Below are 225,908 nucleotides of genomic sequence, written 5' to 3'. Positions count from 1 at the left end.
TTCTGCTCAGAGGCACACGCATTCTGTTAAATTCCTAAATTACACAACCACATACTATTCTTCCCAAATTGCAGCAGACAAACCTCTTCTTCAGATGACTCAGAGCTGTGTAGCTGTAACCTTCCTGCCAGATGTCATGAAGAGCAGCAGTGTGCCAGTTTTCACAACATTACCATCTAAAACAGGCTCGACTGGCTTGTCTTCCCCCAGGAAGCTGGGAGGGAAAGAAAGCTTTTCCCAAGTTTTTAAGAAAAGCCATACTTTCCCATCTGGAAACACTGAGTCAGTGCATAAAACAAAGTGAGGAAATATCAAAAGAGAAAACATAACATTATCTAAGTGAAATCCATCAGGAGGGAATCAAGGATATGTAAGCAGCAAGTAAAATATCCTGCATCTACCCAGAGAAGCTGTGGCTGCCCCATCCCTGGCAGTGTTCAAGGCCAGGTTGAATGGGGCTTGGAGCAACCTACTCTAGTGGAAGGTGTCCCTGGCCATGGCAAGGGGTTGGAATTTGATGAGCTTTAAGGTCCTTTCCAACCCAAACCATTCTGTGATCCTATGATTCTGTGATATACCAAGACCTTGGCAGTGATTTACCTGTTTCCCTTTTTGCCAATAAAAGGATTTAGTGGATTTCTTCCACACCACATTTCCTGCCTCACTCACGTGATCCAGGCTGGATGTGTTGCCAGTAGTTAAATTCAGAGCCTTTGGTAAGCATGGGAATAAAAACCCTTCCTGTGCACTGGCTGAGATCTGCTTGGTCTAACCCACCAGTTTCCACCTCTGCATCCTCTACTACGGGAATCTCACCAGAAGCTGTTGTCCTCTTTTACTCTTTCCAGCACCAAGTCTGAATGCAAAGCTCCCACAAAAAACGGGGACTTGGGACCACTTGGCTCTGTGTGCACTGTACCATACAGAGAGGCCCTACTGCCTTCTGGACTCCCCTCCCCTACATCCCTCATTTAGCTTCAAGTGGCCACAACTGTTAAGCACAGACAATGCCTGCACAGGTGATGAACCATCCTTCATACAAAACAGAAACCCCAGTCAGGGGCTCTGACTGGAGGCATCCCACCGTGGAATAACTGGTGTGGGATCTCCCCATGACCTTCCTAGGGATGTCCTTCTGCACCACACACACGGCTTCACCAGCAGTGAACCAGTGCCTGAAGAGGAATGGTTCCGAGTTTCCTCAGAGTCAAACGTCCCTAGAGAGACTGAGGCTTACTCCAAACCACAGAGTTGTGACCGGCACCCGGCGGCACCGAGAAGCGGCAGCAGAGACCGGCGGGGGCCGGAGGCTGCTCCAGGCAGCAAAACGGTGTCAGCGTGCTGAGCTCCAGCTCCCTAACCCTGGCGAAGGGCACCAGCGAGGTCTGACAAACAGGTTCTGACACCCGTGTCTTTGCGCAGTGATTGCCACACAAGGTGGAGAAGGGATTATTTTCAAGCAAACCATTCTCACAGCGTATCCAACCTCCACCAAATCCCCGTTTTTCCAGTTCTCTCAGGTCTTTGCTTCCTACTGGCTCCAAGGCCTCCTATTCATCCTCCTAATGAAAAGTTTATATTCATGTTTCCCTGCTTGTTATCCCAAGCAGTCACCTTCTCCTCCTGTACTCTATCTCTTGCTCATGGTTATTTCTCTCCACATCCTCTCTGTGCTCTTCACTTGACACAGTGATTCCCAGCTGCACACTTGAGTCAGATTTTGTTTTATTCAGACTCTTGCTTTTCCGGTATCTTACTCCTCCCCTTCAGAGTTCAACCCTAAACTGCAGTGCTACCCATTCTCTTGCCCCTAGTAGCCTGCTCCTCTTCTGTGGCCATTTCAATCAGGATTGAATGGTGCCTGCCAGTGGGAAACTGTGCCCAGAAAGGCACAAGATTCATCTTTCAGGTCCTCAGCTGCAGAAGAAATGGCCCTGGAAGGAAAGTCTGACAAGGGCTCTTGAAGAACCATTTGAGGTCTGTGGGAAAGCTGCACGAACCACTTGAACACAGTCAATAAAAATGAATTTGCAGAAGCAAACAGCAGCTACATCCCCATATTGCCACACTGAGCTCATGTGAACTTCAAGTTTCACACTAATAACTCTGTAGTGCCATGAAAGCTCAGTGTATCTTCAGGACAGTAAATAAAGATTTTTAGTTACACCTCCTCCTCCCAAGCATTGCACTGCCCTGATTATTAAACAAATAGCAATACTGAAAAATAAAGGTACTCATCATGATCTGAGTCTCAAAACAAGCTACTATGTTCTGATCTAGTATTTAATCCAAATAAATGAAATATAGCAACATTTCAAGCAACTGAAAACAGAAACTTGCATTGGCAATCTCAGGAGCAGATGCTAGTTCTGAAACCCTTCTCTGACAATAGTAAATTACAGAATGAAGTAAGTCTAAACAAGTTACTCTTTGCACAAAAGGAATGTGTCAAAGGTTTGTTTCCTGAGTTATTCCAGAACACAGAGGACCGACACCAGAATTTCATCCAACCCAGCAACCTCTTTTTCTGCAGTCTTGAGTCAGAAGTGTAGACAGACTGCAGAAGGTCTACAGGAGGACACCACTTGAAAGAGACTGGGGTCCAAAGCCATTTTTGCTGCTACAAATGTGGCCTCCAGAACCCGACTCCAGGAGTCAGCATCGGTGAGGGGACAGACGTCTGCTTGGGCAGGAGATGTACCGGTGCATGAGGGAAGCTAAACCCTTGTGCAAGCCCAACAAGAGTACCAGTGGCCACAGCAAAGAGTGGTGTGGTTGGTGCCACATTGCAGTCTGACCTTCAAAGCAAGGCCACAGAATCTAAGTAATTCTCCAGGCATAATCTGAGTTTTCATAGAAAGAGGATGAGAAGGGAAGGGGAAGAATGAGGGGAGGGAAAGCCAGATGTGGAAGTTTAAGGAAGGAGGAAAGCATATGGTGATATTTCCCTTGTATATCCTCCCATTTTTGGCTATCTAAAGCATAGAGTCTCAGTGAGTCAGAAGCTGTATCTATATCTAACATGTCCTCAGTGGATCTTTCTTACATTAGCGTTCTCATTTGTGGACTTTTAATAAAATGATAACAATGATCTCGTCAGACAACCGCATAATGTAGCAGGATAGAGACTTTAAGAGCTTATAACCCCAGAAGCATTGAGTCTGTGGGATAATTTAATTATATCAAACAGGGGAGGAAGCTTGATTATGGAGTGGATTCCTTCTGTGGTGATGCTAACAGGCCTCTGTCTCCAATCTGGCCCTCCATTTTCATAAAACTTCTAAAAACATAACAGTTTGAGATGCCCCTTCCCAGTCAAACATGGCCAGGGGAGGGACAGAGAGTCAGCATGCTCACGTAGGCCTCATTTACTTAGGAAGTTTATTTTATTTTATCTACTTAGGGAATTTTTTATTTATGGCCTAAACACCATAAATACCCAATTAAACATTGAAATGAGAGATTGATATTCAGCCTGTCCTTGGACTTTGCAAAAAGCTTGGCAAACACTGACCAGTGAGGGTGAACAAATACAGTAACTTCTTTGTAAAGACCAACCTGATGGAGTCAGCTATCCATGAGAGTTTTTAAACCCCTACTAACCACTGGCCTGCCATACTTTATACATATATTCCACTGCCTTCAGGGGATTTCTGGAGGTCAAGGTTAAAGTCCCTTCTTCACACACTTCCTTACTGCATCGATTATTCTCCATGTCCATTTTCCTCACCTTCTGTGAGCCCTGGGGTCTTGTCTAAGCATCTTCTGAGTATCTCCAAGGTTGAAGATTTCCAGCCTAAATATGTGTTCCCATGGTGAACCACCCTTCAGTCCAATTGAAACTTCCTTCATGGCAGCTTGAGGCCACTGCTTCTTGCTCTTTCACTGTGGAGCTCTGAAGCGACTCTGGCTCAGTTCTTCCTCAGTCCTATGTTAAGCCACGTTTCGTTTTTCTGAGCTTTGTGAGGTTTCTGTCAAACCATTCCTTCACTCTTTTTCTTCCTTATCTAGTCTACTCTCCACACTCTCTCCCTCTTTTGTGGCACTGCCCAATGTGCGTTAAACTGCTCTTTCAGGACTATTTCCTCTTCTTCTCTGGATCTGTGCCTTCACCACTGTAGCACAGGGAAAGGAAAACAGAAGAAAAAATATGTCATCATTTAAAGTGAAACCCATGCCCACCAAGGCCTGTTCCCAGCAGGTGAGCTACACCACAATCTCATGGTCAGAGCTACACCTAAGGCTAATGCACCAGCACAGGCTGGAAGACAAAGGACAAGATCCTGGCACACCAGCCCATGATGCACTTGTGCAGCAGTGAAAGCCAACAGTATACACAGGGTTGCACGAATGACAGCACGGTGAACAGGTGGAGAGTAGAGATTATTTCCCTCTGTATGGCACAGATAAAGTTGTGTTTGATAACCCTGTGTTCATTTTGGGCTCCCCAGCACAGAAGAGCTGTGAACAGACTGGAAAGAGCCCAGTGCAGGATCACTGGAGAGGTGACCAGTGCTGATACTGAGGAATCTGGATTTGTTTTGCCTGGAAAAGAGAAAGGCAAGGGGAGGTAAGGTTTTCAACCTTGTCTACTAAGTAAATGAGGTCTAGATTGGCATATTGCCAGTTAGTCCCTCTCCCAGTCAAATTTGACAAGGAATGGGATCTAATACAGTGATTATAAAGAGGATGGAGTCAGACTTTCCCTGAGATAAGAGGCAATGGGCTAACTTGCAACAGGGAGAATTCAGAATATAATCTGGACAAAAATACTTCTCCCAAAGCATAATTCAGCACTGGCTCAGGTGTCCAGGAAGGCTGGGAGCTCTTCATCCATGAAAACATACACCAATTGCCTGGGCAATGCAGTGAGCAACTTGCCCCAGCTTTGGAGACCTGCTTGTGAGGAGGGGGTTGGATCAGAGACCTCGGAGGTCCCTTTTCATACAGACCTTCGTGAGTCCACGTTCACCCCTTCAGCTCAGTTTGGGCAATACTGCCCATTAGCATGACGTGGCAGCAAAATGGTAACACAAACAAGGGTAAGAGGATCACGTCCACCGCACCTGAATCTTTTGCCGAGGAGAACTCGAGGCACACTCATGGACATCTGCGTGAAGGGACACACCTGGGACAAGGTCCTCCAGACGGGTGAGCTACGGGAAGGCTGTGCTGGCAGAGCCGCCTGGTGCCTACAGTACCACGGGGACAGGCTGAGAGAGGGCTGCTGCTGCGAAGCCCGGCACAGGAGAGCAGCTCTTCCCCGGGTCAAGCACTCACAGTCTGTCTTCCAGGAGCCACTGGGACGGCGGGACCCAGCAGCAGTGGGGAGGTTCAGCAGCCTGCCACGGCCGAGCACCCGCGCCGAGCTTGAGGCCGAAACAAGGCCAAGAGCCGGCCCGAAGCCGGGCCGCAGCCCAGCCCTCCTCACACGACCGCTTCATGCCCGCGAGTAACCCCAGCCCTTCCCTGCCCCTTACCCCTCCCTGCCTGGCTCTCTCCTGTCCCGCCACAGCCAATGGGGAGGAGGGCTCCGCCTGGCCCCGCCCCGCGCCGGCTCGACCCGGCCCCGCCCTCGGAAGTGCTTCCTCCAATCATTGGCTGGCGGGGACAGCCCCCGCGGCACCGCCCACTCGCGGGGTAACCTTTGCCTTAGTGAGCGCAGGGCCCTGCCCCGCTGCCACCGGCTGTCCAATCGGAGGCGCCGTGGGGGCGTGGCCGGACCGGCGCAGCCAATGGGCGCGGAGGAGGCTGTGAGCGGTGCGGGGGCCGCGGTGGCTGGTGCCGCTGCCGGGTTCGAGGAGGTACCGGCCGGCGGGGCGGCCGGCAGAGAAGATGGCGGTGGCGGGGTCCGGCTGGGGCCTGGCCCAGCTGGCCGAGGCCCTGGGTTCGTCGGAGCAGGCGCTGCGCCTCATCGTGTCCATCCTGATGGGTAAGGGAGGGCAGAGGGTGCAGCGGCCGGGGCTGACGGATCTGGCGACCCGCCCGCCGTTCGACCGGGCCACCCCGCCGCTCCAGCACCGTGCCGTGCCGTGCGGCGCCACGCTGCGCGGGGTAGGGCCGGGGCCGAGGCCGAGCAGCGCCTTGCCAGCACGAAGCCCCAGCTGTGTCAGCGCCGTCGTGCCAGGCCACGTGTGCGCGGAGCCCCCCGCGGCTCCGGACCCGCCCCGGCGGAGGGTGCATGCGCCCGGGTTGTGCCGTGGCGCGGCGGGGAGTTCGGGACGTGCCTCGCAGCAGCTGTTGGTGGGAGCATCCCTGCTCTCCCGGTGGGGAGCGGGAGCGGGGCGGGCGAGCCGGTGGGTTTCCCCGCAGGAAGTCGGGGTGCGGGCCTGGCGGGCCGCCTGTGAAAGGGGTCCGCGGCGGGGGGGGGAGCCTGGCTTTGAGATCTGCGCAGCCCCTTCGCCGTGGTGCTGGCACCCGGCGTGCTGCGAAACGAGTCCGGTTTGAGTCTGTGTCGTGAGCACTGTTTTGGGCACAAGAACTTGGTTTGCAATTGTGCCGATGTTGTTGAGTGAGTGACAGGTGCTTCATGTGCATCGCATTCCGCATGGGCATGTGTCTGGAGAGGGGTGTACGCTCCACAACCCTGTCTGAGTGCAGGGACGTCTCTGCCAAGAGGCATTAGTAGCGTCTGCAGGAGCGATGCAGGAGTGGCATGTCATCATCATGTCATCACAGGGACTGCCAGGTAGGGTGAGCAAATCCTGCTAGCTAAGTGGCCAGGAGAACTGGGATGTTGTGCTGCACTCCACCTGCAATGTGAAGCGTGTTGCAAAACATACACTGCTTACACTTATCTACATGTGAGATAGTTCAGTCACGTGTGAAACACTTAAGGCAGGGCTAGAGTTACAGTGTGGGCTAGCAGCTGAAGGCAGGTTATAGCTCCCAAAACATTATTTCAAGTGTATTTATACATGCTATCTACATACATCTCTGCAGATGCCCAATGAAACTTCGGGTTTGGGAAGATTTTGGTGGTGTAGTCACCAGCAGAAAGGAAATTCAAACGTTCCTCTGAACCTGAATGTGTATTTGAAGTGGTGCAGCTGGTACGGTGTGGTCTGTCAAAATCAAGTTGCTTTGGCTAACCAGCAAGTATAATTTCTAAAAAGAGGTGTAAGAATAGTTGTGTCACTTCAAAACCGTGGTCTGGACCAGACTTATTTCTGCCTGATGTTACACATTTATGATGTGTAAGATCAAACTGAACCAAACCATTCTTCATGTCAAGGGTATAGGGGACTGAACTGTTGAACTTAACATAGAAATTAGTTAACCAAATTAGTTAAACCAAACTTCTTCTATAAAGAACATATGAAGTAGTAAAGAACATACACAGGACACACACATAAATCAGCATAAATTAATCTAGCAGCTCTCCACAGCTGAATGGGAAGAGTCCTGCTTTCCTGTCTCCTGTGTTTGTCTCTACTTTAATGCAATCTGATTGAATTTTCTTGCCTGGCAGAAACCTAAACCAGAAAAAGACGATAATTTACTTCCAGGTTAGTCAACTGAACCGGTCAAGGGAGTAGTCCAACAAGTATTGATGCAAAAAGGTGTTAGGAAGCAGACACCTACATTAGAGTGATTCTTTTGCAGAATGCACCTTAAACATACTCCCAAAGTTCTTTCTTGCTTCTTACTAACAGTAAGCTAGAACATGGCATTGTAAGGCTGTTTCCTGCTTGGTGTATTATGGGTGAGCAAAAGCACTTCGCTGAAATGAATAGCAGGTAATTATCACCTTAGTGATAAGAAGAGATGCCCAGTCCAGTCACTAGATTCTTTTCAAGTGTGAAATTCGTGTGTGTTGTTACAAGTGTTCCACATACAGTGTTGACACTAAGCCACTGAGATGGCAGTGTCCCTTCCTGAGGTAGGCCACTTCCTATTTTGCATGAAGTCTTAATGGATCTTTCTTATTTGTATTAAAAGTTTGGGGATCAGGGACTGGGAACGAACTCACACCTCTTTCTCCTCCATACCTGAAATGTGTACCAAACCAGGAGGCTAGAGCTGCACTCTTCCCTGTCCTTTCTCCATAACCCAGTATCTCTTAATTATATGCAATTGAAAGCATAACTTCAGTTAGGCTAAAGGCATGCAAAACTGCCTCCACTGTACTTTGGTACTCATGCAAGTCATGTAGATTGAACCACTGAGGCAGAGGGGATTGACTCCAGCTTTTCTGCTTAATGGATTGGTAGTAAAGCATTATATTATTACATTAAAAGGAAGGGCCAAGTACCACTCCAGAGCAACATGAGAGGAGAGTGAGAAGAGCTTCTTAATCCAGGGCTAGCAAAGAAATGTTCATTTAATTGCAGTTTAGTTTATAATCCTTGAAATCCTTGAGCCTTTTGATAATGCACCTCTTGCAGATGACCATTTGGTAGGATAGCATAAGGTATAAATGAAAGGCATTTCTAAAAGCTGGAAGTGGCATTAGGTATGGCTTTTCCTTCACTTCCTCCATTTCAGGTGTTTGTATAGATTCAGGAAGAAAATCATTTTTGTTGGCTGCAGCTAATACTGCTGAATTCTTTCAGAACAAGACCATGAGGATGAAGCACAGTACTCTGTTCCAAAGATGGATTTAAAAGTTGTTTCTTATTTCTCCCTCTGTGATGCATTTTAGTATCTCCGCTGTGCAGTTTGACTGAAACAACTGTTCTAGGGCTTCACTGTTCAGGAGATCACCAGAAACTGGTAAAAATAGCCTTCTGAGAAAGAGGCAGAATCACAAAGGACTTTGCAACTTCTTACATTGATTTCCAGAGAAAGCGAAATTGATGTTGAAAAAATAGTCTGAATGGGCTTGATTCAGAATAAGAGTGTTCACTTAGTCATGATCTGAAATAAGCAAAAGAGGTAAATGAATGCTGTTAACATTCTGCCATTAATGAAAACAAAAACAAATACAGGGGAGAAGGAGAAAGCATGAAGAAAGAGCAATCAAGAACAAAAACTAGAGTAGTCCTAAAGGGCACGTTGCTGAGTAAAATACAGGCATTTTAATCACAGCTTTGTATTTAAATCGGACACCTTTTATACATCCTGCAATTCTGAAGTGCAGAATCCAATTTGAATAGAGCCCATTACTCAGATTATACGAGATTAAACATTTACTTCAGGTTTCTTGTATGTGAAAATTTGCATAAACAATCTTTGAATAAATGAGACTGTAATTTGGCAAATACTATCAACAGCAGGAATACTTGAATTTAAATTGTCATTTAAAAAAAACCTGGTGTGTCTAGTACATTAACATCTGCTGATCCTATAAAAATGTCTTTTGAGAGACTTATTCTACCTTGCATTCTTCAGTAAGCCAGGGTCCAGTGTTCGCCCAGGGGAAACTGTCTTTAGGTCAGCATGGAAGTCACCACTGGCCTCAGCTCTGTACTTGCAGAGTTACTTTCCAGTTGCTGGAATAAATGATCTGAACCAATGCTGTCCTAGTCTCTTGGCAGAGAAGAGGAAGGAGCCCCTCCAAGTGGTGCAAAGGAGAGAAGATGGTTTCTGTGCTGCTGCTCTTCTGCTCTCACTGCTCAGTGTGTAAGCAAGGATACAGGAGGCCTCATGGCACTGTGTATTTCAGACTTTAAGTTGGTCTTATTTCTTGCATGGCTATATGGTCCCAAAGAATTAAAGATATTTATCTGGCCATACTATTACACAGTGGCATGCGAGCTGCCTGGCATGTTCTGCTGCATAATATGGAGGAGGGCCAACATACTGTTCACAGCCCTGAGCCAGAACTGACCCTGCTGATCTGCCCAAGATCTGCCAGGAAAAGCACTGGTGAAGCGTTCCCTCATCTACACACATAGCAGTGACCAGCAGAAACTAACATATTCACACTGAATAGGTGCCAGAATCCAGCTGCTTTGCTTGCAGGTGGTGGTGTCTCCCCCTCTTCTACCTGTCACCATTTATTTCTTTTCATTTTGCACATCCTTTGCTTATTCTTGCTCTTTGCATCCTGAAGATTTTCAGGCTCAGTGAAATTCTCCCTGTGGTTACGTCTAGCTGAGGACTTAGCCCAAATCAAGTCCCCAGCTACTCAGCCAAGCAAGAACCTTACTGAAGGGGAGTCAAGCAACTGATTTTAATGGGTAAGAGATGTCCCATCTTAACACGTGGTTAAACCAGCCAAACCACAAAGCACTCATGTACTGCCTTTTTTAATCTCTTACCTTCAAATGCTGCTTAAATAAATAGAGATTTCTGTAATGCTACACACTGTGTCTACATTAGCAAGTAAAATGGTACAATAGGAGCAGATCCATAGAGCAGACTCATTTGTGTGCTGTACTTGATGGGTTTGGGACATTTACTTTGGATTTGCTTCAGTCTGGTCATACGGACTGAGCACCCACTGCAGTGCATTTTCAGTTCAGTTTTGTTTGAAGAGAGCCTTGTTCACATGCTTTGAGACAGTTGTGCTATGCAAACTAAAGCACTATAAGTGGACTTTAAAAGTGCACTCCTGAGCCGAATTAAAATCCTCATATATATGCACCCAGTGTTAAGCAAGGTGTGGGAGTTTTGCAGTATTATAGACAGAAAAAGAGAATACTTTTGAAGTCAAAATATTAGGTAAAGGCTTATACTTCAACATGTCTTTTTCTGTTGTCTCTTTCTTTTTAGTTCTAGCATTCTTACAGGAAAACGGACACAATTTATCTGCTAGATGTTAACAAAGGTAGAGTTAACTGATCAGCAAAAGGAAGAAGAGGAAAAATAGTCTGATCTGCTCCCTTGAAGATGAAACAGAGCTAACACATATAAAAGGGAAAATAAAGGGAGCCGAGATGAAAAGAATGGTATTCTTACTTGCAGCTTTATCTCCAGAAAAAGAGAGGCATCTTAATCACCCATTCCAGAAGATGCAAACCTGACAGCGCTATTTTTGCTTGGAATTAGAACTTTCCTCCTCCTTAATCCAGCCTCTTGATCCTTTACTTCTTTTGCTAAAGTAGATTGTTGTATGTGTGAACAACCTGGGCACTGTGCAGTGACCCATTCCTCTCCCAGATGGCTGTGGCCAAGAAGCTGATCTTGTCCTTTGCTTCTAGCATCAGGGTTCTCTTAACCAGAGATCTCCTCTTGTTCCTGTGAAAAAGTTAAAAAAGAAGCAGGGATTTAGCAGCAGCAGCATCTCCCAACTAATTTGTACCTTTTCTATCAATTGATAATTCCCTTCTACAGGAAGTATAACTAGAGACAAAACCCAAGTCCGCATGCAGACTGCTTTTCACCTCCATAGTGCATAGAGGAGGAGAATTACTTCAGATCAGGGGGTCACCTTCTGTTTTCCCTAGAGAGCCGGTTTCCTGCCTTGGTCTGCTCTGCCTGAGGGAGCTGTGAAAGAGGAGTTGGCCAGACTGGGAGCTGCTGGGCAGGGTCCCTCTAGGAGCAGGGAACTTTAGTCCTGTTGCTTCTGAATGGCAAAAGCAAAGCAGAATGGCATCCTGCTGCTGACATACCCAAATGTGACAGCAGGCTTGGCAGGAGGCAGCGATAACCGCTCTCCTGCTTCTGCTGTGCTAACCCAGGCTGCTTCAAGAGCACTGTAGTTGGGCAGGAGCACGGCTGTTGTTACTGGTAGGACCACCTCCTTATCTAATAAATAGTTTATTAGTGTTCAAAAGGGCACAGGCCACAGCAGAATGGCCACTGATACTCAGAATCCACTGCCATTCAGGGTTAAAGTTTCTATCTGCAAATGGCTCAGTTGTAAAAGTGAGAAAACTATGTTGTGTGCAGCAAACCTGGAACTAAATTGCAGTCCAGAGTACTAGCAGGTTGCTCTGTACTGCAGAAGAATTTAGGCTGATGTTGTGACTTTGGAACTGGAACAGCACCCACGTAGTGGGTAGCATTCTAAAAACATACCTGCTCTGCACATTAGTAGCTGTCATATTTGCAGGGACTCATAATTCTTTTTCCTTCAGAGAAGCATTACCTAAGCCATGATATGATCTGCTGTGTAGAGCTGAAAAGGAGTACACGTGACAAGTGAGACAGGTCTTTGAAAGAGTAGGAATGTTAGCTGGGGATGCAAGAAAATAAATGTCTGGCTTTTAGAAATCTGAGGTATAAAATAGTATTCAGTGATAATTTAATTCTGTCTACAGAAATAGCTAGAGCCAAAACCTGGTGAAAATGGAGTATTTTGTTGGCTTGTACTGATTTTTGAGAGTGGGAAACCCTTGAAAAATGTGATTTTAAAACCATATATGTAGACGAACAGCAATAAATCGTGCTTTGCCTGTATATCTGTTCTGCTCTTTCCCCCCCCTTGATCGACAGGGTAAACATTTTCCTACAATAAACCTCAGTATTTTAAGTTTGGATCTAGACTGATGGTAATACTTTGTATTCTTTTTTACCACTTTCACAAAGGCAGTTGTTAATACAGTTAATAGCAGGAAGGAAAAGGGATGGTTTGGGTATGGCATTTTGTAGGACAATGCGGAGCCACTGTTGCAGAAGGGAAGAGCAAGCTGGATGAGCAAGAGCAAGGTTGCCAGGCTCTGCAGGCGAGGGGCCATGGTATGTGGGGCTGGCGGGCTGCTGAGACCAAGAAAGCAGCCTGTGGCGTGGAAACCAGTGTGGGACACAAAAGCAGGAAGGAACAGGAACAAGGAGGCAGGGAAAACCGAAAGAGAGGTAGCAAGAGGCTGAGGAAATGGAAGCAGCAGCTCACATCTGGTGAGCTGCTGCTGGGAGCAGCAGGTACACATCTGGGCTCAGTAGTGTGCTGCCACCCTGGATCCGCAAGGGAACCCAAACATCCCAGAATCGGGAACTCCCTCCCAAGGGATCTTGGAGGGAGGAAGAGGATCTTAAAATGTCTCCAGTCACACCTCAGCGTGTTAGTGCTGCCTGACTGCAAGACACGCATTTTACATAATGTGACAGAGTTTCTCGTTTCCTGTCACAGTAGTGACTAGATTTGGCCTTGCTTGTTGGAAATCTTCCATCCATCAAATGCTTCCTGGCAAAATGGGCATTTCATCACCTTTTATTACTGCTCCATATAAAACATGACTACCTACTGCTACTATTACTCCATGAGTGTAAGTAGCAGAGATCTATCCACTGCTACAGATTTCATCTAGGCTGATAAGTAGCATGGATGCCAATATTGTGGTATATGATTAATTTCTTTTTTGGTTGGGCTTTTTGTTGGTAGAGGAGAGTTTTTTGTTGTTTTGTTCTTAATCAAGATGAAAGCAACAAGCTTGCAAAGTAGAGCAGTAGTAAGTTACAAAATGCTAGAATTTAAATGGATTCTGCTATCCCAATTCAGCTCATGGTATACATGCCTTTAGGAGCGCTAATTGCCTGAACAGACTTCACATACTCATGAGATGGACAATGCTTCTTGTGTCAGTATCATGGAATGGTTTGGGTTGGAAGAGACCATAAAGCTCATCCAGTTCCAACCCCTTGCCATGGGCAGGGACACCTTCCACTAGAGCAGGTTGCTCCAAACCCTGTCCAACCTGGCCTGGAACACTGCCAAGGATGGAGGAGCCGCAGCTTCTGTGGGCACCCTGTGCCAGCTCCTCAGCACCCTCACAGGGAAGAGCTTCTGCCTCAGATCTCATCTCAGCTTCCCCTCTGTCAGGTTAAAGCCATTCCCCCTTGTCCTGTCCCTACAGGCGCTTGGCAAGATTCCTCTCCAGGTGCCTTTGGTGCCTTTAGGCACTGGAGCTGCTCTGAGGTCTCCCCTTAAGGAGCATTCTCTTCTCCAGGCTGAACAAGCCCAGCTCTCTCAGCCTGGCTCCAGAGCAGAGGTGTGTTACAACATAATATAGTTATTGTATCATACGTAGCAATGTTTAATGCACGTTATGTGAACCTCACCTAGACGACAAAATTGCCTTGACTCATGGGTTTCTGTATGGCACTTCTCCCCGTACTACCAGAGTGCTTCACAAATGTTTGCTTCTCACTAGAGCCACAGATGAATAATCTGGAGGCATTCCTAAAATACAGCAGGAGCCAACCAGCAGAAAATGCAAGGAAAAACTCCTTCTATGAATCTTAGCAGCTCCGTATGCAATGCTTCTGACTTTGATATTGTTAAAAAAACACTACATCCTGGTCCTAGTGGATGTTAGTTACAGCTTTGTGTGCCCAGGAGTTCACAAATCGGATGCAAATCTGAGGCTGGAGAGTTAGAAAAGAAAGAGCGTACTACTGGAGGTCACTTGAGGCACTCTGGTCAGCATCATGTAAGAGCACATTGAAGTGAGAGCAGGGATTGAATGTTAGGGTAATGTAATGGTATTAACCATAAAATATCATCCCTCCCACCTTTTTTTTTTAATCTAGCTTCTTGCCACATTCACTGTGTTTGTCACTGAATCTGGAAGTGAATCAGAGACTAAAGTGTCTGATTCATGTATTTCAGCATTATCCATCTCATGTATTGAATGAGGCCAGAAACTGTACCCCTGGAATTTCTTGCACTTCAGTGTCGACTTTGACATAATTATGTTCCTGTTGAAGTATTTTTGTCTCTATAATATACAGAGTATATGGCATCTTACCTCCCAGTATGGAAATACAAGATCAGAAATGTACAACATGACCTGTGTTCATAATGTATGAACATAAAGTACATGTTCCTATTAACATGTTGAAGAAAGCTGTAATCTGGACCATCACAAATACTTGTCTATGCTCATTTACAACACTTTCATCTTTTTTGTTTTCTCCTCAGGATATCCTTTTGCCTTGTTCCAGCGCTATTTCCTTTTCCAGAAGGATACCTACCTCATCCATCTCTATAATGTGTTCACAGGACTCTCAATTGCTTACTTCAATTTTGGTAAGATGAGTTTGGGAAGAGAGAGCTGCCTGGCCCAGGGTGTGCTGCAGTTTGGGAAGACCTGTTGTGTCATTTCTACTTCATCTCTTTCTTTCCCGTCCCACAGGGATGCAGTTCTTTCATTCCCTGCTGTGTGTCCTAATCCAGTTCCTCATACTGAGACTAATGGGTCGCACCATCACTGCCGTCTTCACAACGTTCTTCTTTCAGATGGTAAAACTCTCTTTCTTACTGCATCAGTTTGTAGAAAGGAGCCCTCTGTTCAGTTTTATACTTCCCAGTAGCAACTGTGGGTGGAAAAGTGGAGGCAGATCAAAACCAGCTGGGGGAATTAGTTTGACTAACCCAAACAATGGTCTCTTTCAGATATACCTTATGGCTGGATATTATTTCACAGCCACAGACCATTATGATATCAAATGGACAATGCCACATTGTGTCTTGACGCTCAAGTTGATTGGTGAGTGACACCTCCTTCCTATCTCTTGTACTATGCAAAAGCCATGTGTCAGGGAAGGGAGGACTGCTTGTTCAGCCCAACAAGCCCATCCCAGGCCTTCAAATAATTGTTTCTCACCTCTAGGTCTGGCCATCAATTACTATGATGGAGGAAAAGATCCGGTAAGACACCATTTCTCCTTCATTCCTTCTCCCTTCTTCTGTGTCATCCCAGTGAGCTAGAGGTCAGCAAATCAGGTTCAAAGGATGCAAGTTAGCAAGCCACATGCATTGTTTGGTAAAAGCCGTAGTTGAGAGGGGAGCCTTTGTGAGTGTCTAAGGCACTGAATTCTGGAGTGGAAAGAAATAATTTGAAACAGAGACAGTAGTGATTAGAGAGAGACAAAAGTTGTTTCAATCATGTCAGAATATTCTGCTCCCTTCCAAATACCCCAACCATCTCCTTCCTCCAAAACTGTTGCTTTAGATTCCCAGTCCCCGATGCTTTGTGTCTTGTGGGTAGTGTACTTGCAGACCATCAGCACTGGATCTCAGTTCCCATCTTCCTTGCCTTTGTTTAGCCTTACTATATCCTTGCCCTTTACCATTTGTTAGGGCCCTGTTTTTAGAGCTGATGAAGCAGTGAGGGAAGAAGCACAATGTGAGGGAGAGAGCAGAACACTTACTACAGTCCCTTAATCCTGCTTCAAGTATCTGCATTCCTCATCTCCTGTTGGGGCCTGACCAAGATTTTAGCATCCATGGAATCGCTATTGACTGCAAGAAAACGAGCTTGAGCTGAAATTTCCTAAGCTGAAGTTTCAAGTATTTAAATATAATGAATTCTTGCATCAAGAAGTAGGAATTGTAGGACAATAAGGTCTTTGGAGAATACATGCAATTGCAGTCAAGAACTGGAATAGGTCAGATAGAGTGCTTTTACAATGCTTAGCATGCTGGCAGGGATGCATGTCAATAGATCCCTTCCATGTTTTGATCTTATTTAGGAAGAGAGATCTGTGCAACTGCTGTCAACCATTGGATCTCGTTGCTATTTAGAGGGGGTGGGGATAGAGAGGGCTGGGGACAGGGATGGTTGTGAAGTACGAAGTGGAAAGTTATATATATATATGGAGGGCAAGAACTGAAACCATTGAGGAGGTAGGCTGAGAGCCTAACATCCAGAGTTAGTATGAGATCCCCTAGGATGATGTTAATGCCACTCCCTTTGGTGCAGGAGTTCCTGACCCCTGAGCAGCGGCAATTTGCTGTCCGGGGAGTTCCTACCTTGCTGGAGGTCTCGGGATTCTCCTATTTCTATGGTGCCTTCATGGTGGGGCCTCAGTTCTCCATGACAGACTATCAGAAACTGGCAAGGGGTGAGATGACTGACGTTCAAGGCCAGAGACCCAATAGGTAATACAAAGCCACTTAGCTCCTCACCTTCCTAAGATCCCAGAATGCTGAATCCTCCACATGTTCCCTGCAGCAGAGTGCCTTCTTACCTGGAGACTAAAGTACTGTGATCAAAAGTGATTTCTAAGACAAGGCAGTCTTCCAAAAGTTGCTCATAACAATCTGGTTAATGTCCTCGCATTGTTCCAGGACATGAACGTCAACCAACCATTTGACATGTTTAGTACAGACTCGGTCCCAACCTGCCAATGTTAGCATCCCAGCTTCCAAATGAAGTCATTTGCTGCAGTGGAACATGGTGACTCCCTTATCGCTATCTCCCCTAACTGCTCCACTTCTGTTCTTCAAATTATGATGGTTGCCTTCCATCGCTTTCTTTTTTGACCTTCATATTTTTCTTTCTCAGTTTTGTGCCCGCTCTGAAGCGCCTGAGTTTGGGTCTCTTGTTTCTAGTAATATATACCTTGTCAAGCCAGTACATCTCTGATGAATACCTCACCTCAGATGATTATATGGTATGTATTCATTTGGCAGTACTGGGGTGTGGAAGAATTCTGCTTCTCTTGTGGGCATTGGATCTACAAGAGTGGGTTTTTTTTCTTAGTTTTGCTTCAATTTAAGAATAAGGTAAGTCATCAACTAGTGATAAGCCTTTTCACAACTGATTTGGCTTTACTGCTTGTCCTCTGGATTCCATTTGATGCAGGACAGGAATGTGTTGAACTGAAAACAAATCTTAGATGCTACTGTTGTTCTTGAAACCTTATGCATTTTGTGACCTTCTAATGATCTTCCATTTAACCATTACATGCAAATAACTTCACTAGAGTAACTTGCAAGGCTTACCAGTCTTTGACATTCTTAGAAGACTCTTAACAAGTCATTCCTACCTCCAGATTATCAGTGGTTTTGTGTCAGTATGAATAAATGAAGATATGAATTCTGCAGTGATTATGGTAACCCCAGAATCTTCCCAAAGTACCTATTTCAGTACAGCCAAGTGTTACCAAAGGAAGGAGAATGATGTGTGAACTTGCGTAAACCCATAGCCTAGCAGCCAAGTCCATAGAGCAGTCTCAACACATGCATCAAATTAAAACAGAGTGAAGAGATCTCATCTACTCTGTCTTGTTATTGCCATTTGGCTCCATTTTTCATTTTGATTCTGTTTCACTCTCACCTCTGCAGGAGAAGCCTTTCTGGTTCCGATGTGCTTACATGTTGATCTGGGGCAAAATTATACTCTACAAATACGTAACTTGCTGGCTTGTGACGGTGAGTCTAGATGTTGTTCCAGAGACAAAAGACAAATGAACAAAGGTCACACTTTTGCAGCTAATTAGTATGCTCTTGGACTTAGCCCTAATGGAAATAGCCCAAGTATCTGGAGATCAGTGCAGGTCAGTTTGCTTGCTCTAAGTTAGCAAAGGCAAGCGAACTAAAAAGCAGGCAGTTTTTCAACCATTTGTTCCATCTGCAGTGGTGCTCTCCACTCACCACAGTGAGAGTCAGAGCCTGCCCAGCTCTGCCTTTCAAAACAAACTAAAAAAGGAGGGGGAACAATGTTTTCCTTCCTTTTGAATCTTTTTCCATAGGAAGGTGTCTGCATCCTTGTTGGTCTGGGGTACAATGGGAAGGACCAGAATGGAAAGCCTTTGTGGAATGCCTGTGCCAACATGAAGGTCTGGCTGTATGAGACAACACCCTTATTCACAGGGACCATTGCTTCTTTCAACATCAACACCAATACTTGGGTGGCCCGGTGAGCAGGACAAGATTCCCATTCTAGCCTGGTTTGGTAACATCTGCGTCAATAGAACCAAGATCCTACGCTGAGAGGGAGCATTAGGGGAAGAACCTGCCAGTTTTCCTTTCTTCCACTCTTTCTTCCATGTTTTGCTGCTGTGCCATTTGGAACAGCTTACCGGGTTAGATCTTTTCATTCAGTCTAAAAGGGCAGTTCATTAATAACAGTCAAGCAGTTGACTGCAGCAGGAGGGCAGACTGAATATAGCGAGCCCTTGCGCCTGCCTGGTCAAAGTGCCATAGAGCTGCCTCTACCAGCTGGATCCCGTATCCTTGTGATGCTCCCTTAAGCAAGGACTTGACCAGGTTTTGTTTCAGCACTTGCGGGACACACAACTGAAGTGTAAGATCTCATTTCTGGGTGCGTTGTGGGATGAACCACTTCTCCCCAGGAGCTGGGATTTCTTTAAGGCAAGGGCTGCTGTACATTTTGCCCTGGTACGGGGAGCTGCCTTGTTCTTTCTGTCACCACAGGGTGTGCAAAGGCGTACAGCCCCTGGGCCCTGCATCCTTGACATGGGGAGGGGAGGGTAGACAATAAACTAGAAGCACTTTGTTTCTTTTCCACTCTAGCTACATCTTCAAGCGTCTGAAGTTCCTGGGTAACAAACTGCTGTCACAGGCACTGGCCCTGTTCTTCCTGGCCATTTGGCACGGGCTGCACTCTGGCTACCTGGTGTGCTTCCAGATGGAGCTGCTCATAGTCATCATTGAAAGACAGGTGGGCTTTGTCTGATTGACCAGGATTGGGTGGCCTGCAGGAGACTTTCCCTGTGAGCTGGGAACTGCCACACCGAAGGCTTTACTTGGAGTAAAACCAGGAAAAATAGCTGCTCACTTTGGGATTGGTTTTCAAGCACGAGATGGTTCTGTTCTCTACAGAGAGTTCAGTAGGTGGCTTTTGCATGGGCAAGCCATGCATTTGTTGCAGAAGCTGAAAGGAAGAAAAGGGAAGAAGTTGGCATATGGGTAGAAGGCAGCTGAAGCGCTTGGCAGCTGGAAAGGTTGGAGGACATGAGCTGAATGCCTCTGCTAAATGTCCCAGTACTGAGAGAACAATACTTGAACTATTGTTTGGAGGGGGTTGAGCAGCTACTTTTTTAGACTAACTGCTCACTGAAGTCCATTTTACACAGCTGGATAGATAATATTGGCCCCAGAGTATGCATGTACAGCCACAGGACATTCAACTGACAAGAATTTTGTTGCTTTTCTCTAAATTAGATCATAAAGCTTATACAGGACAGTCCCACCCTCAGCACTTTGACCTCCATCACTGTCTTGCGGCCCATCTTCTACATGCTGCAGCAAGCTAACCACTGGCTGTTTCTGAGTTACTCTCTGGTGCCATTTTGCCTTTTCACCTGGGACAAATGGATTAAGGTATTTAGTAGCCACAAACAGACAACACGTGCAACCAACCCTTTTTCCTCCAACCTGTCTCAGATGTTCCTGGCTCAGAGCTGCTTGCTGATCCTTAACCCTGCCTTTCTCTTTCCAGGTGTACAAGTCTATTTATTTCTTCGGCCACGTGTCGCTCTTCATCTTATTACTGGTGTTGCCTTACATTCGCAGACTACTGGTGCCACGAAAAGAAAAGCTAAAAAAAGCAGAGTAACAGCCAAAAGGTAAGGCTGTCCCAGGCAGAGACATGCCCACGCTTGGGCTGGGAGATGAAGTAGGGCAGCAATGTTACAGGCCAAGGTGAAAGGCAAAGCTGAAAAATCAAGCAAACCAAATCTAGCACTTTTCTCTTTTGCAGATTGTACCACCTGTGCATTTGTAGGAGTTACTGAACACTCCGGAAGCAAAGCATCACCTGCCAAGTTTGCTGTGTTGAAGTATGACTTCTTTTCAACGTGAGGAGGGGGAAAGAGAAAGCACAGGGTCAGAGACCCAAAAGGAGGGGAATGGAGCCAACCTCCTTCCACATCCTCCACCTTCTGTATGTTGCCTTATCTCTCTGCCGCCCTCCGATGGACACTCGTGTCTCTCTGCTGATACCCGATGATTGTAAAACATTCAAGGCAGGCACTGTATTGGATTGGAGCCACCTTCTTCTGACTTTTCTACGTTTTGTCATCCAAGATAAAAATTGCTCCTGGTCTTTTTTCATATGGGCTTCAGCTCCTTTCCTGTTGGGTGCCTCGGTGGGGGAATGTGAACTGTCACACACCACCGACTACGGGGATTCTACAGGACTGAGCAACACCACCTGCACGGCAACCAGGGTGCAGCTGAGAATTTCATTTCCATGACAGATTTGGGCAGAGTTCCTGCTATAAAGGGATCGAGCCTACCCATGTATGAAACATGAAAAAGTAAAATACACGAGCACTCTTATAAAAAATGGCCTTTAATAGGAGGAAAAAGGGTGAGTAGGGCAGTCCGTTCAGTCTCATTGCTCCAGAAGCTACAAGGAGAAACTGATGCCTTTTCCCTTCAAAGAGCCCAAAGTTGCACCAGGTCCATCCCTAATTGAAAGAGCCTTTCCAGAATATGGAGTCACTGCACAGAAGTCCACCACAGCAGCAGCAGAAACTCATACTATTCCCCAAACTTCTTCAAAGGCAGTGGTAATTTTAGCACACGTCAGGGCAGCAGAGAGGGGATAGTTGCTGATGGAAACCATCTTTTCTGTATAGTCAACATCGACCTGGGGAAGAGAGAGAAAGAAAAGAAGCCACAAAGTATCAGGCTGCAAGTTTTCACTTAGTCACATCTATCTATCGCCATTGGCTGGGGAGGCACAGTATTCCTGCAGGACAGCTGCCAGCCCTCACTAGCTCCTTGGGAGGGAGAGAAGTACCAAGTGTTACAGCATTGGGTTGGGGAGGGTGGGTGGACAAGGGAGACCAAGCCAAAAAAAGAGCAGAAGTAAAACAACCCATACTCAGAACAAGAGTGAAATCTATGCTGCTAAAGGGTCTTACAGCTCCAAATAAGGGATGCATGCACTTACCGAACCATGAGCAAAAGCTCCAACAACAATGGCAACTGGCTCTGCTGTAGGAACCAGTTCACGCAGATCTGACACTTTTGGGACTGCAAAAGAGGTACCTAGCTTCAGGCAGCCCACAGGGAGATGGTCACTGACTGGGTTTTTAATCACCTGCAGAAAGCAGAAGGTTACTAGAGGTGCAGAGGTAAGATACCCTGCCGCACAGCTAACGCCACTGCTTGTACAAAGCAAGCCCAACATGAGCTGTCAGAGTGTTTACCTTCAACAGTTTCTGAGGCCCATCAGCTGCTCGAACGCTGAGCTTGTGCAGCAACTGAACTGGCAAAAGAAGAAAATGACTTAAGCTGTCTGTTGTTTTGCTGGAGGAACCCTATCCTCTGCCTAGAGCTGAAGTAGACAAAAGTCCATCTTTAGCGTTCCCTTTAAAGCATCATCTAAAGCAGTCCAAAAGAATACTAATCAGTCACTTTGCTGCTAGCTCAGTCTCCTGCAGGCGCTCCCCCCTGTGCTAAGGAACACACAGTTGGACATGGAATTCACAAAAAGACACTTTGGTTTCTTGGCTCTTTTCTCACTTTCACATGTTTAAGGTTGGTCCAACTGTGCACCTCTTCCCAACGTTCCTGCACTCCTAAGCACCTTCCCGCATTACCCTCTGGCTGGTGCGAAGTTTGCATCGCTTACCCATAAGACCACAGAACCGATCAAAAGTTCTCGGGATTCTGGTTTGGGGATTGATTTCAATTAGAACATTCTTCTGGGTATGGATGTAAACCTGCAGGAGACCAGCCCTATTCAGTGGGCTGTCCATAAGCATCAGGAGACTCTGAAGGACAAAAACACACAGTAGTGGAAACAGACAAGGCACATGGGAGATGACTTTTGGAAAAGTTCAGAGTTATGCCCCACGAGTGCAGAAAGAACTTATGCTGAAGCAGAAATAAGTTCATTTGGCTGCGTAACGCTGACCGAAAGCAATCCCATTCCCAACCACACACTAAACGCACAAGCCACAAAGCGCAGCGGGCAGGACCAAACTTGCCCCGTTCAGAGGCACACGCAGACCCGCACACCTGAAGGGCAGCCCCGGCCACCAAACCCCGGTACCTGGTGGGTGATGTCCGGCCGCACCTCCGCGGGGTCCCGGCCGTTCCGCAGCAGCAGCGCCTTGTGCTTGTCACAGTTGAGGAGCTCGAACGTCTTCCCCACCTACGGCCGACCACGGACAGGTGGGCAAAGGCTACCGCAGCCGCCTTCGGCCCGGCCAGACCCCCCCCGCCTCCCGCACCTTCACAGTCTCCAGACTCGCCCCCTCCAGCACCACCAGGAGCCGCCGCTGCCCACGGGGCCGCTTCGCCTCCAGCGAAACATCAGCGGGCACCGCTCCCTCCCCATCGTTTTCCTCCTCACGCTGCCGCCGAGGCGCTGCCATCTTGTTCACGGCCGCATGCGCGGCACCAAGCGCACCGCGCCAGCCCCGCCCTCAGGCCGCCCACCCAAGATGGCTCCGGGGGCGCGCCCCTAATGTGGCTCCGGCCGGAAGCACTTCCAGAGCGTGGAGCAGTCTCTCCGGAAGGCGGCGGCGGGACGGAACGAGGCTGTTTCCTCACCGGAGCGCCTTGTCCGACGGCAGCTTCCGGTGTCCTTCCCGGTGGGGCGCGCGGCGCGGCGCGGCCATGGCGCAGAACCTGAAGGACCTGGCGGGGCGGTTGCCGGCCGGGCCGCGCGGCGTCGGTACCGCGCTCAAGCTGCTGCTGGGCGCCGGCGCCCTGGCCTACGGCGTGCGAGAGTCCGTGTTCATCGGTGAGTCGTGCCCCACTGCCCCCGCTCCCGGCAACCCGCCTTCCGCGCTCATCCGTGCCTCTCCGCCCTCTCTCCGCAGTGGAAGGCGGCCAGCGGGCCATCTTCTTCAACCGGATCGGCGGCGTGCAGCAGGACACCATCCTCGCCGAGGGGCTGCACTTCAGGTAGGGCCCGGCTCCCCCGCCCCGAGCGCGGGCCCGCGGGCCCGGCCCCGGTGGGTGCCCGCGCCCTGACACGCCTCCCGCCCCTCGCAGGATCCCCTGGTTCCAGTATCCCATCATCTACGACATTCGGGCCCGGCCGCGGAAGATCTCCTCCCCCACCGGCTCCAAAGGTGAGAGCGGGCCCCGCGGGCAAGCACGGGGACCGGGGAGAGCGGGCAGGAGCCCGGCTGCGGCGCCGGCAGCGCTCATCTCCCCCCCATCTTCAGACTTGCAGATGGTGAACATCTCGCTGCGTGTCCTCACCCGTCCCAACGCTGCGGAGCTGCCCAGCATGTACCAGCGCCTGGGGCTGGACTACGAGGAGCGGGTCCTGCCTTCCATCGTTAACGAGGTGCTCAAGAGCGTGGTGGCCAAGTTTAATGCTTCACAGCTCATCACTCAGAGAGCCCAGGTAAACTTGCACTCAAAAGGCAAAGAAACATCTGAGCTGTGCATATGGGGAACCTTATATAAAGGATAAATGTGTTAGGTTGGTAGGTGGTGTATTTAAATGAAAAAGGCATGGAACTGTATCCCACTTGGAGTTTTGATTCCAGTACAGATGCAAACACTAAAGCTTCTGAGAGGAAAACTGGATTTGTTGGTATATGGAGTGCAGAACTGCGCTATAATGTAGTGGGGGAGGGAGAGCTGATTTACATCATAATCCACACATAAAAGTAGATCTGTCTTTAAAAAAAGCATTACCTGGCTTTTCATGGGTTTTGGAAGAGCTGTCAGAGCGCATCAGTTTTAAAGGACCTGGAAAGTGAAGTGGATGAGCAATTAAAAAAGCAGTAACTTTTCTGTAATGGATGGTACAGAAGGGCAACAAATATTTCTATTTAGAAAAAGGTTAGAGGGTAGCCTGGGGACAGGTTGCAAAATAGAAATATTTAGCTTTAAAAAAGCCTGTATCTGAAAGTTTGTGTTCTCATAATTTGATTGCCAGGGATTCTGAGAATATTCATCACCTGTCGCAGCTGAGGGAGAGAGAAGTTAATAGTCTTCCTTTAAAAGGCTTTAGAGGAGACCTTGCATGAGACTGCTAAAGAGGATAAGTTGTCAGATGAAATATGAAGCATCTCTTAACTAGTTACAAAAACAGAAGCAAAGAGGAGAACTAAGTGTCCAGGTCTTGTTGTGAGAACTGTTCTATAGCAGGGACTCCAGGGTTTTGTGCTAGGCCACATGCTGTGTGCTGAAGTGATTTGTTAACAGTTGTATAAAGAGAATGAGTGGAAAGGGGGAATGTGACAGCAAAGAAACAATGTCTGCAGGGGATTTAGGTTTATCAGAAGCAATGACAACTGTTAAGTATCTGAAACTTCTGAACAAACTGAATTGAGTGCAACCTTGTCATATGTTCATTTGTTAATGTGAAGTTATTTGTTCATTTGTTAATGTGAAGTGATGGATATTGTGGCCCATGGGTATTGACTTTACAGTTATGCACTTGGAGCTCACACAGTGAAGGTTTCTGGCAGCATTTTAGAGCTGTGCTCAGAAACAGCTGCAGCAGAAGTAAAAGCAGATACTAGGCTGGCCCAGCATGTGATACTGCAGCAGCCACTTTTATTGAAGCCAGTGTTTGGTGCAGGACTTGTCAGCCTGCCTGAGATGGATGCTGACAAGTTAAAGGTAGAACCAGTCAAAAATACCTACCAACAACACACTTCCAAAGAGACTGATACAAGTGGAGTACCCACACTGGAGGGGTCGCTACAGTAATGAAGAGAGATGTGATACATAGTTAACAAAAAATGATGTGGGTTTTTTTTCCCCTGCATCTGAATACAGATGTGAGGAGACAGTCGAACTGCCAACAGTGGCAAATGCAAGGTGGACAAGGAAATACTTGTTGCCAAAACATGAAACGTGGAAACTGTGGAACTAGATGTGGTAGGATGTGAAAGCAAAAAACAAACCCAAACCAGAAGATTTATTTTTTCAATATGAACTGTATAGTTAATAATAACTGTAAATAAGATGTGATATACTTTTGCATACATAGCTTTGGCTATGCAGCGACAGATTCAGAGATGGTGTTAATGATAAATAGCCATGGTTCAGGGTTTGTTCTAGGTAATGTCTCTCTCTGTGAATGAGCTGTGAGGAGCAGTTGTGCTTCACTTGTGGGGTGCACAGGAGGGTGAAGCAGCCTGTGTTTGTACTCTTCCTGCTGTATTTGTACTCTTCTTGCTGTATTTGTATTTGTCTTTCAGGTGTCTCTGCTCATTAGGCGAGAACTGACAGAGAGAGCCAAAGACTTCAGCCTCATCCTGGATGATGTGGCTATCACAGAGCTTAGTTTCAGTCGTGAATACACAGCAGCTGTGGAAGCTAAGCAAGTGGGTGAGTTCCATTTATGCCTGAAAAGAGTGGAGTGCTGCCTTTGCCCTTCCTCTGAACTGGTGAACAAGGAAGCAGAATTTGGGCTAAAGGAATCAGAATTTGGGCTGGCATGTCTCTGCTTCTGCATTGATACAGCTACAGAATGATCAATCCCAGCCTCTTTTATAAATGCTGTCAGAAAACTCTGGGCTATAGCCAGTGGGATAGACCATCAGAGGGACCGAGCTCCCAAGATCAGGCTTCCTCTTCAGACTGGGACTCACCACTTACTGTGGGGATTATGTGTAGAGGGTCTGGATGCTTCTGGCTTTATCTAAGAAAAAAACTAAAGGACACTCAAATGCATTTCACAGTTGCAGATCTGGCCCCAGAATGCCATCAGTGCTTCTGGAAGCAGAGGCCCCAGGCCTCAGCTCCAGGGTTCCAGTTCTGGTGAAGGGTTCCAAAGATGGAATCCATTTCCAGTGCTTTTGGCCATTCTCTTTGCAGCCCAGCAGGAGGCACAGCGTGCACAGTTTCTGGTGGAGAAGGCCAAGCAGGAGCAGAAGCAGAAGATTGTTCAAGCTGAAGGGGAAGCTACAGCTGCCAAGATGATATCCTGCTTTGGGAGATTTTGTGGGATGTGGCTTATGAGCTTGACACAGTCTGTCACATCGGGTCCATGCTTAGGAGACTGTTACAAGATGATAGCTTCAAGTAGGTCACAATTTATCATCCTCACCCCACAGCTGGCTGTAGTTTGATTTGTCTGAGCTTACAGGTCAGACCAGAGAAGGCCATGAGCCTTCTCCCTGTTGTAAGGTTTAGCTTCTATTGGCTGTGTGTGACCATAATCCATAATGTTGTTATTGATTTGAGAAGTAGAAATATGCCTGCCCGGAGGTCCGTGTTAGATGGAGATTACTTTCCACCCTAAGATGTTTCTAGGAAGAATTCCTTGAGGGTATGTGGCTTTTGTTAGGATTTTCCTTAACTTTGGCTCTGCTGTACCTGGGGGAAGCTCTCAGCAGGAATCCAGGCTACATCAAGCTACGTAAGATCCGAGCTGCTCAAAACATCTCAAAAACGGTGAGCACAGAATTCCCTTTGTCCTTTTGCAAGTCCCGAAGATGTTCGTTCAGCCCAGTGGCCACATGATGAATTTAAGGCGAATGTGACCTGCCCTGTCCTGATCTCTGTTCCTGTGCAACCCTTCTCTGCTCAAGATTTAGCTTGCAATGATCGGCAGTTAGAGGTGAGGCCAGGAGCTCACGCCCTCCGTATGACAAGGCCAGATCCACATCAGATTCCATCACCCACCCTCAGCTGCAGCCACCAAAAGCTCCTGGTTTCCTGCAGGCTGAGAAAGGGGAACAAATAAGTGTGGGATCAAAGGTCTTTCTGACAGAGAGACAGAATGAGCACTTCTTTCAGAAAGTCTGATGGCACTGGGATAAAGTCCAGAGTTGTTTTGGGGAATTGCATTGATTTAACTGAGGTCTCAAGTGAGTAAATCAAGTGCTGTATCTAGAGGGGGAGAGAAGTTCTTGACTAGTGTTGCATGTGCATTTATACTCTTTGTGCCATCTCTGCCATGGATTTCTTTTTCAGATTGCTGCCTCACAAAACCGTGTCTATCTCACAGCAGATAACTTGGTACTGAACCTACAGGATGAGGGTTTCACCAGGTAAAGGGGCCAGATGGCTGCATTTATCTGCACCCTACTTGTGAAGCTGATCCCAGAGGATACAGCTAAGCAGGGAGCTGTCTGTCTTACTTAAGAAATGACATTTTTGTTGAACTGTTATATCTAATCAATGTACTCTTTGTTTCCCCCCCTTCCCCATTACTGCATCTCCTGACACACAGAGGAAGGTGAGGCACTGTTTCTTTTGGTCCTTTTGTTTGTGTACTTGGAACAGGGGTGTTGATGTTTGCCTAGTGCCTGGGATGTTTCGCCGTGGGCCTTTGTGGCCACGGGACGTTTATTCCATGTCTACCTCAAGTCCCATTAATGATGTGAAGCCTGAAACCTTACTTGCAGGGGCAGGGAGGATATAGTGAGTAACTGGAGCTCTCTGTGTGTCCGATAGGGAACCTTGTATGGGAAAGGCAGGTAGAAATAACTGAGGAGTGTCCCTGTGTAGACAGGGCATCCTGCATGTATGGCAGAGAGGGCTGTAAGAAGGCAATTAGATGGTTGTAGGAATTCTGGTTGAGTTGGGGTAATGGTCCTACGAAAGGTGCTTTTGTTACTCACCAAAAGCTTCCCAACTCCATCGTAGAAAACCCCATTCCCTGCTTTCAGAGCTGGCAGGTGTTTGGTGGCTTTGTGTAACCTGTCCAGTGGTTACGGACAAGGCAGTGCCAGCTGAGCAGCTGAAAACTTACATTTCTTAGAATCAAAAAAGGAAGCCAGAGCTGGTTTCTTTTTGCTGGCATCTCTGATGATTCTTTAGCTCTGACCAGATTGTCTTGCTCATCTGAGAAGGCTCAGGGGGCTTTGCTGGTAGGAACAATGTGGAAGCCCATAACCTTTGGATGTGACACCCCACACTCCCAAGTCTGTAGTGTAGGTCTGGTTCAGCTTTGTTTGTGCTTTCTGGACTAACGACTCTTTTCTGTCTCCTTTCAGTGACAGTCTCCTACCCAAGCAGAAGAAATGAAAGAAACTAAAGCCTCCCAGAACCAGCGGTGCTACCCAGCAGCAGATAGGAGTGAGGAGCTTCAACCTCCCTCCACTGGCATTGTTTGCCCTCACTTTGAAGTTGTTAATCCAGTAGCCAGATCTGGTTCTCGTGCCCCTGCTCCATTTGTGGTGGTCCAGTTAAAGGATTGGGCTCTGCCTCTGGGCAGCTGTGATTCCTTCCTCACCCTACCAGTTAAATATGGGGAGGGGGGAAGAGGGGACTTACTAGGATTAACTCATGTGGATATAGTAATTCACCTCTAATCTTCATTAATCTGTAGATTTTTATAGGTAAAATCAGAATTTTTTCTTTTTTTTTTTTTTTGGCCAAGTGAGGGAGTTCTGCTGCCAAGAGCACCAGGCTTCTTTGATAGTAAATCACATTTCTCTTTCACTCTTGAATCCCAAGAGAACCTGGGCCTGAATTCAGGAAAATGTCATCCATTGGGTGCCTGTTAACTGCTGGAAGGTCTGTTTGTGTCACTGTCTGCTCAGTGATTCATTCAAACATTTGTAACAATTAAACCCCCCCCAAATTTACACTGTGTCCTGGTGTGTTTTGTGTCTGAAAAAGAGGTTATTTTGCGTAAGGGGAGGTAGAAAAAGAACTTCTACTTGGTTGAAGACAGAATTGGGAAGTTGTGGAGAAAGTAGCAAGAGACACAACCTCCTGTTCACTGAGAGATCACAGGGCGAGGAGAGAATGTGGACAATCATGTAGCTGCATGGGCACTGAAGAGCAGAAATCAGCACCTCCCTCTGCTCCCTCTCATGAGGGAAGCGTAGATAGCTGTGAGGACAATCCTCAGCTGCCTCTAACGAAACAAGCCTGGTAAACTCAGCTCTTCCTCTTAAGTCAGGCCTTTCACCATCTTTGTTGCCCTCTTTTAGACACTAATATTTTCATATCTTTATATTGTGGAGCCCAGAAGTGCACGCAGTACTCAAGGTGAGGCTGAAACACTACTGAGTATAGTGGGATCATCACCTTTGACTGATTAACTACTGTACCTAATGCATCCCAGGATAATGATTTCAGTTTTGCCTGACAGGGCACATTTTTGACTGGTAGAGCTTACCATCAACTAAAATGCCCGGATCCCTTTCTGCAGGATTGCACTCTAGCCTCTTGTTCCCCAATTTACATGTCCAGCCAGGATTACACTGTTCAGGTACAGAATCTAGCATTTGTTCTTGTTAAACTCCATGTGGAATATGTGCAGAAGCCTTTGTGTGAGTTTGTCACAGCTGACTTTCTGTGCTCAGACTTACCTGACAACTACCAACGCTCAAGCCTCAAAGCAAGGAGCCACCATAGCTGATTGCAGCTTCTGGTCAGGAGTCTGAAGGCTGCAGAAAAGTGATGAAAATCAAGCTAGAGCCGTTCTTGTAAGTTCTTGCAGAGCTGCAAGTGAAGCCAGGTGAAGCAGCTATACTCAGAGAGAGAAAAAGCTTTTGGGACTCAGCATTCAAAGAACTACAAGTTTATTTACAACCAAAGGAGAAAACATGGCAATCACATCCAATTCGGGTGTATTTACAGCATCCAATCAAATAGAAAAGGGATCATGAGAAGAGGGCCTCTTCATCAGGGGCTGTAGCAACAGGACAAGGGGTGATGGGTTTAAATTTAAATGGGAAGTTCAGGTTAGATACAAGGAAAAAGTTCTTTACTGTGAGGGTGGTGAGGCACAGGCACAGGTTGGCCAGAGAAGTGGTGAATGCTCCATCCCTGGCAGTGTTCAAGGCCAGGCTGGATGGGGCTTGGAGCAACCTGGATTCGTGGAAGGTGTCCCTGCCCATGGCAGGGGTTAAGAACTGGATGACTTTAAGGTCCTTTCCAACCCAACCCACTCAATGATTCTATAGGGCAGAGGGTTGGTATTAAGGAGAAAGGAAGTTTCCTGTTGAACTGTAGAGTTGTAGAGAGGCCAAACCCTCTATACTTTAAAAGCTGAGGCTTCAGGGAACACTACTAACAGGCTAAATTCTAACTCACAGAGATGTAGCTCCTGTAAAAAGCTTCCTTCACCCTTCTTCAAGTTCACTGGAGCTGACCCAGCAGAGGTGAGCTTGGGCCCCAGTGCTCAGCAAGGGGAAGAAGGGGCCTTATTAACGTTGCTGAAGGATGAAGGGGCAGCAGGAGACACTGCTGGCCTGCACAGGCAAGGGATGAGGAAGTCAGTCAGCTGAGCTGGAAAGCAGTCTGGTTCAGGGCTGGAAGGTGGGATGGAAAACAAGGAAAAGACCTAATTTCAGTCCAAGGGTGAGGAATGCAAGACAGCCCAGCCTGGATGTGAGCTCCAGCCCTGCACCCCTGGTTCAAACCCCCCAGGGGGCTACCTGCAACCTATTTTTTCTTCAGCGAGCCTTTCAGCTTTTTCTCCAAGGAGTGCTGCTTCTGTGCCTTCTCCTTCTTCCCCAGGTTCTCATAGACCCTTGACTCCTCTTTCTGCCTGGAAACCAGGGAAAAAGAAGGAGAAAAAGTGAGCAACAGTAAGAAACCTGCCAAGGCAGCAGGGAGACTTTTGTCAGAGGCAGGCCAAGCTGTGCCTCTGCTTTAGGTGAGCTCTTACTTGGAGGGTTTCCGTGAAGCTTTGGCATGCATGTTCCTTGCTGCAGGGGGATAGGTAATGTTCCCATACTCAGACTCTTTTGGCTTCCCTTTCTGAGACTACAGGAGAGAAATACCAAACAGAGAAGAGTGTCATCTGGGGAAAGCAGATGGGGAAAGAAGGGTTCTGGCTGTTTAACCATGCTCCATGCTAGGATCTCAGTGGAGGCTGGTGGATTGCTGAAGGCTTCAGGCTCAGTGCACTCTGCCCACTGCTGTCACAGGGGGCTGCAAATGCATCCTTGTAACAGGGGCAACCAATATCACTGGAACACCTGAGAGTGCCACATGTCAGCCAAAGAATATGAAACAGCAGCAGCTACTGGATGCTGCTAGAGGCTACAAAGAGAGATAAAAGATGCCACTTATCAGGTAGCAGGAGAAAATCCTGCAACTGCAGAACCAGCACAGGAAAGACAAAGACGAAAGGACAGGGCAAAGTCTTGTAATCAGATAATGCTTGGTGGAGGTGTTATGTAGAACATAGCTGAAATAACTGCATTAAAACTGTCTAGTAGTTCAGAAGGGGTTGGTATTCGAGCTGCTAATGTTGTGCTCTGAATTTCAAGACAGGAACAGGCACTCAGACCTGGGTGCAGCATCATAGTCTGTGTAGGTCCCAGTGCTAGCCTGGAAACAGAACACTCCATCCCAGACCTCAGCTCACAGGACAGGAAAGCAGAGTCCCCTTTCTCACCTGGATAACTTCCAGCTTTTTCTTGGTTGTCTCTATGAACTGGCAGATAGCCATATAGATGAACTTGTACTGGGCCTCTGTCTGCACCATGCCTGAGCGCTGGGCCCTCACCATCTGGATAGTCTTCTGGATGTCAATGTCACAGTCCAGCCCTAGCAGGAGATATCAGGAAAGCTTATGGACATGTCCACTGGCCCCTCTCCCAGCTCTCCACCAAAAGCAGTCTCAGTGGAGGTCAGTCAAGAAGTTTCCACCTCCCTCCATACTCTTTACTCCTGTATGGGCCTCCTATCCCTCCTTCCTGCTCAGCATTTTTCAAGTCTGGCCCTGGAGAAAGAGCCCAAGCTCAGGAAAAGCTGAAGTAAGTGGGTATGGTGCAGAGATCCAGCAGCTGCCACACAGCAAAGACAGTGCAACCTGCTTAGGGCTGTGGCAGGATCTCTTCCACTGATACCTGATGGTTTTCATCCATTTGCAGCTGGACTTAAGGGCACAGCCCTACTGGGTAGGCCAGCTCACTTCAAGATACTCTGGGGTCCTCTTACCCTTGGTGGAGATTGTTTCCACTATCATATCAATGATGATGATAGTCCCAGTGCGGCCAATCCCAGCACTGCAAGGAGAGGACAAGCAGAAGTCAGAGCAATACAGCTCCTGAAACAAAATGCAGCTGCTTCTGGGGAAGGACACAGCACTTGTAGAAGCTGTTCAGCAATGCCACAGAGTCACAGATTCAACAGGCAGAATTTGGTTTGGGGGCATCAAAGAGGACAAAGTAAGTATCAGAGCTGGCACATTCTTCATTCACAAGTCCTGGGAACAGCTGGTGGAGCAGGAGAGACTTTCTATACCTCACCCTAGAGAAGGGATGGAGAATGCTTCAAACCCTACTAACCTGCAATGCACCAGAATAGGCCCCGCATCAGGGATGCTCTCTTGCTTCTGGTTGATTTGGTCAAGGAAGCTGAGCACTCCTCCTGGATCGCTGGGTACGCCGTGGTCAGGCCAGCTCAGGTACTGGTAGTGCCAGATCTCACGCACAGCCTTACCCTGATAATAACAAGACACCCCACTGGTAAAACTGCAATCCAGTCCTATCCTTGGCCTCTGTCCCAGCAAGAGGTGGGTCTGAAGCCAGAAGGGATCTCTGTCTCCTGTGCGTTTCTTGGCCACTCCACCAGCTCAAAACAGGTGGGAACAGCCACCCAATGATGACTCAGCATCACCACCAGCAGTTCCCAGCCTTAGACAGACAGTGACTGTCAGACCCCCTGGTTCAATGGCAGCCCTCTACCAGGTATACTCACGTTGTCTTTTGGACACACACAGAGGTAACGGAGTTTGTACTCCAATGCATCATGCTCCCCAGTGTTCTCCACGAGGTAGGGACCATATTCCTTCATGCTGCCCACCTCTGGCCAGTAAGGCACACATTTGTTCTGTGTAGGCAGAGAGGGTAGGGTGAGGACGGGCACAAAGCAGGAAAGAGAGAAGATGCAGAGCAATGGCTGAAGGAGAAGAAGGGGCAGCTCTGAGACACCACAAGCCACTGCTTACCCGTCCTTTTTCTACCTCCCGTGTAGTCATCACGATAGTGCGTGTGTTCTCCTGCCACACCATTTGCCAGAAGTCATTGACTGTGGCATCCAGGCAGCCCTGGCTGGCAATGTAGGTCTTGGTGCACTCATCTGGGCCGGCCAGGTGGTTCTGAGTGTGGACAAAGGAAGATCGGAGGGCTGCAGGACCAAGAGGCCTTCCCCCATTCTGGGCATGCAGGCATCTTTCAAGAGTCTCACCTTGATATAGTTGGCATTGATATAGTCAGATCCAGGTATATTTGGGTCCCTTCCTTGGAGAATGACTCTGGAATGATCAACTGGGGATGCAGTGGGAAAACAAGCAGAGCACTGAGATGCTCCGATTCTCAGAGCCACGTGAAGCTTTGTCATTACCCCTCTCATCCATACTACCCTGTGCATGCAGCATGCCTCTTATTTTCACCTCTCCTTCTCTCACCCTGTCCTCTCAGCTCTCTACCCCTATTATGGCCCATTGGAAGCTAATGCAACCCAACGATGCAACCCTCCCTCCTTCCTTCAAAGACATGAAAAGGCTGTGACCTCTCCCATCAGCTCTTACATCCTCAGTGCACACCTTTAAACCTGCTCTGAAGGCTAGAGCAGGCTGAGACAGAGCCAGGGATGACTCAGGCAGCTCTTCACTGCCTGTGTCTGTTTTGGGATTTTTATGGTGGAAAAGCAAGACTCACAGGGCAAGATGTTCTTGTATCGGTTCTTGCTCTTGTTTTCAGGTCTCTGACCCTCGTGGCGGTCAAACAGCTGCTTGGCTTCCTGTTTTTGCAGGCTCTGAGAGTAGAAAGAACAGTCATGGCAAGGTCACAGTGTATGACAAAGGAGGTGGGCACTCACAGGAACAGTGGTGACTCTGGGACACATGGACGGGCTTGTGGGAGAGCAGAGAAGAGAAAAGGAAACCTAGACCTGGAAAGTCCAAGGCTCGAGCCCTTGCTGTCTTGGTAACTTCCAACCATGAAAAGCACATTTCTGCCTCTCTGGGTTTAGCTTAAAGGTGACCCAGAGGAACAGGTTCCAGAGACTTCTTTCAAGAGATGAATTGTCAAGAATTGACAAGACACCAGAGAAGTTTGTGTCCAGGAAGAAATCCAGGATGGAGAATAAAGGTGGTGCACAGGGACTTCCCAAAAGGCCAGAATCATGTCCCCCAGCAGTTTCTTACATCAAACTCCTCCCAGAACCCAGCCTTGGATGCCTCCTCAGATAGACTCTTCTTGTTCAGTTCCTGCACTCTATTCTCAATGTCAGCAGCATTCACCCTCGTAGCATAGTAGGGCTGGGGAAGGGAAAACACAATGGGTTGGCATGAGAGAGAAGCTGCTGGAGAGCAAAGTCTCCTCTGTGTGCTGTGGAGAAAAGGAGGAGGACACAAAGCAGAAACAAACAGCAAGTGGGTCCTTCCAAAGGATCCCTGAGAAACAGAGGAAACAGGATTTACCTGCTTCAGGTACACAAAGGAGCCAGACACCTCTTCAATTCCAGTCTTCTTGAAGTGCTCCACCAGATCTGCCAAGCTGTCAAACGTTTCAGCATCTCCAACTGTGTAGCGTCCGTTCTAAATAGAAGAAGGATGTGTAATAGCCCACTCACAACCCCATATAGAGAAAGCTGATACTGCTCAAGGGTTCAAAGCCATAGGCACTACCCTGTGCCATCCAGAAAAGCATCCTCCCTCCGGCAGGGAGGTCAAATGGCAGAGAACACTAAGTTCACAGCATGGTGAACTGCCTCCTGTTCTCAGTGGATGGAAGCCCGCAGAAGGAGTATTGCTCTCAGCTCCCATTTAAGGTCACTTGTCATTGAAATCTCCCTCCACTATCTGCACCATCCCACATGAAAGAAATAGAACTGGGGCCAGCCAGGTTGGTCACATCCTTCAGACCAAGCGTGAAGGCCTTGCAGATGCTCCTCCTCCAAGAGCTTTGAACTCTTCTGATTAATTCAGACTTAAATTGTGAATCCTCCTCTGTCTTTCACCACAGACTCCTTGTACCGGAGTTCTCAGTCACACTGAGCCCTGAGCACCCAGCCCATAGTCACCCAGACTGGGGTGAGGACACAAAGAACCTGTTTTCAGGATCCAGTCTCAGGAACACTGCTGCTAGTAACCAAGCTGTCAGAGCCCATGCTTTCGAGGACACAACCAGCAGGGATCGGCAGGGATCTTCCATTCCCTTTCTTTTTCCTCTCCCAACTGCTCACCTCACACATGATCTTGATGTGTGTGACTTTGAGCCAGGCTCCTGCAGCACTGGTTGCCCCAGCTGGTGGAGCATCAGAGCCAGGTTTAAGCTGGTCAGTGAGGACAGACAAGACAAAATCCCCAGGTTTGCTGAGGCTCTCCCGCACCAAAAAGGTCCAAGGGGTGGCTTTGGCCTGGAGAAGCGACTCAGCTGCAGAGCCTGACAGATGGCCATGGTACCATCTAGGAGAAACAAGAAGGGGGAGATGCAGGTAAGTGCTCTTGAGTTGATGAATGAAGGACAGCAGTGCTGGGGAAGGGTGAGAGAAAAGGAAGGAAAGGGGAGAGAGAGGGGAAGGAAAGAGATAGGGAAGAAAACCAGGGGAGGAGCAGGATCTTGGGACCCAGGGAGCAGAATGCTGGTACCAGAGGACAGAGTGGGAAAGCACCAACTGTGATCCAGTTGTGTGATACATGCAAGCACAGGTAAGCAACACTTGCTGGCTTGAAGACCAGCTGGGAGAGGGTAGTTTCAGCAGCCCCCAGCACTACTGGCATTCTTGCCTTACTGCTGCAAGGTGCTTTGGAAGCTCAAGCACCAAAGTCAGAAACTCTCCCATAGGATTTGGCAGTATCCAGATGGTTATGTGGAGATCAGATCCATTAAAGAGCCACCCCAGCAGCCCCTCTTTCTGAAACTCAGTCACCTCTTCAATCAAAGGATAATTCCCATTCCCTGGGCACACTACACCGCAGCAATCAGCCTAGCCATGGGATTGGACACCAGGAGCCACCTAAAGCCCATATTCTGCTCCGGGTACTTATCACTGTTGTTGATCCATGTCCTTGGTGCAAACATCCAGTCTGCAGGTCTTTCTCTCAGCACAAGTTGAGGAGCATCCCTCATTGACCAATGGGCTCTCTGCCTTGCTGCAGGAGTGTCCCCGGGTGAAGAGGGATACAAACATGGTGCAAACAGCACCACTGCTGCCAAGCTCCTTCCGCCCCCTACAAAGCTCTCAGGGCAGTGTGTGTGCCAGGTGGGATCCCATTGCACTGTGTGGTGTGGGGGGAAGTGACAGGCACCAGAAGCAGGCTGGGAGGTCAAGTCATCTCTGTGCAGATCCTCTGTTTCCTCACGCCTGTCCCAGGCTTCACAGTCTCCCTGGACCACACCAGAAGGTCTGGGGGGGCACTTCTGAGTTGACAAGTAGAGATGCAGAAGGCCACGGTAACTGCAGGTCTGTCCTGCTTCCACAAATCTTGCTTGGAAGCTGGAGCTAAAGATACAGACTACAGAAAGCCAAGAGCTGCAAGGTGCTCTGGACACTGGGAAACGCTCTGGATCATCCCACTTCTCCATTACCCATTTTCTGGTGGAGCCTCTACTGGGTCTGACACATAGAATCATAGAATGGGTTGGGCTGGAAGGAACCTTCAAGATCATCCAGTTCCAGCATGTCTCAGCCCAAGGGTCACCACAGCTCTGCTGCTCCTGCCCTGGCCCCTTCACTCCCTCCCAGTTCAGTGTCAGGGAGGGGATTGGGGCACTTCTCCTCCAGCAGGGATGGGTCCTGGGCTGGAGATAAAGCTGCTGAGTTTGGCCATTTTCCCTGGTGAGCAGCGTTTCCAAAGCAGGCATCTGATGCATCGGACTGACTTGTAATGCTCCTCCCTGCTCCTGCTCCTTGCACGTACCACAAGCATCAGTGATGCTCCGTGCATCACTGCATGCACTGCCATCTAGGCCAGGCTGATGCTCCCAGAGCTGTGTGAGCAGGTTTGATGCCCACGGAACAGCTAACAGTGGAGGTCTAGAGCAATACTGGTTTCTATGGTGAGCTACAAATTAAGCTATCTGTCCCCAAGAACTGAAACGGAGCCCAGGAGGCTCAAGTCACAGAAGCAGCTGTGGCATTCATTCACCCCAGCATCTGGCCAGAGCAACACATTCCTCTACACAACCTCTAGGAATCATTTTGACAGCAATACGTGGCAGACAGTTACTATGCCTGGGCAAGTAATTCCTGTTTGATCCTCACTTCATGCACTGCAAGGAGCAATGACATTCACTGCATGGCAGCTGTTAACTCTTGAACCTCCTCCCAAAGAAGCATTCAGCCACCATGTGCAGTGCTCAGATGCTCCCCAGGGAATGATTGACCCCTCCTGCCCATCAGAGAGGTCTCCAGGCCTCCCCTCCTCAGGTAGGAAGGGGTTAATGGCTCCCAGTTAAGCCCAACTCTTCAAAGCCACGTGATGGAAAATCACTTGGGGAGAGAGTGAGAGGAGCTTTCGTAAGAGCCTTGCGGGCAGGGAGAAGTTTCCAACCGCAGAGAGGAAGGGAGGAAACTGCAGGGCCACAACCCAACGGCCCTGAGTGGAGAGGACAGCTGGCAGACAGATGCTGGCCCCTCTGCAGACCCATCCACAGAGCAAGCGGGGGCATACACAGGCGCTTTGCCCAGGGAATCTTTGTCCTGTTTCCAGGACCCAGCCACCCCAGAGCACCGTGTGAACTGCTCCCCAGCCTGCATCAAAGAGCCTGAAGACACAGCAGCAAGAGCAAACCCACCTGATTCGATTTAGGAACTTGGTGTCAGAGGGATATGCAAAGTGGAGAGAGGAAAGAGACTAAGCAGGCTAGGAACAGCTGGGGAACATGGTCCTGCTCTCAGCTACGCAAGTCACTCAGGCCTGGAGTAACCAAGGAGGTCTGCGGCAAGGCTGAGGGCTTCCGCATAATATGTAACTCTACAGGCTGCTGCAGACCCATAGCTCACACCATAAACCTTTGCTTTTAGGAACAGTATATAAATAGCAAAGGCAACAGGAAACCAGAAGCAAAAGTAAAGCCCTCTTAGGTCTGTTGTGATGGGTCAAGTTATAGTCAGCTATTGCTGGAGATGCTGCCCCTGTGGAAACATAAGGAGGCTACAAGAAGCAGGAAATACTTTTTGCAGGGTTTGCCCTGGGGATACAGGCAGGGCAGAAAGACAGACCTGAAGCACAGAGGAGGTCTCATCACAGACACATTGGCTGCTTTCCTTTCTCCATACCTCTCCGTAGTAGGGTCAGAACAGTTAAGCGGGTATCGCAAGTCAATGATGGTTCCATCTTTGTCCTGCAGTGAGCCCTGTTGCTGCGTGTAGTACTCCACCAGTTCTGACAAGGTGGCAAACTTCTCCCCTCCATACAGGTCATAGAAATCCCCGGTGTTCTGGATGCGGATGTGAGTTACCTGATCACCAACCCTATGGGATGATGCACAGTGAGGTGGTTGCAAAAGAGGCATAAAATGTTCTGTGTTACCTTCTGCCACAGAGCCAGAGCAAATAGACCCAATGAAAGGAGGCAAAAGAGAAACTCCTGGGGCAACTCCCAGGGTCTAGAAGATCCTGGGAAGCCCAGGTCCTTTGGAAAGAACTCAAAGGAATAAGGACAGAATGAAAACGATGCCACAGGATGTGTGAGGATCGAAGCATCCTGTGTATGTAACCCTGGAAAGACAGCAGCTGTGGTCCAAGTTACTTACCGGACTGAAAGAGAAAAATCCCCCTGATTCTTCCGACTGGGTCTGGCCAGAAAGCTCCCATGGACACCTCGTCCCTTCAGTAAGGCTTCAGCTTCCAGCCCACTCAGGTCACGGTGAAACCACCTACCAGAGGAGGTGGAAACAAGACCAAGTGAATAAAAATGACTAGGCACTATTACAGAGACTTGTACAGCAAAGCATGGCCCCAGTCAGCACCCCTAGAGATACCCATGAGGATGATGGCAGCATCCCTTTCTACCTGACACCTCCCTCACACTATGAAAGGTTTCCACTGAGATACAACTTCCAGGATGATTGATCCCCCCAGTCTGTCCTACTTCCCTGGTTCCCCCTCTTTACACACACACATTTCTCAGTCCCTCTTACCTCACCATCGTGGAGAGCCGATGAAGAAGGGGACAAGCGTCTACAACCAAGGCAACTCAAAAAACACAGAGGAGAACTCTGTTTGTGCTGGTGAGAAACGGGAAGTTGGAGGTCTGCGCTGGAGCACCCAACACCACGCTGGTTCTGCGCCTCTCAGGAGCTGGCCGTGCATCTCTCCTGGTGTCTACCATCAGTCCATTCTGACCCTCTCCATCCACCTGCGTCTCGATCGGTGCCTTGATCTCTGGCCCTCTGCACAGTGCTGTGGGGCACAGGCAGGTGCGAGCCTGCGCGCAGCTTGGCACGCGCGGCTCCAGGGACAGGAAGCGCTCTGAGCCATCACCTCCCCAGCCCCAAGCTGCTTTGCACACACTTCTGCTTCTCCTTTTGTGTCTTTCCTCCCCCCATCCCCTGTTACTCTCTGGTTCCCTGTCTTCTTTCACATCAGGACTGACTCTACAAGTGCATCTTGGGTCCCGGCTGCACGTTCTCTGGTCCCCTTCTTCCCCAGAAGGCCAATGACAGGCATGAGTGCTCCCCACCTCCAAGCCCTTGCCATGGTGCCAAGCTGCCTGAGGTCACTCACATGCCTGCAAGGCTGAAGCAAGCAGTACATGGTGACATACACTGAGCAATGAGGTACCCCACTGCAGGTTACGTCTGCCCAGCTACACAGCTTGGCTCTGCTGGGCTGCCCTCATCTACCTACCTGAAACCTCCATACTCTATTTCACTGATGAACTCTCTGGGCAGTTAAATGTTCAATGTGCCCTGTACAGCCACAGGAGGAAATCTGTGCAAACACAGATGCTGAGGTGCAGGCAAGCATTTTGAGCACAGCTCTGCCTTCTCAAAACAGCCTGTTGGAGGATGTGACTGATGTGAGCAGTGCTAGCTCAAAAGGGATGGGGTGGGAGGTAGCCTTAAAGCTGCCCAGAGAAGAAGGCAGACACCAGAACAAATAGCTACTACCTACAGTGTGCCCATTCAACAGCAAGTTTGCTTAGCCTAGGACCTTCAAGATCCCAGTGTAGCATACTGAAGCCAACCTGGACAGTTGTCAAAACACAAGAAGTTGTCAAGACACAAAGAAGGAAAACTACCCATTTCCAGTTACCTAGCAGCCATTTCCAACCATAGCCCATGACTGCTCTTTTCGATAGCACTGGTTTCAAGGTCTGCAGATCTCAAGAAAGAATGGGAGTTAAGCAGTGGCCAAAGAGGGAAATCCAGCTTGCAAAGGAGCCTGGCTTTTAACTGGGGCCACTGTGGCTACCCTGTGTGGTGGTGTGGGCAGGAGGAACAGCAAGAGATGTGCTCATCTCAACCAGCAGCCTTCCCTGCACCCCACCAGAATGGGAAACTGAACAGGCTGCTAGCAAGGATTGAGACAAAGCTCGTGGCCAAGACAGGAACTAACAACAAAGGGAAGTACAGGGGAGACGAGTGGGAAGCTAAACCTTATTGCTAGAAAGGCAACCCAGTCACCTACAGGAGCTTCCTTTGAAATGCTTCTATTTTCACACACATGATGGATCGGGGTGTGGGGAGCTGCAGGGATCCAGCTGTCCTGACTTAAATCCGATAGTAAAAACAAGGAGAGTTTAAAGGCTTAGAGACCTGTGGCTCTTGGGAACAACCTCTACGCAGAAGTGTAGAAGCTGCACCTAAAAGACTGCAGCTAAGTCAGAGCCACTCTAAGCACTGACACAGGAAAGAAATATTGTTTAGTTAGGAAAGAAATGACAGAAATCCCAGAAGAGAATTCCTGATATCAAAAGATTATGTGGGATCAATATGAAGCCATGGCAGACAAAAACTAAAACCTAGACATCCCTACATCTTATGAACTGGCTGAAGGAAAAAAGTTGTCTGAGGAAAAGAACATCAGTGGGACACAGAGGAAGAGGGAAAGAACAAGGTAGCAAAGAGCCCAGATTAACAGGGTAAGAGATTTCAGCAAAGAGACTGCTCCTATGCTGCTGTTTCAGTACAGCACAGGTGGTAGAACCTCATCTTGTAAAATCTTAATGGAGCCAAGCCACAGCTAGCAAAGGAGCAAAGGAGAAGATAAATGAAATAACCAATTAAAAGATACACACATCTGGACTGCTGTAAAAGAAAGGACACTGAGAAACTGGACAGAATCCAGTATAAGGCCACTAAGGCAGTGAAGAACATGGAACTCAGCAAAGACAGAGGAAGATGGGCTTGTTCAGCTTGGAGAAAAGATGCTTGAGGAGAGATTTAACAGCTGCCTGAGACTACCTAAAAGGGGACTTGTGGGGTTTACAAAGAATAAACCAGATTCTTCTTTGTGGGACACGTTAAAAGGTCAAGAGGCACCAGGCACAGCTTGCAGCAACGGAAATTCTGATTAGATGTGGAGAAAAGCTACACACATGCTCCCCCCCCCAAGGGTGGTTCAGCAATTGCCACAGGTGCCCAGGGAAGCTGAGGAACCTCCACTCTTGAAGATGTTCAGAACTCCCCTGAACAAGGCTCTGAGCAATCCGATACAGCTTTGGGGTTAGCTCTGCTGTGAGCAGGGCATTGGAGTAGATGATCCAGAGGCCAAAGTGGTTATCAAAGGAGGAGGAGAGGAAGAGGTTATGTATAGAGTTTCCTTTCCCTCTCTATTCCCTAAACCTCCATTTGCAGCTACTTGTAGAGTCAACCCTCAAATCCATAACAAATTTAGCATCCTTCGGCAAGGAGTTCCAGGGCCCACCTACAGAAACACTCCCTCCTTTGGCTTGCTTATAACCTGCTCCCTGCCTCATTTTTATTAATGTCTGGTTATTGTAAGAAAGAAAAATCACTGACTGATTCCTGACCCCTATTCACCCCATCCAAACTGCTCATTACACTGACCTGTAACATCCATATCCTTCCTCAGCGTTTTGCTGGGCTGAAAACTCTGACTGTTCTATACCTCTGATCATTCTTGCTGTCCCTTTCTGAGATGTTTCCAAGACTGGTGTGTTGTTTTGGAGATGAGAGTGAAAGATGGCACAGAACTGCAGCGTTCCAAGATGCTGGTGAGTCACAGACAGTGGGGATTTCTGCTAATTCTTCACCACTACCAAGCATTAAGCCAGCAATTACACATGCTTATGTATGACCACAGGCTTACTCCAGAGAGGTTATGATTAGTTCACAGTTCATTGGTTTAGATGTAAATGTTGAATTCTTTTTCTGCATGAACATTGTTTTACATATGCCTATATGGGATTCCGGCTGCTCTTCTAATGCCCACTCGTTCACTATCATAAGGTCCTTCTGCAATTATTCAGTCAGCTCCCACCCTATTATCCTGAATAACTCTCTACCACCAGTCAGTTTTCTCACCTCACCAAGCTCTATTTGGGAATATACTGAATAGCAGAGACTCCCAGTTAAGCCTGTGATTCGACCACTGATGACTTCCCTTTGCTGTAAGAACCGAATGCTTATTCCCACCTTCCAGTTCTTATTTTCTACTAATTCTTCACCCATGAAAATCTTCATCTTCTTTCTTATGCCACAACTCTAGCTTTAGTTAAAGACTTGGATGAAAAAATCTTGTCAACTGATTTTTTGGAGCTCCAAGGAATCTGTCTCAACCAGACCTGCCTTATCCACAAAACTGGAGTTTTACAAAAAAGTTATCTTTCCAAAAGCAGATGCCGACTCTTTCTTTAATATCACACTCACTCACTTCTCCAGTCTACTCTCTACCCTCTTGCCCAGATACCAACTTGGTTGCTCTGTGCTTCCCTGCACCCTAGGGATCTCATTTGGAGACCTTTTTGAGCACCAGCATCACATTTGATACTTCAAATCCTCACCACTGAGATGATTTTAGTCAGGAGGTTTTGCTGTTCTGTACAGAACTGCATCCTAGCTCAGCTGTTGGCGCAGAGGGAAGGCCATCTGGGCTTGGGGATGGGCAGATGAAACACGGGACCCCAGGACCACCGTAGTTTCCCAGACTCTTACCGTAGAGTAGTAAATCCCATTTCTGTACATCATGCCACTACAGTTTCCAGAGCAGAGCAACTGGTTGGAACTGACCTGATGATTTTATGTCCTGCTGTTCTATGAAGGACTTGAGAGACTGTAGTAAATCAAGCAATAACCACCTCCTGCCCTGTCTCTGTATGGGGACACTCAGAGACACTGGCAGAAAACCTGTAGCAAATGGTGCATCACAAATCTGCTTGCTTTTTATCAAAGTGAAAGTGCTGTTTTACTTTGATAAAAAGCAAGAAACCGTAACAGCAGTAAGAATCTAAACCATTCTCAATTCCAGTCCTCCAGCTACTCCGAAGCTCCTATCAGAAGGTGAGTTCTGCCCACTTCCTACTGCCAGTATTTGTGGTTTTCTCCCCAACAAGTCCTGTTTGCTTCCCCTGAGGAGCATTCACAGCACTCACCCACAGGATGCCATCAGGATCTTGACTCACAGATCCCCTCTGCCGGAGGACTGACAGCAGCTGGTGGAGAAAATACCACAGCTCTTAACCAGGGGGTCCTACTAAAGAAAATAAAGCAGTATTGGAATGAGCAAGTCAGTATCTTGAGACAGACTTGGGGGAGAGACCACAGACCCTGACAGAGAAGGATGGAATTGCAGCCTCCCCAAGGGGCTGGATGCTCCTGCGTTGAGTGCCACAGAGCGGCCGGGGGCTGCACCACCTCCTGTGACTCACCTGTGTCCGACCCCGCAGTCCCGAACTCCGCCTGTTCCTGGGCGGACTGAGGAGAAGGCAACTCTAGGTCAGCCAAACCGCAGAGGGCTTAATTCTCACCTTTTGGAAAGCACTTCCTGGGGTGTAGTTAATGAGTAATTAGGGAGGTGGAGGAAGGCCAAGGCGGGAGAGGTAGATGGAGTCGGAAGAGACCGACTGCGCTTCCTGCCTCCTATCCACTGAGCTCACGCCCTTGCTGTCTACATTCCTGCCTGGTTTGTAACTGGAAGGCAGAACCGGAGACAGCTTTCTCACACCTGGCTCGCAGCTACCTGTTCTCTCAGGCCCGGCTTCATCACCCCCAGCCCTGCCATGATGGCCCACATCACCCTCCCCAAAGACCTCAACGCTTCCAAGGGCAACAGGCTCATGAGGCTACAAGCAGAAGCATCTGATGTCCCTCCATTTGGACCAAGTCCGATAAACCAAACACCGCCATGGAGCAAGGCTGCCCTGCTAGTTTTGTCTCTCTTCAGTTCCGTAAGACATGGGATGCGATTTGATGTTGTTTGCATTGCTCTAATCCAGGCTGCAGCCAAACTGGGCACAGTCCTCCCACACCACTCCCCCTGCTGCTTTTTTCATTAGGGCTGGTATGTCTGATAGCACATTCAGCTGTGAAACAATGCAGCCAGTGGGTAGAGGTGGTAGGAATGAGTTACCTGCACCCACCCTGCTGACGACAAGGGACTCAGAGGCAGTTGCAGCACTTGCTGAACAGCACTAGCTTATGTTTTACAGACACATTAGGTAGTGCATTTCAGATAACACATTTGCAAAGCTTGCTCCAGACAGGGCTTAGCACCGCTGAAACAGAAAATAAAGTCACTTTATTTTATATCACATCAAGTCCCAGGGCTTCACACTAAGACTTTGCTTAAATGATTACCTTTCTGCAGAATTAGGTACAACTAGGCCCCTCAAAGCACTAGCACAGGTTTTGTCAGGCATAAGGCAGGCACTTCTGTAACCACTTCTGCACCAGGGAGAGGCATCCGTGCCTCAAACACACCACTAAGTTTGTGTCCATTCATAAAACAAGGGCAACTTCGAGACATGGTTTATTCAGGAGCAGACACACAAGCAGGCACAAACCGCCCCCTTCCTGTCGGGTCAGCGCCTCCCCCGTTCGACTGCTCCAAAGCAGCCGAGCATCGCGGCCCGCCGGGGCTGGAGGAGAGGTCCCCGGGCTCAGGAGGTGGCCACTCCGCCGGTACCGGCGCCGTGCGGCGGCAGCGTCATGGGCGGCAGGCACATGGCTTTGAGCTTGCCCGACATGCCGGCGATCTCCGGGTCCTGCGACTCGTACGACTTGATCAGCCGGGCGAACTTCAGGACCCCTGCGAGAGAAGGGTTGGGAAGGACGGAGGCGGCCGCCCGTCGGCGGGCCCGGCGCTCCGGGGCACTACCCACCTTCGCCGTCGCTGCTGAAGCCGTAGGCTTTGATCACGTCCTGCTGGATCTGGGTAGCCACAGGCAGGAGGAACTGCAGCATCTTGCCCATGTCGTTACAGGCGTTGTCCCGCGCCTCCTCCATGCGCTGCGCGTTCTCGGGCGCACCGAAGGCCTTGATCACCTCGGCCAGCACCGCTGCGGAAAGCAAGCGCACACTCAACCGCCGCGCAGCGCAACAACAGCGCTCCCGGAGCCTCCTGCGGCCATCACCTACCCTTGGCCTGCTCCGCGCTCAGCGGCGCCGCCGGGACCGGCGCGGACGCCGCCATGGGGCGCTGCGGACCGGCGGCCGCTCCACCCTGACACCGCCCATGCGCGGCCCGGCCCCTCTCCGCTCTGTCATTGCACCGGTGGGGGTGGCTTCCCGCGGGCGGGAAACCTGCTGGACAAATACTAAAAGAGCTGAAATCACTGCGGAGCTCCCCGCTCAGCGCCGCAGCCCACTGGCGCCGACCCGCCCCAAGGCGAGGGTGAGGGCCGCCGGGGCCCGCTCCTCAACACGCCGTCCCTCGCACGGCTCCCCCTTCGGTCCCGCCTGGTTGCCCCGCCCCGCATCGGCGACAACGGCGAAAAGCCGGGCCCGGACTCACCGCCTTGGTCGTATGCAAATATACCGCTTCCCATTGGTGCCGAGCGGCGTAAGCTCCGCCCCCTCCGGCGGAGAGGGCGGGCGGTTGCCATGGCACCCCCTGCCGGCCACGCCTCCGCAGGCTCTTCCCCCGCCGGCCCAGGGCGGTGCTCAGCGGCTCCCCCCCCCGCTCCTCCGGCTGCCATCCCCGGTGCTCACCCCCTGCCTGCAGAGAGCGAGCTTCTGCCCCATGCACGGCTCGCTCCTGGCCCCGGTGAAAATAAATGAACACAACGCAGTCTGTTTCTGCAAGGGTTTTTTTGATCCTTTTTTTCCCCCCCCCTCTTTTTTAAGATCTTCATATAGATATTTATATATATAAATTATTAGAATGCATGTCGGGGCTTGGGAGTGCGTGGGGAACTTTGTTCGGGTGGTTTCTTTTTCTATAGCTGGGTTGTTGGTTGTTTTTTTTCTCTTCCTTTTAATGGTTAATTAAGTAAATATATATATATATGGGGACCAATCAAGAGATACAATTGTGAAATCAGACACGCACGCGGGGATGGGAGGGGGCAAGGGGATCACAAGTTGCTACATAAAACTGCCACGTCTAACAGGATGTGCATGAGTTTTAAAAGTACATCAATTAGAAGGGGTGAGGGGAAAGGGGGCAGCCATCATCTTCAAGACAGTCCCAAGGACGCAGTGTCATTGCTCTGGGCCACATTGGCTCTCCCGATGGGACTTGGGGGGGTCACGGTGGTGACTGTGGTCTGGGAAACAGCCTCCCAGTGCTTTGCACCTTGTGGGGAAGCACAGCCACCACCTCGCAAACAGTCTGCGGTGCTTTGCACCCCGGTGGCTGGGACCGGGCTCTGCATCGGATGGGATGCTGGAGAGCAGGAAGCCACCCCAGCTAATGGGGGAAAGTTCCACATTGCTTTTCCATATCGCTAAGCAGTATCTTACACCTAAAGGGGGGGGTGGGGTGTGAGGAAAAAAGGCTGTTGGGTTGAGTTCCTCCTCGCAGAAGCAGGAAAGGTGGCAGCATCATGCACATGAAGTCCTGCGATGCTCTGCGCTTCTTATTTAATGCAACTGTTCCCCCGAAACAAAGGATGGAGCTGCTGCCACCCTGAATTCATGTCAGTCTTTGTCGCTTTGAGCTCTGTGCAATGCTGATGCCGTTTCCTCCAGAGCTCTGCTGAAATCACGTACCGATCAGTTCATGTCCGTTAAGTGGCGTTTCAGTCCCTCCCCATTTTCTGTCCTCTGCTCTCTGCTCCCAGGATGCCATCCTGTACTGTTCGTCCGTCTTCTCTGGCACTCTGCTGCATGGTGGGATCAGGATGTGTCACTGCAGCTTCCCCTCCCCCAGGATTTGGTTGATTGATTGCTCCTCTTGAGAGAAAGACATGATGATGTCACGCCCGCAGTAGAAGTCCGCTTAAAGGGGTTTGTCACTTTCTTTCTTCAGGTGGCTGGAAGAAAGAAGAGGAACAAGGTGATTGAGAAAAAAGGCAATTCAGCCTCTCCTTCTGCCTTCTGTTAGTCCAGACCTCCACAACACCACTGGCTCGGATGGTTTTTAAAATCCTTGAAGAAGGAGATGCTATTGAAAAGGAACAACCACTGCACATCTCTCTCACTTGTAAAAGCCTCATCTTGGCAAAAGCATCCAACCCTCGCAAATGTTTGGTACTTTGGCAGGGGTTATCAGTTAGTGGGAACTGCGTTAGCATGGGTGCACCATGTCAGTTTATCCCCTCCCCAGAGGGGAGGAGATGAGACCCCACACAAGATTAGCCATGGAACAGCCACTTGCCAAGAATGACCTTCCTGGTGGCCAACCCACTGCTGTGCCCCTGGGGCACGGATCCCTGCTCCTGGGTGTGGGCTCAGGCTCGGTCACTCACTTCAGGGGCAATGCTCCCCTGGGCCCAAAGGTGTTCTGGTGAGGACAGCGCATCCACCCGCCCCACAGTGAGGAGAGAGCAGGTCCATGCACCTGTAGTAATCCTCCTGCGTCGGGAGCGGCACGCCGTGCAGAGGGTGATGCGCGTGGAGCCACTGCTGCTGTTCCAGAGCCAGGCGCTGCAGCTCAGCTGACTGCGCATGCATGGCCTGGAGCTGATGTGCTGCGGACATGGGCGCTGAGAGGGAGCCCGGCAGGTCCCTGTAGGGTGCAGCTGCAGCCAAAGATGAAACAGAAAATAAACAAGTTAGTGTGATGGCTCCTTCCTCATCCATGGCCCCTCAGCTCAGTCAAGACCCTACTGCGCATGCTTTTCCAGCCCTGTTCATGCGCAGGACTTGCTCACCAAATAGTGTAAGCCCGTTCTATGCCATGCCAAGGCTCTGTTTAGTAGACCTCAGTTCGGTCCTGTAATCCTCTCATAACCACCCTGACCCTTGGAGCTCTGCTGAGACTCTTTAGAGGAGACCAGCAGTCCCTGTGAGCATCCCCTACCAAAAAGCTGGTGGCGCAGCACTTCGTTCTCATGTAGAGGGTGAGGCAGGAGAGGGTTTGGGATGGTTCCAGCTGGGTATGGTATCCGGGTCAGGTGTGATCCCGAGGCGAGTGGGTCAATAAGAGGGTGAACAGAGGCTGAGGCTGGGAAGAGAAGATACCACAAGATAATTGTCCCATGCTTTCTAAGAGGCCACACACAGAAAGGTGCAACAAAACAGACATGGAGAGGGTTGGAGTGCATTAGGGATGGAATGATTTCAAGGCTAGAAACACAGTACCGTGTCCTTCTGAATGTTACTCTTTTTAGTGCACTGAATCTCATGTGAACCAGCCTGGCATAGCTCTGTCCCTACACTCCTCAGGGAGAAGTACTGCTTCATAAAGTCAATCCTGCAAGGACCTGCTCTCCAATCACGTCCATACCCAGTACTGTGCCTATCTGCCAGCCTGGCTGTCATTCATGTGCCTCCACAGACTGGGTGCTTCCATTTCCAGATCTCACCCAGCACAGAGGCTCAATGCCAGGCACTCACGTTTGCAAGTGCTTTCTAAGGCTGCGGTGTAAGGTACCACCTACATGAAAACTGCTCTTCCCAGTGTTTTGGACTCACTGCCAGAGTGCTGGTTGGAGGAGCCCAGCTCCAGAGCGTGGGGGGAAGGAGCTTGATTTGCACCTGATGCCATCTCCAAGTAGCTGCAGCTGCTTAGAGTGGGTGTCTGTCAAGTGTCTCTGCCACCAGATCCCACTGACCACTCACAGTACCCACACAGGCATGGCACGTTTCCCTATAGCACTGTAGTTTGGGCTTTGCTTCTCTGAGCTTTTCATCCCTAAACTTCCTTTTATTTTGCTTTCCTGAGGAGGGGAAAACTGAAGGGATCACCACCTCAATTCTGAAGGACATCAGTCTCCAGCTGCTTACAGTTAGTCCACCTTCTGTCCCATCCCATCCCATCACCTGCAGAAAGAGCCACAGGAGCAAACTGGAGAACCAAGATCTCATTAGTCCTAAGGATACTGATGAAACCCACTGTTTAGGAGGGTTCCCACTCCCTCTGCAGACCACAGTGTGAGGGATGCAGTCCGCAGCAGCACCAGCCCCCTGGTAGGCAGAGGGACCCTAGCACTCACATTGCATCCCCAGAGATCCAAAACTAAAGGACATAGCGCAAACAACTCTGCTTGCCTATAAGCAGCAAACTCACAGATGCCCCGACACTTGTAACAGGTATCAACATCTTTGGTGGGACGGGAGCTAGGGCAAAAGTGAATGACCATGATGTTGACCTCTTCTGGCTGAAGTGATGGATCTGGGCCCTGAAAGTCTCTGCAGCTTTTGGGCTTCCCCAGGGCCAGAGGGAGGAAGTGCAAGGAGAGCACAGTAGGAGGAAGAGTGAGGTTTTGTGCAGGGCACCCTCACCATGGTCCTCACCTGCATGTATGGCATCCTGCTGGTGGAGATGGAGGTGGGAATGGATGTGGGAATGCTGATGATGATGAGGTGTCACATTGAGCATCTGCAGCCGGGCCAGAGGGTCATTGCTGAGAGCAGCCACCCGCTCAGCATGCTGGCGCTCAGCTGCCAAGCGCTCGGCATAGGACATGTCGGGACGAAGGGTCGGGCCGGCTGCCAGCGCCAGCCTCTCCCGCTCCAAGTGGCCCAGCCCTGGGTGGAACGGAAAAGCGGGATGAAGGCCGGGAGCTGTCTGCAGACTCAGCCCTCCGTGGCGTGGGAACGGATCCATGGCAGCAGCTGGCACGGCGTGGAGCTGCTCCAACTCGGCTGGCTTGACTTCAAAGCCGGGCTTGAGACGTTCACGCAGGTCCCGGTCCCTCAGGTCTCGTTCACGGGCTTCCCGCTCCCTCAGCTCCCGCTCCCGCGTCGCTGGATCACTGCTGTAGATGGCCGGGACGTTGTACCCCAGCAGGCCCGGGTCGACTGCACCAAGCGGCACATAGAAAGGGTGGTTGCGGTTGCTGGGGGACATGACGTGGGGCCGGGCATATTCGCTGAGGGTGCGCAGAGCCGGGGTGTCAGGACCCAGGTATGGGGGAACAGTCGCTACGGCACTGCCCTGCTCAAAGGAGGGGCGGTGGGGGACCGGCCCCAGGGATGAGCACTCAACCGGCCGGCCCTCCTGGGCCATCTTCTGCAAGAGAGCAGACATCAGCGTCAGGGAGCAGCCGAGGGGGTCCTCAAGCATCGGTAATGGGACCCCCAGACTTACCACGCTCCTCTCCAGCTCCCGCTCCTTCTCCCGCTCCCGCTCCTTCTCCCGCTCCCGCTCCCGTTCCTTCTCTTCCCGCGCCTTCTGCTCAGCCTCTCGCCTCACTTTCTCCACCAAGTCTGCCCTTTTCTTGGCCAACTTGGAGCCATCGAGGGGCACGAAGTACAGATCCGTGCGGGAGCAGGAGTTGAAGCCACGGTCCAGGTGCTTGTTGAATCTAGGGGCAAGAGGCAAAGCCTGTCAGGGCAGAAGCGGCTGGAGGGCAGGAATGGGGACGGGGCAGACAAAACCAAGCCCGAAAGTGTAAGAAAGGGAAGAGCATCACGGAAAAAGCAAAAGGGTGCAGGTGTACCCCACGCTTGGGGCGCCCTCCCTTTCCCTGCCCCATATGTCCCTCCCCAGTGCAGGGACACCTCACCTGGCTGACTGGCTGGCGTGGCTGGGCACATCCACCACCTTGGGAGGCGGCGAGGGGCTGCGAGCCGGCGGCACGGGGCTCTCGGGGGGCTCGTACTCCTCTGACGGCTCCTGCTTGATCTGTGCAGCGCTGAGGGGCAGCGGGGGCGCAGGGGGGGCCGGGGCGGCCATGCTCCCCGGCAGGGCTGCTGGGGCAGAGGGGGCAGGCGAGGGGGCTTTGTAGCCCCCTGCCACGGGGGAGGAAGCCACCCGGTAGCCGGGAGGGGTGGCTGCTCGGAAAGGGGCAGCTGAGGAAGCAGGGGGGGACCCTGGCTTGTAGGGGACCGGGGGCTGGAAGGTGGGGACAGGCGAGGCCGCCCGCTTTCCATAGGGGACCACAGCCGACGGGGGCACCGGGGGTGAGACTGTCTTGTAGGGGGCTGCCGAGGGGGAGGCCATGGTAGCGATGACAGTGGAGAGGGTGGTGGCAGTAGAGGTGACCGGAGGGCCAGCCCCATGGGCAGGGGAGGGGGGTGGCGGCGGGGGGAAGGTGTAGGTGGCAGGACTCTGGCCCGGCGGGTGAGCGCACATGCTGGGATAGCTTCCCTGGGAAGAGGAGGCGGAGGAGGATGAAGAGGAAGAGGAGGAGGATGAGGAGGAGGAAGAGGGGGGTGCAGCGGCAGTGGCTGAGGGAGCCTGGCTGTAGGCAGCCTGGCTGTGGGGAGGGTAGAGGCGCAGCCCATAGGTAGCATGGGAAGGATGATGGCTGTTTGACTCCAATCCATGGGGGTAACCCCCAGGGGCCTGGGGGGGAGCTGCGGCTGCTGGGGAGACCCCCCCACCGCTCCCATGCCCGTGGTGATGCTGCTGGGGGGGCTGCTGGTGATGGGGGGGCTGGCCAGGGAAGGGGGCAGCTGGGTGGGAGCCTGCATTGCCCAAGGGGCGGCTGTAGGGGGGTGGCCCCTGGCTCCAGACGGGCTGGGAGGGCAGGGAGGGCTGGGTGTACTTGGGGGGCTGGCTGGACACAGACAGGCCACTGGGTGGGGGGAAGGAGTGCCCATAGGAAGCACTGTAACTGGGCAGGGGCTGGGCCGGGGAGGGCTGCGGGTACTGAGCTGAGGAGCTCGAGGGTGGCAGCGGTGGGGGGGCATAGGGATAGCGGGAGGGGGCTAGGGCCGGTGCCTTGTCCTGCCCCATGCCGTGGGGCGAAGGAAGGTGGGTGCTCAGGGCCTGCCCCACCATGCCCGGGGAGCTGGAGGCAGCCGCAGCATTGTTGAGCGGGCGCAGGGCTGGGGGAGGAGGCAGATTGGCAGAGACGTGGGGGAAGGAAGGGGCCGAAGCAGGGGGGGCGGCTGGAGGGTTGGCTGGGGGCGTCTTCTGGGGGGGGAGCCCCCCAACCACTGACGCCAGAGAGATGGGGGTGGTGGGTGGCGGGTTGTGCTTGGCACCGAGGGTCTGCTCGCGTCCCCCCGGTGCGGGGAGACCCCCCACGCCACCGGGAATCTTGGTCCCAACCTGGACCACATTGGCTGTAGGGTAAAGAGGAGCATGGGAGGAGGAGGATGAGGAGGAAGAAGAGGAAGAGGAGGAGGAGGAGGAGGAAGGAGGAGCAGGAGGGGCAGCGGCAGCAGAGGAGGACGTGGGTGTCTGTGGGGCTTGAGCCTGGAAGAGGCGTGAGGGCTGGCCATCCAGCTGGGAGTGGTAGCTCCCCGCCGGGGGTCCCTGGGGGTGCACCTCGCCCGGGAGCCCAAAGCTGGGCTCGGGTGGACGGGGCAGGCTGTCAGGAGCGGGAGCTACCGGCGGGCTCTGTGGGAAGAGTGGAGGGTGGTGGTAGGAGTGAGACGGCCCCTGGGACAGCACGGAGGAGGAGTCGGAGTCATTCTCCACGCTGCCAGGGCTGTAGACGCTGGGCGAGGTGCTCCTGTTATCCTGGTCAATGTCCCGAGGGTCACTGCTCATCTCATCGTTGAAGCTGTGGCCATCGAGGCTGTCAACATCAGACGGGGATGGAGGACAGGGCAACTCCTGAAGTAGGGAGAAGGAGGAGAGGGGCATTATGTGGCCTCCCAGACCATGCGTGCATGAGCCAGGTTCTTGCCACTGAGCTGGGAAAGTCAGGGCATGTGCCCAGCTTCCAGAGCATGGCAGTTCCCTGTAGGCAAGGCAAAAGAGAGAGAGAGCCTCTATCTGCTCAGTCACTGCTCCCGGTGGCAGCTCTGTATCCAGGCAGATGCCATTTAGGTTGGAGGAGATGCACAGGTAGGGAGCAGGAGACTCCTCTGCCCTGGACCTGGGACGCGCCAGCAGCCACAGATGGGAGAGCTCACCTCGGTCTTGGTTTTTTTGGGAGCATTGGTGTCCTCCCCTTCACTCTCTGAGATCTCTTCTGCTCGGCCCTGCTTGCTGCCCTTTGGGGCGCAGGATTCCTCCACCCGGCCTTTCTGCAAGGGAGAGGACAACAGGGAGGTGGACAGTCATAAGGGAACACAACCTGCAGCAAGCCAGATACAGCCACCGTGGTGCTTGTGTTGAAGACCTTAGCAGAGGAACAGTGAGGGAGGATTAGGGCAAAAATTTGCACTGAAAAGGGCTGGTGGGACTGAAGACCAGTGCTTGGGAGCTGGCAGGAAGCATAAGACGCTGAGGATGAAGGAGGGATCCCCTCCTTTCCAGAGAGTTAACCTAGCATGGATCCTTGGTGGATCCCTTCTGGTTTGCTTCCCTGGATCCCCGGATGGATCCCACACCATCTGAGCAGCGCTGGGGCACCCCAACTCAGGCACTAACTCACGCTACCTTTGTCGCTTGCCGGGACTTCTCAGCCTTGCCATCACTGCTGGAGGTGCTGACACCCCCAGGGGAAGCTCGGCCCCGTGACCTGAGCTCCTCTCGGGGCCCTGGAGTCTCTTTCTTCCGTCCACTCCGCATTGACATCTATGAGAGGGATCACTGGATCAGTCCTGCTTTGTATCTCCCTCCACCCTGCCCTGTCCCCAGCCTCGCAAAGCCCCTGAACCCCTGGCACTGCATCACACCAAGCTCACGTCCACCCGCTTTGCTGTGAGCCTCAGTCCCAAACCAAGGCTTGGCTCTGGTGTCCCACCCCCCTCTCCCATCTCACGTACTGAGTCCTTGTTCTGTCGCGTCTTCATTCTTTTGGGTGTGGGACCCCCATTCTCCTTGGCCCGGTTTGATGAAAACATAAATCTTTATCACTCCGTGACCCCCTTCGGCTGCTCCCGGGGACACAGACACTGGGAAGAGCGGTTCTTCAGGGAGAAGGTCCTGGTGAATCCTGAAAAGCAGACAAGCAGGTGAGAGGAAAGAAACACAGAGTGGTTTACTATAGAAACATGACAAAATTATTACTGTTTCCTTCATTATCACCTACAGACGCAAACATCTTTACCAAGAATGTAATAAACTCCCCCAGGAGTGGGGGAAAAGATTTGGCCACTGCCACATCTCATTTCCAATTGCTTGGAAGAATACCCACCTAGTGCAAGGCAGTCAGGGCCCCACAGTGCTCTGGAGGAAGCAGAGGGGAATGGTTAGCAGGGTGCTAACTGGCCTCTGGAATTATTTCAGTGTTTTGATTTCCTTTTTTTATTGGATCTTCAGAAAGAGAGAGGAAAAAATAATGGGAAAGTGCTTTAAAATATTCCTAATGACATGGAGTTCTGACTTCCTAAGTTCCTCTTTGCACTTGTTGTCAGTGAAGTAAGTTACACTACCCTTAGCTGGCTGTGTGCTGTCATTAGCTAGCTCTGTATAATGAGCCCCCAGCGGCCTTTGCTCAGGGGGTATTACACAGTCCTGCCCTCTCAAGAGCATACGCACATGCATATAGACACCGGCATGTTATGCAGTGTGACGATGAGGCTTGCTTAGGCTGTTCAATGCCCAAGGTACCCAAGTAGGTGTGAGAAAATGTATTGAGCTTTAATCTCACATGACACAAACAGAATCAGCTCTGTTTAGTTTGAAATGCCTGCCCATGTCTCATTCTCCTCCACATACTGGACTGTGTCTCAGTGTACCAAACAGGGTCATGCTCAGAGATGCAGGGTACATTCCTAACACTTTGCAGCAGTAGGATGAGTTCTGAGATACCTCTGAATAAATTCACAGCTTTGTGCTATGTCCAAAAGCACTGCAGGTATTTAACACCCTGTTACACCACACAGTTCCTAGTTCAGGGTATGAAAGCACCGCGACTGTATTAGCCTGGGAAATGGGCTAAAGTGACTCAGGGATGATGCTCCTGAAGCTGGTTTGCTTGGCTCCACCCAGCTTGAGATCTTCTGCACTGCACTGCACAGAGGTTAACCAAAAAGAGACTGTCCTTCCCCAGCCTGTCCTATACTCGGCCTCTGGAATGGACAATGTGTAAGACAAGGAAACGTGTCCTGTGGATGAAGCATCAGGACTAAAGCAACACATCTCCTGGGTTATATTCTCTGATCTGGAAGCATGGAGAAATTTTGTCAACAAATATCTCCAACCTGGGACTCCTAAAGGCCATCCCAGACCTGGAAACATCAGCTTCCACCTGGCCAGGGCAGGAGCAGTCTGGATGCACTCTCATTTTTCTGAGAAGGGAACTGAAACCAGGGATCAAGACAAAGGCAACAGACAGAATTCTTGTACCTCCTTTGCAGCCCTGCTGTTGGACTGTGTGACCCCAGGGTCACTGCCTTCCACTGCTTCCATCTCCCTACCTGGGAAAAGGGAGTAATGACACTGACCTGTTTCTTCTGTGGCTCCACATTTTCCCTGACCAATGCTCAGAGCAACTCATTGGAAAAGTACTTGGGAAGAGCAAGGGATTGTTTGTGTTAATTTCATTAATATTTTATTTGACCCTCATTGTGAAAGCCACAGGGGACTCATCCTGCATTAATTCCCACACACAACAATTCATTAATGGAGACCTCTTTCTTAATAGAAAACTAGCTCAGGATGGTTTAGAGCTGACTTGCCAGAGGCAGAGCACTCTCCTCATCCCTCCCAGCTGACACCTTTTGCAGCCTTCCATTTCTGTCTCACTACGGCCTTTGGTTGCTAACTCAGCCGGCTACACCGATGCTATTCTAGATAAGCATCTAGAATTAACATCTCTCACATGAAGCAAACAATGTAAGTCAGGCTATCCTAATTTAACTCAGCTTCAACACACGCCACGTTGGCAACCTTCGAGTATTAGCTCAGCTCTGAATACACAGAAGCAGCAATGGCGCATTACCAATATGTCAGTGCTCTTTATGTTCAACAGGGATGCTACCCACACCTCCCACACCAAAGAACTGGGCATCATAACACAGCACACGGGTCTCACTTCAGCTTTCCAGGAACCTTGGAATGATAATTATGGTCTTCTTCCCAGAGAAGCATCTGTGGCCAACCACATACTGAAACTTCCCTTTAAAAACAGAGATACCAACTCAGTACTTATGTCAACCAGTGAATATGCAGCACCAAACAAAGGCAGACACAAACAGGCATGATTCAGTAGGCAGAATTAACCACTGGGTCAGAAGTTTCTATCACTTAAGAGAGCAAATGCTTTGCTAAAACACGTCCCAGAACTGACACACACATTATTAGGCACTGTACAGCAACTGTTATGTCAGGGGGCAGGTGAGAGGATCACGACACTGCCTTCTAATTTTAACATCTATGAAATAAAAGCTTGCAATGTGAGCCTTGACAATTAACAAAGTCACACCTAACCCTTCCCATCACTGAAGATCCCTGTAATCGTCTCTGAAGAGTTCTTAGGGCTCTGTGATTTTGGAAAGGAAATGAGACATTTGGCAGGTTTGCTGTCAAAGGGACAACCTTTTCCTGGCCCTATGAAGCCCTTTACAGGTTTAACGGCATTATGAGGCACTGCAAACGGCTATTTGCTTTTTGCATTTTGTACAACCCAGCTTGGTTTGGCTTCACGCCCAAACCCCTCCATATTCTCTTGTAAGCTCTGGTGCAGTCTCCTCCAAGCAACACACACTCAACAGGCATCCCCACATGGGATCCAAAATGGATCCTGCTCCTCCTCTCCCCCAGCTTCAAGCAGTTCTCCTTGCCAAAGGTGGACTGTCCTGCACAGGCAGCCAGGAGCTCACAGGAGGCTCCAGATCCTCTTCTGCTGAGGGATGCAGGTTAAGTTCTCTTCTTCCCAGGCTACAGTATGAAGCAACTCTCCACAGGTAACAAAACCAGAGTCAGGTCCATCTCAAAGGAGATGCACTCAAGTTAAGCATATACCCTTGGTCTATCCAGAACACTGGGTGGATGTTTGTGCTTGGCTCAGGGCAGCCAAGTCAGACTGAAGACTGACTGATGTCTTGGACTGAGGGCCTGAGAAAATAAACCTTCCTAAATGGCAAGAGAAGCAGCAGAAATGGGAATGGAACCAAGCTGTCCACGACGGGTTTTGGGGGCTTGGCCAGCACTGTAAATGATAAATGAGTCGTGCTCCAAATCCACAGAGGGCTGAAAGGCTTTTTCACTTTGGCCAGAACTCAATGGCAGAGCAAGCGCCAGGATAGGCTGCTCCAGTCTGCCTGAGAAGGTTAAAAGCCACCTAAGGTCAACTAGATCTCCCTGGGGCCAGTGACAGGAGAAGGGAGATCTGAAGGCTGCTTCAGAGCTAGCACCACCATTGCTTCAGCAGCATGTCTTTAGCTAGCAGACATTTGACAGCTGATCTCAGTGAGGACTGAATCAGGACTTAAGAGTTACCATGGTCTCTTCCCCTTCTTTGGCATTACTCCTCTCTTGGGAACAAAAAAACCCAACACCCAAACCAAACGAGCAAACAAAAGGCCACCCAAGAAAACAAACTGAACATCTGCTTGGTTTTATGATCTGCTATTCTTGATCTCCAACCGAAATGCCCCAGCAATCCCAGGCAGATTCAGACCTGGTCCAAGCACGACGGGAGGTGCACCAAGCAGAATGCGACTCTGGCACATGACATGAGAGCCCTGAGTTAGTCAGCAATGATTTGGGGGTGGAAGGGAATAGCACCGATGTAGCCTACTCTCTCCACTGAAGCTCTGCCTGGTAGACCATGCACCAGTTGGAGGTGAAGATGTCAAAGTGTATGGCTGGATCACTCAGTCTCGAAGAAAATTAAGCAAAAGCTCTGCCACCCATCAGGACCACAAATACTGCAAGAAGGAGCAGTCTGACAGCATCTGTACTTTGAAACAAAAGGGATAGGGCCTACTGTCTGGTCCTGGGGGTGACTGGCATTACACAGCTTGCACCCAGATAGCAAAATCCTCCTATCCTCCAAAAGGGGACATCTAACCTGGCCACTGGCCATCAGTGTATTCCTATGCCAAGTCCTACACCATGCTCAGGCATCATCCAGGACAGTGCTCTCTGGGACAGACTGAAGACTATACAAAGGAACACCATCCTAATGGACAGACAGTGCTGCGCACCAGTGCTGGGGCCCACTTCATTTGTTACTAGAGACATAGCCAGTGTTATCTTCCACTAGATCGTAGTCCACAGAAAGCAAGTTTGAAGTAAGGAGTCAGTGAAACTGTTTCTCCTTCAGCCCAAGTACAAATGTTCTGAAGTTCAATTCTCTTCTTTTTCTCCAGTTGGGAACTGCTGAAATCCAAAATGAACAGCATTTGGCATGCAAAGGCAGACTTGGAAGTCAGAAGATGAAAGAACTAAAAGGAGTGTTTCTCTGCAATTCATTAGCTCTGTGTTCCCATCCTGATTTTTCTCTTCCCCCTTTTGCAACGCAATGGGTTAGCACTGGAAGGAGGAACCAGGGTGGTGAAACAAACACGGCTGCTTTCTAACACATTGCAGATGCTGGAAAGTGTTCTGAAAGTAAGATGGGGCGATAACCAATGGATCCCTCTTGATGGGTAAAGATCACTCAGAAGGGGGTGAGCAGTGGAGCAGTACAGCCAGGGGACACATACTGTGGGTGGGAGGTCAGAAGGTGGCATATATATATATATACACACATATATATACACACACACACATATACTGCCCAGGGAATGATCCCAGACATTTTTAATCCCTGTCTCCATTTCCCTCATTGTATAAAGGGAAAATTCCACAAAATGTAATGGAGTTTAACAACTGTGTAGCACCTTGAAAACATGACGTTTTATCTAAAATACTGCAAATCAGACAACCTGAATCACAGCATCTCCCAATGGCTAATGACTTAACTTCATGCTTTAACTCTGGCATCTTCTATAGGCCATGGTGGAGAAAGCAAGAGACGCAAGAGGAAGGGCACAGTGTTAGACAGCAATGACCAAACAGGTCAGGATGCATGTCAGAGTCTTTTGTCAGTCTTTTGACATGTACATATAGCATGACATTACTGTAAAAGCAAAAATGATTGTGTGAGCAAAGGGATTAGGATGTCAAAATGGTTGAATACCAAGATGGCAGCAGGCAAACACTTGGGTCTAATGTTATCTTGGGTGTGAATATTCCCAGGAGTTGCAAGCTTTTTATTACTCGGTAAATTTTGTTAAGAAGAAATGTATTTATATGACATGAAATAAAAGGCAGTTTTGAAATACAGGCATTTTTGTTTAACATCCAAGCTGAATGAAGTCTCTTGATTTAGATCTATCTGTGTATGTAAGAAAGGAGCAGGTTCACAATCCCATCGTAAGACGGTCAAAAGGTTCGAGACCACCTGAGGAACCTGAACACACAAGTCATAGAATCATAGAATAGTTAAGGTTGGAAAGGATCTTAAGATCATTGAGTTCCAACCCCTCCGCCATGGGCAGGGACACCTCACACTAGACCATGTTGCCCAAGGCTCTGTCCAACCCGGCCTTGAACACTGCCAGGGATGGAGCATTTACCACTTCTCCAGGCAACCCGTTCCAGTGTCTCACCACCCTCACAGTAAAGAACTTCTGCCTTATATCCAGCCTGACCTCCCCTCTTTTGGTTTGAACCCATCACCCCTTGTCCTATTGCTACAGTCCCTGCTGAGGAGTCCCTCTCCAGCATCCCTGTAGCCCCCTTCACATACTGGAAGCTGCTCTGAGGTCTCCACGCAGCTTCCCTTCTCCAGGCTGAACAGCCCCAACTTTCTCAGCCTGAGACCCATGAGACCCAGTGAAATGCATCCCAGAGTCCTGAGGGAATTGGCCAATGCATCTGTCATCATATTTGAAAAGTCGTGGCAGTCAGGCCAAGTCCCCGGTGACTGCAGGAAAGGGAATATGGCCCCATTGCTAAAACAGGTAACAAGGACCCTGTGAACTACAGACCAGTCAGCCTCACCTCAGTGCCTGGCATGATCATGGAGCAAATCCTGCTGGAAGACGTGTCAAAACACACGGAAGACAGGGCAGTGATTACAGACAGCCAACACAGCTTCACCAAAGGCCAAGTTTGGACTGACTAATCGAGTGGCCTTCTATGATGGAGTAACTGCATCAGAGGACAAGGGAGAATGTACTGGTGTCATCTTCTGTAAGGCCTTTGACACAACATTCTCACCACTAAATTGGAGTGATATGGGTTTGATAGATAAGGAATGGAATAGATGGCTCTGTGCATCTGAGAGTTATAGTCAACAGCCCAATGTCCAAGTAGAAACCAGTAATGAGTGGTGTCCCTCAGCAGTCTATACTGGGACCAATACTATTTAATATCAGGTCAAGGGAGGTGATTCTGCCCCTCTACTCTGTTCCTCTGAGACCTCAACTGGAGTACTGCATTCAGCTCTGGGGTCCCCAACACAAGAGGGATGTGGGTCCAGAGAAGGGCTATGAAAAAGATCAGGGGGCTGCAGCAGCTCTCCTATGAATACAGGCTGAGAGAGCTGGACTTGTTCAGCCTGGAGAAGAGAAGGCTCTGGGGAGACCTTAGGGCAGCTCCAGTGCCTAAAGAAATCTGTACAAGAAACCTGGTGAGGGGCTTTGGACAAGGTCCTGTAGGGACAGGACAAGGGGAATGTCTTTAACCCGACAGAGGGGAGATTGAGATAAGCTCTTAGGCAGAAGCTCTTCCCTGTGAGGGTGCTGAGGCAGCGGCGCAGGGTGCACAGAGAAGCTGTGGCTGCCCCATCCCTGGCAGTGTTCAAGGCCAGGTTGGATGCAGCTTGGAGCAACCTGCTCTAGCGGAAGGTGTCCCTGCCCGTGGCAGGGGGCTGGACTAAGGTGATCTTTAAAAGGTCACTTCCAACCCAAACCAGTCTGCAATTCCATGGTTCTATGTCTAAAATAATACCTCCAATGGAAAAAAAGAACTCAGACTGAGCCAAGAGCTTTGATCCTTTTCTTATACGTACTTGTTGACCTATCTGTCAGCAGCACCTGTTGACAAACTCACCTGTCACGCTACCTAGGTGCTCCTCCTTCCTAGTAAAATAATAAAGGAAAACTCAAATGTTCACATTTCAGGAAAGGATGCCAAATCAGAGCACTAAAAATAAGCCTGCAGAGTGCTGGCAGACTTGGAAGACAAAGCCAGTTTATGTTTTATGAAGTCTATATTAACATTTTGTTTTCTTAATTCTGTACAACCATGAGGAGTAAGAACATTATTTTAAGCATGAAAGTTGTAATTCTGGTACCTCCATTCAATGAAAAACAGATCTGAGAAAAAAAAAAAAAAAAAGGTCTTTTCTGACAAGCAGAGTGAAGTAAAAACAATTAGAGCTACAGCAAGGTAATAAATAATTAAAAAACCATGCATTTAACAATAGCTTAATTTACAGCATAAAAGAATATATTAGTTTTGGCAGGCATAAATGAAACTGAAGTTTGATTCACTCAATGAAGGTTGGATGTACTAAAGCAGGTCCCGTTAATCATAAAACGATTCCTGAGGGCACACTAAAGTGACTGTAAGTATGGAACAGATTTGCTTAAAAATCTCCAAAGAATCATTCCATTTCCCCAGAGGAGGCCTCGTGATCTCTTGGAGACACAGGCTCGCAGAGCCCAGTGGAGGATCACAGAATGCAACACACTGGGCTCTTCCCTTTGTGAGTGAGATGGAGGCCTGTGGGTGCACCATGCAGAAGAAAGATACTCCACTCTCCATAGTCACTGTTTTGAGAAGTGCTGCATCTTCTTTATTAGGAACACCTCAGCTCACCTCACCTGTGGAGCTGTCAGGGTTTACGGGTCTATTGTAATACCTGACACTTGTTTTTATACACATATACCCCTTCACTAAGGAACGCAAAGGAAATTACTCAAAGACATAACTTCCTAATTGCCCAGGGACTTAAAGGAAGATGTGAGGCACAGCTACAGGTCTCTGCTCCAAACTCCTGCTCACTGCTGAGCTGACCCCGTATCTAGATGGGGCTGCTGAGAGCTTTGTCCAGACAAGTCCTAAACATCTCAAAGAATAAAGCTTCCCCAGCTGACCTGGGATACCCATTCCAGTGTGGAAACACTAACAGCTGTAATTTCCTTGTTGCAACTTATGACTGTGATTCCATGTATGATAGCTCCTTGCTGTTGATACATGGAAGTTATTCACCTGAGGGCTCAGAGCCCTCAGTCCCAGACAAAGCAATCAGTATGTGGAGAAGAACCAGAGGGAAGGAAGCCCAGTAGCTAGAAGGATCAAACTCTGCAAATGGTTATGAATTAATGAAACGCTGGAAGTCCCAGGCTAGGTGGAAGAAAGCCTGATGGCATCTCACAAGGATCAATGTCCAAGAGCAAGGCCCTGCACATCTGGATCAGGGCAATCCCAAGCACAAGTACAGGCTGGGCAGAGAACAGACTGAGAGCAGCCCTGAGGAGAAGGACCTGGGGGTGTTGATCGGTGAGAAAGTGAACATGACCCAGCCTCAGTGTGTGCTTGAGCCCAGAATCCTGCCGTGTCCTGGGCTGCATCAAAAGGAGCATGACCAGCAGGTCAAGGGAGGTGGACCTGCCCCTCTACTCTGCTCTCGTCAGAGCCCACTTGGAGCAGCACTGTGTGCAGTTCTGGTGTTCTCAACATAAGAAGGACATGGAGCTGCTGGAGCAAGTGCAGAAGAGGGGCCACAAAGATGATCAGAGGGCTAGAGCATCTCTCCTATGAACACAGGCTCAGTGTTGGCCTTGTTCAGGCTGGAGAAGAGAAGGCTCTGGGGAGACCTTAAAGCAGCTCCACTGCCTAAAAAAATCTGTACAAGGAATCTGTAGAGGGACATTTTACAAGGGCCCGTAGTGACAGGACAAGGGGAATGGCTTTCATCTTAGAGAGGACAGAATTAGATTGGATCTAAGGCAGAAGCTCTTCCCTGTGAGGGTGCTGAGGCACTGGCACAGGGTGCCCAGAGAAGCTGTGGCTGCCCCATCCCTAGCTCAAGGCTAGGTTGGATAGGGCTTGGAGCAACATGCTCTAGCGGAAGGGGTCCCTGCTGATGGAACTGGATGAGCTTTAATGTCCCTTCCAACCCAGACCATTCTGTGATTCTATGATGTCGTACCTGGCAATGGCATTACATTAGGACACACTGTTAGTATCGCAGAGAATCACAATTTAAGAGATAAGAGAATACAACACTAAAGAAGCAAAACAAGGATGGATACAGCAAAAGGGCAAAGGGAAATCTATGTGGCTGATGAAAGCCAGTTAATGATGGTAATAACAAGGATGAGAACTGAGAACTGTAAAAGGACTTTCCAAGAGTGACTGTGGGCAACTGATAACGGGCAATTAAACAGCACATGAATTTTATCTAGATAAATATTATGCAGTGCACACACAGAGAAAAAAACAACTCCATCTCCATATATAAAATGATGGACCCTCACTCAAGAGTGATCCCCTTGGGATAGGAGAGGCAAATCCATGAAAATGTCACCTTTGTCTTGAGCAGCCATCAGGAAACTGAACCACATGCTAGAAATTCATGAGAAAGGAACTGGAAACAAAACAGAGAAAGTCATCATGCTCTTGCACAAACCCATGGCTTCCCCACATCTTCGAATGTGTGTGCAGTTCTGCTCCTTCCACAGGAGCTAGAAAGGGCAATGAAGAGGCATGATCGAGCAGATTAGACATCTCCATCCAGAGAAAAAGTTATTAAGTGAGTATGTGATCAAGGACTGGAAAACCAGGAAAAGCAGAGGGTAGGTAGGAAATTATTTTCCACTGTCTTTTCCAGTACAAGGACGTAGGACCATCAGATAACACTACAAGGAAACAATTTCAAAACCAACCACCAGACAGGTGTTCTTGAACTGGGTGGCTGCAGAATTCCCAGTCAAAGGACACTACAGGTGTTAGAAGATAGCATGGATTTGCCAGGAAACTCGATAATTTCATGGAAGAAAGAATAACTGGTGCTTTCTGAATGGCTAGAGACCACATCCAGCTATAGCAGTCCCTCTGCCAAAACCAGTTTGAAGCTGCAGGAGCATCAGAGGAAAACAGCACATAAGCTTGCCTTAATTTACCCTTTTTGCCAGGGATTTGGAGCAAAGGATGTGGACTAGATGGACCTAATAGAGTCATTGGCATGTCTTTAAAAAGTTCAGTCAGACGGGGTATTTCAGCTAACTGAGAAGGTTGGTATAAGAACAAATGGGTACAACAAGGCCATCAACAGTTTGAAGATGGAAATGAGAAGACCCTTGGCCATACCGTGAAGCTCAAAACCAGCCACCACTGAAGCAAAACAGAGGCAAAAGCAAATCATTAAGACAGAATTCAGTCTGTCTGCAAACAGGTATGGTGCCCAAAGAGACTGGGAGGCAGGCCTGAAGGGCAAAGGACTCCAGGAAGGCTGGACATTCTTCAAGAAGGACATCTTGAAGGTGCAGAAGCAGGCCAACCCCATGTGCTCAGACATGTGCTAGCAAGGAAGAAGACTGGCCTGGCTGAACAGAGAGCTGTGACTGGAATTTGGGGGGGGGGGGGGGGGGGGGGATGCAGAGTTTATGGCTTTTAGAAGAAGGGGCAGGCAACTCAGGAGGACTACAAGGATGTTGTGTGGTTATGCAGGGAGAAAATTAGAAGGGCTAAAGCCCAACTAGAATCTGGTTATTGCCATAGACAGACAATAGACAACAAGACAAAAAAATGATTCTATAAATGCATTAGTAACAAAGGGAGGACTATGGAGAGTCTCCATACTTCAATGTTGGAGGAAACAAAGGGATAAAGGATGAGAAAAGGCTGCAGTACTTAATGCCTTCTTTGCCTCAGTCGTTAACAGCCAGAGCAGTTGTTCTTCAAGTACCCAGCCCCCTGAGCTAGAAGACAGGAGCAAGGAACACAATGAAGCCTTCATAATCCAAGGGGAAATAGTCAACAACCTGCTACTACTTCAAACAAGTCTATGGAGTCAGGTGGGATCCAAGGGCACTGAGGGAGCTGGCACAAACGCTCACCAAGCCACTTTCCTATCATTTACCAACAGTCCTGACCAGGGAGGTCCCAGTTGACCCTAGGGTAGCAAATGTGATGCCCAGCAACAAGAGGAGCCAGAGGAGGATCTGGGGAACTCCAGGCCTGTCAGTCTGACCAGGGAAGCAGATTATGGAGCAGATCATCTTGAGCACCATCACATGGCACACACAGGACCGCCAGGTTCTCTGCTGCTCCAGTCAGCAGAGGTTTATGAAAAGCAGGTTCTGCTTGACCAACCTCATCTCCTTCTATAACAAGGTGACCCACTCAGTCGATGAGGGAAAGGCTGTGGATATTTGTTTACCTGGACTTTAGTGAGGACTTTGACAGTTTCCAACGGCATTCTCCTAGAGAAACTGGCTGCTCATGGCTTAGATGGGCATATGCTTCACTGGGTGAAAGACTGGCTGGATTACTGAGCCCAAAGAGTGGTGGTGAATGGAGTTCAATCCAGCTCGTGGCCGGTTACAAGTGGTGTTCCTACAGCTCAGTTCTGGGGCCAGTTCTGTTTATCAGTGATCTGGATGAGGGGATTGAGATCACCCTCAGGAAGTCTGCAGACCAAGCTGGGCGGAGTGTTGATGTGTTTGAGGGGGGAAAGGCTTTACAGAGGGATCTGGACAGGCTGGATGGATGGGCTGAGGCCAGTGGTATGTGGTTCAACAAGGCCAAGTGCTGGGTCCTGCATTTGGGCCACAACTTCCTGCAATGCTCCAGGCTTGGGGGAGAGTGGCTGGAACGCTGCTCATGGAAAAGGACCTGGGGGTGCTGACTGATTGAACACAAGCAGCTCGTGCCCAGGCAGCACAAGCCAACAGCATCTTGCCTGTATCAGCACCAGTGTGGCAGCAGGGCCAGGGCAGTGACTCCCTCTGTGCTGGGCACTGGTGAGGCTGCACCTCAAATCCTGTGTTCAGATCTGGGTTCCTCACTACAAGAAAGACATTGAGGTGCTGGAGCGGGGCCAGAGAAGGGCAATGGATCTGCTGCAGCGTTTAGAGAACAAATCTCATGAGGAGCTGCTGAGTTACTGGGGTTGTTCAGTCTAGAGAAAGGGAGGTAGAAAGGAGACCTTACTGCACCCTTCCTACAACTACCTGAGAGTGTAGCAATGTGGGTATTGGGCTCTGCTCCCAAGTAACAAACATTTGGGCAATTTGCACCAGGGGAGGTTTAGCCTGGATATTAGGAAAAATTTCTTCACCAAAAGGGTTATCAAGAATTGGAACAGGCTGCCCAGGGAAGTGGTGGAGTCACTTCTGGAGGGATTTGAAAGATGTGCTTTTAGGGACATAGTTTAGTGGTAGACTTGACAGTGTTAGGTTAACTGTTGGACTTGATGATCTTAAACGTCTTCTCCAGCCTAAATGAGTCTATGATTCTGTGACTTTGCAGACAGTGCCCAAGGACACTCTTGATTCTGTTTCTAGAGATTCGCGACTGACAGCAAAGCCAATGCAAGTGCCATCTGTGCAAAGGGCAAGTATCTGACCATGATGATGACAGACATCCAGAAGTAAAGAAGTGAACTGATGCCAGGAGATGGGCACAGAAACAATCATCCAGCAGACCTGACACTGATAAGCTTTGACTCACTCCCTTGCCTGGGATCCCACAGCTTTTCCTTGATTTACAGAACTGGTGAAGTGGGATGATTCTGTTCTCACCTCTGGGGCTGAGGGAAGGGAAACCCAATGGTGTGTCTATGAAGATTAACATGGAAAGAGATCACTGGAAGTCTCCACTCAAAGTCCCTGCTCATAGTAAACTGTAAAGTTAGGTGAGATTGTCACAAGCATCTCAGAAAACAGAATGTCCCCATCCTCCCTGGCAACCTATGCCAGTGCTGAACCACCCTTGGAAGGAAGGAGAGGTTTTTATCTTACATATTTCACCAAGTTCATGATGAAGTATGATTTTCATTCTAATGATTTTATGAAATCAGAACACACAATGGCTAAAACAAGGTCTTCCTGGTCATGATACAATGAAGGATTAAAAGTCACAAGTATCTAAACTTCTCCCTGACCCCAAGAGAATTCAAAGCAAGCAATTCATGCCAAAGTGCTACCACCTCCAGATAATATAACCTGCCTTACCAATCACAGACACCAGCCTCCACCTCTCATGTGGGCACCTGAGCCCAAAGACTGAGCCCAAATTATTGAGGATTTTTACATCATAGAATCAACAAGGCTGGAAAAGACCTTTAAAATCAAGAAGAGAAGACTGTAGAATGCTTTCAAGGATGAAGATCCAAGGATACCTTGTAATTAACAGCTGATAGCAAACAGAACACGAGTTCCCAGTACAAGACTTCTGAGGGGGTTACTCCTGAATGAATGAAACCACTGGTGCATAGAGAGGAATCTTCTTCAGGAGCAGGAATAGAGAGACCATTTTTACCTGGCTACATACATGACTGGTGTGACCTTTATGGGAGTAGCATGGGCAATTTCCACTCGTGTACTCCAAAAAAAATGCTGACAAATTGAAAACTACCAAAATAGAACAAAGAAGGATTTCTAGAATCTCCTCTCCCCCTTACAGAAAGAGCCTTAAAAAGCTCAGTATATTTAGCTTATCACAGAAAAGGTTAAAAGACACGTTAAACATGGCCTACGAGTACTACAAAGGGAGAAGGCTGCTGACAGCAGAGGGCTCTTTAACATGCAAGACCCAATGGATCTAGCTGAAACTAGACAAATTCCACACAGAAAATGTGCAAAATCTGAAAAGTAGGAGGAAGCAGTCACTTGGAAAACTTGCCGAGGGATCTAATGTGTACCTGGAAATCTTTAAGGGCTTTATTTATTCTATTCTAAAATAAATACCTTCAATATTTTCTGTAAAGACCACCAGGTGACACTTCCTGCCATGTGCTGTGCACGAGAGGACCACCCAGTTGTTCACACCAGGTTTTTCAATACTAAAGTCATTAGCAGTTCTACAGATAGAGAGGTTGGCCAAGAGGTGATGGAGTTTACAAGACCTGGGTGAAAATGTACTTTGAAAGCAAGGGCGCAGGAAAGCTTGTTGGATAATCACAACTGGATAAACCACTCTTTATAGTGGGTGGACCCTCCTCATGTGTCTGGCCATCTCTGAACAGTTCTGAGGGTATTCACTTCATCTACTGCACTGCCTGAAAGAAAAACAGTAGTATAACCGAAATACTACGCTGCAGATACACTTGTATCTGATACACTGTGTTATATATCTCAACATAAAATTTAAGATATAACATTGTGTATTATATACTATATAATACAGGCTATTATAGATGTTGTGATATATACACACAGGCATTAATATATATACACACAGTATATCCAATCCACTGTTCAAAGAGATGCAACCTTCACTTAAGTGATCTATAACACAGAGAGACCTTGTGGAAGAAACATCAATCAGGGTATCACCAACTGCCAGGAAGGGAGGGAAGCACAAGACTAACATTTTCCAGCTAAATTGATCTAGGGTGTCACCAGTGGAAGAGACATGAAGAAAGACTGAAAGCACCCAGCTACCCTTCCTCAGCCAAGCCCAGACAGACCATCGTTGGCTGAAATTGCTCAGAGAAGACTCCGAATTACCCTTTGGTTTGTAGGTGAAAATACTACCACAACAATCAATCAAATATTGATATTTTTACAGGAGACAATAACAAATCAGTGTTTGCTGCCACAACAAATGCAGAAAACAGCCTGTCAGAGATTTCTGCAGGAGCACTACTAGTGGAGTTCTGGAGGTAAGTCAAGGCTTCTGAAGCGACTGTTTCCTCACAAAACTGACTTGTGTCCAACTTCTTAACATATGCCAGATCCTCCCCCCAAAATGTTGGAAGCCCAAATCAGCCAACCAGACTAAGGGAGAGAGAGGAGAAGCTCAAACTACTTGAGCTGAAAGCATCCCCTTCTGTCTCATCACTCTCCACACACATCCGAGGACATGGCTTGTGGGCTCGCAATTGCCCACCACATGACTGGAAGGACAAAAGATTCTCCAGTGTTCAGCTCAGTGCGACACAAAGAGCAATGGGACATGTGCCTGGCCAACCCAGCAACACGTCTTGGGGACTGCTGCAGCTTCAGTAACAAGCAAGGCACTTAGATGGAGCAATTCATGTTCATGTTAACCCATCCGCTGTGACCAGGCTCGGGCAGTGATCACACAAATTCATTCTGCACAGAATCCAGACCACTGGTTTAACAGCATGACGTTTTCAGAGATGCTGCCACTTTTAAACACACTTGGAGCTTGTGTTGCCTTTTCCTTTGGTCTTTCAGAAATCTGTAATGCATTACTATTCTGTACTTCACGAGTAACACTCCTCAACAAGTACAGATGGAAGAGGCAGAGTGATAAACACAGGAAATACACTTCATACCTCCATAGCATCTCCTAAGGGGGGAAGAAAGAGATCAGAAAATCTACTGGAGGCAAGAAAGTAGTTTATTTGTCTGGAAGAGAATGGGAGAAAGAAACAATAGAACTGGGGCAGACACAGCCTGACAGAGGAGGAAACCAGGTCCTCAGAAAAAAAGGCAGACACCTAAAGAGGAAAAATATAAGAGTGGGTAAACATTCAGGTACATATTTAAGGAGGGGCCCAATTGAATAAATGCTCAGACCAGTTTCAGAGAGTACCTTTGCAAAGGTATTACACCTCAGATGTAGTAAATAAATAATCCTTCCCTATACACGTCTGTATTCCACAGCGACTGCTCCTCTTGACTCCACCTCCATCCCACAGGAAAACACCGATGGACATGAGGGAGCTCCAGGAGGTACCAGGGGGGTATACAAGGAGTGCCACAGGCTGAGCTTTTGGAAGAAGAAAACCTACCTGATTGATTTCAGCTACAAATAAAAACAGAATGGAATACTTCAGTTGGAAGGGACCTACAATGACCATCTAGTGCAACTGGACTAGATGCTCCTCCTCTTGAGGAAAAACACATACCAGGGTGCTTTTAGTGATGCCACTATGCTACAGAATCATAACCCCTTGCATGCCCATTATTATTTTGGAACACAAGTATGCCAACAAGAAACCTTACTGTAATTCCTTGTGCAGACAAACCTGAAGGTTTCAGAGATATCCAAGGGGTACAAAATCTAGGGGCGGAGGTAAATGCATATGAAGAAAGGTAAAGGCAGGCCACTGCAGCAGGTTAGACCTGTTAATCATCTTCATTAGGATTCACTGCACATTTCATTTTCAAATGTTTGGAGGGTTTTTATGATTTCTAGCAAGAACCATGGCACTGCACTGTTCACTTCTTGGCCATACTTGGAAAGCTTCATCATGAAACACAATTGGGAAAGCCTGGTGTGAAAGACCAGATCATTCCCAAGAACTTGGGGAAATACACTAACGACTGGTTGTGCAGTCACCTATAACAAATATAGCAATCACAAAAATAACAATTTGGTCAAGAAACAGGGGCGGGAAAGGATGAAATTCATTCCAGTGAACAATTTGACCATTTACATTTACGTGCATCCATCCATGGTCACGATGGTCGTGGAGCTCCAGTCCCTCAGGAGTGCACGTGCAGCACAACAGTGAAAGTGATGCACAACACCCTCTTAGAAGAAGACTTAGAAGAAAGGAGGTTGCAGCCTTAAACTCAAACAACTGCGGGATTCAGCTGATGTGCTGACACACTGAATCCGGTGGGAAGTCAGGGCTGAACTCTAACGCTTTAGGCATAGGCATACCCGAAGGGTGTGTAACCAAGCTCCACCATTCAGGTGGACACGAAACAAATGGCATTTCCAACTCCTTCCCCCCTGCTCTCCTGCTCCACACCACAGGATAATGGTCCGCTACTTCTTCCTCACTTTTTCTGTGCTGGAAAGCACAGCAGTTCCCATGTAATCCACCCAAGACAATCAGAGATAACAAAAACAGATCTGAGTGGCTAGCTTGGTAAGGACACGCTGCTCCTCAAGAACCACAGCACTGCAAAATAGACCCTGCAGACAAAAGGAATACAAATTCTTACAGTAGCCATCCTGGGAACTAAGTAACCGGCTGTGGAACTCCAGGCAGCCCCAGCACCAAGACGAACAGCAAGAAAGACACTGCCCATCTCAGAAGCAACTTGAGGCAACATACAATAGCCAGCAAGGCAGAACTCGATGGCAAGCAAAGGCAGTGTGCAAAAGTGATGCCACAGTGACCAAATGGCTGCCAGTTCCAACAGCACAGCGGCCACTCGACAAAATGCAACTGGCAATGCGCTGGGCAGCAGCAGCCACAGGCAGGCAGCCTGCAGAAGCCGGTGGGGCAGAACTGCCACTGCTCGCCCCAAGGCACAGCCACAGCTGGGAAATACAGATGCTGCTTCTCCAAAACCCCTCAGCAGCAGACAAGCAGCCCTACATGCTGAAGGATCTCAGCCGGTTCAAAGGGAGCTCAACCACCATCCTGATGTCGCCCAACCATTCGGGTCTGGTCTGCTGCGCGGTCTCCAGGCAGCAACCTGGCTTCCAAAGGAGTGGGCAGCGGGTCCACCGACCGAGAGTGGCATCGTGAAGGGGGTGAATCCCACCCGTGCCTGCCACGGAAACGGAGGACGAGCGAACACACAGCTCCGTGCCCCGCTTCCCCCGATGGAAAACATTCCCAAATATTCCAGCCCGCACCTGCATAAGCGGGAACAATACGAGGCTCGCCGGTAGAAGGGGGCGGTTTTGGGGGCCGGCAGCGTGCCGCCCGGTCCCGTCCGTCCTCCCCCCCACCATCTCCGGCATCGCTGCGGGTCCCTCCCCACTCAGTGCGGGGCTGCGAACTCTCAAGTCCCGCCTGGCCCCCCCGGGTCCCTTCGCCGCTGGGCACCCCCCCCCCCCCGGCCCCGCTGAACTTTCCGTTGCAGGGAAGGGGGGCTCCGCGGGCGGTGACGTCACGTAGGCGCTCAATGGGGGGTGTCCCCGCCCCGGGACCCCCGCGGCGGGCGAGGAGCCCCCTGCCCGTCCCCCATAGCCCGCTCCTCTTCCGGAGGGGGGGGGGGTGGCGCGGAGCGGAGCGGCCGCCGCCAGCTAACGAGCCCCGGGCGGGCAGCATCCCCCCTTCCCGGTAATTTACGAGCGGTCCCGTCCGCCGGGGGGGGGAGCAGGATGGGGCCGATGGGCCGCCCCCCCCTCCCCGTGCCTCCGTGACCCGCGGCGTGCCGGCGGCCTCGCCGCATCCATAACCCCGCCGGGGCAGGCACCGCCGGGGGCCCTTCCCCAGCGGCGCGGGGGTACCCCCCGCCCCCCAAACTTTGCTGTTCCCCCTCCCCACCGCTTCGCCCCCCTCCCGACAGACGGACCGGGGGGGTGGGGGAAAACACCCACCCGCGGAAGAATGCAGCGAGTAGACGAAAATGACAAGCAGGGCGGGAGCGGCTGTGAGCGGCCGAGGGACTCACCGGCGGCTCCGGAGGGGAGGTCGAATGAAGGGAGGAATGGAGGCGGCGAGGAGCGGGGGGAAGGGATTTAAACGCTGCCCCCCTCCCTTTTTCTCGCCCCCCCCCCCCCCTTCCCTTTTCCTCCCTCCTCCTTTTCCGCGCTCCCTCGTATCCTCTCGCGTCTCCGGAATAACCGGTCGGCGGCGGGGGAGGGGGGGGGGCAGCGGCTCCGGGGGTGCGGCGGGGGCCCCTCAGTCGCCCCCTCTCCCGCCTCGCACCCCGCGCTCAGGCGCCGCCGCCTCTGCCCCGCCGCCCTCCCACCGCTCCGACCGCGGCCCGCCTTAGCCACCTCCCATTTCCGAAGAGCCCAGAACCAGCCCCCCCCCCCCCGCCCCTCCGCTCTGTCACCCCCCAGCCGCGCTCGCCTCCGCCCCTCCCCGCGGGGGCCCCGCCGCACGACCCCCAACCCACCCGCGGGAGCGTGGGGTGGGGAGGAGACACGGGAGCGCGGCGAGCAGCCAGCCCGGCCCCCGCCCCGCGCCCCCGGCACAAAGGCCCAAAGAGGGGGAGAGCCCGGAGAAGCCTTTTTGGCAGGACGGACCTGGGGCGACCGAGCCCCTTTGAGGGGGGGGGGAGTGCGAGGAAGGAACCGGCGGCCAGGACCGCGCTCCCCGCGGCTGCGGGAGGGGACTCGGCGGGCGGGGGAGGCGGTGCGGGACCGGGGCCTCCCGGGGGGCGGCGGCCGCCTGCCTGGCGCTCCTCAGCTCCCGCCCCTCCCTCAGCCCTGCCGGCCGCCTCCCATCCCCCGCCCGGTTACCAGGCAACGGCACAAAGGGAGAGCCTCGCGCGGGGACCGACCGGCCGCCCCGCCCGCGCCGGGCCGCGGCATGGCCCCGGGGTCGGACCGTGGGGTCCCGGTCCCCACCACCCATCGCGAAGCGGACCCACGCCAGCGGAGGGGTCGGTGGGGGCCTCGCCCGGGCGGCGCCACATCGCACCCCCACCGCCACCCGCCGCCACTTCAAGGCGGCCGCACGGTGCGGGAGAGCGCCTGAACCCCCCGGCCCCCGGCGGCCGAGTTGGGCCCCACCGGCGGCGGACATGGCCGGTTTTGAACGGTTGCCCCCGAAGGAAGGCGGCGGGTAGAGGGAAGGGGGTGGCCGGGAGCCTATGAAGGGTCTGACCCAACCTCCTGCGGGCCGGAGGGAAGCTACAAGTGAGCAGGCGCTGCCCTTGCTGCCCAAGTTGGGTCCGTAAAGCAAGGGCTGGGGGGACATGCACAGCCCAGACTGCACCGTGCATCTGTCTGCATTAAATAGAAGGCTCCGAGTGTGTATGGGCAAGCTCTTGTATAGATTGCTGATAGACCAGTCACAAAGCGTTTCCTCGGGTGGACCTTCCAACGCAGGCTGGATGCTGCTCTCTCAGCGGGTTTTTATTCAGGAATTCCTATTGTCCGTTACATGGCTCCAAGCACTATTTACAGCATCCAAACCCGGCAGCGAATAGAGATGTATTCATCTCCTCTCACGGGTTCTTCTGTAGCGCTAATCACCCAAGCACTTCAAAAACGTTAATAACGAAGTCCCTGCAACGTGCTTGTAAGCCCATGGCTCCCAACGTGTTTGTTCTACACCCTTTTCCCCAGGGGCACTGTGGCATTTTGGGGCCTCCCTGTTTATCCTGGGCACAGCATTGCTCTCAGTGCCTCTCGTTCCCAAGCCAGCCCTGTTGGCACACAGCACCCCATTGCACAACATGAGCACGCCTCATGTCTCCAGCCTTCATTCATTCTTTCATCCACCCTTCTCCCCAACCTACCTCTTTGTCTTGACCCTCGCCAGAGCCTCCGCCTTGCCAGCAGTAATCCGCGATGCTATTGTTCCCTACGACGTTCTGGTTTCCACACGTCCAGTGGGGGACTGAAAACACCATGGATAATGTGCAAAAATGCCCACTGGTTTTGGGGTCTTCAGTAGGAAACATTTCAGAGTATCATTTTGCAGAGGTGCTCTGTGTTGGCAAGATCACACTGTTGATGCCTAGCACAGAGGTAAGCATTACACTGGGTATGAGGAGCAATTCCTTTCCAAAGGGTGCTCAGGCATTGGAACAGCTGCCCAGGGCAGTGCTGGAGTCACAGTGCCTGGAAGTGTTCACACACCGTGTGGAGGAGGCCCTCAGAGACATGGGTTAGTGGTGGCGTTGGCAGTGCTGGGCAATGGTTGGACTTGATCTTAAAGGTCTCTTCCAACCTGGTTGATTCTGTGGTTCTATGATTACCTGCTTCACAGAGTGGCTCGCTCAGCTGAGCCCCAGGAAACAAAAAGGAATATTACTATTATTGCTGTTGAGCTAGTAGTGCTTGCAGTTGTGGCTGCTTCAAACTGCTACCTTAGGAGTTGACAGCCTTACCTCCTGAGCTGATAGTGAGTATGACCCTTAGAGGCCAAAGTGATGATTCATAAATAAGGAAGATCTTGTCAAAATCCTTGTTTTCGGATGCTAAACAAAATATCCAGATCCCTGAGGTTTGCGATTTTGGGAAATGCCTTTGTGAAAGCCGGTATTGCTTCAGCCCCAGGGTCCTCAGGATCAGTGACATGTGACACCAAGTTGATTAACCACAAAGTCAACCCCCAAATGGTTTTCATGTCATCATTTCCCATAACCAGGTCTGTTGCTTGAGTTAACAAAAGTTGTCTTAAACAAATGTTAAATGAAAAACAATGAGCGACTGAAGACAAGTGCAGCTTCTCAAGGCCTGTTTTGGATCTCTGGCTGGCTGAGGACAGGCTATAGACACAGGGGTGACATAGGTGCTGTCAGCCTTCCCAAAGGCTGCACCGGCTCAGGAATCCTCATGGCCAAATGGCTACTAGGTAAACCCCCCCTGCTTTGACTCAGGGTGGCATGCATAAGTGGAAAATAAACAAGGGGAACAGAAGTGGTCGTGTGTGCTGGTGCAGAGAGGCCAAGGACTGGCTGCAGAACATGGGAAATAAACTTCTCTCACCTTTGAAATGAAGATATTGAAGACCTTGGGCAAATCAAGAGCATTATTAGTTCATGATTAGCATTATCCATATTTCAGGATGGATAAATGACTCATGGAATCTGTGAGCCAGCCAGGAGGCCTCAGCAAGCAGATACCAAGCTTGCTGGGATGCATCCAATCCTTCTTCAGAGCAGGGGGATGGGACATGCCACCTCGTGAGGTCTGTCCAGGTGCATCATCCCACTGCTTTCTAGTTCTACCAGGGGACGAGCAGTAGTGTGTGAAATGAGAGGCCTTGGCTGGGATGTAGAAATGCAGCACAAGAGAGATGCTGATAAACTGCAAAGAGTCCTGCAGAGAATCAGTGAGATAGGTAAGGTGCTCAAGCCCATGGCATACAAGGAGAGGCTGAAGGAGCTGAGTCTTCCAGCCTGGAGAAAAGGAAGGTTAAGGGGGAAGTAATTACTCTCTGCAGCTGTTTCTTGTGGGAGGGGTATAGAGAACTCAGGGTCAAGCTCTTCTGACAGATGCAGAAAGGGTTCAAAAATTTACAAGGGAAATTCTGACTAGATAAAGGGAAAACCGCCTCCCTGAAGGTAGTTCAGCACTAGCTCAGGTGCTGATAGGGGCTGGATCTAGGCCTGGGACCAGCCGTGCTGTGAGCAAGAGTTTGGAGCAGAGACCTCCAGACACCCCTTCCCATCTCAATCTTCCTGTGAAATTCTGATTCTAAAAATACAGAGCCCTGTTCCCCTTTTTGGCACACAGCACACAGTAGTCTCCTTGATGAGCCAAATGCTCTTCATTCAAGTAACATGCCCAGCACCCAGATTTTTGACCTCTTGTCAGATGTTCAGCAGAAGAGTGTCTCTGACAGCCTCCAATGCTAAAGATTTTCTCAACACCGGTTTTTGACATTTTAACATCCAATGTTAAAGATGTGCTCTCAACACTGAACACCACCCCATGGTTCTTGAGAGAGGCAAAAAGATACCAGAGAAATTCAGTAGCTCTTCAGTAAGGCTTCCCTGTGCACTTTACAACAAGCCTAATTCAGTTGCATCTCCCCTTCCAGATCCGTTATGGGTACACGCACCTATTTGGAAATGAAAGAATAATTCTGGAGGGGTGGTGGCTGGTGTTAAACGATCCCTTTAACCACTTGACATCGTTCTGAAAATGTCATCTAACCAGAGTATGACTTGAGAGTTAAAAGAAAACCAATCTAAGAAATGTTTCCCTGCACGGATACTGTCACATCCCCAGCCCATCCCTGTGCTGTTCCTCATACTGAAGCATACTGGAATGCATATTATAGGACAGCAATCTGATGGAGACATAAGCTTATGCACCAGGAGCCCTCAGGTGTGGGAACAGCAAAGTGTTTGGACATTCCTATCACAAAGAAACAATAACCAAATCTCTGCCACTGAGGTGATGAGAAAGCAGCATACATCTTATGGTGCATTAGCTAAGGATGAAGATCTGCAGTGACCAGGCAAATATATCAGGGACCCTATATTCCTTATATACATTGTGCCACTAGTGACAAACCCTTCAGCTTGAGAAAAGGCATCAAGGTGAGGCCCTGCCACAGGACAACGCGTTCTCAGCACCTCAGTGCTTTCAGGTGCCTTCCCTGACACAGGGTTGTGGCAATACTGATAGCTCTTCACTAACAAATTGTTACCACAGTGTAGGGACATATATACCGGTTCCCTGCTGTTAATGCTACGCTGTATTTAAATGGGCAACACAGACTACCTTAGGTACGTAAGTTTCTTTCCTTGCACAAGAAAAAGGCAAATGTGGGAAGGGGAGATGTTCTTGGGAACATAAAAGCTAAGAAACGTGATTTCCAAAAGGCTGCCCTGCTTGCTAAGCAACAGCCATATCACTCGCCAAAGTCCAGCCTCTAAAACAAAGGAACACAGCCGTTAGGTGTACAACTGGAAACAGGGTGTGCCCCCACCACCTGCACGCACCCAAAACGCACCTTCCTGCCCCAAACCAGCGTTGCCGTACCCAAACTCTGGGGGAGGACGCGGCTACGAGGGACCACTGCAGAGGGGCAGGCACCCCCTTGACACCCCCCTCACATCCCCATCGCTGCCGGGGGCAGCATTCCGGTTCGCGGCAGGCCCCGGCACGGGAAAATGGAGCGTTCCCGGCGCGGCTCCGGGACTACAGCTCCCAGCGGCAGCCGCGGCGTGCGGGATGCGCCGGCCCCGCCGCCGTGTGCGGGCTGCTCCCCGCGGCCCTCACCCCGCGCTGGGCGGGAGGCGCCTCTCGTGGTGTGCCCGGCAGTGCCTCCGGGCGGTGCGGGGGTTTGTTCGGCGCTGGGCATGAGGCGCAGAGCGGGTAATGCTGCGATCAGGGGCAGGTTTCGAGGCCGGGGGGAGTTCTGCTCCGAGGGGCTGAAGGGGAGGCTTGACAGAGAGCACGGGAGAGAGATGGCCTGCGGCTAGGGCACAAGCTATTCATTAGCACCGAGATTTGCTCTGTATTCACTAGTGATCCCCTAGGAACCAATCCTGTCTCTACTCTTACGTTCTCCCTCCCACTCTTTTTTGTTCTGGGCATGTGTGCCACAGCCTTTGTCTTCCCTTCTTGAACCTACTCCCTTCCCCGTGCTATTTAGTGAAGAATCAGCAGTGAAATGGCAGTGGTTTAGGGTGTCGTCTTTTGATTTTAAAGTCTGAATCAGGACAGGTTTGAGAGGGCTTGGGATTTCCCCTGTCCTTGCTCATCACAAAAGACAAGGCGGTGTAGCTTAAGCAAGGGTCTGGAAACTTACTGTAGTGACGTGGGGCAGGAGGTTTGCAGGACCTGCGTGTGCCCAAGTACATAGGGGGGCTACTGACATGAACTGGTAGCAGTGGGCAAGGTGGTTTTACCGCTTATTCCCCATCATAGCTTGGGTTGGATTTCTCACAGCAGCCTCCTGCCTTGGCTGGAGTCTGTCCACAATAACACTGCTGAGCAGGCTTGCTGGCTCTTGGCCTGCTGGGGCACAAGCTGAGCATGGGCTTCTTTTCCCAAGTACTGCTGTGTTGCCTCTGTGAAACAAGATGGAGCTGAGAGACACATTCCCTCTATCCCTCTAGTCACTGCTCTGCAAGGGGAGGAGGCTCTTCTCTCCCAGAAACTTGCAGTTCCAGGTTCCCATCACTTGAGAACAGCCTGGGGCCCACCCTGGAGGGCACAATTAAAGACCGCACAGCAGATCTTCATGCCATGTGGTTTGGTGGAGATGGTGGGGGCAATGCCCACCCTCCCCCCTGCCTTCCCCCCCGGCAGAGCAGCCTGGCTGTGGGACAAGGCTGGGAAAGGAGGTGGGAGTACCAGGGCCTTTTCTTTTTCTTGCTGGTTGCCTCTGCTTGTTTCAGTTACCTTTCTGCATGAGCCTCCCCTGCTCTGATGGCAAAATGTCCCCATTTCCCAAACACTGGCATGTAGAGAGAAACATCAGGCCAGGCCAGGCAACTCAGGTGTGAAATACATTTTAATTGAGTTTTAGGATCTGTAGTTTGTTTGTTGCTCAGCTGAGCATGGGCCGTTCAGAAGGTGAAGCAGACATTATGGGCAGAGGAGAGGGTGAAGGACTGCAAGAGGGGAGGAAATAGAGAGAAAAAGGTCACGAGAAGCAAACGAGTGCATGGATTTGTTTACGGATGTGTTTTAATATATCATCCCACAGTGCTGACCCAGAGACTGACAGCACACACACACACACACAGAGACCCAGTGAGGGACAGCAGTGCACTTCAACGCTAAGCTGCTGGCAAGCACATCCCAACACAGCACAGCACTTGGGGTGGAGAGGAGGGACACTGGGGTCCCACCAGAGCTCGGTGCAGACACAACCTGGGGCACAAGGATGCCATAGGCCAGCACACATGCACCTACACACGTGCACAACGAGAGCGAGCCACTGGTGACACTCGTTCATACACAGGCACGGGTGCAACACTTGTCCAAACACAGCAGCCAATGCACATATGTTCACTGCCCGTGCTCCGGTGTGCAGGGGAAACACACCAGGCATCTGATGTGCTCCACAGTCTAACACATGAACAGAGCGGCTCAGATGCAGCCCTGCACACAGAACCTCAACAGACACGCAATGCCTACATCCAGAAATGCTTATGACCCCAAAGCAAGCGACACGTATAGGCCTCTCTCTCATCCTTCACCTGGTACATCTAGCTGGGGACACCTGAACTCAAGGGAGTTTGAAATGAGAGGGAACCAGGTGGCAGAGTGGGGGAGAAAGAGCGAAAAAGGGAGCAGTGGAGCAAAGGAAGGTTCAGAGTCTGTGAGGTGGGAAAGAGCAGCAGGGTGGCTGTGCCCTGGGGACAGTGTTCAAAGAACACTTGGGTTGCGAAAGTTGTGTCCGGCAAAGCGTGCTTCGTCACCAAGCTCTTCCTCAATCCTGCAGGAGAAAGAGAGAACACATGTCAGGCCCTTGCTGTGAGGGAGCATTTGAAGCACCAGGATACCAGAGAGAGGCAGTGCATCAGCAAGAAGCTGACATGGGCTGGAGGAGCCAAGGAGGAGGGAAGGAGACTGCTCCAGAAATCTCCTTGGGATCCTACTGTCATCTCTGTGCCTTGTCTTCATAACATTTCCCCCACAGGCCTCATCTACCCTCAGGCTTTCAGCTTCTCCCACCCCAGTTACTCCTCCAGTCTCTCTTTTGCATTCCCACCCCCAGAGCCTCTTACCTCATGAGCTGGTTGTATTTAGCCAGACGTTCAGACCTGCAGGGAGCACCCGTCTTTATCTGCAAAGCATTCCCCAAAACAAGTGGTGTTAAGACACTGTCATAACTCGCACCAATTCCCCATGGGGAAGCAAGGGATTGTGCCTTCACACCCCTCTGCTCTCCTCCAGACTTGTGCATGGCCTGGGTCTCACCTACCTGCCCAGTGCACAGTCCTACAACCAGATCGGCAATGAACGTGTCTTCAGTCTCCCCAGATCGGTGGCTCACCATCACCCCCCAGCCGTTCTCCTGGGCCAGCTTGCAGCTACAAGGAACGAGGGATGCAGTCAGCAGCTCTCACTCCTCTAACTGCTGCCTGCATAAGGTGATGTCCAGACAGCCTCTCCTCCCACCCTCAACACCCTACACTCTGGTAGAGACAAAAAGTCTATTCATCCAATGGATAGATGACACCCTGCTGTGATTCATCACCAACCCTTTCACAGGACAACAAGGGCAGTGGGCTGGACTTACGCTTGGATGGCCTCCGTGACAGATCCAATCTGGTTGACTTTCAGTAGGAGGCAGTTGCAGGCCTTCTCTTCGACAGCTCGCTCAATGCGCTTGGGGTTTGTCACTGTCAAATCATCTCCCACTATCTGAATCCCCACATTGGCCGTGAACTTGGACCAGGCTTCCCAGTCATCTTGGTCAAAGGGATCCTCAATGGAGACCACTGAAGGGACAACAGAAGAGACATGAGTCAAAGCTGCCTCCTTTCCCACCCCAGAAACAGAGGGCATGTACCTGTTAAGCATGCCACACAAGTGCTGATTCCCTGTTACCAAGCACAGCAGCTCACCTGGATAATCACGTACAAAGCTTTGGTAGAGGTCACCCAGCTCATCTGCAGAGATATAGCGGCTTGGGTCGTCTGGCGACTTGAAGTCCAGGTCGTACTTGCCATCACGGTAGAACTCGGAGGCTGCCACGTCCATACCAATGACAATCTTGTCCGTATAGCCTGCCTTGTCAATAGCTTCCTTGAGGAGCTCCAGAGCTGGGAGGAGGAGAGTTGCAGTCAGCCCATACAGAAAGCTCTGCCTTTCAGTGAGAACCTCCCCTGGGAGGGTTCTGGGAGACACTGAAGGGTCTGACAGTGAAATAGGAGAAGTAAAGGGAGCTCAGAGCACAACAGAAGCATGCCACGGAGCTGTGGAGGCCATGTCCAAAGGGAGGAGGAAGGATTTAGAACACAGTCCCACAGCTCAGAGACAAGTTGGGGGAAGTCCTTGCAGAAGTGTGCACACACATAAAAAGTATTTATGAAAAGGCCATGACGGATCAAGACCACCACAAGTCAAAGTGGATTAGGAACCATTCCCTAACACAGGAGGTCAATGACACTGAGGCATCATATTTTGAATTGATCTTTGGGAAACGCTGTGAACTGGGTATAGGAAGCCACAGCATTGCAGACAGAGGTACCACATCTCTGCAGGGCTCTCACCTTCACTGTTTTCCAGGATGTTGGGGGCAAAGCCTCCCTCATCACCCACGTTGGTAGCATCCTTGCCATACTTCTCCTTGATGACACTCTTGAGGTTGTGATAGACTTCAGCCCCGATGCGCATGGCATCGCGGAAGCTTTCAGCTCCTACAGGCAGGATCATGAACTCCTGCATGGCCAGTTTGTTGCCTGCGTGGGAACCTCCATTGATCACGTTAAAAGCCTGGAAGAGTCCGTAAGAGAATCAGAGCTGAAGGTGCCTGTCCTGGCACCACCTAGAGGAGGCTCTCACCATGCCCATTTGTGACATCCCCCAGGGTAACAACACATCAGCTACAGCTCATCAGACCAAGGGCACGTAGGCCCGGGGTCTTCTTTCCAACAGTGGCTCACAGCAAATGGTTGGAGAGGACTTTCCCTCCTAATTCATAGATTCTTATCATAGAATGGTTTTGGTTGGAAGGGACCTTGAAAGAGCCAATCCCCTGCCACAGGCAGGGACACCTTCCATGGGCAGGGACACCTTCCACTAGAGCAGCTTGCTCCAAGCCCCGTCCATCCTGGCCTTGAACACTGCCAGGGATGGGGCAGCCACAGCTTCTCTGGGCACCCTGTGCCAGCACCTCAGCACCCTCACAGGGAAGAGCTTCTGCCTGAGAGCTCATCTCAATCTGCCCTCTGGCAGGTTAAAGCCATTCCCCCTTGTGCTGCCCCTACAGGCCCTTGTCCAAAGCACCTCACCAGGTTTCTTGTACAGATTTCTTTATGCACTGGAGCTGCTCTAAAGTCTCCCCTTAAGGAGCCTTCTCTTCTCCAGGCTGAACCAGCCCAGCTCTCTCAGCACTTCTCCAGAGCAGAGGTGCTCCAGCCCTTGCAGTATCACCGTGGCCTCCTCTGGACTCACTTGAGCAGGTCCACATCCCTCTTGTGTTGGAGCCTCCAGGAGGATTCCCTGTAAGAGATCTCCTGAGCTATATGTGTTCATCTGTGCTATGTTTATCTGTATTTGTTTATCAGCAATGCAACATCAGCCCCTCCTCCAGGACCTTTCTCCTTGACTCTGAGAAAATGTTAGCACCCACAACACCCTTTGTGATGGAATTTCACAGAGCAGCTACCCCTGTTGTGAAGACCCATATGCCCTTGTTTTTAACCATGCTCCAGAGGGTTCACATGATGCCCTCTGGTTCTTGTGCTAAGTGAGATCCTCAGTCAGCTCTCACCACAACCTCTGTCTTATCCTCCTCAGGCCCCTCTTTTCCATGTTGAAACCTGTCAAATCCCAGGCCTTGGTTTGCTTCTTTAAGTACAGTGCACTCAGCTGATGTTTCAGTCCTATATTCCTTCCTTCTCCACCTCCCAACACACTCCTTGAAGTTTCTTTTGGAGTTTCTGCAGGTGGATGTCAAGGACACAGGGCTCTTACTGGCACAGGAAGGATGAGATCAGAGTTGCCAGCCAGGTCAGCAATGTGCCGGTACAGGGGGACATCCTTCTCTGCAGCTCCTGCCTTGCACACAGCCAGCGAGACTCCCAGGATAGCATTGGCACCGAACTTGGCTGTGGAGGAAACCAAGGAGGAGTTAGGCTTCTCACCAGCAACCTCCTGCCCAGCAGTGCCCTTGCCAGCCTTGGGCTCACCACAGCTCTGACAGTGCCCCCCGCTCCAGCCCCTTGCAGCCTCCCCTGCTCTTTACTTCCCAGGCCAAAAAAAAGGGATGGATTACATTTGTTCTCTGTGCCATCCATCTCAAGCATCAGATTGTCTATCTTCTCTTGATCCACAACAGAGAGGCCCTGCAAGAAAGAAAACGGCTTCTGAGAAGGGGAGGCTGAGAAGAGCTGTTGGCTCTGGTGTGCAAGACAGGAGACGTTGATGGATAAAGCTGTGGGGTACAGGGACCTTTATAGCTTGTGGGGGAACATATACACGCATAGCTTTGGAAACTAGTGCCTTGGTATGTAGTCAAGTTAGGTCACCACGATGATGTTGCTGCAGTGCAGTGTAGATGTGCCCACACTGGAGGAGGGATCGGTCAAGGCCACGTGTTGCTGGGGACACAGGACTGCCTTGGGGATTTAGCCAGCCTTTTGGAAGCTTCCACAGAGCTTTGTGGTGCTATGACCACACAGAAGCTAGGCAGAACAACAGTACATGCTCAACCCCAAGCAAGCAATGTAGACTGGATGGAGCTGTCCCTGGGAGTGAGTATGGCCTCATCCGTGCCTTCCACCAGGCTGGGTGTTTTTCTGGAGTGGAGGTGGCTGGGCTCTCAGCCAGACCTCCCCACAGGGTGTAACGTGTGGCTTTAGCTCAGCTCTCCTCAGAGCAGGCTCCAGGTCTTCAGATGTGAAGAGACTGCAGATGTGACACCACTGCTGTGCAGCCCAGTGCTGTGCCGGACCTGGCACGCTATGGTCATTGCTCATCACACCACGAGTGCTGGCTGGGATGAACAGGGTGTGAGGCCACAGACACATGGGTGAGATTTGGTGCTTGAGGAGGAGCACATCTGAAAGAGGGGAGGGAGCTCTACAGGGAGCATTGAGGGGGCTAGTTAGGCGGTAGAGGTGCTGCAGTGGGTCATGTAGCATTAAATCCTTTCCACCCAGAGGGAAGCTTGCTGTGGACACATACAGGCATGGAGGACAGGAGGGGTGCGCTCAAGTTCACAGAGAGCATCACTATGTCTGTTAACCCAGTGAAATGAAGAGAGGCAGAAACAGAGATCAGGGGACAGAGGTGGACCAGAGTAAGCGATGGACAAGGGAGAACAAAGAGAAATCCTTACAGAGCCCACGAGAGCTGGGGCAACAGTGCTGTTGATATGATCCACGGCCTGCAGGACCCCTAAAGAAGGGAAGAGACAGAGAAAAAGAGAGAGAGAGAGAGAGTGAGGCAAAAAGAGGAGAGTGGAAAGAGGGAGGGAGAGGACCAACAGAGAGACAGAGAGGGACAGCGAGGGAAGGTTGAGGCCTGATCTTTCACTTTAGCTCTGTGCCTCTGTGGTCCCCCTGAGGGTCACATCCGCACCACCGCAGCAGTTGAGTGGAACCCCCGACAGAGCCTTGTGCACAGGCATCTCCCCACCTTTCCCGAGGAAACGTGACTTGTCGTTGTCCCGCAGCTCCAGCGCTTCATAGATCCCGGTGGACGCGCCGCTGGGGACCGCTGCTCGGAACATGCCTGGGGGAACAGCAGAACACACATGTGAGGTGAGCAGAGGGAGGGAGAACCCTCACGGACCTGCTGGTGTCCTGCTGCCCTGGGAAAGGATGAGGTAACTGCTTGTGCACAAGGATGGCCCCTCAGGGCTGGTCTCAGAGGTGGAGCACCAGGCAGCAGAAATAAAAGCACCCAGGAATTCCAGGCTGAGGAACCTGGATCTAAGGTGCCCCGTGGTCCACGTTGAACCCAGCACTATGGGTGGCAAAGGGTGGAGGTCTGGCTTCTCAGCCCTCCTCCTGGTTCCAGAGGCAGCCTGACCCGTGGCCAGCAGCTTCCTCCCCCTCAGACTAGGGCTGGGTTTCTGTAAAGAAGGGATGCCTGCTCTGGCCCCCCACTGCTCCTCATCCCTCAGCCCACCCAGCTTTGGGCCCAGCACGGCTCTTCCAGTTGAGACACATGTGCGTGTCCATGCCTGCACAGGGGACAAACCTTCCCCTGCCTCATGAGCATGGCCGTGGGTGCGTTTCCAAACTTGTACTGTGTCCCAGCACTAAAAGCATAGCTGCAGCTGGACATCACAGGGGTTTGACAAGGGAAATACATCTGTGTTAATGACACTTTCCATCCCTGATGCTAGCAGGCACATGGCTCGGTCGCACAAGCTCCACTGGGTGGGCAGCACATCCCCTGTTGTCCTCACCACGTACCTTTGTGTGTGTACAGGTCCACCTCAACAGTGGGGTTCCCACGGGAGTCCAGGATCTCACGCGCATGGATCCTCTCGACTGCCATGGCGAGCCTGTGGAGAGGACAAGACATACCCAGCTCTGAGAGACCCCCAGGATCTGGTGCTTCTAATATCTAAACAGGACACTGTCAGGGAGAAGGGAGCTCAAGGAAAACAGACCTGAGGAGCTGGAGCTAAAAGTAGGGGCTCAGGAAAATTGAGCAATTGGTACTAAACCGCCGTGGGTTTAGTGTGGAAACCTGCCCATGATCTGCCCAGGAACTGGTTATCTGTTCCAGTTCATTCTGCCCCTTCGCTGCCCGTGACACACCGGGAGCTCCCACTCCCCCTCTCCCTGCACCACTGAGCTCTGCCCGTTTATCAGGGCTCTCGACAAGAGCATTGATGAACGGCAGAGAGCGGGAGGGACGCAGAGGCAGCGCTGAGGGCAGCAGAGGGAGGGATCAGCACGTCCTGCTTCCCCTTGCCGGGAGGTGAGGACGGTCCCTGCCAGGGCAGCCCAGCGTGGCGGCTGCAGGGGCAGAGGCAGGCAGCGGGTGGCTGGGTCATGGGGACCCTCAGCCCGGTCCTTGCAGCGTGTCCCTGCCCCGGCACCCGGCTCAGCCCTCCCGCCGGGTCAGGCAGCGCTGAGGTGGAGCTGGCCAGCAGCCCGAGGAGCCATCTTGTTGAAGGCCCTCACACGGGAGAGAGGGCTCTGAAGGGAAGGGGGGGACCTGGCCCTTTGCTCTGCTCCTGAGATGGGGGATGCGCGACACTGGGAGGCACCTCTGTAGGATGGGAAGGGTGAGGAAACCTGGCTTTTTGGGACACTGAGTTAAACCTGAGGTGCAAAACAGGCTGGTGGGTGAGGATGGCTGTTTGTTCTCGCTGAAGTTTGATCCTGAAGGGGTCCAAACCCACTCGTTTTCCTCCCCCATAGCACTGCCTTATTCCCCTGCCATGGGACCATGCGATGCTGGGGAGCTGCCCCCCCCCCCCCCACAGGAGAAGGAGCAGCAGGTAGGTGTGCATCACCCCATGTCCCCAGCCCTGGCAGGCTTTCCTCCTCCAGCCCCCAGCCATGATTCACCTCAGCAGGGCCGGCCCCACGCACAACCCGGTGCAGAGGCTGTGGTGCGTGTGAGCAGCAGCGGTGCAGCCAGCACTGGGGCTCAGCACGGGGCGGTGGGGCTGCAAATAACACATCATGGCACCGAGGGGAACGGAGAAACTGGCGGGGGGAAAGCAGGAGCCGGCTCTTGAGCCCATTGCCTCAGGTGGTGGAGATGGTGCTGCGCTGAGGTTTCGGCTTCCCGTAGTGGGGAGTTTCAGTCAGCGACACCAGGGCTCTCTGAAGCCCACACAGGGCTCTCCACCATGTCCATCTGGGCTGGAATCCCCCATCAGCTGCTTTGGCAGCTCTCCTCATGCCATCTGGCACACGCTGTAGGAACTTCCTCCAGAGCCGTGCCTGTGCAGCTGCGAGCTTCCTTTGCAGCAGTGCCCTGGCCATGCCCCAACAGCTTCCACAGGAGACAGAGGAACAGGATTGCATTAACTTGCTCTTTGATAGCAAGACCTGTGCCAGATGTGGTGCCTCTCTGCTTCTGTGGTCAAGTTGCCCATGTCACATTCCTCTGCCCACATCCATCTGCCCCTGTTGAAGCCAGCTCAGAGGAAACCATATAACACGCCCAGATCCAGCCTTGCACACCCCACCCCATAACTCACTTGATCTCTTCTCCCCTCTAGTCCTTTAAATCCTTTTCTCCACTTGTGCTGCTGCCCTGTGTCCCTGCCTTTGCCCTCCTTTGAACAGTGCAAAGAACCACCCTGAAATCCCTGGCATCCGCTGCACTGTCCTAAAACGAGGTCAGAGGGGGATAAGCTAGGATAAGGGATTGGGACAGAGCCATGGCCGAGAGCCCGTAAACCACAGTGAGAAGCAGAGAGGAGCCAGGCTGAGGCTGGGGCTGGGCAGGGCATCCCAGGAGACAAGCGCTGCTGCGGTGCCATCCCGAGGGCACTGCTCCGCGGCACTGCCTGTGGCCAGGGCATCGCAGTCCCCCCTCCCCGCCAGGCAGACAAGCGTGGATGAGACCTTTCCCCCAAGCTCCCGGGGCTGCTGCGATCCCCCCCCGGGCTGGGCACTGCTCCCAGGAAGCGCGCACTGCTGCAGTGTCGTGGCTGATGCAGCTATTGCTTGCTTGACTGTCACCTCCTCTCCCTGCTGCCCCCCTCCCTCCTCTGTGTGCTGTGGGGCTGTGCAGATGCGAAAACATCCCTTCTCCTCCCCTCCGCCCTCCCTTCCTGCCTTCTTTCCTCTCCGTGAGACCCGTGTTTGTGTCAACACCTCGGGAGGCTGGGGACTGGTCTGCTCTGAGGCTGGGTCCTTTCCCCAGCAGTGCCCGAACTGAGCTTTGCCTGCTCCCCACCCGCATCTCCTGATAAAGCTCCCTCCCGCAGAGCCTGTCGACAGTGCCCTTGGGAGCAGCGCCTATCCTTGTTGACTGCCCCCCCTCCTGCAATCCCCTGGGTTCACATCTGAAACGATGCTTTCCCGGGGTGGGGAAGGAGGGAGCACCTGAAATTAAAATACGAAAGAAAAGTGAGCAGAGTGGGGGTGAGGAGGAAGAGGTGGGAGGAGCAGGGGGAGGAAGCGAGGGGAGTTCGGTTGTTAATGCCGCTCAGCGTGGACCTTCTCCGCAGGGACCCCAAAGTGCGTGTGGGGTTTGGAGGACACGGGGTGGGGGGGCAGAAACGTGCATGCGGTGAGGAGGGCGCTGGCCGTGGAGAGACACTTACCTTCCTAGGGCAGGGGTGAACGAGAGACACTGAGAAAGTACTGGTGGAAAGGAGCGAGGACGGAGCTGAGGAGGGATGCAGGACCTCAAGGGGAGATGATGTGTCCTCTAAGCCAACGGCGGCGGCAGCAGCAGGATGGAGACGCCCCTGATAGGGCCGGGACAGCAGCATGTGACCCAGAGCTGCGATGAGTCAGGATTTAGCAAAGCTTTGCAAACAGCACGTAGAGGATGGAGAGAGAAAGAGGGAGAGACAGACAGGGGATAGACGTAGACAGACGAGGGTGAGGAAGCCGGGAATGGGAGTGGGTGTGCAGGATAAACAACTCCAGTCACTCCAGGCTCATTAATTATTTTTATTCAAATCAGAAAATGTTGTAGGATTTTTGGGAGGCGTGAGTTGAACCACAGAACCTGTATCTTCACCCTTTTCCCTCTCAGGCCTACTGAGGAGAAGGCACATGAATGCAGTGACTGCAAAAGCCCACTGCAGTACTTCAGGGCAGATTCCAGGACCAGGGTGGGCAGCTCTCCTGTTTTCTTCTCCAGGGGCAAGCTGAGGTGAGGGTGGGTCTGGTACCTACAACTGCACGTGTGGGGGAAGGCATCTCCAAACCTAGACTGGCTCTGTGTACAGGTGTTAAAACCAGGGTCACTCAGTCGCATCACCCTGCTCTGATCTCTCCATTTCCTGAAGAAGGAAAGAGGGACAAGCTAAATGACTCCATGCCAGAATTCCTTTCACCATTCACTTCTGCAAGTGAGGATGGGGATGGCCAGAGGGTTGTGATGCTGTCCATCACAATCAGGTTGTGAAGCCTGGTCTCTGTTTCAGACTGTCTTTGCCCTTGGGACTGACATCTCTCAGCCTTCTCCTCACGTAATCTACAGAAGGAGAGGCTTGAGCAGCATGTCTGATCCTCTCTCCCCTTCACTTCCTCTGGCCATGCTAGTCTCACCTTTTCTTCTTCCTGCCTTCTGTGACGGATTTCTTTTGCCTCTGCTCGCTCCTCTTGCTCAACTACATCCTTGTCCAGGCGCTGCAGGTGTGGCAGCAGGGCCAGGACCTCCAGCCGGTAATCAGTCTCCTCAGAGCATGGATTGTCCAACAGCACCACTGCCTGCAGCATGGGCAGGACCTGCAGTTTTGCCACCTCCTGAAAGCTACTGATCCTGTTGTTCCTGAAGAAGAGGAAGCACAGAGAGCAGGGCAAAGAGACATGTGCAAGTAGTGGGATCCCTTTGGAACAGTAGGGTGACAAGACAGACAAAGCAAGACTTGTCAGCATGATGGACTGTAGACTTTAGATCACAGACCTGTGATCTACAATACAGATCTGCCTGCAGCTCCTCAGACTGAGGGACAAAAAGGACATCTCTGGATTTCTCTTTGCTCAGACAGTCCACTGAGTTGTGTGGTATCGCCATCACCCTGTATGGCAAATGCCAAGATGTAAATGGCACTTCACTCATGTCCAGGACACAGAGAACATGCTGAGAGGGATACAGGGGGGCTATGGCAAGGAACAGGAAGCATGAGGTGGGGTATGAGAGTGACTGAGAGGCAGATCTTTTCTGAAAAGCCCAGGAAAGGCCCTGGCTGTTACAAATCTCAACAGCCAAATGCTGAACACCAGTCAACCTATCCCCATCAGCTCTTCAACTTCCAAAGAAACCAAAAAATCCTGAAGATCTAAATAGGAATACAGCCTGATGAAGGGGTCTCTGGTCCCCATCAGATCAGAGAGGACCCACCGTAGGTTGAGGTACTGCAGACACCTCATACTACTAGAGAATCCATCCAGGGTCTCGAGCTGGTTGTCACGCAGGTGCAGAGTTGCCAGCTGCTCCAGCCCCTCAAGGCCTTCAAGGCTTGAAATGGTGTTCTGGGCCTGAGCACCAGGGAGGCAGGAAGAGAGAAGGAAAAAGAGGACATACAAGAGAGGGAACAGCAGTTATTTCTGGTCTTTAAAACTCTTTCTACCCTTCAGAATCCCTGCCACTCAGAACACAGCCTTTTCTGAAGCCAGGTTGGGTTGCTCGGGGTCTTGGCCAAATGGGTTCTAAGTATTCAGATTGAAGGACCAAAAGTTTACTGGAAAAGTGTTTCCTGTAGCATCACTTGGTGACAAAGCCACGCCAGGTGAACACGCTGCTGCCAGCACAGTACCCCCTTCCATGGCAGTGCCAAATCTGAGTCCCTAAGGCCACAGAGAGCAACAGTTTGGAGGGGAAAGAATGGACCTAAGCCTGAAACCCTAACCAAATGCGGGCAAAACTGAACTAACCCGGAATAATCTGGCCCGGGATTATCCAGCCCGGGGTAATCCGGCCCGGGATTATCCAGCCCGGGATAATCCGACCCGGGATAATCTGACCCGGGATAATCCGACCCGGGATAATCTGACCCGGGATAATCTGACCCGGGATAATCCGACCCGGGATAATCTGACCCGGGATAATCTGACCCGGGATAATCTGACCCGGGATAATCTGACCCGGGATAATCCGACCCAGATAATCCGACCCCGGATAATCCGACCCCGATAATCTGACCCTAACTGTTACCCTAATCCTAACCATAAAACCAACCCTAAACCTAATCCCATAACTCCTAACTCTAATCCTAAACACTAACTATACTTCCGTAACTCTAACACCTAACAGTAAGCCTTACCCTAACCTTAATCCATTCTAACCCTAATCCATAACCCTAAATCTCTACTTCCATAGCCAAAGAACCAGGATAAAAATCTGGTGCTTAGCCAGAGCCCTGCTGACAGGGCTGTGACAGGGAGCAGTAATCCTCACTGTCCGAATGGGACACAGCCAGCTCATAGTCTTCCTACTAGTAGGTATAACTTTATTAGTGCTTCCTTTCATCTGCAACTATGCCATACATTAACCACATTTGGTTCCACTCCTTTAAGCTGAACCCTTTGTCTTGAACCCTGCCCTTGAGGCATCAGCTATATCTACCCATGGCTCAAGTAATACTGAAATCTTTATACAGAAAGCAAAGCATCTCCTGGAGAGAAAGCTCCCTCCAGAATGATATAGTGAGCATGTGGACATGGGAGGCAAATTCAAGCCCCAAAGATTCCTGAGAAATTAGTCAGTTGTTCTTGTTTTAATAATCACATCTTGCAATTTGGCTGCTTCACATGTGCAGCTCAGAAATCCCGCAGTCATAACCTTTAAATCATGGCATCACAGACTCATAGAATCGTGGAATGGTTTGGATTGGAAGGAACTTTAAAGCTCATCCAGTTCCAACCCCCTGCCATGGGCAAAGACAACTTCCACTAGACCAGTTTGCTCCAAAGCCCCATCCAGCCTGGCCTTGAACACTGCCAGGGCTGGGGCAGCCACAGCTTCTCTGGGCACCCTGTGACAGAACCTCACCACCCTCACAGGGCAGAACTTCTGCCTAAGAGCTCATTCATTTCAGTCTCCCTTCTGTCAGGTTAAAGCCATTCCCCCTTGTCCTGTCCCTACAGGCACTTGGCAAAAGTCCCTCACCAGATTTCTTGTAGACCCTGTGCTGTGTTTGCTTCCCTTCAATCATTCACTAAAGTCACTGTTTTCACTTTGAAATGCTGCGCTGTATCTAGTGACTTATCCGATTCATCCCTCCTTTGAGCACCTCTAGTACTAAAATCTCAGCTTTCCACCAGAAAATTGCAGGCAATCTTAGCAAGCCATCTCCTCAGTGTTTTCTGACAGGGAGTCTTGATTCTAAAAGCCTTTAGAATCTGTAATTGCTTTTTAAGGGGTGGTGACTCAGGCAGGACACTCTATCTAGCCTTTGCAAGCTGTAGCACTGTGTGATGCATGGAACTAAGCTATGCCTACTTTCTTGACTCGTGTCTCTAGGAGTAAGTGTTCTCTGAAGCAATAGTTTATGATGTTAGGAAATTGCTTTTCCTGTCTTAGTTTCACTGCAGTGTTTAACCAGTTTCCTTTTGGCAGCTGAAGGCGTGAATCATCTGATTGTACTGGTTTTAAAACAGTATTTGATTAGGCCCATCAGAGAGGAGAAAGAGGCATCACTTCCCCCTGTCACCCAGAGCAAACCTGTTGCTTTCCTCACGGACCTCTGGGGGTCTCGAGGCACAAGGAATACAGGCTTGCCTAACACTGCCAGAAGAGAATACCCACAGGAGGGGAGAACCTGACACACTGAACTCTCCTTGGCTGTTTGCAGTGCTAGTACTGGTCAGTGGCTGCTCCTTCCACACTCTCTGGGCAGACAGTGAGGAGCTACCCCAAAATAAGTGATTTTGTCTCTTTAGCAATCTGAAATCTGTTCCTCTCTCAGACTGAGAAGATTGAACTGATTGCACTAGCACAAAATCTGTGCTGCTTTGAAGGGCACAGTGTCTCCCTTCCTCACATGGTCTGGAGGTTCCAGGCTCTGGAGCAGCTCTGTCTCACTCCCCAAGCTGGCTGATCCCTTACCAGATAGAGGGCCTTGAGCTTGGGAAGACTGAGCCCTGCTGTGCTCTTCAGCTTGTTTCTTCGCAACTCTAGGATTTGTAGGCTGAACAACCGGTCATGACTCAGGCCCAGGGCTGTCTGGATTTTATTTTCTGAGTGCCAGAGGAAGAAGGAAACAATGAGAGAATTAATCCCACCTGAAGAGAGTGTCCTGTGGGCACAAGAATGAGGAGAGGGGTCTTTATCACCTTTCATGCTGAGGTTGGCTAAGCGGGGGTGAGTAATGCCCTCCATGCCCTTGATGCGGTTGCGAGCAAAGCTGATGACCTGGAGGTAAGGCAGCTCCTGCATGCAGGCACTGCTCAGCAGGTTTCCATCCACCTTCAGCCAGAGCAAGTGGGTTAGGCTGCTCAGGGGAGCCAAATCCTGCAGCTTGTTCTCCGACAAATCCACGTACCGCAGGTGAACGAAGCTTTCGAGGAGGCTGATGTCTGTCAAGTCCCTGTGGGAGGAAGTATCTCTCAGTTCCCTCTGCTACTAGTTTACAGCTGCTGGAGGGAGGGCATCCTCCTCTCCCACTTCCCTGCTGTCCTGGGAAGTCTTGCTGGAGAGAAGGAAGAAAAAGGCAGGTGATAGGGACAGGCTAAAACAGTCTGTAAAGGCTGAATGGTTAAGATCAGACCTCAGTACTTGCTCCCATTGAATTGTATCTGTTAGGAGAGGGCAGAACCAGAGCAGAGAGGTTAAGCTGGGGGAGAAGGGTGTCTGTTAGGCAGCAGTGGCAACACCAAGGGATGTGTGGAAGGACTTTCCAAGTGGGAAAAAGCTGGTTAAGATATCTATGAGGCTGCTGGAAGACACACTGTTACTGAGGCCTGTTAGTTAAATCTAGGGTATACTGATAGGGCTGAGGCTCCAAATTGTCCCAAGGCCATCGTGACACTGTATTTAAGTGCACACCTTAAAGGTTAGCAGTTAACAGCAGAAATACTTAACGGCTATTTCTCAAAGTGACTGTGGGGATGTCACCATCTTTGGGTCCCCTTAGGAGACCACATTGAGGGCAGGCTCCCCTCAGTGAAGGGGGACATGGAAGTTCCCACCAGTGCACCCAGCCATGGTGGAGGCAGCCCCCAGCTCAGGGCTGAGGAGGGACAAGCTATGCTGAGGTGCAGACTGGAAGCCAGATGGCTGGAAAATACAGCCTGGAAACACTCCTGCCCCACACAGCCGATCGCCAATGGCCTCCCAGCACAACTGCTCTGTGGCTACAGAGATGCCTGGCAAGGAGGAGGCTTTCTCTCCTATGAACACAGGCTGAGAAGAGAGGCCTGGAGAAAAGAAGGCTCCTTAAGGGGAGACCTTAGAGCAGCTCCCAGTGCCTAAAGGTGCTACAAGGAACCTGTCAAGGGGCTTTGGACAAGGGCCTGTAGGGACAGGACAAGGGAGAATGGCTTTAACCTGACAGAAGGGAGACTGAGATGAGCTCTTAGGCAGTTCTTCCCTGTGAGGGTCCTGAGGCGCTGGCACAGGGTGCCCAGAGAAGCTGTGGCTGCCCCATCCCTGGCAGTGTTCAAGGCCAGGCTGGACAGGGCTTGGAGCAACCTGCTCTAGTGGAAGGTGTCACTGCCCATGGCAGGGGGCTGGAACTGGATGAGCTTTAAGGTCCTTTCCAACGCAAACCATTCCATGCCTCTCCCGGGGCAGATGTTGCACACTCACTTGCATTTGGCTTCAAATTTGACATAGGCGTGGGCCAGGCCGTTGCTGGTCTTACAGAGGAGAGAGAGACCCTCCTTCAGAACCTCCTCCGTCAGGGGACACGGAGCCGGCGCCTGGGAGAGAAGGAGAGAGCTCACCACCAACGCCGGCCTAGCCGCGGCCAGGGGGTGCTGAAGCCCCCTCCCTCACCTGCTCCTCCTCCTCTGCCGCTTCTTCTTCCTCCTCCTCCTCCTCTTCCTCCTCCAGCTCCTCGTCCTCCATGCTCCCCGGCCCCGCTCCCTGCCGCGCTGAGGCAGCTCCCTCAGGCTGCGCGGGCCGCGGCGTGCCGCTGCCATGGAAACCGGGCAGGCGGGGCCCGGACTCGCTGCCATAGCAACCGCGCTGAGCGACAGCCCCCGGGCAGGGCCTGCTGCTCCCGGCCGGGGCCTCAGCGCAGCCTCGGCCAGGGCGCTGCTTATCCCTCAGCGTTACCTCCGCCCCTAGCCCGGCCCCTGCTGCTGCCTCGGGCACCGCATGTAGGACCTGCGGAGCCTCGTTCCCTCTGAGTAACCCCCCCCCCCCCGCCGCCCAAAAAAGAGGCTTCTCGAGCCGCACGGGCAGCGTTCCGGTTAGCGCATCCCGCACCTAACGCTCGGCGTCGTGCAGCAAGGCGGGCGCTGCTGGTTTGCCCTGCGCCTGCCATCTATGCTTCCAGTGGGTTCTTTATTCACCATCCTGCTGGTAATGCTCCGCCCAGCTGACTGCTTGTGTTAGCTGGCTGCTCTGCCTGCAAGAGCTTGTCATTTTGGTATTGAGTTCCACGTGGAAAGCTCAGAGCATGGATCACCTGCATTAGAAGCACTTTCACAGAATATAGAATCATGGAATGGTTTGGGTTGGAAGGGACCTTAAAGCTCATCCAGTTCCAATCTCTGCCACGGGCAGGGGCGCCTCCCACTAGAGCAGCTTGCTCCAAGCCCCTGTGTCCAACCTGGTCTTGAACACTGCCAGGGATAGGGCATCCACAGCTTCTCTGGGCACCCTGTGCCAGTGCCTCAGCACCCTCACAGGGAAGAGCTTCTTTATAAGGTCTCCTCTCAATCTCCCCTCTGGCCGGTTAAAGCCATTCCCCTTGTCTTGTCATTTTATGCCCTTGTAAAATGTTGCTTTCCAGGATCTTTTGTGATCCTGCTCTACTCTCCCAGGTGCTCCTGGCCCTTCCTTGCTGGGTGATGTCCGCAATTATCAGAAGTGTGTCCAGAGAACTGAAGGATCCTTTCAGTGGGAAGAGACTGCTGGACGTTGTCCTGCCCACCTCAGACTGGGGCTGGTTTCAAAATTAGGCTGGGCTACACAGGGTGGTGGTCACTCATGCAGCAAATAATCTGTGTGGAAAGACATTCATTCCCCCTGGTAAATGCTTAATTAATATGTGGAGCAGAATGAGGCTCTGCATGGAACCTCCCATGACATGTCTCCTCAGATGCCAGGAAGTGCCTTTTGGGGCACAGTGTCCTGACCCGCTGTGGTGAGGCTGCTTCAGCCCTCTTCTTCAGGCTGGGGAGCTGGGGAGGGCTGAGGCTGCACTGCCAGTGGGTGCCATCAGTGCCTGTGGGGCTGTGCCCCCTGTGTCTGACAAGCAGAGCCGGGTGTTTTGTGGTTAGTACCAAAGTCCAAGGCCCTGCTCCCTTTCCCTCCAGTGCACTTTGCCTCTCTGCAGCCCATGGGCAATGTCTGTGTTAGATAAGCTGGTCCAAGCTCAGCTGGACACAACCATCAGACATGAGTCTCAGGCTCTTCCAGTGTCACCCCTCAGTGTTCCCCAGCGCTGACCTCTTCTATGCTACACTTGCCCCATCTGAATTCACTCCCTGGCCATTAACTACATGATGTAGTTTTCCACCATATCCCCTGCAAAAGAACCCTCAACACATAAAGCACTCCAGGCCCTCTTGCCTTTGCTTTCCAAGGAGCTCTTCAACAAATGAGTGCTGCAGGAAAAGCAACAACATGGTTTTCTTCCTGTCCCTTGTCATTTGATGCTGAAGAATGGACTGGTAGGAGTTGTCTATGTCTTCGTGCACATTTTACATGTTCTTGCAGCAGGATCATATGGCTCAATTGCCTTGTTTCTAGATGACCATAGAATTAAAAAAGGAAAAAGAGAAATTAAACACAGGAACCGAACTCTCTTAGAGAGAAATTTTGTTTAGTTTTATATATATATATATGTACATATATAACTAAAAGACCCCAAATCTAACTATACTGATCATTAAGGAGGTTATGTGCTAAAACCTCATTTGCACACCCAGAGGAACACAGGGAGATGATGACTGGGGGGGGACCACAAACAGCACCCTGCTGAGCTGCCCCCAGGCCCATGGAAGGAGCCATCAGCCCACCAAAGGAGTACAGGGGCACAGTTGTAAGTGGGAACCCAAATTAAGGACTCGGAGGAAGGGACATCCTGTGACCCTCCCAGGGGACCCTCAGCTCCAGAGTGCCTAAAGGGCTGGGGGGTTGCTGTGTTCAGGGCTGTGGGACACATGATGGGATACAGGGGAAGAGTGTCGGGGATTGCACAGGATTCATTAGGGTGTGTTCAGGAGAGGAGCCAAAAGCAGGAAAAAGATGGATCTAGGTGATGTGAGCAGGATCAAGTGTGGGAAAACGAATACAGGACTAAAAAGGACTGATTGCATGTAAATGGTTTGAGGTGGTTTGGCCTTGTCCATCCCGTCCATTCACTAAACTCCTTTAATAAACTTTTCCCTGGGTGAGGGATGCTTGTTGCCATGTGCAGGCATGTGGAGGGGCTGTGAGTGCCAGCGGCCCATGGGGGAGGTGAGTGTGTGGGTGGCAGCAAGGGTGCAGTTGGACCAGGCAACGAGGGGGCATGAGGGAGGCTGCAAGGGAGGAGATAGCGCCAGGGGCACTGGTTGAGTCCCAGCAGCTGCTGAAGAGGCTGGGGGGGGGGGTCCTGGGGGGGGGCCCTGGGAGTCCAGAGCACCACAGGGGAGCTGGCTACTGAGGAACCAGGGGGCTGGAGGGGCTGGGATTGAGGGGCAGCTCTGGGCAGGCTGCCTGAGCCCAGCTGCTGGAGGGAGCCATGCTGTACATGTGTGTATGTGTAGATCTATAGACACACACACATATATATGTGCATGCTCACTAGTGCACCTTCATCCTACTCAGCTGATAGAGTAGGATGAGGCCCCTGGTGCTGTGCTTGTGTGACTGAGCTCTGTGTGTCCATTCATGTACAGATGTTGGTGTATATGTGTGCTTGTGTGTGTGTGACTACTGGGAACACAACTGCAGCCTGGCTGCTGGTTGGGGCTGATGACATGGAGCTACAGCAGCCTCCCTCAGGCTGTGTCACATCAGGCACAATGCAGCAACCCCGTTCAGGATCCAACCACCACAGTTTGCAGTGAGGATCTGGCAGTATTCCCACTCCACAGAGCCGTGGCCTTGCCAGAAAGCAGACAAAACCGAAACAAACCAAGATCTTTCATTCCTGCTAATGCATGGATTACTGTCCATGAGTTTATTCCTCATTAAAGGAATGCTTTTACGCCTCTGTGTTCTCCGCACAGCAGCAAGATCGATGCGCGGCTCCCATCCTATTTTCCCTATGTCGGTCACGCCCCGGGCTCCGTGGCGCGGCGGGCACACACCGCGGAGCTGCAGCCGGTCCCGGTGAACCATCCTCCCATCTTACAGCCGGCGCAGGGCCCCACGGCCGCCTGAGGGCGCCCCAGCACCGGCCACCGCCCGCGCCGGTCCCTGCTCCTCCCCGGGAGCGGAACGCGCGGTCCCAATGAGGATGGGCAGGTGGGCCCTGGAAGGCCACACACAGCAGGAGCCGGTGTCCCTCCTCCGCGGCCCCCTCCCGCCTCTCGTCCCTCGGGTGATGCGGGAAGGGGAGGAACGTACCACATCTGCATGAACCACAGACGAGAACACGAGCTAGGAGAGCGCATCGCAGCTGTGCGCTGCCAGCCCCTCCACACGTCTGCTTCCGACCTGGAGCACTGCCTTTCAGCGCCCAAGGATGCACCACCCCACTGCGAAGCTCGTCCTTGTGAGACACTTCCTTTCTCGTTACCCTTAGCTAAAGGCCGCCTAGCTGGTGCAGCAGCTGGGAAGAAACAGCTAGTTCTGCCTTCTGGTACAGCAAGCACAACCTCATCACACGGCCTGAAAATCTTTCCCTGCACGGAGAGGGCGCTGGACTGCTCTGCATTTAACGAGCAGCAACGTCAATCACCAGTTGTCACAGGCAAAGAGCAGGCATGAGGGCATGGAAAGATCAGCCCATGAGAGTGACAGGCAAGTGCTGGAATAAAGAGATGTGGAAAAGATGCACACAAATGACTACGGACTCAAAGACGTGCTGTAACATGACAGAAGATACTCAGGGCATGCTGCAGGTGAAGCCTATAATACCAGACCAAGCCTATAATAGCAGGTCAAACCTGTGCAATGGCCACTGTGGCAATGGTGGGCCCTCAAAGAGAAGGCCACCAAACCCTCACTACCTGCCCTGGACGCAGGTACCTTCGCAAGTAGTAAGTTCTGTGAAGTTCTGTACACTCCTTGTCCCCAGCTGCTTCCAAGTAAGAGCCAGGACACACCTTTGCTTTTTCTTTTTTTCATTTATTGTTCAGTAGGGGACATGGGTGAGGTAAGACATCTCACAAGGGACTAAGCTGACAGGCTCCTTGCTGATGGAGCTGAAGGATGCAAGAGACTAGAGTTCTTTCTTTCTTCCTTCCCGCAGCACCAGTGGCCCCCTCTCCCTGCAGCACAGCAGAGAAAGGGGGAGGTACTGGCCAGGTTGACTGTGGGCTTCTATGGGTCAACAGGCAACCAAGGATTTTGCCAACAGAGAGAGGAGGCTGTCAAGACTCTGCTGAGACAGGCCCCCACTAACAGGACTCCAACATGGTGTGTGAGGGGTTAGCAGCACAGCTACAACAATGACTGTGAATGGGGGAAGCCTCAGAACAGAGACGTGTGCAATGAAGGGTCCCTTTTTGCTTCCATGTCTTGCTTTTAGCCACAAGGGACTGTTCCTCACCAGCTGCTTTAGTGCCTGGCATTGATAATATCCACAAACTCGGGCTTGAGAGACGCTCCACCAACGAGGAAGCCATCCACATCATGCTGAGAGGCCAGCTCCTTACAGTTGCTGCCAGTGACCGAACCTGAGGAGGGAGCAGTATTTTAAGGTCAGATGTGGCCAGCTCCAAAAAATGGGGGCAGGGTAAGACCTGCATTGTGCCAGCCACCTCTCGCTATGCATACAGCAAGACTGTCTCCCATTTACCCAAACAAGCTAGTAAGTGGTTCTTCATGCTCTGACAGGCTCCAGTTTCCTCACTAGCAGAGCATGCTGTACAACTGCAGCGATAAACAGAGAAACAAAGTGCTTCTTGCACTGGAGAGAGGCTTCAGAGTCATTTACCTCCATAGATGATCCTAGTTGACTGAGCAACAGCATCAGACACATGGCTTTTCAGCCATCCCCTGAGCTTCTCATGAACTTCCTGAGCCTGCAATGGAACAGAAAGGGTTGCACTGAGGGCTGGCCATTCGACACGCCATTCCCTTTCAAAGAGAATGGAGAAATTCTTTGAGACAATCTTAAGAGATCCTCTAAATCTTTATTCGTTAGAGAGGACCTTCAAGAAGCTCTCTTGAGCGGGAAGGGTCAGTGGGCCATTTATAGTCAGTCATTTCCCTTCTTCCTACCTGTTGTGGAGTTGCAGTTTTACCAGTTCCAATAGCCCAAACTGGTTCATAGGCAAGAACCACTTTACCCCAGTCCTTCACATTATCTGGAGAGGAGGGAGAAGGCATAGGTGAACACAGTACATGCTGGACAAGGCAGAACTAGAAAACTTCCTGGAGCATATAGGCCTTTCATCAACATGATCACATTAATGTTGTGTGTGAACACTGACAGCAATGTATCTGCACGCCTTACAAGGAAGGCTAGGATGGCCATTACAGCCTTCCAGTTGAGGCTGAGATGGCCATTTCCCAAGAGTCCAAAGCAGTAAAAAGTACCCATTTTCTTCCCTTACCAGCAATGGCCTTGGTCTGTTCAAAAACCACCTTCTCTGTTATGCCAGCTTCTCTCTCATCCAGCTTCTCTCCAATGCAGGCAATGACTCCAAGGCCTTCAGCTAATGCATGAGCCACCTTCTGCCCAATCAACTGGGCATGGAAAAGAAGCAAGGCAGCTAAGTCAGACCTACTCTTGTAGCCTTATTTTAACTGCTCATCCCTCCAGCTTTCACAGGCACCTCTGATCTGAACCATTTCTCCATTCCAGGGTCACTCACCTCATCAGACTCCCCAAAAACATGCCTTCGCTCTGAGTGGCCCAGGATCACCCATGCGGCTCCAATATCTTTAATCATTGCTGGGCTGGGGAGAAAGAAGACTACGTACACCTCTGGAGGAAATTCATGCCCCAGAGGCACCCTGGCTTCACCCTCCTGTGGGGGCTCACCTGATCTCTCCTGTGAAAGCGCCCTTTGGTACCTTGTAACAGTTCTGTGCTGCAACTCCAATCTTTGCATCGAGCTTCTGACGGGCGAAGTCAAGGTAAATGGAGGGGGCTCCACAAACCACCTCTGGAAGGCAAAGACGGTGCTTACCCTTGAGATGGGCGAAGGGCAGACACCCGGATCCCAGCCCCAAAAGCTCATCCCTCCCTCCCCTGCTCCTGGGAAGGCTCAGCCCGCCCTCGCTGACACGTGGGGACCTCATGCAGCAGGAGCAGCCCCGCTACGTGAGGACTCAACAGCAGGAAGCCCTGCCCAGGGAGCAGAGAAATGGTACCAGGCCCATGGCCAGGCCCTTCTGCCGGTTCACACCGGTCCCTTGGGAAGGGCCAAGCTAAGAAATCGTGCGGTAATCACGCCCCGCTGCCCAGACCCGGCAGAACCGGGGAGAGCAGCGCCGCGCTTTGTAACCGGGTGCGGCGGTGAGGCCGGGGCAAGGTCCCGCAGCCTGCCCCAGCAGCACAGCTCGGCTGAAGCACGGAGCTCCGCGGCTCCGGCTGGGAGAGGGGACCGGGAGCACCGGGGCTGGGCAAGGCCGAGGCGGGAGGCCCATGAAGACGGCAGAGGCGGCACCAGGCCCCCCGCTCCCGGGGTTTGCGGCCAGAGGCGACCCGCGAGGTGCCCGCCGGGCTGCGGTCCCGGATCCGGTTTCGCGGGTATATTTAGCCCCGCCGCCGGTTATATTTAGGCCCCCGCCGCCCTCTGACATTTGCCGGGCCGTGAGGCGCCGCGCGGGACGTGCGCTACGTGCGGCCGCGCCCTCACCGGTGTCGGCGGAGAGCTTGGCGCCGTTCAGCGTGTGGATGAGCTCGCCCAGGCTCTTCTTGTCGCCATTCATCTTCCAGTTGCCCCCCACGAAGAACTTCCTGGGCGCCATGGCGGGAGCGGGGAGCGAGCAGCGGCCGGCACCGGAGGCAGCGCGAAGGTCAACGGCGGCAGCGGCACACGGCGCTCCCGACCCGCAGTTATAGCCCGGCAGCGATTGAAGCCCCGCCCCGCCTCCGCAGACCACGCCCCCTCCGCAGGCTCCGCCCCCCCCCCCCCCCCCCCGGCTGTTTGCGGCCCCGGGTCCTAGTGCCGGTCGCGCGTTGCTCCCGGTCCCGGCGCTGCGGAGGGCAGGCAGACAGAGCGGGGATTCCGACCTTTATTTTGTCCCTCGTGTATTTTGGCATGTAAAGGGCACACAACGCGGGGGGAAGGGGGCGCTGATCGGAGCCCACCTTGCTGCCTACCCCGCGCCCTCGCCCCGGCAGGGCAGGCAGGAGGAAACCCCCCCCCATATACAAGCCACACATACACACAAGCCCCACTCTTCCCCTTCCAGACAGCAAGGAGATGGCATCATCCCATCAAGCAGCAAAGCTAGGGCTGTGCGTCACGGGGGTGGGGACAGGGAGATTTCTTACAGAAACAGATATTCCCACACACACAACCCCCCCCCGGGACCCCCTTCATTCATGTCCATGGGGATTACAGACCCCAGTCTGTTAGGGAACTCATCTCCTCCCTGTGTGTCTCCATAAGGAGGCTGCAAAGGGATGAGTGAGGAAAGAAGAGTAGGGGAGAGAAGGACCCTGCTCTCATCCTCAATGCCCCCACCCCTTCCCCCCACCACACACAGCAAGAGATGTTCTAGCTGGGAATCCGCTGATAGAAGTAGATGTAGCCCAGGTCCTTGGGGGGCTTCTCAGAAGCACAGACTTTCTGGTCATTGTAGATCACCCACCTGCAATGGCAGAAGGGGAGACTCAGGGATGGCATTCTGTGGCTGAGACAGGACTGGTGCCCCTTGCCTGCTCTCATCCCTTATCCCCCCAAGACCCCTGAAAGAAACAGAGAAGGTCAGTGATTTAAATCCCTCCTACCTGCCGTCTTTCTTGATGTGACAAACGTAGTGTCCACACATAGTTGATGTGCCCATGTGGCTGATGAAGGCAAACAGCTGATACTCTGCAAAGGAGGAGGGAAGAGAGGATGGTCAGGGAAAGGCATCTGACCCCAGACCACCACGTGCAAGGCCCTCTCTAGAGAAGAATCCTTGGAGGAAGCTCTGCTGGGTAGTAATTTAGAACTGGGTCTCCATCAAGTGTGACTGTGCATGGTCTTAAGGCCAGATGTGCAGGGAAATAGGAGATGGTAACTTCCATTTAGCCTTTCTCTCTTTCAACTGTGTATTTGGCCCACGGGCTGCAGATGGGTAGTGGCAGCTCCTGTGACACCCGCAGCTGAGCAGCTTTGGCACCGATTCTGCAAACCAGACTGGAGCCTGGTTTGTCAATGGGAGCCTGAAGAGCAGAAAAGCCTCCCAGGACAACTGGGAAAAAGCAGCACGGCTCTTTGCATCCTTCACTTGATGGCACTTCCTCTGCCTCTCTCTCACTGACTTCCAGGTACACCCTAGCCTGAAGGGTCTAGACCCTACTTTGTCATCCCTCTCCTTTTCCTCCCTGCATCCACCTTCACAACCAGATTAGTTTCCAGGACAGCTACTGCTGCTAAAACCTGTGGTACTGCATGGATTAGGGAGCATAAAGCTTTGTTGAGTTTGCCCCCAAAATCTATATTCCTACTGTTTGGAACTTACTTCCGGGCCCATCGCGCACTTTAGGACCCACAGGTACTTCAGAGATGGACTCAGCTGCTGAGCGCCCTTCTGAGATGTCCATAGCAGCTTCTGCATCAAGGTCATCAATGTGACTGAAGATCCAATCCACAGCACGCTCCAGACTGTTGTTCTGGAATAAAGACAAGACTGTGAATTTGGGAATCCCTGTTCCTGAGAATATTCTTTCACTCTGGTATCACTCAGGTTTCTCACCGTGGCTCTAAGTGCTTTCATAGCCTGGTCCCGGGAGAAGCCCATGGAGACAATAGTAGCTACACTGTCTTCTGAAGGAGGGTCTGGGCAGGCAATAGTTGACCCTGGTCCACTGGATCCAGGGAGGACTAATGGGTTAGCAAAGTCTGCAGCAGTAAACAGAACACAGCCCCGAGCAGTTAGATCTCCCCCAGAGGGATGCAGTCTGAGTCCAGACTACTTCAGTTTTCCACTGTGGTAGTGGGACAGGAAGCACAACGGCCCAGATGCAGTAAGCCTCACCATGGCCATATGGCCTCATACCTGGATCATCCATGTGTGACATGACCCAGTTCATGGCAGCCTCAACCCCAGTGTTCCCTGTGTAATACACGGCTTTGCGGCAGGCATCCATGGGAAAGCCCATCTCCACCAGCTGGATAATCACTGACTCATCCAACATAGGTGCTGTGGGAAGACAGAGATGACAGCCACCCACTCCCACCCAACCCTGCCTGCTCTGTTTTGTGCAGTGTCACACACACCTCCGAGCCACCATTTTCTGGCTTTGTTTCACACCAAGTTCCATCTCTCTGCTCTTCTCACCCTTTACTACCTTTCTGCTTCAACAGTGCAGTCTCTCCCACCGGCACCCCAGGGAACAAAAGGATTCAACTCATGAACTCAGCACTGGCTCTTCCCTAGCCTCCAAACCCTACCTCCCAGTATGGTTTGTGAAAATAAGACACCTCTAGCAGTTAAGTTCTGCATAAAGCCCAGCTCTGCCCTTTCTAAGTGCACTGGACATGCCACCACCCCATCTTGCACAGAACAGGAATCAACAAACTCCCTTGCATAATACCCTTGCATAACAGGCATGCAAGGGAGGCAGCCGGCATTCGCTGACAGAGGGACAGGAAAAGTCTGAGCAAGTGGGAAAACTGCTAGCATGGGAGACAAGGCTAGGAGAGCAAGGAAATGAGTCAGGCATTGGGGAAGAGAGGAGGAGAATCACTAACATGTCGGAGAGGAGAAGTGAGGGGAGCAGAAGGAGTCGTCGTCCTCGTTGCCATAGAACCCCAGGCTACCTTTGGGCTCATCTGGAGTCACCAGTGGGGGTGCGATGTCTGGCATTTCTTCTTCTCCATCTTGCAGTCCAGTTCCCTGCAGTGCAGAGATGTCCAGCTCCTCTGGCATTTCAATGGAGACATCTGCAAGATACAGTCTTGCTCAGCCTCCCCGTAAGGGCAGAAACAAAGAACTTGGTTTGGAGATCTAAAAGGGTAAGTCCCTGGGATACCAAATGTCACAGTCTGCAGCTCCTTTTGGGGTAGTTACTTTCCTCTTTTGCAGCAATGACCACAATACCCATACATAACTCCCAATACCTATGTGGGTTCTCCTTCTTACCAAGTTTTTTGGGCACCCAGTCCAGACCAAAAGTGAATTTCTTGATCTGGATCACCAGATAATCTGGGAAAGAGGCGAACCGTGTTGTTCTGAAAGAGACAAATAACACAGTTAAATAGGCTGTCAGCAACAACTGAGGGCACCTAGTTGATTCAAGAAATCAGTGAGTAGGGTGGAGGGATATGCATTATCTCTGCAGGTATCCTGTGCTGAGCTTAACATTCCTCAAACACGGAACTATTTCTAAAGTGGATGCTCTGACAAGATGAGGAGAAATGCAACATGTACAAAATCTTGGGGATGCAGAAAAAGTTCTCTAGCTTCTAATCACGTATTTTACCTCCTTAGATTTTAGTATTTAATTAAAAGTCTAACCCTTAAGGAATGCAGAGGAAAAAAAAGATCTTTTATTAGACCAACAGCTGCAGGAATGGACAAACTTTCAAGCACAAGAACACTTCAGATATGAAGCAGAAGCAGCTAACTGAATCTGATAGGACATTATTTAGTCAGACACTCTGAGAGAGAGGGTGTCTGGAATACACGAAACAGAGAAGAGTGTTTGTGTATGGACAAGCAGTAGTAAGAGAGACATTTGGTGATAGTTGTAACAAGCCATAAGATTAATGTAAGCAGTGATATATATTCAATGGTAATTCTTTCTGAGCATTTGAACATAACCCACTACTTAAAAGCAAACCAAAATGTTACTTCCCAATGTGACTGTGTTACTGTTTGTTTATAGGAGCTATTGCTTAAGAATAGAGTATTTGTTAGAAAGACAATTCCAGTTCTTTGAGGACTACTCTTTCATTGTAGAGGAACAGTCAGTAGCATCCCAGTAGGAAGCTGCTGGCATCTGTAATCCTCTTGCTATACCTTTGCACTGTCATATGTGCTGCAGACAGTGAGACAAATTAAAGCTGGTTCTTAACCTTGCTATTAGCATTTAAGTTGGCGTTCTTTAATATAACTAATGGATCTCTTACAGCGCTTTGCTCAGACTTTAACAGCTAAAAACTTCCTTTAAAGAACTTTTAGAGACCATGCAAGACCAGCGTTGCCATCCTGTCAGTACTGATTTTAAAGCTGAATTTGAATCAAAAATATAAGCTGCTGGTTTTCTGGTAGCCTCACAGCAACTACAATCTGATGGTAAAGACTTCACTAGCACTGCTGTTCTGCACACTGTAATCCCTTAAGGGAAATCACTCCAGCACTGACTATCTGATTCCCCTCTTTGCTTCAATGTTCTATGGGTCCAGGGTGTGGAACACTACAAAGCTTTGGTAACACTTCTTCCCTAAGCACCTAAAATAAGTCTCCCAAGATGTAGCTATTGCCAGTTCATCCCAGAGTTGCTGGTAACTCACACACACACTCACTTGAGAGCCACAGACTTGGCCTGCAAGGCTGTGCTCCAGAAATCATCCACCTGCTCTGGAGCTCCATAGGCCTCTAGGCAGGAGCTGAAAGGCACCTTAGCTCGCACCAGCTCAGGCAGTGGCTGCTTCTCTTCCTCTGCCTGCCTCTTCTTCTCCTCATATTCCAGTAGTTCATCTAGAGAATAAAGCAGAGGAGTCAAGAACCACCTCTAGCAACAGGTATAAGCTACACCCAGAGGCAGAATAGGTGTATAGATATATGCCACCAAGAACAGAGCACAAAGCAGACAATGTCTTCCAGAGCACTGTTCTGTTACTGCAGTCCTGTTTTGCTGTTGAATCACAGCTCAGCTTGTGGTGCTGGAGAGAAAGGCTCTAGAAGGACATCACGGTGTCACACCACCTCTGAAATCAGCCTGATCCCACAAAGGCAGATGAAGGATCTAGCTTCAGAAGTGGCAAAGAAGTTTGTTTCTCATTTAAGGAGTGCCATCAGAAGAGTACAATATCCATAGTATTTGCTACTGTTCTGGCCTTGGCACACTACTGACCTTTGTTGAGTGCAGCATCCATGGGCACAGGCAGCTGCATGATGTAGTCCACACGCTGGGTGTATTTCACCTTTTCTGTGGCCAGGCACTTCAGCTTCTCCTCCACCAGAAAACGGAAGACCTCATTCGGGTTCTCCGAGCTGCGGCAGTTCCTCTGAAGATTAGAGGGGCAGATGTAACATCAAACTGGCAGAAATACATATCTACAGTAGCAGCGGTCCCACAGAGGACATGCCTAAAGAGTATTAACTTCTGTACCCAGTCCACTGGAAAAGAGAGCGAAGAGTAAACTTGAGCCAATTCATCTACCCCAGGAACCCCTGCCATTCCAGCTCCTAAAGAAGAAAACTTACATTTCCAGCTGTGCCACTCCCCAAAAAGATTCCACTAAGGAATCAGCCCTGAAAACATGGCCAAGCATCTCTCCTTCTCTGCTCCCACAGGTGCTAGCTGGCCCGTTTCCCTGTGTTCTCTCCCTTCCTCTACTCCAATGGCCAGCTTCTCATGTCCACAAAGCTGGGCTTTTCCATGATTTGACAGACTCAGCTATTACCTCCACCATATTGATGAAGTGCAAAAAGAATTCCTGGGCATCCTGCTGTCGGTTAGTGGAAAATTCTGGGTGCCCCTTTCCAATGAGGGACTTAAACATACGTGGAGCAATGCCGTTCTGCACACCCTGCAAATAAAAAGTGGAAGAGGAAGGTGGTCACAATTTGCCAAGCATGCGTCCTCGCATGTAGCGCTCTACTCTTAGCCCTACTTTTCTTCAGGTGACAGGGCCCTGGAATGAGCCCCAGCACATGTCTTTCAGAAAGGGTTCTCCCTCCTTACCCATGTGACACACACAGCACCTCATGCAACACACACATTGCAAGGATGCCATACCCAAGTCTCACCTTCTGATCAGGCTGCTGTTCCCCATCTGCAGGAGCTGGCTTTGAATACTCCCCAGAAAGCAGTCCATGGCCTAGTTTGGCTCTGGAATGATGAAGTCACTGTTAGCATCAAAATGGTTCCTTCAATCCCACATACTTCAGAAGCCACATCAACTCATCAGCTTTAATGCTGCCATGGACTGTCAGTCTTGCAGAGATGAGCTTTCTCTACTGCACCATCAATATGATCTTATCTTGGCCTGCTCTCTGGTCCCATGAGACACCACTGATTTGAAAGCTACTAGGACTTGTGGGTACCACTCTCAAACACAGCAGCTGCACAACAGCTAAACTAGGCTGCAGCCTGACACTGGTAAAGTAGCAGTGTATCTGACTGACTGTGCAGGAGACAACAGGGAAGAGTGAACTTGTCTGAGACAGAAATAGCATTGCCGTGAGCAGACTGCTCACATCTTCCCAGAGGAAAGATTAAGAATGACTGCATGAAGCATTTAATGGATGGCAGCGAGTTCCTCTTATGCTCAGACTCTCCTACTATTCCCCTTCAGTCCTCCCCCATCACTGCCGCCATTTGCCTGGAACCAAACCCTACCTCCCTTTGCCCAGGAAATAATCCTGGCTGTCTCAACTTAATCCCCTCCCTAGTGAACACTTTACTCCAGGCTGTCCAAATTTAGAACTACCCCTTAGTGCTGAACTCCCAGCAATTCCACCTTCCGCTGCTCCACTCCAAGCCTCCATATACTGCTTTGCTGTTTAAGAGCAGATGTAGAACAGAATTCATGCATTTAAAATGCAATACCCTCCCAAATCTTGTATTCCTTCTTCTGTACATTCTCCTGCTATTGCTTGCACAACATCTCCTGCAGGAAGCCTCTTGAAGCATATATAAATTATTCACTAAGAATAAAGTTGCCTAAATCGATGTATTTCTTTGCTCTCAGCCAACTCATCCTGTTGCAGACAGCAAGCACCTTTCTGCTGTTACACAGATAGAACGAGTCTACCAGAAATCCCCCCGTGGTAACAGATGGTACTGCGCTCCCCACATAATACAGAGAAGAGCCTCTCAAGAACACTGAGGTGCCCTTTGCCCTCTCCATCTACGCCATTCAGCTGAACTTTCTTGGCTTAGATCCTTATTGATCACTGAAGATCAGTGTCTCTGGTGACAGCCATGGAAACAGAGAGGTGAGGCTCAGGGGAGAAACCTGCAGCAAAGCACACTGGAGCAGCGCAGAGGGGACGCAGCCAGGCAGCCTCAGCCTTCCTTCTCTCACCAAAACTCTACGTACACTTGTGTGCTGAAGTCCTGCGTGGGGTCCGATGGTGCACTTTGGAATATCTTCTCCAGCTTGTCCACATACCTGCAAAGCAAACCAGAGCAATGTAAGGGACATGGGGGTTCCTCTAGTAAAGACGCAGTTCTGAGCCTGACTACTGTAACAGAAGCTCCCAGCTCTAGGAGACCTTTGTACTTATCCCAGGCTAATGGAAAGGAGTGATGAAGCTCACTTACTTTCTCTGGAAGTCTGGGATACTGAACAGCACCTGCACCACAGAATTGAGGTAGCAACTGTTGCCCAAGTTACGGATACCAGTGTACCCAGGCCCATAGAGGGGCTTGAGCTGCACACCAGACTCCTGGATGAGCTCCCACTCCCCAATGCGCTGGTTCATGTCTATTTCCAGTTCTGTCATTGTCTTGTCTGTCTGTGGAGGGAAAGAACAGGAAAAACCCTCAAAGAAGACTCAAGGGGATATCAGAGGTATGAAAAATGCAATGCTAGAGTCACAGAGTCAAATCCATTCTGGTTTATTAAACCAGAAGAGCAGGAAGATACAAAAATTATTTTCAAATATCTGAATAGCTGATATAGAAAAGAGGAATGATTAGAAATAGATGAGAAATCTGAACCACTTTCTCTAAAAGGGGCATGGAAATCACACACTGAACAAAGCTGAATGCCCAGGAACCTCCCTACCCACAGTACTGACACAAAACCTTGAGGAAATAAGCCTGAAGGACAGGAAAGACAAAAAACACAATGAAGAAAGAGAGGCAGATGAGAGAACTCTGCCTGACAAAAAAAAAAACCCACAGGGTTTATTTACCAGGAATGGTTCTGCACAGCCACAGAAAGCTGGGATCCAACTAAGATACCTCAGAGTTGCTTTTCTTTCCCTCTGGACCTAGGGAGAACCACCCCTCTCCCACTCACCTTCTGCATCTTGAGCATGTCAATCCCAAAGTGAGCAAGGTGTTCTGCCAGGTTGGGATCCAGCACCATGTCATCCTCATCGTAGGAGTAGACGTCTATGCAGGAACACGGAGGAAAAAGAGAGACTTATAATGGCCTGTCATCTAAAATTCACTGTGGATGAAGGAACAGAGTGCTCAGAACTGTGAGCTTTGACAAATTGAGCAGTTGCGGTTTCTCTCCTTCCACAGGAGAGTAGCATAAAAGACAGGATATTGAGATTCCTTCAAAACATGGGACAAGACAAACAACTTTTGTCATTGATCAAGGTACAGAGTATGCTTGGAGTGAGCAAAGTGGGTTACTGTGCATATACTCTCTGCTCAGGCTTTGGACACGCAATTCTTTGCTAAACATCCCACCACAGAAAATAAAATGGCAACCTGGATAACCATTATAAACCCTCTGAAGTTCCAACGTGGGGCAGGAGGAAGGCAAGATTTTATCAGCTGGCTCTCTGGCCTGCCATGAGAAGCAGTTCAGAGTGGGCAAGTTCATGGTAGGATGATACTGCATGTTCCGGTTCATAACATGGGCAACACCAGCCTGATACCTGGAAATCCTCCTCAGAGACCCCAGTCTATGAAAGCTAGAGCCCTCAGAGGATCCCCCTTCTCACCAGCCCCATCAGGAGTAATTGTTCCCAGTTTCACAGCCAGTGGGTAGCCAGTTTCCCGGTAGTGCTCCACCGCATGGTTGTTGCCACCGCTGCCATCAAAATAGCGCCGACCACAGAGGATGGCTCCATCAGTCATGTTCAGCCACAGGTTCTCTCTCATGTCACATTTGCTACACTTCCAGCCACTATTGCAAAGGACAGGGAAAAAGAGATTAGGGTGAAAGGGATTGAGTTCTACCTCACTACCCACTGACCACAGTATAAGCAATCTCATTGCTCTTTTATCTCAGAATACTGAGCATCGTGAAACACCTCAGTTTGTCATTCCCTGAATTCACTATGACAAGGCACACAGAGAGACTCACAAAAGAAGTCTCATCTGCTGCTGCAATCCAGGACAGGAGAAGAAGGTGATGGGGGTGGGACACAGAGAACACAGCTAGTTTCAGTACTATGCTCACCACGGTGGGATGCGGACGTCATTCTGAAGTTGGTGCAGGGAAAAAGCGTGTTTGGAAACCCGTCGGACCTCCCCATCCCACGCCTGCACCTCCTGCTTCCGGGAGGCCGAATCTGCTGTCAGGATGGCCTCAACTGCACTGGCAATCTGGAATTAGTACAGAAGGGAAAAAAATGAAGGGCACAAGGAAAGAAGCTTCCAGTGCTGCAACACTCCATGTTTAGTCTCAGATCAGCAAGTCAGTTGTGCCAGGGCAGCATTTGGAGCCTCAGTCACACGTGAGGACGCCGTAGCACAAAGCACTGTGTAAGTGCAGAACAGTCATGCTTATTACAAGGCAAGACTTCACAGCAGCTCTGTAGGACCCCTTTTACAGGACAGCAGTTTCTTCTCTGTAATGGTACATTTCCCCCTTCTCAGAAAGAAATCACAATCCTCGATCCAAACATACCCTGTCTCTGACCATGTCTGGTAGTCCCTCCAGCCCATCACGAGGAATATCCAAATGCTCGGGGAAAATTACTATTTTTACATCTTCATCATATTCAAACTTTTCCTCTGTGATGTCAAATCCACCTTCTACACCTACATGAAAGAAAAAACACTGTGGTAACAGGTAAAACAAAATAGCTTGCAAAGCTTCTTTGCCCAGGTATGAAATAAGGCACATGACATAAGGCACCGTGACTAAGACAAAGCTCTAGATCAACAATCCACTTCTGGATCCCAAAGTTTCTGCTGGTGATATGGACTTTGCGGAAGCAAATATAAGCCTAGGAACAATAGGTTTGCTTTTCTCAGCTCTTTTTACAGATGTTTAGAAGGAAACTCCAGACCCTGACTACAACCAGAAAAAAGACTTGCTCTAGAGAGACACTGGCAAGAAAAGAGCCACAATACAGCACTGCTGCTCATCTTTCACAGTACATCCAAAATGATGAATGAAGATGTGCATGAAGAGATCATACTCTAAGCCAGCGCAAAGGTCTAGTCTACCAGCATCTTTAAGGAGTCTGGCTCTGCTTCTTGTCTCTTCCAGGAAGGACAGTTCAGAGTCCTGAACCCAAGCAAGGAGAACCAGGAGTTCATCTGGAACCAGAACGCTCAGAATTACAGAAACTGGTCCACCAGGAACAGGAATACGTGACATGAAGAACAGAGGTACTCCCCCCAACTCATTATAAAAGGGGGAATAAAACACGACCAAAAGGAGTACCTTCAAGGGGACTCAAGAAGGGCACCTCCACAAGGACACCCACCTCTGACAGACTCTTGGGGTCACTCTGCTCCAATATTGACTACAAACCCTGTAGGACTCCCACCACTGACAATGACGATGGATCCCCGGGACACCGCTGGATCCACAGTGGTGTCTCTCTCCCTGCATCCACAAAATCCTTCCTTCATTTTCTACCTTTTTTCCAACCTTTCCTACCACTATCCCCTTTATTACAATAATCCCCCTTTTTTAAAATTGTCTTTTTGTAATTTGTAATAAACAAACTGACTGATTAAGGTACTTGACCTCATTTTTGTCTTAATTTCACTCTTAGGATCACAAACTGAAACAGGGTCCGGCACTGGGGTTTTCTCCAATTGGACCCTGACACAGCCAGTAACATTTTGCTCCTAAATCTTTCTAGTACTTTAAAAAGATCTCCCATGTCAGAATTAGCAAACCACACGACCACAGGTTAGCTAAAGAAGAGGAAAAAAAATCTCTCCTGGATTTAAGACCACTGTCTCCCAAGGCTAATACTTTCTTTTACTCTCTCCCACTCCGTTCACACCACTAGCTGTTATCACAGGCAGATATTTGCTGACCCCGTGACAACATTTGTCTCAAGACCTTCATAGAATAGAGGATGTAGAAATAACTCATAATGCAAACCAGGCCTCATCTCTCCCAAAGCAGCATAATATACATAAAAGCATTGGCTAGCTGAAGAAACATAGATTCTAGTATCAGTTTTGCTAGAAGTGACCTTTGGGACTTCATTCATCTCAGTATTAAAACGGAGCATATGACAGTGTTAATATTGGTGTTTGTGCTGTGGCAGCAGTGGAGTCACTGGGCGTCTGCTACACAATGGCAGTCAGGGAAAAAGTGAGCAAAAAGACGTGCAGAGTCCAGGTTCTGGATTTCCCTCTAGTGGTCAGCTCCCAGCAAGCCAAGAACCTGTTACTGCTAAAGACGCTTCTATCCTCTGTTATGGACATCCATAATGGCTCAGAAATTACTAGCCGAGACTGCTACAGATAAGCAACATCTTCACTGACTGCCATAACAGCCTTTTCAGTCAGTGCAAGACAGCAACAGAACACCTGCCCTGTTCTGCCAAAAAACAGCTTGTTGTTAATACGCTAATCCTTCAGTATCAGCTTTGTATTTCAAAGGCTTATCAAGCTATAAATGTTAATATGCCATTTACCAGTAATTTCTTCCCCATCTATACAAACAACACTAGTTCAACAGCTGAGAAGTTTAAGAAGTAGTTTTTCAATCTGAAACTTCAACCTTATTTTTCTCAGACTTCCATGTTTTCCCAAGCTTACTTCAACCCCACACTGGACACATTCATATTAAGCAACAGCCCCACACTGGATCTACCCACACCAAGCTGTGTCAGGCATATGGAGTTAGGAGAGGATACAAAACATTTATCTACAGAAAACACAATGCAACTTTGAACCCAGAACAAAACTACCACCTCCACAACTGCTTTGCAGAAACTGCCCACCTAAGACACATTAGAGAATGCGAAGTTTGAACTCAGTCAGGGACAGTGGCTTCAACTAGCCCAGAAAAGGAAAGGCAAAAGAGATGTGCCACAAAGCCAGGCAGCTCCAGAGGACTGGTTCAAAACAAGGATGATACAGTACACAGGTGCTTCCTTACCAATAGCTAAGCGAGTTGGTTTCTTCCTTGGGGGGTCCCCAGCACTGGAGTTAGCATCTTCTTCCTTCTATTACATTAGAAGAAATAGGGAAATAGAGTTAGGGGGACAGACAAACTGTGGCAAGCCTAAAGGCTTAAAATTAAGCTACTCTGAAAATAGAAAGAGGCCACGCAGAAATAGCATGGGCAATCCACACAACAATTCGGCATAAGAGCTGAAGAACTCTTGGTGTACCTCAGTCCACCAAGAAAAATGTTAGTTACATTTGAAGAGAAAAAACTCCATCTGATTGAACACAGAGATGTAGCCCAGCTCCCAAATCCACATCAAGTTTGACTGCATGGATTTTTATTGTTTACCAGTTTACGTGTCCTTTTGAGGTGCAGGTAGACCCGCTGGCCTGTTTTCTGAAAGTGCTTTTCCACATACTGCTTCCCAAAGCCCAGGAATGTATTCATGCAGATATACAAGCCACCATCTGACTCCTGGAAGGAAGGAGAGATAAAAACTGGAAGGAGGTGGTAAGGAATGCCATTCCAACTGCTCAGATAGGTAGCTACCTCTAGGAGCACTAGTCATTAAATCATGGCTACAGCTCATTCCTTCATACCAGCCACTTAACAACTAGTCAGAAATATGGTGGCAAGCCCCAGCCTCAGCTCAGAAGGTAAGAACATGATACAACCACTACCAGCAGAACTGTGGCACTCTGAAAGCACAACTCCCAGTGCCATAGGAAAAGTTGCCAAACTACAGAGTGAGGCAGGTCAACAGATCAGTTTATTTTTGCTGCTGAGTACCTCTGAAACAGAATGGAAAACACAACACTCAATCAGCAGAGATATATATTTTTTAAATTGAAAAACCAAGGGACCCAAATGCAGAGACTGGAAAAGGGGGAAACCACAAAGAAGTTCTCAGCCTGCTCCCTTCCCAACATGAAGCAGATGGAACGGACTCAGAGCAGGGAGCACATGGACAGGCACCAGCGTGGGGCTCGGGAGGGCAAAGAGAAACAAGCTGCTGTGTGCTGTTTCCTCGAAGGAAGGACCCGTATCTTCCAGCCGCAGCCCGTTTCTTCTGGTGGGCTGGGGAACAGCCTGGATGGGCGCCTGCGGAGGAGGTCAAGGGGAAGACCTCGCCCCACGCCGCCGGGGCCTCCCCAGGTCCGCCTAGGCCAGGCGGGGATAGGGAGGGAGGAGCAGGGATGCCAGCGGGGTGGAGACGCCTGGAGAAGGGACCACTGCCATCTTAATGACACAGCATCGACTCCCCCCTCGCCTGCCGGGCCACGCCACCCTGTGAGGCCGGGGGGGGGGGAAGCAGCTCAGACCCGGACAGGGCGGGACCCCCGGTCTGCTCCACAACGACCAGAGCTGGGCCTGAGGAGCGCCCCGCCTCCCGCCGGACTGCAAGTCCCGGGAAGCCCCCTCAGCGGAGCGAGGGCCGGAGGACACCAACTCCCCGGGGTGTCGAGGCCGGGCAGCACGGGGCGAGCGACCTGCCCACGCCCGCTCCGGCCACAGAACTACAGCCCCCAGCGCGCCGCGGCAGGGAGGGGCACGTCGCGGGGCACGCCGGGCGCTGTAGTCCCCGAAGGCCCCGCGCTCCGCTCAGGCCGCGGGCCGCTCAGGCCGCCGGGGAACCACAAGTCCCATTGCGCCCCGCGCGGGCGGCACCCCGGCGGACGGGTGTGCTGGGAGCGGGCCGGAGCGGGGGGCAGCCCGGACGGGCGGGCGGTCCGGCCGCGGGCCGCGCTTACCGGCGTGTCAAAGGAGAAGGCGCACTCGTCCTTGTGGACGCGGTCGCCAGCCTTGGGCACCCGGATGGACGGCAACACCGAGAGCAGCGCCTCGCTCAGCTCCGCCATGACAGCGGCTCCCTGCGGCACCGCCCGCAGCCCCACCCTAGCCAATCACAGCACAGCACAGTCAGGCGGGCTCTGACCAATCCCGCGCAGCACGGGCGCGCCGGCAGCGAGGCTGAGGGCCGGGCCCACGGCCCAGCCCGTACGGCTCGCCCAATCGCAGCCACCCTTCTGCCGTCACGGGAGGCGGTGCCTGGCTCCTCCACCAATGGCGACGCGGAGCGGGGCGGGACCGAGGAGCTCCCCGGCGATTGACAGCGGGCGGGGCGGGACGGGGCGGGAAGGGGCTGCGGCTCCGCATGGCGTCCCTCGGGGGTGGCGCGCGGCAGAGGGCGGGGCAGAGGGCGGGGCTGGCCCCGCCTCCGTGAGAGGGCCAATGGGACGGCGCCTGCGGGCAGCGCGGGAGATTTGAACCAGGGCGGCGGTTGGGGCCTGGCAAGAGCGCTGTGCGGCGGCCGCCGCCATGGGGGTCTCCGGCAGTACCCCCGCCCGCAGCCAGCACTTGGCGCACGTCAGCGACCCGCGCTCCCCCAGCGCCGGCATCCTGCGCACCCCCATCGAGGTAGGCGCCCTCCCGCCGGCCGCCCCTGCCTCCCCCGGCGGCCCCCGACCCGACCCCTGCCCTCTCTGCAGGTGGTGAGCTCCCCTGTGTGCAGCCCTCAGCCCGGCCTCGCAGAGCTGGCGGCGAGCACCAGCCAGGACCGTGATCCGCGTTCGCCTACACCCGGTATCTTCCGCACGCCCATGAGAGCCGTGTCCAGCGGTGAGTGAGGCCGCAGCGGGAGGGCGGGAGGGTTGCCGGGCCCAGCGCATCATCCTGCTGTTCTTTCCCCGGCAGACAGCGTGGACCGCCTGGTGAAGCAGCTCAGCGAGGTCTTCGGAACCGGGGCCACGCCCCGGGAGCCGGCGCCGCCGGCAGCGGCTTATCCCGCCGAGGAGCCGGCCCGGCGGAGCCCTCCGGAAGTGGCCGCCTCGTCGGGAGAAGCAGAGGAGAGGCCGCCCTCTCCCAGCGCAGTTCCGGCTCGGCCAGCCCGCACCGCCGGCCCCGGCTTCTTCTCTGGTAATTGCTCGGTGTGGGGGAACACGGGTACGGCTCCGTGTCCCTGGGGAGCTGCATGGTCCCTAGTGTGAGCAGTTGGAGCTCTCAGCACCCCTGGTGCCCTTCTCCAGGCTGGCTTGCTTAGAGGCCTTATTCATTCTCCCCAGCTTGGCTGTCTCCCACTGCCTTAGGTAGTCTGGCCTCGGGTCTCTGCAGCTGGCAGTCCCTTGGGAACTGTTCTTTTCTCCAACTGGTTTCTGTCAGCAGCTGCAAAGATGTTTGCAGGCTAGTCAGAATCAAGAGGTAAATGTCAGCTCTTATCTCTGAAATAGCTTTGAAATTGTGGAGGTTCGTTCAGTGGGACCTTACAGTTTCTCCTTGGGAAGAGCTGGGGAGCAAGGGTGGTAATAAATACCTGAAGGCAGGGTATATGGAAGAGAGAACCAGGCTCTTCAGTAGTGCCTAGTCATAGGACCAGAGACAAGTGGAACACAGAAGACTCCTTCTGAGCATCAGGAAACGTTTTGTTTACTTTGGGATGACTGAGCTGTGGAGCAGGTTGCCTAGAGATATTTTGGAGTCTCCGTTCTTGAAGAGAGTCACAAGCCATTTGGACATGGTCCTGGGCAACTGGCTGTAGGTGTCCCTGCGGAAGCAGGGGTCTTGGACCATGTCTTCCAAGCTCCCTTCTAACATCAGCCTTTGTGTGATCCCTTTACATGGAAGTCCTTAGGTAATGGTTTCTGCACAGGCAGGAAAGATAGATCAGAAAGGTTGTGAAGCATTTAAAATACAGCCTTATCATGACAGACTGTTGTGTTTCCTTCTGTCACCAGGGAGCAAGCCTGTAAGATACAAGACCAACAACAAAATCCTAGCAACATCTGGTGGAACTGGCCGCTCTCCTCTCAGCATCCTACAAGATGATAATTCCCCCAATGCTCCTGCCCCTCGACAGGTAAAGCTTAATGGGCCCTACTGTGGGAGGGAGAATGGGCTGGGGGAAAAATCTCCAATCTGTCATTTTCTGTACTTTGTAGGGCCCCAGTTTGGAACTGTGGCCTTCTAGACCTGTAGAGCCTAGTGACTTCATGTGAGTCAGTCTTGTCCCTAGATGCCCTCTAGTCTTGTTCAATGTCTGTATCTGGCCTTGCCATGATATTGTCCATATCAGTGCATCCTTTCTCTTTAGGCTGTAGAAAGAAATCTATCACTTAAACACTGCCACAAGAGAGCCAAAGCTGAATGGCCTTAAAATGGGCTACATTTTCCACTGAGAACTAACTAACCTTCAATTAACTTGTGGTTTGTACTGTATTTTATTTCTCTAGGGTAAGAGGCACATACTGGGAGAGAGCCTTGGGGAAAAGAAGGAAGTGATGGTGGACCTGAGCAGGAGCCTTAAATCTGGAAACTGTGCTTGGAGTGACTTGAACAAAGAAAACCAACAGTGCCCTTTTGTGGAGAACTAGGCATTTCTTCTTCCAGGATCTTGCTGTAATTTGCTTCTATGTTTTGAGAGTCTTCTGGGGTGAGAAATTCTACAATAGACTGAAACTTCAGACTTGTGGTCACTTTTCTCACCTATCCCTGTTTGGGAAAGAGCACTCTTTCTTCCCTCCAAGCTTTGCACATCTTGTGTACAGTACCACCTTCAGCTCTTCTGTTGTATATCAGCTGTATTGACTTACTGCAGTGTTCTTATCTGTATTAAATAAATTTGTATTAAATCTTTGCTGACTCTACCTATGTCCTTATAGGACAGTAGGAGTTCCTTGGTTGCCCAGTGCAATGTTTCCTTTGAGGACAAAGACTCAGGAACAGCCTTGAACTCCAGGTTATATTAGCCCTGAACCTCATCTGTGTCCCTGCCTGTAGCACGCCAACATGGAGCTGTGCTGGGAAAGGTCTGACCATTAACCAGTATACTATAGAGTGAGCTGGGAAACTGCAGCTCTGTGTAAGTTACTAGTGTCACTTCTGGAGTTCTGCTGCTCCTACACTGGCCTGAAACTAATCTATACAGAGGACTATAGCCTACTGCAGGGATTTGGCTCACGATGGATTCAGAACAGGATCAGTTAATGTTATGGGTTAATATTTTGGCCTTCTGTAGATAAGTTGCTACACCTTCTTGACCTTCAGCTCTCCCTTTGGGACCCCAGGATGTTGGTGTGAGCCAACAAGTAGACTAGTGGCTGGTTGAACATGATGCCTGTCCCTGATAACAGAGCTTGTAACTACAAGGTGTGCAAGGATACATTTTCAGCTCTAGGGCAGCAATGTCGGGACTAACAGCCTCTTCTCAACTGAAAACATAGGTGAGGAATACCCACCCCTGGGCACTTTGAAGGAAGAGGAAGGCCTGGGGATGAGATGCTATCTGGATGGGGTCAGCAGACAGTATTTACAGAAAGAGGGTGATGTTTGCAGTAGCTCATTGCAGTGATGGTAAGAACACAGCCTGCTGTGCTTATGTGAACTTTCTTTATTTGCCTGGGCTATGGAGGTCTGTAACAGACTTGAAAACGGGTTGGTGGCTACTGGTTTGACAGGGTCACCACACAATGCAGGGATGAGGCAAAAAGAGAAGGAACAGCAAGAAGCAGACAATAAATAAGAATAAATATAATGATTCCCGGTATTCTATCAGGCCTGAGAGCTATCTCTCCCTCATTTATGCATAGATAAGATTTGAGCTAAGTCTTCCCCAATGGAAAATGAGCCCAATTTACACTAGCTTTTTGTCTGAGGTTGTATGATAGAATTCTCAAACCCAGTATGTCTCTGAGGTTGTCTGCAGGGATATAGGGCAGCTGCACAGACAAGCACAGGTAGAGTTGTCTGGGACAGGTGCTGGATGTGGGGCCCTCTGAAGGATGGCTGTTGATGCAGGTAGAGGTGTTTGAAGGAAGACGCAGGGTGTCTGAACTGTAATGTAAAGTCCTGAGATATAATGAACAGAGTTTTGCAGGTGTTCAAGCCTGCACAAGGCTGGAAGCTGCTGGGCCTGTTTAGAGGTGAAGAGAAGGGCCAGTGTGTGTTCCTGCTCCCCAGCTCCCCCTCCCCAAACTCTCCTTTCCCTTTCACTCTGGGAGACCCCTACAAGCGACCTGTGTCTAGAGACAAGCGGGAGTGATAGGTAGGCATTTCGTTGTGCTCAGCTGACAATGCTGTTTGCATGGGCTCTGGCTGTGGACCATGCTTCTGTTGCTCTTTCCCTCTCTGCTTCTGGCTTCAGTTCCAAATCTTGAGGAAGCTGTCCCAGGAGCCGGTGGCAACGGCCATGCCATCTGCTGTCACCCCCAAGCAGCTCACTCTGTTGTCATGGCCAGAAAGGATTCCTATGGGGGGAAAGAAGAGAGGTCAGGAAAAGGAATGGGGCCTGGGATTGATGAAAGTGATGACTGAGGACAACCTACACCCCTGTGTATAGTTACACAACGTGTTATGATCAGTATATGGCTAATAAGAACAAACATGCAGAAGAGCTTTTGTGCATGGCATGCAACCACCACCCACCCTTAGGACTGGCCAAAGAACAGTATTCTTGGGAAAGTCTGACTAGCAGAATCCTAATACAACTGCTTTCACCCTGGAGCAATGGTAGGACTAAGAAACAACGTGGCATCCTTGGTAAGTCTGAGAAATATCTATGCTATTTCTGCATAGGCTACATTGTAAGTATTCAGAGGCTAGGGGCCGCATCCGAAACAACATTGCACTTGGGAATATTCTATGCATGAGCATCCCAAAGGGGTTGGATGGAAGCTCGGGTCCATACTCAGCTCGGTGCCCTGCCATCAAGTGGTACTGTGAGTAGCTGGACCTGGCAAAAGGCAGAGGCTTGGAAAAGGTAGGAAATTCTACTGGTGCTTGTGAGCAGTTGTAGCTAATAGGAACCTTAATGCTCTTTTCCCCCTTGAAACAACATTGTTCCCATGCATGACTTACTTGCATTAAAGATAAGAGTTCTACACAAGAGAGCTGTATTAGTTATGGTGTGCTCCTTAAGTGTGAGGAAGCTTTGTGGGGTATCAGTCAGTGTAAGATGTGCTCCTTTTAGAAAAGATTAAGGCCTCTTCCTTGCCTTGGCAGGCACAGACAACCTTGCAGGGAATGAAAGGAGCACCCCCAGGAGCCACTCACCCACACGCTCTGCTTTCAGGGAGTCCCAGATGTTGCAGTTGAAGTCGTCATATCCAGCAAGCAAGAGGCGCCCGCTGCGGGAGAAGGCGACGGATGTGATCCCGCAGATGATGCTCTCATGAGAGTACACGATGAGCTCCTGGTCTGCCCGGAGGTCAAAGAGGCGGCAGGTGGCATCGTCAGAGCCCGTGCAGATGGCTTCACCGTTAGGGAAGAACTGAGGAGGGCACACACCAGGTTTTATTTAGGCTGTGCCTTACAGATTTCCTCACCTCTTCACCTCCCTGTTAACCACCATGAAGCCACAGAGGTAGGAAAACTCAGTGGGACAAAACACTGGAATGTAAAAGTTCAGTCTGCTGAATGGGGAGACCTTATCCTAAGATCTAGTAAAGCCATATCACCTTGTGAAAATAAATAACCTAGGGGCTAGAGCTGCTGCAAGACGCTATAGTCTTGAGGAAAGACACCAGTGTCTCTTTAACTCCAGCTGTTATTTTGGGGGTTAACAAGTGTCCACCCATGATTTGCCAGATGGGGTCTGACATGATTCAGAGCTACGAGAGCCTTCCTCTGATCCTCATACCCCAACCTTCTCATACACACTTCTGTGTCCTTGCTACGAGGAGCAAAGAAGGGCTTCTCAGTGGCAAGTATGGCAGAAAATTGTGTGGATGGCAGAGCAGCCATTGGAGAGGTGAGAAAAGCTGTACTAACCAAAGCCAGTGAAGGGTGGTTCGAGCAACAGACGTTGCAGGAAGCTGGCAGACTCATTTTGTTAGCCACATGGGATTAAGCTAACATGTTCCTTGTCCTGCTACCTCTAGGGCTCTGGCTTGAATCCTTTCCTCTGAGGGGGATACTTGCCCCCAAACATCTGTGCTGCTTCCTGTGAAGGTTTACTCTTCAGAAGACCTCCCCAGGAAGAGCCAGCCTCCAAACTTCAGTGAACTCAGGCTCTTCCTGCTTCAGTCTGTGTCATGGGGCCATGGAAGGTCTCCTGAGACCCTTGTTCCCTACACAACTATGACAGCTTCTTTCACCTTGTCCCAAGACCCCGTTTCAGAGCTGGTGTATTTTCCTTGCCTCCCCAGCACTGTGCAGCCAGCATACGTACACAGATGGCGTTGATATCAGACTCGTGCCCTGAGAAGGTCTGGCGGCAGGTGCCCTCTCGCACGTCCCACAGTTTGGCTGTAGCATCGCAAGCCCCAGAGATGAAGAGTTTGAAGTCTGGGGAGACGGCCAAGCTCATGCAGTCACCGGTGTGACCCAGGAACACCGTCTTCTGCTGCCCTGTCTCAATGTCCCAGAGCGCGCTGCGGGAGAAGAGAGAGGTTAGCAGAGCTGTCCCAGGCAGAACAGGGCTACAAATGGGCTAAAGAGCTGCCACTCACAGAGAGAAGGAGGGCAGCCATGGGTCTGGCTAAGCATGGGAAAATGAGGGTATCCCTGGAGTCAGCTGTATACGACAGGAGGTGTCTTCACAGCTGTTACTACTCACACCTTTGCCAAAGCAGAGTTAGACTAAGGCTGGGGGTGTGTGAGATTTGACCCTATAACCATAACTGCAACAGTTGAAGGAAATATTGAGAGAAGGTCAAGAAGACCCCACAGGCAAGCAGGTGACAAAGGTCTGCTGTATCCACACTCATAGGATGCATGGGCCATGTTTGCTGGGATCCCATGCTGCAGCCAGGCAAACAAGCTCAGTGTAACCTTGATCTCTGCTGGAAATGCTACATCCTGTCTCATCCTCAGTCAAGAGGTTCTTCCACATAAACTGATCGTGTTTTCTGTCATGACAGTCTGCTTTGTGAGAGCTGACGACATGCTCCTTACTGCTTCATCAAGTAGACCTGCATTTTGACATGTCGTCCACTGGGATAAGAAGCGTGTGTTCTGGAGGAAGAATGAATATGGCTTCCCAAGGTGCTTTTTGTGGCCTCCATGTGTAGGAGGAATTAGTCCTTAGTGGACTGCTATAGAACTAAAGTACTGCACTGGCCTCTTGGCACCAGCGATCACATCACTGGGATGCAGATGCAGAAGGTAACACTCACCATGTGGTATCTCCAGAGCTAGTCACAATGTTGTTGTCATCAAGAAATCGGCAGCAGGAGAGGTAACCTGGGAGGGAGGTGGGAACAAGCAAATATGAGAAATGGGGCAGGGCTACAGGAGTAAGGTTTGGAAGCGGAGGGCACCCAGGCTGCAGGCAGGCAGGGAGCACACACACCTGTATGGGCTGAGAGCTCCCTGCTCACTTTGACGTTGCCTTCACGAGTCTTGAGGCTGTAGATGGAGCACATGTTGTCAAGGCCTCCACAGGCCACAAAATTGCCCGAGGGAGCATAGGCACAGGTCATGACCCAGGAAGAACGCAAAGGGATGGCATGAACCTGGGAGGACAAGAAACCATGTCAGGCTTCTGGCAGCAGAGAGGGCAGGACAAGGGCATTAGCTCCAAGGGGACCCACTTCAGCATCCTGGTTTGCTGCAGCCATCTGACTCCTACCTTGTTAGTTGTGTATGTGTCCCACACGATCAGTTTCCCATCTTGTGAGGCACTGACCAGAAGTCTGTAAGAGAGAAACAAGATCCTGTTAGTAGATCTCTTCCCATCAGAGCCTTCTTGCCCTTCACACCCATGTGCTGCCCTGCATGTCTCTCACTTGGAGTCTGTGGACCAGTGCATGGCGTAGATCTTGGCCAGGTGCCCACGCAGGGTTCTTCGGGTCCGCATCTGGATGCGGCCAACAACCTCCACACCGGACACGATCTGAGGAAACAGGGGGAGAGGAAGCATTCACCTGGGACTTGCAGGAGCTGTATTCTTCCCACATCGCTGCCTCCTAACTCCATTCCCAGCTGGAGAGAGTCCCCCTTGGAGTGGTGCTGGCTGACACCACGACACCCCCATGCGCCTGGCCAGCTCTGTCCTTACCTGAGCAAGCGTTGTGTCTGCACAGGCTTTCCGGGCATCCTGGAGAAGAGACAAGAGCAGAGGGTTAGGAAAGAAGCCGTGTGATGACAGCAATGTGGAATGTAGGGGCATGGCATAGGGAATGCTACAAGAAGGAACTGCGGCTTTGCTGTGTTTTGACTGTGGCCAGCACAGGGAGATCCTGGTCTGTGACCAGAGCACCTTGGCAGCAGTCAAACATCAGAAGGGTGAGCCAAAAGCTGCTCAGCATCTGGTGCCCCAATGGGCACCCTTTCCATGGGTCCTCCCAGCTGGCAGAACAGAGGTCCTGAGGACACACTACACTCTGGCCCTGTGCAGACACAACTCTGGTAGCTACTTCTTTCTCATTATTGTAGTGTCCCTTCTTCATTCCTTTCCTTTCCCTTTCTTCCCCCAACCATACTATGATGATCTCTACCAGCACTTAAAGATCTGTGCAGAACTGCAGGGGCTCAAGTATGTAGATGGAGAAAGCTCAACCCCACATTGTGGCTGAGGAGGACAACGCGGACAGGGGGTAGACACCCTCTTAGCAGTTTCATGACTGTTGCCAACGTTACCGCAATCTGCTTCTTCAGCTGCTCAGCCTCCTGCTTCATCTGTTCCATTTCCCCCATCTTTCTGACCTAGAGGTGGCTCTTCCTTGTGCGGCAACCTTGATTCTGGGGAGAGAAATCCAGGGAGAGAGGTGTGAAATAGAAAGGGCACTGATGTGACTGCTCAGTTATGCAAATATAGGCACCTCTAATAAAAGCTGTGCAGCCATTTCTTGCCTGACTGCTTGGTAATGTGCTGTAGCTTGTCAAAGCCTTTAGCAAGACTATACTTGGCCTGATCAAAGGTCCGTTTGGTCTGGTATCCTGCTTACGAATATACTGAGAAGCTGAAGACCTCTAGAGCTTCTGACGGGGGTTCTGGAAACACTTGTGCCCTCACCTCTTTGTTTTTAATCTTTCCATCCCAAGCCCTGTCAAGTTCTGGGTCTGCCTCATTGCCTTCTTCGGGTCCGTGGCCAAGCTGTCCCCCTCAGATCCAGGAGGAGGAGCCCCATGGCTGTCTCAGATCATTTGTCCTAGGCAAAAGCATCACCAGGCTGTGCCCACCTGGGGGGTGATCTTTGACCATCAAGGGAAAAGGATCTGTAAGGACCTACATAAGTAGATAGTGGTATTTCTCCTACTTTCCTAGCCCCAGCCTTTCATTGATGTTCAAAGCTAGAGGCAGCATTAGTTGAAAATCCTCGATGGAATTTTCTTCTATTCATTTGTCCGCACAATTTTTGTGCCTATGTCAAAGTTTAGCATCCTCTGTACCCTCAGGCTCTGCAAAGAAGATCTGTTCTGTTACTCCGCAAAGGCACTAGTTCCACTTGGTGGTCCCTAGCTTTTGAGTTGGAAGAATCAGCAAATATAACTAGTCTCTATTCACCCCAGTATCACTTGGTATTTTACAGGTCTTTGTCATATCTGTCTTCATCCATCTCTTTTCCAGACTGCAGAGCACACTTAGTCATTCCTCCCATGTAAGTCACTGCATTCCACTACCTCTGTTGTTCTCTAGGCCCTTTCAGGTTGTTTACAGAGTGTAGGTGATCTGCTTTTGAAGAGAGCAGTGAACCAGAACTGCAATCCATATCCAAGATCCATGCGCACGCAGCAGCTCTGTCCTCTTTTGTGTGCACTTAAATCTTCCCCAGTGATTCCAGCATCTCCCACTCTTGTAGCCAAATTGGGTCTTTAATTGCTTCGATCTTTCTCCTGGGTAGGTGCGAGTGTCCAGAAATGCTCTACATGTTGTTCGCCATTAGAACCAGTGCTTTGCCCCAAGGCCAATCTCCTAATCCATGTGGGTCACACCACCTCCATCCCCCTCTGGCCTGCTGTGTGAAGGCCTCATTTCTTCCAGCCAACAGGGTTTTGGGTCCTGCCAGGCCAGGCTGCACTCTTGCTGAGGGCAAGCTCATGCAGGTATCTCCCAGGTCCCACCTTTGCTTGCTACTTCATAGAGCTCTCCGAGTTCCCCTCCAGAATCCCTTCCCCTAATGTCTCCGTGGCTTTGCTTTATTCCTCCAGGCAGAGTAAGTTTCTGCTTGGTCAATGCCTCCTGCAGCATGGTTTTGACTTTGGGAAATACAGGGGGATACAGGTTTCCCCTAGCTCCTGGAAGGCTCCTGGAAAGCATGATCCTACCCCAGGAGGGAAGCTATTTCAGGCTATATTTGCAGAGAAAGGCTTGCACCTGCTGTCCTCAAGCCTGAACAGAGCCATAGCACCGCTGCCTGCCCCCTGCCCATGCACTGGATGTGGCTGCTGGCCCCAATACATGGCGAGGGAGCAGAAGAGGAGCCCAGGGCTGCAGTCCGAGCCCAGAGGCACGTGCCTCAGCCACACTGAAGGATGGGGACTGACCAGCACATGAGCTGTGCCCTCTTCACTGTTGTTTTTCTCTCTCCTTTAGACAGAACAGTGATGAGGGAACAGCAAGGATGCAGGGATGCACCTGGTCGAGCGATGCTGGACATAGAAGCTCACCCCCATGCACTTACCCTTTGGGAAGGAGCTGGGCACCCCACACCACCTCTCAGCTAAGTGACAGACTGGTGAGATGCTGGAGAAGGCCTTTCAGCTTTCAGAAGGCCTTCTGGAAGGAAGCATCCTCCTTATCTTGTGGTGTTTGCCCCTCAGTTTCAGTGTACAGTCAAGCTGCAAAAACTGCATCCAGCTCTGGTCACTGCCTACCAACACACCAAGTGGCAAACCTGAACTTCCAGTCACCCTGTGAAGAACAGCCCTACCACCGTGGTTCACTCCTTCCCCTTTCTCTGTTTTCCCTCCATCAGCCCTAAGCACTGCACTGCCTTTTCTTGCTGGGGACATCTCTTCCCCCTGTCTCCTCTCAGTCTCAACTGCTTGGTCTACAAGCTCTCCAGGCTGTTACTTCACACACCTTTGGCCATCTGAGATTATTGTCCATCCACCTGCCCTAACTTGTCTTTGTGCACTTCTGGTTTTGCCCACCCAGGCCTGCATGGAGAGAGGAGCCTTGTTTTCCTTCCAACTTGTGCCCCACGTGAAGCTGGCTGCACTTTCTCCCCATGGCACATCGGAACCCCAGCCTTCTTCGCTTCTCTCCTCTTTTACCATGCTCTTCCCCTCTTTCTCAACTCTGGCACTACCATGGGAGCACCAGTTCACAGGCTCCTGCTCTGTGAAGATGCACAACGAGACAAGGTTTTTTTTTGAGCTGGTAGACAGGTAAAAGGGTAGGGGCGTGATGTTGAGGGTGGATAAAAAGGGCTAAATATAGAGAAGGTGCAGCTCAGGTTCAGGACTCTGTCCGAACCTTTAAATCCCTCTGGGGGAACACTCTAAATGAAGTTGGGAATTGTTCTCAGCCTCACAAGGACAAGGAGCCACAGATGAGCGATAATAATAGTTCCAGCTTTGCCTGTCTCCTCCAGCCATTACATCCCACTGCAGGTTGTGAAGAGTGAGTTACCTGGTCCTCAGCTGCCTCCCAGGAGCACCATGGCGGGGGAGCGAAACAGCAGCTCCTCGTGGTCATGTACGTTTAGGACAGGAAATGGGAGAACCAAATAGGGGAAGAACAGAGGAAAGAGGAATGGAGCTTGGAGTCAAGCCAAGGCATGTTCCTGCCATGACCAGTGGGACCCTAGGGATGCACATTTGTTTCGGATCCGCAGCTCAGCTCATGGTCTCTCATGGTAGCTGCCCAGGCTGGTTTTAATGGGAAAGGCTTCCAAACAGTGCATACTTGATGCTTTCTCAAAGTCAGGGCTCTTGCATGCAGATGCTAAGCAGTAGAGGAAACCAAGTCCTTAGGTACCTTTGGAAAAGCAATTCGTCACCATTTGCATTGCAAAGAGCTACTGCCAGGAGGATCTTTGCACCAGCACTGGTCCAGAGTCAGTTCAAGCCAGCCCTCTTCTGAGCTCTGCCTTGGCTGTGCTCATCCAGTTCACAGTTCTTGGCTTTAGACACCACGTTTAATTCTTCTGCTCTCTGACACGACAGTCCTTTCCCCTCCTGCCTTCCCTGACACGCTTGCTGGAGGCATCTGCTGTAGTGCTCCTGTCTGTGAGCAGCCAGACCCATCCTGAGCCCTTGGGTGTCTGCTTGTAGCAGACCAAATGCCTCTACTATGCTCTAAGAATGATAGAGACCCAGAATCATTCACCTTTTGCTGCCATACCATGACATCCCAGGACAGTGGCTGCATCCCTTGCACCATGCCATGGCTGGGGCCCAGCCTGCATCCCAGGGGCTGTCCTACTGAGCCACCTGCATCACTCTTGTGGGGATCAGGGCACAAATGATGGGTGGGGGAAAGGGGAGGTGAATCTCCTTGTTTCCTATGCTCCAGGCAGCTTTCCCCTCCCTGGGGAGGGAGTGGTCCCTCTTCAGGAGGACTGTAGTTAGAAAAGGTGCAGGAGGGAGGACTGAATATTAATAGGCAGCAGTCCTGGGTCTCTGTGTAATCCCTAGCTGGACTTTGCATGCTTGCCCTGGTGACCCTGGGCTCCTTGCAGAGCCGGATACGGAGATGATCCCTCTCACCTGCGATGGAGATCAAAGGCCAGGGTAAAATTACCCTGCTCTGCTCCTTACTTTCTGAGGGCTCCTTCTCCATCTATAAAAGCAGTTAGCTGCAAAGAGGTGTGCACAGTGGTGCACCACGAGTGCAGGACTGTGTGCCATAGTGAGTACCAGATCCCTCAGAGGAAGTGTAACCCCCCTGTTCCAGTCCAGAAACTGGTGAGATTCACCTGCCAAGGGGAGAACAAGCAACCCCATCCCGGTGCAAAACCCTTCATCATTGTAAAGACATCTGAGTGCTAACCTAAATCCCTTCCCCACCATCATCTTCCCTCCCACATCCTCTGATGGAATCAGCCCTTGTACAAAGACTCCCTACAAAACCACACCAAGAAACTCAGGCTCCCAAATGCCAGGCTCACCAAGGTGACCTCAGGCATCACAAGAAGGCAGCATCCTTACCGGGATCTGTAGAGCGAGGTTAAGTTGTGGTTCCCCCTGGATGGGACCCTCACGGCCTCTTTCCCCTGCTGAGACACGGCTCCCTGCCAGGGAGAAGCCCCTTGTCACTGTGCGGTGTCCACTCGGTCCAGCACGTCCGCACAGCGAGTCCCTTGCTCCCGCTCTGCTCCTCAGCCCCTCCAGGGACTGATCTCCCCATGGGAAGGCTGTGGACGGGAGGGGTTGGGGGAGGGCTGATTCCAGGAGCAGCGTCAGGCAAATTAAATCAGACACCAGAGACTTGGGGAAATCGGATTGGGACGTAATGCAAAGCAGGTGGGATGGGGAGGGGTGAAAAGAGAGAGTAGCACGCTGCTCCTGAAGGGAAAGAAGCCATCATGGGCGCGTTGGGCTCCTTCTGCTCATATCAGCAACTAATGAAGTGCAGATTAGCCAGAACAGGCCAGGATTAACCAGCCACTGGGGCAGGGCTTGCTGCACCTCACAGTGCACAGGAATTCCCCTTTTCCCAGGGACAGGGTGCCACCACTCATGTGCTGGGTATGTTGGGAAGAGGGATGGTGCCACCTACAGTGGCCTTGCAAAGGGAAAACCAATGGCAGCGCCAGGCTCACCCCCTCTCTGGGCAGCAAACTGGGCTCTGTATGGGGGAACCAGAACTGGGCATAAGGGTTAGGGGTGGCAGAAGATTTGGTGGCATGCCTTTTGGCAGCCACTTTAGTGGGATGCTGCGAGGGGATTATCTTGGCCTCAATCTCTTTTAATCTCTCCCACGGCTTTGGCCCAAACCCGAGATAAATACCTTTTAACGGATCTCATCTGACGTCAGGAGGCCATCAGTCTAATCACCCAAGCCAACTTTGGGCAAAGCAAGCCAGAGATGTGGATATTGGCCCCTCACCCCCAACATGTCCTCATCAAGCCAGGAACTAGCCAGCACCCCTACATGGATCATAGGGCGGTTGTGTGAGTGCACTGATGTGCTGGACCTATCGCCAGGGAAAGGGCAATTGAAACACACACATCAAACTGTCTTTTTCCTGTTACCCTGGGGAGGATGGAGGCACAGGGGTTGCTGGTGCAGGTTTCCCAAGCTTGTGTGTTAAGGAAGTGTGGGGATTCAGGCTGAGGAAAGTCTTCCCTTACCATGGAGCAGAGGCCCTGTGCCAACTGCCATGAGGGATCACCCACCCAGCTCTTACATCACTGGCCCTGGCCCTAAAGATTTATTCCAGCTGAACTTTAGGCAAGGTCTCCACGCACAAGTCTCATCAAGGCCTCATCATGTCATGACCACAGATTGATCTCTGCCTCTAACGCTTCCCAAGAAAAGGGTCACTGCTCTTTTTGATAGTCCATACCCACCACATTCAATTCCTGTTTTGCTGCAATATAATCCCATCTCAGGACACTAATCCCTGGGCTGTGACAGCAGATTGTATTTGTATCAGGGTGAAACTGCTAAACAAAGTATCTCCTTTGCTTTCAGGGGCAAGTTGGTGAATGGAGAGAAGGGAGAAAAAAAGAGAGGTCTTGCTGCAGGGAAACCTGAGTGTACACGGCTCTTCCCAAGATCACGCCTCACCCTTCCCAAGGGTTAGCCATGGCAAAGCTGACTTTCTCTTTCGTTCCCTTACTGGAAGTAGCTGTCATCTGAGCAAAGACTTTGTTTCCCTTCACTGAGGGCTCACTCTCCTTCCATCATTTGTTAAGTAAATTTCCATTAGCAATGAGTGTGCACATCTTCCTCCCAGTGAATAGACTCAAGCCCCCACAACATCTGTGTCCAGCATTTTGCTTTTATTCCATAGAGTTACAGTTCCTCACCTTCTCCTTCTCAGACCAGTTGCGAGGTTCTGGAGTGTGCAGGTGCCTAGGAAACTCAGAGGCTTCTGGTTTAAGTTCCTGAATGTGAAGACGGCCCTTGCTGAAAGACCCCAGACCCCTCCTCCCCCTCTCAGATTTGGCCCTGGATGACCAAGAAGCTGGCACTGCAAGGAGTGCGGTGAGGAGACCCTGCCTTCTGACTTCTGAGTGGCACAGGCACTGTGGTGAGGCAGTGAAGAAAGTTCCTGATGTCACCAACTTTAATAACTCTGTCCCTGCTCCCATTTTTCAGCTGCTGGGATGTCACAAAGAAGAAAGCTACATCCCTCCCCATCACTACGGCTCTAGCATGCTAATACACTGCTCCAGGCCTCTGTGGTCCTGGTGCTACCATGACCTGGTGCTAATCCTGCCCCTGGGGCCCCTTGTTACTCAGAACTCATCTCTGGCCCGCAGGTCCTTGGGATGCTGTGTCCTGTCCAAGCCAGGCCTGTGTCTCCGGCTTGTATACCTGGTTTCACTGCTGGGAACAGGAGTCTCTGAGGAGGATCTGCCACTGCCATCAGCTCCTTGACGTTCTTCTCTATCAGTCTGGTCCTGCTCCACAGCCCTCTGCTCTATCAGCTCCTCTGCCTTCACCCGTTCCTACAGCCATGGAGACAGAGATGATGTGAACCCCTCCCTGCTAGGGTCCTGCCTCACAGGGGCTGACAAAACACATCTCATCTTTGCCGCATCCATCCAACCCGCCTAGAGCACATTCTCTCTTGCAGGATCCATCAGAGACTAGTCCCTCCACCAGGTATCTTGTCAGAGGACAACCCCCAGCTGCTGCACTAGGCCCTGCCCCATGGGAAAGCCCACAAGCCATTCTCTGGGGGGATTTGATCTTGCTTGGAAGTACTTGTAACCCTTTCTCCAGCCTGGTCCTTTACCTGCTCAGCGTGCTCCTGGGAGTGTGTGTACCAGAGAGCAATGGCACAGCGCCTTCCACGGCTCACTGCCCAGACACCATGGGGGTTCTCCTTGCCAGAGCTGAAGGCTACCAGCCTCCCACACTTAGGGTGCACCTCGGCCTGCCAGAAGAGAAAGAAGAGACAATGAAGCCAGCAGCCTCCTGCTCTGGGACAAATGGCCTTTCTATGGAGGTCACGCTGCCTCTGGGAACTCGGAACAGCAGAGAGCCACCAGGTAACCACTGCCAGTCCATGAGCAAAGCAGATGTTGGGGAGGAACAGACAGAACGAAAGGGACAACACAGGTTGCAGACACCCACAGGCTGGAAGAGCCTGGACCATCTCAGTTAAGAAGGAGTTAACCTCTCTTCTGTCTTGACATTTGCCTCAATTTGCCTTAATTTGCCTTTAGCTGCTCCTATTTGAATATGCCACAGCACCAGTACTGGACTGGTTTTGGAATGGTGGGATCCAGCAACCGACTAGCTTCCTCCCACCCAGACCAAGTCACACTCTGTCCTCTCTCCCTTTTATGGCTACTCCCAGACTTACTGTGACAGTCACAGTGTCCATTTCAGTGAAGAAAAGGCCTCCACCTTGGAAGTCATCATTGAGATAGAGAATGCCACTGCAGACAAAAACAAAGAGGACATACGGGAAGATGAAGCTCATTCCTCCCAGGTGCTTCCCCATGCTCCTTGTCACAGGAGGCTGTGAATACCACAGATTCAAAAGTAGACCAGTTAGCAGAATCCAACTGAGGGTGTTAACTACAGCAGTGCCTAACTCAGGTGGTCCCTGATCTTCAAGCCACAGGAGGCTAAGAGAATATTCCAGGCAGTTATCTCTACATGCTTGTGCTGGTTTGGTTTGGTTTGAATCTTCTGCAGCATTCATCTGTAGCATCATTGTGACAATGCCCTGGACTACACAGACCTTCATTCTGACCTGGCATGATGTTGTTTATGTTTCAAGATTGGGAATAATGCAAAGCCTGGAAGAGGAGACTGATCAGCAAAGAAAGCCATGTCTTAAGAGTGAAGGAATTTTAGGGTAACATAAGAATGGTCAAGAAGAGGCTTAATGCAAGCAAAAAAAGAAAATTAAAACAAGACATTTCTTTACTAATGTTAGACAACAAAGTAGTGAGGACAGCGTGCAGCGCAGGTAAGATCACAGTTGACTAGGTGAAAGAATGGACTACAAGCTATTTGCATTCCTCCTGGCATTCAACTAAGCTGATAGAAAACATCAGAGGAAAGGAGGCTCATCACTGGGACTGGGAGAAAGAAACAGAAATTACCACTGCGGCTGCTGAAGCAAAACGTTAAGGACATAAGGACAGTGAGAGGATTACCAGCCTTGAAAGCCAGGAAGGCATAGCTCTTGTGTCATAGGGGTTTAACAAGACAGTGAAGTCAGGGTGGTAACATGACTGTGGAAAAGCAAGGAGAGCTCTTACAAGCATGAAAGGGCAGGAGGGTAAAGATAACGACTGAAGCATATAACAGGACTGTTAGCCTAACTGGAGTAGTCTGGAGGGCTTCAGACTCCATTTCTGACACGGATTATTGTGGGACAAGAGGTAAATGTAAAAAGTCTCACAATATAAAATGGGGGCACTAAAAGGAGATCGGGATGGCCACACAAGCATTGACAAAACAGCTGGTTTCCCAGGGAAATGGTTGATCTCAGCAGTTTGGACTAGAGTAAAAGTACTGAGAACAGTGCCATAGGGAAATGAGTAGAAAGGTGAAGAAGATCACATGAACGGCACAGTGAGTAGTGCACCACTGGCACCAAAAGGAGTACTGTTCACCTGGAGGAGGATTACTGGGACTCTTGGACCCCTGGGCCCAATCCTGTTCAATAATCAATGACTATAACACAAATACAGAGAAGAGATCCAGGAAGTTTGCAGCACAGGGGCATATTTCAAAAGGACACTGGAAGAGCTCAGCCCTTGTGAGTTCCTTGGTCAATTATAATTGCCTCTACAAAAGGACAGGAATACTCTTGGAAAGAACTCAGTGGCAGAGATCCCAAGAAGACGCTTTAACATTTATTCAAGGAGAAGTCAGAGAAGCCCACTCCTCAGGGAGGAGTGAGGTGACAGGACAGCTTTACCAGGGAAGGGACAGAGATCTCACCAGTTACATGACAGAGCCTGGTAACTTTACAATCTGACTATACCAGAAGGGAAATGGACTCAGTGATACTGGAATTCCCTCCAAGTCCCACATGTTTACCATAGGCTGCTCAAAGAAGATTTCTGCTCTGGGTACAGCTACCACCCAAAGAAAAGGCAAATAAGATTTCTGGATGTCCAGGGATGGGATGGGAAATAGGAAGAATCAACTGTAGTGAACTGACCGCATTTGGCTGCAGTGTGCAATAACTGTCACCATCTCTAAAACACATTTCAGGTTCTTTTACAGACGAGTAACAAAACCTGCCACAGGCTGGGAAAAACTCTCACATGGAATGGAAAAACCCAAGACAAAGTATTGACAGTGAATCTTGAGAGAGATGAACAGACGGGATAATCACTAACTGCTCAACCAAAGGAAACACAAGGCGCTTGGTTTTCCCTCTCCTGTAAGATCCAGAAAAATGTGGAAGACAGAACTTGATTAGAAGAACCAGAGTGTCATAAGGGCTAGCAGTGGACTGTAGAACTGTGGGAGACCTACAAGACAACAATCTGGTATCACGGTTCTAGTCTGTGCAGCCTTCCAGCATCATTCTGCGCTCTATTAATGCTGGCTCTAAGGAGGCAGAAAGAGCAAATCTTCCCAGCCTAGCGAAGGTGTTTCACTCCTCATTCTGAAGCCACTGATGCAGCCTTACGCCTGATGCTACAGTCCTGGCTGCCTTTGAGCCATCAACCCATCACCTGGTTTCTGTAATCTGAGCTCATCCTCAGATGGGGCTGAGAAGGCATTCTGATCTCCACATGATCTAATGCAGGTCCCTTCCTTCTCTTACCTGTAGTCCCTGTACACATAGGCAGGTGGCTCTTTCCAGCACTCTTGCCCCTCAGGATCCAAGAGACAATTATCAGCATGGACAGGGTGACTAAGATCCATGCGACCTTCCTGTTCCTCTGAAAACGGGAGTCAAAAAAGAATACAGGAATTTTCAGCTTCAATTAAAAACAAGGCAGAGAGAAAGGGGCATAGGGAGAGTAAAGGGAAGAGAGCCTCCTGAAAATAGCTGGCTGGAACTTAGGAGACTCTCCAGGAGACGGGCACTAACAGGGTGAAAGATTCTTTACCATCTACGGCTGTGCGGCACACAAGGTGCGTGAAGGAGAAATGCAGTTTCTTTCCAGGAGTAAAATAGGATTCTATGATTTTCCGTGATTTCTCACTGGCCTGCAGAAGCAATTTGGCGTCTCTCCAGTCCACGTCCCCATTTTGGGCCAGCTACAAGCGAAAAACAATGCTGTTAGAATACTTGCATGAAAAGACACTCTAAAAAATGATGGGTACACGTACACAGGACAGAAAAAGAAAGCTGTGTAAAAGTCCTGTGGTCACACATAGGAGAAAAGAACACGTTTTCGCGTGTAAATGTAAATCAGGAGTACACCTGTACAGCACAGAGATTCCCTCCTTCTACTCAGCACATGAAGCCACACCTGGAATGCAGCATCACTTTGAGTCCCTCAGTGCACAAGCGATACGAGAAAACTGGAGTGAGCCTTCAGTCAAGGGCCTTAAGATGGCAGGGGTGTTGGAGCATGTCTAAAAAGGCTGAAAGAGCTGGGTTTCTTCTGCCTAGAGAAGGCCAAAGGAGGATCTAACTACAGTCTCCTTTCACCTCTAAGGGCATTACAGAGACGATGGGGATAATCTCTTCTCTTTTTGGGCACTGAAAAGACAAGAGGCAACAAGGAAAAGCTGCAGCAAGGAAAATTTTAATTAGATATAAAGGAAAACTTAGTCTTCCCCAGTGTGGTACACACTGAAACAGGTGCCCAGAGGGGCTGGGGAATCATCACTCCTGGAGATGATCAGGACTTGCCTGCACAAAACCTTAAAGGATCTCATCTAGCTTTGGATTAACCATGCTGTGAGCAGGGGGTCCCATTAGAGATCTCCAGAAGCTCCTTCCATCTTACTCTCCAATTATCAGCTAAGCATGTCTATAAGACTGTGCAGGTACAAGGAACAATCCTGAACCCTTGTGTCGCAGGAGGGAGAGCATTTTTCAAGCCTGCCACATAAAACATGCCTAAACGTGATCATGGAGGGGAGACTGCACATGTGCTTGTGAGGAAGATAACACTCCTGTGCCTCCATCCAGACTGCACTCCAGAGAGACAAACATTTGGGTGACAAACACCGTTTCTGGACAATCAGGAAGGTGTCAGACTCACAGAGCCACTTACTTGCATGGCCCTCAGAACAGTTAAACCTTCAAATCTCTCATGTGGGGTATGAGGTGACCGTCTTGCCCGGTAGCCATCTCCTGCTTCTCCTGCTGCCTAGAAGCGTAGAGATGACGCACCTTAGGCTGCCGTCTCTCCTCCATGGAAACGCTGCAGTCCTGCATTCTGAGGAGGGCAGACTCAGGCCTCACCTTTGTCAGCCGGAGAAGGTCCTTACACTCAGACTCCGTCAACACTCTGTCAAACACAACCCTCTGGGTCCCATTCATCTGGTGGGAATCCATCGTGACAGCAATATCCTCAAAAGGCAAAGGCCCTGTTGAGAAACAAGTACAGATAGGCATGAGCAAGCTTTGGACAAGAAGCTCTCAGACACCAACCCCCCGTCTGGATAAGGAAGTGGAGAGACACTATACATTCTCTGAGAAGAGAGGGCAGTTCCCCAGAAGTGCCCATTCCTCGCAGACCTGGGCCACTTGCACCCCTCACATGCTTCAGGGGAGACAGAGCATCAGCTGGGGAAGCTGGCCTACAGCGAGTGCTTCAGGAGCCAGCAGAAACCTGGGGACTGCTGGGAGAGCAGCAGGGAAAAGTTGAGTGCACTGTGGGTCGCAGCAGCAGAACAGGTCCAGCCTACTGGGGTGAGGCTCTGGAGAAAAGAAGCAGGTAAACACCTCCATCAACCCTCCTTTCCATCACACATTTCATCCCAAAATTATCGCCAGTGAATCTACTTTCTTCAGCCCCAAAGAGAAGCAATGGGTAATAGCTGGTGATCTGATCTTTTGATCTTTGGCCTTTTTGCTCCCCCACCTCTGACCTCTGGATGGTCAAGAATTCTAAGGCACTCAGTCCCTCAGAACGATCTGCTCTCCCATGTATCATAGCAGAGAACTACTTGGGATCATTTCAAGCAAAGACTCCAGGACAGACCCCTGCAAGAGGCTGTGTGTCCACACATAAGAACAGAGGACCAAGAAGAACATGGTACTCTGCACTGCAGTCTATAGCATTTAGGCACAAAACTTTTGGACTTGTGTTTTTCAGGGAAAGACTTGCCCAAGCCAAATAGTCTGCTTCCAGTTTCCGCCCCCGTCTCCCCTTGTCCCCTTCAGAGAAATGGTGTTCAAAGTCGGGCTGGTGGAGTTGAACCAGGTTTGGTGTAGACACTCCTGCCACACTGAACAGGGATCTGCATGTCCATAGACTTGTCATGTATTCAGGCACCACTGCTCTCAGCTTCTCCAGCTGCAGTGCTCTTTGAGTTCCCATCCCAGAGACACACGCAGTGAGATTTTGCAAGATTACACATGCATCAAAGAGGGAGAAAAGAAACAGTAAGAGGACTTGCTGAGCCATTCGAGTCAGTCTGCATCTATGCTAGCATTCCAATGTCTGAGAATGGAAGAAAAGACAGCACTTAGCTGGGCTAAGTCTGGCTGACTGCATCCAAGTCCTTCCTCAAGCTCTTTTACTTACCCCTCTTATCCCTCTCTTCCACATCCAGAGTTTCCTGCTTTTGCTTCTCCTGATCCTCTCTCGGGAGCAAGGGAAAAAACAGAGACCAGGGCTGTCAGAACACAGAGCTATGCCTAACTATCCTCTGTGGTAGCATTTCACACCCTGTTCCTGTTTAGTCCATTCCTCAGTAGGTATTACTGCTCCTTGTACCATCCCCTACTACCAACACTTATATTTCTGTCCTATTCAACTTGGCAACCTTACCTGTGTTTCTCCTTCAGGTTTTCAGGAATCAGCTCATCTGGAGTCCAAAGATCCTGTAGGAACAAATGCAGATGGTTCAGTATATAACATTCTCCCACACTGGATCATGTCAAACAGCCAGTTTCTTGTCCCACTTCTCCAGTGAATACCAGACCAACGGTTCTGGCCTCCTTCTGACAACAACCACAGTGGGCTATGCATATGGTTACAGCAGCAATTTCAAACTCACTGCAGCCCTGGAGCAGTGGAAAGGCCCTAAAGACCCCCTTTGTAAGGACTCAGGGGTCCTTCTCATCAACATCTGATCTCTTCTGAAATGAACTGAAATGAATTCTGGTAACTCTATTGGTGAAATCAGGGCAGGAATATTAAGAAGACACCGATACTTACAGGGTCATTAAAAGTTCCTCCTAGATGCTCCACTGCATAATAAATCAACTTCTTCTCCATCAAAGATCTCTGCACATAATGTTGAATACTCTAAGGAAGCAAAGAGGCTGTTAAACAACCACCTCATAAAAGACAAACCCACCCCTCTATAGGGCAGAAAGCTGCCCCAACACACTTCTGTGCACTTTGAAAACCAGGTTGTGTCCTGAAGGGACCCTGCCTGGTACAGACTAGAAGTAAACTCAGGCTCCAGTTTCTTTACTCCTGGGCTTGACACACATCTGCAGTGAAACGTGTTTCCCTTTTTGTCTCCTGGACTCTGATCCTGTTGTATGGGACAGAGGAGGGCCAAGAAGTACAAACCTGGGGTTGTAACTACCTCTCTGGCTGTGATAGCTGTGTCCTCTCCCAGTTCTGTGAGATACTGGTTCATCTTTTCCAACATTGGCTCGTCCGTGGGATAGAAGAGCAAGTAGGAAGCAGCACATTCAGCAGCCAGTGCCTGGTTCCCAACTTGTGCAGGGATAGAAAAGAACAAACAGATATGTCTCTGAAAGAGTCAATGTTAGCGGCGTATGTGCATAGGCCAGCAGCAGCCAGCATCCTGCTTGGGATCGGACAGCAAGGAGGCCTTACAACAGAGTACACATGGTCCCACCTCCCTCACCCAATGGACATGATGAGGGGCCTGGAGGCTTCTTTGAAATTCAAGTTTTACCAGTTGTCTGACAGAAGCAATGAGACAGTTAGGACAATGTAGAAAGCAGCAGAGGTATCCAAGAGAAGAGCTGAGGGACATGTGAAAGTGACAGGGTGACAGAATGACCAATATAAACAAGCCATCAGTTCAGTGAGGGCAGGCAGGGCTTGATGTACAGTGAGATTGGAATTTGCCATAGTGATAATAGTATCTGGCTTGCAAAGTAAGATTAACAATATCACTTAGCAAAACAGGATTTAATAATAGGACTTTGTATAAGCAATGCATTCCTTATTAACCACATTAACCTAGAAAGAGGAACTAAAGGACTGATGAAAGGGGCCTGCCCCAGGGGGTGCCAAAGACTGGCTGATTACCAAAGAAACAAGTCAGCAGAAACGGTGGTAACAGAGTGAAAGGTGAAGGTGGCAGGGGGAGACTGTGAGCATTGACTCAGTTCAGGACCGAAAAGGCTTGCCCCCTCCACACCCTCAGGGAGCATGCACTCTCATTTACATAGCAAAAGAGGACAATTTAATGCAGAGAAGATAGAGTACTAATTAACATCATGATTTCATGATTCACCAACTTCTGACCAATGAAAAGTAATTTCTTTATCCAATCAAACATACAGAATCATAGAATAGTTAGGGTTGGAAAGGACCTTAAGCTCATCCTTGGTATAGACTCTGATGCATGCAGAATGAGGGTGTGCCTGCTCTGTGCAGCTGCCACTTAGCACCCTATTTTGTGCAAAAGAGCAGGTAAGTAAAATACCTCGACTCTGTGTTTATACTGGCATTTTGCACACGAGATAAACAATCCCACTTTTGGGACTACAGGCTGACTCAGAAGGAACACCACCGCTGAGATGAGATATATATGCATGACCTAGATAGGAAGCAGGGGCCTGGTCTGGAGCCATGTACTGAAAAAGTGTATAAAATACACAGCAGATAGTTGGTGCAAGAGAAAATAAGAGAGTGCTGGAAGAAAGAAGCGGGAACAGCCACGCAGTACAGAAGCTGCACAAGTAAAACTGAAGTGGACCACGAGGCACCTCTCCCAAGGTGGCCACAGGTTTGAGAAAGAAAAGAGAGGTTCTGGGAAGAGTCGGCTGGGGGCTAGAAGGAGGGAGAAACAGGTAGAGCTCAGGTCAATGTGCCACTTCTCCCATGACATGCTGCCCTCCAGGCCCAGAAGCAAAGGGCAAGTTTAGGGGTGCCACAGCATCACATGCTGGGTTGTGGCTCTGCTCACCTTGATCATAGGCAAACTGCAGTAAATCGAGATGAGAAGGGATGAAATCCTCTGTGGCAGAAATCCGCCCTGGCTTTGTGGCAATTTCAAGGACGCACTGCTGTCTGCACTTCAAAACCTGAATATAATGGGCTGCAAGAGAGAGGAGCAAGAAAGGCAGTAGCTCGCACTTCCTCCGGACAGGAGCACTGGGAACCCAATCCTCTGTGCATCTAATGCTACCTGCAATGGCTTCATACAAGCCAGGCTGCATCTCCTCCTCCTCCTCGTTATCCTCATCCTCCCAAGGCCCTTCACACAGGGCACGACACTCTTCCAGTGCTGACAGCGCCTCTGTGAGCGACTCCTCCAGCCTGGCCACAGCCTGCAAGTACTCATCTGCATCGTAATGCTGCACCCCAGCCTCATATGCTTCCTGCGAAAGACAGATCCAGGTCCCTCATCAGCCTGGGTGACACCAAAGCATGCCTGAGCCTTCAAGTCGCTCACAGGGTAGTACTGACATCTAGGGGCCTGCCCGATTACACACAGCCCACCACGCAGTGACAGCTCATCTTCTGGGCTTTAGCCAAATACAGTTCTCCAAGGCCCTGCAGCCTGCTGTAACTGTCGCCAAGGTCTCTGTGGCACACTTGCTATTGTCTTCACCCTGAAGAGAAGGCTTCAGGGAGACCTTCTTGCAGCCTTTCAACTGTGAAAAGGGGGCGTTTAAGAAAGACTGAGCAAGACTTTTGACCAGGGCCTGAAGGGACAGGACAAGAAGCAATGGTTTTAAACTGAAAGAGGGCAGATTTAGATTGGAAATAAGGAAGACATTTGTTATGATGAGGGTGGTGAGACACTGGAGCAGGTTGCCCAGAGAAACTGTGGCTGCCCTATCCCTGGCACTGTTCAAAGCCAGGTTGGACAGGACTTGGAGCAACCTGCTCTAGTGGAAGGTGTCCCTGCCCGTGGCAGAACACCAGACTAAGGTGATCTTTAAAGGTCCCTTCCAGCCTAAATTATTCTATGTGTGGGGCCCTGTCTCAAGGCGTGGCTCTTGCATGGGAACAGCTCAGGGTCCCAGTCTGGTCCCTGGGATGGGTAAGAGCTGTCGATGCCTGGCTCTGCACTGAACTCTCACCCAGTGTGGCGTGGCCTCCAGGTCTCGGAAGTTGTCCGACCTCACCCCTGACATCCGCCGGTACTTCTCTATGTCCTCCCGCATTTGGAGGTGCTGCGGATTAGCGACGAAGAAGGTGTGAGCGGCGGATACGGCCTGATCCAGCTTCTTGAGCTGCGGAGAGAAGGCAGCAGCGCCTGTCACACTGCCGCGGGCCCCCTCTTCACACCCACCCCTCACCCTGGATTCACCCGCAGGGTGCCCTTGCCCACCACCTCCTCTGCTCCCCACCTGGAAGAAAGCCACCTGGAGGTAGTTGTAGGGCTCCCGACGCTCGAAGTCCCGGCGGATGGTGCGGCTGGCGCGGTGGGCGGACGGCGCGGCGCCCAGCCGGCGCCCCAGGCAGTGCTGGAGGCAGTCGGCGCGCTGCAGCACCGGGCCGAACAGGGCAGCCTCCCACAGCCCGGCCCCCGGCGGCCCGCCGAGGAAAGCCGCCTCCCGGCGGCAGGCGGCGCGGCAGGCGCGGAGAGCCGCCCGCAGCCCCGCGTAGCTGTGGAGGGCGCGCTGCAGCAGCTCGGCCGCCCGCGCCCAGTCCCGGGCGAAGTACGCCCGCACGCCGTCCGCGTACAGCAGGTCATAGGGAACCAGGCGGCCCGGCGACGTGGCGGCGGCGGCCCCGGCGAGCAGGAGGCACAGGCAGAGGCGTGAGGCCATGGCCGAGACGCAGGGGAGAAGGAGGAGGAGGAAAGGGGTCCGGGGCGGGCAGGCGTCCTAGCGAGCCCCGGGCTAGGCCCACCCCAGGGGCCGGGCAGGGCGGGCCGGCGGGCGGTGCCGGGTGGAGGAGCAGGGGGAGACATCGCCCACGAGGTTGTAGTTAACGTAGGAGAAACCATGCCAGGGACGCGCTTTGACCATTCACAGACCAAGTCCCATCACACGCAGAAGTGCTCTGGAGGTGAAGGGCTGCCCATCTCCTGCTCTCCTCCGATGCAGCCAAACCCTTGCCCATGGCTGGAACTACAGCCAGCACTGGGCAGGAGAAGGGTTATCTCTCACACGCTACCTCTGTGCCTCCCTTCCAAGCGTTTTGTGCAGGACAGAACCCTGCTCCAGACTTCACCTCTCTCAGTTTTGACAGCGTGGGCAGTCGGGAGCCTTCCCCTAAAGCCTCTGTCAGCTTTCCTGTTTGGGTGGGAATTTTGGGCCATTGTTTTCCATGCAAAGTTTGCACCGGAATCAAGAGTTTGCACCGGTGAAAGAAGATATTATGGGCGAGGGTATTTTTGCAGAGAATTTCCTTTCAAGCCTGGGGTTCCCTCAGAGCAATAGCTTTTGCTGAGCAATATTAGAAAGCACAGAGGCTGCCCCTGCTTAGCTGTAGGCAGCCTGACTCCCCTGGAGAGGAAAACTTTTCACCCAGTCTCCTGTGACAACTCCTCTACGGGCTTCATTCCCTTCCCTGGGCTGCTAAGCATCTGCTGCCTTCCAGATGCACTGACAAGAGAGGGATGGAGAGGAAGGAAAGGAGCCTCGCACGTTCCACATTTCCCTTCCAGAAGCCTGTGAAGCTTCATTAAACATTAGGCCAGCTATTTTGTTTCTATGGAAACAAAATTATTACTAATATATTATTTTAAAAACAGACACACGATTGACACTCCAAATATAGAATTTTAATACCGTTCTGTGCCTGCCTCGTCTCTTCGGGCAGAGCGGATGCGAGGGTGGAATTCACAAAGGGACTGGACTGGCGAGGGTGCCAAGTGGTGATGGCAGCGGAGGGTGTGTTTATAACCTGAGAGCAGGCACAGGCTGGCTGTTCATCCGTCCACCTCACTCTTCTGCAGTCCGTGTCCCACTTCTTCTTCCCCCACCAGTGTGGGCTGCCGTGTTCCTGCCTGCTGGCGAGAAGGATGAGAATGCAAATTAGTGATCAGGTCCTGGGACAAAGGGAACACTTGAAGTTTCATTTAAAAATCGTGATGGCACTGAATGTTTTTGATGCTGTCTCTCATAGTTTGGGATCCTGGAAGGTCTGTGGCTCGCTGGCCTCAAGGGTCCTTTCACACAGTGCCTGCTCTCCATCCTGCACCTGCAAGGCTTCGCTGCAAGCCAAGGAGCAGCGCCGTGGCCGGTCGGCGTTCTCCTCCTCTCTGCTGCCAAGGGAGAGGCGGCGATCGCGGCGCAATGCGAGCGGGAGACGGGAGTGCCGTGGGCTGCAGGCTGGGGAGGGCTGCGGCGTCTCGTCAATGAATGTGGTGATCTCATCTCGGAAGAAGCAGGCGCTGGAGCCCCGGGGCACCAGGCCCCCCTCCAAAAACTGCCGTAGGGTTGTCAGCTCATCTTCTGGGGGCCGCTGGCGGTGCTGGTAGTCATGCAGCTGAGGAGGCAAGAAGATGGGGCCACCGGGTTTGCGGGGAGTGGGAATGCGAATGTCATCAGATGAAGACCACTTGTGTAGGAAGGATGGAGCAGAGCGGTGGGCGGAGAAGATGTTAGTCTCATCGTGTGACATTCTCCGAGAGAGGGGGACCTGGAAAACGGAGAAGGAGGCAGGTGATAGAAAACTTGAAGAGACAGAACAGGAAAGGAGTAGGTGAGGCTTTCTCAGAGGAGTCTAAAGGACACAAAGGTGTGGGAGACTGGCAGAGAAGGAAGCGGGTTGTGGGGCTGCCCCTGACAACTATCAGCTCACCTGCAGGTAATGCACCTTCTCCTGGGGCAACAACATGTGGTGCATGGGTAGCAGCTTGATGTCTCGGGAGTCCCGTTTCACAGCTGCTGCGCCGTTCGCATCAAACCTCACTTTGCAGATCCTGCCGTCGCCATAATCATCACACACACCATCTGTTGGCAAAGAGGAGAACAGCAGTCAACGCTTTTCGGCCAGAAGAGTCTTACCAGAGCACCCCGAAGCCATTCTAACCCTTGTCTGACTCCCGCTGCCCTGCCTGCAGCCCTCAGGGCGCCCCTGTGAGCAAGGACCTCATCCTTCTGCTTACAGCAGCACTAAAGCACGCAGAGGTTGCCCTGTTTCTTCTGTCTTGCTTTTGAATAGCTCACTGCTAGAACTTGGACCTTTGGATCAGTGAGCTGGACAAGGGCCACTTTTGTTGTGGTTTGGCAGCTGTATTCATGGTCTCTACTCTTGCATCTACTGTTGCACTAGTTTTTCCTGGATGCTAGTGAGTCCTAAGGCAGCAAGTGAGTGGCAGAACCTTCTCCAGAACAGCTTTTCTCATGGTTGCCAACCCAAAGCTATAACGTCCTAGCGACTCACACCACCACTCCTGGTGCAGTCAGGTCCTTTTCACAAGGCAAACCCCTCTTTCCTCTGAAGTCTTTTAGGGAGGGGGTTAGTGAAGAAAGGTGACTGTGGGGTGGTGAGGTGCTTACCATCATCTCCATCTTCCTCAGACATAATGGCCACACATTGCTCCCACACAGTGCGGAGATCTGCTCTGTAGCGCTCGCAGGACCAGATGAAGGAGGGGAGCAGCAGGGTCTGCACCATGGAGCACCAGAGCACAGCCAGGACCATCCAGGTTGGGGCCGTATCATAGCGCAGGCTAAAAAAGCTCACAACCTTCAAGGTGAGAGAGAGAAACAACACTGAGAAAGAAGACAGAATTGGGGATCAAGGGAGAACGATACCAGGAGTCAATCTGTAGTAGAACATAATCTGTCTGTAAAGGATTTGTTAAGTAATTACCCCATTCCTGTGCTGTTGCCCCAGGTTTGCTGGATCATATTCCAAGCTGTCAGATCTCTAATATGAGACCTGGTTTTTGCATCCCTTTTTTCCCTGTGCTCATTTATAAACTGGAGCTAAATAGGTGCTAACAAAGGACACAGCCACTGGAAAAAAGAAAGCAAAGCTGTGACTAAGCCTCTGCTCTCCTAATGGCTCCCTTTGAGAACTTCCCCAGCCCTCCAGTTTTGCTGAGAATCAACCAGCCAGACAAAACCTGAATGCTGACTATGACTATATGAGCAGAAGGAAAAAGAAAACTGCCTGCAACAGCTCTTAAAGCTGGGGTATCAGCTCTCCAGAAGCAAATGGGAGAAACAGAAATCTCATTGTTTTTACAGAGCTAGATCCCCCTGTAAGTTTGCAGAATAATTTCCTCTCCTCCTAACCGCTTGAAACTTCCACAGTGGTTTTAGCTCTGTGTGTGTACACCCCAGCCTTCAGCTTGTCTTACAAAAATACTGCTGCAGAAGGATGAGAGAATTACTGCAATCTTTAAAACCGGCCCCCAGAATAACACAGATTTGGCAACACCATGGCTGGCTGGTGGACAGAAAACTCTTTTTCTCTGAAACCTGAGAGAAATGGAAATCTAGTTAAACTGCAGAGTCTGAAGGGGAAGGGAGAACTCGCTGCTTACCAAGATAGGCACCCCAGTGAGCGTGTCATACAGGAAGACAATAGCGCTGATGAGGTTGGTCATCTGCAAAGAGGTCTTGGCTGACTCGGAGCCATCCAGTGAAGACCTCCTTTTGCCACGTACATCCTCCACTACAATGGCTGGCACATTGAAAGTGGTGTGTGCTGATGAAGAGCAGGATGATGCCTCCTCTGACCTCTGATGGCGGCACTGCCGGCGTCTTCTGTGTGCCCACAGGGTCTGGTAGAAAGTGATGCCCACGCACACCAAGCCCATGACGATTCCTCCGAGCAGAAGGAGGCTAAAGCAGACACCGAAGCCCAGCCCTATCTTGCTGACAATGAACTGGCAGCCACGGGCATAGTAGCGCTCGCCATTGTTGTGCCAGCCGATGGAGGGCAGGGTGGAGAGGATGAATGATACCATCCAGATACCCATGACGGCATGCAGAGCCTGCTTCTTGGCATTGCTCAGCCGGTAGTTGACTGGCCACCTTACCATCCACATGCGGTGGTAGGAAAGGGAGGCCACGGTGAAGCAGGTGGCCAGTGCCAGAGTGTAGTATGTGGAGACGAAGACCTTGCAGATGCTTTCGTTCCAGTCGTAGTCGGAGGACTCGCGCCGCAGCTGCACCACAGCATAGGTGGTGAGGGGTACTGCTGCCATGAGGATGTGGGTCCCAGCAAGGAAGCATAGCAGCAGCTCCAGGGGCTTGTGTTTCTGTTGCTTGGCCGTGATGCTGAGGATAATCCAAGAGTTGGCCAACAGGGCTAACATCCCACATGCCAGCCACCACAGGGAGTTGTTGTGTAAGGTAGACTCTGATTCAGAGTCCCCCATGCTGCCACCCCTGCTAGGCTGCACCTGGTCCCTGCTGCTGGGGTTCTGTAAGAGGGAGAGTGGGACTCCGCACTGGGGGAGCCACGTCCCTCCTCATCTGCTGCTGTGATGCGAGGTGTATGCACGCTGGTGGGGTTTCTCAAGGCATTGCCACCAGGTAGTAGGCAGAACAGCCGTCAACTCTGTCTCACTTTCAGTACTCCCTTTCCCTTCTATTTGATTATATTTCTTTCCCTGGTTCTAACTTTTTCCCCTGTTCTCCTTTTTCTCTCTTCCACCTTTCTCTCTCTTTCTCATGAACACTTGCCAGCGCTTCTCCCCTCACTCGCTTGGGCTCACTTTTTTTTTTCCTCCCCATCTATTTCATCCCCCTTCTCCACTCTTCCCCCAAAGAAAAAGCTCTCCTTACTTCCATGTGCCCACCAGGGACCTTCTGTCTCAGGGACCACCTTCTGCTGGGACTGGTGAAGGCCACATGCAAACAGGGACCGCTGGGGACTCCAAACAGTTTGGCAGTAGCAAGTGGCTGCTGCCCAGCGTCCCAGTGGATGAGGAGCTAGGTAGGAGTTTCAGAGATGACAGGAGGCAGGACAAAGGTCCTGTGCAAATCGTGAGGGTGGTTCATACACCATGTGTAATTCTCCTTGTCACCAAATGCCACGCTCGTGACCAGAGAGAGGTTTCTTGCCAAGGCTGTGAGAGAACTATCAACGGAGAGTGAAGGGTGAGGAACAAAATCCAGAGGGTTCCCTATCCAAGACCTGCCAGCACCCTCACTACATTGTCCTTTTTGCTGTCCTCCAGGGCTCAGCCTGCTCTTTAAGCTTCCCTGCACAGCACAGAACAGAGCTGGCAAACAATAAGGAGATGGCGGGGAGGGGAAGATCCTTTTCAAAGGTTCCCTTGGAGATTCAGGGCACGAGGTTCCCTGTAGAAGAGAGGAAAGAGAAAAAGTAATCTAACATAATTCTATCTCCTCAGATCACTCTTTCTCCTTGCCCACACAAACACCTTGTCATGATTTAGGCTGTGCAGAGAGCTCCCTGTGTCTTTCAGGGAGCAGAAAAGCCAGTTTTGCACCAGTCTTTCCATACCTCAGGCTGTACTCTGTCCCCAAGCAATTCCCTCCAATGCTGCTGAGACATGCTGTGCTCCCTGCCCTTCCTGCCTCCGGCTCCCCACGCAGAGTGTTACCCGTGCCATTTCTGCCATGCCCAATCTGCATCAATCCGTGCCATTCCAGTCCTGCTCCTGCCAGACAGATCCACCAGTCTTTGGACTTCAGCTTTTCTCCACCAGTGCTCTGGATTTAGCCTGTCATCCCATCCTGTCCCATCCATGGGTGCGTGTCACCCCGCAGTCCTGAAGCAGTCTTTTGGCCATGCACCGCACCCACCTAGAGCATTTCTGCTTGAGCAGCTCTGGTCTCCAGACACCCCATGGTTACAAATCCACTGAATGAGCCAGCTAACCTAGTGCTGAGACTACACACCTCTGCCAGTGACCCCTGGTCCTACCAGCACAGGCCCCCTTCTCCTGTCTTCATCTAGAGGGGGCATCTAAGCAGCATATTCCAGGAAGGGATAGGCCTGCTCTGTGCCTTGACCAGAGCAGATGTAAACTTCAATCTTTCTGTGCACAGACCAGTGGACTCCCAGCCTGGGCTAGTGTTCCCATTCCCACCCTCCCCTTCCCTCTGCTCCTCTGTATTTTCTCATCCTCTCTGTGACCACCTGAGGCTTTTCTTCCTTTCCTCCCTGCTTGGAGCAGTTTGCCATGACTGGATTTGTAGTGCCCTTCGTTCTGCCCCCGTTCATCTTTTTCCCCCCAGTGCCATCATCACTCTTGCAGTGAGGCCTGTGGCCTCTGGAGACAGTTATGAAGCTAGCCAGCCCAGCTAATCCCAGGGGAAGGATTTTCCTTGCGGCATCTCCTTCTGCCGCCCTTCCCACCCAGCTTGTTCTGGTGGCCCACGCTGTTCCCTCGATGAGGCAGGAACCCCCCCCGCCTCTGCTGGCTTTGGAGCCCAATTCTGCTCCGAGCTGCGGTCCTCCCGCTCCGGGCCACTGGAGAGCTCCAGAGCTGATGCAGAAAGGCCAGGTCAGGGAAACCCATCCTCGCCTGGTCCCGCTTCCCGGCCAGAGACACCCCTTCATCCCACCGCCCATCCCACCCGCAGGGCGAAGGGAGCCTCCTGGGGCTGGTGACTCAGGGGAAGGCGAGGGCGGGGGGTCCAGCGGGAAGGTGACCCACAATAACTGCACGGAAGAGTGGAGAACCCCGGGGCGCGGGGGGATGCGGCCGGCCCAGGGCTGATGTGCGGTGCTGCCCCGCCGACCCCTGCCTTTGCCCGTCACTGGCAGCCCGGCCACGGCGGCCGGAGGGGCGGCGGGGGGTCGGGCCGGGCCTCGCCTCGCCCGGCGGCGGCGGCCAGGGGAAGCGGTGCGGAGCGGCTGGGGCCGGGGCCGCGGAGCCCGTGGGGCGCCCCCCGGGGCGCGGCCGTGCCCGGCGGCGGCGCCGCCCTGTGCGCGACGGAGCGGAGCGGAGCGGGGGCCGGCGGCGGGGGCCGATCGCGGCGGCGGGGGCCGGAGGGACCCATCTTACCTCTCGCCGGAGCAAGCGCTGCCATGGCGACGGGCGCCCCGCGCGGCTGTGCGCGCCTCTGCCCGGCTGTACCGGCCCCCGGCCCCGGCCGCCGCAGCGGACGCCGCAGGCAGCAGCCGCCCCGGCCCCGCGCTCCGGCCATCCGCCAGGCGGGGCGACGGCGAGGGGAGAGGGGCGGGGAGCGCCGGCGGCAGACGGCGGCGGGAGCACCGCCGGGCCGAGCAGCCAGGGGGCGGGCCGGGCGGCCGGGAGCGGGAGCCACCGCCCCGGCATCGGCATCGGTCCCGGCCCCGCCCGGCGGCCCGGGCACCTGCGGCGCCTCCCGGGGCTGGTGTTGGCCGGGGCTCAACCGCAGGGGCTGCTGGTGCCGCTGGTGCCGGGTCCCGGCCCGCTCCCTCTCGTGTGCATCCCTCCTGCCCCACGGGGTAAGGCTGGCAGTCCCCGGGAATACGGGATGCAGGACGAGAAGGTGCCCGGCTCCTGTTCCCAAAGAAAGAGGGTGATGAAGAGGTACCCAGACCGTAAGAGTTGTCGGAGGACGCGTGCCGACAGGAGGGGAAAGGCAAAGAGCTGGTGCTAGCAGAGAGGTTTCCGAGGGGTGCTTGCAGAGAAGGGTAGCCAGGACGCCTGGTGCCCAGGGTGACTCCGTTTGTTCAGCTGCTGGGAAGGTCTTTCCCACCACCGACCGACAGTGTGGTCCCACAAACAGGGCAAGGGGACGAGAGGGAAGGTGATAGAGGGGAGTAGTGCTCAGAAGAATGGGTTGGTCATGTCAGAGGGGTAAAGCTCCCCCTCCAGGGGTGTCATCTCAGTGAGGGCAACCCTGGCTAGAAAGTCTTCACAGGACAACAGACATCTCATTTTCTTGTTACTTGCTATTGAAGGCACCACCACCATCTTCCTTGTCTTGTTTCTTTTGGAAATGAATGCCTGCCAAAATCTCTGCACGCCTTTCCCCCATTAGAACTATGGTGGGAGTCTGTATTTCTGGACAGTTAGGGTGCAGCTGCATCAGCACCTCCGTTTGGATCAGGAGAACATGAACAATTCAGATGAACCTTCCTGAAAGATGTGCAGTAAATGTGCTATGAGGACGATGAGACTTCAGCTTTGCTTTGGGCTGGGGGTAGTCTGAAGTAAACCTGCTGACATTTATAGCATGGCCACTAATTCCTCAGCAGCAGCTGTGTTCCTCTGCATACCCACTCCTGCTGCATTGCTGCGTTTGCTAAAGCGGACCTGATCCTACAGATCCGGGATCTGCTCAGCTTTATCACCCGCTCTGATAGGTCTGATTTCATGCATCATTCTAAATACTGGCTGAGGTGATCCCAAGTGCCTTGGGTACTGAGGGATTTTGTCTAAGGCTTGTATGGTCAGCAGGAGAGAGTCCTGAGTAAGAAAGCTGGAGGTGCTGCTGGTTCTCAGGCCCAGGGACAGCAGTGAAGGCAGTTCCAGTGGTATCAAAGAGATCATCTCTGAGACAAGACCTGTTTGCATTGCACTAGCTGTTGTGACTGGGGCCTGCTTTAGAGATGGTGAGTAGAATCAGGAACCACTAGAACAGATCTTGCTTTGCATCAGGTAGGTAATGAGATATTTTTTGAGGAAGGTAGGTGGCGATGATGCTGCCATGCTTTGGCTATTCTTTGGCATGCAGGAGCATGCACAATGGAACAGCCCCGAGGTGGTTCATCTCAGTGGTCAGTTCAGCAACAGCCAGAGATGTGAGAAGGGGCAGTTATGGTCCCCCATCAGCCATTTCTTTTCAATTCCCATCATTTGTGGGAGGCTTATGCCTTGAAGTGAGAAAGTCTGTATCCACAAATGTAAACATTTGTGCAGCTCCGGTTGTATCATTTCTGTGAATTACTTAATGTGATAAGTTCCACATTACCATCTTCTTCTGATTCAGAAGCGGAGTCTCCTTAGTGTGAGTTGTTATCCTGCCTGCGTGGGTGAATAAATCCTCTTGTTATCTCAGTGAACAGTGAACTAAGCTTCCGATGCTTTCTGCGCTGCCTGCCTCAGCTCTGCTCAGGTGGGGATGTCCTGCAGCCCAGCGTCGGCTACCACTGACAGAGACTGGTGAGCAGAGCTGGATGGGGATGCGTCCTCCCACCTCAAGGAGGCTTCTTGTGTTTGCAGAGGTGGCTGGGTTCTTAGTCTGAATGAAGGCACAAAACTGAAGATGTATTGTGAAGCGGAACAAACTCTGGCGGAAGAAGAACTGTTGCCCTGAGGCTGTCATACGCCTGAGCAGATGCTCGTCCATCTCTCCATCCCATCTAAATGGATTTCGAAGACTCTGTTTATTTGCCTAGGATTACCAGACACCTCATTTCACTGGTTTTGATAAGAGGTAGATTGCAGTTGTGTATGTGCTGCATATTGACAATGCACACGCAGAGAGGAGTGCCAATGTCTGGATATGGAAACCCTGAAGCCCCACAGTGCAGGGTTCTCTGTGTATCCAGGGAGTCCAGGCTAGAAGTGAGAATACCCTTTATCCCACCTCATCTCTTAGAAGGACTCACAAAGCTGGGAGCAGTTTTCCCTACAGAGCCAGGCTGGACTCTGACCAGTCTAAAGACTCAGTAGCTCACTAAAACACCCTCAGACATGCAGGCCCAAAGAAACACCAGTGTTACACTGCCAGGGTAAGAAATGTTTCCTAGAAGAGTTCATTGTATGAAGATGCGTTATTGCTGGAGAGCAGTTCAGCTGGTCCAGGGCAATGCTCTCTCTGAAGGTGCCCTGGGTTCTTAAAGAAACATCTGAAAGAGCTCTTTAACCAAGAAACAAACACCAGAATCCTTAAAGCAAAAGCATGAAGAGAACAGCCAAATTCACATCACACTGCTTTGATGGTTTGCAACCCTTACTCAGGACCTTGAGAAGTGACCATGGGAGGTTTCACACGTTTCTCACAGATCTTGGATGCGATTAAACCCGTCCTCAGAGCCCTAGCTTACACAGCCTCTTGTGAGGCTGCACTGGTGTGCTTCCAGGCAGGTTTCCTGGCGTCCTTCCTGGGATGTGGTTAATGGCTAACGAGAAGCCAGCCAAGCAGATATGTTGGCAGATTCCCTCAGCAAAGGCAGTGACTGCAATGTAGATTTATCATATCCAAACCTGAGATTCTATTTCTAGCACTGTACAGAAAGATTTAGTGAAATTTCTCGGATAATTCATCTGCAAAATGGGCAAGTGATAATAGCTCACACCAGGGGACAGACGACTAATGCTGTTCATGAGCTACACAGAAATATAAGGGTCTGCAATGTAAAAACTAGGGTTTGAATTTGTGGATGCTTGTTTACAGATGAATGTTTGTCCTTACACAGCTGGACACCTTATTAAAGATTGGTTTTCCTGTTACATACATCAGTATTTGTATATGACATTTTCCTTGAGAAAAGAAAATACCAGGGTAGGTTTGTCAGGCCCATGGTTGTTCTGATGCTGCATGCCATTTGGTGCATATCCTCCTGCTTCCCCCACTCCACTGCCCAACTGATGGAAGGCTTTGCGCGCTCTTCTCAGTATGTTACTGACCCCTTTTGCATCCCTCCTGGCCCTGTAGCATCACTGATATCCCAGTGCGCACAGTTCCAGTCTGTAAAGGACGTTCGAATGTAATTTCAGTGTTTAATTACACCACTTCCCAAAATTACCAAACACTTACTTGTTTGTTCTCATACAGGGAAAGGATAATTAGGAGCTCTTGAATCATTAATCTGGGATCCTATGATGTCTGGAAGGAGCCAAAATGATTTATTTTCTTTGGATTTGTAACCCAGGAATGCAGTTTTCATTTTACCACCCGTTCCCCCAGCTTGCCTAGGTATGCGTGAGGTTTCTCAAGACCAGAGCAATCTTTCCCTCATTCAAAAATAGGCTGGGATTTCAGGAGCACTGCTGACGTGCTGGATGCAGCTGGCCTGAGCAAGGGAAGCTCTCTGGCTCTCACTCAGGACCTACGGATGCGTATCATCAGGTCCCATGGACTTGTGCACTGTCAGGTTCCTTAGATGATCTCGAACCTGATCTTCTCCTACATTGTGTGGTTCTTTATTCTCCCAATCCCTGCCTTTGCCATCTGAGACTTGGGCAGTGTGGCTGGAGCACCTGGTAGAGCCCAAGGCAAAAGAAGTGGTTGAGTACCTCATCTTCTCTATGTCCCAGGCAAGCACGTCTCCCACTTTCTTCCAAAGAGAGCCCACATTTTCCTAGTCTTCCTTTTATCACTGACATACCTACAGAAGCTTTCCTTGTTGCCCTTGATGTCCCTGGCCAGATTTTGTTCTATCATGGCTTTACCTGATCCCTGGCTGCTTGGACAGTTTCTCTGTATTCCTCCCAGCCTACTTGCCCTTGCTTCCATCCTATGTACGCTTCCTTTTTGTGTTGGACTTTGTCCAGGAGCAAATCTTTCATCCACACAGGCCTTCTGGTGTTTTTGCCTGACTTCTTCTATGTTGGGATGTTTTGCTCCTGAGCTTGGAGGAGGTGATTCTTGGATATTGCCCAGCTTTCTTGGGTCCCTCTTCCCTGCAGGGCTTTATCCTGTGGTACTCTACTGAGCAGACCCCTGAAGATATCAAAGCCTGCTCTCCTGAAGCCCAGGGTAGCAAGCTTGTGCACCCTCCTCATTGCCCTAAGGTTCCCAAACTCTACCGCTTTGTGATCACTGCAGCCAAGGCTTCCCTTGAGCTTCACATTCCCGCCAGCCCACCCTTGTTGGTGAGACCACGATACACCATAGCACCTCTCCTCATTGGCTCCTCCATCACTTGGAGAAGGAGCCTCCTGGATTGCTTAGGCCCTGCTCTGTTGTCCCTCAAGCAGGGTGGTTGAGGTTCCCCATGAGGAACAGGGCTCATGAAAGTGAGGCTGCTCCTATATGTCTATATAGGGCCTTATCCACTCAGTCTTCCTGGTTGGGTGGCCTGTAGCAGACCCTGTCCCTGCCTTCCCTTAAATCCTGACCCATAAACTCTTGTTCACTTCCTCTTCCATCCCCAGCCAGAGCTCCACGCAGTCCAGCTTGTCACTGACACAGGTGGTGACATCCTCTCCTTGTCTTCCCTGCCTGTCCTTCCTGAAGAGCCTGTATCCTTGCATTCCAACGCTTCAGTCAGAGGAGCCATCCCCCCATGTCTCTGTGATGCCAATAAGATCACAGCCCTGCAGGATGCACATGTCTCTACCCCCTCGTGTTTATTCCCCATGCTAGGTTTGCATAGAGGCATTTCAGCTGGGTCCCTGCTGAAGCTGACTTACTGGATGGAGTGGCTGGAATTCCTCTGTGCTGCTGTTCAGGTGCCCTCCTGCTGACCTGTGACCCCTCTGCAAGCTCTGGGCATCTCCTACTGGCACTGGCATCAGACTGGTAGGAGCAGGATTGATTGAGGTTTCCCTGCCCCAGCAACTTTAGTTCAAAGCCCCTTTCACCAGCTTGGCAGGCCTATGACTGAAGATGCTGTTTCCTTTCTGGACAGATGGACCCCATCAGCCCCCATCAGCCCCAGGCTTCTCAAAGCAAGTCCCATGGTCCAATTAGCTGAAACCCTGTCTGCAGCACCAGTCCTGTAACCATTGTTGAATGGCCAGATTCGACCAGCCCTTTCAAACCCCTTCCCAGTGGATTGATGAGAAAGCTTCCTGTGCTCCAGAGTCTCTTACTGCTGCTCCCAGGGCTCTGTAATCCTGAACAGGAGGAGAGCCAAACACTTTTTCAGGGGGGATGCTGGGGAAAGATGCTGAGACACATGAAGCAAAGGCAGCCCACTGTGGTTTGGTGGTGTTGCTTGGATGTGATTACACTAAAGAGCCCTGGGGTCCCTCCGGTAAACACGTACTTGGGAATACTCTCAGAAAGGACCCTGTCCACAGCTCAGCACTCAAAAGTGTCTGGTACTCCTATTCACCTTAACCTCTGAGTGAATAGAAGCTACTCTCTCTCTGCAGCTGCATTAGGCCAACGAGCCACTCCAATGGACGATGAAAACTGTTCTTTCTCTCCCCACTGAGATAAAAGGAGATGAGAAGAGGCTGAAGTGCACAGCTTCCTCCCTTCTAGACCTCGGGAGCATGCGAACAAACACAGAGGGTCATTTGGCTCTGAAGGCTGAGGGATGCGAGTGCTTCACTGCAGAGCCCGCAGGGAGCATGAGTCACATGGGCTGCCTCAGCAGATCCAGGCTGACAGCATCCACCGAATCACTGCCTCTCCTTGCACTCAAAGGGCAGAAATAAACTGGGAAGCAGGAGGGGCTTGGGAGGTGGGGCTATAGCCGGGGTTATTTCAGCCCATGTGTTTCTAGTTCAGCAGAACCGGACATCTTCAGCTGTGTCCAAACTCCTTCCTCTGCTGGAGCAAGCAGGTCCGTGGGTCCTGACAGGGAAGCGTGCATTAGAGGTGTGTCCAAAGGATGGAAGCATGTGCTTTTGGTCTTCTGCAGCCCAGGAACATGGGGAACAGCAGTACCAGAAAGTACCCAACACTTCCTTAGGAAAAAAAAGCACTTTCCATTTTTTTTTCTAAACTTGCTTTCTGTGATGTTTCCACATAGCTGTACAGAGCTCTTGCTGCAGTTGTCATTTCGTAAGTATTGGCAGGTAAGCCTTTCTGAGCCCTGCATCAGCTCGGGACTACCCTGAGGAGCTGTCACCACATGATAAAATATGTCTGTCCTTGTGTTTGCTGCTTTGCAGACTCGTGTATCACTGTGGTTTGCATCATACAGAGGCATTATTCCATTGCATGGTGTAGACACACCCTTGTCACACCTAGTGAAGGTGTGACAATGCCCCCTGAGAAGGAGGATCAGGATACCTGCAACACAGCCTATAGAGCCCTGGGATGCCACAAGGAAGGGACCACACAAAAGTGGTCTGATAAGGACACCTGGCTTTTCATCTCTGTCTTCAGTGTCTCACAGGAGCACTGTTGCCACAGTATTACCTGTGAAGACAGTGTATTGTGTCAGAAAGGGGGTGTGCTGTTGTATTGCCTGGGCAAGATGTCACTAGAGTCCACTCTAGCTGGGGACTCACAAGGTACCTCTACATTTGCACTTACGTTTTGTGCAAGCTTGTTCTTATCTGGTCTGTACCTCCAATTCCCTACTGCTTTGAGGCCCACACTGAAGCTTTCAGTATTGCACTCAGAAGGAGCACAAAACCCATGTAGGACTTGCTCTGTGGATGACTTTTCTCTCAATCAGGGCAGTCAGTGCATCTAGGGAGCAAAGAAGGTCGTCATGTGAAAAGGTACAGACAGGAGAGCTTCCAAAAAAAGAGATTTATGAGATAGGAACATAATGTGGTTTGTGCTTGCAGGTGAGTTTCAAGTAGAGTAGGGCAGGGTCATGACTGTTGCAATCAGGAGACCTACTGAGGAAATGTGCAGCGTTGAGGAAGGTTCATCATTTTTGTTACACTCCTCCAGGTGGGAGAACTGGAAGCTGTGCATCTGTGCACACAGCTGTACACTTACAGGCATCCCAGCGGTACCACCATATCCACTGCAATTGCTACTTAGAAATGGATGGAGGGACCTTCTGCATCTATGAGAATGGGAACACAGCGTTTGGTTGCCGGGGGGGACTCAGCATGTTTCTTCCAGCCCTTGGAAAAGAGCAGGACTGGGGTTGCTGAGCTAAGGGTTGCACATCCACGTGGTGACACTCCTCACCCTGTGAGAGGCCACCCTGTGATGGAGGCCAGGTAGGGCCTGTTATCTTAGGTTTTTTTTATTAGGATGATCCTCTGACTGACAAAGTCAAGGCTTGTGTTCTTAAGTACAGATCTGGTTGGCCCAGCTGCCAGAGCCTCAGATGAGCGTCTGAACGGCTGGATGGTGGCTGCAGTGCCAGAGGAGCTTTGTGATGGATGCTCACCCAATGTGCTGCTTTGTCCACCCAGGGATCAGGCGGTACAGGATAACCCCTCTGCTATGGACATTGGTATGTGTGGAAAGTGGAGCAGATTTGGGGACTTGAGCAGTTATTTAAGTAGAAATGTCTGTACTGCAGGAGCAGGGGTTAGTTTTGGTTGTGGGGTCTATGCCAAACTCTTTATAATGATCGCTATATTGACCACCACTGACATGTGCTCATTTTCCCTCATACAGCTCCCAAAATGGACCTCTCCTTAACCCTTGATGATGCTTTGCTTAGCAGATTGATGGGCCTCAACTGGCTCCCAAAGTACACTGGCAGTTCAGGGACAGGACAGGAGCAGGAGAAGTGACTACACGCCCATAGGTATGGACCAAAGCTTTTCCAAAATTAATGTATTTTTGCATACACAAACACAAGCTATGGGAAGGAAAACAGCATTAGCACAGGTCTCCATCACTCCTGTTTGCGTGAGGATGACGGTGGAGAAGCAGGCATGACACTGGTGGTGGCCCACACCTGCTGCCACAGCTGCCTGGGGCTGCATCCCCACTGAGGGGCAGAGACGGGGTTGTGAGGGACAGGATTTCCCCCCGCTCACAGATGTCATCTCTGCCGTTGTTGGCACCTGTGTTCTCTGTCAGTAACGGCGTGATGCTCCAGTACCTCCAGCATGGGGGTACTCTGCCATGGGGAGCCCTTCCCACAGCTCTTCTGCCCGGTGCAGATGGACAGATCTGGACTGCAGGCAGTGACAGCTGTAGGAGCTCGAGGCTTTTCTGACCCACCGCTGGCAGACAGTAGAATAAGTTCTGCAAACACAGGGCTTCTGTGTACGTATTTCAACAGTACTTTTTTTCTTCCAGGACATTCTGGCATCTCTGCAACCCCCTTGTACTTCCATCCTAGATTTACTGGGCTTCTCACTCCCACTTCCCATCTCCTTGAGCCAACAAAGAATCATTTCGTTGAGAACCATGTTCAATGGCTTTCTCAGAAGCATCTGTTCCTTGTGCTCTGGAGGTTTGCTCAGTGCAAGACTGGTTTGTTCTCCTAGGAAATGACTTGGTCACCCCATTCCAAACTTACCTTCTCGATCAACATTCACAACTACTTCAGGTGGTTCCAGAAGCTATTGGTAGCCTGGACTGCCCTCCCAACAAAATTATTCCTGAATTATGCCACTGCTTCTGGTGTTTTCACCTGTGTCTTGGCTTGTTGTGGGAGAGGTGAAGACTACAGCCTGAGGAGAGGTTTGGGGGGTTCTGTAGGGCTCAGACTGCCCAGGAAAGGCAAATGAGGATGGACAGATTTCACAGAGAGCAGAGGGCTGGTGCATTAAGGAAGGCTTGTGGCAACCAGGGAGGTGGGAGATGGTGAGAATCAGGATTACACATCCTAGCAGGAAAGGGAGAAATGTGAATTTGAACAGAAAAAAGTGCCTCAGAAAACATTTGGTCCATCTTGCAAAAAAAAACCCAAACTAACCCAACCTCAAAGTAATTTATTGTAGCTCAGGCAGATAAAAGAATTGCATAAAATTGGTTCCACAAGAAGGTCAAAGTAAGTGCACGCACAAAATGCAACTCTCTGTGTGTGTGTATATATAGAGATACTATTCAATGTCTCTCATTACAGAACTGGTGACCAATTACAACCTTTAAGGGTTTCTTATCTTGTCTCTCAGCTTCTAGCCAGACCACATCCCTCTGTGGCATTAGACTGGGAAAATGATGAAGAAATAAAGAATTACATCAAAACAGGAGAAAGATGTATTAACAGAGCACTATGCGCTGGCCGGTGATTAGGTACAAGCAGAGACTTCATCAGTCCTTCTGACCCCAGTGCTGCAATATTACTTATTGAGCCAGCTGCAAGAGAAAAGTACTGTGTGAGTATCAGTACAGCACAGGTGAAAGCAGTACTGGATTCACCTGAATACCTTGCAACCAGCCCCACACTTGTTTGTGTAGTGTAGAGAATGACCCCCTGCATCTGTAGCTAGGAATTCAAATGGTTACTTGTGCATCCACATGGTTTAGATTTAGGTTTCAGTTACACTGAGTTGCTTACTTGGCAGACTTAAAGAACAACTGTATCAGCACTTGTATTGCACAGATTTATCTAGTTTTTGATGTAGCTCTATGGGCTTTGTCCTCTCCTTTTGAGGAGTGTTTTTGAACCTAACTCTCTGCATACACATCCCAGCTGTTAAGCAGTATTTACCAATAAACATTCTCACTGAATTCTCAGTGACAGTATGAAATATAGGTCAAACTGTCACAGTTTGCCACTGTCACCAGTGAAAATTAAGCAGAAGTCCAGTTCTGTATCTATACATTCACTGAACTTGCTCTTGAAATCATTTATGCTGTCCTTAGCTCTCCACTTCCAGTGGCAGAATAGCTGTCAGTGTTTCTCCCCAGCTGCTTCTGCATCCAGATACCATGTAAGCTTAAAGACCTGGGAAAGGGCAGCTTCTCTTCCAAGAAATCCTTGCTCCCACGAAAAAGGCCAGGACCTGATGGTGTGTTTTTTATCACCCAAAGCCTTTGGGAGAGAGCCTGGTTCACTGTGTTCTGTGGTTTTATCTTCTCTTTCCTCACTCCCAGGAGGTTATTGGCCATTTTCAGATTGCAGTCTAGCACTGTGCTAGCACAGCTGTGATTACATAGACTCATAGACTGGCTTGGTTTGGAAAGGACCTTAAGATCATCTAGTTCCAGCCCCCTGCCATGGGCAGGGACATCTCCCACTAGACCAAGGCACATAACCTGGAACTTGATACTAAGCAAATCTCATCTCTGAATGCAGAGCTTGGGTTGCAGCCTACACAAGTCAAGCACAGCCCTTCACTCACAGAGTAACCCATACAACCTGGTGTGCTATACTCGAGATTTAATATTCACCTCAGTATCTCTTGAATTCTGACTCTTAGCATTTAAGCAGGCTAAAAGTATTCACATCCTGTTCAGATGAAGTTGAATTTAATTTTTCATTTATCAGCAATAGATGCTTCACTACTATATTTGTATACCTGATTTGATTTTAAAATTTGGGTTTCATCCTTAAGCTTGGTTATGTGCCTTCCACCTCCACAGGTATATCCAGGCCCCAAATACACTGTGGAACCTATTGAAGAACTCAGGAGCTCCAGCTTGTGTTTGGCTAACATCTCTCAAACTTCAAGGTAATTCAAGTGAAACCTCTCTGCTCAAAAGATTTGCAGCACAGTGCTACCATGGGTTTGGGGCAGAACAGGAAATTCATGAAACATAGCTCGTGACTTCATGTAAGAGTTGAAAATGCTGACGTGCAGCTGTACTGCAGCACCAAGCAGGCTCAAGCTCCGTTTCTTCCTGCTCTACCATCCAGCCCCCCTGTCTTGAAACCAGTCTTTACGCATTCTGGGTGCTCTCATTGCCACTTACCGTTGACACTGACATGTCTTGTTTTCCAGCAAGTATTGTCTTGCTTGTGCCATCCTTTTTCTGTGTTGCTGCCAGGAGAGAAGGGATAAATAACAATTGGATATTTTTATGCTTCAAATGCTTCCCTCTGAAGTGGCAGTGAAGTACTGTCTGACATCTGCAGATTGTCTGTTTCTAACAGTTTGCTCTGAGGATTGACCCTTAACCTGTTCTGCCCCACACCCACACAGAAAACCAGAGTCCTCCTATGGTTTGATCACCTTTCACGGGGACCAGGGCACTCACCCTTCTCCGCTGCCATCTTATGCTACTGATGATGCACAGGCACGCAAGGCCAAGTGTTAATACACTGCCTCCAATACTTGCTCCAATTGTCACGTAGCTGTTCCAAACAGGAGTCTCCTCTGCGGAAGGAAGAAAGCATTCAGAAACAAAGAGAATTTTAAGATTTTTTGGGTGGAAGCAAGGACATGATGCTGATGTCCGTACCCACGGGGTAATGAAGGCTGATCTTCCTGTCATTGTCTTCTATGAGGTGACAGTTCCACAGCCCTGCAGCACTGACTTTCACCTTTACTTCATGCTGCTCCGACTTCCTGCTGTCCATCTCCGTCCCATTCACACGTTCCCAGAGCAAGTGGGCGTTGGATGCGAGTGGACCAGAGACTTGGCAAGTCAGGGTCATCTCAGCTCCTCTGGGGAGCGGCCCTGCGTGGCTTGCTGAGACTGTAAAGGAAAGAAGAGAACACATGAGTGAGGGAATAGGGAGATGGGTCCCCCCATGCTTTTGTGGCTTCTGCAAATCCTCATCTCTTGATACCCTTCTCTTTCTCTCACCTTTCATCACCACCAGGTCTATCCTGCTCTGCAAGAATCTTCCCTTGTACGCCAGTTCGCACTTGTACTGCCCAGAGTGGTTGAAATGGACTTTGGGGAGTTCCACTTTTATGGTACCTTCAGGTTTGCTTTCAGGTATCTCAAACCAAAAGTGACTGCTTTTTTGGGTCTCATGCTGCTCTCCTTGTGCTGTGACACTGAAATTAAGTAGCTCATGGGCGGTTGCACTTTCCTGTTGTTTCCAATTCAGTTGTCCTGTGAAACCTTCTTTCCATTTTATCTTCTGGAAGTTCAGGAGCCATGACAAGATGACAGTGCTGTCAACAGTTACATACTTTCTTTTGAAATTTGGATTCCGAAAACCTGAATTCAGAAAAGACAAGGAATACAGAGGCAGGGAAAGCCAAGGCTACACTTCCCTGTGGCTGCCCTTAGGCTGGAGAGAGACACGCTGTGCTCAGTTGAAGGAGTTGAAGAAAAGCCATGAGTTACCCCAAAAAGGTTAAACAGTAGTGTCTGAGAACAGGTTTAAAGAACCAAAGCTCCCAAGCTCACCAGAGTGGACAAAAACAGATCTGAAGGACAGGAGGATCCTCTCCTTACCAAGTTGGGAGAGGCAAATGGAAGCAATTGTGGAACAGGGTTCAGGGAGCAAAGCAATCCTCAAGCTGCAGTGATGGAAGCCCTGGGAAATTGACCCTGGAGCACCATTGCTTGGGATGCTGGAAAGTAAAAGCTCAGCTCATGAGCTGGAGAGAGCACTGGTTCCCGAGCATGCGTGTGAGTTGCGTTTTTGTTATCGCATACCTAATACCTTCACATCAAAGGAGATGTTTTGATTAATCAATGGAGAGTCTGAATGGATGTGACACATCCAGGTCCCGCTGTCTGTAACCTCCAGCTGCTTTAACTTCAGTATGTACTTTTGACGGGTCGTGTTTTCTGAGGGTGTTGATCTTACTGTGTTCTTGTTATGGTCAGACACCGTGATAGTGAGATCCGGTAGAGAATGGGATGAACTTTGCATTAAAGTCAGCTCAGGGACTTCATTCGCCAGGAAGCACCCATCTGAAGAAATCGTCACTGTAAAAACAAAAGGTGCAGTCAGTAAGTCTACCACTTTTCCTGTGAGAGAGGGACGTGTCACAGCAAAGAATATGGAGATTCTGTGCTCTGGAGATGGAGGAGAAATGAGCTCTGATAGCCCAGGCCAGAAGAAATGGCAGCTGGATAAAGAATTCCAGCAGAGATGTCTCTCTGGTCCATTTCCCTCCTCACCTTCCCATGGGTGAAAGCCCTTTAATCACTCACATTGAAGGACATGCAGTGAGATACTGACTACGTGAGAGTCATATTCACAGGTGTAGGTGCCAGCATCGGAGAGCCTTAAGTCCAACACCTTCAGGTGTTTACTCCTGCGGTCAATTTCTGATCGATTGGTCATGGTAGCTTTGCCTTTTGAGAAAATAAGCTTGGTTAGGAGGAGAGAGGTTTCTCAGGGATGTCCTGGGGAGAAGGGGTGATGACTTGGAAGCCTTACCTTTCAAATAGTTATCTCCATATTGCCTTATAAGAAGATTATTATTATTGTACTTCCAGGTCACCTCTGTTTTATGAGGTATGCCTCCACAGTTCAGGATCACTGTCTGTCCTGCCACTCCAATCTGTAGTTCACTTTGCTGAGCCATAACGTGGATCAGACCTGAAAGTCAATGTCCACCAAAAAAACACATACATTCACTTCCCAAAGGGTGGCTCAGTGAATATTTCCCATCTCTCCAAAAAGACGCAGATTTTTCTTCTCCCTTTCCCAGATACTAGGATGGTTATCCTCAGTTTCTAGATTTTTCACTCCTTTGTCCCATCCATCCATGCATCCATCCATGCATCCATCCATCCATCCATCCATCCATCCATCCATCCATCCATCCCTTCTCTTTCCAGCTCCATAGCTTCCCTCCCCATCACTTTGGGCTCTTTACTTGGTTAATGGTTATTCTGTTTCACATATATTCAGAAAGAGTGAAAATACCAGTGGTTGTGGTGGTTTCACCATCATTCCCAATTTTGAGATATTGACAGTTTTACTGAAACAACCTTTTTTCCACTGGAAAAGATGTAGTTGTCCTATTGATAGCAAAGGCAGAGCAGCATATGCCAGCCTTTCTTCACTCCCCAGTCAAGGCCTCAGGCAGTGCTGGCAGATTTTCTCATCCCTTTCTCCAGTTTTTGCATGGAGCCAGACTGAGAGCCCAGGAAAATGACAGGATAAAGTAAGAAAGAAAAAGGGAAGGCTGGCCTAATGTCAGGTTCCTATTCTTGGAATGAGGGTTATGTGACAGTAAAAGGAGTAGGAAGTATAATGTTGAAGAAATAGTAGTGATAGTTTCTTGGAAGAACCACTTCCTTTCCTTGCCTGCAAAGAAGACTCCTGCAGGAGACCGTAAGGAAGACATGGAGTTGCCAGAGGTATGACTGGAACTGCTGGGAAGCCCTCAGAGCTGCCTAGCCTGCAGATCACCAGGTGACCCTTGTGCTAGAGAGCCACAGAAGTGCAAAATAAAAGCTTTCTATGAGTTTAATGGAGGGGTTTCTCCAAGAACATACGTAAACCACAGCATTGCCCATACAGCCTTTTGGTAATCACACTTTGGACCACTGTGAAATTAAAATTGTTATTCATGAGAGTTGGGATCTTTTGCTTTGCTTTTGGTTCTAGGGTGCATAAAAGATTTCCAATCTTTCCTCTGCAACCAGGGGAATCACAGCTGATTATCTGAGAAGTGCAGGCTTGGGCTTCTTTCCTTTCTTGGAAAATGAGCACTAAAAAGTCCACTTAAATTTAATAACATCAGCAGTCAAGCTAAGCAAGCTGGTAGCATCACATTTGTAAGTGCAAATGTGTAATGAGAAATACATGTTTTGCCTGGACAGCTGGAGGTGGTGTGAAGGGCAGTAATTTTCACTCTGTGCTCCGTGTGCACCCTGGCTTCCATAGAAACCCTCCTCTTGCATCTGTACAAGGCAGCTCCCCAAACCTAGTGATGCTCCAGACACCCTGGTTTTGGCTGGCAGATTCAGAAGGTATGCTGGGAGCAACCTAAGTCCCAAAGTTTGAGTTGTCCATGGTGCCTCTGAAATACAAGGACATGGATGCAGGGACCCTCTGCTTCTAGAGGTCCCTCTGGCCTAATCTCCGCTGCATGGCCCCACAGAGAGCCACTGGGCAGTGTAGGGATGAGCCAGACAAGGTAAGAAGGCAGCTGTCACAGCTCCATGGTTGGAATGAGCCTGCTCTAAACCGTGTGAGGTAAGTTACATGGCAAATCACGAGGAGTATAAAAGCACCCCACAGGTTGTGAGGCTTGTGGAAAGGCTGTAAGAACTGAGGGGGAGCTGTTGCTGAGCTGAGGACTTACCCAGATGCAGAACCAAGAAGGTGGCAAGCGTGCTGCTCACCACCATGCTGCGTGATTCCATCACTGCGGGAATGCTGCTCACTGCTGCAGACTGCACGGCTGGAAATGCTGTCGCTGCTAAGGGATGCTATCCTGGAAGACCCAAATACTCTGTTAATAATGGTTGATTTTCAGACCTCAGTGCATAGGATCCATGTTCCCAGTCAGCACGCACCCATCCTTCAGCACAGCGAAATGGAAACTCATTGGTAAAATCGCTAGAGTCCTGTGTTTCAGTGAAGGATGCAGCTGCAGTGTTCCCTCTAGAGTTTGACATTAAACATAGCATGTTCCTCATCCCTAGGTTTCTGGCACTCACTGGACTGCAGGTGTTTATACTGCCAAGAATTCTGTGGGGTTTTTTTACTTCTCTATGGTGGGTTATTGCAGTGATTAAGGCTAAACACATACAGAGCTGCTTTAGCAAATGCACAGCTAGCAGGCTGAGGGAAGTAAATATTTTCCTCTATTTGGCACACCTGAGGTCTACTCTGGGATACAGGATCCAGTTTTGGGCCCCCAGTACAGGATGGATGCCAACAAACTGGACAGAGTCCAATGGAGGGCTAGTGCAGTATGGTAAGGAGATTGGACCTCCTTACCTGATGTACAGGGAGAGATGGGAAGGTGGGTTTGGTAGGGAGAAGAGATCCAAGGTGGGACCTTATTTCAGTCTCCCATTATCTAAAGGATATTACATAGAAGAAGGAGCCAGATGTGCGCAGGAGAGGAACAGGAGGCAGTACCTATAGGCTGCAGCAAGGAACTAGACATAAAGAAGAACTTCTGCCCACTGAAGATGGTTCGATATTGGAGTTCAATATTGGCCAAGAGATGTCAGGCAATCGCCACCCTTGGAGATACTCAGAAATTCCCTGGATAAGTCCCTGAGCAGCATGCTGCAGCTTTAGAGTCAACCGAGCTGTGAGCAGGAGGTTGGACAGGAGACCTCTAGAGTCCCTTGCAATCAAGTATTTCTGTGTGACTGTTGTGGTTTAAGCCCAGCCGGTAACTCAGCACCAAGCAGCCGGATGCTCACTCTCCCCTTTCCCCTCACTCTGGGCTCAATATGGAAGAGAATGGAAAGAATGTAAACCCCACGGGCTGAGATAAGAACAATCCAATAACTAAAGTATAATATAACACTACGATTACTAATAATGGTAAGGGAAATAACAAGGGGAGAGAATATAAAACTGAAAGGACAAGGGAAAACAACAATAAATACAAGTGATGCACAACTCAATTGCTCACCACCCGCCAAGAGATACCCAGCCTGACACAAGCAGTGATCTGGGCGTTCCAGGTGACTCCCCCCAGTTTCTATACTGGGCATGATGTGCTGTGCTATGGAATACCCCTTTGGCTAGTTTGGGTCAGGTGTCCTGTCTCTGCTTCCTTCCTGGCTTCTTGTGCACCTCCTCCCTGGCAGAGCATGAGACTAAAAAGTCCTGGATAGGGATAAGTGCTACTGAGCCACAGCTAAAACCTTGGTGTGCTATCAGCGTTGTTCTCAGACTAAAGACAACACAACACTGCACCAGCTGCTAGGAAGGAGAAAAGTAACTGGTACAGCTGAAACTAGGACAGTGATTTTGTGATTCTATAACTAAGGCCATCTTTAGGCTGTTATTAATATTTTTCTTTAGTTTCTTCTCTTTATTTTTTTTTGTCTATTTCTTTGTCACCTTAAATACCTCAATAACCACCAGGTCTGATGTTGTTGGAAAGACTTGTTTGAGTTCTTAGGACTATTCAACAAAAAGGTTGGGGAGAAGGGAGGAATGAGGTCTGAAAGAAGTTGCCTTGATGGTAACAAAACCTGAAGTGGGATCTGGGAGCTAACATCAAATTAGGTGAAGTATCTGACTGTAGCACAAACCAGGTGCTGGTGTCAGCTTCAGCTGGGTGGGCTGACAAGGTGAAAGGCTGCTGGTGCAAGGAGACTACTGAGCTCTCCATCCCTAAACCAAGATATATCACAAAAAGGAAGCCGAGCAGATTAACTGGCTTGGGAGCAAGCAGAAATGGAACATCTCACCTCTCCAAAAGCAAGCACTCCCCATGCCAAGAGCATGATAGACTGAATACTGGAGTTGTGACAAAAAGAAATGCAAGAATAATTTTATGCAATATTTATATATGTGATATTAAGTAGAATATATTCTGTTAGATGATAATTTAACACTGAAATTACTTTAAATGATCAGAGCACATGAAACTATCAAGGAGTAGACAAAAACATCAGCATTACATTTACATGGAGATCAGGCCAGCATGACTGACAATCTGACAGCTAGACAGACATACACACACGCACGTATGGAAACTGCAGGTGCAAGAGCAACGCAGCAGCCACGTGCACCATTAGAACACAAATAGATGGCAAAGGCACAGTCAGAGAAGATCTGTGGCTCACCTCGTGCAGAGCAAAAAACCTACCCAGGCTCAGCTAGAGCTGTTCTGTGCAGAAATAGTAAACCAAAGAGGCCAGTGCATATGATTGGAAATCACTTCTAGAAGGATGCAGTAGCAGTGATCAAGCAGCCTGCTGGGCTGTGCTACAGAATAAAGAAAAGGACAGCAACAAGGCATCTGCATGCATCTAACTTTGCAGAAACATCTATCACCAAGAACTGGCATAGGGCCCTGAGTAAGAGCCATTCCTGAGACGACAGAAGAAACCTTGTTCCCGCTGTGAACAGTCCCATCACCCATCCCAGTAGCACCAGCAGCAAAGGTCAGACCTTGCTCTAAAGTAATACCTGCACATAAACAGAGTCAGTACTGGGTTTGAAATACTTCAAAGTCATTAAACTTTATATAAAACCTGAAGGTAATGGAGCAGATAAAAGTTAATGAAATTGCTGAGTCACACCCCATCCTTTTGTTTTGGTGGAAATTTCTATTTTTCTGTCATCTTACGGCTTCAGTTCGTTCTTCACCTTCTTGCTACCTGCTTATTGAGCAAAACCACACAAGCAGAGCACCGTGGGACCCGTGAACTGCTGACTTTGCTCAGCTTGCTAGAAGCAGATTGATTTATCTTTGTTTTTCTGTTTCTTCTCATGGTTTCACATGTTCTGCATTCCTACTTCATTCACACTAATCTTTGTATTTCTGTGGCAGATACCTACAATAGGATGTCTACCACCTACATGATACGTATCAGTGGGGAAAACGAGTTGCCTTTAGTTAGCATTTCTTTTATACACGTTCTCTCTCTCCCTGTTTATCTCTACTCCTCATGCATGCCACTTCCTATTTTCCCATGTCTTTCCCTCTGTATCCACATCCCTCCAGGCCAGATCACAGGTGACGTTACTCTGGAGTTTACAGAACTTGGGGAGCAAGGCTCTGCCATGTTAACTGAGCAAGCCACTCTCATTAGTGGGTGCCTGTAGCAGACCTGCAGCGTCTTTACAGGCAGCCCGGCTGTATCTGATGCTAGTACTCATAAATTAAGTGGTGTCAGGGAATGTCCCCAGGCACTGGAACACACTCATCAGTCCTGTTAAATTGCTAAAACATTTCCTGACACATTTTTGGCCCAGGACAAGTCTCACTCTCCCCAGAAACTCTTGGGATGCATTTAGGTGAGAGCATGGGCCAGGGGCCACTCCCATTAAGTGGCTGGCCTGCAGCCAGTTCATTTTGGAGGTTAAGTGGGTTTAATAGCCCAGACCATCTCATGCCAGTTGGCATCTGTGCCAGAAACAGTCCAGGCATACTTAATTTATTAGCACGTCTATCAGTGTACGAGCAGGGCTCCCTCCCGAGTGAACACTGATTTTCATTTCATTTTAACTTCCCCCTCCTATTAGACTGGTTTAATTTCCTTCTTGACTTCTTTTAATGATCCCTGCCTCCCTGATGGACAGGAAGAGGACAGCGAGCAGCCTTGCTCCAGGGAGTGATGCCCGCAGGACCAGGTCTGGCCCTGGGGAACAGCCCCTCACTCCCTCCAGCACCAAGCCCCGGTGGCTGATGGCTGCAGGGAGCTCTCCCTCAGGCTGGCACCAGCATGACACAGGAGGAAACTGAAAAAGCACACACCAAAAACCCCAGCAACCGCTCCTGGTGCAGAGTCGGCCTCTCCTTCCCTCAGTGTGCTCCGGTGCCTCTTTCATGCCGTGCGGTTTGCTTGTTTTCTCCTGTAGCCCTTGCTTGTGGCTGTGTTTTTGATCTGACAGCAGCTTGTTCGCTCTGCCAGGCAAAGGGGGGGGCCTCCAGCCACCCATCCCCACAAGAGCTCCACACCTCGGGCTCTGCTGCTGCTCTGCACTTCCCCTTGCAGAGCCTGTGGCTGCCTCCAGCCCCTGTGCATCAGTTGCGTTCGGGGCTCAGGGTTACAGGGGCCACCGGGTTACAGGGGCCACCTCGCTTTCTCTCAGTTTAATCATCTAAAGCAAAGCTGATCTGGCTTTTTATTCACTAGCAGTTTCTTATTAATGTTATTAACGTTATTAACGTTATTATTAACTTATAATGTCTTATTATTAACGTTAACATCATACTCACTTATTAACGTTGAAGTATGTGAGCAGCAGGCAGGGTAAGAGACCAAAAGCCACAAAAATAGCCAGCAGAGGGCAAACAGAGAAGGTCATTTCCCCCTCTCCATTTCCTTCCTCCTGACCCTCCTCTTTTTGACTGCACGAACCATCTTTCATTCCACAATTCACAACTGCAGCACAAGGATGGCTTCGTAAAGCCACTGGAGGCTGTGATTAGCAAAGGCACTGAGATGCCCTCCAAAGGCAGGTTCTCCCTTGCCTTCCCAAGCCATGTGTGTGCTTGGGTTGACATTCAGGTACCATTAACTCAATTGCAAAAATAGAAACAGCAGGATCTTACCATGCAGTCTAGTTCAGGGCCTGTAGTGACAGGACAAGGGGTAACAGCTTTAACCTGCCAGAGGGGAGATTTAGGTGAGATCTAAGGTAGAAGCTCTTCCCTGTGAGGGTGCTGAGGCGCTGGCACAGGGTGCCCAGAGAAGCTGTGGATGCCCCATCCCAGGCAGTGCTCAAGACCAGGTTGGACACAGGGGCTTGGAGCAACCTGCTCTAGTGGAAGGTGTCCCTGCCCATGGCAGGGGGTTGGAACTGGATGAGCTTTAAGGTCCCTTCCAACCCAAACCATTCTATGAGTCTACAATTCTATGATGTGCAGCCCAGACAGGCGAAGGGTCTATACACATACTGATAAGGTCAGCAGAGCAAAATGATGTATTTCTGCTCATCCAGAGTAAAAATGCATCCCTCCTTAATACTTTCCTGGCTAATACAGGGTCCCTGCATGAGGCTTTGGCAGATTGGGTGGACACCATCCCTGGGCACCCAAGAACCGCAAGCAGACACAGAATAGATGCCCAGTTTAGCTGTGGGAAGCCCTGCTGTACTGCAGGCAGCTTTGGCAGCCATGTTCGTGAAGCACGGGGGAGGATAAAGGAAAAGCCTACAGATGGAGTTGATATGCACCAGGGACTTGAGAGGACTGTTGAGTTTATAGCAGAGTACATGAAGTAGTAACCTGAGCTCATGCACCATGTATAAAAATACCAGAGACGGCTGATGAAGGCTGAGTACAATACGCCACCTGAAAGCTGACAAATTCAGCCAGAAATGAAACTCCCATTTTCAGCAGTGCAGCAGCCCGTGGAAGGGGAAGGCAAAGTTCCTTTGCTTGTATCCTTAAACCGAAATGATCCTTCCTTCTCCAAGAAAACCTGCGCGCTCAGCCCTGAGCTAGTGGATCAGGCTGCATTGGCAGCCAGCGTCAGGCAAGGAGCCAGTCAGCCTGGATTAGCTAAGCAGACCCCTCCGGTCTCATCGCATACAGATGTCACGTACAGATGTCCCTGCTTAGCTGGAGACCAGCACCTTCTGGTTTTTCAGGCTTTATTTAGAATAAAGTTCCCCTTCCTGGAGGACACAAGGAGAAGGTAATAGCAAGTGGCAGCTGGTGGAGGGATGCTCCCCACTGCATTGCCAGCCCTTGGGGATATACAGTCACCAGTGACAGGCCCTCATACTGGATATTTTTCCCTATATGTGGTTTAAAAAGGTCTGATAGATCTTTAATTGGGCAAAATGCATCCTTCCGTGCTGAAACAGCAACTCATGTGGAATAGAAAGTTCATCACATTAAACAAAATGAAAACAGATTAACAGATTGGCCTCTTTTCTCAAAGAAAGCAAGAAAGCAAGTTTCCTTACCTCTTCTCCTTCCTTTATTCTTCTGTGTTTGTATCCCCTTGTGCTTTTCACCTGCCGTAACTGATCTCACCCAGCTACAGTTTAAACAAAAGAAGAATGAAGTCGATGTTCAGAAAGAAGCTCAACAGCCGTCAGCCTTGATGTCTCCTCTCCAGCTGGAGCATCAGAAAAGCCTCGCTGCTGGTCCGGGTTCTGCTCACATCCACCAGCTCCTCTAGGCAGAAGGTGACTTTCCAGATGCACACGATTTCAACTCTGGGTGTGAACAGAAATGGAGACCTTAATGAAAGCATGGGAAGAATGAGTGTGTGAAACAGAGAGAGCCTATTGGCCTATATGGCAGCTGATGGGAGGCTGTGACGGGGCTGAAACTTAAAAGCGAATGGTTGGTTCTGCTCTACTGTCAAAGAAAGCTCACAAATTAATGTGTTAGCTGAGCAGATCTGGACCCAGCCTGTGCCTCTGGTCCTTTGTAAGAGCAAGCCAACCTCCATCTCGTAGCCTGTCTCTTGCATCGCCACTAAGAGGAGGCACCTCTGAGAAATGGGCCATGGACCTGACACCAGGGGTAGCACAGGGATAAAAACAGAGGAAGAGGGGATCCCTTATTGATATGTTAGGGGCACCTGTCTGTGGAGTATGGCTGAGATTTGGGGTGTGATGACAGAAGATGTTCTTTATACCAGTGGTGGGTTGAATTTGGCTCCTCAGCAAGGCAGGGGGAGAAGATAAGATGATATATGGGTCAATGTAAAACCAGATGATGCTCGCCGGTTACCATCACTTGCAGACCAGACTCCACTTGGGGAAAGATTAATTTAATTTGTGGCCAATTAAAAGCAGAGTAGGATTGTGATAAATAAATCAATCAATAGCAGAAAAACAACCCCCTCTTTTCTTCCCATGCTCAACTTCACACCTGACTCTTCCGTCCCTCTTTCTTTCCCCACAGTGTCACAGAGGAAGAGGTAGTGGCAGTTGTGGTCAGTTCATAACCCTTGGCCTCTGCAGCTCCTTCCTGCTCATGCTGTTCCCCTGCACCACTGTGGAGTCCTTCCTGTAGTGCTTCAGTGTGGGTCCTTCCCATGGGCTACAGTTCTTCATGTTCATGTCGACATAAGAAAGACGTTTTTTACAGTGAGGACAATCATTCACCAGGACAACCTCTCCAGGGACATGGCTGAGTCCCCATCAATGGAGACTTTCAAACTGCAATGGGACAGGGTGGTAGATAATCTCATCAAGGGCCCCCTTCCCATGGAAGGCTGGACCAGGCGACCTTTCAAGGTCCTGTCCAGCCTGGGCTGTGCTATGATTTGATGGTTCTATAACTGCTCCAGTGTGGGTCCTTTGCATGGGGCGCTGTCCTTCAGGAACAGACTGCTCCCAAGTGGACTTCCATTGGCTGCAGGGGACAACCTGCATCCGCATGGTCTTCTCCATGGGCTGCAGGAGAATTTCTGCTCAGGTGACGGGATAGAGCACCTCCTCCTTCTCCTTCCTCACTGATCTTGGTGTCTGCGGGGCTGTTTATCTCATGTTTTCTCACTCCTTTCTCTCACAGCAGTTTTTTTTACCCTTTCTTAAATATGTTATCACAGAGGCAGCACCAGCATTGCTGACTGCCTCAGCTTTGGTCTGTGGTGTGTCTGCTTTCAGCTGGCCAGACATGGCTCTGCCTGAGCCTGCCCCATGTCACATGTGTCCTGCTCACGTCTCACAGAACCCACCCGTGTAGCCCCTCCACTACCGAAACCTTGCCATACAAATCCAATGCAGGGCTACTCTCAGGTAACCTGTATCACTACTGAATCTCAGCTGTTTCCCTTCTCTGTAGGGTGGAGGAGGGGGCTTTTGTGGTTTCCCACCCACATTTGGTGTCTTTCTCTCTGAATCCCAGCCTCAGCCACGGCAGCGGAAACCCACTGAGCCCCAGACATGGCTGAGATTTCATCTGTGTGCCACCCACTCTTCTCCTCCTGGCAGCGACTTGCCCCTTTGTCTGCAGGGTAGGGGGACGAGAAGTAACCAGGCTTTGGAGAAGCAGGAGCAGACAGAAACAGTGCTGAATTCATTGTGTGCACCAGGTGTGAAAAGAACAGCACCAATCAGGCCTTGAGTGCAGCAGCTGGTCCATTGGCACGTCCTTGGAGGAAGATGAAGCTGTCCCTTGACAGGAAAAGAGTCACCTTTTGTGTGAGACCAGAACTTCCCAGTGTGGGAAACAGGCTATGGGATGGGAATGGACAGGATGGGGTGGGGTGAGATGGGATGGGATAGGTGCCTGCTTTGCCAGTGTCCAGAGCCCATGAAAGCCTTGTTCTGAGACACAGCATTGCTGGAGGAGGGAGCCTGCTGCATCACATCAGTGTCTTCAAAACACCCTCACATGCCTGCAAATAGAACTGTGCGTTCTAGCTGCCAGAGAGGGGCTGCTGGGGGAAAAACAGGGCTGAGAAAAGTCAGGTTGGGATTTTAAGACCCTGGCATCTTGGGCTTGAGGCTCTGTGGCACTGAGCTGATGCTTCAGTTTGCATGGATCCTGGCTTGCATTTGTCCCCGCAAGCCTGCTGTAATGCAAAAACACTGGCTTGTTTTATAAACAGTTGGTTTATGTCACTGCAAATATCCACCAGAAACAGCATTCCCTGAAGGGGTAAAGCTTCCAAAATGCACTTGAACTTGCTGCAGAGTTGGAAGGAGGAGCAGGGCTGTGAGTCTGAGGTGACAAAAGCTGGAGGCTTGGCCCCACATGGACTCCTTCTCACCCCAGGGAAGGGATTCAGGTGGGAGCCTTATCTCTCTAGCTTTTGTGGTGAGCAGGTTCCTCTGGGACTGAGGGCCACAGAGCGCAGTGATGTGTTGTATCACTTTCATCCAAGCATCTCAAAGCGCTTTGCAAGCATTAATTAAACATCAGAATCCAGGAGGGATGCATAATATCAGCCAGCCGGTCCCGCTTCTGAATGTCAGATTTCTCATAAATATGGAACTGGTTTTTAAATTCCATTCCAGCCTGGTTCTCCCCTCGCTGGGACAGTCCCTGAACTGCACCGTGGTGAAAGCAGGGCTTACCCAGCACTACAACACTGACCCTGCAGCAGTGTGGCAAGAAGAGCCCCAGCACTGCACACCACTGCCCCAGCCAGAGGCATTGCCCACCAGGGCACACTGTCTGTCTTTGCTCTGCTCCGTCACCAGCAACATTTTGCCCAGAGAAGCTGTGGCTGCCCCATCCCTGGCAGTGCTCAAGGCCAGGTTGGACGGGGCTTGGAGCAACCTGCTCTAGTGGAAGGTGTCCCTGCCTGTGGCAGGGGGTTGGAAATGGATGAGCTTTAAGGTCCTTTCCAACCCAACCTTTCCATGATGCAAACCGGAGTTGGTGAGTAAGATATTCTCATAGACCTGCGCGGACAGAAGAGGCTCCCAGGCTGTGCTGGGGGTAAGTCTGTTGTGGTTTAAACCCAGCTGGCAACTAAATAACCCAGCTGAAACCAGGACAAGGTCACAGTCTGCAGGGACACAAGGTCTCCCCAAGGAAGGGCAAAAAAGGGGAGAAAGGGCTCTCAGAAATCAAATGCTGAGAAGAGCCTCCTATGGACTCCAGTGGAAAGCCAAGAAACCTCCAGAGATGGTCTCCTTAAAACCAAGTTCCCTGCACATCAGTGAGGGCTGGGAGCGTGCCTGTGAGCTCCAATGGGCAAAAGATACCCAGATGTATTGGAAAATTGGTTATTGCTCAGTGGTATCAGAGAGAAGGAAGGGCAAGTGTTGAACACAGCATGAAAACCTCATCTTCAGCCACCTGGATGTCAGCGGCTTCAAAGGCTGGGAGCTTTCTCTTTGCAACAGAATAGCTGATGCCTGTAGAGCTTGTTGAGGGGCATTTCTGGTCCTCAACATGCAGAGCTAGAAACAGCCAGCCATCTGGTGAGGGGACCTGGTGGTTTGCCCCAGCACAGCTATTTATGGACCTTGAAAAGGAGGAAAGGCTCCTAGGTTGTGCTTGGAGAAAATACGTTTCTGCAGGTGCTTGGAGTCTCTCTGCAGCTTAAATTGGGAAGGGAAGACTCTCTAAGCAGATATTATGAAGGTTCATTTGCTGATCACAGAGAAAAATGGGGAAATCTCCAGAGATGCTCTCCATGAGCAAGAGGTCCCCTGTGTTTTGCCAGGAGGTATGAAGTGTGATGGAGAAAGGATAGCCAGATGTGTCAGAGACTGCCTGGGGGCACTGGAGAGAGGGATCGTCCAAGAATCATGAACTGCAAAAGTGTGTCACCAAAAGTGACAGGGGCTAATGTGAGCCTAAACAAAACCAAGCTGATGTTAAAGATGTGAGAGAAACGCAACAGGTAGGAGACACGTTGATGGAGGACTTTTTAAGGACCCGTATGAGATAGGTATTGCTTACTATCTTCTTATAGCTTTAAGGTAGGTTGAGATGAGATCTTAGGCAGAAGCTCTTCCCTGTGAGGGTGCTGAGGCGCTGGCACAGGGTGCCCAGAGAAGCTGTGGCTGCCCCATCTCTGGCAGTGCTCAAGGCCAGGTTGGACAGGGCTTGAAGCAAGCTGCTCTAGTGGAAGGTGTCCCTGTCTATGGCAAGGAGTTGGAACTGGATGGGCTTTAAGCTCCCTCCCAACCCAACCCAGGCTGTGATTCTATGATTATAAATTGCTTTGGCAAAAAGAAGGGGGAAGAGTTGGTGTCAGTATTTGTTATGATGCACAACTGGAGAGTTTTCATCAGTACAGAGGATCTGAAATATCATGCTGAAAGCAGCTTGAGGCTTGGAGCATTGATGTGGGGTGTGATTCAACAGCACACGCCATCAGGGTTTGCTTCTGCGTGGTGATTATAAGTATTTTCGCTTTTACTTAGGCTGAAAGCAAAGGGAAAAGAGGCCGCGGGCGCATCCGCCGGTCATTGGAGAGCTGAGTCACGGGGCTCGCAGCGCAGGAGGAACAGATGATGGATGCTCCCGATAATGCACGCGCGAGGGCGGGGGAATTCCTGTCCTTCATGGACACTAGATGGCGGCACAAACCTGGCCCAGGGAGATGAAGGCGCTGAGCCACGGTGAGGGGAGAGGGGCGAGGGCCGACCAGCCCTAGCCGTGCCCCACTGGGCTGCCCCTCGCCATCGCCCCCGCAGCCCAGGTCGCCTCGCAACCCGCATCACCCGTTGGTGATGGGGGCACAAGGCTTTGGCAGCGGGCAAACGGGGCTTTGGGATGCGGGATACCAGGGGCTACGGGTGTGTGTGTGTATGTCCATCCGTCCTGCGCTCACCAGGGAGCAGGTTTCGAAGGGCTGAGAGTGCCTGACCGGTGGGACCCTGCTGAGCTCCTGCAGCCACTGCAGCTTGGTAGGGATCCGCTGGTGCCTCCTCCTCGACGTTCCAGGAAAACAGGGGGTGCTGACCTGGTGACCAGAAAGGAAGACACCCAGTGTTTGTAAACGAAGAGGAACCTCTATAAGAATGCAAATAAACAAGTCCTTCCAAAAGCTGCCCTTGTGCATTCACCTCCTACGCACTGAGAGTGTCCTATGTCCTCTTCCTGCAAGACCCTCTGAAACCTATCCCTTCAGGTGGAATGACATCCATGTCAGAGTACACAGCTTTTGGAGCCAGTTGCATTGAACTGGCAGTCCAGCAAGGTGGAAACCTAGGAGTAGGAGCTCTTGAGCATGATGGAGCCAACAGCTATGTAATTGCTGTCCCAGATGCCTTGAATCTCAGTGGGTGGCAGAAAATGTAGGTCCTAAACCAGCATTCCCATGAGGAGGCTGGTTTGAGGGAACCTTTGGAAGGCAAAAATGCAGGACCCCACATATTTTGGGCTTCTTCATTGCTGCATCGAAGTGTTGAGGAAATCCAAGTAGAATAGTAAGGCGTGGGAGGTTTCTTGGCAGAATTGGTTCTGATAATCTTCCTACCAGTCTGCCAGGCAGGTAAGAAATCAGAGTGCCTCCATGGCCTAGAGAATTCCAGATCTGCTTCCAATTTCTTATTATATCTTAAAGGTTGTGCCCAACATGCCAACACCACAACGAATGAGTGGTTTCTAGTTGCTTCTCGTCAGATTACACTATTCGCTGGCACTTCCTTGGCCTCTCACTTGAAATCCCTCGGAAATCTTGGACGCAGAACAGCTGGACCTAGTTCTGATTATTTTCTTTCTGACAGTATTGGGTTTTTTTTACAACAAGAGATTAATCTGGGATTAAAGATTAAAGCCTGTTCCTGAAGGCTGCACCCCATGGAAGGGACCCACACTGGAGCAGTTCATGAAGAACTGCAGCCCGTGGGAAAGACTCATGTAGAAGAAGTTAATGTAGAACGGTCTCCTGTGTGAGGGACCCCACGCTGGAGCAGGGGAAGGGTGTGAGGAGTCCTCCCTTGAGGAGTGAAAGGGGCAGAGACAACCTGTGGTGAACTGACCATAACCCCTGTTCCCCGTCCCTCCAAACTGCTGTGATGGAGTGAAGCTGAGCCTGGAAAGCAGGGAGGGATGGGGGGAAGTGTTTTAAGACTTGGTTTGATTTCTCATGATCCAACTCTGATTTTACTGGTAATAAATTACATCTATTTTCTCCAAATGGAGTCTGGTTTGCCCATGATGGCACCTGGTGAGTATCTCTCTCTGTCCCTATCTCAGCCCATGAGGCTTTCATTCTGTTTTCTCTCCCCTGTGCAGCTGAGGAGAGGAGTGATAGAGTGGCTTGTGGACACACATCCAGAATGCTGGACCATTGGCAATATTTATCTATGATTTTTCACCTGCAGCTGTATCTTCGTGGAAAAGCATCCAGTCTCTTTCCTTCGCATGACATTTGCTTTATTTGCTCTTTATTTGCTGTTCCTACTTATTGACTGCACTTGGGACAGAATTCCGGATTTGTTTGCTTTATTGTACAGACTCTTGCTCCTTCCACTTCAACTCTCCTGATTTCCCTCGTGCCATCCTGATTCAGATTTCCTTGAGGTCTGTCATTCAAAGCAGCTCAATGGCCGTGCTTGTGGCTTTTGTTGGTGCCTGTATTTTGTCAGTGATGCTCATCTGCACAAAGTGCTCTGCTGGTTACAAAAGCAAGTCTCAACATCTGTGAAGCTTCAGATGTCATTCTCAGTACTTCAGACAGAGCTGGTGGAATTTGTATTTATACTCAACCATATCTGAGGCCTCGTGGCCTTTGTAGATGATAGTGCCACACAGATTATACACCTCAGACACCGTTGTTCTATTACAAAGACAGTATTTTCAGGAACTACTACTGGTATTATGATGATTGTGCCTCCTGCATACGCAGGTCTTGCAGCATAACCAAACATAGCTGCAATGGGGCTCAAGAGAGTCTGAATTAAGGCATGAGTTTCTAGTGTTCAAGGAGGGAAGCAGCAAGAAGACCAAGTATGTAGACAACATGAAGCTGTTTGAATTTGTTAGAAGACGAGAAAATGTCAAGAGCTTTGGAGAAATGGAAGCAAGCTGTGCTCATCAGCAACAGGAAGGCAAATGGAATTCAGCATCACTGTTCCCAAAATCATGTAGCTGGAGGGAAAATGTGAACTGCATAAATATTTCTAGGCTTTGGCTTACTGTTACTGTACCAGATCAGGCAAGAGCCCCAGAGCAAAGGATCCAAAGAGAGTTGACCATGCATAGAGATAGGCCTGAGCAAGCTGTAAGGGAGAAAGTCCCCAAAATCTGGGATTTGTACCTGAAAGGCAATGAGTCAGGAGAGGATGGGGAAGGTAGAAAAAGTGGGTGTGATAAAAGGCAGTAGAATAGTGACTGGTTAAGGGATGACAGATTAGGAGTCCCTCTTCTTCCAGCCTTTGTGACAGGAGAAAGTAGATGATGAAAGCAGAAAGCTTTGAATTCAAAGCTGATAAAGAGGAACTGTTTTCACACTGTGAGTAAGCTGACCTGAGGACTGATTGCCAGAGGAGGTCAGAGACTACAAGAAAACACTAAAGTTTAAAGACAGACCAGGCACACATCTGAGCAATGAGAACATCCAGGCTGGTAACAGGCAATGCTAACGCTATTACCTACAGGAGGAGAGAGAGCATCCCATTGTGTATGAGAAGAGAGGGCAAACCACTGTCAACAGGCACTGGGAGAATATGATGTGGTCCTGCTGAATATTGGATTGCTCCTTAGCCCTGCTGGGCTTAACCCACCTTTTCTCTACCTCCAAAGCATCTGGCAGAGAGAGGAGACTGAGCTACACAGATCACCCCAACCTGAAAACAATTGCAGCATTATCATTTGCCTGGTGCCATGCTGGACTGTCCTGCCTTGTGTTGGCTCTGTTTCAGTGGTTGTGTGGAACAGTTGAAGCAGACAAGTCTACCTCACACCTCTGCTGCGTTGCTCTAGGACTCAGTGGAGAAATGGGTATCATTTTCAGCAAAAGATGTGGATAGCTGGATAGCTAAATCACTGCAGAGTCCAGACATGCTCCACAGAGTGCGCTACTTGTGACTTTCTGGGTGCTGCTCCACTACTTGTAGTATGAGGATCCCTGAGTGCATTCAATACCTGTGTGCCTGAAGGACCTGAGTACCTGTCTCCCCCAGCTCTTTGGGGAGAAAGGTGAGAGCCACAGAGCAAGAAGGCCTCTTCATGTGCCTGCTGAAATAATGAAAAGCTGGCTTGGCAGTGAAGCCCTTTACTCAAGTCAAGAGAATCTTCCATCCTAAACACTGAGAGATCAGCTTTTGTACCACCACCTCCCTAAGCAGCCACAGCTTAAGGACCCATATGGAAGAAACTACTTGTGTCACTCTCTTTACTAGTGAGGCTTCCTCTGGGGTGGCATGCAGTGACTGCAGTCCTCCATGGCTGTTTGGAGAGGAGTTGAAGAACATTCTCTACCTACATGAAACCTAAACACATTGGGGGTCTTGAGAGGTGGGGCCTGGTGGATTCATGCTTACTAAGTATATCTGTAGCAGGAGGAGAGTGACAGAGACCCATAACATCAACTGAAGATCTACCAGGAAAATGTGAGGGCTAAAGGAAGAAATGAATCAACAGTGACAGCCAGGCAGGAGAAAAACCAAAAGGCTCTGAAACACAGCAAAGAGGAGCTTTAACTTGTGATTTCTTCTTCTCTAGTGGCATTCAATTTCCCCTTCCCTACTGTGAAAATGTCAGAAATGAACAGGCAACTTCAATAACACAGAACTGAAAGAGATAGAGAAGGCAGGAAAGTCCTTAGAAGCTGCTTCCCACAGGGCACTGGTACACCCGGCACCAGCACCAGGCACAATCCTCCCCAGGCACACGCAGGGGACAGCAGGTGTTTTGGTCAGGCAGGTTTATTTTAGTTTCTAAAATGAGTTTCTAATAAAATAAAGCGTTCAAAATGTGCAACACGTGCCATTCTCTGTGGGGTCCCCTTTGCCCCTGAATGAGAGCTAGAGCAGGGCAGGGTGGGGAGAGGGAGAAGAAAGCAGGGGGGTGTGTGTGTGTGTGTGAGGTGTGTGTGTGTAGAAAGCTCCATTGGGCTGCGAGGGAGCTGGGTTCCAGCTATCTCCTGGGTCCAAGTGTCCCACCACTAAAAGGCTGTGAGAGAGGCCATGAAGGAGGGGCAAAGGGTGGGAGAGGGAGGTGTCACCGGAGTAGGCAATAGCTACCGGCTCGAATACTCCCAATAGTTCCAAAGCACCTGTGCTGCTGCAGAGATGAGTCGTGTTTTGCCCTCATACGCAGCTTCCAGCCCTTTTGCAGGTACAGATCTCCCACAGCTTCCTGCTATCTTCACGCCATCCCTAGACCCTCCTGAGAGGTCTGCATAGTGTCCATCTCTCTGCAGCATGGCACACAGAGTTTCATCCTCCCATGCAGACTGGTCCCTGCTGCCATCAGCACTCAGTTTGCTGGATGTTCTCTTTCTGGTTTTCCTCCACCTCCTTCTTCCTCGGCATAGCAATTGCAATCATCCCATCCAGTGCAGGGAAGGCAGGAGACCGTGCCTGAAAGGGAAGAAAAAGGCAATATCAAGCATGGAAGAGAGACTGAATGGCACAAGTCTGGGCTGCCATGGAAGATGTGGTCCTGCTGCTTGCAACCACGAGGCTCTTGTTCCCTCCTACAGTCAGGGAAGAGCCCCAGTCCCACTCTCTGAGACATGCAGTTTCTTCTGGGAAAGGCTGGTTCAACACTATCCTCTGTGGTGTCATAGGCATAAGGAATAACAAAGACAGGACATGCCCAAGAGAGAGCAAAAAATGTTGTGGGCAATGGTCAGGCCATTGCCAGGTTCTATGGGATGCCTGATTTTACAACACTTTTTTCAGAGAGAATAATTAAAGGTATGAAGGTTCCTGCAAAATGAGGTGAGAACAAATGGAAGACAGACTCACTTTCACATCTTGCTTTAACAAGTAACTTCCTAGACAATGGAAAAGAGGTAGATCCCAGGGCCTCCGATAACAGTAAAGTGTCTGGTGACACACAGGCAATCAATACAGCCCCTTCTGCACTGGAAGGGGATTTTCACTGTGGACCCTTTCCAAGAAGCTAAGTAGAAGGCAACTACATCACAGCTACTCTGCAAAAGTGTCCTTGGTCAGCAAAGGGAAACCCTAAAGGAAGAATTTGATGTGTAAATGATTTTCAGGGAACACGTTCTTTTTCCAGTGATGTGCTGGGGAGGGATCAGTCCTGGTCTGGTCTCTGGGATCATAAAGGCAAGGCAGAGTTTTCAGGAGACAAGATACTGGAACAAGCTGATCAAATTAAGGCAGCAGACAGCCCAGGTGTGAGGTCTGAGCCAGCGTCGAGATCAGCATCAGGGGACCAGCAGGCATTTATACAGAACAGGAGGCTGTTACATCAAAGTATCCAGATAAGGAATAAGAAAGGACACCTACAAAAGCCTGGAAATTAACCCTGCCCTATTACAGCATGGCTTGATCTCTGGGAGAATAAACAAGAGCCTTTTCAAGGCTGGGCTGTGATTGTCCTCTAGGGGGGGTTTAATCTTCCTCTGAAGTGTCTGACATCCCCCAGATGAATGCTATGGTTAGTCAGACCTACTGGTGCCCAGGATACAGCTTTTGCTTCATGTCCATGACATCTTCAGAGGCTGCCTGATTCCCATTCTTCCTCTGGCTGCTGTGCCCCTGAGACATTTTACTGCTGTCTCTAGGGCACCCAGGGTAAGGTCAAACAAGGATAAGGTCAAATAAGGGCTGATGTACAGGAAAGCTAACAGAAATGGGGTGATGGACACTTACCCTTTTTTGTAGGGCCAGAGCCATGACACAGACTGTAAGCAGGAGGAAGAAGGTGAGTGTGAGCCCAAACGTAACCTGCCCACTGAAGATGGTGGGAGGGCTGGAGACCTGGGCACCTGTAAGGAACAACCACTGTTAGGAAGGAGGGGAAGGTTGATTTTGCACTGGGGCAAGGCTGGGTCTGCAGAAAGACAGGCAAACTGGAAGAGGCTGCAGGGTACTGGAAGCAGCAACAGGAGGAACTGGTGAGAGCTAAGACAAGACAACAGCAAGATGGGATCCAAGGAGCCAAAGAGGAGGAGGGTGGACAGCACAGGGTGAAGCTGGACAGGGTGAAGCCGAGACAGGAAGGGGCACTAGGGAATTAATAGGATGAGAAGACAGGATTTTGTTATGGATCCATGGGGAGCAGTACCTGTGATCTGCAGCCCATACTCCACTGCTCCCAGTCTGCCTTCTGGGCCATACACACTGCATTCCCATGTGCCCGTATCCTTTTGTGACACATGGGGTATTTCCAAGGTAGGGCCCATCTGAAATCTGTGGCCCCGCAGGTTATGGGAGGTGGCCTTGGCCAGCTTGCTGTTAGTAGGGGCTGAGTCAAGCTGCTTCCACTGGAAACGTTCATGTCCCTGAGGGTGTGTGAGGCTGCAGATGAGCAGCAAGTGACTCCCCTCAGAAACGGGTCCTTGAATGCTTGGAGTGACTGCAGGAGAGGAGAAAGCAATACCATTAGGAAGGACTACAGGCAGGTCCACATCTCTTCCTTATCCCTCCTTCTTCTGTAACACACTTCCTTTTTTACCCCATCTGATTTATTTTGTCTTCCTCAGTCTTAAGAAGAATCAAGTTCCCCTGGAAAACCCCTGCTTTCATCAGAGTCCAGCGCAGTGCAATGCCCTGAACAGAGAACTTGTTTCCCAACCTGGGGTGGGAACTTACGAGCAGGAGCAACCCATGCTCATGCACTGATGTGCGAGGAGGTTTATCTGCAAGCAGCGTGGGACCCCTGAGGAGTTATGCACCTCCCTTTGTCTCCCCTCACCTGTAACCACTGCCAGGGTCACATCCCTGCTGATCATCCTGCTGCTGACAGAGACAGCACAGCGGTACTGTCCTGCATCACCCAGCCCCACCGCAGGGAGATGAAGGGGGAAGCTTCTGCTGCTTGAATTGTAGGAGATGCCCCGGTCTTGCAAGTGTCCTCCTGCAAGGCGGCTCCAGTGGGCTGTCACCACATTGATCCCAAAGGCACTGGGAAGGTAGCTCAAGGTGCACGGTAGATCAGCTGCAGAACCAGCTGCAGCATAGACCACAGGGTTGGCTGGGCCTTCAAAACCTGAGCCAGAGAGAGGACAAAGTGGGATGGTAGCTGGAAAGAGCTCCACAGGGAGGTGAGGACGGGGTGGGAGCTGGAAAGCTGAGGCCACTGGGTTCGGCCAGTCACATCAGACTGAGCAACCTGGGGATGCTGGAGTAGGAACGCAGAGGCTGAGCTCACCTAGAATTTGCAGGTTGTACATGGCAGAAATGATCTCATTATCGGAGTATCTGAGCTGGCAGCGCCAGGAGCCCGCATCGCTCATGGTTGGCCGGAGGATGGAGAGAGCCCCATGCGAGGAGCAGAAGGTCCTGGAGGTGGGGACCAGGCGCCCATTGTGGAACCAGCATGTCTCCACGAGGCTCGCACGGTGGCTGGAGTTGCACTGCAACAAGAGCGGCTCGTTTGCCACCACAGGGCTGGGTGGACTGAGGGTTACTGTAAGAAAAAACAAGTGGCAGAGGGGGAAGCTGAGGTCACATTAGGACTGCCCCTTCTGCCCTAGCTTTGTCCCTCAAGCAGCACTTTCTCCAGAGCTGAAAGCAGACAGCAGGAAGCTGTGCTCTTCCAGGAGGCTGCTCCCTGTTCTCTACCCTGCTCTGGCAGACATGGCATCCCCTGCCCGTCCCACCCTTACAACCTCCCCACTCCTAAACCCAATGTTCCCCAGGTTTTCCATTTCCTCCTACCTGTGATGACCTCCAGCTCCACGTGGCAGCTCTGCACCTTGGTGTTGCGCATCACCCACGCCTCGTAGAGCCCGGCATCCTCGCTCCGCACGGGGCTGATGCTCAGGGAGAAGTTGCCGTTGCGTAAGGCAGAGTCCTGGAGTGACACCCGGGGCCTCATGGGCAGCGCCGTCTTCCTGAGCCCCGAGTCCTCCACCTCCAGCACTACGTGTGGCTCCTGGTGGGTGCTGCGGGTGGGACGAGTGAGTGGCTCGTGCTGAAGGCACCAGTGAGATCAAGGAGGGGGGAGCAGGAAGGAAGGAATGTGGGGAAGGAGAACGGGGGCCAGAAGTCTCTCACACCCTCCCCAGTTCCCCCCCCCAAGGACACGGATCTGTCCTGGCCCTGGCGTACCTTCCCCCAAGCCGCTTCCACAGCACAGATGTCTTGTCAGGCAGTTGCTTCCAGCTCTTCCCCATCTTTCTGTGGCTCAGGTAGCAAGGCAGAACGGCTGAACTCCCCGCTCTGGCCCATACTTTCTGCTTCCTGCTTCCCACCTCTGCTGCTCCTGGTAGGATGTGGCCAGCTGCAACGAGATGGAGGGCTCAGCAAAGGGTGGGACTCATGGAGCAGAGAGCAGTATCTGCCTATCTTCACGGGATAGGGCACTGCCTCCCTTCCAGATCTGTCAGAGACCAAGGAACAGCCAGATTCAGCTTACTGAACTACTCTGCCCTCCCTGATACATTCAGCCCCTCTCACCATTGAAAGCCAGCAGAGTGAAGGTGAGGAACAGCACTGGGAACACGGGCCTCATGGCGGCATCCAGCAGATGCGAGGGTCTTTGTCTTCCCACTCAGGTCTGTGCTTGGTCAGGTTGGAAGCTTTAAGAGCTCAGCAAAAATGAGGCACAAGCAAAGAAGATGATGAAGTGGGAGGATGAACAAAGGGGGGCAGCTGGATGTGCTTGCTCTTCTGCTGCCTCTCTCTTTCTGATCAAAGCATTCCCCTAGATGCCCTTATATTGCAGGTGGGCAGCTGATTTCCCCATATCACTAAGAAGATGCGTCATGGCCAAGAAACCAGTACAAAGTCTGAGGCACGTGAGGGCAGAGCTGAAGCCAGTGTAAGAGAGGGACCAGAGACACTGCTCTAAGCATCTTTGAGTGGAAATTCTTTGGGTCGCTGTTGTTTTTCTTACAGGTTTCGCTTCTACATAGACAGTGGAAAAAGTGTAGAAGACACTTCCCAGCAAGTGCCCTTCATGTTTTTCTTTCATCTCTTACCTTTTTTGGTTTGATCTTTCCGCCTCTTTCAGCTTTTCACTGATTGTTTCAGGGCTTTTGAGAACACGTTCATCTTTTTTTCCTGCTGTTCTTTTATTTTTGTTGTGTTTGGGTTTTTTCCTCCCTCTCCCTCCATTTAATCCTTCAAATGTGCTAGTTTCACAAGCAGCATGAGGAAAGAGTCTGTGGTGACCTCCAACCAGAGCACATGTGACCCATCAATCCTGAGCCCAGCGGCAATATAGGACAAAGCTGAGATGGTCTGAGGGGGCAGAGAGGAGAAGCAGCCGGCAGTGAGAAGAGGGGCTGCAGGCTGTAGCACTGCGAGAGGGGTGAGGAAGGGACCCTCCTAATCCAGCAACGCTGGGGAAAACCCACCCAAGCTTGTGCTCTGAGGGTGCTCAGTCCAGCTCCCGTGCAGCTGATTGATAAGCTTTGCATAGGGCAATACATTTCCATCCATGTGCCTCAGCCTGGGGGCCCCTTTTGCCTCAGAGAACCCACCACTGTTGTGGCTCACACTTTCCAGCAACCCACTGACTCTGGCTCTTTCGGACTTAATCAGCCCTTCATGACGGGTGTCATACAACCAAGCCCCTTGGCAGCTCATGCCCTGAGGGTGGGCTGGGGGTGAGGGAAGGGACGTGACTCAGAGCAGGCACTTCTTCACTGTGGAAGGATCCTTGCTCACTCTCTAGCTTTCCTCAGCTGGTGGTGAAGGTGGAGCATAAAAGAGCAAGTGGTACACCTCATTTCAGCAGCCCCTGTTGTGGTGACAGCTCTCATCTCTTCTATTACACTCAGCTCTTCAGCCCCCAGAAGAGTTGTACTGGTGCACAGGAACCTGGTGCAACCTTTTGTGCCTCTGTGCCCCCAGGGGACTGCTCTGAAGTGGTCCTTTGTGCCCCTCTGTTACACAGCCCATGGCATTGTGTGAGAGAGGAAGAGAGAAGATGGGGGAGAACTTGTGACGGTTAACAGGAGGTGTTTTTTCCTCCTCTTCAAGAAAAACAGTTTGTGGTGGCCAGTCCAAGCAGAAAGCACCAACCTCTCTTTCCCCTGAATCAGCAGTGCGAGAGTGGTGTGAGTGTGGGTGAACGAAGACGAGAGAGAAGGGAGATGGAACCATGGTGGGAAGGCACATACAGCTCCACCGCCCAGCATCATGGGCTCCCCCTCCCCTATCTTCACTCAGGGGACACAATGAACTCACTACTCTCCCCCTCCATTCTGATCCAGTCTTCACTCTGAGCGTCAGCACCCTGACGTTATTCCCTTCTAGTCCCCAAAACCACCCTTCACCGCATCCCTGTCTAGGAAGTGCTGTCTTCTAGGAACCAGTTAAGGACAGACACTTATTCCCATCTTACTGCTGCCTCCCAGGAGGCAGTCACAAAGGACAGATGGAGAGCCCAGAGAGGTGCCAGGAGCTGCCTGGCACTGGGGGGCACTTAGGCTGAGGGGTTATTATGCTGAGTGAGCGTGTTGTGAAATGCAGGGTTTGGAGGTACCATTTTACTCAGCACAGGCTATCTTTAGCAAAGACACCTGTGACGTTCGAACGACCCATTTGAAATGCTGACTCCCTCGAATGGCATTTTCGTCATCTCCCAGAACACGACCCGCCACAGAAGTAACAGTGACCGGGGCAAGAGCAGCACCAGGGCATCTTCTCAGAGCTGCCTGCATGCGTCCCCTGGGCAGAGGGGCTGACAGGGACGTGTGGGACACCAGCAGAGCCATGGGCAAGGAGGGTCAGGCTATGACAGGAGCAGTGCAGGACAGGGATGAAGCAGCCCAGCTCACTAAATACTCCCTTGTCTGTGTTAGGCATTAGATAGCTTCAGCCAGGTTCCAGACTTAATTGCAGCAGTCACCTCGCACACAACCTTCATACATTGTTTTTCTTGTCTGTCTTGACATGTCTTGGGCGTGCAAACTACACTTACCAAGAAAAGTAGGAATAGAAAGCACTATTCTGCAGAATCATTGAGGTAATCTTGCTGAAGGAATTTTCCGTTGTTTCCAGATTTCTGTGATACCATGTCTCTCTCTGAGTGATTCCACTTTCATATTTTAGTCCTTGCAGCAGTCTGAAGTTAGTCACAATCTTCTGCTTTATGCTGACATTTTGAGGTGCTCTATAATTGATTTGCAGACTTTAACTCGTGCTATGACTTGAAGGCTGGGCTATCAGCCCATGCAGCTTGAGATCAGCTGGTCTGGGTGTTCCTGAGGTAGAGCACCCACCAAAAGGACCTTGTGTAAAAGGTCCTGATTGCTGTTTGCCCAGAGCTAAAGCAAACACAACAAGCAAAAAGTAGTTACTTACTAATAAGAGATAACAAATAACTTTTGGCGAGGGACTGCAAACAGAAACCAGGGAGACAGAAGGGAAGGTCTGGCAGGGGACATGGTGTGAGCAAAAGCACCGGGCAGGTGCCTAGGGAGGCAGTGAGGTTCCCAGGGGTCAGGCTGGGATGAGCTGCAAGACTTTTGGCACTGACTGGGAAGCTCAGGGAGCTTAAAGAGATCTAAGCTCAGAGAAAGAGGGGAAGGAGCAGAGCTGCCCTTCTCTGGGTGACTGGAACAGATACAGCGGTTCTCAAGTTAACACCTTGTGGCTGTGGAAGGGCCAAGCAGCAGAACCCTGAACCAGAAAGAGCTGACGCTCAAGACGTGGCAGGCTTTGTGTGAGAGGCACCGTGTGGAAAAGCACCCCTGAGGTAGAGGAATGAAAGCCAGTCTTCCCCCACAAAGGGCTGTGGTGGTTTCTACCGAGGCACCAACCTGGGATCCATTGTGATTATTAAACTGCTCAGCTTTAAGCCCAGGGTGGGCACCAAACACGTTTCCTTTCTCACGGGAGGAAGTAGTTGCTCCAGACTTCTGTCCCTCTGCAGTGCCTGGAAGCAGCATGCTATCTTCCCAGGGCCAGGGTACACCACACGTCAGAGTGGTCTTAGGAGAGGGACTCATTTATCTGAGGTGACAAATCCCAACAAAGGGTGAGGGGAAGAGGATCAGAAAACAGAAAGTTCACAACTTCCAGTAGATCTGGGCAAAACACAATGTGCCTCTGCAGAAGTGCTGGCAGGAGGAAGCGTGTCTGGCTGCCTGACACCTACTGGGAAGCTCTTTTGAATAGGTCTATTTTAGAGGATTTGCTGAATGGGAAGTGCCTGAGTCACCACAGGTCTGTAATGTGGAGCTGAGGAGAGGCTAGTGGTGGCCTGCTTCCCAGAACCCCATGGAAACATGTTTGGGAAATCATGGCTTTATGGAGTCTTTGGACAAATCTGCAGCCTGTTTGTTTCTTTTCAGCGTTAAAAGGTGAGTGACCTTTGGATGACAATCCTCAGCAGACAGCAGAATATCCCAGAGAAACCTGGATTAGAAAGTCAGGAACGACACTGGGGGATGCTCACTGAAGCTGGGGGCTGCATTGCAGCTAAAAAACCAAAACAAGCCAATGATTTAATCTACAGCACTGATGGGCATATTTGTCAGCTAAGCATCTTGTATCTGGCCAGCATTAGCTGCATAGAAGTGTGTTCTCTTTCACAGGGCCTCCAGATCCTTCCGGGGAGAAAGAAGGGATGCTCTTTAGATATCTACCTGCAGAGATGGTGGTGGATATCGGTACCTTGGCCAATACCTACTCAGGAGAAGTCTTTGATGCCGCAGGATGTCTTTGATGTCACAGCCTCTGTGTTTTGCAACACAGAGGGTGAGGTGGATCAACTACCAAAGTCCATGCAAGCAAACCAGGTTACATTTTGACTTGTCATTGCAGCATTCATGCCATGCTTTTAATCCAATGGAAAAATATGTGATAGGCTCCCAGACATCCCAGGGCTGCAGTGAGTTTTCTCAAGAGCAAAGATGTACCCAGGAGCCCAACACATGCAAGGGATGGGAGAAGCCTGCGAACTGTGAGGAGAAAGCTCTCAGTTCCAGTGATCTGACACAGAGCTGAAGGAGTCAGGCACTGATTCAATGTGTCGTGTGCTGCTGAGTGACTGGGGCAATAGCAGAGGGGTCCTATGAGATTCCCTTGACTCAGGTAAGGGCTGAAAGAGGGTGAGGAGCACTCTGACAGGAGCTGAACTTTGGTCTGAGAGTGGGACTCCCAGAACATGGCTCTCCCAGGGGGAGCTGGAGAGCAAGGATCTGACCCTGCAGGGTCCTTTGGGCCCTGGAGGTCTGGAAGCTCCAGTGCCAGCTGCAGAGCTGGATGACAGCGCTGGACATCAGAGGCAGTGCAGAAAGCATGTAAGCACTGCTAGAAATGGCCAGCAAACAAGACTTCTGAAAGAGGCGTCAGCACCAAGGCTGGTGGTAAGAGTGATGTCAGGAGAGGCTGGGAGAAGGATGCTGGACACCCAGAGAAACCAGGGAGCCTGGGTTACCCCAACAGATCACACACAAACTCCTAAAGAGTGGCTGCTTTCAGTTTCCAGTCTCTTGGCAGTCTTGCAGGGACACTGCAGGACTGTTTTCGCCTGGGGGAGCTCCAGAACAGATATGGGTTGTGTCTGCTGGTGTAAGACCTTCCAGCAGCTGATATGGGGGAATATTGATGGTCTCCTGGGAGCCAAGAGAGGCTGATCCACATACGCCAGGGTCAGATCCCCATTACTCCTGTTGCTGTCAACTGACAATACAGCAAGAATTCCCCCACCACCACCCCCCAAGAAATGTTGCCACAGAAGGATGTGTCTTCTGCTCAAGGGGCTCACACCTTCTCTGTGTCTCTCTTTGTCTTATTCTTGGCAGCATCATGGGTCCCTCTGACATAGAAGAGGCACCTTAACTTGTTTCAGACGCTGGGGGATGAGCATCACACAGCAAACACAGAGGTCTGACTCTAGGCTTACTTGCATGTGTCCTCAGGAACTGTGGAAAAGTAGATCTGTCCCACATGTTGTGTTTTCATGGTGCATGATGGCAGGAGAACATGAGACCATATCTTGTGGTACACTGGAGCTCTGGAAGCTAGAGGCAATTACTTATTAATAAAGAATATGTTACTTCTTTCCTAGTGAGAAAGCTAGAAATAATTAAAGTAAAGTGTAACTGAAGGAACATATAATGCTATGAGAAGTCATTTGCAGAAGAATACAAACCCTGGGAAGGTTCCTGCAGATGATGGCACAGCAAGGAAGGGGATAGCAGTGCTCCAGAATACTCCTGAGAAGAATAGTCTCTGATTTGGTGATCCCCAGCCACTTTGCTTTGAGCAAAAATCACTAGGGAGGGAGATGGTGCATTTTTAAACTGAAAGGGTTCACTGTGAATAGAAATGGATTTATTTCTCTATAGTTTAGTTTTCAGCTGGATCAATTCTCTGCTGCTCATCAGTGTTGACAAAAGAGAGGCAGCAGGAGAGACGAAAGGGAAGATGGGATTGCCCCTTTCTGCAATGCTATGCATTTATGCTGGATTAACATGACTGTGTGACAGGCTGCAATTCAGAGTGTAGTGGCAGCTGAGCTGGTTCTTTCCATTCCCTCCTCATTTGGCACCTCAAGGCAGGTAGCAGCCTGCATCATTTTGTAAGGTAGCTTCTTCTACTGGCCCACGAAGGAAAAATGCAGAGTCAAATAAACCCACTTGTTAGTCACAGCATCATTGGAAGATCCATGGGAAGGCACCTGTGGGGTCTCTACTCCATTCCTCTGCTCCCAGCAGGGTGACTCAAACTAGACTGGGTTGCTCAGGGCCTGGCCAGTCCTGCACATCTCCAATTGTGGAGGCTCTCCAGCCTCTCTGAAAACCTGTTCCACTGCCTAGGCACCCTCACAGGAGAGGCTTTTCCCTGGGTCCCATAGGAAGTTGATTTGTTGCAACCTCTGCTCCTTGCCTTGTGGCCCTTCTCTGTGGTCCTGTGAGAGGAGTCTGGCTCTATCTTCCCTCTAACCCCGCTTTGGGTAGTAGCAGGTAGCAGTTAACTCCCCTTTGTCCTCCACCCACAGCCATCTTAGAACCCATTGCTGGACTTGCTCCAGTGTGTCAGTGTCTCACAGCATTGCAGATGTGCCATGAAGATGGCATTAACCACTGCTTGCTGTGCGCCTGCTGATGAAGCCCAGCATTTGGCTAGCCTTCAGCACAGCAGAGACCCTGCTGGCTCTGGGGTATCCTCATGTCTCACCACACTGGAGGAGGACTGCTGTCATTATGGCACCTACAACAGGCTTCGCTGGTGTAAAGTTGGCTGATTTGAAGGAGGCTGGGAACAAAGAGATGGAACTCTACCTGTACGTAAATGGACTTTAAAAATGCTAAGGAAGGATTGAAACTATTGAAACTTTTGAATGTGCAGAACTTGAGGTGTTTGATCTATTTTAATCTGATCTAAAGGAAAGAGGGTTGAGCTCAGGCAGCAATTTCACTGCAAACAAAAGGGAATTCATTGTCTGCGTCACACAGGTGGAAGAATTATTGTTAGAGGATGCTGTGGAGTATAAGTGAGTTGAAATGGGGATTAGGCAATTTGTGGAGGATCAGTTCCTCGCTGGCTTTTGAATATGATGGCCTAGGTATGACTGCCAGGTCAGGATGACCTTGACCCTTGTTTACAGGAAGTTTCTATATAATGCCTTGAGTTTCAGTGCCTTTTTGTAGGGAGCTTGTATCAGCCATAGCAGAGCACAGCCATTTTTATGCTATTACATTCATAATCTATCTTTGATATTTTCTTCCCATGAAGAGAAGATGTGACATAGAGGCAAGTTCTCTACTCCAGTAGAGGAGAATAAGAATGACAAGCGGCTTGAAATCAAACCCAAAATCTGACTGGGAATGAGGTACATGTTTTTCACAGCAGGGCTCTGACATGGGAGGAACTCTTGTGGTGGCCACTTCACCACCTGCAGACTGTTGACATGAAAACTGGTCCATGGCATCCTCTTGCTCAGCCCTAGGATATGGGGCTCTCTGCAGGAATAAGGAAGACAAGCTTGGGCTGAGGCACGTAACCCACAGGGAAAGGGAAGGAATAGGCTCCTTGGTTCAGCTGAATGGAGGTGGTAGTGGTCTGTGGGTGTGTGGACTTTCCCCTGAGTTTAGCAGGGACCTGCTGTTTTTTCCCTAGCTACAAGTAGTCACAGCGCTCACTTGTTCCAGACTCAAAGGAGATAAAGGGGTTTCTCTTTGTTTCATGTGTTTTGGGGTTTGGTTTTTTTTTGTTGAGTTTTGGGGTGGGTTTTATTGTGTTTTTTTTTTTGTTGCTGTCGTTTTCTGTGTGTTGCTGATAAAGTCAAAATAAAAGCCACTCGAGAGGACTGGTTACCTCAAGAGTTCTGCGTGTCACCCGTCTGAACTGTAAGACCAGATCAGCTTGTGCAGAGGAGGAAATATGGACAAAATGGTCCAGTCATGAGCTCAGGTAAAGCTCAGAAGCCTTAATAACGAAAAGGAGGCTACAGTTCAAACCTCAACCAACCAACCAAAACCCAGCCAAAAACCCCAAACCCATCATCGACACCACCACCAAAAAACACCTCGGTGGTGACTGCCTCAGTCAGTGCAAACCAAATGTTTGGGGCGGATATGAAAACAGAGAACTCCTCCAAGTGAAGGGGAATGCTCCAGAGATGTCCTGGCAACCTTCCCAAGTGCTTAAGTGTGGAATTTTACCTTACAGATGCTCTCATGAGGAAAATGATCCAAGACATTCCCTTCCAAGTTTGCCTTCCTGTCTCAATGCCATTGGGAATGACAACCCCTGGCTACATATCACACCCCACCACCAAAGAATATTTGGGGTAACATGGCCCTTGATGGTTCATCAGACTAATAGAAACATTAGGTTTAAAAGGAGGACAGGAAGAAATGTTGAGTGTATCATCAGAACAGGGAACTATTCAAGTGACTCCCATGGCAGGCTCCGACAGGCAGCTGCCCCAGCACAGCTGAGTGGATGAGAAACTATGCTGAGGAGTGGAAAGGACAGAAAAATGCCATTGCTGTCACATAGAATTACACTGTGCCTGGCTGGTGTCTGTAAATGGCTCTCTGAGAAGCAGGCTGTCCAAGCAGTGTCCTAAACCCTGACTTTGCTGTTGGGCATCCAGTGTAGGTTCTTGATAACCAACTGGAGTTGTAGACAGAATAAAACAGGCCCCTAACTTCGTAAGTGGGTGGCAGTCAATCAAACTCCAAGGCTCTACCTGCGGGATCCAGTACCAGAGGGAATGCTACTGGGAAAGGGTCCAGAATCAGCTACAGCTGAGAAGACTGTAAGTGGCATGAATGTGCATGTGCCCTTCTAGCGGAGGTCCCCTAGACCTACCTTGGACTCTCTGGGCAAAGGACCATTTCTGCTGGAAGCCAGAGAGACACCTTTGGGTGTGCAAATCAACCTGTGGACACCCAGCCGAGACAAACATGATGCTGGTTGACCATCAGAGACCTCTCAGTTCTGGTGTCAGTTTGGTCTCTTATAACAATGGTGGTGTGATCAGCGCCATTCCTGGTTCTTCCACTCTGGAGACAGCCCACAGCATGCTCTGTGCAAGCCATCGGGGGCAGAGAAACTCGGATGGAGACCGTTCACCACCTCTCAGTCAAGCATGCAGACACGCCAAGTTTGCTGCCACCAGGGGGCCCCTGAAGGAGGAAAGCTGCGGAGCTGCGCACAGAACGCCAGCGATTCCTCTCCCAGGAATAAAGCTGTCCGTGAGGACCAAGAGAAGCAGTATAAAGTGCACCCTCCAAGCGGAAAGATGCAGAGGTTTGAGCTCCATTTTGTTGTGCTGCCTCTGTTGCTCTTTTTCAGCGCAAGCAGAGGTCTTGAAAGAAGAGACTGGGGCTTAGCCCTTGTGTCCCAAGTTATGCAGAAGGACTCGGTCCCCTTAAAGTCTTCAGCGATGAGAACACATGCAGCACTGACACGTTCTGCTCTGCAATAACTGGGACACCACAGGTGTCACCACTGTATCCCAATTCCCTGGCAGCAGTTTTCCTTCTTGGCTGCAGTCTGGGATCCCGTCTGTAGATTTTTCTCCCTTGGAAGTAAAAGCAAAAGCAGCACCGGGGAATACCAGGAACACCTATAGGAATCCTGCCACAGAAGGGAGACCTTAAGTCAGAATTTGATCTGAAAATCCTTTAAAACAGAGAAAACAGGGTGGAACAGGGTCCTAATCAGGCAAGAAATTACAGTCGGCTGTTAGCAGTGCTCTGCAAGAATGCTTATTTCTTACAGATACCCTGAAGAGGAATGTATTTTCTTTAGTGAAGAGCAAAACCTCATGGCTCATTTGAATGACCAGGTTGGCTTTCTCAAACTTCTCTACTGAATCTTCTGCAAATTTACCTTGTGGAGAACTGGCAAATTCCCAGCTGTAATCTGGGTCCATGTCAGTCATGCTGCTGTCCTGGAAGCTCAGGAGGTTTGTTGGAGCATAGACAACAGCCTTAGCTGGTTTTGAGACCAGATCGGCCATAGGAAAAAGTGCTATTTAAGAAACTGTCCTTCATGTAAGAAAACAGCAATCAGCTGGAAGTTTTCACATAGCATTTCCAGTGTGCTTATGGAGGAGCCTAACAGAGTGCTACTCAAGCTCCTACTGTTGAGTACTACTTAGTGAAGACCCTTCCGTGAGGTCATTTGGATGTGCAACAGCAGTAAAGCTGCTGCAAGATGCTTCAGGTAAGAGGCTTGGAAAATTTTCATTACACATTATGCATCCTAATTAATGTACCTCAAAAGATGGATGGAGGCCTGGCAAAGTCTAAGGTATGATTCTGCCTGAGCTGCCAGAGAGGTATTGACAGACATACATAACCGTAAGAGCTCTGAAAGCTGACTACTTTTCCTACATCTTACAGCCTTTGCTGGTTTTAGGCTCTTCCACCTTGGATGCATGAATCCTCAGTGACAATTTGGACTTAGGGACAAGATTTGCTGCAGGACATGTGGCCAAACACCCTGCTGACATGACACTGCTTCATGGAGTAAGGGATTAAATTGAGAATAAAGTACCTTGAATCCTGCTAGGATATTGGAAATGGTGAACTGAACTTCTTGAGACAATGTGTTTAAGATTTGTAGTAAAGAATGGGAACAATAAATGCCATTACAGAAAACACCAGAGGTCTAAAGTCTGTGCAGCTTCTACAGCCCTCTGATGACCAGTAGCATCAGCTAGATATCACACACAGCAACCATAGGCTCTATAAGGCACAGGGGAAACTTCTAGCAGCTTCTCACAGAAGCCACCCCATGTAGCCCCCCTGCTACCAAACCCTTGTTCAATATACATGGGGTGTGTGCTCTTCTGTCCTCTCTAATTTGCAGCAAGTCTCCCAGCCCTCTGCCATAGCCTGCACAGGTACACCCGACAGTGTGAAGCTTCTCTGCTCAGATAGCCCAGTTCTCTGAAGCCCAGCTCAGGAACCACTGCTGTGCACAGATACTTCCAGCTGGCACTCAGGCTTCCTGAACAGACTGAGATGGGAAAGCATCTTCTTTTGCGGCTGACAGAAAGTGCCTCCCACGAGAGTGAAGCTGTAGCTGATGGCACTACACTTGGTCCATAAGCCATCTTGTGTGCCCGAGACCCTTGAGCACTAACACCTTAGGTCTCTCCTAACCCCTGCGACCTTTCATGTTTTGCTAAAGCCATAAAAGCTCACCAGGAAACTGTGTTGGTTTTGCATAGCAAGGTTTTGGTAGCGGGGGTTACTGGGGTGGCTTCTGTGAGAAGCTGCTGGAAGCTTCCCCTGTGCCCGACAGAGCCAATGCCAGCTGGATCCAAGAAGGACCTGCTGCTGACCAAGGCTGAGCCCATCAGTGATGGTGCTATCTCCTCCGGGATAACATATTTAAGAAGGGGACAAGTTGCTGCATGACAGCAACTGCAGCCAGAGCAGAGGAGTGGGAATGTGTGAGAGCAACAACTCTGCAGATGCCCAGGTCAGCGCAGGAGGAGGGCAGGAGCCACTCCAACCACTTGAGCAGAGGCTCCCCTGCAACCCGTGTGTAGGCCATGGTGAGGCAGGCTGGTTGTGCCCCTGCAGCCCATCGAGGTCCATGTGGAGCAGATTCCACCTGCAGCTCACGGAGGACCCCATGCCAGAGCAGGGGGATCCTTAAAGGAGGTTGTGACCTGTGGGAAGCCGGTGCTGGAGCAGCCCCTGGCAGGACGTGTGGCCCTCTGGAGGGGACCCACGCTGGAACAGTCTGCTCCTGAAGGATGGGGTAGGGACCCACGTGGAAGGGACCCACGCTGGAACAGTCTGCTCCTGAAGGATGCACCCCGCAGAACAGACCCATGCTGGAGCAGTTTGTGAAGAACTGAAGCCTGTGGGAAGGACTTATGGAAGGAGAAGTTCATGGAGAGCTGTGTCCTGTGGGAGGGACCCCACGCTGGAGCAGGAGATGAGTGTGAGAAGTCCTCCACTGAGGAGGGAGGAGCAACAGAGACAACCTGTGGTGAACTGACCACATTCCCATTCCCCTGTGCTGCTGGTGGAGAGGAGGTAGAGAAAACCAGGAGTAAAGTTGAGCCCGACTAGAAGACTGGGGTAGAGGGAAGGTGTTTTAAGGTTTGGTTTTATTCCTTATTACCCTGTGCTGATTTGGGGGGTTGAATGAACAAATCAAAGTAATTTTCTCCAAGCCGAGTCTGTTTCGCCCATGACAGTAGCTGGTGAGTGATCTCTCCCTGCCCTTATCTCAGCCCACGAGGCTTAACGTTCTGTTTTCTCTCGCCTCTTTAGCTCAGGAGGAGAGTGAGGAGAGCTTTGGTAGGCACCTGGCTTCTAGCCAGGGTCAACCCACCACAGAAACCAACCCCAAACTCATGCACCGACGATCCACCACGCTCCAGCCCTGTCCATCTGCAATGTGTGCCCAGCATGAGCCCACACAGTTAACCGCAGGCTTCTTTCCTGCGAGAACACCCGGGCTGGAGCAGCCATGAGTGAGCCTTGAAATAAAGGAGAGTGGTGGGAGGGAAAAGTACATGGGCTTCTTAAGTATCTGGGAAGGCAAGTTGTTTCAGTTTCCCATATGGTGTCTGGGAAGTGGCTGAGCAATGCATCTCCTAAGCAGAGGGCCTGAAGAAGACCCTGATACCACAGAAAGGGGTTGGGGAAGAAGTAATGAGTCTTTGTTATGCTTTGCAAAGCTGGTCCAACAGGACCATTATGGACTTTCCTGAAGCAGGAAGGGGTTTCCTTCTAGAGCAGCAGTGGCTGGAGGGCTCACTTTTTCCAGGTTCATGATTCTGCCCATGCGATGGTTTCAATCACACCGGTCTTATTTCATTTATTGGCTTAAAACTGGTGTGAAAGACCAAAGAGGCTGGGCAGAGGGGATCATTTGCCTGAGGGGAATTGAGGAAGTGACAGCGGTAAGATGCAAAGAACATTCATTTCTGGGTTCATCACTTCAAAATATCGTCAGACTCGGCACAAACTTTCCATGGCAGGCCTCTATGTCTCCGTGTATTGCAGAAAGATGTAGGTGGGTAGGGACCTCTGGTGATCTCTAGCTGAATGAATCCCCTTGGTTGCAGCAGAGTTGACTCCAAAGCTAGGTCAGGTTGCTCTGCTTACCCAGAACTGTTAACTGGTTTTATTCACCCAACACAGAGATCAGCAGCCTCCTCTCATGCTGCCATCTGCAGACAGAGCTGTCCTCTTCAGGAAGCTGCACTTCCATGGTCCCCCAGCTTGCAACCCACCAGCACTGTCCTGGTAGGCTTGGCCACAGCCTTCTGGAGGTGCACTCACCACCCTGGGTCCAGGGCTCAACTTCCTGGTGATCCCTGCCAAGGAGCGAGGGGACCCAGCTAAGACCTAGTGGGCAGCTCTACCTGCTCTCTGCACTGGTGTATGTTTGATTGCCTAAGCCACACAGGAGAGCCACGGGAAGGACATATTGGCAGTCTAGCAGAGCTTGCAGGAGCACGACTGTGCCACCTCCACAGCTCCCAGAGCAAGCAGCCCTGGAGGAGGACAAGAAAGATGGAAATCTCTGGTGCTGCTTGGCTGGCAGGATCAGAGCTGAGAGAAGCTTGGAGCAGGTGCCATGGGAAGCAAGGAAAGGACAGCTGCCCCCAGTTGATGAGGTTAAGGGATGGTCATAGGAAGTAAATGAAATGAGCAGAGAATTCACACAGAGCCAAGAAAGGTGAATAAGGCCCCTGAATGGTATCATTACTTCTGAGGAATCACTGGTGAGGAAGGGCTTTGTTCTTACCTTAATGATGCCATAGTGACATGATTGATCTCACTGTAGAAGAAGAATGATACAAAGCATCTGCAGGCTCTGATGCAAATGAAGGTCACAGGCAGGCTTGAGACAAAGCACAGTACAAAACCCTGCAGCCTCAACTTCCGGAAATCCTTGCAACTTCTTGCTGTGATCGCCTTGTCAGCTAAAACACCATCAGATACAGCATGGATCTTTGCAGATCTAAGGAACTGGACTAACAATCAGGTGCTGCCTCACTTCCTTCCGGATAACCCGCTGGATAGAACCAGAGGTACTGGTGCTGCATCCACATAGAAAGCAGAGATGGAGTTGCCTCTCCACAACTTCTCATTGGCAATATTCACTACTCATAGTCAGGCACTGCTGCAGTGCTGGGGAAGAAGTGTGAAAACTGTCATCAGCCTCTGCAGAGATCGTACCATCCATCAAGTCCACCTTCAGTACTGAACAGTAAAAGGTGACTAGTCAGCAGGAAGCCTGGGGGAATCCTGAGCACTCGCTGCAGTGTGAAAGTATCTTGAGGAGAGACTAGAATCCATCATTTCTTCAAAGGGAGCAATAGCAGGAATACAAGATTGCAAAAGCGCAGCTAAAGGCACACTGGGCATTGATCAGTGCCGAAGGCAAGCGGCAGCAGAAGGGGGGTTGCAAGGCAATCCCAGGCTGCAGCTGCCTGCTTTTGGAGAGTTGTTCACAGGGGGAAGGCACCCTAACTGCCAAGGGGGCTGTGAGGGGCAGGATGAGGCCACAGTGACTGCAGCTGCAGCAGAGAGAGGGCATGGGTGCAACGACTGCACTGCAAAATCCCCCAGCACACGGCTCCAGCTGGAGATGGAGATGGCCCAGGGCCTGTTTGAACCAGGCTCATCCATGCTGGAGAAGCCCCCATATCCGCTCCCTGACACTGAGCTAATTTACAGCCCCTAACTGAAATGGGTCCAGACGCAAGCAAAGGCTCCACCAGCAAATGGGTGCTGGGTGAGCAGTGCGCCCATATCTTGCAGTGCAGGGAGATCACACCAGGCAGGCATACAGCCCCTGAGACATTTTCACATGGGAAGGGCCTTGGCAGCAGCAATGCCATTTTGCATCACATCTACATGTCCCTCTGCACCCTGGGGAGTAGTGCAGTCAGACAACAGCTGACACTTTGCCCCTCTGAGATAAGCAACTCTTTGCACTCCCAGTATCTGATCTGTTGCTGCAGGTGGACAAGCAGAAAGCCACTGATACTCAGACAAAAGGTGGTATTATTTACAGCTCCTGGTCTTGGCTGCTCATTTGTATGATTCCCAGAGTGAGCTTTAAAAGGCAAAATGCTAACAGAAGATTTAAAGGTCTGCAGAGATAAAAATACAAATGGTTGACCCTTCTCTCCCAGGCAGCTGGTAGGACAAAGAACTGAAGCACTCGCCTCTTAAAAAGCTTCCCTGTTGCTGCAACTGATGCTGCATGGCCCATGCCTGAAGCCAGGAGGGCTGGGAGGCCATAGGGCAGCATGCAGTGACAGCTGCACTTGGAACATCTCCAGCAGCCACAGCTGGGGGTCTCTTTCCAAGCCTCTGGAACTGAGACCCGGTTGTGGTTTCAAGAGCTTTGCCCTGGACCTCTACCTTGTGCCTAGTCTTCAGCACACAAGCACCATTCCAACACCTCACACAGATCTTAGGCTAATTCAGGCTTCCCTTCCCTACCTGCTGCTGGTCAAGCCCTCTCCTCCTTTGGCAATCCAACTTCCTCCAATGTAACTGGAACATAACCAAGCATGTATGGACACAACCAACCACGCAAGCAGTTTCAAATCTTTTTAAACACTTTTATTTACAGTGCTAGTTGAAAACAATATATATATTTATATCTATTATCCTCATGATGTCTGTGCCATAGAAAACGCTGTGGCTATATTGCCTTTAATTTACAAAAGATGGTCACAAGAAAATCTGAAGGGAAAAAAAAACCAAACCAACAACATGGAAATCAACGTTTGGTCCCCAATTGTTTCTCGTGATTTGTTTTAAAAAAGCTTCCAAATTAAAAAAGTACACAGTTCAGATGAAATTCATATATAAAAACAACACTTTTTTTTTCCTGAAAAACTCACGAGGGCCAGCTTGCTGTCATGTAAACTTGAAAAAAAAAAAGCTTAAAATAAATTGTTTCCATGTGTGGTTTAATAGAACCGTTATTTGCTTGTAATATTCTTTTTCTCTCAGGGTTCAGTGGGAAAGTAGATGAAAGGTGGCTTAGGACTGGAAAACGCACCATGAGATCTGTGCCCACAGCCCCCTGCACTCAGGGAGGATCTGACAGCAGGTCTGGGGAACAGAAGCTGTCAAAAATCTGTCACTCTAGTGACAAAAAGAGGAGGGTGCATGGAGAGAGAAGCAGAGGAGCTTGCCACGCGAGGAGCTTGGCATTCAGGCCTGGCAAGGTTACTGCACCCCAGGAAACGATCAGATCCTTGCGGGAAGAGGATCACTTGTAAGTGGGGCACAGCGGAAGGGATGTGGGGGGCTGGAATGATTTCAGCTGGGGAATGCCAAGGGTGGGCTAGGTCTTTGGGTGAGAAGGAAACTGCCGTCTTCCCTGTTAGAGAGCGTTTCTAATCTTTCCTCATCTGAGATTGTGTGAAGCCAGAGGCTAACAGACAGTGCAAGCACAGGCTGGAATGGAAGAGGAGATGGACGGAACATAGGAGATGGGAGGGGAGGACTCAAGCTGAAGACCCATTTTCTGTTTTCTGTCTCTTTGGATCCACTTCATCCTATGGAGGACACAGAGGGACATAAAGGAGTTACCACTAAACATTCACCACACCAAGGCACATAATTTCTCCACAAAATTCTTACTGCTGTTCCTCCCTCCCCATGGAAATCCATTCCCCTTTAAAGCATCCTTGAGTGTCTGACACAACTGTTAGGCTGATGATCACGGTTAAGATGTGGACAGCTCCTTTTGGAGGGATAGCTGCCAAGTTACTTTCGGGATGCGTAAGAAGCCCAGGCTCACACCACTTCAGACAGGCCCCTGAGATCTGCCATCACAAGTCCATCTTGTGGCCCGAAGCCCAGAAGTCACAGGTGACTCCTCCATCTCAAGCACCTTAGGTCTCACTCAAGCACTGTGACCACTAGTGGAAGGCCCTGGATCCTACAAGGAGTCTACAGGGGTTTATTACCCTCTTGCCACATCAGATTTATTTACCCATCTGCTGCTGAAGCAATGAGACCCGACGCCAGGGGCACCTACAAGGATTTGGTCAGCACAGCAGGTGACCTCATTCTTTCTCACTTCCAATTCTCTCACACTATCACTCACCTCTTCCTCCTCTGCAGATCGTTTTTCTGCATGACCATCCTGCTCTTGCCCATTCTCGTCTCCTTCTGAGCACAAGCAAGAGAGGAAACCACAGGTTAACTGAAGTAGCATTTACGGGGATGCAATCTCAGTCAAGAGGGCCCAGTGAAGGAATTTCCCTCCATGATCTTCCATTCTTCCAATACCAATTATTCCTACCTTCATCCTCATCACCACCTTCTTCTTCATCAACATCATCAGGATTCTCTTCCTCATCTTCTTCAGCTCCGTTTTCCTCATCCTGAATAAAATTAATTGGTCAGAGCAGGAACTGGCATTGGGACGACATTACCACATGTTCTTTTCTGCAAGTGCAGCAGCAGTCTCTGCAGCTCCAGCCACTTCAGACTCCAGCTTCAGACGTGCATTGAGTGACCTCTGACACTCAGACACAATTACTCCCATCATCCTAGCTCAAACCCTCCTCCCAACCAGCCTTCTTTACGAAACCAATCCTTCCAGACCCTTCCCACCCATGTGAACCTCGATTTCTGCAAGCTTACATCCCAACAAGCTGCTGCCATCCTATCCCAACATTTAGAACATCTCTCTGGTTACAGGATAATGACTTAGCATGTGCTCATAGTACACCCGCTTCCAGATCCCTTCTCACCTTCAATCTGTGCATTTCCTAACTGTTCCTCCTCCACCTTCTTCATCTTACACTCCCCTTGCACTTTGAGATACTTCAGTGGGTGCAGGGCCACGTCTCCTGTGCCACCTTCTCCTAACTCCCATTTGCTCTTGTTTCCATTCTCTTCTTTGATCTTTTTTCCTCCTCACTGGGCCATACTGACTACGCTAAGTCCTTTAAGGCTCATTCTCCACAATTATCCTACAGCTTGCTCTTCATTCGCCCCTCTCCCTTACGAGCTCCCTTGGGCTGCCTTTCTTAATCTGCTGTATTCCCTTCCTATTCATTACCCACACTGAGCCAGGCTAACCACCTCTTATAAAGCTCCTCAATCTATCATAACGGCCTCACCTCTACTATCTCCTTCTTCTTGTCTTTGTGGACTGTTTTCTCGTCATGTTTTTCCTTCTTTTCTTTCATTTCCTATAGGCGAGATGAAAACAAAACCCAAAACATTCCGGTGGTCCGCGGCAAGAAAATAAAGGGATACTTAAACAAAGAAGGTTTAGAAGGGGATGCAGAATAACGGTGAGAAAAAGATCTTCAATCTGCCCGCCCGGACAAAGAGGAAACCAGCACGAACGCGTCAGAGCTCCTTCCAGACCACACACATGCGGAAAAGTCCTGAAGAGTTTTAACGGCGTTTAAAAGAGCCTTGTCCATAGGACTGAGCCGTTTCCGGCTCCCTCCCCCTCAAACCCCGCGCTTTGTGTCCACACAACTTTCCGCCCACCTTGTGGCGGGGGGGGGGGTGTGTGTGTGGAGAAAGTTAAACCGTTCGTGCCGTTAACCCGTCCGTGCCGTTAAGCCGTCCGTGCTAACGGCTCTGACGCCTCCCGCTATGGCGGAACACCCGCCCCCCCCCGCCACTCTCCGAATGGAGCCGAACGGAGCCGAACGCAGCGCGCGCGTCTTCGGGCCAATGGGGGGCGGGAACGGGGCGGGGGGGCGCCTTCGCGCCCCCCCCCCGCCCCGTTCCCGCCCCCCATTGGCCAGGAGGTGCTGGGGCGGGGCAAGCGCCCCCCCACACCGTATCCCGTCGGGCCCAGGCCGGGTACCGGAGAGGGTGTAAGCGCTCACCTTAGCGCTCAGCTCCGCCGGTGTCTCCTCGACGCGTTTTTCCGACATCCTGGCTCGGGTATCGAAGGGAAGAGGCCGGTGGGAAAGGTACGAGGGAGCCCCGCGAGGAAATAGGCGGGTTCGGGAGGGAAGGCGGTCAGCGGCGGGAATGCAAAGTCCCAGCGGTGCGGCGGTGGTGGTGGTAGGCAGGCTCCTACCTCAGGGACCAAAGTATCAGGGTCTCCCGCGGTGCGGGGATACGCCGGGGAACGGGATTTATACAGCACCCGGTGACGACGAGGGAAGGAGGGACGTGGGGAGGGAGGGGAGAGGGACTGGAGGCGGAGGAGGAGGAGGGAGGGGACAGGGGAGAGGGACGGGCCTCACGGCGGGGAACGGGGCCGATAGAACAATGTGCGCTGGGCGCTTCTCAAGGGTCGGTGGCCGCCAGGCAGCGGGGATCACCGCAGACCCACGAAACGCGGCACCTCCCGGCCCATCGAGGCCAGTTGGGGGCGCAAAGCACCAAAGCCCCCCTCCACACACTCCTCTTCCCGCCAAGCCGCGGCACCAGGGTAGCCGAGCACTCTGCCCGCCGCCGCTGCAGCGCGGCAGGGGAAGCTGCCCGCACGGGCTTGGCCGGAGGGAGCCGGGCTGGGCGAGGAGCGGTGTTGCAGGGCCGTGTGGGAGGGCAGCACTGGCGACGGCAGCGCTCACGCGTCCTCTTGCCTGGAATTTTCCACTCCACTTGCTCCCCCGCCCTCTCCCTCCCGCTGGAAGCGCTCCCGGCGGCGGGGCTCCTCCCTCCCGCCCAGCGGCCCGGCCCTCCGCTGAGCACCCATCGGGGGAAGGGAGGGCGGGCGGGGGAGAGGGGTGGCAGCGGGGCTGCTTTTCCCGCGCTCGGAGAGAAAGGGGACGGGGCTTGGCGCGCGCGCGCAATTGGTGCGTGGGGAGGAAGGCTAGCGAGAGCGCCCCCAGTCCCCATATAAGGAGGTACTCATGGGTTTGGCGCCTGATTGGGTTATTCAAATGAGCCGTCTGCCTGGCAACAGGTTTCCTATTGGCTGCCAGGGCTACCCTCGTTGACGGCGTGGGGGGGCGCAGGGATGTTTGGTGCAGTGAGGAAGGGCGGGCTGCTGGCACGTGGGGCGGTGGGAGGGCGCGCGAGGGACCGTTGGTGTTCCCTAAGTCGCGGCGTGCTGCTGGGCACCCTTCGGGTAGGCTCCCGTTGTGTGGGCGCTGCAGCGGTCCCCCTCAGGGGAGCGGCCCTGGGCGGCTTGTGAGGAGAGCGACGTGTGTTGAGGCAACCGGGCAGCATGGGCCGTCGGAGTTGTGTGCATGAGGTGCTTAAACCAGGGGCCGCTAGGTGTGCTGCGCCGCGGCGGCACGGGAGCTGTTAGGGCCGGGGCACCCCCCCGTCTGTGAGCCCCCTCCCGGCGCCGCAGCCGGTCCTCTGATGCTCTTCGGCCGAGCAGCAGTCGGTGTGCAACACTGACCCCTGCAGCCTGCCGCAGCGCCCTGCCCGCCCGCCTGCCTGCCTTGGAAGCTGGGCTCTTGTCGCCCACGGCCTGCTGGAAGGGATCACCGCACAGCGCCGAGTAAGCAAAGGTCCTCTCTGCTGAGCGGCAGGTTGTGTCTTGCAGCTGCGGGGATTTGTTGCTAATAGATGTTCTTAGAGCTGCCCTTCAGACCATTGTTCATCAGCTTGAGCAGACTGGGATGACTAAAATACCTTTCCCAGAAGATTTATATTGTCCCGCTCTTAGTCACAGGCACACACGCAAAATCTGCATGTTTTTGCAAGCCTATGTACAGAATCAGGCATGCACGCAACGTGGGTTAGTGGAAGGTGTCACTGTATGTGGCAAGGGGGTTTGAACTGGATGGTCTTTAAGGTCCCTTCCAACCCCAACTATTCTGTAAGCACATATGAATACACATTTGTACACAGCTATTCTCACAGGTATAATGCAAGGTTATTAATCCATCTGGTTGGAAAATAGGCAGAAACTCAGCCTCTGTGCAAAGTCAGGATTTAGAGCTAGTGCTCTGAGTTGGATCTAATGTGTGTCAGTTTTAGCATTTAATAGAAGAAGCAGTTGGTACTTGTGGAACCAGGAGGGCAGTAAGTACATATCTCCTGAAGGAAATCATGAAAGGCATTGGACAAATTATAATCTTCGTGACGGGAAGGTAGGAGATCACCACCTTGTCATAGAATCATAGAATCAGCTAGGTTGGAAAAGACCTTTAAGGTCATCAAGTCCAACCATTCCCCCATCTCGTCTCCTCTACAGCTACAGCTGCTTGTGATCAGACTCATATATGTTCTTAGCTACACACAATAGTAGTGTAGCCCTAAATACAATAATAGTGTATGCACAATAGTGTAGCTACACACAATAGGCATAGTGCCTGCCCCAAAGAAATTGTCATGTAACCCAGACATGCAGATCTAGACTAGTATCAGATAATAAATCACCAAAATGCATGCATTAATTTCCCCCCCTTCCCCCCCCCCCCCCCCCCCCCTTTTTCATAAAGCCCCTCTGGCAGTCTTCTTGGATCTGACTGCTGTCAGCATTCAGGCCCTGGTTTAGTACAAGTATTCCTCTTTAATCCCTCTCTTCTACAAGAAAAAAGTCTCAATTTCTGGAGCTACAGCCAAAAACCTGTGAAGTGGCCAGAAATTGTTCCTCTCTGCTTCGGCTTGTCAGGAGCTGTGTGCCTCTTGCTGTTCACCAGTCTGGGGTTTTTGTCCTTTCCTCACACACTCAACTACTGAAAATGCAAAACTATACCAACAGGCATCCCTTGACAGAGACACCTTTGCATTAATGCACACACAGGCATTGACACAACATCCTGGAGAGGAGAAAGGGAGGATTGTGTTTGGTGATGTAGCTGTGCCCAAAGTTGCTGTTGGCACAGGTGGCACACCCACAGATGCAAACAGGCAAGCTCGTGCTGGTGGAAAGGGAGCAAAGGTGTTTCCAGCAGCCTGTGAGGTGGAGCAGGGTCAGCTCTGCCATTTGCATGCTACCTGTGGCCCCAGCACTTGCGGGGTGCAGTCTCACATTTCCCCTTGCATGCTCCCATCGTATTCTCTTGGCAATTTTTACCTCATCTGTTGCTTCTCAGCTTTTCCTCCTACCTGTATTCTTAGCAGCAGCCTTCCTTTGGCTCTCTCTCTGGCTTCTCTTTGTGACCTCCTTTATCCCATGTACAAAATTCATCTTGCTTCCTTCCTTTCGTTTATCACATGTTCTATTTTACCCTGCACACCTGTATCAACCATAGTTTTCCTCTTAAATAAATGAAGCTCTTCTTCGTGTCTTGTGACATGCCCATTTCTTCATCCCAGCTCTTCTTGCTCTCAGATCCAGATGGTGAGATTTCCTTGGCTTCTAGTGTGCAGCTCCTTTGCGCATGCCCTGAGGGTATCCCTTAGCTGTCTCACCTAATTCTTCCCTGTGTCTTCTGCTCCTGCATCCAACTTGTGCCACTCTGCATTTCATCTGCTGGATGGATTTGAAGCTTTTCTTGCCTCCCCTCTCCCATCTGTGTTTTCCCTTTGTTGCACGTACAAGTATACTTTTCATGCAGCCTGCAGATGCGAGTCCCTTTGCAGTATGTTCAGTAATCTTGGCCTCAAGTTGCTTTGCCTACTCAGCAGAATTTATTCCATCCTTTTCAGGGTCTTTTGTCCTTAGACAAAATGAGGGAGGTGCAAGAGTTACATGATACATCATTGCTTGGAAAGCCTGCACAAGAGCATGAATGCAATTTCCTCTGTACAGTAAGTTAGAATTGTTGCGCTGTGCTCGGTGTTTCTGCAGGTGTGTGCAGCACATGTACCTATTTATAGAATCATAGAATAGTTAGGGTTGGAAAGGACCTTAAGATCATCAAGTTCCAACCCCCCTGCCATGGGCAGGGACACCTCACACTAAACCATGTCACCCAAGGCCTCGTCCAACCTGGTCTTGAACACTGCCAAGGATGGAGCATTCACAACCTCCCTAGGCAACATATTCCAGTGCCTGACACCCCTAACAGGAAAGAATTTCCTCTTTATATCCAATCTAAACTTCCCCTGTTTTAGGTTTTAACCCGTTACCCCTTCTCCTATCACTACAGTCCTTAATGAAGAGTCCCTCCCCAGCATCCCTATAGGCCCCCTAAATTTGTGTATGGTACTTCTCTCCTGAAGTGTATGTTAAGCTTACATGTGTGTGTCTTCATACATGAGCATATGTTTGCACATGTGCCTGGGCTTTCATGTGTGCTATGTGTTTCTGCAGATGCAGGGTGCAGGCACCTGGAAGAAAATATTTATGCTTTTGGTTTTAATACCTTGCTAGTCTTGTTACTGTGTTCTGTTGGGGGAACAGGGCCTTTTTGCTGTTGAAGGCTGAACTAAACGAGCCATTTTTCTGAGCAAAAGCAAATCACAGTACTGGCTACTTCAAGAATTTTGTTTTGTGAACTAACTCATGAGTGTGGTTCCGAAACTCCTTCAAACTGCTGAACAACAAAAGAGCAGAAGGTTGTGTATTTGCATTAACTTTTCTTAGATTTACATAAATTCACATATACACAGTATCTATCCTTTCATTTACAGTGAAGCTAGCAAAATCTCAGTGTGCAGAGGGAATGTGTTTGGATGCATTTATGTATTTATTGCTGGATGCTGGAGAGGGACTCTTCATCAAGGACTGTAGTGATAGGACAAGGATGATGGGTTCAAACTGAAACAGGAGAAGTTCAGGTTAGATATAAGGAAGAAGTTCTTCCCTATGAGGGTGCTGTCGTGCTGGAACAGGTTGCTCAGAGAAGCTGTGGCTGCCCCATCCCTGACAGTCTTCAAGGCCAGTCTGGACAGAGTCTTGGATGACAGGGCTTAGTGTGAGGTGTCCCTGCCCATGGCAGGGGGTTGGAACTGGGTGATCTTAAGGTCCTTTCCAACCCAAACCGTTCTATGATTCTATGATTCAGTCCACACTGTTCACCTTTCTGTCCTGTCTCTGTTAAAAATCCAGGCAGATAATCAGTTTCGTTGTTCTTTCATGATGCTGTATCCTTAAATCAAGAGGAAATACCCAAGAATTCAACCACTGACCAACTTTGCCCTGGGAGATGGCTTCCTGAGAGACAACACATTGAAATAAGCACTGCAGCGGGCTGTGGTAGGTAACACAATGAGAGCAGGCAAGAAGAGTAGATGGGAGTGATGAGGGGTGACACCAGCCTGTTGGAAGACTGGGAAGGGGAGGGAGGTTTTCAGTCGTGATTTCTGTGAGCCTCTCTTTGCTAACACAGCACAGACGGAGGTCGTGGTTCTCACTCACAGTGTGGCAGATATGCTTAACATGAGCAGTACATTCTGAAAGCAACTGCTGCCGCACAGGACAAGCTGCAGGCACAGCACGCTGGCCCTGGCATCCCAGATGTGAACTGTCATGTGTGAGGCTCAGATCGGAGCTGTCCTTCACTCGGGTGCCCTTCAGCTGAGGTCAGAGTTAGTTGTTGGGTGGAGATTACGTAAGAGGCACAGATGAAGGGAACCAATGAGGAAATGGCTGTGGGTAGCTCTGACTTCTGATAATTAGGATTTCTTTGTCTTACAGGCGTCCACAGGGGCCCTGGAGCATTTGGATGCATTAAGAAGCTGTGTCTTCCTGGCCAAAATGATGGGTCCCTGGAAGCAGCAGGTAACATAGCACGATTTTTCAGCGTGCTGTTTATTTACCTTCACCATGTGATACTTGGTTTGCTTTTAAAATGCTTCCGCTGTGGCTGCCCTTTGGCTGACTGAGGGCGAGGGGGATGCTGGGGGAGGCTGCCTGGCAGAAGCCAGCGGTAGGCGGGAGAAGGTGGAGTTGAGGGCAGCGGCGCCATTCATCCCTCTTCCATTTTGCCCTTCACTCGCCTCCTCCGGGATGCTGAGCTCCTTCTTACTCCCCTTCCCCCCATCCTCCACGGCTTCAGCACAACCTGAGCAGCTTGAAAGGGAACAGAGAGACGTAGTTAATGGCTTTTATTCATGATGAAAACAGAAGCAGCCTAAATAGAGAATATGACAGGGGCAAGATGAGAGTTTTTGTTTTTCATTCACACACCACACCCCCCCACCCCCCCGGCATGCTTTGTTATTCTCACCTAGCAAATGGCCATCCCCTCAGTGAACATTAGGCGTAATGTGGTGACTACTGTAGAGAAATGTGCAAACAGCACAGTGGCACAGCTTCAGTGTTCCTCAGAACTGTGGGCTTGTCCCTGTTCCAGAGAAAGATTGCACTTCCAACTCCTCCTTCCAGGCTTTCACCCAACATTTGCCACCAGCACAACTCTTTGAAAGTGAAGTGCCTTCACAATTTGCTGAACTGGTGACACTACTGTTAGCACAGTCTTTGGTGAGACAGGTTCATCAAGAGTAATGGCTGCAGAAACATTTAATGAGACACACAGCCTCAGCCCGCAGTCTGATAAAGTCATCTCTTTGTGCCACAGGTCACTCACACAGGAGCAGCATGAGGGACAGAAAAAGCATCTTCAAAGCAGTACTTTTTCCACACTGTTCTGTTCCTCCCCTAGCTCTCTGTTTGGAAGGCAGCAATGCCTGACTTGGTATTTGGAAAAAACTGAGGAAGTCCTATCATCTCCAGGACATTCCAGGAGTGGAAGGATCACTGATACCTGGGTGACAGCAAGTCATTTTATCCCAGATCTGGGACACACCTTCCTCCCCCCCCCCTCCCCCCCCCCAAAAAAAAAAAAAAGATGCTTACATTCTTGTTCAAGCAACTCTTTGCCTTTCTCTGAATGCTGCCACTCGAGGTCAGCTCCACACACTGTAAGCAAACACCAGGAGAGCCTCAGAGCAAAAGGAAAACACCCCAGCCGGGGAGGGCTTTCCAGACTGGAGGTCTCTGAAAGATGTTCCAGGTTGCAAAACAGTGCAGAGAGATCGAGGAAGAACTCTGTGTGACCTTCAGGGCTCACTTACCAGTTCTGACCTGGTGACAGGGGAGCTTGGCACCTCACCTATGGACAGTCTTCCCAAGGAGCACTGCCCAAGAGGTCTGAGGTGGCACAGCCCATGCCCTGCACATAGCATCTGTCTCACCCACATGATCCTGCCCCACTGTGCCATCCACAGCTTCCATGTTGTGGATGTCAGTTGCAGCCTCTGAAGGATGCACTTACTAAATGCAGTGAGGGACATCTGAAGGGTCTTACGCATGCACATAGGCCTCCAGTGGGAGATCTTCCTGGACGCTAAGCAGTTCTGAGATCTGCTGTAGTAAGAAGTCCCCTGTGTGTTCCACCACATGGTATGTGCTACCAGGTCACGTTCCTCTGTCAGACTCCGAAATCCAAGGACGTGGCTTCTGCCACAACTCAGGAGTTTGATTTCTCAACCATGTTCCGCAGCCTCTGGCACGGGTTTAGCCTGGCCCCTGCACACATCAGGGCAGATTCAGCACTCAACCCCACTTAGGGAAGTGTGCTCTGGTCTCAAGAAGCCACAAGCCAGCCCACTCTCTTCCTTCCAATCCAGTGGAGCCGGTGGTAGCTGAAGGCAACCATCATTCCCCAGGAATGGTGACAGAGACTGTCAGCCCACTGGTGCATGGCGACTTCCTGAGCACACACTGAGTCCCTGTGCTTTGTCTGTGGCTCTGGCGGCTACTCGGGGGCAGTGACAACCCACTGCCAGTTTACCACAGCCACAGTGCTGGCAGCACCGCCACGTCCTCTGTGGTGTCCCCCTGGCTCGTGAGCATGGCAGAGGCACCCATGGCCCCGCTCCCTCTCGTTCCAGCCCTCCAAGCACTCTCCTCGCCCATTCGGCCGCCCTCCTCTTATCGAGGTGGGAGGTTGGCAAACACCCCCGGTGCCCGTCCACCACCGCCTTTGCTCGAGGAACAATAGCCCCTTGTCACTGGGGCATGTTTTCACTCGCTGCCAGCTGCAGCTCGCTCCCGGACCCACCAGGCACTGCCGGGCCGGCTGGCGCTACCGGCACCTCCCCGACGGTGAGGCGTGCTGAGGGAGCCGCCGCCCGGCCTGCGCCCGCTGAGCCCCGCAGGGCCAGGGCCAGGGCCGGGCCCGGAGCGGAGGGGCGGCGGACCGCGGGCCGCGCCGGGCGCTAGGGGGCGCTCTACAGAGCAGCCCTTCCGGCCCCATCCCCCTTCTCTCTCTGGTGATTGCGTCGCCGCCGCCGGGCCTGTGGCGCATGCGTGCTGGGAGCCGGCTGGCCGGGCGGGGCGGCGCGGCAGCGGCGAGTGCGGGCCCGGGCCGCGATGGGCGCGGAGGAGTGATCGGCCTGCGGGCGTCCTGCTGCCGCGGACGGGCTGTGCCCGCAGCTCGGCACCCACCGGCGCGCCCGCAGGCAGGGCACGGGGACGGGGCTGGGGGCGGGGCCTGGGCCCGGTGCCGGGAGGGTCGCGGCCTACGGCGCGGCGGGGGTAGCTCTGCCATCACCTGCCCGGCCCGGGGGGAAGAGGAGGCGTTGCGCGGGAGGGCCGGCTCCGGTGCTCCTCCCATCCCCGCCCTCCACCTCGGTTGTGTTCACCCTCTCTCCCCTCCGCAGAGGCCGCCTCCGATCGAGGGAAGCATGTTCAGGCTGATGAGGGATGGCGAGCCGGAGGACCCCATGTTTGCCATGTGAGTCGAACTGGGCACCCGCTGGGGTGGGGGGAAGGAGGCTGCGGCCCCGGGGTGTTGGGGGATGGGGGTGCAGGTGTGCTACCCTCCCGTCCGAGAGGTGGGCACAGGGCCTTCCGGGCGGCTGGAATGCCGCAGCGCAGCAGCTGTGGGATGGCTGCAGGGAAACAAACACGCATGACCCCTGCGAAAGGGGCAGCGCAGGGAATAACCTGGTTCGTCTTGATCTGGTTTCTGTAATACTAGAGCATGGTCTGGGAGGAAGGCGTGATTAAATAAAGTAGGCCAAAAGGCACTGCAACTGTCTGAGGGAGAGAGGGCTGGAATACCTGATCCTCTTCTTAGTGGAAGGATTATTGTGCTTTCTTACGCCAAGTAGGATTTCAGTTCAGGTAGATAATAAAATCTGCTGTTCCATCCGGTGTTTGTTGCTGTTCTGCTCCGTCATTAATGGATCTGGAGAAGAATGCTAAAGCAGTTGTCAAGTTGTAAGGAACTAAGTTAAGAGAAGACAGCCAGCAGTTTGAAGTACGAGGCTTCAAATCTAATGAAGGTCCCAAGAACGCTTCCTGGGATTCCTTTTACTGGCTGTTTTTGTTGCTGTCCGCAGTCCAGAAATTGGATGCTATTGATAAATTTTGGCAGTGAAACTAAGTTGGCAGTCTTTGCCAAAGCGGATAAGGAATAGGCTGTAACACAGTAAGAATTTGATTATGTTAAGCACTGCACTACTAGAAATGTAGTGGAATTAATATATGTAGAAAAACAAAGTCTGAGTTTTGCTTGTAAAATTGGTAATAAGCAAGAATTTTATCAGCTGTAAGCACGTTAGCAGGAAAGGAAACCTTGATGCCCCAGTTAGTCACAGAATGACTGTGTATTCTCATTGATGTGGCAGGAATGAGTCTGACTTTTATTATGGAAAGCATTTCCAGTACAGGCAGAAAAGTAGTGGTTTGTAGTAGGCACTTTTGTGATCTCAGGAGTATTCTATGCTGCTGAGGTTACTTGCACTCAAGAGGGATGAGTGCAGGCTGTAAGATCCACATGGAAATGCTATGGTATTTCCCAAACTGTGGCCACTGTATTCTGTGACCATTTGTCCTTATTCTCCTTTTTCTCTCCTTGACCTTCCAGCATGTCAATATATACAGCCTTCAAAGTGAAGGCTGCAAAGGAAACAAAACCAGTTAGGGACCCCAGTTATTTTTCCCATTCCCTCTCAAATGTGCAAAACCTGTACATGGTCTCAATGTCTTGCCAGGTATACACATAACATTGTAGGAAAATAGCAGGTAAAGGTTACCTGGGACAGAAGGAGGTTACACAGTGTCAGGCCATACAGCCCCTTCTCGAGGTTTCAGTCTTGTACTTGAGCATGTTTGTTTGCATGTATGTGGAAGGGTAAGAGGGCAGTATCTAGGGTCACATACTCTCTGGTCCAGTCAGTGTAGTCGTCTCTTTGCAACCAAGAGGGTCTTTGTGCACCTCCCTGCAAAATGAAGAACTGCAGGGTTTGGTTGTGTGACAAATCTGTTAATGTAAAGGGGTTTGATGGCACAAGAGGAAATCCATGTGAAACTATGGTGGTACGTGCAGGTCTGAGAAGTGACTTTCATTTGTTAGAGCAATGAGGTTCTGGGATGGCCTCGGCCGTACTTGGCCCTAAAGTGTTAGTGGGAGCAAAACGCCAAACTACTCTGAACAGACATTAGTTAGTGCCCGAGAGGGATTCTGTGGTGCAGTATCTTCTATTTCAAGAAATAAATGGGATCCAGAAGTCCCTTCCAGCACTAAGGATCACCATAAGCAACACTGAGTTCCTGGGGTTCTGGATCGTCAGCTTGGAAAGGAATGTACGCTTCCATAATGTGGGGCTTTGTCTTCTGTCATCCCTTCCTCACCATTGTTCTCTCCACCTCTCTGAAAGGGACCCTTTTGCCATCCACCGGCAGCACATGAACCGCATGCTCTCGGGAAGCTTCGGCTTTGGCCCACTCCTTGGCATCACTGATGGCACCACCCCTGGGGCTCGCCAGCCTGGTCGGAGGATGCAGGTAAAAGAAGTGCTGAGCACAGGACAGGATTTGTTAAACTGCCTTGTTAACTTCTGTCTTTCACCCTTACTGGGTTGGGCGCACCCCTTGCCTTCGTATGGATGGTGGGCACAGAACTGATCTCTCTAAAACTGTGGTGCTCTTCTTTTTTTTACTCCACGTTTAATGTATTAAACACAGGTGCATTCTAGATTGAACGGGAGAAGGGGAAGAAGTTGTTTCTCTGGGACATAAATATCTTTTACTTATATTATTTTAGGAGCCTTCTGTCTCGTTTGTTAAGAGATGGTACGGTTTGAACTGCTGTGAGTCTGTGGGGCACTTCCTTGATCTGTTTGTTGGACATGATCGTTTCTAGTTGTGTTTCTGAGAAGGATGAGGGTGTTCTGAGGAAAATCTGTTGTTTGGCTGTTTCAAAGTCATTCTCTGTTCTGTTTTTCTGTTGTCCTGGCAGGCAGGAGCTGTTTCACCCTTTGGGATGCTCGGCATGGTAAGTTCTCTGGTTTTTTGGGTCACATTAGAGGCTTTCCAAATTAGTGGTTCCATACTGAGATTCATCAGTGCTGTGTGCAGCTGGTGCTAAAATGTACCCATCTGTGAGCAAGACTATCCAAACTGGTAGTGAGGGTGGGAAGGTGTGAATAGACCAGAATGAGCTCTAGATTTATAGTAAACAGAATACAGAAGAGGGTATTGAACTGGAACCGGAGGCAGCTGGTCTCACGTGAATCTCTCTGATTGAGTTGCTGTGTGACTTCAGGCCTTTCTCTTGTTTCCCCTCTAATGTTTTAATCTAGTCCATGAGCTGTTTTAGAGAAGAGATTCTAACGCTGTTTGTTTCAGGAGACTGTATTTGCACCTTGACCAGAAAAGAGCCCTAAAGCTGTTAATAGCACAATATTTCATAGGGATTGGGACAGTTAATATCTGAGAAGAGCAGATAGTCTCTTAATAACCTCCTATGTCTAAAAAGAAGCTCTGGATCTGTTTGGAGGTAATGAAGGAACTGTGATGACATGAGGAAGAGACTTGGCCATCAGTAGGCAGTGTTGAACCTCCTTTGTCAGTGATGGCAGAAGAGGAAGCCTACAGAATACTTCAGGTGAACAGGACTGGAATGAGAATGGCTGTGTGTCTTTGAGGACACCATGCTTGGGGCACACTGATCTCCGTCATCTACTGAAATAATACAGTGGAAATAGGTTATTCCAGATCCAGCAACTTCAGCTGCCTCACTCTGCAGGATTGCCTCAGTGAAAGAGACTGAGCGTCCTGGCATTATTGTAGCTCAGGAAAGGATTAATAAGGGTACAAACAGATAGACTTCAAAGGGTAATAGCATTGCATGTGAGTGCTGCTCTGCTGAAAAAGAGAACAAGAGGCTACTGGAGGAAACAAAAAAATCAAGTTGAAAGTAACGTAGTAATTTTGTTTACATATTGCACAAGTAACCTGTGAGACCTGCTGGCCCAGTAGATTGCTGCAGCCTTTAGGTTTACAAGATTAAAAAGTTAGGTGTTTGTAGGGAAAAGGAGAAAACTTGTTACTATGTTAAGAAAAAATGCAACCAGTGGAAACTTCCTTGTGGTTTAAGAGTTGACGGTGATGAGGTGAAAGCATTGTTGGGGATGACTGTCCTATGGTTAAGGTCGCTGTTAGTGCACATCCTGAGATTTCTGCTCTTAGCTTTGTGGAGTGCCTGGACTCTGCATAAGGAGTCAGGCTTGAACTAAGTGAACAACCCGTGCTGTATCCAGAGATCTGGAGAGCCAGAACACTTGGACAATGCAACCTGAGGGAACAGCAACAGAAAAAAAATGGTTTTTTTTTCTTCACTACTGAAAGAAAGGGAAAAGAATAAGGTTTTCCTACTTAGGCAGCAGTTTCTTGTCCCTTGCACATAGTTTGTTGTTCTTTCCTCCTGTATCATTCCAAAGTGTCTTCATATGTTCTTGTGTGCTCTTCTTCTTTCAACAGGCAGGTGGCTTTATAGATATGTTTGGGATGATGAATGACATGATTGGAAACATGGTAAGAACCCTCCATAAATAAGTTTGTATTGGGAGGAGTACTGAGAATGCTCCTGTCATCCCCTTTAATGTCTCCCATCTTCCTGTGCTGCTTTGGTATGGGCTGTGCTCAAGCTGCCAAGGTGGCAGAGGCTCTAAGCCTTCTGTTGTGACCAGGATTTGGTGGTAGGGAGGTTGTTCCTGAGGTGTACCTTCTGAGTGCAGAGAGATGGCTGAGGAAGGAAGTGTGGGGCTAGACTCTTTTAGTAAGAAACGAGTTAATTTCAAGGTAGATGTGTTCTCCAGAAAGTTGGACCCGTGGGATTTATATTCCTCCTACTGTAATTTCTTCCTACTTTGTTGTATAGGGAGAGAATTAACTGCCATCTCTTCTTCCCTCTCATTCCTTCGTTATACCATTCCCTATTTCTTTTTTCAGGAGCATATGACAAGTGGTGCTAACTGCCAGACGTTCACCTCCTCAACTGTCATCTCATATTCCAATTTGGGTGATGGGCCCAAGGTCTACCAAGAGACCTCTGAGATGCGTTCAGCACCTGGCGGGGTAAGGAGGAGGCACGAGGCTGCTGGGTTTGCTGTGGGTGGGTGGTCTTCATTTGGTGGCTCAGTGCTGGCCACCCACAGCACTTCTGCTGTGCAGTCAGTCGCAGTTGAGGAATGCGTTGTGACTCACTGAACCATGCTGAGGGCCACTGGGAGGGAATGGGAAGTGCTGGTAGGGGAAATCCATTTTCCCTTCTTCATGATGTTGTGTCTGACATCCTGAGAGAAGTGGCAGTGCAACGTGACTGAAATAATGCCAGCAAGAATCAGTGACGTGTGGGGCTGGGAGAATGAATTAAAAGGGTGATGCCATCCGGGAATCTGCCCTCAGATCCGTGAGACCAGACGGACTGTAAGGGACTCGGACAGCGGCTTGGAGCAGATGTCGATTGGACACCACATCAGAGAGCGGGCACACATCATGCAGCGGTCCCGGAATCATCGCACGGGTGACCAGGAGGAGAGGCAGGACTACATCAACATGGACGAAAGTGAGTACTGCCTGTGTGCTCCCCCCGGCAAGCCCAGGTACCGCTTCCCCACCACGTCCTCACCTGAGCTCCACCTTTCCTTACATAGGCGATGCAGCTGCATTTGACGATGAGTGGAGGCGGGAGACATCCCGCTTCCGGGCGCAGCGGGGGCTGGATTACCGGCGGCACGAAGGCGGCAGCGGCCGTCGAGCTGAAGGGACCCGTCTTGCAATCCAGGGCCCTGAGGATTCTCCCTCCAGACAGTCCCGTCGGTATGACTGGTGAACCCAGAGCAGACCTTGTGGGGGGTGCAGTGTGGCCACCCCCAGATCTACCTACACGCTCTTGTAAGTCTTCACAGGTTTTTATCCTCTTCTGCTGCGTGGTTGCTTCTCAGCCATGTGATTATTTATGTTCGTGGCACCAGTCTTCGAAATGTTGGTTGGAAATGGGTTTTCCCACTTAATCTAGAGAGCAGTGGAACATGTGAATTTTGAGAAATGACTGTGTTGAATGGGATGGTGGAAGCTGTTTAAGTTACTTTGTCATCAGCAAGAAAATGTGGTGTCGTCCTTAACTGGTGATTGAAATGGTATGAAATGATGTAGGATTGCAATCTGTAGAGTGTTTATTCTGCCACTCTATAGAACTTAGAGACCATTTGCTGCCAATCAGGTTTGAAATAGAAGTGCCAGTGTCTGCTCTCCTGTGGTTTGAATAGGGTTCACTAGGATGTGATCAAGTGCTTGAAAAGGGACTCTCTTGGTGTCTAGACATCAGTTTTAAACATGTCTTTATATTCTGTGATGATATTTTATGCTGCTTTCTAATCACCACTTAACTCTTCTCATGCTCTGTTTCCCTTCCTCCCAGGTACAGACAGTGAAACTCTGAAGCCCCTTCAAAGCACCACTCGGACCCTATTCAAATTTAGTATTAACCTCTCTCCCACTTAAAAGATTTGAAACAAAGCAACTAATCTTCTGCATAGCTCTTCTTTGCCCCATTTGGGTGCTGCAGTGGGGCGTGGGGAATGTTATCAGTGTGCAAAGAATGCATTCATTGCCCATTGCCCTTCTGCTCTCCCTCATTTCTGTTCTTTCTGCCAGTAGTGGTGGTCATGAGGAGCTGCCACCTTTCCTCTTCCATCCTTTCCACTCTTCTGTGCTGGGTTGGGCTGGTTCTGAAGTTTGTGTTTAGTCCCCTGTGAAAGAGATAGGAGGGAATTCTGCTAGAACCCCGTGTCAGTCCCCTCACAGGGACAGAGGCTTCGATTCCTCTCCTGCTCCTTTGTGCAGCTCTGGAGAAACGGAAGGATGTGTGCATTAGAGAAGGGAGGAGCAGAACAGAAGCTGGATCAGCCTGTGGCCCCCGATGCCTCTTCAGTCAGCTCCCCCACTTTTTTAATTTGTGAAACTTGTAACTAGATGTTTACTGAATAAAGAAACAAATGTAAAGAATTCTTTGGGTCAGTCTTTACCTTCAGCCGACCTAATGGAGCCTGCTGTGGGATTGAGTAACCTTTCATATCCTTGGGACATAACTGAGAAGAAACTTGGTGTTTAATTCTAAGGCTTAATTTTCTTAGAGAAAATAGCCTTATAGCCTTCCCCTAGAGTTACAAAGTGAGATAATGCTCAAGGTGGAAATTGAAGACCCAAGGATCCACTGTTGGCAAAAATACCCTTTAACAGCTGTAGTTGTGCTTGCAATCCAAGGAGATTGGTTGGTCTTTCTTGCTGCCTGGCCATCTGTGCAGCCCAGAATTGGGCCGCTGGGGTTTTTCTATGGCCAGGGAATATTTCTGTTATTTTCTCCTTATTTCTCGGCAGCTGAGGCTGACATTGTTAGGAATGACCTTTTCTTAACTTCAATATTAGCTGAAGTGGGAGGCATTAAGAATACAGGACTAGAGGACATCGCCTGGATTCTTGGGCTGGTTTCCTGCTCCACCACACACCCCTATGGAAACCTTTCTGTCAGTTCATTTGGAGCAGAAGGCAGGGTGGGTGGCTTACACTCGGAAGCGCTGTGCTGGAATCTTGCCATATATCCCCATGTTGTACGTATGGGCACTAACAGAGGGACAGAGGACTTGCCCTGGAAAAGGGATGCAGAAACAAGCACCTGAAAGAGCAGAGTTTCCATGTGTTTCACCCTTCAAGGAAGGACAGGACAGAGCTGTAGCTGGTGGAGCTTCACTGACAAAAGGAGGGCTTGGGGAAGCTTTAGTGGCAAGCAAGTCATCTTGGGGTTGCCAGACTGAAACATTTTGAAATATAAGTGGATGTATTGTATGGATCAGTCTTTATAATGGTTTTGATCTCACTTTCTCAAAATTGGTCCTGTCCAGCAGTTGTAATATTTGCTGATTAAAACATGGATTGGGCTAACAAAGGCACTAGAGCAACCTAAAGTGAAGAGTAGCATGGGCATAAGGTAACTTCCTGAGCCAGACAAGGCTATGTGCTGATTTCAAATAAATAAAGGATTATTAAAACAACCAAAGAGCCAATATAAATTTTAGCTCACTGATAGAATTCAAGTAATGGGGGGGGGGGGAAGGGACCCCAGAATATGAAATTATTTCTAGTAGGATGCTGTTGTGAAACTAATGCTCATTAGTAACTTGACTAATGACCTGAAAGAAGGCATTAAACCAGAGGTGGTGAAGCTTTCAGAGGACCAAAGGAATAATTAAAGTGATAAATGATGGAAGAAGATGAAATGCACAGAGCAGTCCATAACTATTGGTGTGGTGCTTATTCATAAACAGTATTGCTGGCTGCACTGGAAGCAGCAGGACATGCATCTAGGAAAACAAATATAGTCTGTGATCTTCCAAGATGTTGGACTGTTCTCTGGAGGTTCTGGAGGAAACTTTGGAAAATCCACAGTGAATTAAGGGATTGAGAGATGACCAAGGAAATGAATGCTGCTTGCGTAATTCTTCATCTATGGAGATGGGCCATGCTAGGATGCATTAGCCTGTGTTCAGCAAAAAGGGAGGTGAAGTTTCTCCCCTGTATCACAGCAGTGAACCCATTGTGTGAAATCCGATTATACAACACTAAAAAGGACACCAAAGAATAGAAGGACTCGAGAAGGGAGAAACAAGGATGACTTGAAGCCTGGAAACACCGGCTGGTGCTACAAGATAACATGAAATCAAGACTTTGGTGCCTGAGCTCATTCCACGTGAGCATGGGCTGGTATTACCTATGTGGGAATGAGGCTTCTGACAGTAGAGGGCTCTTGAACCTAGCAGAAAACCTGCTGCTACCTAATGATGGAGCTGGAAATGAGATGCAGACCTTCACGGGAGGGCGTGATGATCAGAGCACATCTGGGTTCTCCAGCTCTCACTACTCCAAAGCTAGCTGAGATGCCTCAAAGAGAAGTTCGAGAGCAGACACATAGAGGAATGGGATGAGGTTGTTCCTGACCACTTGAGAAGCCAAGTGACGTGGTTATACCTGTCCCTTCAGGCTTTTAACATCTATGAATCATTGGGGAAAGCTGGCACCATGCTAGACTGCAGGGGAGGGTGGGAAGAGGAAGAAGAGACCTGGTGACCTGATTGGGACTTCAAAGCACATGGAAGCACAGAAGAGCTGCAGGAACTGGAGCTCTCTGCAGGCACAATGTTGTTCTGGGAAAACAAACGTGCAATTCCATGGGGCAGGACTGAAAAATCCCACTGGGAAATGCCAGTCCCATGGCACTGAATCCAGTGCTGAAGAACAACAGGATTTAATGCAGACCTCAATATAGGGTCTAGGTTAAAATCTTCTTTGATTTTACAACTTTTTTCTACCTGTCTACAAAACACTCTAAAATGCTTGGGTTGTTTTTTGTTTGTTTTGTTTTTTTTTTAAATCCCTTTCTTAAATGTAACTTTTTATTTTTCCTCCTGGGAATTTTCTTTTTTAAAGACATCAAAAAATGTCTCGGTGAGGAAACTCCACTGAGGTTATTACTAGTTCTGCTATCTCCTCACATCTACCTGGTTTGGCTGCCTGGGTTTAAGAAATCCTGAGGGTGTTTAATACAAACTTAGGGGGGGATACAAAGGAAGATAAACAAGGAGGTACAAAGGAAGGGAAATAGAATAGACATTGCCTGCCTCCAACTGCTGGTGCCTTATTGATCCGGGGTAAGGTGGAAGTAGGGGTACCAGCCTCACGGTATCCATCCCTTACTGGTAAGGGAAAAGGAGAACAAAGGTTGCAAAAAGTACATAAGAAAATAAATAAAACCCAGAGACAGTGCCAAATTGGATGTGGGTATTGCACAGGAGGATGGAGGTGGCCTTGTGGGTGTCAGGAAGAGCAAAGGGACTCTCTCAGTTGACTCTGTTAGTCTACTTTGTGCTATTAACGCTAAAGTGAGTAGCACAAAGTAAAAGGGGAAAGGCACACAGGACCCAAGATCAAGACTTTCTCAGCTGTAAACTGAAGCCACTCTGATTGTAAACAGCAGAAGACAAGAAAGACTCAGGGTCACCAGTGAATCATGTAATAACTAAGCACCTGCTGAGGCACAGAGGAGCAGACACACACAGTCCTGGAGGCATTTCTGGTAGCTGCAGATGTGCGTTGCTGTTGCTGTGCAAGATGCTGGTCAGACTTCACCTGTGGAAAAGAGCTGTGCTTAAGAAAGCTTAATTTGAAGTGCAGGTAAGAGCAAGCTTGTAGGATAGCCTGCAAGCTAGGGAGGGCTCGCAGTGCATGAGGGGACTGGTTTGGTTAGCTCAGCAAAGTGAAGTCTATACTCAAGGGAAATAAACAGCAGGGAGGAAGAACAGCTTGAGCAAAAGCTGCACTGGCACCGGCACAAGAGAACTCAAAGGGGCTGGGGCTTCACTTATGCCTTGGAACAGGAGGGTGTGAAATTGCTTTTAGCACACACACAGACACACACACACACAACTGCTAGAGTGATTCTGGATGTTCTTGTTACCTGTATGATGGTCACGGCTCCTGAATCCAGCTGATGTTTCAGTATCTATTGAACTCATTGCAACGTGAATACAATTGCACATTGCACAGGGAATTCCTACAAATGAACTCCTTTCCCTGGCAGAGCCTGCCACCAGCAGAGGAGGGAGGCACAAATCCAGACCCATTCCACTCTGCGCTGGCAGGGATGCTCCTGGAAAACTGCAGCAGTCCCAAAGAGAGACACCCAAAGGGTGGGTGGGTGTCTGAGGAACCACAAAAGAAAGCAAGTGGCATTTTCTGAGTATTGCAGCTAAGCAGTGACTGATACTAGGAAAAGGGATGAGGAAAGAAGAGCCCTGCAGATGGAGCAGGGACAGCTGTTGAGAGGATGGCAGGGAGGAAAAGGGGTCATAGAAGGAAAATGAGCAGCTATTCTAGGGCATAATCAGGAGACAAGAAGGATGTCAGTGATCTCAGCGATGCATTTGCAGCTGCTGACATGGACCGTGGGATTCTTCTGACTACCCTACAGAGCCAGGACCTCATCCCAGCAGGGCTGGTCCAGCCGTGGCAAGGGACAGGCACAACCCTCAGCAGCTGCTGTTGGCAGGGAGCCTTTGAGAGAAGGCATGGCCCCACGGGAAGCAGAGCAGGGCACACGTCCGTCTGTGTTCATTCATCCAACAGAGCAGACTGCCAGGTACCCGCCTTCCCCAGCAAACCTTCAGAGGGGAGGTGAGCCGATGCCTTTCCATGTGAAGCCCTGGGGGACCACACTGCCACATGGGCATCCCACAGAAGGGGAGCACGGCATCACCGTGACGTCTGCAGCACCCCAGCACGCACTCCTCAGCTGGCACTGGGGACCTGCGGGAGGATGCAGGCAGTGGGTATGTGTCCTGCTGCTGGGCAGAGGCAGGGCTGCCATCACCCCAGACCAGCCTGGGGAAAACCTCTGTCATGAGACACCCTCCTTCCCCAGCCAGCAGGGCCCAGCACAAAGGAGCCCTGGTAACATTTGACAGAGACTCTGGTACACACCAGCCCGTCCAGTCATCAAACATCAAACCCTCCCATGTGTCTCCTCTGGGGAGCAGGGGCAAGGGCAGCCTCAGCAACCCCAGTAACCAACACGCTGGCTCCCTGAGGGGAGCCTTGCTGAGGGCCGTTAAGAACAAAGCCCACCTCTCCCTCCAAAGGTCCCTCAGCACAAAGCACTGGAGGATGGGGAGACCTTGGGACCAGGGTGCTTGCCTACTGGGTACGCTTCCCCCACTCACCAAGTAGAGATGGGCATCGCAGCAGTGCATGGTGCCTGACACCCTCACCACAGAAGAAACTATGCCCCAGTAATGCAGTAAGAGGAAATTACCCTCATTACCCCAGCTAAGAATCCGTGGGTACCTCTTGGCACAGGATGGCCGGAGGCTGGCAAAAGTCAGACACCAGTGATGAACCCATTCAGGTTGTGTCCTGCTTCCTCCCTGTCCTCAATCCAGGTGTGCAAGCCAAATATCCAAAGAGGATGTTGCAATGAATCACTGCACAAGTCATGACACTTTCCATGCTAGGGCTGGCAGGCCTCCTGCTCTTCAAGCTGGGACCAACACTTCTCCATGCCTTTTCTTCTGCAATCCCCTAAACCTCATTCCTTGGCTTAGGTTGTCTTGTGTCCAGGTATTTCTATTCTGCTCTACTCAGGCTCTGCTTATCAGCCTTTTCTTTAGGATAAAACAGGGTTAAAACACAAAGATGTTTAAAATTAAAATGCAAACTAATAATAATAATGATGCTCAGTACTCAGCTCTCTCTTGCCATCTTCAAAGTGATTTATAAATGTTAACTAATGAATTAATCTTCACATCTCTGACTGAAATTCAGCATTACAGCTGAAGTGAGCAGGAAAACAAACTGTGGTTTTCAGATGAAGGGCAAAGGGAAACCTGTGCTCCTGCCCTCTGTTTGCCATCTGACAAAGCAATCTGCAGCAGTAGTTTCATCCTGCACTGCACACCTCTCTTTTATTTTTCAACCATACCAAAGGTCTGAAGGCATCTGATGTGCAACCTCCTGCTGCTTGCTTTTTTTCTTTTTTTCAATGGAGGTCTTAAAAGGTGTTCCCTTTGAAAAGTGAGCAAAATGGGAGAGCTGTGCAGATGCCCCTCAGTCAAGTACGTTTGATCCCAAACTCTTCTGAAATCCACAAC

General features: G+C 50.6%; 18 protein-coding genes, 2 long non-coding RNA genes and 1 other non-coding gene across 32 annotated transcripts; 5 read left to right on the top strand and 16 right to left on the bottom strand.

The window, feature by feature from the left end:
- The first annotated feature begins 5,735 nt into the window (after positions 1-5,735).
- On the top strand, positions 5,736-20,629 carry LPCAT3 (lysophosphatidylcholine acyltransferase 3). The gene is given in 14 exon segments (XM_062617998.1): positions 5,736-5,777; positions 5,779-5,932; positions 14,750-14,857; positions 14,964-15,070; positions 15,224-15,317; positions 15,441-15,478; positions 16,533-16,711; positions 17,118-17,226; positions 17,900-17,986; positions 18,307-18,473; positions 19,091-19,238; positions 19,742-19,900; positions 20,019-20,145; positions 20,280-20,629. Coding segments are annotated over 13 exon segments (1,509 nt in total). The 3' UTR covers positions 20,136-20,145; positions 20,280-20,629.
- On the top strand, positions 8,999-12,366 carry LOC134163214 (uncharacterized). Its single transcript, XR_009964625.1, has 2 exons — positions 8,999-10,124; positions 10,660-12,366. It is a non-coding gene; the product is annotated as an uncharacterized LOC134163214 (long non-coding RNA).
- Positions 20,630-20,855: 226 nt separating the features above from the next.
- On the bottom strand, positions 20,856-22,963 carry EMG1 (EMG1 N1-specific pseudouridine methyltransferase). Of its 2 annotated transcripts, none has more exons than XM_062618030.1 (6): positions 22,768-22,963; positions 22,587-22,688; positions 22,164-22,254; positions 21,739-21,797; positions 21,480-21,629; positions 20,856-21,173 (listed from the first exon to the last, which is right to left on the bottom strand). In XM_062618030.1, the coding sequence occupies exons 1-6, from the start codon at positions 22,909-22,911 to the stop codon at positions 21,060-21,062; spliced, it is 660 nt and encodes a 219-aa protein (XP_062474014.1). In that variant the 5' UTR covers positions 22,912-22,963; the 3' UTR covers positions 20,856-21,059. The 2 variants fall into 2 exon arrangements, with proteins under 2 accessions (XP_062474014.1, XP_062474004.1); XM_062618020.1 differs by having other exon boundaries at positions 22,164-22,305; positions 22,768-22,960.
- A 119-nt stretch (positions 22,964-23,082) lies between these two features.
- Positions 23,083-29,049, top strand: PHB2 (prohibitin 2). Its single transcript, XM_062618012.1, has 9 exons — positions 23,083-23,282; positions 23,362-23,446; positions 23,537-23,616; positions 23,713-23,897; positions 25,711-25,840; positions 26,330-26,433; positions 26,831-26,908; positions 27,431-27,507; positions 28,456-29,049. The coding sequence occupies exons 1-9, from the start codon at positions 23,156-23,158 to the stop codon at positions 28,484-28,486; spliced, it is 897 nt and encodes a 298-aa protein (XP_062473996.1). The 5' UTR covers positions 23,083-23,155; the 3' UTR covers positions 28,487-29,049.
- A 928-nt stretch (positions 29,050-29,977) lies between these two features.
- PTPN6 (protein tyrosine phosphatase non-receptor type 6) lies at positions 29,978-44,351 on the bottom strand. Of its 3 annotated transcripts, none has more exons than XM_062617971.1 (16): positions 44,214-44,351; positions 43,938-44,038; positions 39,133-39,255; positions 38,657-38,851; positions 35,618-35,840; positions 34,854-34,970; positions 34,578-34,691; positions 34,090-34,186; positions 33,617-33,696; positions 33,378-33,527; positions 33,128-33,259; positions 32,716-32,870; positions 32,366-32,433; positions 31,821-31,972; positions 31,086-31,183; positions 29,978-30,965 (listed from the first exon to the last, which is right to left on the bottom strand). In XM_062617971.1, exons 2-16 carry the CDS (start codon positions 43,949-43,951, stop codon positions 30,860-30,862), a joined length of 1,824 nt encoding a protein of 607 aa, XP_062473955.1. In that variant the 5' UTR covers positions 43,952-44,038; positions 44,214-44,351; the 3' UTR covers positions 29,978-30,859. The 3 variants fall into 3 exon arrangements, with proteins under 3 accessions (XP_062473955.1, XP_062473967.1, XP_062473961.1); XM_062617983.1 differs by lacking the exon at positions 44,214-44,351 and adding an exon at positions 39,520-39,816 and having other exon boundaries at positions 43,938-44,033; XM_062617977.1 differs by lacking the exons at positions 43,938-44,038; positions 44,214-44,351 and adding an exon at positions 39,520-40,201.
- Positions 44,352-45,285: 934 nt separating this feature from the next.
- CUNH12orf57 (chromosome unknown C12orf57 homolog) lies at positions 45,286-46,012 on the bottom strand. The gene is made up of 3 exons (XM_062618039.1): positions 45,922-46,012; positions 45,666-45,842; positions 45,286-45,592 (listed from the first exon to the last, which is right to left on the bottom strand). The coding sequence occupies exons 1-3, from the start codon at positions 45,974-45,976 to the stop codon at positions 45,444-45,446; spliced, it is 381 nt and encodes a 126-aa protein (XP_062474023.1). The 5' UTR covers positions 45,977-46,012; the 3' UTR covers positions 45,286-45,443.
- A 50-nt stretch (positions 46,013-46,062) lies between these two features.
- Positions 46,063-46,121, bottom strand: LOC134163828 (U7 small nuclear RNA). Its single transcript, XR_009964861.1, has one exon. It is a non-coding gene; the product is annotated as a U7 small nuclear RNA (small nuclear RNA).
- Positions 46,122-46,614: 493 nt separating this feature from the next.
- Positions 46,615-73,389, bottom strand: ATN1 (atrophin 1). Its single transcript, XM_062617857.1, has 10 exons — positions 73,183-73,389; positions 54,502-54,671; positions 54,173-54,310; positions 53,704-53,817; positions 51,399-53,401; positions 50,981-51,197; positions 50,185-50,902; positions 48,749-48,892; positions 48,287-48,467; positions 46,615-47,759 (listed from the first exon to the last, which is right to left on the bottom strand). The coding sequence occupies exons 2-10, from the start codon at positions 54,577-54,579 to the stop codon at positions 47,726-47,728; spliced, it is 3,627 nt and encodes a 1,208-aa protein (XP_062473841.1). The 5' UTR covers positions 54,580-54,671; positions 73,183-73,389; the 3' UTR covers positions 46,615-47,725.
- A 6,257-nt stretch (positions 73,390-79,646) lies between these two features.
- Positions 79,647-89,242, bottom strand: ENO2 (enolase 2). Of its 2 annotated transcripts, XM_062617827.1 has the most exons (12): positions 89,079-89,242; positions 86,254-86,345; positions 85,469-85,564; positions 85,170-85,228; positions 84,105-84,174; positions 83,804-83,937; positions 82,378-82,600; positions 81,730-81,927; positions 81,402-81,603; positions 81,084-81,192; positions 80,887-80,945; positions 79,647-80,594 (listed from the first exon to the last, which is right to left on the bottom strand). In XM_062617827.1, exons 2-12 carry the CDS (start codon positions 86,336-86,338, stop codon positions 80,525-80,527), a joined length of 1,305 nt encoding a protein of 434 aa, XP_062473811.1. In that variant the 5' UTR covers positions 86,339-86,345; positions 89,079-89,242; the 3' UTR covers positions 79,647-80,524. The 2 variants fall into 2 exon arrangements, with proteins under 2 accessions (XP_062473811.1, XP_062473820.1); XM_062617836.1 differs by lacking the exon at positions 85,170-85,228.
- A 178-nt stretch (positions 89,243-89,420) lies between these two features.
- On the bottom strand, positions 89,421-95,676 carry LRRC23 (leucine rich repeat containing 23). Its single transcript, XM_062617844.1, has 6 exons — positions 95,429-95,676; positions 95,240-95,352; positions 93,539-94,019; positions 90,833-90,969; positions 90,037-90,259; positions 89,421-89,768 (listed from the first exon to the last, which is right to left on the bottom strand). The coding sequence occupies exons 1-6, from the start codon at positions 95,498-95,500 to the stop codon at positions 89,730-89,732; spliced, it is 1,065 nt and encodes a 354-aa protein (XP_062473828.1). The 5' UTR covers positions 95,501-95,676; the 3' UTR covers positions 89,421-89,729.
- A 4,192-nt stretch (positions 95,677-99,868) lies between these two features.
- On the bottom strand, positions 99,869-143,149 carry TPI1 (triosephosphate isomerase 1). Its single transcript, XM_062617812.1, has 8 exons — positions 143,144-143,149; positions 102,568-102,688; positions 101,748-101,871; positions 101,578-101,662; positions 101,317-101,449; positions 100,982-101,067; positions 100,695-100,782; positions 99,869-100,434 (listed from the first exon to the last, which is right to left on the bottom strand). The coding sequence occupies exons 2-8, from the start codon at positions 102,677-102,679 to the stop codon at positions 100,316-100,318; spliced, it is 747 nt and encodes a 248-aa protein (XP_062473796.1). The 5' UTR covers positions 102,680-102,688; positions 143,144-143,149; the 3' UTR covers positions 99,869-100,315.
- On the bottom strand, positions 102,933-117,005 carry USP5 (ubiquitin specific peptidase 5). 2 transcript variants are annotated; one of them, XM_062617758.1, is made up of 20 exons: positions 116,847-117,005; positions 115,444-115,569; positions 115,084-115,150; positions 112,636-112,769; positions 112,186-112,331; positions 111,725-111,909; positions 111,067-111,161; positions 110,364-110,557; positions 110,140-110,211; positions 108,845-108,926; positions 108,499-108,624; positions 107,946-108,099; positions 107,395-107,569; positions 106,010-106,098; positions 105,619-105,810; positions 104,924-105,067; positions 104,621-104,766; positions 104,387-104,537; positions 103,668-103,752; positions 102,933-103,528 (listed from the first exon to the last, which is right to left on the bottom strand). In XM_062617758.1, exons 1-20 carry the CDS (start codon positions 116,952-116,954, stop codon positions 103,435-103,437), a joined length of 2,565 nt encoding a protein of 854 aa, XP_062473742.1. In that variant the 5' UTR covers positions 116,955-117,005; the 3' UTR covers positions 102,933-103,434. The 2 variants fall into 2 exon arrangements, with proteins under 2 accessions (XP_062473742.1, XP_062473751.1); XM_062617767.1 differs by having other exon boundaries at positions 105,688-105,810.
- CDCA3 (cell division cycle associated 3) lies at positions 117,375-119,723 on the top strand. The gene is made up of 5 exons (XM_062617790.1): positions 117,375-117,513; positions 117,585-117,714; positions 117,790-118,011; positions 118,827-118,948; positions 119,322-119,723. Exons 1-5 carry the CDS (start codon positions 117,415-117,417, stop codon positions 119,460-119,462), a joined length of 714 nt encoding a protein of 237 aa, XP_062473774.1. The 5' UTR covers positions 117,375-117,414; the 3' UTR covers positions 119,463-119,723.
- GNB3 (G protein subunit beta 3) lies at positions 120,183-126,615 on the bottom strand. The gene is made up of 9 exons (XM_062617776.1): positions 125,668-126,615; positions 125,087-125,125; positions 124,815-124,921; positions 124,658-124,721; positions 124,379-124,541; positions 124,203-124,269; positions 123,257-123,458; positions 122,140-122,356; positions 120,183-121,334 (listed from the first exon to the last, which is right to left on the bottom strand). Exons 1-9 carry the CDS (start codon positions 125,722-125,724, stop codon positions 121,228-121,230), a joined length of 1,023 nt encoding a protein of 340 aa, XP_062473760.1. The 5' UTR covers positions 125,725-126,615; the 3' UTR covers positions 120,183-121,227.
- P3H3 (prolyl 3-hydroxylase 3) lies at positions 131,907-143,210 on the bottom strand. The gene is made up of 16 exons (XM_062617798.1): positions 142,773-143,210; positions 142,503-142,655; positions 141,602-141,794; positions 141,380-141,511; positions 139,799-139,932; positions 139,420-139,509; positions 139,030-139,082; positions 138,784-138,842; positions 137,496-137,620; positions 137,305-137,400; positions 136,186-136,336; positions 135,897-136,014; positions 133,461-133,536; positions 132,888-133,028; positions 132,464-132,597; positions 131,907-132,094 (listed from the first exon to the last, which is right to left on the bottom strand). The coding sequence occupies exons 1-16, from the start codon at positions 143,193-143,195 to the stop codon at positions 131,926-131,928; spliced, it is 2,247 nt and encodes a 748-aa protein (XP_062473782.1). The 5' UTR covers positions 143,196-143,210; the 3' UTR covers positions 131,907-131,925.
- A 922-nt stretch (positions 143,211-144,132) lies between these two features.
- Positions 144,133-150,462, bottom strand: GPR162 (G protein-coupled receptor 162). 2 transcript variants are annotated; one of them, XM_062617738.1, is made up of 5 exons: positions 150,317-150,462; positions 146,873-148,640; positions 145,878-146,067; positions 145,177-145,328; positions 144,133-145,014 (listed from the first exon to the last, which is right to left on the bottom strand). In XM_062617738.1, the coding sequence occupies exons 2-5, from the start codon at positions 147,710-147,712 to the stop codon at positions 144,493-144,495; spliced, it is 1,704 nt and encodes a 567-aa protein (XP_062473722.1). In that variant the 5' UTR covers positions 147,713-148,640; positions 150,317-150,462; the 3' UTR covers positions 144,133-144,492. The 2 variants fall into 2 exon arrangements, with proteins under 2 accessions (XP_062473722.1, XP_062473730.1); XM_062617746.1 differs by lacking the exon at positions 150,317-150,462 and adding an exon at positions 148,807-148,952.
- Positions 150,463-159,700: 9,238 nt separating this feature from the next.
- On the bottom strand, positions 159,701-172,751 carry LOC134163139 (T-cell surface glycoprotein CD4-like). Its single transcript, XM_062617726.1, has 10 exons — positions 172,168-172,751; positions 165,911-166,042; positions 164,032-164,193; positions 163,803-163,946; positions 163,299-163,574; positions 162,492-162,854; positions 162,144-162,380; positions 161,940-162,058; positions 161,655-161,722; positions 159,701-160,094 (listed from the first exon to the last, which is right to left on the bottom strand). The coding sequence occupies exons 2-10, from the start codon at positions 165,969-165,971 to the stop codon at positions 160,079-160,081; spliced, it is 1,446 nt and encodes a 481-aa protein (XP_062473710.1). The 5' UTR covers positions 165,972-166,042; positions 172,168-172,751; the 3' UTR covers positions 159,701-160,078.
- An 8,928-nt stretch (positions 172,752-181,679) lies between these two features.
- On the bottom strand, positions 181,680-188,975 carry LAG3 (lymphocyte activating 3). 4 transcript variants are annotated; one of them, XM_062617695.1, is made up of 9 exons: positions 188,648-188,975; positions 186,175-186,296; positions 185,827-185,998; positions 185,434-185,660; positions 184,925-185,182; positions 184,469-184,762; positions 183,839-184,129; positions 183,424-183,539; positions 181,680-182,157 (listed from the first exon to the last, which is right to left on the bottom strand). In XM_062617695.1, exons 2-9 carry the CDS (start codon positions 186,227-186,229, stop codon positions 182,047-182,049), a joined length of 1,524 nt encoding a protein of 507 aa, XP_062473679.1. In that variant the 5' UTR covers positions 186,230-186,296; positions 188,648-188,975; the 3' UTR covers positions 181,680-182,046. The 4 variants fall into 4 exon arrangements, with proteins under 4 accessions (XP_062473679.1, XP_062473687.1, XP_062473696.1 ...); XM_062617703.1 differs by lacking the exon at positions 188,648-188,975 and adding an exon at positions 186,699-188,641; XM_062617712.1 differs by lacking the exon at positions 186,175-186,296 and having other exon boundaries at positions 188,648-188,974.
- A 13,510-nt stretch (positions 188,976-202,485) lies between these two features.
- Positions 202,486-205,300, bottom strand: PTMS (parathymosin). The gene is made up of 5 exons (XM_062617674.1): positions 205,004-205,300; positions 204,275-204,346; positions 203,449-203,530; positions 203,251-203,315; positions 202,486-202,696 (listed from the first exon to the last, which is right to left on the bottom strand). The coding sequence occupies exons 1-5, from the start codon at positions 205,049-205,051 to the stop codon at positions 202,646-202,648; spliced, it is 318 nt and encodes a 105-aa protein (XP_062473658.1). The 5' UTR covers positions 205,052-205,300; the 3' UTR covers positions 202,486-202,645.
- Positions 205,301-210,617: 5,317 nt separating this feature from the next.
- On the top strand, positions 210,618-220,218 carry MLF2 (myeloid leukemia factor 2). Of its 2 annotated transcripts, none has more exons than XM_062617657.1 (9): positions 210,618-210,696; positions 213,582-213,655; positions 215,586-215,712; positions 216,167-216,202; positions 217,690-217,743; positions 218,161-218,286; positions 218,617-218,776; positions 218,865-219,105; positions 219,632-220,218. In XM_062617657.1, the coding sequence occupies exons 1-8, from the start codon at positions 210,673-210,675 to the stop codon at positions 219,041-219,043; spliced, it is 780 nt and encodes a 259-aa protein (XP_062473641.1). In that variant the 5' UTR covers positions 210,618-210,672; the 3' UTR covers positions 219,044-219,105; positions 219,632-220,218. The 2 variants fall into 2 exon arrangements, with proteins under 2 accessions (XP_062473641.1, XP_062473639.1); XM_062617655.1 differs by lacking the exon at positions 210,618-210,696 and adding an exon at positions 213,235-213,380.
- On the bottom strand, positions 210,709-212,231 carry LOC134163108 (uncharacterized). Of its 2 annotated transcripts, XR_009964580.1 has the most exons (3): positions 211,774-212,231; positions 211,145-211,425; positions 210,709-210,987 (listed from the first exon to the last, which is right to left on the bottom strand). It is a non-coding gene; the product is annotated as an uncharacterized LOC134163108 (long non-coding RNA). The 2 variants fall into 2 exon arrangements; XR_009964579.1 differs by lacking the exon at positions 211,145-211,425.
- Positions 220,219-225,908: the final 5,690 nt, after the last annotated feature.

Source organism: Pezoporus occidentalis, unplaced genomic scaffold, assembly GCF_034315485.1.
Source record: "Pezoporus occidentalis ecotype Australia unplaced genomic scaffold, CSIRO_AGI_Poc_V1 ctg104, whole genome shotgun sequence".
Taxonomy (NCBI): Eukaryota; Metazoa; Chordata; class Aves; order Psittaciformes; family Psittacidae; genus Pezoporus; species Pezoporus occidentalis.
This window is presented reverse-complemented; position numbering and strand designations above follow the sequence as displayed.

What these genes read in the sequence shown, in the direction of transcription:
- EMG1 (XM_062618020.1), bottom strand. Translation starts at nt 22,911, where the DNA reads ATGGCAGCGCCTCGGCGGCAGCGTGAGGAGGAAAACGATGGGGAGGGA. An exon ending in CGAGTCTGGAGACTGTGAAG is followed by an intron (nt 22,689 to 22,767) that starts GTGCGGGAGGCG and finishes GGTCGGCCGTAG; the next exon opens with GTGGGGAAGACGTTCGAGCT. An exon ending in TCGGTTCTGTGGTCTTATGG is followed by an intron (nt 21,798 to 22,163) that starts GTAAGCGATGCA and finishes TTCTTTTGCCAG; the next exon opens with TTCAGTTGCTGCACAAGCTC.
- PHB2 (XM_062618012.1), top strand. Translation starts at nt 23,156, where the DNA reads ATGGCGCAGAACCTGAAGGACCTGGCGGGGCGGTTGCCGGCCGGGCCG. An exon ending in CTCCCCCACCGGCTCCAAAG is followed by an intron (nt 23,617 to 23,712) that starts GTGAGAGCGGGC and finishes CCCCATCTTCAG; the next exon opens with ACTTGCAGATGGTGAACATC. An exon ending in CTCAAAACATCTCAAAAACG is followed by an intron (nt 26,909 to 27,430) that starts GTGAGCACAGAA and finishes TTTCTTTTTCAG; the next exon opens with ATTGCTGCCTCACAAAACCG.
- PTPN6 (XM_062617971.1), bottom strand. An exon ending in GGTTCTGGGAGGAGTTTGAT is followed by an intron (nt 34,187 to 34,577) that starts GTAAGAAACTGC and finishes TTCTACTCTCAG; the next exon opens with AGCCTGCAAAAACAGGAAGC. An exon ending in GTGTGTGTCCAAAAGACAAC is followed by an intron (nt 32,871 to 33,127) that starts GTGAGTATACCT and finishes TGTTATTATCAG; the next exon opens with GGTAAGGCTGTGCGTGAGAT.
- CUNH12orf57 (XM_062618039.1), bottom strand. Translation starts at nt 45,976, where the DNA reads ATGGCGGCGTCCGCGCCGGTCCCGGCGGCGCCGCTGAGCGCGGAGCAG. An exon ending in GAGCGCGGAGCAGGCCAAGG is followed by an intron (nt 45,843 to 45,921) that starts GTAGGTGATGGC and finishes TGCTTTCCGCAG; the next exon opens with CGGTGCTGGCCGAGGTGATC. An exon ending in CTTCAGCAGCGACGGCGAAG is followed by an intron (nt 45,593 to 45,665) that starts GTGGGTAGTGCC and finishes CTTCTCTCGCAG; the next exon opens with GGGTCCTGAAGTTCGCCCGG.
- ATN1 (XM_062617857.1), bottom strand. Translation starts at nt 54,579, where the DNA reads ATGTTTTCATCAAACCGGGCCAAGGAGAATGGGGGTCCCACACCCAAA. An exon ending in CCAAAAAAACCAAGACCGAG is followed by an intron (nt 53,402 to 53,703) that starts GTGAGCTCTCCC and finishes TCCCTACTTCAG; the next exon opens with GAGTTGCCCTGTCCTCCATC. An exon ending in GCTGCGCCACCAGCTTTTTG is followed by an intron (nt 48,468 to 48,748) that starts GTAGGGGATGCT and finishes CTTTGGCTGCAG; the next exon opens with CTGCACCCTACAGGGACCTG.
- ENO2 (XM_062617827.1), bottom strand. Translation starts at nt 86,338, where the DNA reads ATGGCAGTCGAGAGGATCCATGCGCGTGAGATCCTGGACTCCCGTGGG. An exon ending in GGACCTGTACACACACAAAG is followed by an intron (nt 85,565 to 86,253) that starts GTACGTGGTGAG and finishes CTGTTCCCCCAG; the next exon opens with GCATGTTCCGAGCAGCGGTC. An exon ending in CTTTGTACGTGATTATCCAG is followed by an intron (nt 81,604 to 81,729) that starts GTGAGCTGCTGT and finishes TTGTCCCTTCAG; the next exon opens with TGGTCTCCATTGAGGATCCC.
- LRRC23 (XM_062617844.1), bottom strand. Translation starts at nt 95,500, where the DNA reads ATGGAGGACGAGGAGCTGGAGGAGGAAGAGGAGGAGGAGGAGGAAGAA. An exon ending in CTGCAGTACCTCAACCTACG is followed by an intron (nt 90,260 to 90,832) that starts GTGGGTCCTCTC and finishes CCTCTTCTTCAG; the next exon opens with GAACAACAGGATCAGTAGCT. An exon ending in GAAGGCAGGAAGAAGAAAAG is followed by an intron (nt 89,769 to 90,036) that starts GTGAGACTAGCA and finishes TTCCTTCTTCAG; the next exon opens with GAAATGGAGAGATCAGAGCA.
- TPI1 (XM_062617812.1), bottom strand. Translation starts at nt 102,679, where the DNA reads ATGGCGCCCAGGAAGTTCTTCGTGGGGGGCAACTGGAAGATGAATGGC. An exon ending in TTTTTGGGGAGTCTGATGAG is followed by an intron (nt 101,450 to 101,577) that starts GTGAGTGACCCT and finishes TTCCATGCCCAG; the next exon opens with TTGATTGGGCAGAAGGTGGC. An exon ending in AAACTGCAACTCCACAACAG is followed by an intron (nt 100,783 to 100,981) that starts GTAGGAAGAAGG and finishes GTTCCATTGCAG; the next exon opens with GCTCAGGAAGTTCATGAGAA.
- USP5 (XM_062617758.1), bottom strand. Translation starts at nt 116,954, where the DNA reads ATGGCGGAGCTGAGCGAGGCGCTGCTCTCGGTGTTGCCGTCCATCCGG. An exon ending in CCTTCTCCTTTGACACGCCG is followed by an intron (nt 115,570 to 116,846) that starts GTAAGCGCGGCC and finishes CCTTCCTTCCAG; the next exon opens with GAGTCAGATGGTGGCTTGTA. An exon ending in ACATGCTCAAGATGCAGAAG is followed by an intron (nt 110,558 to 111,066) that starts GTGAGTGGGAGA and finishes TTCCCTCCACAG; the next exon opens with ACAGACAAGACAATGACAGA.
- CDCA3 (XM_062617790.1), top strand. Translation starts at nt 117,415, where the DNA reads ATGGGGGTCTCCGGCAGTACCCCCGCCCGCAGCCAGCACTTGGCGCAC. An exon ending in CGGCCCCGGCTTCTTCTCTG is followed by an intron (nt 118,012 to 118,826) that starts GTAATTGCTCGG and finishes TTCTGTCACCAG; the next exon opens with GGAGCAAGCCTGTAAGATAC. An exon ending in ATGCTCCTGCCCCTCGACAG is followed by an intron (nt 118,949 to 119,321) that starts GTAAAGCTTAAT and finishes TTATTTCTCTAG; the next exon opens with GGTAAGAGGCACATACTGGG.
- GNB3 (XM_062617776.1), bottom strand. Translation starts at nt 125,724, where the DNA reads ATGGGGGAAATGGAACAGATGAAGCAGGAGGCTGAGCAGCTGAAGAAG. An exon ending in GGAGCTCTCAGCCCATACAG is followed by an intron (nt 124,270 to 124,378) that starts GTGTGTGTGCTC and finishes CCTCCCTCCCAG; the next exon opens with GTTACCTCTCCTGCTGCCGA. An exon ending in CTGATATCAACGCCATCTGT is followed by an intron (nt 122,357 to 123,256) that starts GTACGTATGCTG and finishes TGCCCTCCTCAG; the next exon opens with TTCTTCCCTAACGGTGAAGC.
- P3H3 (XM_062617798.1), bottom strand. Translation starts at nt 143,195, where the DNA reads ATGGCCTCACGCCTCTGCCTGTGCCTCCTGCTCGCCGGGGCCGCCGCC. An exon ending in CTGTTCTGAGGGCCATGCAA is followed by an intron (nt 136,337 to 137,304) that starts GTAAGTGGCTCT and finishes TTTCGCTTGTAG; the next exon opens with CTGGCCCAAAATGGGGACGT. An exon ending in GTTCCCAGCAGTGAAACCAG is followed by an intron (nt 132,095 to 132,463) that starts GTATACAAGCCG and finishes TTGGTCATCCAG; the next exon opens with GGCCAAATCTGAGAGGGGGA.
- GPR162 (XM_062617738.1), bottom strand. Translation starts at nt 147,712, where the DNA reads ATGGGGGACTCTGAATCAGAGTCTACCTTACACAACAACTCCCTGTGG. An exon ending in TCACTGGGGTGCCTATCTTG is followed by an intron (nt 146,068 to 146,872) that starts GTAAGCAGCGAG and finishes CTCACCTTGAAG; the next exon opens with GTTGTGAGCTTTTTTAGCCT. An exon ending in AGAAGGTGCATTACCTGCAG is followed by an intron (nt 145,015 to 145,176) that starts GTGAGCTGATAG and finishes TCCGTTTTCCAG; the next exon opens with GTCCCCCTCTCTCGGAGAAT.
- LOC134163139 (XM_062617726.1), bottom strand. Translation starts at nt 165,971, where the DNA reads ATGGAATCACGCAGCATGGTGGTGAGCAGCACGCTTGCCACCTTCTTG. An exon ending in CTTTGATGTGAAGGTATTAG is followed by an intron (nt 162,855 to 163,298) that starts GTATGCGATAAC and finishes TTCTGAATTCAG; the next exon opens with GTTTTCGGAATCCAAATTTC. An exon ending in AGACCTGGTGGTGATGAAAG is followed by an intron (nt 162,381 to 162,491) that starts GTGAGAGAAAGA and finishes TTTCCTTTACAG; the next exon opens with TCTCAGCAAGCCACGCAGGG.
- LAG3 (XM_062617695.1), bottom strand. Translation starts at nt 186,229, where the DNA reads ATGAGGCCCGTGTTCCCAGTGCTGTTCCTCACCTTCACTCTGCTGGCT. An exon ending in GTACAACCTGCAAATTCTAG is followed by an intron (nt 184,763 to 184,924) that starts GTGAGCTCAGCC and finishes TCTCTGGCTCAG; the next exon opens with GTTTTGAAGGCCCAGCCAAC. An exon ending in GACCCTGGCAGTGGTTACAG is followed by an intron (nt 184,130 to 184,468) that starts GTGAGGGGAGAC and finishes CCTCTCCTGCAG; the next exon opens with TCACTCCAAGCATTCAAGGA.
- PTMS (XM_062617674.1), bottom strand. Translation starts at nt 205,051, where the DNA reads ATGTCGGAAAAACGCGTCGAGGAGACACCGGCGGAGCTGAGCGCTAAG. An exon ending in AGGTGGTGATGAGGATGAAG is followed by an intron (nt 203,316 to 203,448) that starts GTAGGAATAATT and finishes GCTTGTGCTCAG; the next exon opens with AAGGAGACGAGAATGGGCAA. An exon ending in GATCTGCAGAGGAGGAAGAG is followed by an intron (nt 202,697 to 203,250) that starts GTGAGTGATAGT and finishes TGTCCTCCATAG; the next exon opens with GATGAAGTGGATCCAAAGAG.
- MLF2 (XM_062617657.1), top strand. Translation starts at nt 210,673, where the DNA reads ATGATGGGTCCCTGGAAGCAGCAG. An exon ending in TGGGTCCCTGGAAGCAGCAG is followed by an intron (nt 210,697 to 213,581) that starts GTAACATAGCAC and finishes TCCCCTCCGCAG; the next exon opens with AGGCCGCCTCCGATCGAGGG. An exon ending in CTACATCAACATGGACGAAA is followed by an intron (nt 218,777 to 218,864) that starts GTGAGTACTGCC and finishes TTCCTTACATAG; the next exon opens with GCGATGCAGCTGCATTTGAC.